Source organism: Pempheris klunzingeri, chromosome 8, assembly GCF_042242105.1.
Source record: "Pempheris klunzingeri isolate RE-2024b chromosome 8, fPemKlu1.hap1, whole genome shotgun sequence".
Lineage (NCBI taxonomy): Eukaryota > Metazoa > Chordata > Actinopteri > Acropomatiformes > Pempheridae > Pempheris > Pempheris klunzingeri.
Genome location: NC_092019.1, coordinates 7,690,929 through 7,979,286, shown reverse-complemented (window position 1 = coordinate 7,979,286; position 288,358 = coordinate 7,690,929). Strand labels below are relative to the sequence as shown.

Below are 288,358 nucleotides of genomic sequence, written 5' to 3'. Positions count from 1 at the left end.
TCTGTGCTCTCTTTCTCATACTCTGTCTCTCTTTCTTGCTCTTTCTCTCTCGCGCTCATTACAGGAGAAGCCATGCAGTGCTGGTTAGGAGAACGTGTGATGAGCCTTGGGAGATATATCCACTGGGAGGAAGAGAGGTAGAGAGAGACTGAAGGGGAAGGGGAATAGATAAAAAAATGCTGACTTGTCTTCAAAGGAGGCAAAAATAATTGAAATGGGGTGTGTGTGTGTGTGTGTGTGTGCGCGGGAGAGGTGGGGTGAGGTGGCGGGGGGAGATTGAGTGGCTCCATGTTCGAGTTGGTCATTAATTGAGGAGGAATGTGAAACACTGTGTGGTCCTCCGCCGACACCCTCGCTGACACACACCGTGAGATTGATAGATAGAGGAAACGGCGTGATAAAGATATGAAAGGAGGAAAGAGAGAGGGAGAGGAAGTGAACGGCGAAAACATAATAAAGTGGAGGGAACATTGTTGGGTCGGCTGAAACACGGAGGAGGGAGAAAGGGAGAGAGGGTTCAAAGTGTGCCGAGACTGAGTCCTGTCCTCGCCGTGTCCTTCCTCGAGCCCCGAGTCACGCATCGCTCATCTTGTCACATTGAACTCCAGATGCTCCTACCCTGGAGAACGCTCCGGCCGTGGCCATTTTTCTTCATTCTCGCTAACAATTTGGTAATGAAATATTGATTTTTAGTTAGATTCATATTGATGCCATTAGCTTTGCATTGATAAATCACGTTTGGCTGCTTGTCTAGCGTGGCAGAGCAAGAGCCAGGGCGGAGAGATTACAATCAAAGCCACTGATGTGTTAATTTGATGGATATTTCCCCTCCACCACCCCACACACACACACACACACACGCACACGCACACACACACACACACCTCCTTCTTTCTTTATGTTTCACTGCGTTTCATAACATTGTGTTTTTTTTTTTTTCTTTTTTTATTACAAAGCACCCCGTGAGGATATTTATGTCCATGTCCATTTCTCCTGAAATAGCCTTTCAGCCGGCCTGCCTGTGGCAACACTGCACAGTCTTAAAGTCATTTCATCTCTTATAGACAAGACAAGGATATGAGGGACTGTTTCACACCCGTTGAGTCAAATGAGGAAAACAAGAGAGGGCACGACTATTTCTACGCTTTGACACCAAGGAAAAAGCAGGAACGGAGACTCGCAATTTATTAGAGGCCTTTTTGCATGTGATAACCATAATCTGTGTGGGGGGAAGAGATACGGATTTTATTCGGTTTTTCAATATTTATTGTCAAAAATATTGGAGATATATGTGAAAGCGGGAAAAGCAGCTCTCAGGGTACATTTTTTAAGCAGCGACTCGTTTAAATGCCTCAAAATGTTACCGCTCTCTTAAGCGTTTCACATGCTATGTTGGGAGGATATAACATTTGAGAAACATTAGAATCATTTTCCAGATTAGGGCAGTTTTTAAATGAGTCTCCTGCCGCAGCTTCGCCTTCCAACTGCAATATGTGTCTGCACACAGTCATCTTAATGAAAGGAAATGATGGCATTCACTTTAATGACGTGGAGTTCAAGGACTGCTTATTGTTCCAGAGAAAAGCCATCTTTTTTCACGGTAATATGAGTCTTTCTTTTCTCCTTTTTTTTTTTTCACGGTGCAATTTCATTTTGAGAAACAGACACCGAAGGTTAAATGTGCTATATAGGTTGTCAAAATATGAGAGAGAATTCAGGATGTGAAACAGATATATTGATAACGTCCCCCCATGCAGTTATCATTGTTTTGATAATGCTTCATCTCAACTTTTTTTTATCTTTCTGGGCGATTATGCAAAGCAGAATATAGTTCTAATTATCACAGACGCATGAGCCACTCTGTTTCACTCTAGTTATAAAGCAATCTTACCGCAGATGATCAACACAACCTCTCCCTTTAACATCCAGCACACATTTCTCTGTAGCTTTTTAAAGAAATGAACCAATGACAGTCCAATTTACAACATGTTTACTGTGTGTGTCATAAAACAGCTCCCCGTTTACATTTGTTCTCTAATTTACTGCTCTGCGTGGAGTGAATCTCCCACATGCTACTTCTCCAAATATTTTGGTCCAAATGTGATTTTGTTTGATAGAATGACAATAACCGGTATTAAAGGCAGGCAGATGATTCCCAGACGTCTGGGGTGCTCTGACATTTACTCGAAACACAATTAAACCCCAGAGTTATGGCTTCTTTAGGGTTCCACGCTTTCCCTTTGATCCCATAGTGCCCCCGTCTCCTGTCATGGATTATAGGGCCAAACGGGCTATTTGGGGAAAGGCCAGTCAGGTCCAAATGGGGCTGGTGGAGGAACACAGGCTCCACTGGCCTCGGGGAGAGCTTCAATATGACTGCAACAAATCTAACAGTTGAACTGGCTGCCCTCCAGTTTGGCTCCATCCTGGTTGATACTCAGTGTCATTCTTTGAAATAATGTTGAAAATAACACAATGAACAAGCTTGCAATGGATCTAATGATGACCTATGAGGAGGCATTTCTGTTTTGGACCTCCACCTAAAGCTGGAGCTCCATTTGGGCTTCGGACAAGTGTCATCCTCCCCATTATGACAGTTGCTATAATTTGGCTCTGGCCTGATTCCCATCACTCCAAATGTCCATCAAGTCCAAGATGCTGTCTGTATTCCTCATTGATTTGGCTTACAGTCCCAACCTCTCTGGAGAAATACCTCCAGCTCAGGAGGATTTACTATTGATTCCCTCTTCCTGCGGGGTGATATACCTTCATCCACACACACATTTAGTCCCGAGCTCACCGACAAGGTGTGCGGCGCAGATATACAGAGAATATTATGACAGAACAGATTGACTGTGAGAGAAAAGTTTTTCCTGAGAGGCTACTCAGGGAGAGCTGACCTCTCATTCAACTAAGAGTGAAACACCTCAATTTAGATTCTGTATGAGCTGATCGATGAGTCTTTATGTTGCACTGCCCTTTACAGTAGTGTACTACCAAGCTCTTTATTACTTTAATGCCTTTCCAGTGATGTCATCCTGAGGTCATGCTCAGACACAGGGGCTGTCAGTGGAGTTTTGATTGGCAGAGGCGACGTTGTGGCTAAGCCAATCGTGGCCCGCTATGGCAGCTGGTTGTCATGAGAATGGGTAGGCAGGGGAGGGGCTTCATTAGCGCCTCAGCCATGCAATGGAATCGATATCTACCCCCCGAGGCATCGCTGTGTTCCCTCGGCCAGCCGGCAGAGAGGGTAAGACAGCAATGCTCACACTCACTCCACAGCCCCAATACTACAGCTCACAGCCGCTAAATGAGTGGGAGGGTGGGGGGAAGCTGAGGTGGAGGGGGTCTGAGGAGAGAAGACAGAGCAGTCAAACATTTCAGGGCCCGCCATTCCAGAGTAATGAAGCATAGCAAGAGAATATACCTCTGCAACATTTGATAAAGATGGGCTGACACACCAGTCCAAATAGGTTCCTCTGTACGCCGGCACATGTCTATCCATCACCGCTCTGCATTACAGACAGGAAGAAAGGGAGGGCAGTAAAGGGGAGGGGTGCAAAAAGACAGGAAAAAGAGAGTAAAAATTGACTGACAGTGAGAGAACAGGTGGGGAGGCAAAGGGTGAATAGAGAGAGGTAGGGTGAGAGGGAAGGGAGAGAGAGGGAGTCGGTGTATCCTTGGCAGCTGGTAGATCCTATCAAGGCCGATTGGTTGGTGAATGAGGCTCGGGAGGCCTGTGTCCTTGTACCCATTGGTTTGTTTTCCACTTACTCCCTCGCTCTGCTCCTGCAGCAAAAGACAATAAAGAAGCAAATGAGTAAACGTTGCACATTTTACGTCCTCATCATCCCTGCACTCTGTCTCTCCATCTGTTACTCCCTCACCAGTGCCATAAAAAAGAGGAAAGGACTAGAAAGAAGATAAAAGAGCGAAAAAGACAGCGGTTAGGTTGTGTGTCTGCAGTAATGTTTTGGTAAATGTTTTACTAAGGTTAACCTTTGAGACTTTCAATCCCTGCTTTTAGGTACTGTGCTGAAATGTATGTATGAAAAAAGCAGATAGGTGGGGGAAAAAGAAAAATATTCTTGCATTCTCCCCAGAAACTTTTGCTTTCTCTTGCAAAACTTTTGCGGTTTCCCACAATTTTTTTTTTTAATGTATTTAGGTCAGTGTACTTCCAGGTCACACCTGCGGGAGAGGTGCCACATGAAGTTTAGCCATTTTGAGAAGTAGGTCCGTTGTCTGACATGTCTGCCTTAATGACACTCTGAGATCCAATTTCTTCAACACCAAGCGCACATCCTCTCCTCACATGCAGTCTATGTCAAAGCATACATCGTGAAGCTGTCCAGAGTACTGCGGTCAGTTGCTAATGAATTCAGCCGGAGCCGCCAGGTCAGAGTACATACACTCTGCAGTGAGAGTGTCCCTTTGCACTAAGTATTCTCTTCAGATGTCTCTCACTTGCTGCCCAGCACAGCACCAGAAATTTTATGAAGCTCTCCAACGGGTGTGTGCTTCTCTGTTGTTGTGGTTGTTTCCATGGTGCTCTGACCCAGAAGTACATTGACCTAAATTAAAAAGTTTTGCGAGACCCCCCAAAAGTTACGACAGAGAACAAAGTTTCTTAAGAGAATGCAAAAGTTTCTCTGGAAAATTTATTTAGAGAAAAGTATTTTATCTTTTTTTCCCCCTATTTTTTATTTCATCGTGTCTCCTTAGGGGCTCCGTAATTAGGTCTCAATACTGAGAGGGTAAAAAAATCAGTTTGAGCTACAGCTGATTTCTAATACAAGTTGAAAATGTTTCAACTTGGGCGACATATTTCAACATAAGTGAAACTTGAGCGAAGATTTCATGTGTATCCCAGGGCTTCATGAATCTACAAATCGACAAATTTTAGTGAATACCGGTCAAAAATTTGCTTCAGGCTCTGTTGGAACACAACTCAAATGAACTCAAGTAGCCATTGTCACATTGATTCAGGTGCATGATGGTTTCAAACAGTGTGTGACAGGATAAAAAGAAAACTGAATGTCAAGATGGTTTACCTTAACACATGAAGATCAACAAGCCTAAGAGTCTAAAGACATGGCCTGTGAGGCTACTATCTATATATTCACCTTTAACAAATACTGGACAATAGTTTTTGATGTAAAAACAAAAACATAAAGGACAACTCCATGGTTGTGCTAGAGGAACAGTCAGAAAAATGCCAAAGCCAGAAGTACGTTGCAATGGGAACATAAAAAGTCTGTACAGAATTTAATGGGAATTCACCTGATACTTGAACCAACTGCAGCCAACCATCTGACAGACATTGCATCCTGACAGCCACTAGTGTGGCTAAAAAAAGATGAATAAATGGGAGGAAATGCCAAGAAAGTTACTGTACTGAAATGTTAGTGACCTGCGGCCTTTACAAACTGGCAACCAGAAAAAGTGAAAGCATTTGCTAAACACACTGGAAGAACGTGTATCAATTTGAGAACCTTTCCATCTCTCCCATCTAACTAACCTGCCTAAAGTGGACCTAATATGCTAAGTCTTAAGATAATATCACCGCCTTGTAATTTTTATTTTTGGCTTCAGAATGAGCCTTTGTACATTTTTAAAGCCGAAATGTTGCTGCGGCTCCAGTTACATACTTGTAGCACTCTCTTCCATCATTGCACAGTTGCAAATATAGAGTTTTGAAAGCCAGAAATCTCAACACCTGGCCGAATAATTGTTGACTCAGTTGATATTGATCAACAGCCATAACAAGCCCCTGCTGACATATCATGGTTATTTTGTGCTATTGGACAGTAAAAACTTTTCTTTTTGCTCCTTTCAGCGAATTCATTCTTTTTAGAGAAACTGTGTTACTTGGAACCATAAACAGCAAGACAGAAAGAGAGAAGGGAGACAAATACAACAAATAAGCCTTGCCATACCATAACACAACATGGCTGCGCGTCATCCCCAGGAGGTTGTATACGGAGGCCCGCTGCCTGCTGGCCGGCCAGGTACGCTGCTTTGCTCTCAAGTCTTGGGGTGATTAATGAAATCTTAACGGCAGGCCAGACACAAATATTCATCACCTGGCTGCCCCTATTGTAATGCATGTGGAGAAGCCGGAGCGTGACAGAGGAGAGTGGAGACGAGAGCCGGCCCAGAGACAAAACACAACATGGGGCACAGGGATTATTACCAGGCCCACGGAAACAACGCTTTTTGTTCTCCTCAACAAAATGGAGGCATGTGATTTATGGACAGCCAGCATCTGTTTGGAGCAAGGGGAGACACAGATTCATGTCTGCTATTATGGGCTGTCCATGTTACCGGGGTGAGAATTTGAAGGGGGGGGGTGGTTGGTTGCGTCGGTAGGGGGGTGGTTGCAGCCGTTAAGAGCAAGACCTTCTGGGAAAGTACGCCGTGTCAATTCCTTGTCATACCATGAATCTGTGACATTGTAGCGTGTGGGTGAGGTGTTGTATTACATTGTATATCACAAACAGATGTAGGCCTACAAGCCACCCGGGGGTGGTTTTTGGAAAGAGTCAAGTGTTTGGTGGGTGGGACTGAAAGTGAGACACACACACACACACACACACACACACACACACACATACACACAAACATACACAAAGTTTGATACACCAACTGATAATGTGTTTCCACACAGAGCACAGGGGAGGATGAAATCTATTGTATCATCATTCCTTGCAATAAATACGGCTTTGTGCGCAAGACTGATATGATCATTTTGATTTATGACATGCATGCAAGACTTCCAGGAATCCCTTAGACTGTGTGTGCGCGGAGTTTTGAGTGTGTGTGTGTGTGTGTGTGTGTGTGTGTGTGTGTGTGTGTGTGTGGATTTTGGTGTCATTGAGAGGAGCAGAGGCAGAGGGACAAAGAGACATACATAAATACAGAGAGAGGGAATGAAATAGCCAAGCAGCGGAAGTGAGACAGAGTGCAGTCGACAGTGAGGGAGATTGTGTGTCGGTGTGTGCAGTGTAGCATTGACTCCTGCATGCTCCCAGTGATAGATAGTGTCAGGTTAGGCTGCTCAGTGGCAGGTCTCACACTGTCAATGCTATGGCTGTGGGGAGAGCAGGGCCCTGAAATGTTTTAACACCCATCGCTGATCCCTGTCAACATACACACTAACACACATGACATCAGGCGGCACCGGCTGATATGCGCCGTGTACATGTGCACCTGAGTGTGTGTTTTCATGTGAACACGGCCCCCGGCATGCGTGTGCGTCTGCGCGAGTGTGTGTAACAGTGCGCACTTCACATTCTTTTGTGCATCATCTTGTCTCCTCCCTGAAAAAATAAAAAAAATACTTAACATCTCCGGATCACAGCCTTAGAAAACAATTATACCAGCCCAGTTTTTTTTTTTGTTTTGTAAGGATCTTTTTTTTTCCTCCAGGCAGCAACAGAGAGAAAAAAGGCCTTCATTGTTCCATTGTTCACATTGTGTCATTCTTTGCCTTGGAACAGCGATTGTTTGCTGCACAGTTAGGAACACAATGGTGTTCACATAAAAATGAGCCACTTAGCTCTCACACTAAATTGCAAATTGCATAGCACTGCAGAGGAGAGTCAGGCTTTCCAAATTCGCTTATTCACATTTTCCGCTCCTTACCAGCCCTATAAAACCAGCTGCTTCTGCTGAGGTGGACAGAAACGGTGACAGCCGTGGCGTGCACTCTATCTGTATCGTGTGTTTTGATAGAGTAAGAAAAGAGATATTCAATTATATGGGGAGAACTGTATTATCATTTGCCATAATCGCCTGGAATCAAAATCAATAGCCTGTTGCAACTTGTAATATTATCTAACCACAAAATATCGGGATTAACTATAAATGCAGACATGTGCAGCAAAGTTTATGAAGTGTGCTCAGTATGACTTATATAACTTCAGTGGGAAGTCCTTTCCATGAGGATCCCATGTTCACTTTTACCATAAAACTAACATAGCAAGTTTATCTTTGCTCCTGCTTGCATAGCAAAAGGTGGTACTTTGCACCACTGCAGCTTTAAATCTGAAAAGTGACCGTGAGGTGCTCCTGGTGACAAGTGACTGGAAAGTATTGTGTCATCTGTAAAGAAGAAAAAAAATGGTGCACAGGAGTGGGTGATTTTTCCAGGCGCTGTTAAAAAATAGTTTTGCATGGGTGCCTTTGCTCTCCTGTTAGTAAAACACGTCTCTGAGCCCTCCTGCTGCCGTGACCAAGAATGAAGTACTCTCTTGGGCCAGACAAAATCAATTCCTCACTCGGGCAAATTTCCTCCTTCCTTGCTTTTTTCAGTCCAGCTATTTGTTTTTAATGCTGGCATAGACTTATGGCTTGGGGAAGGCAGTTATGCCAAACAGTATAAACTACACCTCCTGACAAACATTCAGAATGCCATTGAACTTTCATTCATTTTTGGTGGTGTCAGCCTCAACTTTCCAAGGCTTTGTTATGAAGAAGTAATGTTTTGAATTCCACAGTTTCTCAAATGCAGTACACCTTTTTTTTTTTTAAGAACGCACATCTATCTATGTCTTTCCAAAGCCTGCATTTATCATTGAGATCAGTTTATTTGAATCCCCCTGGATGAATTACCTAAGCTGGTACATGCACAGCATTTACAAGAGATACAGGGTTTTTTTTTCCTGAGGGAAATCACAGCCACTGACTCAGTACCCAACATCCCCATTAAATCAAGTACAAGCCTACATTTACTGCCTAACACTTATGAGTACAACACTTGTCTTACTAATTGATGTTGCTCATTCAATCATGATGCACATTTGAAGATTTTTTTTTTGACCACAACTGATTCATACAAGCGATTTGTAAATACAAAAAAGATCCATGTGTTTCTGCTATTCTATCTCATCTCTGCAATTCAGTGGGTTGATCAATAACTGGGACGTGATTAGGGAATGATTTAAAAGTCTTTACATCAAGTTGTATGCAAGACATTCCTATTTTAAACAATCTCAAATGACAATTTATAAGCAATAGATTTGAAATATGGACTAGCGCATTGGCACAAGAGGAAGGCCATTGTATTTAGAACAATCCTCTTTTTGATAACATAAAAATCCCCTTGTGAGCAATCATCTTTGTGTATTTGGCCAGAGTCGGTTTCACACGGTTTTCGGCTCCTCCTCCTCTCTTTCTGCGTCGACCCGGGATGATTTCCATGAGAATCAACGTGGCGATTAATCACAGTGTTCTTCCACTCCCAGATGTCATTCAGGGCCTTTTAAAGACATCAGTGTTCTGTGATGTTTATGGGAGGAGAGAGATATGTGCTTGGCAGCACAGCCCAGAGACCCTTGTGCAATCTCCCTCTGGGACACTCATACAGTCAGTCAGCTACTACTGTCCTGGATCGTCCCAAACTCAGTCAAACATCCTCCTCCGGAGACTTAAACAATCAAAGCCAGACCTGACCGACAGCTGTTCTCAATCTCTGATTGATCCTATTTATAAAAAGTGTCCAAGACAGTCCCAGATTTTACTGTCTTAAATGATTATGTTTACTCTTATTATTTAGGCTGTTTCAGAAATGCTTTTATGCTTTTTAATTATAGTAATTTAGGTAATTAGACTAATTTGTGGGAAAATGTGTACTGTATGTACTGTATGTACTTATGTTCGCACACTCATCGTTGCCCTCTAACCTAAGTTGGTTCTCAGCCTCCACTGCATATCATAGCCCTGATGCAACATAAAGTTTTCTGACTCTCACATCCTCCCATTTATAAATATTTAATTTTTTACATGTTGTAAAAGCTGATGATGTGTGCAGCTGAATCAGACAGTGCCGGTAACGATGCTGCAGTGTTTAAAAACTACGACTCGTTATTCGATTCAACATAAACAAATTGAAATTTGGGGTGGGAATGACCTTTTAGAAAGCAAGGATACATGTGGCACAGAAATGGGTTTGATAAGACTAACTTTCAACTGGACTAACTTATTACTAAGTGGAAAAATAGTTGATAGCTGATATACGTATGGCACATTGCTGCCTAACATGAGGCAAAATAGATTAATAAACATACATATTTTAATTATTTTATTTTATTTTTTAACTTAATTTTCTTTCCTTTTTCTTTTTTCTTTCACTGTAAATGCTTCTGAATGTAGCTGTAGCTGCAAATTTCCCCTTTGGGGGATGAATAAAGGTGCATTTTAATCTTAATCTTAATCTTAATATTCGTATTGATACATTATCAGAAGAAAAGATATCTTATCCTTAAGTTAAAGATAATGTGCCAAAAATATTTTTTGTGGTGACAATGTAGTTAATATTGAGTATTGACTGGATGTAGCTGATGATCTTTTTGGTGTGAGAAAAAGTTTTCTCTGCTTTTAACATAAAACATAAAATGCTGTTTTCTCTTTATTTAATGAAGTAAAAACATGGCTGCCCCCACAGGAAGTATAGGCAGAGATTAGGACAACAAAGGCAAGTGAAGGGAAATTCCCCCACATGAAGTGAGCTAAAAGGTTAAGAATCCAGAGCTAACAGGTCTGTGATAATGAAAGGAAAAGCACAGGCTTCAAGTGACGTCTGAGTGAAGGTAGTGGGTGGAGGGGTGAGCTCAATTTAAAGAGTGTAGTGAACTCAAAGACGTGTTAATAAACAGTTATGGAGAGCCCCGGGGGTTGGGGTAGAGGGGGGTGCTTGGGGGTCGTGAGCATGGAAGGAAACAAGAAGGGTGAAGGGGTTGTGGAGGGCAAGAGGAGGGGATGCTGGATGAGGTGCTGGATGGAGTGGGGGGTCAGGATCATGGTAGTCAAACTGCTGTTTCCTCCTGGGGAGAAGAAAGGAGTTAATGACACCCTAGAGCTTCCCACCCCCACCCGCCGCTCCTCCCTCTCCTTTATGGAGGGTGAGCGACACACACAGCCCTCTCGGAGGTGAGGAGGCCAGAGAGACAGCCATGCCATCCCACCGCCCCGCTAGCGGGATGCTCTAACAAAAAAGAAGGAGGAGGAGGAGGCGCGATAACTGTGATTATTATTACTAAATATAATATAAAACAGTCAGTGCGGGGGCACGGGGAAAGGGATCCACCCATCCGCCCACATGCTCACTATTGAAAACTGTGTTGAAGATGCGGGGACAGGTTTAAAGACAGCGCCTTTTCAATGCCAGGGGAAAGGGAGGGGTTAATGAGGGGCTTGGTGAAGGAGCTTATGGCAGGGTGAGGGGTGAGGGAGCGGGGAGAGGAGAGAGGGGTAGCGGGGAGGGATGCCTGGCTGCCATGGTGTCAGCGGAGGAGACAGCGGAAGCAGACCTGGAGACAAAGCTGAGACAAGGCGACAGTGAGCATGTCTTCTCCCCCACAAATGAGGGACAATCAGTATATGTCACCATGTTTTGAGCTGTAATTGTAGCTTCCTCTTTTGGCCAGGAAGTGTAACATTTGAAAAGGTGAGATGCATCATTTCTCCAGGTTTTGTCAAAATGGGACGCAGGGGTACATGTGATGGAGAGAGTAACAAAGTAGCTTCCCCTGCAGTGCCATTTTGAAAATACCAGAATGTAGTGGATGTGAGATGATGTTTTTACTGTTTTCTCTCGTGAACTGATACATCATTTCCCCAAGTTTCATGGAAAGAGGAACAGTGGTGACAAACCAGTGAACAAACAAATAAACTGACACAAAGCCTTTCTTTGATACACAGATGAAAGAATGAGTTAACCTGATTTTTCTAGTTTCTCCACGATGAAATGACAGCAAAGGCAGCATCCTGACAACTACTGGAGAGGTGTTGACCAGTTGAAAGTCAAGTTGAGACAATGCCCGTGCGAGTCAAGGTCACAGGAAATCAGGGGAAAGAGTGCAGTTAAGTGCTGATGTGCTGTGGCAGCAGCCCTGAGCAAAGGGGCACTAAGCATGGGACAGTCCAGGCTTGAGTCCTGGGGCTATAAATCCCTCCTCTCCCTGTCCAAAATTCATTAATGGCCACACAAAGTGGCCAGTGAAACCAGATGGAGGGAGAAATGAGGGGGGTATAGGTGGTGTTGGGTGGGAGGGTGGGGGTTAGCGTCTATTCTTGGGACACAGCGGGTTCTGGGATAGGGGATAACTGGTTCTACTCCAGTCTAGTGTGAAATTATAAAGCGTTACCTGCTTTAATTTTCCAAATACAAATTAAATCCTCAGTAAGCTGACTTTAAATCAATAGTTTCATTTAAAAGGCCGCGTGATTTAACAAAAATGAAAACTAGCTGGTCTGGTCAATGGAGCCGGGTCATAAATCACAGGGCTTTGGGAGGCAAAAAGCCGATTTGACTTGTATATGGAGCGGTCGGTGGCCAGGGGGGAGCGCAGCGGGGAAATGAACTCACGCTTTATTAGGACTCATATTGACCTGCCTCTCCTCTACCAGCACCACCTCCACTCTCATAGCGTCATGCTGTATACACCCCCCATTGAAAACCAAGAGGTGTTCAACTGGAAAGCATTTAATCCTTAAGTCGAGTGAATTTTCTGTTTTTGCTCCTCAATTCTGGCGACTTTCTGTTTCAAGAGGGAAAAAAAAATAGGAGATAAAACAATCCAAACTTTTAAAAAGGGGGAAAAGGTAAACTTGAATCGAATCTGGAAACAACAGAAACAACAAATGTATTGTCAAAATACAAGAAGAAAAAAAAAAAAAAAACATGTCTCACTGGTGAGGTTTTTATTTGTACATCAGTTGTGCATGCCAACATCAAACATTTAATGTCAGCATTCTTCAGAGACACAGACGAAAGGAAGAGAGATGCAAGGCTCACATTGTCATCACACAATCAAACAGTCACCCGCTTCTCCAAACAGCTTGCAGCTCAGCTCAGCTGGCACCAGACACTCACATTACAATAAACATTCCCTCCTAATGTTGTGCTTACACCACGCCATGCTTACACAGACACAATGCACACAGACATAAAAAAATAATACTCTGCTTAATAGGTCGGCCTGACAGCTGGAAAATGAAAGTCAGAACAAGCCACACACAAAACAACGCACGAGCCGACATGCAAGGATCAGCACTAGTTGAAGCCACTCTCGTCATCAATACTCTGCTGCTGAGGACCGTGGAGGAAGAAGGCCGTGGACATTATGCTTGATTGTGAATGAATAGCTCAGAGCGCCACAATAAATCCATTATCAAGTTGTTATGTCATACTCAAATTCTCCCCCAAAGTGTTCCCATATATCTTGTCAGTGGTTCATTAGCCACTTGGACAGGTAAAGCTTTCTGAGTTCGGCCCACAGCTGACCCCACATTCTGCCTCTGTGTTCCACTTAAAAATAATGGACATCCCCTGTCCCGCATCCATCAATCACATGGCGAGAATCCCCGGGAAAATAGTTTAAAGGGTTAGGAATTACAGTTACACCGGCTTTCTGACTGGGGATAGATTAGCCAGGCATTAGCAGTGTTTCATTAACCTTGCGTTAAGTGACATCCTCACATGATTAATGGACATTATTAACAAAAGGGAGATTGTATTTCCGAAAATGAACCTTTTGTGAAATGTCTGCTGCATTGTTAATAGGTTTGTTTATTAATCATTCATAGAAGAGGGCCTTCATTTCTGAGGTAGTGATACATAGAATGGCTATGAAGGAGACTGACAGCAGCTCTGAGTGAGGTCCATGCAGAATACAAGCATTTGTCTACGGGCGCACACCGTTTGCATCTGAAGTATTCAACACTGTCATGCAGGAATGGTGGAAATAAAGAAGAAAGTGCAGTACTTAAGTACAATTGCATGGTACATAAGAATTTCCATTTTGTACATTTATTTATGGATTTATACAAAATATTGTACTCCTTCCTGTTACTTTACATTATGTTTGTTTGTCAGCTAGACTTACTGGTTACTTTTCTGATTAAGACAAACACGTGAGGAGCTAATCATCATAATTTGTGACACCTTACAAAAAAACAAAGTGTTGTTGGAGCCCCTTGTTACGCTTAAGATGCCTATGATGTTTTAGCAGTTTCATTTCTAGCTAATAACTTTTTGTGGTCCAAAAGGTAAAAAATTATCCAATATTTCACAAAAAATAAAAGAAACACCCCAAAAATACCAAAATGTATGTTAAGTTGTTCAAATTAACTACAACTCATCCTGCTAGAAAAAGAAAATGGTGAGTGCACATTGATGCATCGGTCACAATATAATATAAATGACTATAAATAATAAAGTCAAATATAATATGTCACCCACAGGGGCCATTTCACTGCAGATTTAAGCGGGACTAAGTTGCAATGCAGTACTTTTACTTTGTTGTATTGATACTTTTACTGAAGTAAAGAATGTGGCTTCATCTTCCACCACTGAGCATTTGCCCATTTTACAACTGTCAATCACTAATATAACAGTAGTGAATCAAATTTGAGCTATTATGAGGGCTTTGACATTTGCTGTTCTAAAAACCAAGCATGGGGCTTACCGGAGGTGATGCATTTGACATTTGAGATGAAATACATTGAAGAATAAGGGGAAGTATGAGCACTGATGTGGCAAAGAAAAGAGCAGCACCTACAGAAGCCTACAGACGATCCCACCGACACACCTTGACTGGCACATGAAACCACAAAGCAAAGACATCACAGCAACGCACGCAGACAAAACACCGCCGAAGCACAAGCATTTTGAGGATTACCACTTTAACTCTGTTTCCTTTTCTGTTGCTTTATGTCACAGCGAGCTGTCTGTCCATGACGTTGGCCAGAGGAGGCGAGAGTTCACACCAGAGACGGCCTGTCCATCACCGCTCATCCTGCCGGGCTCTTCTGAGGGTTGCTGTCCTGAGCGGTGAGAGGCAGTGGGTGAGGCAGGAGGTAAGGCCAGGGAGGGGGTGTGGGGTGAGCGCCGAGATGAGGCGAGGGCATGAGGTGCTGCTGTCCGGGCCTCCTGTCCTGCTGTCTGGAAACTCTCCAGGCCACATGGGAGCTCACGGTGCTGTCTGCGCTGTCGGATGACCTGACAAACCGGGCTGCCGTCACATCTTCTGTGTGTGTATGGAAAGTATGAAGTGCAGGTTTGTTTGAGTGTGCACCTGTGTTTGTGTGAGTGTGTGTCCTTGACTGTGATGAGTGTTTGTAGCGGGCTGTTATCTGCGCTCCTTCTGGGGTGACATATTGCACCCTCCTGCAGCTTAGGCTAAAAAATATATAAAGCAGCATAAAATGAAATAAAAATGCAAGTCTAGCCGTCAGGTCTGACAGGATAAGCAGCTCAATCATCAACTTGCCAGCTGTCAAATCCCCAAGCCAGGCACACACACACACAGACAGACAAGCATAATGTAAGAGGTTAGAGAGCCAGAGGGTTGCTTCAAATCTTTGGAAAAAGTAGGTATCACCCACCCTTTTCTTAGCAAGTGTGACTGAATGTGAAGAAAGAAGAAAACTGAGCTCTATCACCTTCTGAATTTAAATGATACAAATATCAAATCAAATGCAGGATGGGGCGGCGTGTTTGCATGTGAAATCAGACATTCCTGCTTGGTTTTCCAGTAAAAGCAGGACTTTACTCCCTTTCTCACCACCTCCTAGTCTGCCTGTGCTGGAGGTCTTGCTCCCCCCTCTCCTCCTCCTCCTCCTCCTCCTTCTCCTCCTCTTCCTCCTCTCTGTCCCACAGCCTGCTGCTGGGCTGGAGGATGACTGACGCTGTCATAACGTCTGGCAGTCAAACAGACCGGCTCCTGACGGGTGGCGGCAAACGCAATGTGACACAGCCAGCAGTATCTGGTTTCTCCTGCACCGACTACATTTCATATGGCTCAGAGGGGCTTAGAGCGGCCACGGGGAGGGCGTCTCTCTCTCTCTCTGTATGTGTGTGTGGCTGTAGGAGGTAATCGAGCAGATGTCAGGAGAGAGTCTGAGAGGGGATGTGTACACTGAGGGACGACTGAAACCTGTCACATCGATTTTCAGTGGTCTCACAGCGTGGTGTGTGTGTGTCTTTGTGGAGTGTGTACAGTATAGGAGCATGTCCATGTTCAAAGCGGTGATCCTCAGTGTTTGTGTGGTAACGGAGCAAATGTAATCACACTGTAGGAACACTGTTACATTCACTTACAGTGTTAATACCCGGTTGCATGTAAAAAGCACAATGAAAGCGAAGTATTCATATATAACCATGAAAAAATAAATAAAAAAATGAAGTTGATATTTGAACACATCCATATCAGCTTATAACAGCTCATAACATGAGAGTATAAATTGCAATATTGGCACCTCATGAATCATAATCCATTTTGAGAGAACAAATTTCACATTTCCACATGTTGTATTTTTGTGATAATGATAATGTGATGATTCCCAATTAACCCACCCAAAAAGGGACATTCCAATCATTCATGTCAGGCAAAAAGAAATTGTTTGGTACAGATTTAAAACTGCCTCTGCAGCACCAGCGTGAGGAAAGAATGATTAAAAGAAATCAGCAACACCCATAAAAAGACAATTTTGCTGGGATTAATGAGCATGCTTCATGACAAATTTGTTTAAAAAATGATGTATGAAAGGATCTATTTCATTCCCCTCTCATTTTTTTTTAAGGAACCAAAAATATTAACCTGCACAATATGTCCTACCTGGTTAGATGGTGCATTTATTTTCTGTATGAGACGTTAAAAACACAAATCATCAGAATAACCATTATTTTTAGCAGTACTTTCAGATTGCACTGTCCACATCTTCTGCAGACAAAATGAACCGGGGGCTCTCAGATGAAATGTCACATCTATATATCCTCAGGCTCATTTTAGTGTAAAAGCAGCCACAGTAGGGCTTGTTGAGCAACATGAGCAGAAGCATGACATCCGTTCACCTACCTAGCTCCTTCTTCTCTCCCTCCTCCTCCTGCATGAATCCTGGAAGCAGAAGATTCCCAGCAGAGGAAACACAGACGCTCTCCAGGTTCTAGGTTAAATACAGACACCACAGCCGCCACAACGCTCAGCACAACCCTCTTCCCTCCATACATAGTGTGCCATCTTTTGGTGACTCATAGAACTGCTTCCTCTGCGTCCTCTCTTTTCCTTTTTTCTTTGCAGGAAAAAGATCATAAAATCAGTGAAATAAAGTGAAATGGTTGTCTGGGGATGGATATGTCCCTTGCAACGTGAAGTGGAACTTGAGGAAATCGACGGATCTCCTGCAGCTCTGCGCAGGACTATTGCTGCAGGGCTCATTTTTTTCAAACACTTACAATTTATGCAGGCTCTCCAGCCATAAAAACACACATTTCTGCCTTCTGATGTCTCACACGCTCACTCCTGATGAGAGGATTGGATGAATGAATGAGCCGAGAGCTGAAAGTAATTATGGCGGTTAAAAACAATTAGACATAAATATTACAACTTCGTATAAAATCACGAGGACTTGTGTGCGTATACGTGTGAATGTGTGTGTGTGTGTGTGTGTGTGTGTGTGAATGGCATGCATGCGTACACACAGCAAAATACAGAGAGATAGAGATATTCACCTTCGAAGGGTCACTCTCCTCTTCCTGGCTCATTAAAAACAGCCCCATTAGCAGTGTTCCTTCAGAGCCTGACTGCCGACAGACATGTGAGTGTGTCTGTGTATGTGTGTGTGTGTGTGTATGTGTGTGAGAGTGTGTGTGTGTGTGTACACTGGATGGTAAAGACATGCAGCGTTTTGGAGGCCTCTGGGCTGCCGAAGAATACATTAAACAGCAAAGAGCCCCTCTCCTCTTCCTGACTGACTCCTGCTGGGACTACTTAGCATTTCTAGGGTGAAAACTTCTCCAGCAAGGTTGTCAAACACTATATACAAATTACAACGGAGCTAAATTGCTCCTGTATATAGTTATTTAACTTTTGTGGTGACTCATGTGTGTTTTTGAGCGCATGTTTGTCTTGGTGTGATGAAGGCTGTATTCCCTCGATACACTACGGGCAATGTCGCTGGAAGGGAGAGAGCAGATTTGTAAAAAAGAAAATTGCAAAAGAGACGTTCAAAGCTTCAAATCCCACAAGAATCCAAAACTACTTCACAATCGTTTGCTCATGAAAATTCTAGCAGTTTAATGTGTTTTTGGGTCACAGATGGTAAGAGAAAGTAAAAATATCTCATTTCATTGCACTCATTGTATCATGATCCAGAGAGACTTAAAGCTGAAGAATTAAAATTAAATTAAATGCTAATGACAATCAGTTCACAAGCAAGTTTGTCCTTGTTGCCCCATAAAGCTAATGGGTGAGGTTTGATGAGCGAAGGCCTGATCTCAGATCAGCACTGGAAGTCAGAAAATGTCTCCAAACTATTCTTCATTAGGTCTGACCTGGCCATGTAATGAGAGGTATTAAGGTGTGTGTCTGTACTGAACTTTGTACTTTATTGCTTTATTTGTGAGACCGACTGTGTGTTTTGGACCAGTAACAATCGAAAATGTCATTGGTGGATGTAATCTGAAGTAAAAGTCCAACAATTTAAGGGTACTCCATTACAAGTAAATAATCTGCATTCAAACTACTTGAAAGAACACAAAAGTACCACAAGCACTCACAGTGTAGTACTGATAGGACTATTAGTAATAGTAGTACTACACGGTAGCAGGACTAATGCATCAGTGTGTTTGCATCATTTTACAGCTATTGTGGGTGCTGACGGAGCTCCTTTTCACTTTATAAATTTGCAATTTAGTACTTTAGTCCAGTGACCCCCAAACCAGGAGTGTCACAGGATAAATCTAAGGGATCTAGAGATGATTAATGGGTAGGAAATACACACTGTTGTATTAATCTGTGGACTATTATAATCTTCTATCCTCTTTTTTGTGAAGTATAGGATACCCTCAAGAGGGTTGACAACTTGTGGAAATCTGAAATGTAAAAAGGGGTCCCAAGCAAATCTGATTTTACTCTGAATAATGGGTCATGTGCTAATCTTTAATAATGTATTTCCATCACTGCTAAATTTCTTTTTTGCTTTTTATCTTTGTGTTAATTTAGGTTGAGAATGAAATGTGCCCTTTTGTAAGAATTTATAAATTCCTTCTATTTACATTTGCTAAAAATGGATATAATTAGAATATATATTTTACTAGCATTTTAACCATTGGTTGTAGGTTAGAATAGGGTTATGTTAGGGTAAACCATATGGCTGTGAGGGTGAGGCAACAGGGAATTATTTGTGTCTATGGAGGTCCTTAGAAGGACATTAACACCGATGTATGTGTGTGTGTGTGTGTGTGTGTGTGTGTGTGTGTGTGTGTGTGTGTGTGTGTGCGTGTGTGTGTGTGGACGTGTCTTGTAAGAGTGCTAACAAATCGCCCTGCTGCTCACCACCACCGGTCATCCATTAAAGCTGAACCAGGATTCAAATACTAGACCCATCAGAGGTGCCAATAACGAGGAGCGCCATAGAAAATTACAGGGGAATTTAAGTATGCTGGCTAATGGCATTGGCACCGACACTTTGCCAATACACATTTAGCGGTGTGGTGGTGCGGCTGGCCCGGGGTGCCGGCGGAGACTGACACATCTCTCTTGAGTCTGTCCAGGCGGGAGATTGGCCTGTCTGTCAGCGGCCAGGTCCCTGCCATTACCCATGATCACCCCCAGCTCTTTTTACCCTTTTAACCCCCCCACCCCTGCACTAAAATACCTCTCCCTTTGTCCACAACAGTCCTCTGTGTTTTCCTCTTTTACTGCCACCTCTGTCCTCCTTCCTTGTATTACAACAGTGTTTTAGTGGTAAACAAAAAACAAGGTGTTTAAACTCTGCCCTCCAGTCGATGATCTTAATGAGATAAAACAACCAAGGTAATAAAAATCAGATAAACCTGCAGAAAAGCATTAATTAAAGGGCTTTTTAAAGATTGTTCCTTTTAAAACTTTAATTGCTCTAACAACATTTAGCACTGTTTACATGTAATATTTAAATTACTTTAAAAGTATTACAACACTGCCAGCAATGTTACAATTCTCAGAAATGAGGCTGCTAATGTGGCCGTGTTTAGTTGCTCTTGGTTATTCAAACGTTAAATAAATGATGGAATTCTAACATGTTGAAAGAAAACTTTCTTTCCTTAACTTGTGAAATCTGTTATGTGTCAATGCTAGTTTATTAATTTAACCGGACTAGGCTTATTGAATTGGTCAAAACGTAAAAAAATGAGAACTTAAATTCTCACTTTTTCTTTTGAATATTGCTCAGAATAATTGTGGTTGACGTGCAGACTTTTGCTTCATCAGTTGAACTCGATTTCTTGGCTGTTTCTGATAAGCTGCTCTCAGTCTTTAGTCAAATTCATAAATTTAGTCCGTTTGTCAAGGTGGAGGTGATGTCACATGACTTAATGATGGTTTACAGTCATTACAGCCCTGCATTCATCTCTTTGATCCATTTCACCCTCAAAAGTTTAGTATTTGCCATTGAATTACCATCTCCAGTAGCTGGTGAGGCCGCTGTTAAACCACCTACGTCACGTGCTTGCTATAGGATCAGTGACCTCCCCAAAGAAACACATGGGAAAAGCTCACTGCCCTTGAACAAGGTTGGGGACCATCACTAATTACCAGAGAGGAGGGCGGAGAGGGCTGGTAGAGTGTCGTTTGATAGAAACACAATGCTCATTTTTCATGCAATAATCTCCTCCATGTACAGATCTAAGCAAAAAAAAAAGATAATAAAATGCCAGCATTTCTTCAGGCCCTGATATCCTCTGTGATTTGGCTTTGCTGGGGGGAAACTACAGCAGAGAAGAAGAGATGAAGGGTTATCGGACAGCATTTGTTTCAACAAGAATGGCTGAGGATGATAGAGCAGGCGTTGAGCCAGAAAAGAGATGACCCCCCCCCCCCTTTTTCTTAATCTGCTGCGATGCTCATGTCAATTGGTAAAGAGGGTGTGACCGATAGAATAGATTCCCAACTTAAAGGCTTCATACCACCCCCTCCTTCCCCGCCTTTAATTCTCCTTCCTTGTTGTCTTCTTGCAAAGGAGCAGAAAAAAAGTAAAGTGTAAAAAAGGGCGACTGAAAGATTTCTGCCAAAAGTGTAACGTGAAATTTAAGCTGCAAGAGGCAGCCACCAGCATTAGCTGGTTAAGTATCAGCAGCAGAGAAGAGGTAATGAATGTAGAAGGGGAGACATATGAAATGTCATTAATGTTAATTCTAATCACTTTTTGGCTATTAAGCACAAATTAGTGAAGGCGATGTTAAATGTCATGGTCTGTCCTGGGATTCATATAAGAGAGGGTGGGGGCCACAGAATAGGTTCTCATTTACATACTTAAGATCCAACTTAATTCTCACAAGGGGTGATGGAAAATGAAGCCAAGCCGTAAACCGATGACGATGACACGCAGGCTTGGGAAAAACACAAACGTTTTCTGGCGGCTGATTCTTCATTGTTCGCGCTCAAGGTTATTTTCTTGAGCTTGTCGTCGGACGTCATTCCCTTGAATAATTCCGCTCAGGCTTTTCCTCCCTCTGGCTTTAAGGTTTGCGCTATTTAAGACCAATCATGTCAATGTGGAAAAGAATTAATCCTGCTTAAAAATATATTACATGACTAGAATGTATGTTAACATCCCCCTGATTCTGTCTCTGGATATAGACTTTAGTTTGGTGCAGCAGGAGATAGTTGAAGTAAATAATCATGCGGACTAGATATCAAGAGGAGTTCATTGTCAGGTTCACTTATATACTTTCAAGGGCTTGTTTTCATGGAGATACTCTGTATTTGTCAAGCGCTCCGATCCTGGAAGAAACTGAAGGCAATGAACAATGCAGCATTTTATAAGCAAGTCGAGCTAAAGCCCCACAAAAACCATGTCATGTAATTCATTGCGATAGATAGATTAACCTCAGTGCACCGCAGAGGCCTCTGCATTCTTGTCCACATTGTTCTAATGGCAGCCCACGGTCTTTGGGAATATCCTGTTTTTTGCTGCTCTCTCTTTCTTTCCTCTGTGGCTACAGTTGACTGTGGGAGAGTAAATAACATTTGATATGCATAAACAGCCCCTTCCTATTCATTACTGTCAGAGCGTTGGAGTGCAGGAGGCGGAGGTCAGCATGTGAAGGTCCTCCTCAGGCAGGAGAAACGCCTGTGGTAGCTGTCACTCCTCTACTGCCCACCCCACCACCACCACCACTCAACCCCCAGCCCTCCCTCCATCACCTCCCCTTCCTCCCCCTCCCTCACTCCCCTATTAGCACAGGCTCCGGGTCATAACCTTTCCGTGGCATTTTGCGATTCCACAACCCTTTGATTAGTGCAATATTTACATATTTCACAGTGGAGAGGGCGTTCTTGTGTCGCAGACACTTGAAGTGTTGTAAATGTGTTTGGCCTTTTGCCTGGGAAATGCGGAGGAGTCGGAGTCTCTTGTGGTAACTGTAGTCAAGGCTGCCGCACTGATATACACCGTTGTGTGTTTTAAGTATATTTACCTCTTAACCGCCCACACTGCAGCAGCCACTGCACATGTACAAGTGCCATTTGGTCTGTGATGAGGACCTTGTCCTCCAGAAGAAGGCCGTTTAGCGGTCATTAGAGAGGGATAGTGCTCCCTGGTGGCAGATATAGATCATGCCCTCTGACTTGGACGGTACACAGCAGAGCCACAGAGGGTTACATGCAAAGAAGAAGAAAGGAAGCCACTCCGGGGGGATAACTACAGCTCCTTCTCTTACCCTGGAACAGCACAAGACATACCAGAGAGACATGGATGAAATGCAAGGTTCAGTGACACGATATGCTCTGGATGAACCACATTATACATGTGCACTGTAACCAGGGTTAGAAATTACCCCCTTATCAGTTATGGCAGATGGATTTTTTGAAGTGTTTGTTTGAAGAAATTCTGGTGAAAGTAGATGCAGTGAACGTGTCTCTTTCAGCTCTTCTATTCTGTGTTCCAGGTTCAGGTTCTTGGGGGGGAGTAGGATACTGTAGGTATAGAAATGTGCCATTCTTGATCCTACCACAGGCTGGTCCCAAAGAAAGACATTTTCAGATCTTACCCAAACAGTTTTAAACAATTAGATGTCAGTCAGATATTTTACCCAGTTTTTATTATTCACTTGTTGATCAGAAGTGTGAGGAAAGAGTTAGTGGGCTGCCAATGTTGGTTCGTCAATAGCTAAGCTTACCACTTTGGTCCCGAGTGGCATATCTCAACAACTGTTGGGTGAATTACCATGGATTTTTATGGTTATTTATATTTCCGCCATCATCGGGGCTAACTTTGTTCAAAACTTTGATTTATGACTAAATAACTGCAAAACTAATGATATTTTATGGTTAATGCTAATTAGCAGATGCTAACATGCGAAACTAAGATGGTGAACGTGGTATTATACCTGCTAAACATCAGCACATTAACACTGTAATTGTAAGTATGTTAGCATGCTAATATTTAATTTAGCTGAAGGCTGAGAGCCCTACTTTCTTCCCCCAGTGCTGCGAGTGTGTCTGTGTCTTGATTTCGTAAAGGTGCAAAAATTGTCTGACAGCCCATCAGTTTCAAAAGCTGTTTGAGAAACAAAAAAGTTGATTGTTGTTTTAGGCTTTTTCACCAAAAAGATTATGACTGAAACATCTTATCAAAATAATCAAACATCCTGACTCAAAAGATCTGCAACAGCAGCTCACAATTCAGGTTGCAACAACACATAGATAAGCTATAAACATGCATTTAAAAGGTAGAAGAAAAAAAAATCTATACAATTTCTATAAAATAGGAAAAAGTAATATGTAGCTATCTCTGTGGTTACACCTCTGTCAAAGCAAGGACTTCCGAAGAGAACAACAGCCTTCTTTTGTGACATAAAGATGTGAAATAAAAAAAGCACATTATACTGTGTTCTCCACCGCACCTATCCATCAAATCTGAGTCAGCCTGACATTCGGCGTATTTTCCGCCTCAGTCAGTCATTCAGTCAGTCAGTCAGCTTCTCTCTGCTGTGTGACAGAAAGAAGAGATGTCAGCAAACAGGTTTTTCAGGGAGCTCAGGGCCGTCACGTCTGCCTTCGCAGTGACTGATGAGGTTGGGAAGAGTGACGGGCAGCTGCAGTCTTTTCTCAGCCCGCGGGCCTGCCTGGCATTAACGTTATGTGCCATGTTCTCAGAGGGAACCCGTCATTCAGCCGTCGCTCAAACCGACAGACAGATGGTGCACATAGACACCGAACATGAAAGAGACTGGCAAAGTAGCAACGAATCCCTAGGTGGTCCCTCGTAGTTGAAGGGTGAGGGTTTCTCATCACCGTTGCTTGGCAGCTCGACTTCAACCACACGGCCACACATGGACATCAAGGTGCCAACGGGCCCGGACAAACATCAAAGTCACTATCCATCAAACATGTCACATACTACGAAAGGGAACAGCTTGCTGTATGGCTTAGGTCTGATCTGTTTTCACCTCATCTTCATGAATCATGACCGCTTTCACTTTTCTTTTTGTGCAGGTAAAAGAGATTGTGTGAGGAGCCAAATTAGAGCCACAAGGTTTTAGAAAGCAGACACAATTAGAAAGACAGGACTATAGTCAAGATGCAGGCCAGTATGGTAGAGCGTGCATGTATAGGTCTTTAAAGTGACAGACAATTTGCTGTAAAATTGCCTGAGACAGACAAACACAAGTAACACGGAGTGAAGTTACAAATTTGACCACAATTCTGGCATAAAATAACAAAGGGAAAGCTTTTCTCCAAGGATGGTAAGAAGGTTGTGGGGTTGGAAATGCTTCTGGAAGACCACAAACACCACCACATGACAGTAAAATGCTGGGTAAGGGAAATATTTTTCACCATAAGTGAAAGTGATCAGGCCCAACTATTCTGATACTAGCTGATGCCTATCCCAGCGTATTACTTTAAAGGCAGTGAAACATCATGGATACATTAGTCACACCAGTAGGCATGTGAAGTGTCAGGGTTCGACATTGAAATTGGTATAGGCAATGGGGAAAGGTATATAAGAAAGGTATTCACAATGTGAAAACAATGTGACAAAGTGAAAAGATGAACCTACAGAACATTATCACTGAGTTTCATCAAATGTTTGAGCTTCAGGCCTACAACTTTATAGTTTTCAGCAAAAAAGCTGTAGAAATCCACCGTACACAACCTGCTCAGCACCAGCCAGTCGACAGATACAGGTAGAAACTAACTGATGAACATGATGGAGTGTTTAGCTTTTAGCAGCTACCAGATATTTTTCTCCCAGAAGATGGTAGAGACCAAAAATGGAGCTAAAAGAGACTTAATATTGGACTCACATTCATCAGGTGGCCAGAAACATGACTCCATATGAATGCTGGTGTTGCTCCGTAACTACTAGCTGTTTGAATAAGCAACTGTTTGCTAACAGGTTTTAAGTATCAACTTAAAAGGTGATGATGTGTCAGTTTTGTTGCAGGTTTAGGTATACTCAAATGTTAAGATGACAACTTGTAATGATATGATCTATGGGGAAGTTAGATGATAGCCACTATGTTTTGCAGTTACAAAGAGAATGGCTGGCTTTTAGAGCAGGCTTATAGAAACTAAATGGTTGGGTCATGTCTATGACTACTTGGTGTCAGTAAGGATCAAACAGGTTAAGGAGATAATAGGTACTTATGTGCTTATGTGCCGTTGTTTTGTTATGATTGTACTGTATATTTTGTTTGTACTCTGGCCTTGAATCCATAAATCTAAATCTGGTCACTTAGAGCTTCACTGAAGTTCACCTGTCCAGCATGTGTTTGCACTGTCTAACATGTTTGACAAATTTGCAACCTACATTTTTTACAAACAAAAATTTTATTGTGGGTTTTATTGGGTTTCTTGCTCTCTGTGGCCGGGGAGGATATGTGGACATGACTGACTCTATTCAGTATTTAGATTTGATATGCCAGTACAGCATGCGTGCACAGTGCTGACAGTGAGTCTGACGCCAGAGAATGACCATGGTAAGAATATGTCACTTGCAAGACACAAAAGAATACAAAATATGCTTAATTTATTCCTGTCAGTAAAAGGGAAAAAGAAAATTTGTGAAACTGTGAATCAGTGAGGCTTTTTCATCTAAAGTTGGACATGTTCAGTCACAGTGGCTGAGGTAAATTTAAAACAAACAAGCAAAACCAGATGAAATAGCGCCAACAGGTGCCATTTTGTGTGTCTTTATTGTGGACATGACATTACATCTTTTTGAAATGATGTACAAAAGTGTAACAGAACTGAGAATGGCTCAGACGAGGTAGAGCTTTCACATCGGCTTGCTGGCATGAAAACTACACAGTATAAAAACAAAAACAACCCAGAAAAATCAAATTAAACAAACACTCCTGTCTGCCTCTGTCCTCTTATCCTTTTTGAAGTGATAATAAATACAGATATCAACCAAATACATTTGGAATAATAATGTCTTCTAAGGTAAATTAATCATGAAGATCATAACAAATACAAAAAAAGCAATACGGACACAAATAATACAACTTAAGAGGCATGATAAAAACCCAACCAAAGAGAAAAGAACAACACCTGCCAGCCCCTCTGGGAGGGCAGCCATGACTAGCTACTGAACAGATCCTACAGTTTAGCAAAGAGAAGACTAAAAACACACTCTTACATCTTTATGAAAAAATAAGCACTGCTGCACCTAGCATTATTAAACTTTCCATGAGGAAAGGTAGCTAAAAAAGCTGTGCCACACAGCCATCACAGAACAAATCATTTGTTATTAAACTCTATGGAATTATTCTAACAAAAAGCCTCTAAACCAAAAATGACATTGAAGAGTGTTAGCCGGCACCATTAAAAAGACATTCTCAAAGAAACCTTAGCTAGAACTGGACAAAATGAGAACAGTTAAAGCAGTAACCTAGTCTAAGTGCACTAGTAATGCCATTTGGTTTCTACCGCTGTATATAAGGGTTTGGTAAGAGTGGATTACAGATATACAGTTTATATTACATACACTCACTCCTGCTTCATAGTTTTTTTTAAGTCACACTTCGGAGTACAAATTCATAACTGAGGAGTTAATCTTAAAGGGAATTCTGTACAACATTGGTATTAGTACTACACTACCTTGAAGGCTAGAGTATCCGTTTCAAGTATTTTCACTACCCACACCTTCAATATACACATTTGTGTATTATTAGGCATATTTAAGCACACAGTATTGTGTGCACAACTCAACAACCCACTGGTACAGCAACCATTTCATTAGCAAGTAAAAACTACTGAGGTCTCAAAATAGACGGGAAGTACAGTACTCTGTATGCTCCGTGATCTTTAACTGGTTTGAATTTTGATTTTAATGCGCACAAAAAATGTCCCCGCGAATCCACAGTTCTACTCTTGCTTGGTAAGTCTGAGCCGCTTTGAACTGCCTTGATTTTTTTTTTCTTCTTTTTTTTTTTCCCCCAACATGGCTTTTTTCAATCATGTAGGCTGCTAAGGCGAGAAAACCAAGCCCAGGACACATAGAAGACATCTCCTAGCAAAGAACAGTCGCCGCTTCATGCCAGCTGATAAACTTCTAACAGGCTTTCATTGCGAAGGAGGTAGGCTAGTATACAAAGCATGTAGAGGGAGGCTGGAGTACACAGAAGTTAGTCAACTCTTGGAGAGGTTTGCAAAGAATGAACATAGACACGCATAAATGCACGCTCTCTCAAACACACCCGTGTTAAGGCTGTGGCGGCTCTGCAATTCAACAAGCTTCGGAAGGTCTCCATCGGGTGCGTTCATACCTGAACTCTCTGGGAGCCTGACCTCCTGACCTTTGGCTGCTCCCTCACTGTCTCTGACCTCCTCACTCTTTCCTCCCAGAACGCAAATCTTCACATCACCGCTCAACAAATTAGACTGAGTGACTGAGAGTTTTGCCTAAAGTCTGCTAAAATGTGCATCTATGGTTGTTTGTTCTGTGGGATGTGGTTAAAAAAAATGATGTGGACATGTTAAACGTCTGTTTCATCTGTTTAACAAACCTGTCAATGTTAAAGCAGAAGTTTGGTACATTTAGGGCAAATTGATCTCATCTTTAGATTTAGATGAGAAGGTTGATGCATGGTTCAAATCTGTCCATTAAATATGGGGCTGCAGCTGTCAGCCGGTTAGTTTAGCTTAGCCTGGAAACTTTCTCAATTTATTTGAGTAATTAGTAGAGGCCTAAATGGGTAAAACTGTAATTTTACAATAAAAGGGAATGGTAGTCAGAAAATATTACATTTTTTATATAGAAGAAGTAAGAAGCCTCCCCTAACTGGTTAAGTATCTTGTGACCCCCACTGGTTTGGTCTGTGCTGCCGTCTTCCTACCAGAGAGACTGGGTTGGTTTTGGTACCGAAGCTTTTGGCTACCTAATGGGTTGAGGAGACCAACATGCTAAAAAGTCAGTGTTGCCCTTTAACAATATGAAACTGAGACGCATCTTTGCTGACTCACACTAGCAGTACCATATTCTCTTTTGCAAGTGTACAGGTTTGAGTTTAATCTGTGTAATCCACATCCTTCCTGTCATTCCCACTGTTCTGGAGTCAGCCTTAACTCAAAGTCAGAAGTGTCAGCGGTGGAAACACTCCCTAATATGAAGGAGTTATGGAGGGAAAGTGCCTCCACTCAGTCCCTTCCTCTTAAATGGACAATAATTGAATGGCCATAAAAATGGTGCGCTCATTTATATTGGCTATTAAAAACGTGCACTCTTTTTAATGAGCACTAAAGCAGACACCCCCATTAGCGTTCCTTCTCTCTCTCTTTAATCCTACCTCTCTCTCTCTCTCTCTCTTTCTCTCTCCTTCTAATCATCAGCTACACAGCCTCGGAGTGGTCACTGCACTCCTATAACATTACACTCTGGAGTGCGGGGAAGTGAGTTTAACACACTTGTGCATGCAGACACGCACACGCAAACACACATACAGATGCAAGTCTTCATCTTCACGACTTAGAACCCAGAGGAAATGAACTTGCAATGTGTCAGTTGACTGTTGATGAATTGCAGAGCATCTTCTCTCTCATCTCTGATGATTGCTGTCCTGAGGAATGAACTCTTATACAGTAAAGCTAAAAAAGGGGAAGGGGAAATGGTGGGTGTGGGGGGGGGGGGGGGGGGGGGGTCAACTACAGCAGCCATGCAATGCCACAGTCCTTGATTAAAACGCTAGCAGTTGCATTCAAGTCCAGTTTTTCCACTTCTTTTCATAAAAACTTTGCTTTTCTTGTAAAGCTGCACTAGGCGACTTCACTTGTTGGTACCTCCAAAATGGCAGCAAGAGGTAACTCTTTGAATTTTTGAACGCTTCTACACTCATAAATCTTTTAAAGTGATGTAAACTACACACACATCTGCTCGTTTTTCCCAACCTTCATACTAAAAAAAGATCAGGAGAAGCAAAAGATCGACCATTGGTGAGTCCAGCTTTCCTGCTGTGGAGACACTTTACATTTCAATCCTCATTTCTTCTGCATGGAGAAAATGTCCCACCTGTGTGCACATCTGACACCTGATTTTCTAACTGCAGAATTTCACCAGAAACTCTTTCTATTAGTAGATAAGAAACTCTCTGCTGCAGCCCCACGCTGTGATTTTAAAATTACCTAGCACAGCTTTAAATATCCTCCGAAAAACGTCCAAAATCTACAAGAGCCCCATCTTTGTTGAAAATTCTTCTAAGGTCATTGAAGGATGATGGGTGGAGAGGAGAGGCTCAAAAAGTCAAGCATGAGTCTTGGGTCCTACTTCCAGTCCTCTGATTCTTTTAGGAACGGTGATGGTGTTTTCAGGTTGTGTGATTCCCTGACTAGTCTGGTCCCAAGTCCAGATCCTGGTCTATACGATGGTCTACTGTTTTTGTCGTTGTTGTGGTGTTGGTGGGTGTTTGGCAGCCAGCACTCCTGGCTCGTCCTGGCTCAGTGACAAGCTCCTTGTGTCTGGGTACTGGCTGTTGTCGAAAGGCATATGGTGGACACTCTGGACGTGCGTCTTTAGGTTCCCTTTCTGAGAGGCTCGGTATGGGCAGAGCTGGCAGCAGAATGGCCTCTCCCCTGAGGAGCACACACACAAGACATACAAAAAAGTTGAAAGGTCAGGAATGCATACACAGGATTTAGAGAGCATGAGCATTTGAGAGAATTTTGAATATACAGGGGATTTAACAAGACACAGCAATGTAAACGACAGGGGAGACTTGCTGCGGGGGGGAACAGAAAAAAAGGGGGGGGGAGAAACAAGCAAACACACAGACAAACATAAACCACGACACATGTTGACATTCAAGTAGAAACAGGGGAACATTTTGCAGGTCAAGAGCAGCAGTCACATTTAATATTTTACACCTAATTTCACTTAAAAACTTCTCTGCTTCTCTATCCTGACCCAGATGGACTAACTCTTCCTTTCTCTTTCCTGCCATCTGGAGAAGAGCGACGCACATCCACTGTCTGAGCAGTCCTACTTTTGTCTCCATATATTTCCCTCAATCACCAGGGCCACCCTATGCCCCCACACACACACTCAAACACACTCCACACACACCCAATACTCTCTCTTCTAATTAGACTGACCTACAATGGCACAGACACCTCGTAAAGTAATAAAAAAATAATAAAAAATAAGCAACACACACCTGAACAAAACAAATGAGATTGCCATTTAATTGCACCTAATTATCATTTTGATAAATGGAAGAGTATCAAAGCGGGAAAACAAATGACTCCCCGTGCCCCTCCCGCACCCATCTCCCTAAAGAAGAAACAAGGAAATATAGCTGTTATCATACATCATCAGAAACACAACAGAGAGAAGGAAAGAGGGGGTTGAGGAAGAGAGAGAGAGAGATAAAAACAAAAAAAGGTATAATTAATCACACAAAAATCTAAAAAAAAAAAAAAACAGGTGGAGAGATGGTGAGGGTGAGACGTGAGAGGAAAGCGAGAACCTCCACGACATCGTCCTGCGAGGAAACATCGCTGACGGAACCGGTGCACTACATTATACTAAAGGTTATCGTCACCGTAAAGCAGCGTCAACACTACATCTAATTGGACCCCTCTGCCGCGCCTGCTCCCATCATTCATAGCGTGCGGTAAATCTGAGTCCATGTGGGTGTGTGAGCGTGTGATGTGTGTGATTAATTAAGATGGAGGCGCGGCGTGTAGAACCCAGCTCCCTCCGAATGTCAAAGCAGAACAGATTTACTCCTCTGTTCTCTCTGCCTCAATGCTTGTCTCCATGACTAACTGAAACTCTTTAAAGACATTAAACAAACTACGGCGAATGTATTAGCAAATCAAAAAAGTTTGTGCTAAAACCCATTCACGCTCGCCACCACGGTGGTGATCCTCAACATTCTTTGTTCTTGTTTCTGACAGGGACAACTAACAACTAACAATGGTTGCTTAAAACCAAAATCCAAAACCAAAAGATATTCAACTTACTATCATATAATAGGAGCTGAAATTAGTCAATTGCTTGAAAAGTGACTTAAATTATGAATGGACTGCCAAAATAGTTGCCAATAATTTTTCAGTCTGTTAACTTATTCATCTATCAACTAACTGTCTTAGCACTTGTCTGAACCTTTGATTGTAGGTGCTTCACTTTTGTCACTGTGCTTCCTAGAAGGTTAATTGTTGATGAGGTCTGAGCTCTTCCATGGAGCTGTTAAGCCTCGTGCATTCACCCTACATGCAGACACATCAGCTGAAACACAACGCAGCCTGCACATCAACTGTCACTAGAAATTTGAATTTAAAAATTTAGAAATTTTAATTGAAGGTTAAACTTTGTCCTGTTTTATCTCCCTGCATTGCAGCGACGCCAACATTGAAATAAACATAACTATTATTAACTTGACAGTTGAATGCTCTGACTGCAGTTTGCGGTACAGTGCAGCTGTAAATGGACTTCTTCAGACGTGCAACTCCAGCGGAGGAACTCGAGGATTTTCAATATGAAAAAATCCTACTAACACCAACACTGTTGTGTGGTCTGTGTATTTGGGATATGTGTTGTTAGATATCCGATGAGACTGTGGGTAAAATTCCTCTGGCTTAGCTACGTGGTCATTTAAGTGAATTAATTTAGATTTTGTTGAAATGTTTTTGTAAACTGGTTACATGATGAATTTATGTCATGTTATATCAATCTGTAACTGAAAGAGGCAAATATAACAGGGAAACAAACTCAAAATGTGCTGTGGAGCCTGTGAACCCTAAATTGTCCCTTGACACTGTTACACCTTTGATTTGATCTATTTATCTATCTAAAAGTGTAAATTCAGTGCAGGCAAAGACAAAGCCACACTTGTTTAATACAAGGAATCTGTATTGGAAGATTTAACAATTTGGCGAGAAAAAGGCGAAATCTGTGTTCAGTACCGACGGTGAAAAATTAACAACTTAAGAAGTACAAAAACTACAGATTGTGCTCCTGACTGAAAAAAAAAACGTATGTGCATCATGTTGCTCCATTAATCAAAGAATAATTAACCCTTCGAGAGTAATTAAAACATAAAAGTCAACTGAAGCTTTTCAAAGAGACAGCTGTGACATGTACACTGGATACACACGCTAATGTCAGGTGTGATCCAATGGCATGTGAGAATGCTAGGTGTTAATGCCAGGTGCAGAGGGTGCCACATGTGACTGTTACACATGGAAAGAAAAAAAAAAAAAAAACACTCACGAAAGGATGAGGGTGCGGGGTTGACACAGACACACAAATGCGGCGGTGAGACAATAATAATAAGAAACATGCAAAAGCGATGAGGGAGCCCAGTGGTTAGCCATCGTGCCACATACTTGTTTGGGAGCTTCAGAAGCGGTGGTGTGAGCGTCAGTACCTCTGTGGAGTCCGTTAAAATCATACCCAACTGTGGGGGGAGAAGGAGGATTGAGGGGGAAGGAGGAGGAGGAGGTGGAGGAGGAGGAGGAGGAGGAGGAGGAGGAAGGGGGAGGAGGGCATTCGGTTAAAAGCTCTACCAGATCCACATAAGCATTTTTTTTTTTCCCCCACCACCACCCGCACACAGTCGCGTTTGCCACCAGCACCCTTACTAATAGAGGGGAGCTGGCAGTGATGATGATGGTGATGATGGTGGTGATGATGGTGATGGAACCTGGTGGAGGCAAGTCAGTGATTTAATATGACGCATGTTAATAGAGGCCTTGGGGTGGCTGGCCTTTTCTGCGTGTGCACGTCCATGCTGAAGACAACCGTCGGTGACAACATTAATTACAGCCCCGGCGAGTGTTTACAGACCCAGTGCATGGGCGTGTGTGTGTGTGTGTGTGTGTGTGTGTTAATGCCGCATGTGTGTGTGTGTTTACAATACGGCTTGGGGGGAAGCTGAGCGCTGCATCACTTACCATTTGGCCTCTGTCACTTAGAATCACTGGCTGTGCCACATATCATTCACACTCTCTATAAAGAAGCTACTTATCCCACTGTCTACTGTGATCACTGCCAGCCCAACTGATGGACATGACAGGACAGGAGAGGGAAGAGGAGGAGGAGGGAGGTAGAAGTGAAGAGGGAGTAAGGTGGACAGAGAGGAGAGGAGAGAGGAAATAGGTAGAGAAGGGAAGTAAAGGTGAGAGAAAACAATAGAGGGAAGGAAAGAAGAAATGAGAGAGGAAGGAAAAGAGGCAGGGGAGAGGGGGAAAAGGTGAGATGAGAAGAAAAGAAAGAGGAAAAGGAGAGAGGAAAAGGTCAGACAACAGGAGACAATACATGAAATGAAAGAGGACAAAGAGAGGAGAAAGGGTGACATGAGAGGGAACAAGAGGGGGGAAAGGAAGACGACGGGAGGTAGGAAGGGTTGAAATAAGAGGAAACAAGAGAAGAGAGGGAAGAGGAAGAGGAGGGAAGGGAAGGATAGGAAAGGCACTAAAGAAAAGTAAACTGGAAAAGGGAGAAAGTCGAGGAAAAGGCAGAATTTCTACATCAAGCTGTTTAGTGAATGGCACTGGGGCGCATGCAAATGGATTCATAAGGTTGGCGTGGACAAATGCTGGTCTGCCTCATTAGAATGCGCAATTCCATCTCTCTAATTGACATGTGATTAATAATGTATACAATTTGTCACAGGTCAGTATCCGGAGCAAATCATGTTTCAGTTTAAAAAATAGAGACAGCTGCCCAGCCCAGGGCGGAGATAGACTCACAGACTGGCTGTCACACTCAACTGAACAAAAAGATCTGTTTTGATTTATTTTGGAGAACGCGGGAACGAACGCGGCGGACGTATGGAGAGTCAGATGATGAAATAGTGTTGAGAATGTGCAGCCCCGTGCATACATTCTCTATATCTCATGTGAGTGTTTTCTGGGTGGATAAATAGCCGCGAGGGTGACGATGTGCGAGCACACGTGGAATGAGTGACTGTTGAAGGAGTGGCCAAAAAACTGGCAGCATCTTAACGAGTAGTTAAAAAGGTAGTTCTACAGGTTGAAGCAGGATGTAGGACTTTCTTTCCACTGTGTATGCCAAATTGTCCTGTTCTTCTTTGTTGAGGTTGTTTGTCTATGTCTGTCTTATCTTTCTCTTTAAAATAACAATTTTTGAGACTTGCAGCATGATTACCAACTTCTTTTTTCATCCTAAACCTCCTTTAGTAACTGCATAGGACTGTAAAACTCATGTTAGAGCTTATTATTGTCAGACATCTTTAACCTCTTTGTTTTGTTTGGAAGGGCCCTTTAAATGGCATACAAACACATACCTACATTGTTTTATCACCTTGGTACTTCATGACTTTTCCGAATTTTTAGAGAATTACTTCTACACGATTTCGAAAGTATGAACAAATCTAGCCCATATAATGTAAATGCCCACATCTATGTAAAATCTTTTCTTATTCGGTGTAAGGCCAAAGATTCATGCTTATTTTTGTATTTTGCTTCCTTAATCAAATGTGCAAGCTCAGCATGTGGTAAAAGGGAATGGTTATCACTTATACAACTTAATACTTATCAACACATTGGGTTTAAAATAAAATAAAATCATATTCAAAGGGAAAATTGTTAATCTAGCAATTATTATCATTATTTTTTACACACACAGCGATGGAGTTTGTCGGACCAAGAAGGAGGAAGTAAAGCCAACAAAGCACGAGTGTTAAATGCTGGTAATGTTTATATTTGTTATTTAGCTGATTTAAAAGTGCTTTTTCATGAGATGTTTCCATCATTTTGTTGAGCCGTTGCAAGTACGGCACATGTGCATGTGCAATCTGTTTTCCTTTGAGTGTGTTTGTGTGTCTTAAAGCTGTATTTACCTGTATGGGATCTCATATGAGTGCGCAGGTGGCTGGGCTGACTGAAACTCTTCCCACACTCATGACAGAAATACTGTCCCTGTCGCATGAGAGACCTCAGCATCCCTGCTCACACACACACACACACGCACACACGCACACACATACAGGAAAGAGAAACATACAATTAAACAAAGCACTTTAGAGCAAATCAAGGTTTCACATAATTTTACACAACAAAAGACAACTCACAGTTTCAAATGTTTTAACAAGGCTTTTTCTTAAAAAAAAAAAAAAAAAAGGAAGGTAAATGTTGACATAAAAAGGCCAGTGTGTCCTGAGATTACATCTGCTTTGAATTCCCATGTGACATCTCACGTGTGACTTTTTCTTAGGAGAACAGTGGAAAAGGTGGACATCAGCATCAGGTTATTCTAAGGCAGAAGACATTTTCGCGTGAGAGTGTTTGCAGAGATTGAATGAAGACGTAAAGGTCAGTAATGGGCAGTAAGTGAGTGGGTGTACATGAGCACAGAGCCTGGCTGGAGCGGTGGAGGTAGGTAGCGTCAGTAGTGGACTCGCGCAGGCATCATTAGTATGTCTAATGTGTCATTATGAGCGGCTACCTCCAGGGGCTGGACTGCAGCTGTCACACAGCATCATCTCAGAGGCTGACAGCCAGACACACACAGCACACACACACACCGCATAAATTACAGGCAATTAAAACGCCCCGGCTGTGATGTGCCCGCTCCGCTGCCCGTGTGTCACATGTCAGGTGTGTGTGTCTGCATGTGTATGTGTTTAAAGAGTTGTATCTATGTGTGTTTGGTCCAAGGGAGGAAAGTGAGGCACAGGCTGTGGCTACCTTGACACACACATATACAAGCACACACAATGACACAACAACTCTACATGCACAAGTCAGCTAGTCTTTACATATTAATGGCCTTTAATGGCCAAAAGAAGAAACTTGTTGAATTTCAAAACTCATAAATCTGAGTCAGATTCTTAGTCAACTTTCTTGCCCTGTCAGTACGTACAAAAAACTTTACGCTTGCTTGGCAGTGTTCATATCTGATACAACAACTGAATTAAGGCAAACTGGATGAATGTAATATAGTATTTAATAATATTATTGCAACGCTTCACTGAACTTATTCTAAGAACAACTGGTTGATATTTAAAACCTCCTCAGTTTTACTGAACGACACACCTTGCACTTCCTGTTCCACTGCTATGTGATACATATCCTAACAAGAGTCTAATTGTATTATTTGCAGGTGACAACTTTTTTAATAGATCCCGAAAATCAGCCAGGCCCATATATCTGCTGATATCTGTTTATTTTAGATATATTGGCCAATAAGAAATGAGAAATTGCAGAAGAGAAATGTCATATTAGGTCAAGATCGAGTGTTACTGTCAAGTGTTACTCTTACATAGTTTGCCGACAATGAAAAATTTCAACCAATATATCCTGATCAGATATTCTTTAAGTCGCAAATATCTATTTCAGTAACTCAAGAAAAAAAAGAAATCCTGGATTTCCCGGAAATCCTGCAACTTCTAACTCAGCATGGTTACTGAGAGGTCTGAAACTATAATGAGGAAGAAAAAACTATAATTTTGGTAACTATGTAATAAGGATCTGTCAGTCATGTAAGGATCTTTGTGTGGTGCATGTAGCCATGGCGACAGCAGTAAGAGGAATAAGCATTTAAAGTTAGTTGGATCCATTTGACGACATCGTGACCACTACACACACACACACACACACACACACACACACACTCATGCACACAAACACATACACATGCACTCCCGCGACCTCTCTTGCTGACAGATAACAGGCCTGGGGGTTTGGGGGTACTTTCGGTGAGGGGGACGCTTACCGCACAAACCCCCAGCAGACACATCAACCCCCCAAGCATTGAGGCCGGTATATACCTGGGCAGAGCCCAACAGTTGTGTGTATGCTCATCTGTGTGTATGTGTGTGTGTGTGGCAAATGAGGGGGGTGAGGGGTGTTGGAGGGACACAGCAGGACAAGGAGGACAGGGAGGCAGAGGAGGTGACAGAGAGTGTCTCTGGCAGCCCGACTGCTGGCCTCTGGATACTCTACTTCTACTCTGGGCCGCCAGCCCTTCTCACTGATGCACTAATGAAAGACAAGACAGAGCTGGACGGAAAACACAAGCAGACACACACACTCACACATATTACAGAGGGAAACGGGAGAAAGACTCAGTTGCTCAAAAAAGGTCACTTTATAGCATGTGACTCAAAGGGCTAAGGCGGATCGTGACGATATGCGCCTGGACGGGTGACAGCGATGTCATGCGTCTGCTCTGGGGCTGTTGTCTTTGACCCCTGGCTCCATACAGCCCCACTTGACCTTAGAGACACAACTGAAAATGGGCAAATAATGCGGATGTTCAGTAATGACCATTTCCAAAGCAGCTGGTGGGGTAATTATTCTGTCTCATCTCTCTCTTTGCCTCTTATGTTCCCTCTCTCTCTGTTTTGCCTCACTCCATTCGCATCTGTGCGAGTCTCTCGTCAGGCAGAGCCGTGACCTAAACAGTTTGTGACAGCTTTCTGGGAGAGTGGAGCTGGAGACTAGGCATGCCTCGCAGACCTGAGAGTAGCAAAGGTTCTCTCACGTCTTTCACGGTACAAAAAAAAAAAAAACACACACACACACACACATATTCATTTTGCATCTAAAAACCCAAGCACATATGGACCCACATGCTGCCCCAGATATGGCCTTTAATCATATCTCACAAACATGCAAGCACACATGTTCATGCCAATTTGATGGATCTCCTCTTCATTATTCAAAACCTTGTCAGAATTGAGCAAAACGTGTGTCTGTCAATAACTTTCTGCCAGATGGCGAGTTAGCGTGATAGAGAATACGAGAGTCAGTGTGTGTTAGAGAGTGTAAATATGTATAACTGACTGAATGTGGTTAAGTCTGGATCTATGTGACTCTGGGTGTCTTTTCCTGGTTTAACCTGTCAAGTTTAGCCAATTTCACTCATGACAGCTCTAAACACGATGCTTAGTCACAGGAAAACATTTCTCCTCAACTCCTGACATTTAATATTTTCTCCAAAGCAAAGATCCTCTGGCCATTTTGCTTGTGAGCTGATGATAAGACTTTCTCCGACAGAGCAGATGGTATTACATGGACTTAAATTTTAAAAAAAAACAAACAATATAGAATTTTGTTACATCAAAATAGATATATTTAACAAATAAACAAGCTGTCAGTCAAAAAATGCTCCATACCTGTGGGATCCAGCAGGGCATTGGCGGCGCCCCAGCGGTGATAGAGGGTGGCCAATTCATGGGGGCTGTAGTTTTTGAGGAAGCTGAGGATGTCAGTTGGCATCTCTGGTGTCTCTGCGATTGGCTCCTGCTTCAGATCTCCACGGCCGTCTGAAGGCAAAGAAGAGGAGGAGCTGGAGGAGGAGGAACTCAGCAGAGTGCCTCCATGGGCCTGGGAGGCTCCGTAGTTGTGTCCTGCTGTGGAGCTATGGGTAATGGTCGTGGGCCTGGTGGCGTTAGCCCGGCCTTGGCTATGGGAGTTGGGAAGCGGCTGATGAGGGGAACCCCTAGCTCGGCTGTACTCTGCTAGGCCATGTTTGCTGGACAGCATGAAGCCCAGGCCCTCCTGAGGCATCAAGTAGCGGTCAGCAATCCGGGATGCTGTAGTAGAGCTGGGGCTTGGGGCTGTGGGACGTGAGGGGGCACCAGTGCTCTTCTCCAAGGAGCTGGAAGAAGATGATGAGCCTCCCCGAGGGTAAATATCCACTTTGGGTCTGAAGCGAGACTGATGACTCTTTTCCTCAGTGTGTCTGACGCTGCTGCTGGTGCTGCTGCTTGGCCGAACGGGGACTCTCCCAGCTTGGGTGGCCGAGGTGGATGAGGAGCCCCTGGAGAACGAGGAGGAGGGGGTGGAGGAGGATGAGGATGAGGATGGCGTGGCTGCATGACTGGATGGCCTGCTCTTTTTTAGCACCTCACTGGAGTAGGTTGGGGGCCGTGTGCGTTGGGAACGCATTAGTGGAGGCAGCGGTGGGCACTCCTTTCCCTCCAGGACTGGTGGGGGACCAGTGCGTCTCCTGGAGGATAAGTTGTCCCTGGAGCCCTTGGAGCTGTTTTTCAGGGCCCATTTAGGAGCAAGATTGGAGCTACTGCTGTTGATGCGGTGAGCCACAGTCTGGTGCATCCAGAGCACCTCGGGGTAGCGGGTAGAGTGAGAACAGAAGGAGCATTTGTGGCTAGGGAGGCTCTTCCTGTCCAGGTTTAGGGAAGTGATGCCCCTGCAGCCCTCAGCTCTCACACATAGATCCACAGGAGTCATACTGGGATCAAGCGGTGAGGATCGAGCTGAAAGGTAAGCAGGAGGGGATGAGTCGTTCAGCCCCTGAAGAAGAGCTTTCTTCAGCTTGGGATAACCACTGGGGGTGCCTCTGTCCGAGCTGGAGCTGGGGCTGGGAATAGGGTTGGGTCTGTCTTCGGGGACAGCCGGGTGTTGGACACGAACATGAGTCGAATAGGTCTTCAGCTCTGTGGTGACAAAGTTACAAAGGCTGCAGATGTAAGGCTTCTCATCTGTAGGGAAAGAGAATGACAACAGAAAGGTCACTGGCTGCACAGGAATACATCTGGATCATTCTCCTCTCTACTACCAACTATTAGTCTGAGCTCATTACCACAGTTCACTGTGCCAGAGTCACTTTGCTCCATCCAGATGTAGTTTTGGTGAACAGCCACCAGGCTGCAGTATTGGCCAGTATTCCCATAGCTCCTCTTTTTATTTCACACGTGAACGTATCCTGAAGTAAAACTATTACTTCTACAGTCAAAGGCTACTAAACATACCAACACGTATGGCCATGTCACCCTTAGATAATGTTTCAAGGAGTCTGGTTTTAGTTCAAATCCACTAATTGATACATAGTGACCCAGTATATCGATGCATACCCTCACCACCTACATAAAGTATTCATGCTCAACTGCTTGTTAATACAAATATCAATCAGCTAATTAAATGGCAGCTATTCAGTTCTTCAAGACATGTAGACGTGGTCAAGACAACCTTGGTTCTTGGTGTCAGATGGGCTGGTTTGAATATTTCAGAAGCTGTTTTTCTACTGGGTTTTTGCGCACGCACCATCTCTAAGGTTTGCACAGAATGATTCAAAAAAGAGAAAATACTAAATTGGAAATACCACAATGGCCAGACTGGTACGAGTTACTGGCAACAGTAACTCAAATAACCACTTGTTACAACTGAAGTATGGAGAAGGGTATCCCTGAATGCAGGTCGAACCTTGAACCAGATGGTCTAAGGCAGCAGAAGACCACACCAGAAACTTTATTAGGTTACTCTGATAGTGAGTGTGGAGCAGTTTTGGAAAAGTTATCATGCACAGCTGGTAAAATTGTGTCAGAGGGGTATTAATTAACCTCTTTGATACTTATAATCCATGTGGTGAGACACGGTTATACCATAGTAGCAAACATTACCATGTAGTTGAATGAACCTTTTTGACACATCAAACAAATGAGATATTATCAAACTTATTAAGTTGGTTTATTTATTGCAGGCTCTTTTACTGGGATTGCATTGGGTTGATATTGTATTGAGTCGGTGCTGCCGATTCCTGATGTGCAGCTCTATAGATCCCCCACAAGATGGCGTTTGTGACCTGTTTGTCTTTACAGGGGAATTCTATTGTTGTCACTGTAAAACTCTCCCACAGTGTTCAATTTCAGGAATGAAGAGAAGAAGAATAAAAACAAATATAGGAATTATACTAAAGGAATAGTTATTTTTACAGAGGCTATAGAAGGTTATTAAACACAAAGTTGTCATTTTTCTGAAGATAAAATGAAATGCAGGCTCTTATGATCTTGCAGATCAGGTTCTGTTAGTAGCACATTATGGTCCTCTCCACTACCCCTCCTTACTTTCACAATACCGCCATCATCTGCTTTTTATTTGCCTTCCTGTTGGCAACGCTAGAAACACACACAGCTCAGACTCTGCCAAGGTGAAGCCCCAGGGCTGGGCAGCTCAGTAGGGAGGGTGGTTTGACTGATCTGTCCTGTTCATCAGGCTAATATTGGTCTTTTATTAATCAGCTATTGGCCAGGCAGAGCCATGTGAAGTCAGTGATAGATGCTCTGATTGTCTGAAGTAAGTATCAGTCCAATCCTGAGTCAGACTTACTTGTCAGTCTTGCATATTCACACATGCACACACGTGTAAAAACACACACCAAAAAGCACACACCCTGCCCAGAGGGAGTAAAAGAGTAAAGCAATTACGACTGAGTGTGCCATAGTGCTGATGGTCTGTCCCTGCAGTAACTCCTGTCTTGTAACGGGAGGTGTAAACAACATACAGCATATATCCTAAGAACAAACACCGCAACAATCTCAAACTATCAGTCACATTTGTGTGTTCAAAAGAATGCACAGATGTCAGCTCTCACCAGGAGTGAGACTGAACTGAAGAAGGCACACAGCTGTGTGCATGTGTTTTTATTCCTTTTAATGCTTACACACATAATTACCACCAAGGAAATGTTTCATCTATAACTAATTATAACTAAAAGCCTGTCTTGTTGGTATGCGCGTGCACACTGTCACTTCTCATTTACATTCCCAAAAAGTAGCTTAATGGCTGTAAGGGACATCGCAGTGTTTGCGACTAGAGTGTCCTCTGAGTGTCTCTTTCCCCATTGCCTGCATCCCTCTCCATCGGGAGGTGACTCTATAAATAACCAATCCCTCAGACATCAGGCAGCCTGGCTGGCTCAATGGTAAGAAGAGTGGATGAGAGACAGTGGAAGTGTCACAGGAGGTAACCTTAGAGATTAGGAGAGAGTCAGAGGGGACGGGGAGGAGAGGCATCGAGAGAAAAGATGGGCGGACGGACAGAGGCCTTAACACCTTACAAGAATATTCTGATGGTTAATGCTGAATTCTTATAATGTTTTATAATTTTGGGCTTTGTCACAAATGCTAATACATTTAATCAAATTCCATCACACTTTTACCATGTGTCTTGCTGTTGGAGGTTTTGTATCTGCTATATTATAGACATTTGTCTGTATTGTATTTACTGAGCTAAAAAGATTTGCAGATGCAATTCCTGAAACTAGACTCCAGGATGCCAATGATTACTAAACAGTACATAAAGGAATTAAACCGTGCCTTGGTGGTGTTTCACAACTAATAATTAGTTGTTATATAATCTACAACATCAGTGAACAGCGCAAGGAAACATGCAGACAGATTTCCATGGCAAAGACATAAAAAGGAGAGCAAAAAGACATATTCACACACAGATAAGGGGGGTGAGGGGAGTTTCCTGAGACAGGAAGAGCTGAAATAGCACACAGCTCGATCAGGCCTGAAGAAATGTTGCTGCTATTTTTGAATGTCTACTAACAGGGAGAAATGAAAGCAATCACGCCGATTCCTAGCCATCCACTATACTTAACTGTCCAAGTAGCTTTCAGTGGGTTTGAAAGTTAAAAGACAAAGGTGAGCGAAAAACTGAAGCACCACATACACATGATATGAATTCTTCCTTTACCATATTTCTGTCCTGGTTATGGGTGTTTTGCCCTTGCATGGCTACCTTTTCTTTTCTTGCTCTGCAGTGTTTATTGGTTGTGGAGGTGAAAAAATGATAGGCATTCCAAAAATTCCCTCTCCTCTACTGACATGCCAATGAAAGGCACAAAGTTTCACTGAACTGTTATCTTTATTGCTCTGTGATACAAAATAATTGCACTGTTGTAAAGAGCATGTTCGGTTCAATGTGCAGTTAAAGTTTATAGAACATATTTGATAGTATTTTTGTGCAGCACCCTATAAAAGAGCGGAAGTCGGATGTCATTTTGACTGTTTGCCACATGGTGGCTCCAGTTTCCACTGCATGGAGGCTGATGAGCAGAGGAGCTGCACCTACACAAAGCACGTTTCATCAACAGATGTTTACTACACTTTGACAGAGTCAGAGGCCTTGAATGGGAGACTTTTAAAGGGCTGCAGTCACTTCTGTCACTACAAGTCCTACAGAGCGTGTTTCTATTTGTGAGCTTAGGTGTATACCGTTCATTTAGTCTACTTGTACTTCCGTTTCCTGTTGTTTCATGCTATAAATCAAGGCAGTGTTTTAAAAGGACAAATAGAATGCTGACTTGCCATACTTTGTCATAGTTGAGTTGGTGGTCACAAGCAATGACCGAAACAGCAACAAAGGAATTGTCACCACTTTGACCTCAGATTTTTGCTGTTTTACTGTTAAAAAAACCCTCAATACTCCAGGTCCCATGATCAGGATGCTATAATTCTAACTTCTGCTTAATTTATACTGAACATGTGACTAAATGACTGAATCAATTAATCATTCCCTAATCACTAACGTTTATCACTAGGAGAAGGTAAGCTCTTCTGTGCCCTTACTTTGTTACATTTCAAATTAAAGGAAAAAGTTAGTTTAGACTAACCTGTAATCCCTCCAGAATTTGCAGTGCCCATCTCTGAGGCCTGTTCACCGAGGTTGGAGGCTGGTGGAGAGTCTCCATACCCGGGGGTGCTGGGCCGGCTAGGGGAGCCCGACTCTGGATCACTTGTGGAGCCCCATCGGTCGTCTCTGGCACTTCTCTCTTTGTCTCCGACAGACGCCCTGCCTCCATCCTTTCTATGGACCCGCTGATGGACGATCATTTGGTGACGACTGCGAAACACCTTCCCACACTCAAAGCACTCATTAGACTTGGAGGACTGAGATGGTCGCCGTCGGTCTTGACGAGATGAAGGCCGGTACTCTGAGTCGCTGAGGCTCTCTGGTGTCCGGTCTCCTGAAGAAGCATGGCTTCCGAAACCAGAGCTGCTGCGTCGCCCTGAGCTCCGTTTCTGTTGACCTTGCAGGACATAACGGCTGCTTTCCTTCTCAAAAACCACAGCGGCTCCGGCAAGGGCCTCCTCCCCCATACTCCCACCCCCAAAGGAGGCCTTGTGACTTGGCTCCACCGGCTCCACAACCCTTCCTTTAGTAGCTAATTGCCAGGCCTGGTAGCTGCAAACTGGGTCTAGCTCTGGGATTCTCTGACCTAGCATCTTTCTTTCACTCTCCTCCTCTTCGTCCAGGGTCTTTCCCTCAACAGGCTGGAGGTTTAAGAAGTCAAGGTAACGTCTCTTAGCAGCTGGTGAATCCTCATCATCACTAGGTCGGCATTGGCTCTGGGATTTCCTACCATAGGTGAGACTGTGCACTTTTTCATGCGCCCTCAGGCTCTCTCTGCTGTGGAACAGGTTCCCGCATTTGGAACACATTTGATAGATGGATGTAACAGAGCCAGTGACAATAACAGGATCCTGTGCGACGTCGTTAATGGTGGCTGGATGCTCAGCTGAATCTGCTTTTGACCGTGACCTGGATTTGGTGTTGTGTGTTTTCATGTGCGATTTGAGAAACCATGCTTCGCGGAACCGTCGTCCACAAATACGACAGCAGTGGTCCAGGATCCCTGCGTGTTTCTTCATGTGTGACTTCAGAAACCAGGCCTGGGTAAAGACCTGGCCACAGGTCTCACAGGGGAAGGTCCCATCACTGTGGGGTTGGAGGGCATCAGATTCGGTCGCAGCCTCTTCCTTAACAGGGTTCTCCTCCTCTGTGTCTGCTGTTATATGGACCTTTTCAATATGGCTGAGGAGCTGGTCTTCTCGCAGGGCCTCATAGCCACACAGACGACAACAGTAAGGCCTCTGGTCGGTAACAGACTTCTCTCTTTTCATACTTCTCCCAGGCACTTTCCTCCGTGTATCCTCACCACTATCTCCGTTGATCATCCGGTTACAGGCTGAGCTGCTCTTAGTTGGACTCGTACCTCCGTCGAGACCCTCTGAAACACTCATCTCCTCCTCCTCTGCCCCGCCCTCTTCATCCTCATTGGAGTGGTGGCTAGAGAGTGTGCCCAGTTTGTGGCTGCGGATGTGAACTTTGAGGTTGCCCTTCTGTGAGGCCCTGTGGTCACAGTAGGGGCATTTATAAGGGCGCACACCCGTGTGGCGTCTCATGTGCTGCGACAAAGAGCTGAGGAATGGGAAGCTGCGTCTACAGATGTTACAGTCAAAAGCCCCGGGGATTTTGTCGTCCTCACCCTCAACCTCATTTCCAGGCTTGACCTTATCTCCAACAAGCTTCTCCGTCTGACCTCCAGCCTGGGTCTCCATCATCTCCACACTGTCTCTAGGATTCATTGCACAAACTAAACTATCCTCTCAACAGGCCTTTCAATAGCTCAACAAAACTTGAAGCTACTGCTATCTGCAGTTGCACATCTAGGGATGTCTAGCGTGCCTTTGTTGGTCAGTTAAAATGCTATCTGCCTTCAATCATCCACAGATCAAGCTGCTTACACAGCACTAGACTTAGCACTCTCCAGTTACTGGACGCAACACCATCTATCCATCTTGATCTAGCACTGTCAATGAATCAGTGGCTCAGACTCCCGCTGGAACCATAGAGAGCAAGGTATGTAGCCTGTGATAGTGGAGGGAAGTTTTGAGAGGTTTCTTCTTCAGGGTAGCTAGGCCACCACACCTCTTGCCTTCATTTTATTTGCATCTCTTCATTCTCTTCAGTTTTTAAGCACAGGAGCAGCTTTCCAGGTCATTTAACAGTGAGCTGTCTATGGCACGGCGGGCACGTACCGCATGTCATTCACCTGAGAATGAAAGAGAAAGAGAGAGGTTGAGGGAGACAGATTGGGAAGGAGGGTGAGAACAGAGACAAAGAACAATGTAAGTTAAGTATTTCAAACTCTCTTTCAGTTCTCAGACACATTCAGTTACCATTTGCATACACAGCTACGTTAGCCACATTATGTAGGTGGACTGTAAGAGTCATACAGAAGATGTGCATGTTTGTGTACTAATGTAGCTATGAGTAACACGTTAATGTGTCCTTTTTGAGCACAAACTATAACACGCAGGCAACATATAATCAAAAGGGTGAAGTGAAAAAGTTTTTTTTGGATTCATTGGATTCAATTTTGGATTATTGATAGTTAATCTACTACTGCTTCTTGAACCCTCAAACCCACTGTAATTTGTATGAGTTTGAAATTACCCACTAATATACTTATATCATTACAAAAAAAGAGTGTAGGTGGGTTTCATCATGATTCGTGTCTACTGTGTATCTGTGGCACCACTATGCACGAGCATGGGTGCGTTGTGATTGTGCCTGAGTCGTGCAGGGCTTGAGGGCTCTGACGCCACGCCGGCTGAGTCGACACTTTACACAATCAGAGTGGGGGGTGGGGGGTGTGTGTGGGGGGGGGCTGCTGTGTTCACATCAGCAAGATCAGCAGTGCCACCATATTCCCTCCCCATACTGGCCTCATGCACCCGCCTCAACTGACACTATCACATGGCAGGGATCTTAAGTACACAACAGGAAGTGGCTCTTCAGACAGTTTGCTTTGCTGTGTTTCTCAGACTGGAGTTGAATGGGGTCGTGGAGAGAGTCAAATAGAAAGAGAAAGAGAGAGTGTGATGAGGGGAGAAAGACAAAGACTTTCAGACAGTGTTGACTTATTCCATACTTTATATATTTCCTTTAATGGGTGTATTTCATAATTTGCATATTTTTAGTTGTTTGTGTTAGTTTGCGCAACTACTGTTGTTTGGAAACCTTAAAATCCTGCAGTAATTTATGAGCATACATTAAACTGTATTATACTAATGTCAGAACATTTGTTTATTATGACCAATTATTATTTCTTGCCGCAAAGCCCATGTTTATTATTTTCTCTCTGTAAGCTCATTGATAGCATCATTAAACGAGACCTTTCTGTTATAACTTTGTTGATGAAACAGACACATTTTTTTACTGGGGTATTAATTTCAGCAGATGCTAGAGCTTGAAAATGTGGACTATATGAAATGTGACTGACAGCATTATTACAGGCTATTATATAAAGTGCCAGAGCCCATAAGCTGAGTTACTGCCAGGCTCTAATTATAAGTGGATAATTGATCATAATTGTAAGAGGATAAGGTGGTGGAGGAGGGAAGTTAGCACAAGAACAATCATATGTCTTAAACTCGCTCACTGAAAATGACTACCCTGCGCCAGAGCCACCTATCTATCTGGAATGATTTATGCTATTGAAATCAGCGCGGCCTCAATGGTTCACCATGCTTCCTCTTAGAGTGCTTAGTAAGCTAAGGCTTCCAGCTACCAAGTACTGTAGTGTTCCTGCCAGAACTGCAGCTGTGGCAGACAATCTTAAAAAGGATAGAGGCTCATTACGTCTGCTAGCAACCTTTTACATTTTCAGCCATGCTAGCCGTGTGGCTCTATGGTGTTGGACAGCTGGTCCACCACTTTGGACCAGGCTGAAATATCTCAACAACTATTTCATGGGTTGCCACTATGTTTGTCTAAACATTCACGTTACCCTGAGGATGAATCTCGATGACTTTGGTGAACCCCGGACTTTTCCTGCGGTGTCACCAGCAGGTCAAAGTTTTAATATATCTACTTATTATTGACACAAGATTTGGCATTCACAGGTCGACAGGATGGATCCCAAAGACTTGAACCCTTCTTATCCTCCTGCACCACTGCAAGGTTCACGTTTGTGGTTTTTGAGCAAACTGCCTGAACAAATATGGGATAGATTGGCTCGGCTGTTTGGTGCAGACATTACTGCCCACTTTGGTGACCACCTGACTTTTCTTCTAGAGACATCATCAGGTAAAAATTTCAGTCTGTTCAATGTATTGCTTTATGACTAAATACCTGCAAAACTAATGACATTACATCAGCCTCAGCTGTACTTTGTGCTTAGTGCTAATTAGCAAATGTTAAATGTTAAATGTTACCATGGTAAATTTGTACCTGTACCTTATTTCAGCACTATATAGCACCATATTGATTTTTAATGTTATACACTTTTAAATTCACACAGTGTTTGATAGGACTTATTTCTATTCTTTACATAACATATTCACAAAGTGCTTTTGAAGTATAAACAAATCTGACTGAATTAATCTTAAAGAGCAAATTTCAGGTTTTACTGAAAAGGAAAAGAGTCATAAACTTGACTCCACTTAAATGCGCAACTACAGAGCTTGAGGGAATTACATCCAACACATGACATGATAGACAATCAGGTGATGGCATACAGACATAAAGCAGCAAAATAAGAAAAACAAAGCCATCCCCATCTATCCATTCACTGTAGTTCTCCTCCCCATCTGTTCCATCTGCTCTCTGTCTCCACATCCTAGTGTTACTCATTAATACTTAGTATCTTTTTCAGTTCTGGCGCTAAAAACAGAGGATAATAATCTTATTTCCTATTAAATGGCCTTGCTGATTGGGGGTCAGGAGACCTTGGGGGGTTGAGGCTATTCAACAGTAAGCCTGTCATCCACCAGACAGTCGCATGTGCAAATTGAAATGTAATAAGATTAGCCACCAGAAGGGAAACAATGCAGGCTCTTCACCATACGTGCAAAGGAGGGAAAAAATGACAAATTGGTTTAACGATGGAGAAACTGTCCAGGAGAGACGGACAAGATTACCGATCATCAAAGTCATAAAAAGAAAAGGGGCTTCAAAGCTCTGTTTAAGGCCAATGTGGTACAATAAATGGATACAGTGTCTTCCTGAAGCTAACAAGAGCAGTCCACTTTTAAATCTTGACTGACATTGACATCCTCCAGCTAATTAACCTCTCGCACACAGACACACACACAAGGATTAATAAGACTGGAGATAATGTGGAGCTGAAATTGTACCTGAAATAGGTGTTTCATCTCTGAGTTAAGTGTGCTGAATGATGTATTCTGCTGGAAACACAAGCTGTCTTTTTTATTGTAAGAAAATCATAACCCTTAAATACTTCAGACCACTCTCACGCTGGTCGGGAACGTCGTTGGTCTGATATCAGACATGCCATTAATGGACACTTAAGCCGCCCTACCATGAGTCACTGGCAGTGAGTGGAGGCCCACACTCAGCTGATAATGACTGCTGTGTAAAACAAAAACAAACTGTTCTTCCTTCTTCCTTGCATGCTCAACCTCTGCTATTCTGCTTTCTGAACGCTGAACCTTAGCAGCTGAGGTCCGGCAAGAGGAGGAAATCTACTCTTATTTTCCCATCCATGCACGACCTTTTCAGAGCAGCCTGGCTATTTCTGTTCCTGAGACTCTTGAGGTTCACATCTGGAGTGAATATTGAAACAAACAGTGTCAAACTGTGTGTGCAGGCCAGCAGAGAACCTGCTTGCAGCTGGAAGGTTTTATCTTTTATATTTTCTTTCTTTTATATTCCTTTTCATGCATTAGTACTGCTACAAAGCCAGATTTTTAACTTAAAAAGTAAATTTAATATCAATTCTACTAAGATACAATGACTAGGTCTGCTCTGTAGAAATGTTTGATGTTTATTAGAGGTCTTTCTGACTCTCTAAGTGAAATAACTCTGTCCACAAGATGAGGTGGAAAATAATCTAGTTCTGAACTAAGTGGTCTGTTTGAGTTTTTCTGTATCACTAATTATTGCAACCTGCTCTGTTGCTCCCTCTAGAGGCCATAAATTCAGCTTGCACAACACATTTGGTGCAATAATATAAAAAAAGTATTTCATATTTGGTTAAAAAATAGAGCTACTGCAGTCTACTATTTAAAGAGTGCTGCATCTTAACAAAGCCTCATACAAAGGTTTAGCAGAAGGTGCCAAGCCTCACTGTTTTGCTCCTCTGTGATAGAGAACACTGTCATCTGGCCAGGATGCACCTTCATCATAGCAATCATCTCAGGGGCAGCCATGACACAAATCTCCTGCACCCAGGGGTGCGGAGATTGGCTTTCATAACACACTGACTCACTCACACTGTCACCTTATCACTGATAATGACCGTAGGTCGTTCTCGTGTGGGACATCCTTCAGCCGTGATGGGATCTGTTTCCCTCCCACACACCAGCACAGAGACGAGCATTTGAGGTTAAGAAAAAATACACAGTGGGGTAAAAATAAAGAGTGGACCTCTTGTTTGAATGCACACACACACCCACGCATACATGCAGGGAAATTGAGGAATCAAGAAGCAAAACAGAGGGGGCTTTTTATGTTGTCCACACACATCTTTTGAAAGTCTGTATGTGCACACTGTGGGCTTTTAACACTGTTTCATACAGGCTGCATTGAGAGCTTAACAGCCCATACAGAGAGCTGCTCAGACACACACACACGTACACACACACACACACACACACGCACACACACAGCTTCATGGAGCATAACATACAGAGAGCACTTTACAAAAAAAACTTTGCTATCCTCTGTACAGTTGCTCATAAAGTGGAGACATTCAGTGCTCAGAGTGGGACAGAGGGGATGGTATGGAGTTTTAAACACACACACTCACACACACTCATACACACACACACACACACACACAGTGCAGAGCCAGTGTATTCTCAGACCAATCAATAATCCATTATGAACAAACTGCTCTTCACCTCACACCCTGCTCTAAACCGGCAGACAAAGAGGTCTGCTGCAAGCTCCACGATGAAGAGGGAGAGGGGTAAAGCACAGCTGGATGCGCGCACACACACACACGCACGCGCGCACGCACACACACACACACACACACACACACACACACACACACACACACACACACACACACACACACGTACATGCTGGAGCTTTAGGACATTTTTAGGGTGACAAATGTGTCAGCTGTGGAACAAAAAGCTTTTTGCAAACTTTGTGGTTGACAGTCAAAGTTCTGCATCAACTGCTGTTAAGTAGACCTACTGTAGAGTCAGTACAGTACCATATATATATATATATATATATATATATATAGAGAGAGAGAGAGAGAGAGAGAGAGAGAGAGAGAGAGAGAGTGTTATATATATATATAACTCATCACGGCATAACTGTGTGTAACGTGTAACTGAAAGTGGTAAACGTAAACGTTCTTCTCTTCTTTTCACTATGTGGGTATATGAAAGCTATAAACGACAAAAACAATTTCAAAACTGTGTGCATATATATATATATATATGCAAATGACATACTTTTTAAAAATACTTGTTATTACTACACTGTCCAAATGTATGTGCTCATTCCAGGATTCATTTACATTACTCACATAGCGACAAATAACCACATCTGGTGTATGCATTTGTGTGTTTGTGTGTGCAAGCTACATGGGCCAGTCCTGTAGAGACTAAATGCAGATGGATGTGGTGCAGCTGTGCTTTTTAGTCAGTTCTGATCCAGTTTTGTACTGGATGCTCCCTGATTTAGGTCTATTCTGACTCTGTCCAAAAGTGACTTTAGTTAAACTTGACTGGCAGCTCATTGACTGTTTGTTTTTTCCCCACTTTATTTGGACTGCATTTTAACTCCAGTTTTGACTTAACTGTGACTGATGTTCTAGTTTGGTTCATTTGTGCTGTCTGGCTCTGGGTAGAAAAACCCAATTATACACATGGTTAACGCCTCACAGCATTAGATCATGTCTATATTCACAAACTGTACAATGCAGGTATCTCAGTCAAGAGCAAATTTGTCATAGTTTGGCTCTGGTTTGACTGATGTGACTCCTGTCCAGTTTGACTCCATTTTAGGTCTGACCCAGGACCACTTTAAGTTTGATTTACAACCAATTTGGATGGAGTTATGTTATAGTTTCGGTCTAGTTTGTCTCTGGTCAGGGTCGGTCTCTGGTCTGTCAGAGCAGGTCATGCTCATAAGCAGGAAGAGCAGTGGGGGGCTTTGTGGCATTGTTGGGGTCTCCAATTCCCATCCTATCCCTAGTCCTGTCCCTGCCCCCCCAGCCCTTAAACCCAGCCAGAACAAAAGAGGGGGTCCACGCTGTCTGTCCCGTCTCAAACCCCCCCTCCTCTGATAAATAGGCTGAGTGGGGATCCTGCCTGCCCACTCTATTTGCGTGAGAAGGGCTTTTGGATAGAAAAGAGTCCACTGGGTCTGTGTGTATATGTGTGTGTGTGTGTGTGTGTAGGAAGTGGCAGGTGTTTGGGTCAATACTGTCATGTCACATTTTGGTGACCGGCCCATGCTAGTGGGATTACTGGACGGGTCAGGAGGAGAAGGGGACGGTTCTCAGGCCTATAGAGTACACTGCAGAGTACACTACACACTAACAAAACATTTTGTTGGAAGTGAAGGGAATTTGATGGAGCCAGCCACCTTTTTAGACTGATTGGTTTTCAATAAGTCTGGTCTGCTTTGACTGCTGCACCGTGTGAGTAGAAAAAAGCAACCTGGCACCGTTTCCAGAACTGAGCTGTGCCTTTATCTGTTAAAATTAGAATATCAGGAAATTGCATTTTGGGTATTGTCTACTCTTTAAAACTAAACGGATCAACGAGGAGTGTTACCTGCTTCTATAATCTAGCTGTGTTCCAAGCCAACAAGAACTGCATGCTCTCATGGGTCCAACCATCTTCAACTTCCTCTGGGACCGTGTGTGTGTGTGTGTGTGTGTGTGTGTGTGTGTTTCCCTCCCCCTCCTTCTCAAACTCTGCCTGTTTTTCTCACACCGCTCGTTAACCCCTGGGTGCTCCTGCCCATAGACCCCCCCCCCTTCCCCTCCTCCTCCTGCGGCAACAGCAGCATTCCTCGCACATACACACAAACGCACACTGAGATCTACTGTCACCGAGCCACGCAGACTAAACTATCATTACATGATCTAAACTATCTCTGAGTTCGCAAACAATAGCTATGCTTACTGCATAAACACTTCTTGTGCAGGACTGCTGGTTTTAATCATTCACTTCCAAACCCTAAACCTAACTTTAACCCTGACCTAGACCTTAATCTAACGATAAACCTAAATCTTAATCCTATACTAATAGACGAGGATGATAAAAATATCCTTATGTAACAGGATCTTGTTCATTTGCCTTACAAGGATTTAAGAAGATGTAAGACATTTAAGACCACTCTAATGCTCACGTTCTGTACACAAACATAAACAGGTCTTTTGCAAAGTTACAACTGTGCTTGAACACAGTTCAGATGCTACATTGTTCTCTGTCCATGTGAATGTCTGCAAGGCCAGTTTCTTTCTGTCAACAGAGTCCCTCACACTGACATTAAAAGCATGGAGAGGCAGTATGGGCTGGAGCAGGATGGCGCAGAAACAGAGCCGAGGTAAAACAAGCACCACTGCAACTTGTTTGTGTAATAGTGGGGAAAACAGAAGAGGCACTCGTGGTAATAGTGTTCGATTTAAATCTAAATTGAAACTCCTCCATCCCTTTTCACTCCATGCCTAACTGTCCACTCTTCTCGCAGCTCTCCCTGCCTTCTCCCTCCTCTTCCCCTGCGTGCCTCCATCCGTCTGCAGCCCCGAACAACCTCTGCAACTGGACCTAAATCAGTCTCTCTGAAGTGTAATTAGACTGGTGACCTCAAAGCTGGCCACCAGTCTTTCACACTGTCACACTTTCTGATATAACCGTTTTATTTTGCTGCTCGCAGCGGCAAGATGGCCCAGTGGTTAGGGAGTGAACACACACACACACACACACACACACACACACACACACACACTCACACATACACCCACACACACGCGTGCACATCACTCTCACACGCAGCGTGTTGAAATTGATTTGATTACCTGCCAAAGTGTTCTTAAGCAACACGGAGGATACATTTCAAAGTAATCATATTGTTCTGCATAAATGTGCATCTTTGGTCTCAGACGGCAGCACGAACATTAATAAAACAACAGCCAAGAATTTCATTTTGTAATTTGGCTGACTCATAATATTAACATTAATAAGCCAGAGCTGATAAAATCTTCCGCAGACAGTTGTCATTTCACACAGCAAGTCTGATGTGAGAGCCCTGTGTCCTACACTCACGGCACCAGCTGGCTAAAAGAGGGAAAAAACGCAGTTCAACCTTTTAGAGGGTTTACAGGAAATTGACTTGTCAGTCATCCTGAAAATGCTCATAATCAAAATCAACAATTTATTCTAAGATCCAAAATTCATTCCACTAGCTAATACTTCAAGTTACATGCTATTCAACACAATATTTAAAATGTACTTGCATGGAGCTGACAGGCCAGTGTTTTACATAAGAAAGGACTCTGGTGTCAACTCATTCCTTAACAGCTAATTTGACCATCAATGTGTGCTTTTAGGAACAGACGTCCACGCTGATGTGTTGCATGGGCACTCTGGCAGCTTTTTCTGTGTGTATGAATACGTACAGAAGACCTGTGTCTGTTTGAATTTTCTTTGACTACTCATTTACTTGGTTACTTGTTTTTGCTACTTGCTGTCTTGTGCTGTATTTTCAAACCTGTCTTTACCTTGAGGCAAAATCTGAAGAACACATCCTGTATGAGTTGTCAAGAGGAACATAACAGGGCAACAGATCTGCTTTTGACTCTTCCTTACCGCCTTCACACAATCACACACACACACACACATGCACACACAATCACACACAATCACACACACACACACACATGCACACACAATCACACATAATCACACACACACACACACTAGCAGGCAGAATGGGAGGGTTTCCACAGAAATCTCCTGATGGCTCTACTACAGAGAGAATGTGTGGGCTCCAACAGGCAGTTGTTGTTGTTGCGAGGTGGTTCACTGCTCTAAAACACACCAAAAAAACACACATACACATTATAAAGAAGTACAACTCCAAACAAAGTAACCTGTGGATAAATTCCAATTTCAGTACTGCACCCTCTGTGTGTGTGTGCGAATGTGTGTGATACCACAAAAAAGCACAAAGCAGTGCTTTGGATACCACACAGACAATGTTAATCTTTATAGGATTATCATAAGTGAGCCTAAACTAAACTAAATCTAACCGAACTACATCAGCACCATTAATATCAACAATAATGCCCAGCCAGGACATAATTCGTCTTGGCTGGGCATTGCTGTACAACCACAACATTTTGATTTTAAACTTTGTGCAGGGAACAAATGAGATACTTTCTTAATTAGAGAGCTTTAAAGGGTTTGGTAGGTGGATTTTTTTCATTTCAAACTGAGCCAGGCTAGCTGATTCCCTATGTTTCCAGCCTTTATGCTAAGCTAAGATCGCAGGCTGCTGGTGATAGCTTCATATTTACTGTACAGATGTGAGAGTGACATCAATCTTTTCCCAGCTCTCTGCAAGAGAGTGAACTGTATTTCCCAAAATGTCAAATTATTCTATTAAAAGAGATACAACAAAATAAGCTTTTCGCATCCACTCTAATAAGTTGCCTTTAAATTCACTATTAAGTCCTACAGACCTACTTTGAGCCCCAGTGGGATTATTATAATAAGATGAAAGTGAGAAATCTGTACATAAAAAATTCCACAAAGTTCAATAAGATTCCCATAAACTCATTATTGACCATCATGAGTCCCTAAAGGAATATTCTAGGAGTGTTTTTATTTGTGTGTGTGTGTGCAAGCAAGTGTGTGTGCTGAAACATCTGCCCAGGATTTCAAAGCCAAAAATAATAATAATAAAAAAAAAGAAGCACCACACAGGAACTGGGGCTGCTAGATGAGAATAACAAACGTTGTTGGGCTTTTGTATGGGACAGGGTTTTTTTTCTAGAGTGCGCTGAAGCTGCATGACACATTTCTTTCATACGCAGGCTGACAGGCATTACCGTGAGAGAGAGCTTATGTGGCTACGTGGTTGTGATGGATGGCTGTATAAAAAGAGCCGGAGATCCCATCTGGGTCACGTCTTATCAGGCTGACTGATTCACATTGATGAAATCATGCCGGCTTGTTAACCCACCCAGTGGAAAAACTCTAAACTAATGCTGAGGAAAACAAGGCAGCATCTGAAGAGTGAGGGAGAGAGATGCATGTCAAGGAGAGTAGAAAAGGCAGAGCAAATAATGAGAGGGAGGGCAGCAGAGGGAAGATAAGTGGTAAATAGTGATGTAAAGTCACGGCAGGAGATAGATTGGGATAATAAGAGCTGACTGAGAGGGAGGGAGAGAGGGAGATGTGAGAGATCGAAGCAGACAGAGAGAGAGAGAAAGACAGAGAAATGTAGGCCGCGGGCTGTACACTGCAGAAAATGTCCATTATACAGGAGTTCTCTGACTTTTTAGGAATTTGGTCTATTGATCACCGCTGTCTGATGAGAGGATGCGAGAAAAACACTCTGAAGATGCGAGAAAAACACTTTTCTGGATATTAGTTCCGTCTGGTGTTTTATCAGTCAAACTTTCTTATAAGAGGCATGATTTTAACAGTCACTACCAGACTACACGGCTTATTATGACAGATATCCTTTGCAGTGTAACCACAGCACAGGAAATTATCCAGAATCCACTCTCTCAACATTCATCCAGTAGTCCTACATAGACAATCTGCTAGTATAATTACACTCTAACCCCCTCACCCCCCAATCAACTTACACTACATGGCACAAATGTAGGTGTGTGTGCGCAACAGTATGCACAGCATGTGTGTGTATTCATCAGGTTTGTGTGTAGGTGTGTTTGTGCAAGGGTGGTTGGCTGTGTGTGGGAAACGGTGAGTTCTCAAGAAAGTTTGAGTTACTTTTTCCTCTGTTTTGACAGATGTTTCAGTTTAAAAACATTAAAAGTCAAAGAAATCTCCCACTGAAGAGTTGGCAGTTCCAATTTCTGTGCACAAGTACCAGTAAAAAAAAACAACCCTAATTCTATCAGTGTCTATAATGGCTGAAAACAGCTGTCTCCAGGGTTTTGACTGGAAAAGCAAATTTCATGAAAGCAGCTTCTAAAAATGACGTCGGCTGCGGTTTGAAGTGTTTCCTTGTAAAACATGACAAAGAATGAACACACCTACATAGCCGACATACATAAAGTTCAAAATAGGAAAATATGACTTGTATGACAAAGTGAATTACATTCAAGAAAGATGATTGAAAACACAAAACTCCCTTACATAGCTGAATCAGCCATTTGTCTGGTTGACTGTCCCTTCTGGTGCAGGTGGGCTTAAGAAAACCAGATCGCAGCATCCTGTCGGTAAACAAGCAACATTCTTCAACCCGCCTGTTTGCAATAAACTCCCTGGCACCACCTGATCTGCACCAGTTGCTGTGTATAAACAGTAGTGGATTTAAAAGATCGACATCTGGAATCATGCAGCACCTGCAGTGGCACGAATGCCAGGCTGACAGCCTGTCCGCTAATGGGCTGCATAATGTCAGTGGGATATTAATGGCAACAAATTGCTGTCAAGTAAACCTTCTGAGTTTTCCCACTTAAAGTTTTTATTTTAAATGAAGCAAACTGTCCTTCATATGCCAGGGAACGCTGTGCAATCAGTGTGTATATGAATTGCACACTACACTCCTTTGCTTTTAGGACCTAAAAACACTTTTGGAAACATTATAATAGGTTTTCAGACTTTATATTTATTGTGTAAATTAGCTTTAGTTTGGTGTAACATACTCAAACAATGTGTTGTTTTTCATGTTTAGTAATTTCACAGGTATTTTCTCAATGGTGTGGCATTACTTGAGCTCTTATTTTGAAGGTGCAATGCCAGAAGGAGGCATAATGCGCAGTAAAAGTCTCGCACAGGGTTTATCAGTATTTCTGTGGGACACAATAGGCTCTCTATTTTATAACATGTACAATGTAGAACAAAGCTTCTGTGTTAGTTACTTAGACACCAATAATCAATTGGTAATAGTCATTCTGGGACTGACCCTGATATTAAGGACTGACCTAACTGTAAAATGCTGGCTGGAAGCCCTTGCATACAGAGAGGGAGGAGATAAATGCCTACATTTGAATGCAGTTAGAATATGATGAGACAACCTACTACGTCTGAACTCTTTCAAAAACACTCTCTTACAATTAGTTGTAAACTTCAGATACTTGTGGTGAGAGTATCATTCATTGCGTCAATTCAAATTCATTTAAAATCGTACATAGTCATCACAGAATATCAGCTCCATTGTGGGATGTTAATTGGAGGGGCAACAGAGGGTAATAGAGGAGAAAGCAAATGTTGCATCAAGCAGTCGTGTTTGCGCAGCTTTCCCTGGAGAGATCAGACACTTCCAACGGGAGTTGCCTGCATCAGCCAGGCAGCCAAACAACCATTAAGACAGCCAACCGGCCAATCGGTAACCGCCAAAAACCAACACGCCTGTTACACAAGAAATAAGTGACAGAGGATTACGTGCACTGTCATTCTCTCCACATCGCACCAGTGGACAGCTTTACACAACACACCGTGCCAAGCCCAGGCTCAAAGACTGCAGGATGGGTTACTAAAAATGGAGACAACTCACTCCTGGACACACACACAAAGAGAGAGAGAGAGAGAGAGAGAGAGAGAGAGAGAGAGTGCTCTGGTTAACTTGCATGTATTTGTATGAATCGAAGATAAGAAAATGAAATAGTGGAGTGAGGGAACTGAGGAAAACACAAAGCTTTATCTTACAAAGCAAAAACAAAGAGACGGTGACAGCCATCGATATTCAAAGGGTCAGAAGGAGTTCCACTGTAAGTACTGAATCAAGAGCAGCAATTATGAGCTAAACTTGTGTAACACAGCGAACACAAGAGACTGATTGTTACAACAAGATGATAATCGCCCCTTTACTGCAGATCATTGTATTGTTGCTATGAGGCATCTTAACTCATTACATTTTTATTAAAGAATTAATCAACACCAGACTTGCTGAAGTGATTCTGATGAGATATTTTGAATTGGTCCCATACAGGTGGTAGTAGAATTTGTTTTAATATAGTTTCATTGTATGAAAAGAGTTTCAGGGGCTTTTCCACAATGACCATTTGGAATTCCTCAAAAGGTTTTATGAGGGAAAAAAAGGCACTTTTAAAAGATACTGAAATTTGGAACAACATACTCGGCTGGTTTAATTGAAGAGTTGGCAGCACAGGCCTTCAAAAATCCTGAAACATACAGGTATGTATCAGATCTATCTGGGACAATGATGCCTGTGGAGCCTGCTGTCCAGGTATTTAAACCTAAGCATACCAACTGCCTGTGGGACTCCTTGCTGAAACCTCGCTGTGAAAATTCAATATGCATTTAAAAGTAGTCATATCGGAACAACAGCGAGCTACAACCTTAAATAAAAAAAAGTGATGGTGCACCCATAGCACCTGCACTCTCAGATTAAGACGGTTCAGTGTAACACATTTACTGTCATAAAAATGCAACCTTTTTTCTTTTTTAGTTTTTTCTAGATGAGGAGCGCAGGCCACGGTTAGACCTGCCTCTCTGTTTGAGACTAAGTATGAGATTATGACTCCATAAATGGGTCAGATTCTTCTATGTGATTTATTGGGGTTTGTGTTTTTAGGGAAGGGAGCCTTTTGTGGCCATTCTTAAGACTATAAATTGGGTGATTTTGTGGAGTTGGTCAGGTATAATCTGATGGGATTAGCGGCTATGCTCTTTAAATAGAGTTCTACGGCCAGGGATTAGATGATCACAGCCAGTCAGCCTCAAGAGCAACAGATTTTCATCTCTATGGTTTTAGTTTAACAGAAAAAAAAACATAAGCAGTCACTTGAATAATACAGTAGATCATGCTGTGTATCGATGTTTGTGCGCAACTCAAATGGAATATTGAAAAGAAAATCTAATGTGTGAATGCAATGAAAGTGGGATGTCTACTCTGCAGGTCTCTATCATGTCTTTATACTTCTGAGCTGATAACACTAGAAAACCTCAAGTATGGGGATGTGTTTAGGTGGGATGGTTGTGGGTGGAGGGGGGCAGTACCAGGGGCCCCTACCTTCCTCCCCTCAACTATCCTCCTCACATCTGGATACAATGTGGAAACAGGGCACTGAGGCCAGGGGGGTAGCTGAGGGGAGGCTGTGAGTGTGCTGGGGGATTCTTTACAAAACATCAAGAGCCAATGGAAAAAGGTGGTGGTGGTGCTGCTGCTGCTGGTGGATGTGGGGCGGTGGGGTTGTGTGTGTTGTGGTGGGGAGGGAGGGGTACTAAAAAGCTCCCTGTCTTTGGTCTCTTCTTCCCTGTGTAGTTGACTGCAAGGCCCCGAGCAACAGACAGACAGAGAGGCAGCTGGGAACTGAGGTTAGCAGCAAAACAGTAGCCCAGGAAACATAACGAGAAAGCACAAATCCAGATGAGGTAAAAATCTGGTGCTTCTGCTCTCAACAGGGTAAATACACTGGGGTGAATATAACAAGTAATCAGGTTTAGACACTATTAAATACAGGCAAATCAATAATGCATAAAACACATGCACAAAAAGAGGAGATTTAAAAGGGTACTGCACAAATTTAACATTGCACTTCCGCAGCATTGTTTCATTCGCAATGGACAAAATCAATTCGGCAGAGTCAAAGGTATCAATAGGGATGACATGGCCTAGTATTGTTTATTATTATGTCATGCTTTTTAAGTAGTTCACAGCAATATATAGCAACCATTTCTAGTGATACAATTAATTAATTAATTAATCAATTAATTAATGTGCATAAAATGGATAGAAGGATTAACCATTAAAAAAAAATGGTAGCTTGCAGTAGTAATGGTGCTTTCTATTGGTCTGATGGTTCTGAGTGAAACAATCTGTCACAACAATCCCACTTTCAGTCTGTGTCTATAACTTCTAGGTGTAATATCTTCCGATGCCTATTTTTAGAGGGAGCTAGTGTTTCATGTTTTTAAGGCTTTCCAAGACCTGCAGATATCCTGACAGTGCAACTCGACTGCGGGCACTTCAATCAGATATTCCTGTCCGTCGTGTTAATGTAACCCATAGTACTCCCTAAGACCTGCAAAAAGACAGAAAGCCTTTTAGGTGAAAGTGAAAATAATCTCTACGAGGCGATCGACAATAAGGGTCTCGCTTGAGAGCTGTCACATATGTCACATACAAGTCAGAACAACGCTGAAGTGACTGAGAGGTGAGAATTTGTGATATTTTTGTCTGTAGGAGGCTTTCTTTTCCATGTTTTGCACACATGTGACAGGAAGACAGAAATATAGAGGAAATGAAGAAGAGTATGCTTTTACTTGTTTCCCCTCTTTGCTTTCTTGCTGAATAGAAACCCTCAGAATAGGTAATGGATGCACATGGCTGCCACCCGCTTGCACCCAGCTTGCCTGTGTCTTACGTGCATGCTTGGAGTTGAACTGTATCTCTGATCAACATGTGGATTTGGGATGAGCTAGTTAGCCCCTGGCTGACCCTCCTCCTCCTCCTCCTCCACCTCCTCCTCCTCCTCACCTATGTCCTCAGTGACCCTGAAACCTGCTTGAACCCACCAGAGGTCCTCTACTACTCCCTATACCCTGTCTGCCAACATCTGTTCAATCCCTTCACTACAGAGCAGCATTCTGAGTATAACAGCCTGCCAGAGCATCTCTGTCGCAAGTATTGCCCACATTTGGATTTTCAAACTCTTAGGTTTGGCTGATAATAAAGCTTTTACATTGCATAAATGTGCTCACTTGTTAGTATAATTCATTCTTTTGACTCTTTTTGAGACAGCCAATAGTTTCTGACAGCAAACTGCCCTCTGTACTTCCATATGAATGGGTCTGCTCAGCCAGAGCAGGATTTCTTTTCTTTTCCCACAGCAAAAGGACAAAACAATAGTGACATCCAAGCATGTCAATGACAGTCTTGTGAAGCTCATTTAAAAGCAAGCAATCACTTTTACTTATTGTTCTTTGGGAGTATGAATTTGTAAGAATAATTGTTGTGTTTGTGAATTGTAATCCCATCATTGAAAAACAGAAACATGTCTATTTCCTCAGTAATGATCAGAAAAACAAACATTTTTGACAGGATCCAAGTCCAAAACTTCAGTTCATCTGTGCCCCCCTCTCCCATACATGCACACACACACACACACACACGCACACACAGTAAAACGCACCGTGGCAAGGTTAGGCTGACATCAGCGGCTAACGATCAGTTCCTCTGTGGGCTGAATGATTAGCTGCAGTAGCCTGGAGACATTTCCAGCTTGTTTCCCTGAGTTGGTCGGACATGCAACATCACTGGCCTTCAATCTGCACTAACTACGTGCACTCTTCCATTCTCTCTGTACCAAAAAAAAAAAAAAAGAAAAGAGAAAAGACTTTTACAGACTAATAGATGATGCTTATACAATGTAGTGAATGTGGGGCAGTGATTAAAGAGGGAGAGCAGAGAACAGACATGTACGTTTGTTTTATATAAAGTTGTTTTCATACTCAAATGGAGTAACAACAGTTGTTCCTTGAGGGAGATAAGACAACTGTGTGTGTGTGTGTGTAAAAGGGTGGAGTAGGTAGAAGTTCAGTTACATATTTGCACCAAAGTGAAACTAAAGTGAGAATGAAAGGTAACAAATATTTGTAAATACCTGTGTTTATCCATAGCTACCTGTTTTTTTAAAAAAGTTGTATTTAGTATGCAAATGAAGTCTGTTTGTGGCTGTTGTATTTCTGCTTCACATGAATCACCTCACAATCAAATCTTCGATTACTCTATTTACAAAGTTTGACCTGGTGTGGGTGACACAGCTGTGTATTTGTCTGCACCACCACCTAAAATTTAATTACTTCCCTTTATTCTAAAACAGCTGCAAACAAAGCAAGACTTTCTGTGCATCCTGAGCATTTTTTTTCCTACTAAGGACCCTTAAAGAGAATCCATATTTGTACAACCTCAGACCTATTTAATTTTGCGTGGACTTTTTCATTCCCATTTAGAGTGGGTTTATTAACTGGAACAGAATGGTGAATGCTAAAAAGGAGCCTCTCTGCTTAGGAAGCGGCTCACCCAACCCCCACCCACCCTTAATGCCCTCTGGGCTGCTGTGAGTTTGGATTAAGTTTGGGTGCCATGTCCCCTCCCTACCAAGCCCGGCCGTCACCCCTGCGAAGCAGACATACAGAGTTTGTGTGGCCCATCAAATATGGAGAAGGCCATTATGAAGTCCGCAGTCTTGCAGTAAGATAAATAGACGAGATAGACAAGGTAGGAAAGAATGCAGAGGCAAGAAAAGCTGGTTTTACAAATGATTAGTCAAATACATGATGTGATGCATTGTGTGAGACACAACAAAGCACGCATACATTGATCTTTATCACATGTCCAGTTCATTGCTGCAATACACCCTGTTTTCCGTTGATCAGATTGCTGTTTATGATGATGAAGAATTACATATATTGAGGCAATTAAGGGTGAATCAATGCCAAAAGATGTTTCTGTCTCCTTTTTAAATCCCCATTTTTATGCTATTTTAGTATGGTATGAGTGCATGTGTGCGTGTCTGTGGTATGCGGGATGTGTGTGTGTGTGTGTGTGTGAGTAAAGCAGTGGATCAATAATGGTAGTCTACTACAGTGACATCTGGGCTGGACAAAGAGTGCTGCTCCTTCCCCCGGCAGCTCTCCCCTTCTCTCTCTCTCTCTCTCTCTCCCTCTCTCTCAATCCCTGATCGCAGCCACGTGGTTCTCTGGGCTATTTCTCCCAGCTAAGCTTATTTCTCTTCTTTAATCCCGCAGCAATCACAGCAACAATGCCAAGCGTCGGTTCATAGACGCAGGCAGAAATCTATTAACTATGATCACTATGTCAGCTAAACCTGATAAGCGCCGCTAATGAATCCAGCACATTCAGCTCAGCGATGTGTGTCTGCAATTGTTACTTCATCAGATGATCAATAATACATAAGATGGAAAATCAACATGAAAACCGGCTGCATTTGATCTAAAGTGAGATTCTACTTTTTGTATAAACCCCAACACATCCGATTCAATGCAACTGATGAAATCTATGCACTGACAAGGAGCTCTCCAAGCTGCTTGCATCACAGCAGGCCCGCGCGCCCTCAGTTAATACAAACGGAGCTGCACTGATAAATGGGGTCGATATCCAACCCTGATTATCAGATTATCAGCCACTCAGTGTGGTCCACCTCTGATTTAAGTGATGGCTCCAGCCTTCGCACGGCTGATGAAATTATTATTAATTAGTGCAACTTCTAGTATTTTTTGGTTGTGGTAGTCTGAGCAGGCAAAGTGTAAGTGGAGCTATTTGTGGAAAAGTGTTTGAACAGCAACCAACATTTTGGTATCAGTTACTAATCAGTGTTTTTTCTCTTGAAGTACTTACACTGACTACAGCTAACACTGGATCAAAGTACATTCTACCAAACTGGAGTCACTACTAGCTGAATATTTCAGCAACCGCAATCATCTTCTTTCATCACTAAAATATGCAGAGGTTGTGCTCATCACCGGGAGCGATCTCAATATTGAATGACTTAAAATGATTGTAATCGTAAAGCAGGTGTACCTTTTGTTTTTACTTCAACACTCAATAATGTAGCTCCAAACTTTACTTCTAATTGACTGCATTAGGGTGTTAATGCGTGACAGTGTCTAAATATGATGTCAATATTTAGACTTTTCTAATGTACATTGAGAGAGAAAACATGGAATATTGCTGCAACTAATTAGTGTGGGCTGCTTCCACACCCACATGCAGCTGTTGTTACTTTGGGTGATGACAGGACATGTAAAAATAACCGTCATCTTTTTATTAGTAAAGGCACGGTGTGCTGAAACATCAGCATAAAGCTATATTATTAAATAATTAAAGCAAGTTTTCTTTTTCAATTAACTGACTTGACATTAACTTGATTGCATGTCTGAATATCTTTTCTTTATGCTAATAAATCGGCTGTTCATACGTTTGCCTTTTAGAGGATTTCTCCCTTTGTCTGTTTTGCCCTTTCAGCAGAGCCGATGAACTTCACGCTCCCCCACAGGCTTGGAATGTGAATAAACTGCACCAGGTCTATCTAAATCTGCGCATTGTGACATGCTTAACTTCCTCTATTTGATACAAGTGCAGCTTTGTTGCAAGAAGAGCTCTAATGATCAATTTCTTTGAAAATATCCATGTAGTCTGGCTTTTACTGGGGAGTTCTGGAGTCCCATGATGGCATCCTGTCTCAGAGGGGTTTTCCACCACAGCAACAATGGACCTCTGGTGAAAACTGAATCTATATCGCACGGGTAAAGTTTGTTGATAATAACCTCAGCACAGAATATCAACAATCAGCTGCTTTGATAAAAAAATATCAGCGTGCGCAACAGTTGAGCTGTTCCTCTCCTCCCCTCCCCACCACCACGGGCGAAGGCTAAAATGGCCCTGCGCCTAAATCCCCCTGCCAGCACCTTCCCTACCCCCCACCAACTCTAACCCCTCTCCTATCTTAATCCTCCGATTACTACATCATTTTCTTTGGGTCTAATTTAGATAGCTATCAAGCTTCACACTTTACTACCTGGCCAGTGCCGCTTGGCTTGGCTGAGACTCGATTGATCCATATGGGTGGGGAGGATACAGGTGTGACCCAAATAAAGGGATTAACTACCCACCTGTTACCAAAGTTTCAAGAAAATGAGAAACCAAGAACAGTTTAGCAGTGATGAATGGACACATCCATAAACTGGAAATGTGTAGGATGACAGTCGCAGGAAATGTAAATTCCCTCTAAGTAAGCAATATGTTTCCCATGGAGGGCTCATTTATAATTTAATCCAGGAGCTCAGTGTTTCTAGGCTAACACAGAGAGATTGCCCTTTCAGGCTGGAAACCCCCACCATGCAGCAGGGAATCAATGCCGTCACCACAGAACAGACACTCAGACCTCGCGCTAAAATGATGTGTGTGTGGACCACCAGCAAAGGAGGAAGAGCACCTCTGACTTATACTTTTTTTTTTTTTTTTAAATTTTCATTTTTTGTTTCAGCTGCTAAAATGGGTTTGCGCTTGTTGTTTGCAGCCTCTCTCCACAATCCAACCTCAATAATGGCACAGAAAGTTATTTAAACCAGTGGACGCAGATACTTCTCTGTTTTCATGTCGGAGGGCCTGATACAATCTAAAGCACAACAAGGAAGAGTCGAGAGACAGAACAAAAAGAACAGGACGCATTAGACTTCAGCTTACTGACTCTAGAAAAAAACATGTCTTGTGACTTGGTATCTTTTTTTTCCCCATATTCATTCTAGCTCAAAGCCACGCAGCACTAACGTGAGCAGTTTAGGCAGAGATGAAGAAGTTGGGGGCACAGCAGGGTAGCAATTACTAAAAAGGACTGAATGGACTCAATCTGTGACATACGATTGCACATATACTGCCTAACTAGCCGACTCTGGAGCTCCTCCAGATGTGAATTCCACAAGGTGCTGGAAACCATCCACACTTTCCTTTATCCATGCTAACACTTGTCAGTATTACATTAAGAAAACCAGTTTTTCCATCAATGGTCTCTACAAGGAGATCTAGACAGTGAAGCCACTGCCGACAGTACAGAGATACTAACAGGGAGATGTAGCTACCTGACAACAAGTGTCAATACAAATCTGCTTATAAAAATGTATTGCATTGAGGCAAAGAGAAAATTCTTCAACCCGCATTAAGTGATTTATTTCACGAAGTTCAAATGATGAACACATATACAGAGATATGGAGAAGCACTAGCACTCATTTGAAGTTACCGGCTCATCAGTAATAATGGCAGTTTTTTTGCACTGATATCAATTAAACAAACTCGCTTGGTCTGAATTCTCAGGGCAGTGACCCGTTCACCCGTGGGCTCAGTCGCACATTACACAGACTTTATGCAAGGGTGCTGTCAGGGTCAGTTTATTGTCCAGCCTGACTGATTTGGACATTTGCGTTCTCACATGCAGCTCCTCCGGGTGACGTCTAGATAGACTGCAGTCAGTGTGTGAGTGTGGCTTAAGACAAAGCAGCAGAATCAATAACTTATCAATTAATTAAAAAAAGAAAAAAAAAAAAGGTTTGCTCCATATCCAACTCTGTGATATAGCCTAAAAAGATCTGCTACTGCCATGACAGAGTCTTTACAGTGTTGGACCCCCCTCTCAGCTGGTGAAGGTAAATGACTATGTCCATGGTGAAAAGGCACAAGGCAGTAATGAGTAATGAAAACAGCCGAGTTAGTGCTGCCATTCAGTAAAGGGCCTGCTGCTGTGGAATGTGAGGCGCCATTCATTCACATGGGTTAAAAATGCATTTCTGCCACCACAAAGCCCTGCCTTGTCCTCATTGTTTCTCACCACACCAATAAAACACTTCCACATTCTGAAGGCAGAAGACAAAAAATTAAATTGCTAATTTCACTCCCACATATACACGGGAAGAATTACGTGTGTGGGGGGGTAGGGGGGGGTTAAGGGCAGGGGGGTGGGGGGGGCTGAACTTCACAAAACAGTCTTTGGAGGAGATAAAGAGTCACGGTAGAGTTGAAAGTTTGATCATGATAAGCACGGGGATGGAAAAGTAAGCACACAAGCTGCTTACAAAAGACAAACAGTCCTATTGACAAAAGCCAAATGTATGCAGCATTTATGCGGTGTATGAAAGGAGGCACAATGGTGGAAGGCAATCAAACAGAAAAAGCTTCACTTGAGTCATGTGTGAGCTGTAGAGGGATCGGTTTGTGAATATGAGAAATCTGTGACAGGCTCTGAGATAAAATGAAAACAAACAATTTTCCTGTACATGCTCTGACGCTCAGGGATCACGTTCACAATAGTCAAGCACGATATGTCACATTTAAGCACAGCTCATGTTCCTCGTCTCCCTCTCTCAACAATGCTCAACAAGTGATCTCAGACGTGACAGTGTTTAGACACTCGCATGACATAATTGGCTAAGAAAAACACTTCAACGTTGAAATCGTCAGCTAGGGTTCCAGGCTTTAGGTTTATGGTTTTGCCTTGGATAGACAAGTCAAAAACAAGTGTGAGCTTAAGTCTGCCAGCACACCGAAATCAATTAAATGTTCAGAAAAGTATTCATTTACATTTTCCCTAAAGCTTCAGTGATTAAACGTTCCTCAGACTATTCATTAGTGTGAAGAACAGGTGGCACTTTAAGGGACTATTTATTAGCTAACAGCCAATTTGGGGAAGTTAGTTCATTTATTGTTGTTGTGCGGTGCTGTTTTTACTGGTTTAACCACAGAGTGAGAGCTGCAGGCTGCGGAAGAAATGTTTAACATAATGTCTGAAATCTGACATGGGGGAGACAATGTAATCCTGTCTGCAAAACAACGCTCTCCCTCCCTCGCTCCCCTGTCTCTGTCTCTATCTCTTTCTGTGTGTGTGTGTGTGTGTGTGTGTGTGTGTGACCTTCCACAGGAGAAAACACTGTATCTTTAAACAACTAAAGAGAAAAAAAGCAATACACCGCAGAAAGTCAATATCGAAGGAGGGGGGGGGAAGAAATGCTGTCAAGTAGAGACAACTCAGTTGATGATCCCATGCACTCTGTGAGTTTGTAAAAAAATGATTATTACAAGAACACTGAAGGGATACCACCCTGAATACAGCGCTTATATCACCACGTACTAACAGAGACATTGTACGCTCAAGCAATGCACACAGGAATACTATAGTGGTGTGTGTGTGTGTGTGCGTGTGTGTGAGTGTGAGTGTGTGTGTGTGTGTGTGTGTGTGTGCTCCACCAACACACAGTCAGCCCTACATAGTATTCAAAGACAAAATTCCAACAACGCCAGATAAGGCAACGCCTACGTTTTTCCCCCCGCTGTATCATTTGTATTCCTTTAACTATAAACACCGTGGAAGTGAGCATGTTTTGACACAGGGGCGAGCACGTACGTGCGTGCACACACACACACACACACACACACACACACACACACACACACACTCTCTCTCTCACTACTGCAAACTATGCTTTTACATAACTACCTCTGATAACTACTCCAGCCTTCCCCTCAAGGGAGGATCACTGTGACAATCCAATAATATTCCTATGGCATAACTATAATAGGTATCTTTAATGTTAAATCACTTCAACTGTGACCTATTATGGATTATTCCTCCTATTGTCACCTATATGTTACAGCTATTATTCTCACTTACAGGCTCCTGCTGCTGGTTAGTAAGTTTACAGCTGTCTTGTGCTACTTTATGACACCGTTCTATCACCTGCAACATTGCTGGACTGTTCATTAGAGAACTTAATACTGCTGTTAATGGAAACAGCACCCTCCCTACATGTATCACGGGATTATTGTGGCTCTCTCTCTCTCCCACCCTCTTATCAGTCAAACATTCCTCAAAATGACCCTTATCTCCGTTATAGCACATGTACCTTTGCTGCCCCTCTCTTAAGCAGTCCTCTCTGCGCTCTTGTGAGGAAATGACCAGGTTAAAACCAGAGTCTCTACCAGCTACAGATTGTACTACAGGCTGTAGCAGCAGCAGCAGCAGCAGCAGCAGCAGCAGCAGTCTGACCAACGCACAATCAAAATAACAAACAATGATGATTACACACAGTCACTTCCTTACCAGTTTAAACACCGCCGGGCTCAAACACTGGCACAGAGAGAAGAAGAGCGGTGCAGCTCTCCAAAAGCAAACAGAAAGAGTGCAGATCCAGCAGAGATAAGAGGACACACACTGTCTCCCAGAGCCGCGACTGACAATAGCGACCCGAGCTTCAACTCTGAGAAAATCGTGTACAATTATTATCTCTGGCGAATTCCTCGCTCCTTGTGTTGTAGAACAGTGCAGGTTCTCTCTCTCTCTCTCTCTCTCTCTCTCTCTCTCCCCTCTCTCTCTCTCTCCTCTGTGTCTCTCACTTGTCTCTTGTCGTTTCACTAGCGTTGCCTTCAGGTGCCGTCGGACATGTCTCGGCTCAACAGATAAAAACTGGGCAAACGTAGGAATTCCGTGGTGGATTCAGTGAGGTGGTGAATACTGGGAGCTTTCAACGGCATCCAGAGCTCATTGATTTAGTTTGCGTTTTTAAATTGGAGTTCCCTACCATATTTGTACTTATGCATATAGTAGCCTAGCCTATAATAAATATCAGTGAACCTGACGTATGTTTTTTTTTTTTTTTTTCTAATTAGTAGTCCTAAGTGGGTGGCATTGTACTGTGGGGTTTTAGGTGAATTAATAACATGCTAGTTTTAAAAACTTGCATTTCAGGGGTGCATTATGTCGATAGCAGGGTTGTAATGATGAGTTGATTAATTGTTTAGTAGATCTAAAGAAAATTAATCACCAACTATATTCTAATGACATTTGAAGACACTTATTTTGGACTCTACGAAATATTCTCCATTTTAATTGAGCAATTGATTAGAAATTATTATTATTCAATAATAAAAGATAATTGTAAGTCACATTAAAACTTGGTACGGATTTATTCACGCAAAATAAACTTTACAAGTGAACACGTGATTAATAACGTTATATATATTATATATTTATTGCGATATAATATCTTGTTTGCATATGCTGCATGTTTTGTTGGTAGAACTGATTTCTGTCTCTCTATAATGACATCGAGTGGGACCCATGCCCACTCCATTTCCCACAATTCACCCATCTAGGATATAAGGAAGTGCACTGCTCACATAGATGTTCTCGTGATGACACACATGTGATCGCCGTGCACCCACCTCTCTCCCCCCTACTGGTGTCACATAAGAGATTTGCCCCCCCCTCCTCCTCTCTCCCTCCTTCTTAAATAATACCAGCATTTCTAATCAAGCTCCTGCGTTTCGATAGTGGGATTGGCTGAGTTTACGGGTGCACCTGAACGCACCGTGAATGGAAATGAGCTCTGCGTGTGAAACGGCGAGGACGAGATCGAGGGCGAAAAAAGGAGAAGCAGAAAAGTTTGTCCCCGCGGTGAAGTCCTTGTCACTAAACCTCAGTGCACACACACACACACACACACAGACACACTTCACTGTGTCTTTGTTTCATGTGAGTCTCCGTCGCTTCCTACCAGAGGGATCTGCTGCTGTATTCGTGTGTGTGTGTGTGCGCAATTTAAAGTGTCCATAGAAAAGGCGACACTGACCAATCGTCCCCAGCTCACCAGCAGTCCCATCACCTCTCGTGCACAGTCGCTTTCGTGCGTGAAAAAAAAAAAAAAAAAACTATGTTGGTGCCACGAGCAGACTGCGCCATCCGTCATCGGGCTGTGAGCCTACTTTTGCCCGCATGTTTTGGTCCAGTCACCACAATGTCAGATAATGGAGTTAAGAGGAAAAACATCAGTCATTAATTTGGGTTTGTCTTGCAACCCTCACCCCCCCCCCTCACCCCCACCTCCCCCAATGTAGTCCTATTGTGTCCCTCCACCGTAACAGCAGGCTCACATCCTGTAGGTGCATCATCACTTGGGGGAGAAAAAAAAAAAAAGTTACATACATAGATCCCCCATCACACACGCATGAAACACCCGACCCCTCCTCCCTCGCCACATGTTTCCGCCCCCTCCCAAACACACACACACACACACACACACACACACACACAGAGGCATGCAGATGAGTTGTGGGAGCTTGAATTGGCGCAGAGATTGAAAGAAGAAGAACTGCGACGCATCAGACACCTTCCAGCGCTCTCAGATCCTCATATTAATGAGAGGAAGAGTCGTCCCGGCTGCTGGCACCTGTGCCTTGCTCAGTGGCAGTTGTGTCATGTCTATTATGTAGGACACGACTTCCTAATATGGATACACCCCCCCCCCCCCCACCCTCCTCCTCTTATTACCCCTCCCCAACGTCCACCTCCACCCTGTGTGTCTGTCTCCGAGTGAATAAAACAATCTTTAAAAAAAAAAAAAAAAAAAGAAAGAAGAGGAACTGCTTTTCTTCCCATCATCTGTCTTTTTTTTTTTTCTCTTTTATTCTACTTGCCACACATGTGTGTGATTGATGAGTGTGTTGTCCAAAAACAATTTTAGGCTGCCCAAGGAAGAGATGAGTGTGTAGCCTATGGTGAGCTGGTGGAAAGTTTGCTTTAACCTCAGGGATGTTGGTGGAGGATATGAATCCGGCTGTGCTCCGTTTATTCCTACATATTTTATTCGAATAACCGACTTTAGGCAGCTTTTTAAAGCCTGACATGAAGTATGATGACTCACATACATCACACGTATCATTACACTGCTGTAAGTTAGATAGTGTGTATGAAAAGTGGGAAGTCTACATCATTTTTTTTACACACTTCTGACAATGTCGCCTTGATATGATCACCGACAGGAGCCCATTAAATGTTTTTTTTTTCCCTAAATCAACCACTACACCCCTTGACTGCATGTAACCTATTTATAAATCATGATCAGACAATCGCCTCCCACCTACAGCCCATTCAAAGCCCACGAGGTGGTCCAGTATACCCTGTGTGATTATAAAAGAGAGAAAATCTGCGTACCTGCTTTATCAAAACGAATAATCCAGGGTGACTTGAAGAAGCATAGACAATCCTAAAGGTGAAAGCATGCTCTTTGCAGTGTATGCTGAAGTGCATGATTGAGTAGGTGGAGTCCATTCTGCCCCGCGGGGGTGGACAGGGATTCCTCTCCGCGATTATTTGCGCACCGTCGACACGTTTCGGTTTGAGATGAAACATATAAACGCACACGTGGTGTTTTAGCCACAGCTGCAGCCAACACAAAAATGCCACCTTTGCGTCTCCGCGCGTGTTTGGACAATTTCCTGACACCCCCTTTTCCGCGGCCGAATGGTTCCTCCCGCATTAAATGGAACTATCTGCTATTGTCTCATCAGCGAAAAGTTGTTGATACTGCTAAGGACTCCTGAAAAAGTGCGCTAAGAGTGTGACAGTGTCCATTTGATCGATTTACTCAGACGAATGTGAACATTTCAAATGATGTCATGGCAATGCAGAGGGACAAAATGATAGATGGTGATGTAATTCAACTCCTTTCCAATCCAGTGTCATAGATGGTCACCCTCCCTGATCCACCCTGTTGCAAAACCCACACAGCTGTTTGCAAGGGGAGGAATATTGTTTGTTGAAATACAGTGGGAAAACTATCCTATTGCTCATATTCTAAGAAACATAGAACTGAATTTAAGTCTGAATAAACTGATTCACTGGTAAAGGTTGAGGAAACACACTTCCTCTTATTTGCACAAGGCATTACATGCATTGTTACTTTATTCTACCTGCATAGTGTCTCATTATGTTCTGACGAAACACTGATTTTTGTTCTTTTTTCCTCAGGAAAAGTCCTGCATGTCCGTATTTCTAGGGGCAGAGTTTACCCCCTTTTTAAGATTTTAAACGGTCTCAAATAATCTTTAAATAGACATCTTTCACAAAAATAAAAATCCTTCTTTTTTGTTATTTTCTTTCCACGCACACACACACACACTCTTGACGATGACAAACAAAATAACACAGCAGCAATCTAAGGTCAGTCTGTCCTTAATAGTCCATCACATAAAATCCATCACTTCAAAGCCACTACAGCACACATTGTTGCATGTTTTAACCCTGACATTACCTCACTTTTGAGCGAAAAGCCTAGAAATACTGGAATTAATTGATTAATGGGGTGCTGTTTCACACAAGCCAAGCAAATGCCTGGGAAAAAAAGGGTTAAAATCAGATCCCTCGCAGAACTGGAAAATCTAGAAAGGCATAGAATATAAATGTGATAACACAATGATGTTGCTATGTTTGGACAAGTGTGGTTATTCAGTACCAATAAACGTGATTACACATTAGATATCAGTGTGGATCAGTGTCTTTAGGGAGAGGCTACTTGTGATGAGCTCCTTGTCTCTATCAGAACACTTATCACCCCCAGAATGTATACATTTCCCCAGGCATAAAGGTCATGACACTATACATATAATTTTAATACTGCTGTTAAAATGTGCTCCAGCTTATTCTACGCCGAAGTCATGTGTAATAACTGTCACTCCACGGTGTTGTTGTGGGTGTTGTGCCGAGGTCAGGCTTGTTTGCTCAGCATGCGTGCAGTGAGAGGGAGCCATGTTGCTGACTGCTGATGTACCAGTGAGTTAAGACGCACAGACATCTTATCAGCGACAAGCCCTTGAATTGTAACGGCAGGCACTGTGCTTTATATATGCAGCCCCCGGAGCTCCATGGGCCTCCCTGGGTATTTGCACAAATACACTGAAATACATGCATGATGACCGATGGGTATCATGAGTGCAAAAAATGCTTTGCTGCTTCCTCAAATGTAGGGTCGGCTAATGTTCAAACACACCAATATGTGTGCAGAGATGCACAAACAGCATACAACTCTGTCAAGTAAGTCATTATATCCCCGCTGAAATGTAATCCACTCAGCTGTAAGAACACGCACATTAGCACACACTGAAAACACCCTTCAGCACAGACACACACACACACACACACACAGATGTACTAAAATGCAGTGATGCATTCTTGAAATGTGATCTACTCACATACATAAAACACACAGACATCCATACCTGTACATATGTATTTCAGTTCCATACACACACACACACACACACACAAAGCAACATGGCAGCTAAAAGACATCATTTCATGCTTTGAAACACACACACACACACCATCACAACTGACGCTCATTATAACATGCATGGGAAAAAATCCACTCACACCCATGAGCCTAATAGCAAACACACATGCACATTGGTGATACATAGTTATAACACAATGAACAGAGCCTCCTTGCTCTCTCTCTCTCTCTCTCTCCCTGTAGTGTGTGAGTCACTGTTCAGATACTTCCTGTTATAAGAGAGCACTCTTTAAAACAGCCTCCCTCTCTCTCCATTCCTGCTTTCCAAGTCAGAGGGAATGTCAGGCCAAACACACACCAAGGTGTCCTCTCTCCTCCCCTCCCTCTCTTTTTTCTCTGAACCAGTCGGCAGAGAAGCTTCGTTCGTTGAACGCCCTTCAGTCTGCAGGTCACCCACTCAGCATTTTAAAACATACCTCCGTGAACCTTCACCTTTAAAACAAGGGGGTTTGAAAATCTTCCTACTGCGCCAGCGGTGCACGCAGATAACAGTGAATGCGTGCATTTGCACTCTATTGCATGCATAGCAGCTTGTGCGTGTGTGGCAGACACAAATGCACACCTCAGGGCAGCTCTTATAATAGCTACCCGTATCCAGCACAATGATGTGCACTGTTGTAGGAAGCATTGATTTACATTGCTGCATATGCTGTCTCTCTGACTACAGGTTGAATGACACTTAATTAAAGAAGAAAGAATATATAAGTTATATGAAGATGTTATCCCGGTACTATAAATACAAAATGTGAGTCACATTTACAGGTCAGTTCATTAACCTTACTTATACTCCCAATATTATTGACTTCACATATGAGAAATGTTTCCTTTTTTTTTTTTCATGGCATTTACCCTGACTTTACATTTGCTCATGTTGTGACCCCATTTTCTCGAACGGTTCAAGAAGTTTATCCTCTCTTGTCTTAAAATGGCTCTGGTGTTAGGTACTAAGATACGGAGCTATCACAAGCCTTCTCCCGTGACTGACACCTTCAGCCCCCTTGTGCTCAATTAGCTTGTAGTGCATTAGCGACCGCATGCTAATTGTCAGCTGGCAAAGGAGTGCAAGGAGAACCCTCAAGGAGATACCTCAGGGAGTGTAGGGAGGGGGGCAGGGAGGGTGGGTGGCGATGTGCTTTGTTGCCTAACCAGCCCGTGAGCAAATACAGTATCTCGGAGTAGCAGGAGGAAGCCCACGTCTTGCCATACAACCTGAAATATTTATGGGATATCGCGTTACCTCTTTTGAATAAGGCAAATAACGCCCTTTTTAGATGCCACACCTCTCTCAATCCAGCCGAACAGAGGAGAATTCAGCTCAAGTCAAATGTGCTTTGTAGGTGTCAATCTTACTGATACAGATGCCACATTTTCTTCCCCTTCATTGTTAATTGTGTGAAAGTGTGGCACCTTTGTGCACATGCTGTGCTAAATCTCTCTTCTTCTTCTTCTTCTTCTTCTCTTCAGGTGATGTTTCAATAGGGACAAAGGTTTCCCAGAATGAATGCATATGGTTTTGAATTTACAGGGACTGGGTTCTTTTACTTCTTCATCGTTACAGGAGGAAGTGCTGCTCCCTCACTCTCACTCCCTCGTTCTCTTTCTCTATCTTGTTGACTCAATCTGAAACAGCTTTTGGATCTCATCTATTTCCTGGTTACACTCCTCCTCCCTCCTCCCCTCTTTAAAAAATTCACATCTCTCTCACTTTGCCCCCACTCTCCCTGGTCCTCTTCATCTCTTTTGACCACCTTTCCTCTCCATCTTATCAAATTCCATAGGGTGGGGAGGGGAAGTGAGGGTGGATCCACCCACATGAGTAATCATTCATGCTATTTTAGCGGCGTTGCTCTCAGCTGGGCCGCAACATCCACCTGCAAAAAGCTCCCAATACGACAGAAATCTTGTTGCGTCACTGGATCAACAGAAAGTCAGTGACATAAAAAATGGCAATACATCACAGCACAAACATCATTAAATCATGCTTATAATAGCTAATTCACCAGCAGCAGCAGCAGCAGCAGCAGGGAGGATAAAGATAAAGGTAAATGGCTGACTCCTGCTGTTGTTAGTTCTGGGTGTGTATAGTGTGTATCTGTGTGTGAGGCAGAGAGGGGTTGTTGAAAGGTCCTCTCAGTATAAAGGGAAGGTGACTGATTGAGAAGTCCCAGGTTGTGTTCTGTTGCTAATATAGTTATGTGGTGTAATCGTGCAGTAATAACATCATAATCCCATCTGGAATGAGAAACTGTGGACTGTGTGCTACAGTGATTGAGGCCATTTCCTGTGTGTGTGTGTGTGTGTATGTGTGTGTGTGTGTGTGTGTGTGTATGTGTGCGTGTGTGGGTAGGAGAGAGAGAGTGTGTGTCTGTGGCAGTGCATTTTAAGCAGCGGTGACTGCAGGAGGCAGCCTGATGGATACAGGATCATACTGCAGCGCTTACATTGTCTTCAGTCCTCCTCCTCTTCCTCCTCTTCCTCCTCCTCTTTCTCTTCCACCCTCCCCTACTGTCTGCCTGCCTCTCAGCAGAATTATCACTCTAAAACACACACTCACATCCACACATCCACACATCCACACACACACACACACACACACACACACACACACACACACACACACACACACACACACACACACACACACACATTCTAGCCCTGAACACGCGCAAATGCAGGAGCAAGTGCAGACACATGCGAGCACATGCACATTCTCTGCATGAACACGTATGAAAAACATGATCGCACACTGAAAAAGTGCACATGCTGATTGCAGGGGAGCTGATGCCCCAAAGTGCACACATGCAAACACATGCTCAAAAGGTACAGCTGCATATTCCCTACAGCAAAACTACTGTCACAGCCCACCCCACCCCTTCCCACCCCCCTCCATTGCTTACAGTACAAACATACTCTCCAGCTCACTCAAAGGCAGCCATGCATGTGCTGTGACAAGGTGCCGCGAGAGCAAACAATAAGACAAAAACAGCCATTAGGGATACACCGAGAATATAACAGCATGGGATTTCATCATTTAATCTTATGACATTCTGTGTGTGTGTTGCAGAGCTCATATTAGGATCCCATGTCTGACTTACACAAGGCAAACAGGAAGTCAGGCAGGGAGCTGTTGTTGTACCTTGCCACGCATGCACACATGGTTTATTTTACCAGTGACAGCGACCCTGTTACATGCAGCTTGTCACAGAGGGAAGAGAAGTATCCACTCCTGCAGTAGCCCTTTAATTCAAACACAGAGCTGGCTCTGTCTGTCCTCAGGTTCAAAAGAGATAGAGGGGAGGGAGAGGGTGTTGGCTGTGTGTGCGTGTGTGTGCACGTGTGTATGTGTGTGTGTGTGGTAGGGGGGCAGGAAAATGTGCCTAAAGCTTGTGTACATTGGATATATGCAAGCGTGTATGCCTGCTGTGCCTTACATAGTGTCACCCACTGGCTCTGTGAGCAGTGCTGCTTGTACTCATGGATACATGGCGTCTAATGCCACCATCGAAATAAATAACATCCTTTTTACTGACTTCTCGTAGCATCACTTCCACCTTTCCCATCAGGTAAAACAAGCCTGCCACTGTTTCTGTGAATACTATACTTACTAAGCAAATGTATGGTGCAAATTGGGATTTAGTAACATCTAAAATTCATAAATTGTATTTCAGTATATTCTGTAAAACTGCAGCCCAAAAGTATTTATGGGATCTCTTAGTTTTTAATCAAGACAAGTTGCTTGTTACAGTCATACTGCATATGAAACATCCCCAATAATGCCTCAACCGAAAGCTGTCATATTACCACTGTGTTTATTTGTGCACTGATGTTGTAATTAACACGTTGCCCTGGACGTGTTGCCTGTTTGACATTGTGCCTGACATTGAATCTGGTGGTAGACAACCGCTCAGAGGCATGTGATGAGTATGCCGGCGAGAGGCTGGTCTAGACTCCAGGCGACACACCATATGATATTGATTATCTTTTGTTTGGCTATCTCTGCAGCTCCTTGCCCTAAAGGACTTAACTCACATTATTGTCTGGCATGAGGCTCTATTACTCCAATTTAGCGAGCTCTCCAACAAGGGGTAAATGCGCTGCTGCTGAAATGTGTCCATGAGATCCTATAACGAGGCAGCTACACATTTCACTCTATTCACTCACAGGTTTTATAGAAACCTTTTTGGAAGAAATCATCTTAATTGGTGGAATCAAAGGTCTGTGTGCAAGAGAATGCCAGTTTCTTCGATTCTAAAAACAAAACAATTTCACTACTACATGAGACCCTATGTAAGTAATAAGAACATAAATGTTCCTTTTATGTTATTAGTATAAAGGAACTTCCTTATTGATGCTAACCACACAATAAGAATCTTAGAAGGCCAGTTGTAAACAACTTAACTAAAGACCAAGCTTTTTTTTTTTTTTGCTCCTCTGCTTCTTTTCTTGCTTCGCTTCAGTTACTATTCAATTAAATATGAGTCTTCAGATATGTGCTGTTCGGTTTGACACCTGCTATAAAAGCACAGCACTTAAAAACAAGTCAGAGAAGTGCATAAAAAATAAGCATATTTTTAAGTGCTCTGAAAAGCTGTAACTGTAGCACATTGCTTAGCTCGATTCTCTTCCTGTCTGGAGTTCATCACATGTATGTTAGTATGTGTATGTGTGTTTATGTGTATGTACCTGTGAGAGTGTGAGAGTGTGTGTGAGAGGTGATGAAAGTGGGACGGAAGTGTTGCTTAGACCAGTGGTTTTTCTTTTACTTTTTCAATTTTTCTTTCTTTTTTAAGAGAACCCATTTTCTATGAAATACCTGCAACCAAGGTCACACAAAACCTATTTTAAGGGGTCATGCAATTTATGGAGCAGGTTTCTAACCTTAATTTTAAAGTTCATTTCAACACTACTTCCATAACTAGAAAAACCTGACAAAAACTTAAAAAGTTAATGTTTTACTGATGCCAACAGGCTAATTAGGTAGCTACAGTTACAGTAAAGCTATAGCCAGAACAGTAAATCTGTAGTGACTTTCATACATTGCTGAGGAACTATGTTCTATGCTAACATGTCAGTTTTACTTTACATGTTATATATTAATGTCCCTTGCTGTTTTCATAATTGGATCTCAGTATTCTAGTTAATAAATCCAACCACTGAGCGGTTAATGAATGCTTTGTTTGCAATCTGTCTATATCACTTCACTTTTAAATCCATCCATTGTCTATATCGCTTATCCTTAAGGGCCGTGGGGGGGCTGGAGCCAATCCCAGCTGACACTGGGCGAGAGGCAGGGTACACCCTGTACTGTTTGCCGGCCAATCACAGGGCCAACATATAGAGACAGACAACAATTCACGCTCACATTCACACCTACAGGCAATTTAGAGTCACCAATTAACCTAACCTGCATGTCTTTGGACTGTGGGAGGAAGCTGGAGTACCCGGAGAAAACCCACGCAAGAAAAGGGAGAACATGTAAACTCCACACAGAAAGGCCCCAGGTTCAAACTGCAAATCACATTTTCACCTTCTGGAGGCAACAGGACTAACCACTCATCACCGTTCTGCCCCCTTTTACATCCTGGATTTACATAAAACAGTTTGATGATGAATTTGAAAAGAATCTAGTTTTTAAGATGAGCATATATCAGATTATGGCAGGTTACTGAGTTTGGTTGACATTTCAAAACTACCTGGAAAAAAGCTTTTAGCAAACACACTGACTTGAGTAAACGTAGGTGACTCCCAATGTCACTATTTCTCCGTTTATCGCCCGGCACTATTGACCATCCATGAAACATGATTTGAGCTGGAGGAGCCATCGAGTTCAAACCCCATATTACCTGCTTTGCAGACACTCACAAAATCTGAAATAGCACTGTATCTAAAACCTGCTTACACGCTCACTCACCTAACCCTCGCCTCAAACACTGTCGTTCACTCACCATCACACCAACACCTACTGCCTCCCCTGTCAGTACTGAAAAAGTTTGAACTGACATTGCCACTACAACTAATGGCCTGTCAACTGTCACTGCTGTTACCACTGTTGAAACTAACAGCAGTAGTAGTTGTTGAGGTTCACACTGACCAGACCGACATCATTTAAGGGTTAATCCAGTCCACAATCTTTGGGGTCTTGGACAGATTAAAGAAAGACTTGTCAAAATCAGAGCAGCAGTGGAGAAAACACCAATGTCTTTGAAACTCCACATCCTTTTTGTAACACAGCTTGTCTGTTACAAAACTGTAGTGTCTAAGCCCAAACTGAGATAACCCTCATTACATCAATGTGACATCACCAGGGTAGGACCACAGAAGATATTATACCACTATTTTCACTCAGGCGTGGTATTAACTAACTAGTAAACAGTATAAGTAAACTGATCTTTGACTGTACAATAAAAGAGATAAACAAACATTTGTGTAAACGTGTCCCTTTTGTGTGATTTCATATTTGCAATTAGCACCAGAGATTGTCAACCTCAAGAGGTCTTCTTAAAAACTGTCCTCAACTTTGATGAAACACCCCTTTAGAATATTCTCTCTTGTTTTATTTTACAAAAAAAATTTATATTATATTGTCACATTTTGGCTCATAATTATTGAACTAAGATTTGCTTTACAATAACTGAACGAAACGGAAAGACCAAGATGGTTCTTCAAATCAGTCAAATCACAGTCTATCAAACTGGACTAAATTCCTGTTCACTAGTTATTTTCACCCGTATGCCAAAGTGAAAAATTCTCCTCGGTTCTCAGACTACAGACTGGTCTTCAGAGAGTAGTCATATCAGCAAAAAAAGGAATATACTCTTTTGCTACTAGGGTCTTAGCTCATCCCTACTCACCACAAAATCTATGTGAGAAATGCGTTACAGCAAACCTTTTTCATGTGTTATGTAAGCGTATGCAAGCTGTCATTCCAACCAAGACTACTGCAGGTGATTTCAGTCATTAGCTCCTCTCTGGCTGGGGGAGATAATCACCTGCTCTACTCTAGTTGTTGGTTAGAAACGTGCGTACATGGCTGTGCTGCCTGGCTTTTTATACACTCTATAGTACATTCATTCATCATCCTCAGGTGTGATGGATTCAACAGTGTGAATTAATATACGAATAAATATGCGGTCAGCGGGGCGACAGAGCCTTGTGCTGGTTTTCCACTCACACAAACTTAGTTTACATTCACCCGCTTTGTGGTGAATGTATACGATTTGTAGTCAAAGTTGGTGCACATTTATCTGCTGTTGGGAAACTTAAGAAATACCTGCTTTGAAGCACACAAAACACACACAGAAGTCTTGAGCTGCCCTCCACTTATCTTGATCTTGCTAATTATATCCAAGGCGTGTGCGTGTGTTGGTGCCTGTGTACGCAACTGTGTGTTTGACTTTCCTACTTATGCCACAGACAGCTGTTGTTTGTACTGCCCCAAGTGCTCAACTCGACTTTGTAATTAGCCCTATCTATGTTTTACTTTGCTGAAGTGATGAGTGTGTGCCTGTGCGGGAGGGGGGGGGAGGACACCCCCAACACCAGTACCATCCCAATTCACAACAACCTACCAACCCCCAATCCTTTCTGCAAAGTAGAGCCTGAATCATCCACACACACACACACACACACACACACACACACACACACACACACACGCACACACACACACACACAGACACACACAGCTCAAGCTGGTAACAATAGCTCCAACACAGAAGCCATGTTCAAAACAGCTGACATTGAAAAGTGTTAGTTTATGACCTCATTCCAAAAGAATTGAGGGCATATGGAGTGTATATTTTACATAAAACACTATTTATCAACGTCTGGCCTGTCAAAGCTGCTTACACACAGAAACCTGTTGCCTCAAGCAGCAAAACTTACCAACAACATTTTTTTTTTTTTAAATCAATGCTAGAATCAATAAAGTCACATGAATCAGGATACACTAGAGTGTTTTTCATCATGTAGAAGACTTGAATAGGAAAGTTTTAGTCAAAAAACACAGGCCTGATATAGGAAGGTGAGGGAGGAAATCATGGCAAGGCATGCGAGAGGGGGGATGGGTGGCTTTTTAGATTGTCCCTCCTCCCTCTTCCTCTGTCTTTTTTTCTCTTCCCTCTCATCTTTGTTCAAGGGCTGCCTGGCTAAAACAAGCCGCCCCTGCACACTGAATGAAAGTCATAATAAATGAGTAAAAAGTGGTCGGGGAAAAAAAGTCGGCAAGACATTGTCACTGACTGGGAGTTGGTGTGTTTACTTAAGATATTGTATATTATTATTGTGTGGTGGTGGTGGCGGCGTGTGTATGTGCTTGTGCATTTGTGCCTGTGTGAGAGAGTGAAAGAGTTTGTGTGAGTGTGTGAGTGTGTCTGTACGTGCGCATGGGAATGAGTGGGTGTGGTTTCAGTTGTCAGTTGCAGTGAAATGAACATAAATGAATTCATGCTTATTTCACTCATCCCACATATTTAGAATATTCATACATTTAAATAAACATCGAGAGCAAAAGCTGTATTGATTTACAACAACACCTCATCATTCTTACAGTTTTAATTCCTCTCTGCAATGAATGATGGATAAAAAAGACTGAAAGAGGCATTAATCATCTCTATGGTCAACCTTCGTCACCGTACAAGTGACTCTGGAGTATCTCCTGGTTTAATGACCACTGATGACGCACAAACACAATTTCCAACTGCATCTATATGCTGCGGGTAGGCAGGGACACACAAAGCTCAATGAAAACACTCTCTCTCTCTCTCTCTCTCTCTCTCTCTCTCTCTCACTCTCAATCTCCCCCACAAAGCCTGCATGCCTCTCATTTGTAAATCACTTAAAAGCATGACAAATGTGCATTGGAAGTTTCAGAGCGTCCCTCTTGAAAGCGCTTGCAAGGCTCTCATTCAAACCACATCTCCGATACACAACTGTATTGTACTAAGTAGACATATAGCTTGGCGTTAGGTGCAGGGTTATTGTCACTTAATTGCTATCAGTTTGAATATTATTTAGTGTAACTCGATAGAAATGAGTTTAAAAGGATGGTGGCAGGTCAGTGTGGTCCAGCTGCTTACATTCAGTGTTTCTAGTGGCTGAACAGAAAGGAGTTTTGTGGTTGTGAAATGATTTGAGAGCAGAGTGAATGTTAGACTGAAATCCAAAACAAAGGCGTCTTGTCCACGACACTAATCCCACAGGAACACTGCTGCCGTAGACTGGGAATTACTGTGTACTTCAATCATGTGACCATCAAGCAGGGGTTTACGGCATTTTCTTGTGTGTTTGGGCCCGAATGTCCAAGCTGATGGGCAATGGCAAGGAATTCCTGTCGCCACAACAGTGTTTTACGATGTAGGTTCTGGACGAAACACTCAGTACATTCATGTAATTCATACCAATATGTGAGGAAAGGAAAGGGACGGGTATATTGTCAACACTGTTTTCAAAATGTCTGGGCCATGAAGGTCTAATAAAACCAGCTCTCTTACTGCAGTCTCTCTTCTGGCAAACAAATGTAAGTGCTGTTTCTTTTTAAACATACCTTTTTAATTGTAAGTACAGTCAAGGTCATCTCTGGAGGTTCTTCACAGCTGCATCACAATGGCACAGTCACTAATAAGCTGATAAGCTAATATCAGAAGTGTAATATATGTATATACTGTTCACTGATGACAAGAATATAAATGTATGTATATACAATTCTTATTATGTATTTATTTATTTTTTGGTGTGACACTGATTAATGTGGCGTTTTAAATCGTAATGCCAGATTTTAACCAACATGATCTATGCTAACATTTTATTATATGTGTTTAGCAATTAGCAATGTTAGCAACAATAATATCAAGACAAAGCATTTGATTGTGATGAAATGTTGTTATTGACTTTTAGTCTCTGGTGTGTGGATTCATTAGCAGTGGAAACACTCAAGGAAGAGCAGTCAGTGTAATTGCTTCCTAACCAAGTGGTGGAAAGTAACTAAACACTGTACTTTAGTACTTAAGTACAATTCTGAGGTATTTGTACTTTACTTGTGTATTTCCATTTTATGCTACTTTTCGCTTCTAATTCTCTACATTTGAGAGGGAAATATTGTACGTTTTACTTCACTTCATTTATTTGTCACATTACTAGTTGCTGTACAAAACAAAATTTCACTTGAAAGACAAAATAAAGATTAGAGCTGAAACATTAAGCCAGCAGATTCCAATCTTTTTGGCTCGTGGCCCCTTAATATAAAAGTAGTGTGTAGTTGGATTCTTGTCAAGTTTCAGATGTTTATGAGTTGTTAGCAGTTCCACCAAAGAGAGATTTCCCCTCCAGATGTTTCAGATGAAAAGGAGATAAAGAGAAGAGGGAAGGAAGAGCGAAAAGTCTGAAAAGTGAAACAAATATGTGTAGTAGAATTAGATATTTTTCTTTCCAACCCCATTAACTAACTAACTAACTAACTAACTAACTATATGCACTGAGGCATCCGCATTGACAATCTAATAGTATAATATATTAAAATGCATTAGTTATAGAGGCTTTTTACTGTGGAATCAGTATTTTTACTTGTTGTACCTGGAGTACGTGCTTCTGATTATACTGCAAATGCTGTTTATTTTGAAAGCAGGAGTTTTTACAGTCATGTGTTGGTACTTTTACATAAGTAAAGGATCTTTGTGCTTCTTCCACTGTCCTAACAAACAAATTCAAATGCATGTCTTGTGGGACGAGAGATTTTGCATTGACAGTGCTTCTGTCAACATATCCATCTGTTTTACAACTGGTTGGTAATTTAATTATATGGATTAAAAATATGTAACCATCCACTTTCAGAACAATGCTAGCTGTCAACAAAGACTGGATGTATGACTGTCTGCCTACAGACTAGACTGTTATTACAGACACTAGATGAGACATTGCATCACAGACAGAGTACTGAGCGAGTCGACCAATGGGGCGAAGTCCTACAAAGCTCCCCTTTAAGGAGTACAACATATTATTCAATTATATATGCCATAATAAATGTTAGTCGTCTATAAACAACGATGATATATATATCACTGTGGGTTAATGTGCTAACCCATTTTAATATTTCTTTATCAGGTAGCCTGTCTATGACCATGTTGCCACTGTGAATTATGGCTCCTGTGGTTTGTTTTTAAGAGGGGATTTACAACCATGTTTAATAATACCAAACACTACTTTTTTGGTTACCTGGCTTCCAAGCAACCGTTACCATCTTAATATAAAAAACATTAACAAAAGAGGATCACATTACCTATAGATGAATCCTATTGTAAAGCTACTGCATGGAAGTCCCCAAGCACATGAGGTGTGCTTTTTATTCTCATGAGCCATAAAATACAGTACGGACGTCCACCCTGTTGCTTTCACTTCACCTTTTTAATGTTATCTCCCAATGTTAACGGTTTATGTGTAACATGAGTCACATTCTCCTTTTGATCAGCTTGCAAACTGACAGGGAAATACGAGACTGAGATAATTTGGTCAGATCTACACAGTGTTTGAAGAGCAGCAGTACCTCTTACACTACACACCTGACAATTTAAACTGATACAGCTATCACATCTTCATGATTCACCCACAAATATGCTGCGATGAAAAATTAATGAGGTATACTTTGTCAACGGATAAATTATTTATCTCTGCGGAAGATTTCAACACCTCCATTAAGCGTCTGGTCATTTCCTGCAGGACTGTTTTCTATTCTGTGTCAGCACAGCACGCATAGTGAAAGGATTTCACAACACATCAAAGTTTTCAGCTCTTGTCCTCTGCTCCCTTTATTTCCTCACTTTGGTGTTTTTGTCCCTCGATCGCACACACATAATACACATATGCACACCTCCGCTGCCCCCCCCCACCACCCCACCACCACCACCACCCTTGTGTCTTTGTGTGAGACCCCTGCCTCATCCCCATTGTCATGTTAATTACCTGTTTGCTCTGTTTTGCAGGAGCCCACCATCCATCAAAGCGTCTCCGGGCTTTTCATCTCACACAGTGCATCTCTACCTGTAATTAGGTTTGGGGCGAGGGAGAAGATGGATTTTGTTAGCACCATGCAGAGGGAAAAGAAGACATTAGGAAGTCTCCATGGCTGTTCTGGGACCAGCCTTTAATGGTGTCTAATTGATCTGAGCTGTCATGGGGCCATGGCTTCATGTGGAAGGAGGCTGATTATCCTTATGTGTCATCCTCAGTGCATAAGCATTAGCTCAGCGCTCTGGCTTTTACAGTCTGATAAGGCCGGCGCATGCATGTGTGTGCATACAGGTGTGTGTGTGTGCCTGCGATTATGTGCATCTGTGTAGGCAAATATAACTTGTGTAAGTTGTAATTTGTAGTTACAAATTCTATGAACCTGCACCTGGCTTAAAGGTGGGGGAAGGGATCCTGTTTGTGCTTATGTCTATATGAGCATCGCATTCAGGCAGCCACAGACAAGTATGCACTGTATTGCTGTTTGTACAAAGGGTGACTATGTGTGTGTATATGTGCGTGAGTGGGGGAAGGGGGGTGGAGGGGGTACTTTTACAAGTGTGTATGCACATTTGTATTTATAGTGGCTGGAAAGCGGCTGTGCTGGGGTTAGAATAATTTAACATCCAGATGTGCAGAAGCTTGAGGGAAATCAATACAAAAGATGGTTCCCAAGCAGGTGATGAGCACACTCTCATAATGCAGTAAGGATGGTGAGGGATTCATATTTAATGGTAATCTGGACAGAACAGATGGGCGTTGATAAAAAAAAAAAGAAAAAGTGTGAGGATAAATTTATATCAAATGTTGATTTAATTTAAATAAGTTGAAGTAATAATTAGGAGGATAAGGTAATAATATCTTACAGCCAGTATTTTACTGTGTAATCATTTAGTGTATCAATATAATATTTATAGGTAGCTAAATATAAGTCTGCTGGTGTCCTGTTTGTGCCCTGTCATTATTGCTGAGTAGTTAAAAAAATAGCACTTGCACTGTAATTCAGGGTTAGATCTCCTAAAACCCAAGTGTTTCCTAGGTGTCCATTATTTCCTTGTTACCCCGTTCTACACTGTCGCTTGTGGGCTGTAATCTATGGTGTTGCCCACCTTTTTCTCTTGAAATGATTACATTACATTTGTGACTTAAACATAAAGTTCTCATCTATCAAAAGTGTTCCTTCCTGACAGCAAATAGACATGAACATACGTATAGAAGGAGCAAATGTAAAAATGACATTTTCTTTCTATGTGTTTACTTCCTCGTGTTATGCACTGTAGGGACGTCCATGCTGCTCTGCTGACCTTCAGCATGAAATGAAAAGTGTCTGATGCCTCTGGTGTGTTCGGAGGGGCTTTCTCTTTTCCGAAGATGGACAGCCATGCATTATTGATTACAAAACACTCCTGCAATGCTATTTCATCTTTCAAGCACAGCTGACCATGAATTGGGCTTCACTTCATCTGGTTAAGTTTGTATCAATATGCGCTCCTTTGTGATTGGCTGCAAGCTTTTGTTTGTGTAATACTTTCTCCTTTTTTTTTTGCCACGTCTCTCCCGCTCTCACCTTCCGTTCCCTATGACACCCAGTGGGAGGCTAAACGGCAGATATGCAGAAACAACTCCCTTAGGTCTACATCCCTCTGCACAGTTCGCGAACAGAGAATTGCACAAGACAAAAGACAAAAGGTGGGCAGAGACAAACCAATGTGGAACAATGGGAGGGTGAAGTACAATCTAATGGTTTCTACACCAGCTCTGTCATGTATAGCAGCATCTATTTAATTTTATTTTGAACGCTGTTCCACCACTTATTGTACCACACATCTGCATACTGAGACACTTTGTGTGCGTACCAAATGTGATGATTATGTAGTGCATTTTGCACAGTCTGTGTAAATGCTTTATATTCACACTTAGCCTACATTTTTTACCTTCGTATAGTCTAATACCATACACATTGTTCTGATTTCTCTGTCTCACTATGCTCTGCTTGTGTTATTTATGCGCAACCTGCATGCTGTTAACATCTCATTGTAATTCTTATTAATTCTAGTGTTGTATTCTAGTGTGTCAATTACAGGCTGTGAGATGTTAAATATTCATTCGCTCCCTTCTTATTTATACTCTACTTTTTTTTTTTCTGTCTCCTCTTGTGTAGCTGCGACATTTCATATTCAACAATCATTAAAGGTTCATTGTGTTTTATGTGTATTCTGTTTTGTCTTGGCATGGTTGAAAGCTTCTTTACTAAAGCAGAGACCCAGCAGACCAGAGAGTGTTGCTGAGCATGGCCTTACCTCCCTGGTCCCCTGTTGAGGACGGTCACGGGGGAGGACGCCCATGGCGACCACGGCTGTCAGATGCTGTTTCCATGATGCCGAAGAATGATTGGTTCCATGGATCCGGACAGTGCTCTCTGACAGCGCAGGGGGAGACTCTGCCACACCTGGGAGGCGAAACACTGGCAGGATGTGAAATGTTAGTGAACAAGGTCACTCCAAGGGTCATTGTGAGACCTGTCACCCGTCTCTCCCGTCATTGAGGAATTTACAGCCAGGCCTCGTGCTACATATGGAGAATATCATGTCTGAATTTATCCTTTGTTTGAGATGGGAGTCTGACTTAGGCTTTGTCTGCCTCTGCGTGAGGTGGTGGTGAATCTGCAGACAACAATGTCCTGGTTTGAAAAAGGGGAAAACATGCAAGCCAAAATCAGCAAGGACACCCTTTTTGTTAAAAGATGTTTCTGTTGCAATTGAAGCCTCTGACTGCTAAGAAATCAAGGAATGAATCTTTAATTACACAGGAGTTTTTCACTAGATACCTCATCTGCAAAGTGCTGCAAACAAGCACCGCATTTTCAAGTCTGACTCATGTCTAGCCTAGTCTGTGGAAAAGCGCAGCCAGTATCATTGATGTCAGTGTTGTTGGTGAGGCTTGTTAGCATGAATGACAAGGCTAGAGAGGTGACTCAATAGCAGCTCGCCCTCTTTCACTCTCAGCACGTTTTTCACAACATGAGTTTAGCATGTGTCCCACAGAGGTGGGCTTCCTGACAATCCCACTCTCAGAGCCCATGACAATTTTAATGATTGATCACTCTCCTCATGACTGCGGTGAGAGGGAAGAGAGCAGACCACAGAGTGAAAAAAAAAGGAGAGGGAGGAAAGAGGGGCGTGGACAATTCCACAAGGTCAGAGTGATGTCCAGTCTTTTGTTTTCAGTGGTGAGATCAGTGGCCTGTGCAGCCGCGAGGGGACAAGCAGAGTAACTGGCGGCCTGGCAGGAACAGATGTTCTAACACAATGAACATGCACTTGGTTGGTTGCTTATTCACTAAAAGTCAAGCGGCTGACTTCCCCTTTTTGGAAACAAAGAAAAATACAGCGACGAGTCACAGCTTTCCACCTGTAGGCCTGTATCAGGGAAAAATGTTGCTGAGGCAATCATATAGGCTCATATATAGTATGATTTACGTCCTGCTAAAGATGCAGGCATACAACAGATGGGCATCTATTTGTGGGCATGATAATATGTTTAAGTTGCACATAATCCTGGTGTGTGTTTGTGTGTATGTGGGATTTTTCAAGATTTTTAAAGAGGTCAAACGCTCTTCTTTTTCTTTGTAAAAAACACGAGGACTGCGTGGTGCTATTTCCTGTTCAGACAAGGTGACTATTACTCCCCATTCTTTTTTCATTCCAAACTGAACATAAAATGTGTAGCGGAGGGTTTTTATTATCTATACATTCTTATCTATATGTATTTTTTCACACTGTGTGCTGTGCTGAAGGAGCACAGATATATATCTTTCTCTATATATCTCACTACGGCATAGATCGCACTACACTACAGACAGTGTACAGTACATGCAAATACAGTATATGACCTATGTGCTGTGTTTAGCAATGGATGGGATACTTGATCAATTGTACCAGCAGCTTAAGTTGTAGAATAATGAGAAACGTAAAATTGTTTTTCCATTGTAACTGAGTGTAAATTGATAACAGTGGGAACAGTAGCCTGTGGTCCATCGGATAGACCGTACAGCTTTCAACCAATGTAGTTTTATGGTAATTAGCTAGAACTGTATGATTATTTTACACTACATCGCACATGTAGATACCCTAGCCCATCTGGAAAACATAAAAACTTGAAAAAACTAGAATGACCCCCGCCTCAAATGACTTTTCCATTACTCTCTATTCCTATGTCAGACTTCTCTCTAAATGTTCTTCTAATGAGACAAACTTATACACAAAAACCCTGATGTTTCTATTTCTAAAGGTACACATGCACCAGATTTACTCATACACAACAATCAATTAACCTACATAAACTAATACACTCAGTGTGTTTGTTTTAATAATTCTGGACATCCATACTGTCTCGTTCTCCCTTTATTTTAACACACCGATCTGCTCCCTAATGGTCTGTATTCCATATACAGAGACCTTTTGGTGTCGGTTGAAAACATAAAGTCCCTTGACTTCCTGTTATTGTGCATGCATGAAAGAGATGTTATCAATACCAGCCCCAGTTTCTAAACGCCAAGGACAAGCATTTAAAATGAGACATGATCTATATTTTCAACATTAGCTAAGTCATTCGGTTTGCATTTGCGTGTGGGTGTGTGAGCCACCTTCAGCATGCAATGTGAGGTCGGTTTCAAGTGTTAGGTGGGATATTCACTTCATGCCTGTACCAGTTAGCTGGGAGACATCAACTCATTCAGGTCCAGAGGAAATCTGAGTGATACATGCAGTCTTTCGGGCTGTGCTGAGATCAGTAGCACAGTCCCAAACAGAGCCATTGGCACAGTCCTTAACAGGAACATCAGCACAGTCAGCTTGTTGGCATCTCCAGGATTATTGGCCCATAAATGACCAGAGCCATTCATAAGTCATTGCCTCCCTCTGCTGGTCTTCGTGGACAGTAAAGTCACTTTACAACCCACATGAAAAATCAGTACCATACTGTCCATAGCACTCACTTGTGAGTGCAAAACTAACATATCACACTTTGATATTTTTATGTCTGATACTCCCAAGGGACTTAAACTATGTCATGGATGAGTTTATCATATGGTATTTTATGGAATCTTTTATTTCCTACAGGTATTTTATGTACTACTGGCAATCATTATTGAGTTTCATATACTTTGAGGTGTGTTTTCACCTATATTATTACCACAACTTGTAATGTTTTTCCTGGGAATTACAGAATAGTGTGTTTGTAACACTTGGGATAAGTTACATTTTTGTTTGTTTAATTGAATTATTGAATAACAGAGTATATAGAATGAATGTAATGACTTAATTATTCTAAAAATATTCTATATTTCATACACTTAGACTTTACTTTATTGATCACCCCATAGGGGGAAATTCACATGTTACAGCAGCAACAAAGGCAGGGGCAAGATATGCAGTAATAGAAAAAAAAGGAAATAAAATAAGCAACAGTAGAAATGTACAGTACAACATTGTGACATTTGTTATATCCATCTATAGTTCTTTTCTATTAGCTTTATCAATAACACTTTAATCTGGTTTATTGAATGTGTGTGTGTGTGTGTGTGTGTGTGTGTGTGTGTGTGTGTGTGTGTGTGTGTGTGTGTGTGTGTGTGTGATCTGGGTAGGCATAGTAAAGAAGTGTAAAGAAGATTAGAAACAAGATCAAACTATTGTTTATCGCTACCTCATATTTTTACATTTTTGAAACACTTGGCTGATTGCTGTTTTTGGAATAGGACTTTTTGGTGACTATTTTCATATTAAAGATTAGAAATGATGAACTTTTTTTACAGTTTATTTTCAGATCTCATTTCGACACTTTTCTCTTGCTGAAAGCGTCGTGATGTTTGACAAATGTTTTAAATGAAACTGTTTCCGTTTTTGTTCTGTTTTGTTCATTTTGTTTTATTCTTTTTATTGTTTCTACTTCCCTTGTGCTGATGTCCTTTGGTTTTATTCTCATCTGCCTTGTCTCGATTTATTTTGCTTTGTAAAGCACAGTGCCAAGAACAGTCCTATACAAATATTCTATTTTCTTCTATCATTTACTGTTGTATACATGGTCAGACTAACCAAAAATAAGCGATGGGCCAATATTAATTCCCCGATAAAACAGACAGAGGAGGTCATAATACAGCAGGGCCGTATTAATCCAGGTATTAATGTGCTTTGTAGGTGCATTTAAGTTATAGGTGCATATGGTTACACAGACACAATGGGGCCCTTGTGGGTCTAGGCCCACTAACAGTACAACTAACAGCTACAAGCTACAGCAACAAGTGGCACCTGAATCATTTCTTGTTATTTCATTTTGAAAATATATCAGTGCATGTCCCTATCTTGTATTTTAAGGTAGAGTAACTATGCACAATGCAGACACATCATTTGAGAACAACAATAAAAAACAACACAAATATCCCATTCATTGGTTATTCATGAATATAGTGACAGTGATTACAACAGCTCACCCCTTATCAGTAAAACAGCAGTACTGCTGTTTTTTTGTGAAGATGCATGTACAGTGAACCAGACGGTAGATGTCTCCCTACTCCGTGCAGCTGTGTGTCTTCACGGCTTCGGTTCTGTCTACCCAGGACCGAGTCGCCATTTTGAAAAGCAAATCGTTCACAGCACACCCGCCCTGAGTACTGGAACTATGCCGCGGGGCCGGCCTCGCAAACTGAGAGTTAAAAGCAACGACGAAACAGGTAACAAGTACCAAAATGCAACGAATAAAAAATACAGATTATGTGCTGTCCAAATAACCTGGTATTATTTGGGCAAACATCTCTGTATCGTTTATAATAACACTTCAATGTAGTGTATATAGTCCCCGGATATAGTATTGCGGGTGGGCTTTGCTTTGTGCGGCGAAGGAGTGATTGAGGCGGAATGATATTAATAACATTTCGGTGCCTCTTCTTATTGGCTTCCAGTCTAAATTGGTGTCCGTGAGGGAAAGAACCGCTGTGTACCGTAGCGTGTTTCAATTTACGGCTTTTTTAAACTCTTAATCTTTATTTATCAGCAATTCGTCGCTAGCCCGTTGTTGCTAACTAGCTCGCTTTGCTACTGCTAGCTTCGAGGCTAACACGCTAAAATGTTGGCCGTCGTTGTTTTGATCTCGAAGCACTGAAGCGAGGCTGTCCAGCTGCTGGTGGTCCAGTTGTGTGTGACCAGAGCAAGCTGTCACATTCACGCATTGGCATGTGCAACTAAAGTGTTGAAACTCTGACTGGATGTGTTGTTAAATTTGCTGGCATACTGGTGTCATCATCGGAGCACAGTATATAACGGCATAGTTGTGATGACATGCTAGTCGTGCAACCTAAACGGTATGTAAACACGTGATTTAGCTGATGGATGTATGCTAGCTGATAACAATAAACACAACAGCCACACATTAGGTCATGTAGTAATTCTACATCGGGCTAATATTCTTTAAGTCAGCCCCATAATGTCCCCTCACTGACTGTGACAGGCAAGATGGGCGTGTGGAGCCAAACTGTTGAATACAAATGTCAGCAACACCCCAACAAGTTCCCATGCAAACATGACTGGGTAGAAACTTTTATGCATGCAATACTGCAGTGCATCTTTTTGAGCAAAGAATCAGTGAAATCAAATGATCAAATAATTTCTCTCAATGTCCTAGTGTTTGCTTCTAGGGAGGCAGATAAGGTGGACTCCAAGCTTCACCTCCACCTTGTACACAGACCTCCCTTTTAGAGGTGTTCGTACATAAAACAGATGTAAAGGTGGAATACAGTAAAAGATGGGCGTTTCAGTGTGCATGATGGTCTGGATTTAACTTCCATTTAGTCAGGAAAAGCATTTGAAATATCACTAAGGTTTAAAGAGTATTTTAGAAAGAGTCAGACACTCTGCAGTTTTTGTAATTTGTAACATATTCCACTTAATTCTGAATCTCCCATCTCGTCCTATAGCTCGCTTTGAGAAACACTTGATTAATATGGAAGCCCAATCATGATGTATTTGTCCTCAGTATGCTGCCACACTAGCATCTACCTCCACTTTGAGATTCCAGAGAGAGGATCCTCCACATAATCAGGTGTAAAATTACTCTCTGGTTGCAAATGCTTGACGTGAGACAGTTATTCGCAGCTGAACACAGCATCTGTGAATTTGAAGAGGCTGGTAGAAAATGCCCCATATTGTATCTACCTCTGTTTTTTGTCAGGAGAAAGCCTCTTGAACCAAAGTAAAGATACTGAAGTGTTCCCTCTTGTACTTGATCAGATGCGGATCCCAGTGACACTAAGGCGGAAAGTTTCAGCGATGGAGAGCTCAAGGACAAGAAGTGCACAATATGCTCCCAGATCTTTACTACTGAGAGTCAGCTGCAGAAGCACCTCCGTGAACATGAGGTCAACGACAAGGTAAGTACGGCACGCAAGGGTTGGCAGACATAGCCATCATAGGTCAGTGACAGTTTTCAAGCTTCATTTGTTCACATGGATTCAGAAGCGTGTGCCTGCTCTCTATGATCAGCACATGTATTTGTATTCTTCATACAATTCCATATATTGAGATCTTAAATCTGGCCGGTATAACCGCACCCAGTTACTGTTGGTTACTGGTTCTGTTTGGGACCAGGACTATTTTCCAGCTCCAGTGGAGCAGCTGAGATTTAACTGACTTGATAAAATGCCACCTTGGGGGTAGTTCTCATAATGCTCTAACATAGAAATTAAATTTCATATATGATCTGTTAAACAAAATATTGAGTAATTGCTTAATGGCATTTCCTGTGGCGCAAAAAGTACCAATGAGGGAGAATTTTTTTTTTTTAACCTTCAGTTTGGTTGAAAAGACTCATATTTCATGTATCAAACAATCACAAAGTTCACGGAAATGCTGCCATACGATGCAAAGGCACAAGATACACGAGGGCAGTCGCCACAGTGCAACTGGACGACTGTGTGAATAATGGAGGAATGATTAATGGAGCAGTAAGTTTCATCTGTGAGCTAGTGGACCTGCTGTGGATAACCACCATCCTCAAAACAAAGACCCAACACTTTTGTGGGAATATGGAAACTGTCACTCTGACATCTCCATGTGAGTTTGGTGTAGGTGAAGAGCATAACTAACTTGATGTAGTGGATGACAATGTCTCAGCTACAGGTTGGATTTGGTCCCAGCTAGCGGCTTAGCGTCAAAGCTGGAGGTGTCCTGGATTTTTCAGCTCTGGTGATTTTTCACAATGTAGAAGTTTAAAGCTGCTGTAGATGCCATTGTTTATTTGGCAGACTCGGCACAGGTCTCGAGTTAGTGTGCCAATCACAGTATTTGGTGCCAGCTGCTTCCAAAGCTTCTGGAATGTGCCGTTACCAGCAGCATGGTGGAGTTTCTTATGCGTTTTCTTCATGCAGAACACGTCTGAGGTTATTTACATATCCTTGTGCAAAATTACTGTAGAGCCACTGAATTTTGTACCACCACGTGTTTTAAGTTAGAAAGTTGTTTATGAACATGCAGGATGGAAATGAGCGCAATCTCTGTTCAGTTGATTGAATAAATAATAACTATTGTCCTAAAATTGTGGAAGAGGCACAATTAATGGCTGCTGCAGTTATAGTACACAAGAGTGGATTTGCTGTGAGTCATTCCAGGAAAAATGCATACAATTACTGCTGCTCTTTTTTGTGTTGTGATGGTGCAGAGCAGTTGCAGCAGAACCATAATTGAAAGTTTTGTAAAGAAGGCCCAGTTTTGTAAAGTCTGTTAATCCTATCACCCCTCTGTGGTGCCCAATCACAGTCCTAAATGGCACAGTAAATATTACGCCCCCTTCTCATAGATGAATCACAGCCACAAGTTCCTCTACTGCATTGACAAGTGATAGTAAATCAGCTTCAGTGGTACATGAAAACATCCTAAAATACGTATTCCGCTAATTTAAAAAAGTTATCAGGGTTTGGCTATCAGATTTCATTGTTAGAGCCAGTTCATGCTGTTAAGAGATCGTCTGAAGCCTGTTCCTGTCCACCAAAGAGGTACAATATGATGATGATGATGATGATTATGTGGTTTTTGTTGGCCTTTTGCTGGCTTTTTGGGGGAGTAATGTCGGAATGATTTGTGTGTGAACTTATCCTCCTGAGGAGCAACAGATGTTTTTTGTTGCAAAGATTATAGTTGTAATTAATATTTCATGTTTTTAAAAGTACACTTACAGAATAAATGTGCATTAATTCATGTTGAGTAATGCATTTTTTTTGCAATTATTAATTCATGCGTGCATATTTGTCTAGTCACCCCTGTGTAAGTGAATGCTCTTCTCTCCATTCATCAGCCGCTTATAGCTTTACGTTTTTCGCCCCCTCCCCTTCCATCCTTCCATCCGATCCATCTGCGCTCGCTTTCTGTCTGTGTCTGCTGTGTCTCTCTCTTACTCCCTCTCTCATTCTCACACGTGCGCACACACAGTACACCCACAATCACAGACAAGTTAAGGCTCTAGGTTGCTCACTTCATGCCATTAACAAGAATGGTAGAGCAAGGAGAAGGTCTGTCATTTCTCTGATTTGGTGTCCTCTGTTAACTATATCCTCTGGCATGAAAAGACGATGATTGGACCCTACCTCGCTGCATTTGCAGCTGCACCTGTATTTGTGGGCCATTTCAATTTCAAGACCACTATTTTCACTGTTTTATCTCACACAGGCGTTCGAGGCTGCCGCTCTTCAGCCTGGAGAGAACGCCTGTGTGAGATAAAACAGATAAAACTGAGTAAGACTCACTGGCGTCAGTGTTGCTCTCGTCCCTCACCGTATTCAGAAAGTACTCTGAAATTAAGTCAGTCTTCTCCTCTGATAGAAATTGAATTTAATATCGGGGCCATTTCTGTCTCATGGGAAATCATTTTTTATGGATGCCTTGTAATGTTCTGTACTTATATAGCTCTGATTTTCCCCCTCTTTCGGTTTCTCCATCTCTTTCAAGGTCAGGCTCCTAAAAATATTGTTTAAGATTTGTCAATAAAGTGAAATATTGTGCTTTAACACACATGTCACTTTGTAGAAGGCTGTCCTTGATTCTAGGGGGAAGTTGTTAAGTAGGTGTATGGAAGGGGGTGGTGGGTATGGGGAGAAAGAGTTCTAGGTTGACAGCAAATGTAGTTGTTTGAGTCAGTTAAGGTAGCTCTTCAATTAATCCTTCTGTTTCCACCCTTCCAGCCCCATCGATGTGACCAGTGCCCACAGACATTTAATGTCGAGTTCAACCTCACGCTGCACAGGTCCACACACACGACCTCTGACTTCACCTGCCCTGTTTGCAATAAAAGGTTCTCCCGCATCGCCAGTCTCAAGTCTCATATCATGCTACACGAGAAGGAGGAGGTAAGTCATCTGACCAATCAAACATAAAACCATCACGGATGTGCATTCACTACCGAAAGAGCTCAATGTCTCCATTTTGTCTCCTCTGCTACCCAACATCGCAGAATTTAATCTGTGTAGAGTGTGGCGATGAGTTCGTTCTTCAGAGCCAGCTCTCTCTGCACTTGGAGGAGCACCGCAAGGAGCTGTCGGGCATCAAGGTCTATACCTGCAAAACCTGCGACAAGGAGTTCAAGACGTCTGCACATCTTAAGGAGCACATGAAGAGTCACGCCAAGATGAGGTCAGACCGGGCCGCAGACGCTGATTTATTTCAGTTGGCCGAGCCGGGCAGAAAGTTAAAAGGGAAACATGATTACGACAGCTATTACAAGGAACTGAGGCTCTTGTTCTGTGAAATTTATAGTCTAAAGTCTACCATAATTATATTTAGGGATTGTAGCTGCCTGCAGTCAGTGTTTTATATCACATATTTGATTTTCCAATTTTCATGAATTACAAGGATGCATTGTTTATAAGTCATGACCAAAGGGTTACATTATCAAGAGACACTTAAGACTTGCCTGTTATATTAAAATCCTTCATTACACATAAACAATTCTCCGGTTCATTTCAAAGATGAAAAATATATATATATATGCTGGGAGAATAAACCTCCATCGAAATCCAGAATCTGATATATTAAAACCGACTGCATGAGGACACACAAAGTTTGCCATGGCATTCAAGGAACAGAAACTTGGACTTTTGTACATTTTTATATATTCTCATGAAGTGAATGCACACGGCAGGCAGTTTTTCATTAGTACAAGGGCAACAGTCCAGTCAGAGTATAGCCCAGTTCTAGTGGAAGCCAAACATATAAAAGAAAAAGAGCCTTGAAACAACAACAATACCACAAAAGCTCAGAAGAAACTGCATATGTGGCAAAAATGTAGCAGATCCATAGTGGAAAAAACACGTACGTTTACCACAATATACTGTGACATGCCTTATGTGACAACAAACCTCCTTGGAGGCATAATGCAAAATGTTTGAATTGTATCTACTATCTATCAATCTCTGTGTTATATGCTTAGTGTTGCCGCATTGTCTGTTGCACTGTATTGATATTTCATGGCAAAACAGGAAAGATTTGCACATGAGAGTGGATCCAATCAAACACACCATTTGCCTTCACCTACAGCACAAACATTTTGAAACCGTAAAAAACAATACTGAATCCCACAAAAGTTGAACACAGCAAAACAAAAGTAAAATCTGCATTATAGTAATTTTGATGATCATCTGTTAACTTATGGTATGACTTTGAATGTATGATATGTCTTGTTATACTTTCCTTTTATATTGTTGTGGATAGGAGCTATGAAAATAAACTTGCCTTGCCCTGCCTGAAACCAATTTGACATCTTTTGCACTTGCTCTCTTCCACAGGCCGCTCACCTCTAGTTCCAGAAACTACAAGAAAAACATTGACCGCAGTGGGTTCACAAACAACTGCCATCACTGTGGAAAGGCTTTCAAAAAGCCCAGCCAGCTTGTTAGGCACATACGAATACACACAGGTGAGTGAAAAGAACAGATGACAACAATGGGATAGGTAGAGATAGGGATGATGTGTTTAGATTACAAAGACCTCATGTCCATCAATGAGTCTTGCACAGGAATTGTGATAAAAACTCTGAAGCTGATGTTTTCTAAGTCGTGCGTTGGCTCAGGCACCAGGTTGCAGTGTGTGGGGACATGGCAGCCTGCTGTTCCACTGCCGTAGGTTATGGGTGCAGCAGGAGACTGTGTGGGCAGTGGTGACACAACCAGGAGAGTTGGCAGTTTTGTTTGTTGGTTAGAATTTCATAAATCTAATTCTTGGCAGTATCATATAATTGAAGTCTCATATTTGTACGTTAAAACTGGACTAACTAACTAGATTAACTAACTCCACGACATTATGTCACCAACTCCTGAGCAGTTTGTTTACCCTCCATTTGTGAGGGGCTGTTTACCTTAGCCGAGCTCATCACTCAGCTGTCATGCACAGATGTTTTGCTATATGTCGATATGCTGCTTAAATTCTAATATTCTTGTGCGGATTGTTCGGTCATCTGGGTTCAGGTAATGTTGCCAGTACCCTCCACCCACATGTTGTTTGCACATCATCCACATGTTAATTTGTTTGGATGGCTGCCTTGCTGAATGACTAATGGTGAATGGAATTGATTCCTCAGTACCTCGAATCTGAAACAGCTCTTAAACTGATGAGGTGAAGAGTCGCTTTGGGAGACTACACACACACACACACACACACACACACACACACACACACACACACACACACACACACACACACACACACACACACACACACACACACACACACACACACACACACACACACACACACACACACACACACACACACACACACACACACACTTTGCCTCATTCTCTCAATCTCTCTGAAGAAGATTGTATTTGACTGATCTTTATTTAGGCTCAAAATAATACCAGAGATGGCCTCATGTTGGTGCCATGGTGAGTTGCAAAGTTGAATACTCACATTTGACTGTGACTCACAATTTTCCATTTCCATATACTACTTATATGGCAGGATGAACTATGTTACTATAGTAATTACTGTTACAAAATGTGTATTTGTTGAGTAGTAAAGAAAGAAAAAAGACTTTTACTAAATTGATTAAATTGCTAAAAATACAAGCTAACATGATGATACGAATGTAATATGTGTAAAATGTAGTACTTGTAATATTGTAATACTTGATGAAGGAGTTTTTTGTCAACCATTTAGCAAAATACAAACCCTTAAGTCGGTAATAAATGACGATGTCTTAGAGAACCCCCAGTATTCACCCCTAACCTTCACTTTTTACCTTTTATTTTTAAGCTACTCATTTAGTTTCTAGAATGTGAAGTTAAGTAAAAACTGTCATCAGTGTTTCTTGCATCCCAGTTGCCGCTATGTCACCTTTGTTTGACCTGGCGTTACCCTTCCCTTCAGGTGAGAGGCCTTACAAGTGCACACATTGCGGCAAGGCTTTCAACCAGAAGGTGGTGCTGCAGACTCACATGGTGAGACACACCGGAGAGAAACCTCACCTCTGCATCTTCTGCCCTGCTTCCTTCTCCCAGAAGGGGAACCTGCACTCCCACGTTCAGAGAGTTCATTCTGAGGTAAGGGGGCACTTTACCTCAGGTGTGACAGTAAAATACTCAAACACTCAAATTTACTACCTCAGAACCTGTAAAGGAAACATGCCTGTGTGATCTGATGCGAGCTGTGATTGGGAAGTATTGCATTACAGCAATAGAAGGAGGTACCAAACCACAAACATTGCTTTTATAACATTGCAAAAAGTTTTAAGATTTCCTTTAAAGTCTCACCAGTGTGGAGGATTGAAAATAGAGGAACTCAAGCGATCTTAACCAACTCCAAATTGGTCATCATAAATTTTTTATTACTGTCTGAAATGGTAATAAAAGAAAGAGACATTCATCGCTACTTGAATCCTCCCTGAAACATGAGCCTTAATGAATGAGAGTTGATTTTGTCACGAATGCAGTTCAATTTGTTTTGTGAATTTCTAGAAATACCCCTAGAAATCAAGGTGAAATAACTAAGATTATATCATGTGTATGATGCTTCTAGATTAGTGGTACAAAAGTATGAATATATAAAGTCTTTTATGTCTCCAGAGGGAGCTGTGTGAAGTCTGATGACATCAAGTTTTAATATGATAAACTGTGAGGTTCAGGAGTTACTAGACTTTTGTAGCCTACTCATTTCTGCTTGAGGAGAATTCCCCTGTAAACAACAACATGTGTTTGCTTTTTGTTGATCTAACAGCAGTTACTGTATTCTCAAGTTACACTGACTAAACCTTTACCAAAAAACAAAAAAATATATCATTGCTGTTTACAGGTGAATTCACAGAGTAATACTTTGCTGATACTTGTGCTCGTCAAATATCAAATACTGTAACTAGACATTTCATGCTGTTTACCAGGTTTTGGTCATTCAGTATCAGTTCTTTTATTCCTGATGTTGTCCCAGATATTTCTGTTTCTCTTTGTGCACTAAATTATCAGCCCTCCTGCCTACAGCCTGTTACACATGATACAGCAGGACATACTGTTTGCCTGCCTCAAAGGAAATGAGGTGAAATAGCAGCTCTTTGTTCCTCATTTGGTTCTTCTCTTTTGTAAAAACGTCAGAAACCAATTTTAAAGAACCCTCCTGATGCATCCATCCTAATTTAGCCTGGACTTTGGTCTCTAACGTTGCCCTGTCACTACAGTCTCTTCCTGTTAGTGCCAAACTGGTCGAGAGAGTTGCACATGTCAAAGTCCTGTCTATGTGCCCGAATGTCCATGTTGACAGGAAGTGGATTGTGTGGGTGTCCTTTTTTAGGGTTTATTAATAAAGCCCATTAACGGCTGGTATGATAGAGGTTGGAGTAGCTCCTCATTGATGGCTGTATCCAATAATGTGGCTACAGTCTGGACAGGGTCAGCTCTGTGGCCCCCTGATTGTAAAGCAACACAATGATCTAAATCACAGGAGGTGCAGTGGGAGTGCACAATGCTCAGTGCTCGTGCATTTTGCCAAAAAGATGAGAATAAAAGATGCTTTGTACTTCCTCACCCAGCTCCACGCTAATTTGGTTGACTAGTGACAGCGCCAGCTGAGAAATAAATTTACCTGAGTTTTGTGCCTATGCACGGCAAAAGAGAGACACCACTGTGAAAATAGACTCTTCTGGCTGTAGACCTCTTGACTAGAAGATCAGTGACTTCCACTAATACCACATCACTCTTCAGTGGGAAATACTGTATCCTAGACAGGCTATTGTATGAACCTATTCCAGGTGATTTCAAATAATGGAATACATACATGTATTGATTTTATCTTTCCAGCCTACACATCCTTATTTTTTAACTTTTTTGTCACCTTGGCTTGGCTGCTGTAGATTCACAGAATCTGACAAGCAAGGTACACATTTAACCCAGAATCCCACCGAAGAGAAGTAGCTTAGAATAGAATAGCAAGGAAAATTTGCCCCATTCAGACATTTAATTACTCCTTTAGTTTGGTTTGTGTTGGCAGGATAAATGGTATCATTCAAAGTTGGATGGCACCAAACCTATATACAAAGATGCCTGACATGCAGATCTTGACTCTCTCTGATTTGAGAATGTAATCTGAGCAAACCGCAGGAAACGACGCCAAAACACAAGGGTTTCTGGGTACAACCTGACATATGTGCATGTCTGATAAACAGCAGTATGTATTAACATCACATACAGGAAACATTTGGCAAAGACAGTGTCTCACAGGGTATGATATCCAAGCTTAGTTACACCTCTGAAAAAGAAACACAGGAAATCCAAACATATCCACACCTGTTTCGTGTTTCTACAGTGGGGGCATTTTAATGGTGGTTTTAATGGATAAACGAGCAAGAGTAGCAGCTGCAGTCCACGACAGTGATGAAAGGACGCCTCCGCCGGGCCCCTTCTTCATTTTGCACTCATCTGCTGACTGACAGCTTCTCTCAGCTTTTCAGTCCAATAAATAAACATCTATGTCAAATGCCACAATCACAAATACACAAGCAAAACAACCGTCATGAACGTACCATTACCAACCAACATTACCATTACCAAGTATCCATGGAGGTAACCCATTAGCACAAAGCACAGAGGCTGTGCTTTGTGCTAATGGGTTACTTCCATGGATACTTGGTTAGCTCAGTAAACGAGAGCCTGTCACAAAACACTTTTTTGAGCACCACGTCTCTCTCTCATTCTCCGGCTCAGTGGGTGTGTGCTTAGTGCTGGTAACTCACAACAGTCTTTCGTTCAACAGTAATATCTTTTTTTATTGTCACACTGCGACTAGCTTGCCTGCTTTAGCCTTATGGAAGACTGTGGCCATGCGTACTGAGCATGCGTCCACGTAGGTAGGCAGGTATGTAGGCAGACAGGCAGGTCGGCTGTCCAATCATTCCATTCGGTACGAATGATTGGATGAGTTATTACAGGCCTGTGACAGCCACAGACACCAGATTGTTTTTTTTCTCTGACAAACTAGTTCATTTATTGATTGCTGTCAGGCTGTTATGAAAGTGCATCTAAAATACGTTGCTGTCTCTGCCTTAAATTGAAGCTGAATAAAAAGCGTTCCACTTAATTCACTGTGTCGAGCAGTCAGGCTGAATTAATGCATACGAGCATGTGGCTGGTTTTGCCCCATCCATTGTGTTCCAGTCCACTTTGACAAAACAAAAGAAACAAAACAGTGTTTGTGTGTACGGGAAATGTTTTTTCAGGGCTTTCAAGTTTGAACTAGAGGACTGCATTGGGATTGAATACAAGTCTTGGGGAGGCGCACACTTGTTTTGATCTGAGATGGTGAGATATTGTGAAGAGAACCTCTATTCTCTATCGAATAGAGAATAAACAGACATGGATACTTATACAAAGTGCAGTGATTCATAATGGCCTCAATCATTTAGCCAGATGCGCATCTCTTCATTGATACTACGCGGTTTTTCCCTGTAGTACAGGAGAAGGCACTAAATCAATGGACCTCTATTGTGCTCTATTGTGTTGAGTGGAAGTGGAATACACATATTGCGGGAGCGGCAGTCAGTTGTCAGAAATCCAGCAGGAGCGGGATTAAGAAAACAGCCCCACTTAGGGTCCTAGTTTGAAAAGATTGAATTGTGTATATTTTTTCTCTTGCTTTTTCATATGATTGTGTATTCCATGCCAAGAGCCCATGATGGGGCCAGATGATTGAATTACTTCTGGAAAACCAAACAGCAGGACCATTTGAATAATGCATCTAATTTTCACAAGTGTTCTTCAGCTTTCCTGCTCCCGATAGAGTTTGTCCTTATGATTGACTGACTTGAATAAATTATGATCAGGCATTATTCACAATAGATTTCATGAGCAGATGCATACTCAGGAGCCAGGGGAGTCTAAGTCTAATAAAATGTTTGGTCATGTAGGGTGTTGGCATAGTGAGACAGTAACACTGTCTGCACATAAATGGCATCTAAAATCTTCACTCAACACACATAATAGATTCAGGTGGCTAAGCTCAGAAAAAAATGTTTTTCTGTTGATCTGTGGTTCAAAACCAGCTGCAGAATGCAAGTCTACAAACATAGTTGACCATAGTAGATTGAACATCTTGTTTTTTACCCTTGCAAATGTACAATCTAAGCCAGCAAACTATTTTATGGGCATTTAGCAATAGAATAATGCACTAGCACCTCCAACACAGTGGGTTTGGATACTACATTTTTGGATATTACATTTTTATTGTTGTGTCATGCATATTACTAAGCTGTCAAACAAATTGTTATTGTTATTGTTATTATATCTGTCTTATTTATTTTATCCTCCGCCATTTTGATTTGACGGTTCGACAATCAGCCCACGTCTCTCTGAAAGGCTGGAATGGGAGCAAATGTATCGACTCTCAGAAATAATCATATGGCTCTATTCTGTATGGTGTCTACCGCTTTTGATTCTTTGCAGGCCCCATATCCCTGCTGCATAGTTCAATGTAGGATAGACACACGCACTGTAATGGTGGATATATGCAGAAAAACCAAAGATCATTCAATGCTTTCAGTTTGTTGATGAGTGATCCTAGAGCTGTCTCAGCAGAGTCAACAAGGGACCTTATTCCAACCTCATAAGTCATGAATTCATCAAGAGAAGCACCCAAATATTTACATATTCAACATATTCTTGAGCAACTGAGCCAAAACTGATTATATATGCAGATCTTGTCCTTATTTCTGAAATAAGTTCCTTGTCTAATAAGTCGGCTTTATTACTAAGCTCCATGTATAACACCACAAACTAGCAAAGCAGGAAAAGCACAGATGATAAACATTATGATAACATTATGATGGCTCCATTCCATCAAATGTCCCACCGAGAGGCTTTAGTGAGTGTGTGTGCGTTGTACCAGAGCCCCGTAACTGGCTCACCTAAATGGAATTCAGCCATCATTAATGTTCTTGATTTGACCAGTGAATTTCCTGCTTTGACAAGTCAAAACGTCTGTCACGATCTGCTTCCAGTTTCTTGAAGAAAAAGAATTAATTTTACTCTCTTGTTAATACCCCGTATCCCCAAATCTTCCTCGCTGCATCAGCCATCAAATATGATTCAACCTCACTTGCACAATTAATGAAATCAGAACATTACCGTCAAAGATCTCCTCCCTATTGATGTTTATCATTGATGCAATCTCCCCCCTCTTATTTCTCCATCGACCCCATTTCTGTCCTGATCTTTTTGTCATTGTTGCCATCTCTACCTTTACTGTCTTCACTGCCTCCACACATGACTTCCATTCCACGTCTGTCCCTTCTTTCACAATCATTTTCTCCGATTGAATGATTTCCATATGATTTCCCCACGAGAAATGACACTCCTCTTGTGTCCAACCATCTTTCCCGTATGTTCTACACTTATACACACTGATCCCTAACCCAGCTGCCACATACCTCTCATCATGAAGCCGATCACACCTTACCGGAGCTCCTTCGTATGCACCTCACACTCTCACAGACCTACTCCACATATGTCCTTTCTGGTGACTCTGGAGTTCAATCAACTTTTTTCACAAAATTTCTCCACTTCCCTCCAATCCCTGTCCATTGACACTGATACTGCACTTCACGAGTTTGTCCCTGATGGAAAAGCAATCACAACTCATACATTTTTGTGGCTCACTCAACAGTCACACTTGCCGTCATGGATTTTTTTCTTACTGCTCTTATGTTCCTAAGCAGTTTCGGACTATTTTTTTTAGCACCACTAAAATGTTGTCTTCCACCCACCACTTGCTGTCATCTCAGTTATGGATGTCTTCTCAGTGGTTCGATTTTCAAACTGTTTTTCCCTCTCTTACTGCAGCGATTTATTCATTCCTGCTGGATGTCTAACTTTCTCCACACATAAGTCAAAACTCCAAAAATCTGTCAATCCCAATCAAATGTCCCGGGTTACCTGCTCTGAATATTTGCTTCCCCCAACTTCCCCCAAGACATATTCGACATGCCAACACAGTTTTCTATCCAAAAGTCAGCACTGCTCACTTCCCATTTCAGATTCAGTGGTGATTCAGCACTGCACTGTAGACTACCTAAGCATATAACTAAGATTGACTTGCAGTGAAATTACAAGTTAAGATGCATATATTAGTACATGTCTGCATGTCAGGAACCATCAGGTGGTGATATTTACAAGAGTTTTACAACAGTTAATTTTTCATTACATGATTATAGATGATGATAAATGACTCCCCAAGGGCTGCAAGCACTCATCATTTATACCTGTGAATGAAAGCACACACTCTTGAGCACTTATTGAGTTAACCAAGAGGAACTTGCGTTTGATTGGCTAATTTATGAACTAAATACAAGGACAAAATATATCCATGTAACCATATTTCTTTTATAAAACTGTGTCCCCTGATATATCAGCCTTCATGCTTGGACCACTAACGAGCAAACAGTGAAGTTATATCTGGCGTCCATTATTTACAACTTTAAACTACAACATGGTGTTTTCAGTTTATTTGGTATTAACCGGTTTCAGATTACTGACCAACATCAGACACATTTTCTTTGACACTACAATATTTTGTATCTTTAAGATGCTATATGATGATCTCATCTAATCACGGTGTTAGGAGGGGATCCAGAATCAGGCTTGTTTTCATTGGAAGTACTCAGCCTATAAACTCCCATGCTTGGAAATAAATCATTTCTTTAGTGGGCAAAGCAAGAATGTCAGCTGAGTTCTTCATCCCTGCCTAGAAACATTAACACCACTCAGTTTTCCGGGTGACCGTGACATGTGGAGATTATATTATTATATGCCTATATCCGAAATATAAGATTTTCAGTAACTGGAAGGGAGCTATAACACAGCAGCCAGGGATAGTATCTTATATGTGGCTTATGTTCTCTCACAGACTAAAGGTGTACCACTGTTCCCGTGCATGGACTGCAGCTGTGCATTCAAGAAGTTGGGCAGTCTGAATGCCCACATCAGCAAGATGCATATCTCTGTGATTGAGGTGCCTTCAAGCACTCCGGTAAGAAAACTGATGCAGAAAACATGAGAAAAAACACTTAGTGAGCCCAACATCCGCTGAGGATATGTTCAGGTATATTCACTCTTTTGACCCCGATTAATGAGCTAAATGAGACTCACAAGAGTTCTTAATTTGATTTGTGTTACTATTGTAATTGGCTGTGTTTCAAATGTTTTAATGCTTCTCAGGGAATATTAATGCCTGCCTGCTTACATTTTTTTTTCTGTGTGAAGTAGTATGCTGCTATCTCTTATTCATGAAGAGAGATGAAACAATCTATTAATATACTTATTTTTGGAAATAGTGAAAGATAAACAGGTACACTTTAGTCCAAGAGCAGATAGACAGAAGGCATCTAGTCAATTCAAAATTTTAAAAGTCATGAATGTTTCTTTGTTAACCATCAGTACTTTTCCAAAGAAAGATTCTATCTTTCACTTCATTTGGCTGATAATGGTGCTTCATTTGCACTAAAAGAGCAGCAGCTTTATGCTGTTAAACAATTTCCATAAATCAAGCAAATGTGAGAGACTTGGCCTCCTTTGTTTACATCAGTGGCTATAATGTGGTAACATAGCTTGGTTATTAGTAGCTGATTAATTACTAGTTATTTTTGCAGTTTAGTGATGTTCAAATTACATGCCTCAGATCCACAGACAAACAAACCTTGCACATGAAACCATAGCAACTGTCTAGATTTATTTAATTGCCTTTGTTGGTATGATGCATGATATGTCAACGTGTCAGTGATTCACACAGATAAAGACACCGATCAACATTTCATCCAATAATGCTCACAGCTCTGTAAATCTTATGCTCCAGGGAGCCCTTAATAAAAATTAATCAGCTTTCAAATTACCGCCTATCCTTATCTCGGCCCTCGTCTTGTTTCCTCCCTTCTTCTCGTTCCATCCCCCCTCTTCCTCTCTATTAGGAGACGGAGGCGACAGGTCAGGCTCCTGGGGGGTCAGAGGGCGGTGAGGGGGTGACAGATGTAATCCAGCAACTTTTAGAGCTCTCTGAGGTCAGCGGGGAGACGGCGCAGCCCCAACCTCCAGAGCCAGCTATCGTCATGGAAACCGCCATCAACCAGGACATCCTGCAGGTGAGCAAAGGACATTCACTCACACCAAACCAATTAGATGAGAACAAAACTCAGTGGTATTTAAGGCCCTACAGATTGGCTGGGAGCCACATGCCTCAGGTATAAGATTCAAATATTAATCTTAAAGCAAGATTTTTAGTTGTACAGTATTTCAGCTCCAGTCTCTCAATATGACAAGTACTTTTGAAGGTAAGAACAGACCGATAAAAAGTAACATTTTCTGTCTGGGTGAGGTGCTATTCAATTCGGCAGTGGAGCACAGAAACACAAACACACAGCTCCACATACACACACATATCAGCAGCTGTTACATCTTAAGAAGTCAGTGAAACCATCTATGCGGAAATTATTTAGATGGAGGTGGGAGGACCCACTGTGGGAATGCATTTGGACACAGAGACAGAGATGAAAAGGAGAAATGTTTTCCACGAACTCCCTTAAATTATGTTTGTTTGAACCAAAATTCTGTGCTCTGTCAAGTTGCTTCCTTTGGTAACTGAATGGCAGGATTTTTCACAGTGGTGGAAACATGGCCAATCCACAGGAAAGGAGACTGTACCATAATGAGTTTGGACCAGGAGGCTTTATAAACGAGCACTGCTGGACAGTTGAATAGAGCCTCTGCTTTCCAACACAAAAGGATGGGATTATGACTGAGCTTTGGTTTTGGACCATGGCTTTTTTTTTGGCCAATTTCTTGTCAATATTTGCTGCATTATTACAAAGCATGTGTTGAAATGTTAACTAATTTATTGTACACAAATGCGTTTTTAAGCAGTGTTAGAGCCAATTTCTTTTCTGTTTCTGTAGCAAGCTCTGGAGAACAGTGGTCTGAGTGTGGTCCAGCCACAGAGTGACGCCACACCCAGAGAGTCTCAGAACCAGAACACTGAGGGTGCTGCTGTAGAGAGCAAGAAAACACAAGGTCCTGACAGACCAGCAAGGGAGAAAAAAAGGAGCATTTTCAAGAAACCTATACAAATGCCAGGTATTACACAACAATTACACAAGCATCGTATCAAAATGACAAACTCATATACATCAAATGAGGTTTTGACTCCTTCTGAATTAGTGCTGAAACTCAGTAGGTTTGGTGGTTCCTTTCAGCTACATTATTGATAAACTTCTCTCTTCTTTAAATGTAAATCATGTTACAATAAAACACAATTTTTTTAAGATCAGATAACTGATCAATCAGTTCAGTAATTTACTAAGTAAATATACAAAACATTTTCAGCCTGAAAGAAAGATTTTCTTGTTTTATCTGTGTTCATTTGTAAAAAAATATATCTATCTTTACTGGCTGCTGTTCATAGTTAATAAGAAAATATGTGTTTTCATTTTATATGATGCATACTTTACAAACTGGATGGTTAATGATTCACAAGGTTGATAGATGAATTCAGAATGAGAACTGTCGTCGGTTGCAGCGCCGAGCCGTCGACCGGACAGCTGCTTCACTCTGCCTTCCTTTCCAGGCTCCATCAGGGAGGAGAATGGTGTTCGCTGGCATGGCTGCCCTTACTGCTCCAAGGAGTTCAAGAAGCCCAGCGATCTCGTTCGCCACATCCGCATCCACACCCACGAGAAGCCTTTCAAGTGCAAACAGTGCTTCAGAGCTTTTGCAGTCAAGAGTACCCTCACAGCACATATGAAAACGCACACGGGTATCAAGGCCTTTGAGTGTCAGTGCTGTCTGAAGTGCTTCTCCACTTCTGGTAGCATGAAGGTACACATGCGTCTGCATTCAGGTGAGAAGCAGGCCCACTTCATGAATGGGTTACACTTAAAGCCAATGAAATGAATAAATTATAAAATTAACATTTGAGGAAATTTTTTCACTTTATTGGTTAATTCCTAATGTCATATCATACACTTATTAAACTATACTGTGTGCCAACATATGAATATATCAGTATGCACACAGGTCAAAGGAGACATACATAAGTATTCAACATAAAGCTTTAGGAAATGTTTTTCCTAGCAGCCCATATCATTTAGTATTCAGTTATATGTAATCATAAGTGATACAGCAAATTGCAAAAGCTGGTCTTTTGTAAATTTCGTGGTTACAGCTAGAGCCCTAGGTTGCATTCATGTATTTGCAATTATTCTCTTTTTTTCTTCATCTTAGAGAACTAATCTTAAAGAATCCTCCCCTGGACATGAAATGTCAGCATTAGTGTCAAAAAATAAAACTGTTACACTTAAATTATTGTGTGCATCTGTGCGGTAGTTTTTGCCTATAATTTTTAATTGCTATGTGATGGCACTGTCTACTGTCAGGTGTTTCCTCTAGCTGTGGTTATGTGTTGGCTCTAAGTTAAGGCTTTTTATATGTTTTCAGCTGTATTTCCAGCTAAGGCTTTGTGCTTATACAGTTTCATACCTTTGTCACTTTCCTTGTGCTGTAATTTGGTTTCATAGAAAAATATATTGTCTCCTGCTAACTGAAAGGCTTTGTAACCTTTTGTAGACAAAAATTAAATAAAATTATATGAGCTTGCTTACATTTTTGGTTTATGTGTGAGTTTCATATTATTTATTTAGACTGCCTCAGGGATAGTAAATACTGATTATATTTCATGTTATTTGCAGCTTATATTTGGACCCTTTTGATGTTTATATTAAAGTACACATGTCATTATCAGTCTCATTCTCTAAATACTAATTCTCCAAAAGTGCTATTTTTTCCCCACTTTTCCCAGGTGTACGCCCTTTCTCCTGCCCTCACTGTGACAAGGTCTTTCGCACATCAGGCCACAGGAAAACACACATTGCTTCCCACTTCAAAAGCTTACAGCAGAAGAAACACAAGTTTCCCCGAAAAACGAACAAAGCCAAAGTGTCCAAGAGTAACCTACCTCTGCCGGACATCCCTCTGCAGGAACCCATCCTCATCACTGACTTTGGTAAGAGCATGCGTTAACAAGATCTTGTATACATGTGGGGTGTTGTTGCATCTGTGTTCATGTTCAAGCAGACACACACCTCAGTTGTCGTTGGGATGAAGTGAATGCATTGTTATGTTATGTCTTTTCACATGGACGTCCACATGTTGCTTAACAGGCCTCATCCCATCCCAGAATCCTCGCTTGGCTTTCCAACAATACCTAGAGGTGGTGGGCAATGACCGACCATACAAGTGCCAGTTCTGTAGTAAGGCCTACAAGAAATCAAGCCATTTGAAACAGCATGTCAGGTAATTACATTTCCAGTACATAAAGTCTAAGAGTTTAAGCAACAGGACTTTTTGAGAGCCAATACATGTATTGATTAATCTGCAGATGAATGTCAGTTGTGATTTAAAATATGTTATCAAATTTACAAGCCTCAGATCTTCAGGGAAGGAATACCCTGAATTACAGCAATCAACATGTGATGATGAAAACCCATATATGAGAGGAAAGTTTTTGGAGAAAGTCTTACTTTGGAGAACCATGATTGAGCGTGCTTTGTGACTTGTTAGCTTAGAGGTCAGGTTCCTAGCTGCAGGTTTGATATATGTGGACGAGGAGCCAAGATTGCTTTGTCAGTAGCTCTTTGAACCAAATACAGTTGTTTCCAGCTTATTTTCTTTCAGCTGGATGCAATTTTGGAACATCCAATACCAAGTAGTAGGTGACATTAGACTCTTATGTATAACAGTGGTATCGCATGTTTTGTCTGTACACAATGTGATGCAGTGGAAGTATTTATACAGAGAACAGAAAGGGGCAAAGGATGGAGCTTTAGGAAGCACCACCAAAGAGGGGCGTCACCAGCAGTGACACTGTTTGACAAGTATGAGTGAAACCAGGCTTAGTCTGTAGTCAACCATTTTTTGTGGTTGTTTCTTTTCCCCTGTGGATGAACCCTGCTGATTATGGCGATACCTACTTGAATATTTGGCCAGGAGAAGAAAAGTTTACCATTCAGGTGTCCCTCTCCGTTGGTGCTTAAGAACTACGGAGAGTAGTGTTCAGCTCAGTAAGTTTACTTGAGCCTAAGACATAAGCTCATCGACAGCCAGGCAGCAGTTAGAGGGGAGGAGGAAGCAGTGAAAGAGAAAATGAAAGCATGTTGACAGAAGTGATGAATATGGTGTTAAGAAATAACCAAGGGAGGTGAGATGAAATTGATGCAAGACAGGAGGGGGTGAGGAGAAAGAGTAGAGTGGTTATCCGTTGGTGAGAGGAGAGCCATCTGCATTTGTCAGGCAAGACAAGAATTTCTCCTTAAACTGTCATATCAACCTGTTAATATACTCTTATTTCATGTCTAATTCTGTATTTAAAGGTAATCTAGAGACATTGTAGTTTCACTGGCTTGTTTTATTATCTTACATAAATTAATAATACAAAGACTTTGTTAAACTAACTTTAAAATGTCAGTCATGCATAAAATAGACCATTGAAACAGCCCTAAGAATGATAAGTAGCCTAATCACAGCCTCTCCTTTCACTTCCTTTGTTGACAGGCTTAGATTAATGGCTTACATCTCGTGTCAAAATATCACATTTGACTATTTTTTATTAACATGTAACTGCTGTATACTTTGTATCCCAAAAGTTAAGTACAGAAACTGCAATTTTATAGCTAATAAGCTTTACATTGCCCCATACAGGTCTCATACAGGAGAAAGGCCCTACAAGTGTGTGCAGTGTAGTCGGGGTTTTGCTTCCTCAGGAGTCTTGAAGGCTCACATCAGGACCCATTCAGGCCTAAAGGCGTACAAGTGCCTGATGTGTGACACCACGTTCACCACCAGTGGCAGCCTGCGACGCCACATGACCACTCACAGTGACCTGCGACCGTACATGTGCCCCTACTGCCAGAAAACCTTTAAATCATCACCCAACTGCAGGAAGCACATGAAGACACACAGGTTTGGGCTTTTGACAGTGTGCTTGTTTGCAGTTGCGTTAATTTGTTCTTTTGTGCAGTTTTTGCCATGATCAGATTATGCAGTGACAAGAGGGTCGTGCACAAACCAGAAAGTCCAAGTGAAAATATGGTGTAAAGCTAAAATATGAAAACACAAATGCATCAATCACTGTTATAAATCTAAGGCTCTGCTTTTCATCCTCTGCCAAACCAGATATGAACTGGCCCAGCAGCTGCAGCCCCAGTCAACAGAAGACCCCTTAGGAGGGGGCACCGTGGCCCATGATATGCAGGTGGAAATAGAGGGAGATTCCCTCCAGCAATCATCTGCAGCATCGGCAGAGCAGCAAAGCATGCTGGGACTGGGCCAGACAGAGGTTGGGAATGGAGGTCAGCAAGTGACGTTGGAGGCACCCCTGACTGATCAACCCCTTGTGCAAGGAGAAGGTAAGAAAGATATGTACACTGAAATTTGACATAGTAATACATAACATAATTCTTCTGACCTTAGTTGAATGTTTAAAAGTGAAACTTCAGAATATTTTTTTAGGAAATTTGGTCAACTATTCCTTGTTCCAGCTGTTTGTTCACTCTTGGTTTCCCAAAAGATGGCTAGATGGCACTTCATCCAGTGGAGCTTCAGCACTTTGAGGCATGGTGTGACTAACCCTGTAATCCATATACAAAGACCATGATCTGGCTTCTGAAAATAGAGGGCATCACTGTCCTTCAGAACCAAGCAGATCAACCTCATTAATCTCTGAAAACTTCATATTTTCCCATAAGGAATGTCTTGTGGCTAGTTTAGAATTGGATTTCCTAAAACACCAGAGCACCTCTCTTTTAAAAAAGATGTCAGGTTCAGAACTCTTAACCTCAGATATCTATAAATTGATGACATTTTAATAATGTATAGACGGCAATTCACTCCGCATACAAATGATGTACAGTGTTAAAATTCAAAGCAGGCAAGTTCATAGAAATGTAGTATTTCCACAATATTCCCAAATGCAGCACCTGCGGCAATGTGCTAGACCAAGTCTAACCACTTTTTCTCTTGTTGTTTTTTGGTTAATACAAGTCACAATTTCCACACTGTTAAAATTGATTAGCGGCCTGAGAGTGCAGTGGGTGAACACCACCAAAGATGAAGAGAAAAACAACAATAAGAGTAGAACGATCACACTTGGGAACACGTAAACTGCTGTTTAACAACACTTGAAGTTCATGGTACTTTTTTAACCTTCATAAGATGCAGATCAGTGTAGAATGTCCTTTTCAGCAGTCTTTGTCTTGGTGAGCACCAGACTAACCTTTCATGTTGCTGTGCGTCTCTTTCTCTCTGTGGTGACAGACTCGTATGTGACTACCCAACATGCTTTGCCCCAGAATATCAGCCAGTTTGAGACACCAGCACTCCCTCAGCCTGCCTTTGACCAGCAAGCTCTAACACAAGGTACAAATACAAACACACACACTTTCTGTCCACAGAGTTCACTCATGCAGGTCCTTTCTGTTTGGGAAGTTTTCAACAGTTTCTAAACTATTATGTCCATAATACACGAGAATGAGTGTGTTTAAATATGACAAAGAAGTAAAAAGTCTGTATATATTGTCATCTCTGATTGGGCAAATCATGCATTTTCTGTTTGAAAAGTCAACAGACAATAAGCCTTAATAAGTCACTTACTGTTCCAGTAATTAACCTGCAATGTTTTCCGCTAAGAGGGTTTATGAATTGTGCAGTGTGCAAATGCTGGCCTCAAGAAACCACATTAGAGATAACATGTTTCACTTTAGATTATCATGGAAAAAGAAATCTACCAAACAAAAAAAAACATTAATAATAGAATAAACTTTCTTTCAGCTCCACTAGTCTGTCAAAGGGCAGTTGATTTGATCATATTACATGTACCATCTGTGAAAGTGTCCTATATCTCTCTGTCTCCATTCTTCCCTCTTGATTGTAATGTTTTATTCCGGTGTAGTGCTCTCAAACATATGGTTGCTACTTTAATCCCACCAATTAACCCATCAAGTTCCCTCTATGCCAACCGACTGTTGTTGGCAGCCTCAATTCTGTGTAATCAGACTAGTGGCAGCAGCTCACAGCAAACATCTGCCAGGCAGATCTACCTTTCCATTCTCGCAGGCGGCACTATAACCTTTTTATCTGTCCAGAACTGATCTGGAATTTCATCATTTTAAGTACGAAGCCACGTGTCCTCAAGTATCTTCAAGGAAACAAAGCTTATGTGCCCGGGCATGAGGACTCTTGAGCAACTAATCATATTCTAACCCCCAGTATGCCACTGCATAAGGCATTGTTATGTAGTTGCTGGTGATATGACTTGCAATGTTGATCCCTGGGGTTTCATGTGAGAAACCTTTATTTAAATTATTAAAATATTATATAAAATTATATAAAATATTAAATATGGTTATATACTGTGTTTACCTACAAGAGTCGTCTCGGTTATCTCAGTCTCATTTCGTTATTTGCGACAGATCCAAGTTCTTGCGTGCTATGTTTCATTTGAGGTTCCCATTCTGGGTCTGCAGCAACATTAGTGGCTCTTAAACTGCCACTGGCTGTATGAAAGATTAATATCCAAACTGCTAAAATTGTAAAAAGGAGCCTTTTTCTTTTTATGAAGTAGATACTTTTGTTCCAAAATGTACAGATGTCAGCACAATTTGAAGAGCTTAAAAGAACCAGATTTTAAATCATTGCTTTGACTGGTTGAATACAGACTTGTACATATTTCTGGTTTCTCTTTAAAACAGACTCAAGACTTTACAGCGCATCATGTAGCGTCTTTTTGCTGCAGGCTGTAATCCCTGTGCTGGTCAGTCAGTAGTGTCAGCAGCCAACAGTATCACTGAATGATGGGCCTGAGCTCAAAGTTCAGTAATTTAAAATCAATAAAAGCCATCCACCCTGCCAAATTTCTGCCCGTTATTTTGCTGTGTTGTGCAAAAGTTGTACAAACACAAACGTGCGCCTAGATTTCATTGCTTCTAATTACAATTTTTGCTGAGAGAAAGATTTGTGAGATATTGACTTATCAATCGCATTTGTGCTGAGCTGTAGATCCACTTTTGCTGTTAATAACTGCAGCTTTAGACAGTCTTCATCTTTAGGTTTACTAACATTTTCATTCTATATTCTTCATTTGATACAAAGCTATGCATGTTAATATGATACAGTGTTTAGCATTTATATGTTTGTAACTGCAAAGTTTATTAGCGAAAAACTGTGACAATTCAGTTGAAACCTTTAGAACAATTTGCAATCAGCTGATTGATAACCCAAGAGAATCATTATTGGCTGTTTGCTCTCTTCAGGCTTCACCATCACTGAATCGAGCTACAATCAGTCCCAGTTCTCCACCGTCCAGCAGCTGCAGGATTCCAGCACCCTGGAGTCTCAGGCCCTGTCTTCCAGCTACCACCCCCCGAATCTGCTCCATGTTTCCACCACAGAGGTGGTGAGTCCTGAGCCTCCAGTCGTTCTTTAGCACACATTCATCATGACTTCAGTTCCCATAATTTAGGAAATATAAACATATGAATAGATGTTAAAATATACTCACAGTTTCTAATATTTAGTAACGACAAGTGTGGTTGTATGAGATACTTATCCATAGTTTGTGTATTAAGTTCAGCAGATCACTTTATATCATAGTCACACAGTCCTTTCCACAAGAAACTGAAGCTGCTCTCTCTTTCTCTTCGCTCGCTTCAAAGCCACTACACTCAATTGACAAAATTGTATCTCGCTGAACACAGGAGTTTCCTGCACTATTGCTGCCTCGATCAATGAACACATTAGTTCGGGTCAGAACTAACACACTTAACACATCAGAGTCACAAAATAACACAAGCAAAGTAACCAATTGAGACGGCGGTAAACAGCAGCTTCCGTTTTCTGAGTAGTACGCTAGCTATGGATAAGTACCTCATACAAGCCCACTTCAAATAATCCAAGCTATCCCTTTAAGACGGATTTGAGTCCAATGGATCATTTATGATGTCTTGAACTTGTACCACAGGCTCTTGTTATAGATTAGTCTGGCTTAAATCTTAGAGCATGCAGCTGCATAGATATGCATACTGATGGTGCAAGAAGTGATCCTCTTGAAATTGTAATGAAAGTACAATGCAGTGGAATACAGCTAGGTTTAAATTGGTAATTGATGCAAAGATTTGCTTGATTAATAGCCTTAAGCCAGGCCATTAATCAAGCAATATTATCAAGAGATAGAAAATTATGCAGCATCATTTTAAGTGATTGCATATGTGACCTTTCAGGATGAGGGCCTCCAAACCGTAGTTGGGAGACCTGACCAAAAAAAGCGTGATCAGCATATACTTTTCTGTGGCGGTGGCAACAAAACTCACACGGGGAGAGACTGTGGGCATAGTAGTCTAGTTTGTTAAAAAAAAAGTTATTACTGTCACTGAAAAATAATTATATTAATTCATATAACTGTTAAGGAGGCAAAAATACACCTATCAGCACCTCTTAATCCCATGAAATGGTATTACTACTTTCATAATATGATGAACACTCAGTTGCCAGTTTATTAGGTACACTCTGCTAAAACTCATACAGTCTAATACAACAGGACATCAAGGTTATAATGTTCAGTTTTGTTGAAACTGTTTAAGAGCTGTGTTTATTCAACTCTGAGCATTTTGGAGGATGTGGCTCATTAAGATAAATAGAGGGGACAGATAATGGTGAATGCTGATCCTTAATTGATGGATGAGTCACTTAACCTCTGAGCCACATACAAAACACCTGTCAGTTTAATGCAGTACAGTTCAACAGCACCACAAACTGCAGCTTCCAAACTCTCCACTCTTCCATCTCTCTAAAACATGTCCCAAGCGTTTAAGAGTATTTCCCAGTATGCCAATTTATTCTTATCAGAATGAAACATAAGACACCTGATACTAATAATGGCCGTGTAAATGTGTTTCTGTCTGTATTAACGTGAGCGTATTCTGCTGATTCGTCTTTTTTAATCTAGACGAATGGGCTTCTTCAGCAGAGCAGTCAGGGGGAGCTTCAGCTGACTACCGAAACACAAGACTACCAGGATGACAGTGAGGACAACAGCAAAAGAGCCTACAGGTTTCATTCTTGGTTATTTCTGTGTGTGTGTGTGTGTGTGTGTGTGTGTGTCCATGGTTGTACATTCCTGCATGTGTGGCTTCAGAAAGTACTCCCACCTCCTCACCTGTTAAATTCCACTCCTTTGGAAAAGCACCATTAATGGCAATTACATCTTCAAGTCTTCGGGATCTTCTTCTGCTATCTTTGGACACCCTCATTTCTCTCAGGCAATTTCTGCCAATATTTCTTTCTTAGAGATCCTTTCAAACTTTGTCCAGCATTTGGCTGGGCCAATCAAGGGCACTCGGCGACTTTGCTATAACTGCTTCTGTTGTCCTTGCTGAGGGACTCAAGTAGTACTGAAAAGTGAATCAAATGTTAATGTTGTTTACGCTCTGTTCATTGTTCCTTCACTTCTCACCAATCATCAAGCCTCCTCATGGCTTGATGCGGCTGCAGCCACATTTCACAGCAGACAACATAGCAACGGTTTTAACCAAAGCACTACTTCAGATTGAAGAATTCAATTTTTGTCTCATCGAACCACAACATCTTTTCCAGGGTGCTCTCAGAGTACTTAAAGAGCAGTTTGAGGTAACTCAAGAGTGGCTTCTGTCTATTCATTCTACCATTTAGACCTGATAGCGCTGCAGCACTCAGGCTTGATGAGCCGTGGTGCTTCACTGCTACATGCATTTTCTGTTGAACAGGTTCTCCCATCTCTGGACATGGACTTCTGTTAATCTCCTCTTTGTCACCGCCTTAACCAACCCCCCCCCAAATTCTATCTTAAGGGGCTAGTATGATTTACGCGTTCGTCACTGATGAAGATGAATGTATCATAGCGTGTCTGAACAGAATCTAAATACCAAAACTTTGCCTGGTATGCACACCTACTTCCAGAAGTTCTTACTGATGCTTTCATATTGTTTTGATAATATCTTGCTTGCTACCACCATTAGAAACTCAAATGCACCATGGCAATGAGTAAATTTGTTCTTGTCTGTCAGTTTGCTGGTTTTAGTTTTTCCCTCATTGCAGTGTTCGGGTTGTGTTTGTGTGCTCGATGATATTTAAACAAACATTTTTCAGGTCTAAAAGCAGACTAATGATAATGTCACTGTCATAAACACTGAGCCTGGGAAATAGAAGGCTTTGTTTGTGAGGTTCACTGTGATTGCCTTCAATATCTTTACCTGCCTTAGGCGTCTTTCGTTTCAAATTTTCCCCAGATAGAGCAATACCAGTTAGAGACATACCTCAGAGATAGAGTCATGTTTATCCAGGTGTATAAGGCATCTCTGAAATGTGTTGTAATTACTTCTCCACCTATCAGACTTACCAAAAACTAATTGCACATTTTTGTGAAGGATATAAACAAGGCAACCACGGAGAGAGCATCTGGGTCGGATCTATTTTTTTTATGAATTTACTTAAATTAATTCAGTGGATTTGACAAGAATAAAATAACATTCCATCCTCTGCATAATCCCCAGATGGAGATTTCTCTCTGCTAGCCAGGATGCACCGCTCTGACAACAGGGAACCTCGGAGAGAAAGAGCAAAAATTATTTTGATCATTCTCACATGTAATGTTTTCGTCCCTTGCATCAGTTTAATATTTATGCAGGTGTAGCAAGGTTGAAACAGAAGCATGGAGGTGTTTTTTTACCCTGCAAAAACCTTTTAAGCTCAAGTGAATAGAAACAAAACATAAACAGACAGGCACATGTTCAGAAAAGAGTTTCTACAGTAGGAACTTTCTCCAGGAACTAGGAACCCCTGAAGGAGATTCCACTGCAGGGACCTGGGTCTACATTTAGCTCCAGGGGCGCTATTGTACCCCCAAAAAAGTCCCTGCTAGGGGTTTTTGTACTTTCCAAAAGTACAGGAACTTTGGGGGGTTGGGCTTGCAGCGCTAAACATTTGTAATTAGTTAAGTACTCGCAGCATTTTATTTCAGCCACCATTTTAATGACATATTAGCTAAGATAGCTAAGATCCCAATCATCAGTTAAGACCCACAAGGACTTTGTGGCGGTGTCTGTATCTCCTGTCTGCCTGTATTTTATTATTTTATCATCATTTTTCTGTGCTTAGGGCATTTCTGGATGTCTTCATGGATGGTTTCATTTCAGTGGGTAACAGCGTGCATGCTGGGAGATGAGATCTCTATAAAAACAAAACATTAGCCATCAGGTTGGGTGGCTGTCTCTCTCCCATGTTGTCTATCTGTTAAGAGCTGCACATCTCAGCTTCACACACAGAGAAGAGCAGTGACCCAACAGCAGACAGGATGAGGCTTTGTGTGGAGGTGTGGATGTTGGTTATTTGTGCTTTACAATTTAACTGCAGAGAAACAATCAGAAAATAATGTTTTGTTTCTCCAATTAATTGCTTTGTTCTCAGTAATGCTGCTCCCTCTCTCCTTTCACTCCATAGCTTGCTCTCTTCATACATCATAGGACTAGTTTTCCCTATTCTTCACCACTTGGTAGCTGTGGAAACATAGACAACAACAGGTTGAAGGAACCATTTAGCTCTTTAAAAAAGAACCCTGGCTGTAATAGTTCCGGGTACACATCGCGGAAACACAGCTTATTACTAATATTTGACTCTATGAGGAGAAACAAACAAGTCTGGTTTCTAATTGTGGTCATCATGTGTAATGAGACAATCTTTAATCACACACTTAACAAAAGCCCAAGTCCGAGGCATGCGATAATGAAGGCAGTAATTTATTTTCAGGCCCAAATTACAAACTCAATACAAAGGTTGCAGCTGTCCTCCCTAACTTCCTCTGACGAGGATCTTACTCAAGATGTAGTTAAAATGTTTCAGTACATCACACAGCTTGATTAACAGTTGCTCATACCTGCCCCTGCAACAAATAAACAACAAACAAAACCTCCTGCCAGCTGCTTTGGGGACCGTGGACACTCGGCTGTCAGCAAAAAGCTTTTCATTTTTGCTGAATGGTGCTTAGGAAGTGACATTAAGTTGCATCACTTGTTTATAATGAGACCTGCAGTGAATGACAACTTCTCTTTTCCATCAAAACAAACCATGGCCATCGTCAGCCCAAAGCATATGTGACCATACAGACTAGTTACCTCCTCAGGTATGTCTGTTTATCATCAAATTTGGCATCTTCTAAAGAACAGCAACAATTAAGAGGCTTTTTCTTCCTTTTTCAGGTGCAGTTGGTGTAACAAGGGCTTCAAAAAATCAAGCCATCTGAAGCAGCATGTGCGCTCACACACCGGAGAGAAACCATACAGATGTCATCTCTGTGGACGAGCTTTTGTATCAGCCGGAGTGCTGAAGTCCCACCTCAATACACATACAGGTGAGCTCGCTTTATGCCAGGTGTATAAATACATTTCCTAAATTAATTAGATTTGACAGGCTCAGAGCCTGTAAAGGTCACAAAAAAATTGGAAAAAAGAAACCGCCCATTGTTCCCATAATGGGGAAAAAAATAAGATCATGATTAAGATTAAGGTTTCACAAGGTATTTAAATGTTTTAGAATAGTTATTAGAAGTGGTTGGTTTAAAAAGATTAATTAAAAAGAACAAGCAAAGGGTATAAGGTAAATTAGCTGTAAGGGAAAGTTACCGAAAGTTATCCAGTTTTGTAATTTGTGTTTGTGAGTTGTTTTTATATAAAATTTCATTAGTAAAACTAGAAAGTTGAAACACATCTTCCTGAAACCTGCTGCCAGCATGTGAAACTCTGCCGCTGTCATCTCACTGACAGGAGTAAAGCCCTTCAAGTGTAATGTCTGCGACGTCTCATTCACCACCAATGGCAGCCTGAACCGCCACATGATTATCCACATCAAGTCTTTCAAATGCTCCATGTGTGACGAGAGCTTCAGGACCAGCCTGCTGTGTAAAAAGCATATGAAGAAGGAGCATGCTGTGGAGGATCAAAGTAAGGAAGCCCAGACAACGTTTGGATGCAAAAAATGTTTTGAATAATGGACAGAAGTTTTGAAGTTGTTTCTGCATTACCGTTTAGAAAATCTGAGGCTTCATAAGGATAAGTGTATATTTCTTTGCACGTGTTCACACTGTTTCCACATTTCCAAGTGTTTTTCGCCTCAGTTTAAGCTGCCCAGCATGAAGTAAAGTGATAATAGAACCAAATTCTCACAGTTATAGGTCTGGATAGTCAAGACGTTGAGGAAGAGGATGAGGAAGAGGATGAAGAAGGGGACCAAAAGACATCAAAGAGGAGGGGTTTGGAAATCATCACCTTCACTGAGGAGCAGGCGGCGGAGCTGGCGAAGGATCCCGGTGAGGAGGCCTCTGTGTCGGAGCGGATACTCGCCCAGTCGGCAGCTGAGAGGGATCGAATCAGCGAGATCAAAGACAAGGCCGTGGAACTGGAGACGGAACCCAAGTTTGCCAACTGCTGCAGTTACTGCCCCAAGAGCTTCAAGAAGCCCAGCGACCTCGTCAGGTAAACATCAGTGATTGTCTGTTAGGAGAAACCTGTCAGCTTGTCTTGGTCTTTGTGAGGCAAAGTGTGAAAACAAAAAATACACTTCATATGTAAAAAATGTTGCCTTACGTTCTCTCAGGGGGTAGCTCAGGTATTTTTCAACCATTTTTCAGTCTTATTCTCATAATTGTGGCCTTTCTGCGTAAGGGTCAGGATAACCTTGCAAATGCCAAAGCAATCTGAACAGTCACCACAACAATTATAACAGCATCTTGTCAGCTAAACACATCAGCTGTCTGCTTGTTTGTTTATATGCTGTTGATTTAGCGTGTGTGCTTGCTGAAGAAGTAGTAGACAGTAAGCAGAAGATCTGTAAATAAATCCCAGTAGGAGAATGAGCTAATCCAACGTTAGCTTCTTTGTTTACTTTACTTTAGAGTCTGAGGCAAGTATTTGAAGTGATTTATTCTAAATTTAAAGCTGGGAAGTTTTAAGTGGTTCACACTGAAAATTGTGTTTCCCAAATCTCTGCAACGGAGATGATGATGCAAAGTTAGCATGACTGGTAGTCACAACAGCCCCAATTAGGAGAGAAGAAGTGCTCCTTTAGGTATGCTAGAGGTGGACTTTCCGAAGGGTTTTCCTAAGTGGTGTTACAAAGACATAGACACAGAAAGAGTGGGAGGAGAGACGTAGCCATCTTTTTCTGCTGTTTGAATTGAGCCTTCCTCCCCACACCAGTGTGGCTGGAATTTTTACTGATATAAAGAGGCAGCCAAATCCTATAATCTCCCTTAAATGCAGACAATTACTATAATCTTTTTCATGCCTCTAATACTCACCATAATTAGCAGTGACTCAATTTCTAGGCTTTGCCGAGGCATCCACGGTATATTTTATTTTAATATTGACCATATAAATATAACACAGTTACTGAAAGTAAATCAGGGGTTAGTGGGTTGTCCCATTTCCCCATGCAATTTACTGTTAGGCTGTTAGGTGTCAGACTTGCTAATTAAAGAAGAACAGTTCGAAACTAACAGAGGTCAGTAAATAGATGCAAGAGGTGACAAACCCTGATTATCTGTTAATAACAAGTGTGAAAACTGTTGTTTTTAGAACTGAGCTTTGACTTTAACAACTCACTCACCAGTGAGCTGTATTCATTATTTTCACATTGTGAGTCAGAGCACAATTTCGTGGTAGCTCATGTAACAACAGCAAAGAGACTTAAAGGCATTAGATGGAGGTGTGCTCTTGGGTAATAAACAGTAAACACTGTCAAAGCTGTATATTTCTGTTCTGTTTAAGATTTACAGACAAGCTTATTTTGCACTCACTTGAGTCATCATTTAATAGTCATCTGTCTTTATGCTCTTTCAAATTTGCTTTTGTCGATCTGCTTCAATGTCCAGGCACATTCGGATCCATACAGGAGAAAGACCTTACAAGTGTGATGAATGTGGGAAGAGTTTTACAGTGAAATCTACCCTGGACTGCCATGTGAAGACGCATACAGGTTGGAGTTTTATTATTGAATTGAGGTTTAAGTTACTTAAATTTCTTGCAGAATGAACTATGTCTTAAACAGGAATTTAGCAGAATGTGTTCACATATAAATGCCATTCATAATGGTGGTTAAAGCTTATTGACTGATTGCAGTCTCTGTCTCCTTGTAATCAGGACAATCAGCACATCACTGCTTTTTTTTTTTAACAGATCCATAACACAGAAGATGATAATAATATTGATAATACAAATGACTTCTGAAATTTAACAACAAAGAGACAAAAAGTTGGTATAGCCTGGAGTTGTGATAGAGCCATAAGTTTTTACTTGACAGCACCAAACACTCTCCTTATTTTTCAGGTCAGAAACTGTTCAGCTGTCACATGTGCAACACCTCCTTTTCTACAAAGGGCAGCTTAAAAGTGCACATGCGCCTCCACACTGGCTCCAAGCCCTTCAAATGTCCCTTCTGTGAACTCCGCTTCAGAACTTCGGGCCACCGCAAGACACACATCCAGTGCCACTTCCGTCCAAGCAGCGACAGAAACAAATCCAAGAGGTCTGCCTCATCCACTAGTCAGGCCAGTCAGGGTCAAGACCCAGGAAGTGGGCAGGCTGTGGGCCCTGGCCAAGGGCAGCAGCCGGCAGCTTCAGAGGCTCTTCAGCCTGTGGGTCTGCTGCAAACGGCCAACTCTGACCCCAGTATTTACCTCCCAACCAACCAAGTCCTGACAGGGCAGTTTGACCAGAATCTACTGCAGCCAGGACTGGTGGGACAGGCCATCCTTCCGGCTTCCATGTCAGGTAGGGATTATGGACACGTACACTCACAAACACACACATGCAAACAGAGAATAATACATAAACTTTGCTCATGCAGCTTTGTTGAAAATTTGCATATTTAACTGCATCTGTACCTTGGTCAGTAGACATCATTTTGAGAGGATGAAATGACCCAAGACAGTACAACAGAGGCATTAAATTTTATTAGCCGCAGAGTGTGGTGTATGCGGTGTTACACATGACCCACCAAAGAACCTATTTTATTGCCTTTTGGCACTTCTCACTCAGATCGTAATGTCAGGCTGATGATTAATGCACAGAAGTCTGTGGGTGTAACTGAAATGCTGAAGGGATCATCATTTGTAGTGTCGGTCCATCAGTTGGTAATCAGTAACAGCATCAACAGTGTTGCTCAGAGCAAGATGAAATTCATTGCAGGAAGGAGGAGGAGGAGGAGGAGGAGGATGATGATGATGATGATGGTGCTTTATCACCACAAGCCACTCTCTTGTGTACTCCCTTTTCCCCAGTCACAGGATAGTATTTGGTGGTTTTCAACACAAACATGCTTTTTCATGGTACCAAAAATCCTCCAAAGATGCTCCAAACATTCACTTATCATGTTTGTATTCAGTCTAGTTGCATTTTGGAGGCAGATAAAACGTCCGGGTATCAAAGACAGAATATCTCCTTAGCCTCTTGTATAGGCTTTTACGCAGCTTTCTACAGCACTGAAGGCTTTGCTGTGTGTGCTGTGTGAAATATTGCTAAAATGTCCTGATAAGTCCGGAAAAGTATAAAATTGTTAAAGGAAATTATACTAAGCCTTGATATAGAAAGAGGAGAAAGAGGATTCTAGATTATATTTCCTATTCACTACTAACCTTTTGATGGAAAGTAGTATTTACTGAAGAAGTTGTATGTGTGAACATACTTTTATGTTCAGATCAGCTCCCTCTCCTTAAGTTTGGGCTCAATATTTGCTCTTTGTCATCCGCAAAATTGAAATAACAGTGCTGTTCCTAATTTAACACACAAATCATACATTTTCTTTTTACACTGGGTTTATCGTGCCATCTAAATGCTTTGTAACAGTGTTATGGAGCAGCTGCATTTTTTGAAAGCTGCAAAATGCACATACTTTGTCCAAAATACTCCACTTCATTTAATTGAAATACTTTGACTGATTCATTCTGGCTAGCATCTACAGCCATGAAATTACTTGACCCACACAGCTGGAACATGACAGTTGGGGAGGAGGCCAAAAATGAAATCCTGTCATCACTTTCTTCTTTAAGCTCTCCACTCCAGAGTTCTACACTTTCACTCACTCTCACTCAGAAGTGCACAGTTCACTGCAAGAAAGCCTCTCTCCAAAACTTCTCTCCTTTCATCATCTGGGAAAAGACTGAATATATTGCCAGATTTCTTTTGTTGTCTCACAGTGTCTTTGTGGTACTTATTCATGAGATATTCAGTCAGTACCCTTACTTCAGGGATATTCTTGCTCTAGCATTGTAATCACATATTGCTGCTGGAAGAACTGTTCTTCGTGCTCATGCGCAGCCTATGAGGTTAATTAGTGTGCCCGACTATAGCAAGCACAGGCACACTATTGTTTGTCATGCTTCTTCTTCCATATGTTTTTTCTCCCCCACAACGTTGCCAGCACATACGCAAAAAATACATCAAATTGTGCGAATGGATCGGGACTGAGTTGCCACGACTTTCCTCACAGATAAGCCCAACGTCTTTCACACAAATCGCTAAAGAATGCGCAAAATTTCTTTTATAAGAATGCATGGGACATCATTGTGAAGAGTGCTCAGGTCCATTCCACTTTGAGACCACATTGTAACCCCATGCTTTGACGTAGAAGGATGATTAAAGGTTTAAATGGATCCTGAGACCTTTGGCTAATTGGGTGTTTTTTGATATAGCTCGATTCATACGCAATCCCAATTTACATGTCATACGTTCATTGAGAGTTAGAGTGCAGTCACATCACCCTGGAGTGGAGACGTGTTGTAAACTCTTCTTACAAATGTGTCTTAAACTTGCTTTTGCTCCAACAACATTCAGTCTACATGCATAATTTTAGCATCAAAATGTAATATAACTTGTTCCAGTCACAGCCAATCAATAAGTCTGCCACTTTTGGCACAATGAGCTTCCAAGTGATGGAAGTACCAGCAAGCTGCCCACAGAGTCCCATACAAACTAACAACAGAAAAACTCTCCTATTTTCTTCTCTCCTTACATTTCTAATTCACTGTCACGTTGACATTTTTAACACCACTAGCATAAGATCTATATCAACGTGTTCAGCAGATTGATGTGATTCTGCTGATATCTTTATGTTGGGGATTGGACTCATGGTCTTGAAGGTTTGAGAGGTTTGCACCTGAACGAATTAGAGAATGGGATTTGAGGCTCCCCTCCCTCCTGCACTCTGTGTGTGTCTGCCCCTGGGGTGTTTAAAGGATCTGAGCACACTGGGGGTTCAACTCAGACCTCTGTAGGGTGCCATTTTTTAGAAGTGTGTAATGTAATTCACCCACATAGACAGAGATAGGAGCGTCATATCTTGTGGCTAATTTCATTCCCAGTCATTTGAACATGTTCTATACTTAGTTTTGGAATTTATGGGGAGAACTCTGGTATCTGATGTGAAATTGTTGTACTGCATGCCAAAGTATACTAACATATGAGAAATGTTCTAGTTAAGCTCTAACATTAGCACAACATTAATTCAGTATTGACATCAGTATGTAAAAAATACAAATGTGTGTGTGTGTGTGTGTGTGTTCTGCAGCAGCAGGAGACCTGACAGTGTCCCTCCCAGATGGTTTGACCACGCTGGATGGCATCCACCTGCAGTTAACGCCTGCCAACCTGGTGTGCCCCAATGTCCAGATCTCTGGCATCGATACCAGCAACATCAACAACATCACACTACAGGTCACACACACCTCCTACTGAACTTTGTTATTACCCATGTGTGTCATCCCCTTCTAAGTCAATTAAAAAGCATTGATAATGCACAGACTGTAGCCTATTTTCACAAGACGTTTCATCTTATCTCGTCTTTGTGTTCATCATTTAATTGAGCAGAAGAACTTGACTTGAGCAGAACTAAAGCTGTCGACTCAATAATTATTCCAGGGTTGTATATCATTTCATCTGAACCGTTTCACTCAATTACTTAAACAGATTAGTTTGTGCAAAATAGTTTTTGGAATGTGTGGTTGTTTTTTTTTTAGAGCAGTTCTTAATGAAGGGCATTTATTGGCACGTTTCATAACACAATTATTAATACAAAACCATCCTGTCAACAAAGAAATTAGAAGATTTTGTGTGTAACTATGAGACACACATTTGGCTGTTCGTTCAATGTTGTTAGGATGATTTTAACAACTGCAGTTTAATGAACCTCTTTCCTGTAGCTGCAGTCTATTGTGATGTGTTTTACATCACAAATCACAGACATTTTTCAAAAAGCAACCATCATTCTTTAAGCTGCTGCTGTTTCCTGATGCATTTCTACTCGCTCTCCTTTTCCTCCTTGACACGACCCGTACACTTTCATCTAACATAGTACTTTCTCCTCCAGATTGACCATGCCCTCCTCCAGCAGACCTTACAACAAGGTGGTCTCCTCTCACAGCCCCTGAGCGTTGACACTGGCCTCGTCTCCCACTCTGGCAGCCAGCTCATGTCCACCACTGACCCCTCTGTGTCCGCCAATGTCGTCATCCACCCACTGACCAGCCTGGCCCTGCAGCCCTCCGCCATCACACCCGCTCAGGTTTCAATGGCCGGCCTCTCTGAGCAGGACGCTGCAGGTGAGTGTGACGACCTCAGCCAGCTATTCTCTGATATGAGCTGAATAACTGATCAATGCCTTCCCGTGGATTCTGCAGGTTCTCAGGACCTAAGCCATGTGATGGGCAGCTCTGGCCTGGTAGCTTCAGGGACCAGTGGCCAAGAGATCACGCTGACCATCAACAATTCCAGCCTGACTCAAGCCCTTGCCTCAGCTTCTTGTTCCAGCACTGCAGCAGGAAACCCTCAGGAGATCACGCTCACCATATCAGGTATGAACCACTTTACACAATGCATGTCACCAAAAAAACCATATAAAGACATATCTACACATTGTATACACTGGCCTTGACTATTCAAGTACAGAAACAATCAATAAACAAACAGATGAAATTAAAATAATCTCAAGGAACTGTAACACATTTATTGATTTCCTCCGTCAGACAGAGAGAAAAACAAACAGACGAAACAATAACTCACAGCCCATTCTTTCATTTTGAAGCTGCCACACAAATCAAGATTAAAAGCCTCAGTGTTAGAGGTTATGAACGATACACCTTCTCACAAGCCAATTTTTTGATCGTATATCACTGGGGATATATGTTATACCTACAGTGTAGAGGTAAATTGTGGCTGTGTCATTTTTCTGACCCTCCATGTTTCAAGATAGATCATTCCCTGCCTGCATGACTGGAGCAGTCAGAGTATTTCCCCTGGGCACTGCTTGGATTTTCCTTCCTTCAGCATTCTGACATATTTACTGGATTGTGATTCAAATCCTTTTGACAAAGGCAATATAATATACATACAGCCTTTTAGCCTTTCTTAAACTAGGAGTAGTAGAGAAGAAGTGAAGGTACCATCACAGGGAAACACAGAACACTTTTCCTCCGTAAATGGACTAAAGTATTTGGCATCCTTTTGTAACCTATTAAAAGAAAAACAACAAGAGCTTGAAATTTGAATGAATGTGAAATATATAGCTACATATCATGGATTCTGCACTAAAAATTGCTTTTCTCCATACTTTTGCAGGTCAGGATCTGCTACCCCAGCATAGCAACGCTAACAGTGGCGAACTAAACGGCAGCATCAGGCTGGCATCACCACTCACCAGCCAGCCCACCAGCGCAACCCTGACCATCACCAATGACCACCTCCTACCTCAGAGCCCCGCCAACACTGGAATGACAGGTTAGGACTTGTATAGATATTTGTTTTTAATTGTAACTAGTAGGTAGAGATGGGGACTGTCGTCTTGTTTTAAAAATATATTTTCCTTCGTGTTTAACGGCACCTGGTAGTACGCTGGTTGAGAGCAGGAGATTTGAATAATCTTTGAATAATTCACAGCGACTCTTAAATAGCAACTTGGCTTTAAATGCGCACCCCTACTAGTAGGTTAACTTCTCTCTGAAAAGTTACACGGAATATTAAAAACATGTTCTGTCCCTGAAGTAGCCTTTATGTCTTGCAGGGGTACTTTTGAGTAAGTTTTCTAACTTTGGTTTTCTCATCTAAAATTTAATCAATTTTTGGGGATCTATCCTTTGATGTGATTCGCTTGAAGTCATTATGCCACAGCAAGATCTAAATTAGCAGGGGACGTTTTAGTGATAAACTTTGGTAAAAAAAAAGAAGGTTACATAAGGGGCTGAAGCCAGTGTGACTATTTAAAAAAAAAAAAACTGTTTAAGTATGCTCCTTGTTTCTTTACAATCAATTTGTGACCGTAAGCAAATACATCTCACTGCCTTATTTAAAAGGGAGTGAAATGTGCCTGCTTCTACCTGGAGAATCCTGCTACCCCCCTGGGGTATATTAGCAAAGTGATTACCATTTGCTGGCCTCCCTCTTTCAAAACATTGCTTCGAAAGGGCTGCCAGAAATTGTTTTTACAAGGTAACTAACTGCCCTCTGTCTGTAAACTACGTTTGGCACAACTTCGCTTTGGGAGTTGAAATGTATAAATGCACCCAAAAGCCATCTTTGACCTGCCATCGCTCGTGACCTACTCCGCTCACTCATAAAACCACTTGACTCAGGGCCATCACTAAAATTCAATAGTCTCGTAACAAAGTGGGAGATACCATGCTGGCTGCTGGGAAAATAGAAAATATTCACCACAGAAGAACTGATTGAAACAACTTAGAGTGAATGGTATGAACATGCAGAAGTAAGAGGGCATTGTCTATACAGCTGTAAACTATTGCAATCAGTCCCAGCATATAAAGAATGACAGTGTGGATCCTGTGTCTCATGTCTTGCCGGTTTAAACGTCAAACAGTAAGTCACATTTGCAGAAGGACTGAGCTCTCTCTTCATAAATGTGGCTGAACACAAAGCCTGCTCTGTCTATCAGATACATGACAGGTGAATCCCCCACACTCACCAGCACAAGAGGGAGCATGAATGCCACCGAATGAGAGTAACTTTAGCTCAAATATTCCTTTAATGGTTCAAAAGCAGCTCCCCTTGCATCCGACAGCAGTGACAGATCCCAGGGTGAAACTAAAGCATTGATGGGGAGGCTCAAACAGCCTCTAGATCAAGGTCCTTTTCATGAAATGGCATCCTAAGGTGTGACCCCACTATGGAGTCATGAAAGTGTATGATGGGAGTCAGATCGCCTTTAATGGTTGAATAAGGCTTGCCGTGGTCAACACGCCTCACAGACATGTAAAAATGTTTGCAGTTTACCATAGAGCAGACAAATGCTGTTGTATTTTTGCCTTTGGAAAAGCTAAAAAAATAAGACCACACAAAGTTGTTTCTCATTCACATAGAAAGGGGCCGCACCATGGACGTAATTGTGCCAGGCACACTTGGAACATCAGTGAATATCAAGAGAATAACCTCAGTCTCTTGTTGGAACAGACCTCACGGATCAATCCGTGACAAGAAAGTTAAGGGCTTGTGCGCTGTCAAGTGAGAAAATAGGATTTGTTTTGTCAGAGATGGCATGATTGTTCTCTTGAGTGGCATGGTTGTCAAATTTCAAAATCAAATTTCCAGTCTCATCTCTCTCTTCATTACCCTCCTCTCTCAACTCAAGTGGAAAACCATTCCCACCGCTTCATCTCTGCTTTCACTGATTAGACTGAAGCATTTCTGTCACTTTTTATGTAAATACGCTTCAACCTTTATTTTGACTGATAAACTGCACAGGCCCCATATTGACCCTTTTTATGAATATAAAGTATCGGCTGGTCTTATTCACCGCCTTTTACCCTATACCTTATACCTTATCTTGGCAAGAAGTTAGAGGTGTGCAGCCTAGCCCCGGCAACTTTTCATCAAACTGTCGTCTCTCCTTATTCTTTCATTACTCCCCATTTATTTGAGACTGCTCGTCCGTCAAAAAGTCCTGATGCGTCACAATAAAAGCCCCACCCTATGTTTTGCAAGTTGAATGCTTTTAATTTGAAGCAGTAGATAAAATGTTGAGTTGACGTTGTTTGGAACTTATTACAGATCTAATGTGGCTGTAGGAGAGCAACAAATACACAGTAAGGCTGTAGAATTACATGTAAATCAATAAAACTTGTGCCTGTCATGCTGCATTGTTTACTGTGAATCTCTTATGTATAGGTTGTCAATTGCCACTGGCATAAATAAAATCAAAAGCTATTACAGGGCAGTGGATTATAACTGCAGAACGCCAGCATTAGTCCTAAAGAACCATTTCCATCAACACTTAGTTGCCATGACTTGTATTCTAGTTGTTGCTGTACAGTTTGTTCTAACACATTTGCCACAATAAGACCACGGCTCTGTCTGTTGTTAACAATGATGCTCTAAACCAGTTGAGGAACTGGATCTTAAAGTTAACATCAGTCTATCTCTCACCCGTCAGTCTCCAGCTTGCCACCTAGCACCACCCTGTCACATACGGCTGCGTCCCAGAGCCTAGTGATGTCACCAGGAGGCGTGGCCAACGATAGCAGTGTTACACTGACACTGGCAGATACTCAGGGTATGCTGGATGGTGTCACTCTAAACCTCAATGCACAGGTAAAAAAACAAACACAATCAACACAAACGCACATGTGGTGTTATTAAACGTGTATGTCTACCAAAATTGGCATAAGCTTCCTGACCGGAGTATCTCTCGATCTTCAGGGTCAGACATTTCCTGCAGTGCTGAGTGACTCCAGTCTATCAGGACAGCCAGCCAGCGCGGGCCAGCAGGTCATACTGGTCAGCCACCATTCCCAACCCACAAACGGAGCGTCTGACAATGGATACAATGTGAGTGTGTTTGTCTTGTATGTGTCGTGTGCTATTTAATATATCCAGGGGAGGAACTGTCAAACAAAGGTGGAAGTAGGTTTTTCATCACTGAATTGTGCAAATGCTTAAAATGGCAACAGAATAATCCACTGTGATGGATTACCTATGTCGAGAAAAGAAAAAATTGATTACCACATTTTATACTGACAAGAATGGGAAGCAGGGGCTGTATGAAAGGAAAAGACATTTATCAATCAAAAAAACATTGGATGTTTATGGAAATATGCTCCATGAGTTGTCTAAATTTTAGAATTTAAGACATTTCGCTTATTTTGAGACAAAACCAGACTCATTATCAATTGTATAAGTGTGTGTGCTTATAGACCACTATGCAATGAGAAAAGACCATCCACTCTCCGTTTCTCCTGCTCCATCTTTCAGTAAATGTGTTTGAAAACGCTCTGTTTAGTTTCGGCTCCCTTTATGATGTCATAAGAGGATCTGTTGAACATGTGACCTTCTCCATCCCTCCCTCACGAACTGAAAACTTCCTAAATCCACTTTGCTGTCCGCTATTGTTTTTTCCTCACTAACACCAGCTTCTGGCAACACAAAGATGTTGAAGGCGAGAACAAAGCAGCAGATTGTTCTTTTCTGAAGTGGAGCATTCAGACAGAGGCTAAAACAGCAGCAGCAGCAGCCACGTCTGTTATGAGAAAGAAAAATTTGATTTTTGAACGTTAACGCTGTAGGAACTCGTATACAGGTATGAGCCTGAACAGGAGCTTTAAATATGTTATTCACGAGTCTTTGTGTGTTCCAGATTACTGAAGATGTCCATAAGGGTGGGAAGGACGGCCAGACGGAGAGTGATAATCGGAACCAGTGTTACTACTGTAACCAGGTGTGCCAGAATGCCAACACACTGCGACGCCACTGTAGACAAGCTCACGGCAAGGACCGCTGCCACGTATGCAGTCTCTGTAACAAGGCGTTTAAACGAGCTACGCATCTAAAGGTAAGGCCTCATGTAAAAACGGTGAGGCACGCATGATAAAACACTTCATATTTAAGATGCTGATATCCATCCACTGTGGCCAAGAATTTAGCATTGTATATGAATTAATGAAACTGACAAATACAACTTTATGAAAGCATTAAATTGTACCTTTAATCATCAGTTCAAGTCCACTTCAGGCAATAAAATGAGCCAGTGAGGAAAGTTATTCCATTAACAAAGTGTTTCTAACTATTTGAAGCAAAAATAAGGGGAATTCATCAAGTGCCATTTCAGACACTCTTTTAAACTGTCACATTCAACAAGCAAACAAAACGCTTAAACTGAGAGGTGTTTTGCAGCTGACTTGGGGAGAGGAGCGTGTGTGCTTCTCTCCTCCGACGAACCTCTTCATGTGATTGAGACACTCGAGCATGCAAATGCTGGTGCTTTCACATCAATAGGGAAGAAGAGAAGGAGGATATGACTTTAAACACAGGCTCTTTCCCCACTATATGCAATATTTCTAAGGAAAGGCCATTGTGCCACAGGCTTTTACTTTAGTAAATGTGCCTCAATATGCTGAGCAATAATTGTTTCTCATACAATGGCACTGCTTCACACACGAGTAATGGCACTGCAATTAGGTTAGAGTGCCACAGTGAGACTGACCAAGCTTCGTCCTCTCCAGGTCCCCAGGGTGCTCATTAGTCTGTAATGAGAACTCAGATATGGATTTTAGATTTTTGCAAAAATGCCCAGTTGTGAGAGATAAATTGGTAGTGCTGTTATTTTTCATTTTGTTGGCCTGTGAATAATAATTTTGCCAATTAATTATAACCTACAACCAAAAGCCGTAGCCTTTCTAATTTGGAAACATAGAACGTTATGTAATAGTGAAGTTTTAGTATTAATTGCAGGCATATCTCCTGACTATGCCTGAGGGGTAAGGGGACATGAGGAGACTCTAACTGCTGTATCAGCACAGAGTATCAGATCACCTCTAGCTTTCACTACTTAAGCAATTACCTGGCCGCTTAGAATTATCATTTTTGGAAATACTCGCATTTACTTTCTTGCCAAGAGTTAGATGAGATGATAGATACCCTCTTACTCTTAGCTACATATGAAGCTACAGCAGCCGTTAAGCTTAGCTTAGCATAAAGTGAGTACCCTGACATACACATCTCTGGGTTATGGAAACTGTTATTCATTTTGGTTGTGTGTTTGAAAGTTTTTTTGTTTTTTTTCCTTCCATCGAAGTTCTAATGTTTTTCCCAAACTTACCCAAGGTGCTTCAGACTCTACAAGGTAAATTTCCCAATCGTGGGACTAATAAAGGAATATCTTATCTTTTGATAAACACTGCCTCCATAATGACTCCAACTACAACCACCCTCTAGACCTTCTTATCTCCTTATAAATGTGATGCAGGCACAGCATAGGCATTTTTGCCCCTTTCCCTATCAACAATCTTAATATGCATCTGTTCCCATTCTCTTCCCTGTGTGCCTGTCTGCTTTGTGTTGTCCAGTATTTGGCTCAGTGCCTCAGATTCAGCATCATCATCATCAGTATTCTGCGTGCATATCACTGCTCTTTCAATCCCTCATGAATTTTAATTTTGCCACAGTACCATGAAGTAAGGTTCTTATTGGTTTCATCGGTATATAAAACCAAGGCCCAGCTTGTTTACTGTACAACCTTTGAGGGTGCTGATGAGAAATCTCTTAAGAAGGGTGATTATCCATAGAGCATTCACCTATTTTAGAAGTTTCCTTCTTTCAAATGCTCGGCTCTAGAAAGGCCAAACCACTGCCAGCTCACTGCTTGAATTTGATAGATATATTTCAGATTTCAAGACAGTCCTTTTATTTTTCCAAGACCATTTTTGTTTGTTGTTAAATGCTCTTTATTATGCAAAGAACTGTTAGCATAGTGCTAAAGCTAAGCAAAATCATTGTCTGATATTAGCTTGTTAGAGATATATTGATATCTGTGTATATTGGTAACAAATGTATTTTTGAATTATAAAATGTCTTCCTGTCGAATATGTATGTTTGTATGTATGTGTCCAAAACAATTCTTTTTATTGTTGATTAATGCGCTCAAATAATAAATTTTTGTATACACAGTTTCTCCTGGGGCTAAACAACAGACAACTCTGTTGTAGCCACGTTCCTGTAGAGGGACTCTCTGCACTGGATTAAAGGGTAAAATTTGTTTTTCGGATCTGTTTACAGGAACACGAACGAGTGCACCAGCCGGGCCCGTCACCCAGCTCCCAGAAACCCAGAGTCTTCAACTGCTCCTCCTGCGTGAAGGCCTTCGCCAAGCGCAGCCAGCTAGAGAGACACAACCGAACACACACAGGTAAGATGATTATGGAAACAAGTCTGCAGAGTGCACGTCAAAAAAACACAACCTGCTGAGCCCCAAAGTGTTTAATATTAAGTACATAAATAAGTAATTATGAAATAATGAATCATGACTTTATTGTATCTAATACATAAATGAACCGGTAGTTTGTGAAGCTTTAGGGTGCATGTAATAAGATGGCAGTGACAGATGTTTGCCTAGATAACATGCCTCATGGTTCCTCTGTTCACTCAGGGAAATGTCTTCCTATGTTTTCTCACATAAAGTAATTGTTGACAAGTAAAAACAAGTCGTCTGTCAAAATCAAGAGAGAGACGCAGCGCAGTCCTCTACAACACACTGAAAAACAACCAGAATGTGAAAACTGGATCCTGCACAGATGATGTGATATCTAGCAGCTCTCAGCGTTTCCTTGTCAGACTGACTATTTCTATTTGTACATTCACACAGACACTTAATGCCTTGAATGCCTCATCTCGCTGTGAAATCCTAAGGCATGATTGTCAGCCCTCAATGTACAGAAAGAACAGTTCTCTTCGCCTATCTCCATTTGAATAGACTCATTTGAATACCATTTAGAAACATCCTGAATGGACCTTTCCATGCTGGTTCGCCTCACTTCCTTGTTGTGTCAGTTTTTGGAATAGAATATATACACACTTATGAAATGAGATAAATAGAATAAGATGGTGAACAGCTTGGAGGTAGAGCTGAAACAACGTGTAAATGAATGGATTGGCTGACAGAATATAATTATCTGCTATAAATCATTTTTAAGCAACAATGCGATAAATTCACTGGTTCTTTCAAACAACTGAATATTTGATGTTTTTTCTTTTGTCTTCTATGTAAATATATTGAATATATTTAGGTTTTAGGCTGTTGGTCAGATTAAACATAAACGTTTAAAACATTACCCTGGACCCTGGACAAGTTGGCATTTTTATTTTCTGACATTATTACTCAAAGTGATTAATAATATCACAATAATTAATAAGCAGTAGATTATATATTATATTCTATAATGGAAATCAACGTTCGTTGCAGTTTTACCTTTAAGAGAGACTAATGGTGTTTGTTTTCCCCGCTGCCTTTTCTGTCATTATTCTGTTATTGATATTGTTATATTGTAAGCTCCTTGAGTGTTGTCATGTTCGGTTATGTAAGCCAGGGATGATTTCAACGTCATCTGCTTGTTTATCATGAGACAGTAAAAGCTGGTTCATTTGAGTAATACAGACACGAGAATCTGTTTGAAAAAGTCATGAATAGAACATATTAAACAGCAGATTATAATTTAACACAGATGAACACCAAGTGCAGTATGTACAGTGTGTGTGTGAATATGTGGGAGATTACTTTAACAGTTTGCTTTAAGTCTTTTTGTCAAATACTGTGCATATTGTTCAATAATCTTAACCGGGTTTCATTTATCGACACAAATTAATTATTCTGAAATTCAACAGCGTATATAGCAAATAATCTGACAGCACCAGCATAACTGGACAACGTCGAATTGCAAATAATCTTTGGGTCTGTGTTGCGGCGCAGGCGAGCGGCCCTTCAAGTGCAGTCAGTGCGACAAGGCCTTCAACCAGAAGAGTGCTCTGCAGGTCCACATGGTCAAACACACTGGAAAGAAGCCCTTCAAGTGTGAGGTGTGCAGCATCAGGTTCACCCAGAAGAGCAACATGAAGCACCACATGAAGAGATCCCACGGCTATGGTGAGCAGCTGACTGGTATCACACGAGCGCACACACAAACTCGACCGCAAACACTCGGGGGCACAGCCAGCTGTTTGTGCAGCAGGGCAACGAAAGACCGTAATCATCTCTTTTTTTCTCCCTCTTAACTTAGTTCACTTTCACTCAGGAAATGTATTTCCAAGAGTATCAGAGTCGATTAGCATTGTGTAATGAAGTCCCCATTTCTATTTTGTGGTGTTTGTGTGTCTGTGTCTCTCATACTCAGTCCCCATCTCCTATATAATAGACACTAATGTGCAAGGCACTGCACATTAAAAGGTTCCCCCTGAGCACTTCAGACTGCTGAGAGGCAGTGATGGCCTCCTGTGGAACATTTTAACTGAAGCTCATTCTCAAATTTTGAGTATGTTGCTTTTCAATTGATGACCCTCCTCATTGTCTGTTGAGAATGAGCCTCACGCACCCCCTCACCTTGCCTCACCCCCACACTCACCAGTATATGCACACACACACACACACACACGTACACGTACACATCTCACAGACATGAAAACAATGATGACAGGCACCATCACAGCTTTCTCTGTGATGTCACCAGAGACTGTCAAGCCATTACTTCTTCCTGACAGCCTGGTTCAGGTTTAGGCTGAGGCTCCCCTTTGGTTAGCACCGTCCAAGACTGCAATCAACACGCACACACCTTGTTATTTATTTCCTTCAAACACTGCACCTGTTGAAGATGACATGAGAAGTTGTACTTGAAAATAAGTCCACAAAAGCTTCCACTCAGGGCCCTCTGCTGGGTCGGTGCAGATACTTAGAAAAGCTGTTCTGAAATTCTGGCTTCTGGACATATGGCTCAGACTCTACAAGGTAAAAGCACACTGAAATAACTTTTTCAGGGTTTTTTTTAATTTTATTCAAACCATTCCACCCTGGAGGACCAGCAGAAATCAGAATGCATGTTACCAGACCGCATAGTGTTTCAGAAATGTGTAAACAACTGTTAAACTTCTGGAAAGGTCTTTTGGTTTTTTAGTAAGATTCTGATGTGGCCACAAACCAGCTGGATCCACACACAGTACATTTGTGTTTGGACTTGAGATCAGACACATGGAGAGCACAGACCTCACTGTTTATTTCCGTCCTTGTTAGGATCCTCATTAGCACCAGAATAAGCTCTGGCTGTTCATCCTGGGGTTCATTACAGATATAGTCACACACACTTATACACACTATAATCACAACAAAAAAACCACAGCTCATCTCACTGAATTAACAATCAAGTGCATACGGAAGAGGAGCACATTTGTCATACTAAGCCATACAAAATTATAAATTAAAGTACATTTCTTATTCTTTGACAAGGGGTTTCATGTACATTTCATGTCAATTTTTTCCAAGTTTTCTCAAATACAATTCAATAGTGGTTCCTCAAATATTTGAAGATGATATTTTGATAAAATTATGACCAGCTCTGTACATAACTGTTTGTTGTATCACACTTGTTTTCTCTTTAGGTAGCGTGAACCTTCTGAAATAGTCTTGTTGGTTTAATGTAGGTATCGCTGAGTTGTCTGTGTCACAGCTTCATCCAGTTAAAGCTCCCAGATGTGACAGCAGATGTGATTGGAAAAGCTCCCGCGTGTGTGTCTGTCGTGGAAGTCTGGCTTCTTACTGATGCGGCCATGCAAAGATTTCCATTTAGAAAAGTAGGAAAGAGCCTCGATCTAAACAAAAAACAAAAATGTTGTTCCAAACAGCTGAACTGTAAACTGACATTTTAGCTTGAAATTGCAGAAGGAGTCTTTGTTTCAGTACATGTGAGTTTCTCCTGCCCTCTAATGCACACAAGCACACGCATGCTAAAAAATCCAGGAATCCCACGGGCATCCCTGAGAAATCCCTGAGAAACTGAACCACATTTTTGCAAGAATGCGTGGGAAACACTAGGATCTCAATTCCCAGTATTAGTTTCTAATCATGTTCACGACGTCAAAATGGTTAAAAAAGTCCCAATTAATCCTTTTTGTTTCATTTGTCTGTTTTTGTGTGGCTGTTCAAGTTGTTTGTCCGCGTCAAAAAGATGATTTTCATTTTGCTCGTGAAAATTAGAGGAGGATTTAAGGCGCACACTCACGCGCTCGCACCTTAATGAATATGTGTCTGAAGTGTTTCAGATATAGAGAACAAAAGTAGTGGGAGATAATTAAATGACAGTGAAATTCAATTCAGCGGATGGCCTGCAGCAGTAGATGCCAGTGTGGATCTCTCAGCTTGTGCCAAAGTGTCTTATTGTTGCTTTGTGCTCAAGTTATTTTAAGCTGAATGCACTGTGACACATGGCTGATATTTACAGCCCACAAAGAGCACATTACGTGTCTGTCAAGTCCTATTATGTAGTTTGCGTAATAGACGTGTTTTCAGAAGAGCAAACAGAGAGACTGTGAGATATTACAGCAGATGTCGGAGGAGTGAGGAGGGGAAGACTGCTTGATGACTAATGGTCTCACTTGCATGACAGCCACTGGCAACTTGACTACAGAATGAGAGCTGCTGGTGCTGCTCTGTAAGTGCTAATGTGCTTTTCTTCAGGGTTACAACATGCTGTTATTACTCATATCAAGGAGTAACAGCAAAAGCGGTACGCGAGTCATGCAAATCCCTTCTCGCTCCTCATTTCTTCCTCTTTTCTCTCTTCAGGTCAGATCCAAGAGGTCTCCCTGAGCCAAGAGGAGCCGGTGCCTCAGGTCGAGGTAACGCCCGATCTGGATCTGGAAGTGGTTCCTGAATCATCAGGAGACTGGCACAACGTCTTCCCCTGACCGCGATCCACATGACTCCCAGAGTCAAAGATCACCGTGAAGTGTACCGAGCACTGATTGAGTTTTACAGCCAAACGGCAAAGCCTTGTCAAACATTTTCCCCCTGTCATGATGGTTATTTGGTCAGAAAAAGATTTAAAACATTGTTGATTTACTCCACTGTATATCCAGGGCTTTTACCCAAGCAGCAGTCCCCTGCTGTTTATCCAAATTAGCAGTGAAGTAAGGGGAGTCTGGTTCCCTGTGATTGGCTTAATGACTTTTATCTGTTTTGCTACTGTCTGATTGTCATCAATATGATGACCTCCGGAGAGGTTCGGCTCAATAAACACAGGCATCCCAGAGAATTCTCCAGTCTGGAGATGCAGGTCTCTCTCATGCCGACCCTGTTAGAAAGAGAAAAAGCTCCCCAGAGACGAGTGTCTTGTTTCTTATAGTTGCTCTGCTCAAAGGGACGTACTCTGCGATCAACTGTATTGCTGTCATGGCTTCAAGAACAGCAACAAAACAAGCCTTTTTTCACTGGACTACAAAAGAATTGTCACTTTTTTTTTTTTTTTACATATTTATAATGTATATATTTCATCTTGAAGTGAAATGTCATTTGTTACATGTTTGTTTTAGTTAGAAAGCCGCGTCCTACGTGGTGAACCAAACATGTTGGTGTAAAACAGATTTAATGCTGTATGAGGTTTTTGATCGAACGTGTCAACATCGCCCTTTCCTGTTGTTGTCATCTTGGTTAGACTCACAGCACCGATATTTTCTTTGCTGTAGTCCTTTCTGTAAATAGTGTAGTTAGATTGCATATATTTTCTGATGATCTGCCACAACATGGATTGGCTGAAAATATGTAATTTGAGCATAATGTTCCATTTGTTACGAAGCAAAGCCAATGTACAGACGATAAGCTGTTTTTTTTTCTCTTTTTTTGCAGTTGTTTTCTATTGTCCATAATAAATTAAGATTAAAGTAATTTTTCTACTAATTTAAACTTGCATTTCTTTTTTTTTGTCGTTTTGGGACTACATTATTGTTAGAGTCAAAATAGTTTAAAATCCTTTCAATTAATAAAGGAATAGTTTACATTTTAGGAAATGTGCTTATACATGTTCTTGTCCACTGTATTTGGGATTTGGTGCTGTTTTGGCATCAATGCTTGCAAAAACACACTTTTTGCATGAATTGGAATAACAAGATAAACACGTGAATTAGTGAGCTGCAGATCTTTTTAACTTTGGAGGGAGCAAGGCTACCTGGTTCCCCCTGCGTCTTGTCTTCATGATAAGCTAAGCTAATTAGTCCATTCCCCTCCTGGCTGTAGCTCAATTCATGGACATGCAAAACAGATTCATGTTATCATATAATTCTCAGCAAGAATGTGCATATTTCCCAAGATGTCAGACTATTTCTTTTAGGATGCCTAAGATCCTATCCTCCTTTGTTTGTCCAAAGCTAATGACTTTAACATGACGTGAAAACACATTCTCTGTGTGATTATGCTTGAGCCTGAATGATGCTCCATGTGCTGCCGTCATGCGTAGTTCAGGAAAGCTTGGCATGAATAGTGAACACCAAATGAGTCATGAATTCTGGCTTTATGAGAGAAACTATGTCACAGCATCCTCTGCTCCAGTGCTGTGACCTGACCCAATAACATCACTTCCCTCCGCTTCAGTTGTTTATGACGCACCCCTCGCTGTTGGTCGTTCCACGCCAGGGAAAACACACACTTCAGAAGGCAGAGAGTAGCGGTGGTTTTATAATTTTTATTTTTTATTCTCAGTTAAGTGGCTGGTCATGTTTTATTACACATAATGAAGAGGATCTTTACATTCATCCACAGGATCCATTCAGAATAACACACCACAGCACTCACAAGGCTCAAGCACACACAAACAGTGGGAGAAACGGATGCTACAGATCACACATGCCCGCTTTTGAATACATTTGAAAGATGGATGTTTTGAACAGCACCAGTGGCAGCGCTGAGCTTTTCTTCAACTGGCTTTTTTTTTTTTTTCAGAAAACCTACACAGTTAGTTACAGAGCACCTTTTTGAAATTGTGTTTGTGTTTTTAAATTAACAATAAGAAGGACAAACAGCGCATTGTTTTGGTAGTCGGGAGGAAAGACACTTGATGTTGAGCTTGGGGGTTTTTGTGGACTTCTGTTTACAGTAATGTGTGCTGTGCACAAGATAGAAACAGTGAAGACGAGGAAGGCTACACTAAAGCAAAGAGGAGAGGTCTGAATCTGGCGTCATGCTGCAGAACCAACATCACGCTTCAGATTCAGAGTCTGGCAGTTTTTAAAGTTGGAACAGACTGCATTAGAAATAATTTAGTCATATATATTTATAATGAGAGGAGAGTAAAATTAGTGTGTGCCATTATCTCATTAGACATGACTAATTTGCCTGTTTGTTTCAGTGACTATTGCAGAAAATTGATTTAGAAAGTTTAGAAATTAAATTTTTACCACAAAATCCACAGCCAGCCTTAGGCCCTAATGACAAACATAGATCAACATTACACTTACGACAGGACACTTAACTACAGCGAAGAGACGAGGGTTGAATAAAAACACACTACGACCAAATGGCTCTCATAATAATGTTATAATCTGTTAAATCTATCACCAAACAGAACTCAAACACAGGTTTTGTGTTTGGGTTCAAAGAAAAGGTTGGAGGGAGTGACAAAGACAGTGTGACAAAGACAGAAAACCGCTCTTCTCTTCTTTTTTTTTTTTAAATAAACAGAAACAACCCGGCCTTTTCATCCAATCAACAAGCGGCAATGACGGTCAAGTCAGTCGGACTCGCACCGGCCGTAACCTTCCACTGCTCCGGGTGTGCTTCGGTTCAGCCACCTTTTTGTTAAGAGAAACTATCAGAGACGTCCACACAAACTCAAGCACAGGTATGGAGAGCCATGGCAGGGGGTCGTGGGGGTCATTCAGGCTGCACATGTGAGCGGCTTCAGGATCAATTTCAGCAAACAGTTCACACTGATGATGTCTGCACAGACTCAGCACAAAGCATGCAACGGGGAGGGGGGGGGCAACAGATTGTGTCGCTATCTACCAGCCAAAGGGATGGGGGCGGTAATAAGGGATGAGGGATTTAGCATACATTAGAGTGTTATAAGAGGGACGGTGAGTTTAGGGGCTGATGACATTTCCTCCTTTTCTTCCTCTTTTTCCCCACTTTAGTTCCGTGTTCTTGAACATCTGCCCTCGTGCTATTGGTGTAGTAGAGACGGACTTCAGCGTTTGGCTGGAGAAGCACTCCTGCTTCCCTGTAAAACAGACGAGACATATCTGATGAATATGTGGAGGTGGCACTCCCTCAGGTCTCTGCATTAAAGGACTACTCTAAAGTGTTTGTCTGAGTCTGGCCCACTGGTCATTTCACTCAGTGCGGGATGGGAGCTCACCTACGTACGCAGTTCTCTCTCAAGGCCTTGCAGCACTTAACCAAATGTTAAGTAATAGGTAATTGTCAGCAATAAGCTCTCACAGCTAAAACTTAGTCTTCGCCAACGATGATGGCCATCGTGAATCATCGACGATTGAAAAATGTCAGCTGTCTGGCCGACTTGTGATGTTCTGTGTTAAAAACTTTTGAAGGCCTATGGGGAGGGGAGAGAACGCATTTCATCAGGACTCGCCAGTCCTTTCATCAAGCCTGAGAGTCGTAGTTACCCACCATTAGATAAACTAACTTTCCAGCTTTTTCAAGAAGTTCTCGTACTGAGTAATCAGACCAGGGCTGAACTTTGGAAAAGTCAGAGTAGTCCTTCAGTGTGAGAAATAAGCAGGTTGGTATGTTTGCGCTCAATTTTCAGGCCTGCAATGATGCACAGTTATGGAAGCTGATAGAAAACAATAACAAACACAAAAACAAATAAATAGATAAAATATTACGCATGATGAAGATAAAAAGTATTCATAGTAAGTCAACATTTTGACCCTCTAAGTCAAATGGCCTCACAGTTTTGAATTGCTAAATCAAATCTCGAGTATATCATCATTTCTAACCACCATGAGCATTTTTATCATTCCTGTGCTTTCTATCTTTTTTTCTTAGCATGAATGAGCTTCCATACATGATGATGTTGCACATGGGTGGCCTTTGTTTTACAAGCAGGTCTTAAATCTTGTTTTATCTACAGAAAAGTGCTTGTGTCACAGGACGTTCCTACCGTATTTGTCCTTGAGGTGAAGGATAGGAAATCGTATCTAATTACAAATTGCTTCACACATCCTGCACACTTGTTTCCTTTGAGGTCGATTGGTTTTTCATCCTTTTAGAGTGAAGCCTTTTTTCTGTCTTTTTCATTAGTTTTTTTGTCACCAAAGTTGTGTGATGTTTATCATAAAGCCAACTGAGACTAAATTGTACTATTTCCATCCTACTCTCATTCAAATCAAAAAGAAGGAAGGGTAAAGGACTGTGAAAGGCAGATTATACAAATGAGACAAATCTTTCTGGATTGCTCAAGAAGATAATCCACATGATTCATAGACAACTGGGGACTCAGTTTTTGTTCTAAGCTATTCTTACAGCCATATCAGAAATTCATTATCTGTCATGAAAGAGAAAAGCTCAATATGCATCAGCTGTACTGAAATTTAAATCTGAAAAAATGAAAATCGAATAGAAACAAAGTCTGAACACTAATTAAAAGTTAACGTGGCTTTATTCTCATTGCTTTGACTGTGACGCACTGTTTGTGTGTGGAGAAACGGAAGTGATGGTGTGATGGCACTGAGTCAGAGCTAATTAGCCGTATCAGAAAGATGTGAAACGAGCGTCCCAGAAGTTCTTCATCTCCAGAGCTGTTTACTCTCTTGTAGCTTAGTGACAACAGGTTAGCCACTACAGACGAGGATGCAGCCCTGGGGAAATTTGGATTTCTCTCTAGCCTCAGTATAATTGGTAAGCTAACTACTCTGAGGTACAGTGAGAGAGGTTGGCTAATTAAAACCTGACAGGGAAAAGCTGGCAGAGCATGAAAGCCACCACTCCTTTTCATGATATATGAGAACAAATCAACTAATAACAACCTTCTATGTAAATTAGGAAGTCAAACTGTTATGGATATGGCAGTCTGAAGTAAGAGCCATTGAATGTTTAGAAAAGTTGGGTGAAAGCGTGTAGGAGTTTGAATCCCTGGGTTCACTTAGTCATACCAGGGGCACCAGGAGGAGTCCTAACCTCCATCTGTGCTCAGAGTAGTTATGAAAGCTTTTTAGCGAGAAAATGTAGGTCCTCAAGTCCAGCTCCAACCTGTTAGAGCTACTCGAGCACAGATTTATTCATTTATCTACTATGTTGCATAATTAATTTTTGACCAAAGATTCAACCGTTTAAAAGTTGCTGGCTCACACACACAAATTCATTATTCACCGCTAACCGACTAATTCTGTCTGTTCACCCTCACTCTCATTTGGTGGCGTTAGCACACATCAGCTCTGGTTTACGACTTTTCAAGATCTAAACTTAAACAAAAACTTGGGACTTTAAATCCGATATGTAGCATTTATAAGCACTCAGTCTGTAATGCTTTAAAACACACTTTACAGCTGTTGTAACTTATCATTGAAGTTGTCAGCAACTATGACTGAGGTAAATATTTATGGATACTTGATAACAAACTATTTTTTTATTTTTTTCCAAGTACTTTGCACTGTGTGCTGAGATCATTTTTATATTCTGCCAACATTTTTGCACAGTGAGTCCTCCAAACGACCTGAAAGAGCAAGTGATTGATGTTACTGCATAATTGAATGTTGTATTATACATGCGCATAAGCAACAACTCCCTCCCTGTAAAGCAGCTAAAGCATGTTAGCTATAGCCCCGCAGGACCCCTCAGATGATCCACCATCTTTGGCGTGATTATTCAGCACCGGCATAAAGCTTGTAGCACGATGATCAATCTTGTCTCTAAAAGCTTCTTATTATTCTGCTGCTACCGCGGCAGAAGTAATGAGATTAGGATGTCCTCTAAGCACATCAAATAAATGCAGAGTGAGTTAAACTCAAGTATCCCTCCATCACGTATCGGTTACTCACTCTGCTGCTGATATCATCACTGAGGCAGAAAGAAACAAGGGCAAGAAAGTGATTAGGGAAATATTACATTTTCTATGCAATTTAACTTCCAGGAAAGAGAGGAAGTGAAGAGGAGCCACTGGGAAATAACTTGAAAAGTGTTTCACAAGCAGTGTGTTTTTTTTTTTTACCATTTTGAAGATCTTAGTCAGGGTGCCTTTGCCGTCCCCTGCACTGGCCTTCTTGGCTTTAGCAGACTGTGACTTCTGGTCGCCCTGGCAGAGGAAGAAACGGTATCAGTGTGTTAAAGGAGCTTTTCAGATGTGGCTGAAATTTCTAGACAAATCCCCAGATTCATTTTCAATTCAGTGGGTAGGGAAGAAGAGAATATAATACATAAAAAGACCCCCTTCTCCAGGGTGTGTGATGGGTCAATGTGCTGTACAAAAACCCAAAGTATAGAAGAAAACTCGATTACACTACAGTCTAATGCTGCCCTACTTTTATAGTTGAGTACTTCTGGCAAGGTTTTCATCAAATTATTTTGTGTGAAATATGCATGAAAAGTTTGAAAAGTGAAAAGGGAATTTGAAACCACCAACTCTTTAAAGAGGTAGAAAGACAGAAAGAAAGAAAGAAAGAAAGAAAGAAAGAAAGAAAGAAAGAAAGAAGAGGGAATCTATTTACAGCATGACCGAATGCTGATATTTAAAAAATATGACTGCAAATTCTACAGTTCTGCAGTTGGTTTTCTGTTGTGTCATTCAGTTTGCTGATTTATTCACTTCCTCGCAATGGATGCAATGAAGCAATTTTATTTCATTCACCAAGAAGAGTCAGCAGCACATTATAAAACGCTGCTGCGTGACACTTGGATGAAGCAGTTTCTACGGTTTTTGAGCAACAGAATTGTTGAAAAAGTGGAAAAAAATAGGAAGAAATTCCAGCGTCTGATCAAATATGCATGAAAATGTTTTTAAGGTTCATTTCCAAAGGAAAGCACTTAGGGACCATGTGAAAATTACTAAAGAGGTGACTGGGGCTGAACCATGTGTTTCCCTGTGACTGAACCTTTCCTTAACATCACCCCCCCCAGAAAGTAAAAGAGAAAGTAAAAGTCATACTATCCTACATTCAGCCATCACCCTCCCCTTCTTTTTTTTTTTTACCCCCTGTCCTACCCGATTAATTTTCATACAGTGCCTAAGGAAGGTCTCCATTGCCTGAGCCATTTTGCCATTTACCCCCAACTCCTCTGCTGCTGCATGATTCAGAACAAGCGCACACACACGTGCACACACAAGCATGAGGGCCTGAAGTTAAGTGCTGATAACGTGGCCAAATGAAGCAGAAGGCAGACTCAATTCAGCCAGCCACGGAGGAATTTTTGAAATGAAACAAGAGTAATGGAGGACAGAATAATGTCTGTGTTATCATGAATATACGATATAAGTCAGGCTGAAAAGCTACAAAATGAGAATGATGTATTTAAAAAATGGACACAAGTCGGAAGGAAATGGAAGCATTATCGCTGATGTATGGACAGATTACGGCGGCTAAAGTGGTTGATGGTGACTAAATGGAAATAGAGCCACAGGCGTCACACTTGAAGGCTATTTGAGAGGATGACCTCATTTGCCCGCTTGGTTTTAATTATGCATGTTACCTCTGTGTTTTTGCAGTTTTTTAAACCACCTACCAGGCCTATCTTGGCTGCTAGTCCTCTCCACTGGATGTGCAGAGAAGCAAGAAACAAAGACAAGAGGAAAAAGGGAGACAAATAGAAATGTGTGTCTTACTCAGCGCAAAGGCAGGATGGGAAGGAGAGGAGGCAGGTAGGAGGGTCCGTCCGGGGGGGAAAGTCACAGGGTCACGGGGGGGCAGGAGCAGATGAGGGACAGAGGAAAGGGGAGCAGATATGTGGGGGAGGGAGAGAGGAGCAAGGCAGATGCTCACATTTGACAGAGCATGCATTTAGTGACATTCAGCAGCAGCAATGCTGAAAACATACAGCACATTTAGCTAATTCTGTGCAAATTTCATGTATCTCATGTTTGCAACTTTGCTGTGAATAGGTTTTAATTAAATGTCTCAATACTTAATATTATCTGTTTTTAAAAATATAGAGATTTTATTGGTCAAATGTAGCAATATAGAGCAAACTCACCCTAGACTTGGGAGGGGCGGGGGACACCTGAAGAAGAGTTAATCACAGAGATTTGACAGTTTGTGAGAGACAAGAGAAAAAGAGCAAGGAGACAAACATGGAGGGAAGGCTGGAAGAAAGAGGCATGGTGGCAACACTGCCGATACAGACTTCTATTCTTAGACACTGTGGGTGCTTCAGAGTTATGCTACTATTATGTGCTATTATCACTGTTATTACTCACGATCGTGCGGAAGAAATGGACCACAGCGTTCTCTGCTCCACGCTTACGTGGAGAGGTTGCAGAGGCTTTCTGAGGGCCTGGAGACAGAGCACCTCGGAAAGATCCCTGGGAAGGAAAGGAAAGGAAAGGAAAGGAAAGGAAAGGAAAGGAAAGCAAAGCAAAGGAAAGGAAAGGAAAGGTATAATAGACCAAAATGTTAGATAAATGTATGCACAAAAACTTTACTTTGAGTTAAATGCTCTTTCCCTGTTGCCTGCCCCACTTACCTGTTGAACAATGAGAACAAAAACACTTCACATTCACTGTTTAATGGAATTCATAAAAAGAACACTGTACTTTCCTGTATTGCCAAGGCACCAGAGGTGTTGGCTGATGTGAGACAGTGTTGCATAAATGGGGTCACTTACCTGAAATATGAATAATAATTCATTTGGATTTGACCTTTAATGTAATCTGGGTCTTTGTAATTACTTCATCATTATATAGAATGCATGCGGCCCACTGACACTTGAAACAGTGGATGCCTGAGTTTGAAGTGGTGGTTTAATATTTAAATCTCATGCTTGAATTACACTGAATGTTATATATAAAAAGGGGCATTTAATGTGTGATATTGGCTTTTTGATTATGTAAGGATGCTTAGTTTTGGGAAATTAGGTCTGAGTATTAGTACTAAAATAGTGACGGAAAGCAATAAGACTCCACAGCAAACTTTTACTCAGAAACTTAGTTAACTCCATTGAGAATTGACAGGTTTAACCAGCTGTAGTCGCTTTATGCGGGTGGGAACTTATTTAACCTTTAAACCCCGTGTCGTACAGACAGAACTGGCTGCTGAGATGCATCAATACATTTTCATGATCAATGCTGCTGACTCTTCTTACTGAAAAATCCCCTGTTAACATCCTTCCACCCACAGACATTCATTCCATCAGCAACATTAACAGCAGCGTCACGTCGCAGACAACTCCCACCTCATTAACCCTTAATCCCAAAGTGGCGAACACCTTTGGCCACGAGTCATTAAAAGCTAATAAAAATGGAACAAATGAGCAGTTGAGGATGTCAGCATTGTCTTGTCAGTGGTTTGATCTGACAAAGAAGACTAATTATCATCCCAAAGTACGAATAAATCCAACCAAGTTCCTCAGAGCCAGACTTTACAATGGGTATGTCAGGATGGGTGCTTAATAAGGTCGATATGCTCTGACTTCTGGGCCTGAGGAAAAACATGGGTGAATTAAAAGCAACCCCCGTGAAAACAATGCAGACACATAAAAGGTGAAAAGTATAATTCTTCTAATACTCAGCGGCATCAACAACCTGCAGCCCACGGGAGAAAAAAAACTCATCTTTACCCACTCAGACTGTTCAGGCTGTTCAGTTAATGTTACCGCATTCATCCCTTTCTCTGACCCATTAATGCAACAGGAAAATGTGTGTGTGTTTATATATGTATGTATGTGTGGGGGGGCGTTGGGGGGTGATGATTCACATCCATTATCTCACATCAAAGAACCTTAAGGCAACCGAAAAGGGGAAAACTTTCACCGCCACCAGACACACTGTGATGGATTAGACGTCACCTTTAATGTCTTTTATGGGTTTTTTGCGAAAATGGACCGACCAACAATTAGATCAATACAGTGTGGGAAACACAAAGAAAAAAAGAAACAGCGCAATCCACCCAAATGGATATCTAGATGTACAATCATGGCTCGCATAAAGGGAATTTTGTTCCCATTTGATATAAAAAGCAACATAATACCAAGCAAATTTACAGTGTGTATAAAATTACTATTTCAGTTGTTTGAATAGGAGTTAATCCGGCCTTTCTGTTGTTGATCTCAGCATGTGTATTCCAGCTCTGTAGCTGCTCTATTGCTTCAACAGTGACCCCTTAATGAGGCCCTCATGCAGTGTGTTTCCGTTTCTGTCCTGATGTAAATGATGGGAAATGGAGGCAGAAATAAAAGGGAGGGGAGAAAATAGAGCAACCTCTGTGGCCACTATAGTGCCTTTGTCTGGGGTAAGAAGAAGAAATGGGAGAGGAAATAGGAGATCAAATAATGCTGTATATATATTCGGCTGGTACAGTCTCAATTTTAGCAAGCTGTCCCTTTGATGTGAATGAGTCTCTCCTCTGTGTTTGTTCGAATGTCTTCTCTTCTCTTCCCTTCTCTCTTCTCTTCTCTCTTCTCTGGATTCAAAACGCCGCTTCTCTTTGATTTTTTTATCAAGGGCAAGATGACACAAAATAACTTCCAAATGTCAAGTAAATATTACAGATCTATCCGGGAAGAAAACAAAAAATACAAATTTGCTTTCCTTTAGCTGGTATGCCTTAAATGACGATGGAGACTTTCAAATCTTGAGCAGTGACACTGAGTCGTCCTGCCAAGTCTGAGCTAATACTGAAATAAGTTTCTGTTGCAAAATTGAAAAGCTTTTTTGGGGGGTAAACATACCCCCCATACACAACAAGGATATTTTGCTGCAGACAAGCTTTTCAATCTTCTCAAATTTTCACTTCAGCAGTGTCTTTGAAAAGAGGGAGGTTGCAATCATTGACACCAATTTGATGTCTGAAGAGGTTTGGGTGTGTGTGTTTGTGTGTGTGTGTGTGTGAGACAGACTGAAAAGGAGGTAAGAGTTTATTTTCACATGTGCGTATTTTGTCCGACATTGTGACACGTTACGATTGGATTTTCACCTGATAAAGGTTTGGTTTTCTGTAGCTGGTGGAACTATCCAGTTCTTCTTCTTTTCTTTTTGTCATTATAGCAAGAAATAATTGCAGAAGACAGAAATAGTAGTTTACTTCATATAGATTCTAAAGTGGCTACAGGTTGAATTATAGTCGTTTCACCTAAAGATGCAGACTAGTCAAAAATGTTACATGAAAAGTCAGAGCAAAGTTGTTAAAGTTCATCCTGTGGGGAACATGAGCTACAGCTACATTAAAGTAAGCTAAGATAAACTAAGCTAAGCATCTCCCAGCTCCAGCTTCCTATTGGCTATGAGAGCCTTGTCGAGCTTCTCATTAAACTCTTGGAAAGAAAGCATATTTCCCCGAATGCTCTGAGACGTCACGCATCTGGTATATTCCAGATGCACACATAATATGAGCTGGGTGAAATAAGGAAAGTGAGACATCAGGATTCAGGACGCATGATGAGTTACAAGGTGTCCCGTATCTTATCTCAGATTAACAATCTCAACTGTCTCCTCTGAGGTCAGAGGTCACAGCCTGGCCAGGAATCAGCTACATTATGGATGATGTTAAATAATGAATCCTAAAGACGTGGAGATTCATAGTTGAGAGTCTCCATATTCATCATTGATGAGTATCTTTGCGGATCAGCAACGTAGAAAATACTTTAGCCTTCAGTAACTTAACATCTCAGAAGTTTGCTCCTAACACTGTGTTGAGATCTCTGCAGTTCATTCTCTAGAAATCAGGTATCAGGCCCTGTTTGCACCGAACAGGAGGAAACAGCACTGTCACATATTCATCCTTTCATGTACTCACAATTAGCCTCTCTGCTCCCTGATGTCTGACTGTGTGCGTGTCCTGGCTCCAACAGAAGGAAGGAGTGATAATTGCGTTAAACTCTTGGGACTACTTTTTTCTTTGTCTTGCAGGGAGAACAGGACCAATCGATGTGGCTGACAAACACAGCGGTGTGTCTGGAGGTGACGATACACAAACACGGCAGCTGTGGCTTGCTGTTCCACTCGGAAGGCAATCAGGTCTTGTGCCTCGCAAGATCAAATACCAAACAAAAAAGGAGGCTTATTGAGTAATTATCTGTGCTGTCAGATAGAACTGATGAAAAAAAACATCCTGATTTTCCCTTTTTTTTTTGGCAGATGCTAATTCCACTTCTATCGTTTATAAAAATGTAGGTTTTAATTGGATCACACTATTCTAAATACATTGTGCGCTTTAGTTATTGAAGGCACAATAACTTGTATTAGACATTTTGAGACGGTGTCAGAAAGTTGCTGTAACTTTTGTTAGTCAAGAGAAGGGTCCATAATTATATGTATGATAAGAGGAATGCTGGATAGGGCCTCGCTTTCTGAAAACAAATGAAACATAATGTTTACGCCCTCTCCTCAAATAATTTCTGTACAGTCCCTAAAGTCTTATAAGATTAAATGCACTGGCTAAGTATTACATTACAGAAATTCTTCGGCAATATTTGTGCCTTTAATTTCTGGAACTCACTTCTTTCATGTGCTACAGATAAACAGGCCTTCAGTTAATTGTTATTTCTTCAGTATCAATTATTTGCAGCTTGTATTTAAATTGAATTAGAATGCATGTCGGCCCAAAATCCTACACAGTTTTTTTTGTGGAATAATTTTGTGCGCCCGGCTGTACTCGTTTCTTGGTCTATCTAACAAAACGATGAATATAAACTCACATTTTTACATAAATGGAAATGGGCCTGTATCGCATTGAATGCATTTCTCACTCAGAAGTAATCCCTGTGATCATGCTGCTGTTCATGCGAATGCAAAGTCTTCAGACACGCTTCAAATGACTCAGTTGTGAGAATGCTGGCCTCCGATCTGAGTGAATGAATTTCAATTCACGCATGTCAGCTCTGTGATGATCGCAAAAGCTCTGCCGTTCGAGTAGACAAGCTGTGAAAGAAAGGTGATTCTTTCTCTCTTCTTGCCTTTTCATCTTTAGGCTCGCACAAACAAGTCAAGCCAGTCCTCCATTACTCAGTACGATCAGAGAGGAGATAAACAGTAGCTCTGCTTTCCATTAAATCTCTGATAACTCTTTTTGTTTTGCAGTTTGTTAATGTGATCGATCGATTGAAGTCTGGTATGTATTAACTTGTCTTAAAGGCTGAGACTGCAGACAAATGCACGCTGAATTAATCTTGCAAGTTACGTTTTCCACACTGGGTTGCTTTCCTTTTTCACCTCGGGCTGTTACCAGTTGTTAGAAGAGCAGTTAAAACAATTCATCAAACTTTTACAAAACCAAAAGAGACACACAGAGCCAAACACGAATTAAAACAAAACAAAGAGATTGCTGAGGGTGCTGTTAAAGAGTTTTAATCAAGCAGTAGTCCAAAAAGCTTAGAACAGGATCAGGTTAGAACAGGTCACCGGTCACAACAGTTCACAACAGATATAAACTGTTACAAGTATCCACTGCAAAGTTGAAGGCGTTACAAAACAGGGATCGGCATGATCCTCTGCTGGTCCAAACAAACTCTCCGACTGGGTCAAAGATGCGTGAACCTGAGGTGAGCAAACTAATGTGAGGGGCGACGCCGCCGACACCCCCTCTTCATCCAAGACACTGGGGTTAGAGTACAGTATAGTAAGTTTTGGTTCTTACTGTGAGTTGTTCTGCTAAAGCTCGTTTCATATACAGTAATTACTCCTGCGTTGCATTATGTGGCTGATTCTGTCTGCCCTGCAACAAATGAATATGTAAATTAAGCCTTAAAAATATTCTGTTCTTTATGAGTCTTAATTTCTGCTTGAATAGCTGATGTTTGTGTGAACTGAATTTCCCTCCATTTAGCACTCGATTATCCCTGTAATTTCAAATGTTTAAAAACTCATTAGCATTCAGATGCAGATTTTCTGCGGTCGTTTCATGTCCTGAGACTAAAGTTTTGTAGTTTTTGGTGTCATTTCAGAGCGTATGAAACATTTTCTCGAGGCCCAAACTCGGGCTTAGATTGCAAATTATGTAAATAAATCAGACAAGGACAGACGAAGCACAAAGGGTCAGTTTGTAACTGACTCCACATCTGCCAAATATTAAAACTATTCCGCATTACTCAATTAAGCATGCATATTCAAAAATCACAGAAAACTGACACAATATTTCCCACTAATACTGCAGCGTGAAGTCAACATATGCTTTAAGAACGTCTGTGGAGACTGTGTGCGCACAGACAGGCAGGATAGATCTGAAATTAAGCTGAAAAATATCTGTCTCCATCATGAGTTCTTGCTGGAAAATTAGGCATTTGCAGCAGAAAGTTAGTGCAGGTTGATTTTTTTTTTCTTTGCTAGAGGCAACAGAGGTGGGACGAACCGGCCTGTTATTCACTTGAGATGTGAACACTCATTATTTCAAAGGCAAACCCTTGGTGAATACATAAATATATATTTCTACAACTCTGCTTTAGTAAACCTGTCATCATCGTGGAGAGCAATGTACAACTTTATGGCATTAAGACTAAGAAAATCAAACAAATACTGCTGGAAACTGGTCACTCGCCTAAATGAAAGCTCCACAATTTGTTCTGTTGACATTTTCCCTGAACATTTCAAGAGTAACATTTTACAAAAGAAATACAATATCGGATCAGCACAACAGACTAAAGCAAAGATTTGTAGCTTACAGTATATATATAAATTCATTTTGATCCTGAATCTTATGCTGAACACCTTTTCGTGGTTGACATAAGGCGAAGGGGAAATGCATATTTTCATGCTGTTGAGTGATTTCTTTGCAATTACTGCTCTGCACAGTTAAAAAGTGCTGGGCAGAAAATAAGCTTATAATCAGAGAGGATAGTTTTCTTCACTGCAGCTCTCCTTTCAAGTCATCATCAGTAACGGCCACTTTTTAAGACGGCAGTCGAAGTGACTCATGATGAATATATGGAGCAACTGTTCCGTTTCTGGACTATTTCTAAAAGCAGCAGAAGAAGCTTTGGACTTTAGCCGCAGCATGCTGCAGCAGTGTTGTCAGGATGACCACAATTTCAGTGCTTGTTCGGAGCTTTTGTGAGCTCAGTATTTTCACCAGGTGAATCTCAACACCGTCTCCAGAGGGCATCACTGAGTGAACCGCCCGTGGACTGAAAACGGGTGGAACCTACAGAGTTTCAGAAATGCATGGACAAACTGGTGCCACGAGCACAAATGGACATTTAACGACATCATTTTTCTCCGTTTTTGAAACGAACCAGGTCTGATCGGTGAGGCTTTTTGATTCAAGAACGGTAAAAATCATGGTATCTTGACAACGCTACAGTACATAGTAATTCAAAGCTATGCGGGCTCAAAAGCCTCATAATTACTTCTCTGCCAGATAAGATAAGCCTGCTCTTACTTGACAGAGTGCAGACTCTTGTATATATTCCCAAACAGGGGATGATAATATGCTCCTACTCTAATATATATCATTTTATGTTAATATACTCTTATATCTCTTTGATCATTTATAGGATAATGTGATCATTAACTTTGAAAGTGACTTAGCAGACTGCTGTACCGTGCAAACAGTAGTGAAGTACCTCCCTGCAGCTGACTTTTGACAGATGTTCAAAAATTCCCCCAGAGACGGTGAAATCAAAGAGACGAACTCTCTACAAAGAAGCTGTGTGAAGATTACCTAATGCTTCTACAAAATCCAAAGTAATGTACCGGTATTACATCCAAATGACACAGGCATGAATTTCCCCGTCTCTCACAACATCATCATCGGTTAGAGGAGTACCTGAACTCAAACATGGCTGTTCTTTGCTTCAGTTCGACAAGCATTCTTATACACTAACTGCATAACGTCAGCAACAAGTGAACAATTCCACCAAATCACATCTACCACAGATATATTAAATTTAAGTAAAGAGAAAATGCTACTAATGTCAGTACCATTCGAATAAAAAGAAACAAGACAGAATATAGAAATTCATCCTTAAATGATTCAAAATCACAGCCTCTTTGTAATAAAAAATTAGAAATAAAACAAATCCCACCCAAAGTCATTATCCAGTGTCGATTCGTAACTTGTTAGCCAGTTATTGTGAATCATAGGACAATGTCAGACTTTGGTTCACCATAAAAACAACAGTAAAACCAACACAAATCTATATGACAAATATGTTGTAACAAATTCTTACAAGATCTGTTAAGGAATCTGAAGTAAAAAGTGGTTCTGGGAGTTAATCAGCAGACTTAAGATACAGGAGTTTCCTCCTCGACCTCTCCCTGCTTCCTCACCTTGCTCTTCCTCTTCTTGTCCCCTCCAAAGAACTTTCCAATCTGATCCAGGAGGCCGGGGTTCTTCTTCCTCCGGCCCAGCCCGAAGGCGGCCTGTGCAGAGCTGCTTGCAGATGCCATGGTTGTAGTAGTGGTTGGTGGTATATTTGTATTTGTCAAATATGGGGTTCTTGCTGCTCTCTTAAATGAGAGACTGAACGACAGAGGAGGGAAAAGAGAAAAGAAAGGGAGGGAGGGAAAAAAGCTAGCCTATTCTAGGTCCTGTTCAGGGCTATCCGACCCGCACTCTGAAGCCGCTCCGCTGTGCTCCTGGATGGTCTGCAGCTCGTCCGATTCGGAGGGTCGGTCTTTGAAGGTGTTGTCCTCTCGTCCCGGGGCATCTCGGGAGAAGAGGCGGACCAGGTGGGGGCGTGGTGTGGCGGCGTCAGGGTCAGCTGTGCTGGCGGGGGTCCAGGGCTCGCGGGGGCTCTCAGCGCCCGTGGAGTCAGTCACCGCCGGCTTCTCCAAGATGCAGCCATTGTTCTGGTTCGCATCTGCCTCACCCAGGCCTGCGCAGAAACAACAAGGGTCATCTATGGGCTTGGGCCTGCATGGCACACAACAAACCACAGCAGCACAATGGGCTCTTTTGACGAGACCATGCCCTTCCTGCTGCATCAGGGCCCAGCAGGGCTAACATTTCATATTTTAACTTGAACGAATCTCACCTGCTGAACAGGAACAGGTATGAATGTGACAAGAAAGACAAATGGAAAAACATTTCTTGATTTATTACATTGATACAATCAATAGCACGTTCACATCATTTTACAAGACAAAAATCTGAAAACATTTTAAGGCTGCACCACCTTTGCAACAGAGCTGCACCCTGTGTAGTCCATTAGAGCGCATCTATTTACATGATCATGGCTAGTTTTTCGGTTCAACCATGTGAAAACAATGCAGCGAATTAGTTCCAGTGCGATGGAAATACAGCTGCTTCTGTAACGTCCACTTTGACAGCTATCCATTAAGTTAGCCAGCTCCCACAGCAGAGGACATCCAGTGCATTCCTGCCTCCAAAACAATATACACACTGTACTAGCAGAAATGGTGTAGCACTACACCAGAGATTCTGCATACTAATATTGGCTGAAACAGAGGTCTGTTGTCAGGGCTGCATAGTTATTTCAGAGAGACAAAGGGCTCAGTGTCACTAAAATAACTCCTATAAGTATGGATTTTCGACCCAATGCACGGTGACAGTTATCTGATTTGGGGCACGATGAGCATCGAAGCTGCTCCATGTCCTGTGTGCTCTGAAGAAGTTCACACTAAACACTAACTTGTTACACTTTTAGATGGATTTACTCCTTAAACAATGCATCTGTAGCAGCATAACAGTCTCATTATTTGCACCAATGAGTCTTCATCTTGATTTCCTCCTGGCAACTCCAATTGTATCCAATGTGAATGTGAGATGAAGGGTAGATGCAAATGTGACTGGGTTTGTAGAGAATGAGACCCACAAGGGGAGCCCCGAGGAGCCACTACCTATCATTCACACACCACTGAGCCCAATATGAAGTTACTACGCCTTTATACTGTTTATGGAACAACATTAATTGTAGGTGTTTATCCAGAGGCAGGACTGAGGGATGATGATATGTACCTGACATCCACCAGAGGGGCACAAGCAGCATTTTTATATCAGTTATTAAGTTTTCAGAAGAGAAAATCAAACATTTCAAATACATATGCATTGTCAGCATTCAAAACTGAATCAACAGACATATCTGTTTACGTTTCCTGACATTCCTCACAATAACAATGTAATTCAATTGCTAGACTGACTTTTAACAACACCTGTAATAAGACATGGCTGTAAAAAGGTCTTAATAATCAAATAATGCCATTCTCCTGCTACTGGGGCTAATTTTTTTAGTATGTCCATAATCCCAACGCCGAGATGGCTGAAGCAGTCTGGCCACACACACACCACGCTGCAGTAAAAGCCTCTTAGTGAAAGTTATCTCACTCTGTGTGTCTCGTTTCTGCATAATGTCATTCTTGTCAACGTGAAAAAGTCATTTCAAAGCCACTCTGAGGCAGTTAAAGTCCACACTGTAAACTCATAAAATTCTCGCAGGACTGCTTAAGAGCTGCTTAAAGGCAGGTGACACCTCCCATTCAAAGGCTTCCTATAAATCTCATCTCTAAAAAGCAGCTCCACGCAATGAATTGAAAGATGAAAATGATCATAAATAAGAAGTTAAAGAGGAGGAAGTTGGGATTTCAGCCCATTTGTCTTGGTGAAAAAGAACCAGACAAAGTAGCTTCAAAAAACACTCTCAATACTGACTGAACACTATTTTGCTCATCCAACTAACTGATTTAAAGCCATTTAGCACAGCATTAAACATTTATGTAACCTAAGATGATCCACATATTCATCCCTCCAATTAAAAGGACTGCATGCTCTCCCCCATGTTTTGAAATCTCCTACAGCTGAGATGTAATAACAGTGAATGTCTCTATGCTATACTGCCGTGGTTTCTCTTATCCACAGTTTGTGCACACCGTCATTGGCCTCATTACTGTTTTACTGTGGTAAAAAAAAAAAATCCAAATACATGACTGACTGTTGTGTTTTCAAGTTTCTCCTGGGAGTTCGTTAGCAGACAGCATGACCTGCCAGTCATCAGAGGAAATGCTGGCTCGTGATCTCGGCAGTCGACAGCGAGGCTCGCTAGAGGGTCGCTCTGCATTTCTATGTATTTCATAACTCTGTGACATTTTTAGAGGGATTGCAGCAGAAATGCTAAACACCAATCCAGCTCATTTGTTTAAGTTGTGAATGTGCACGTGGTGTTGTGTCCTCACCCACAGTCTGTTAGAGTTGCGATAATGTCTTCTTTTAGAAAAAAACAATACAGTAAAGAACCCTTTAACCCTTCAACAGTACATTTGTGGCTGTTACTTTACTAAAAAATTGGAAAGAAGCTGCTGTTTTTCTGTCCTTCATTGGCCTGCCCAGTCCTCTTAAATCATTTCCATCATCCATCATCACCTGGTGATCCCTTTTCCAAGCCCAGCGGTGCCATTAGAATACCAATAAAATACAAATTACAGAGAAAAAAACAACCTGACATGGCTGAACTTTAATAGTCCTGCACAGACTATAATACTCACTGCATGTTGACCATGTTTGGCCATAAAAACGTAACTTAATAATCATCTGGCTCGCTGTGTGTTCTTAATAAAAGTGCATTAAGTCAGGCTTTAGCATCCCAGTGCACAAACTGACCATAATAAATGCAAATGGGGGAGGTTTGGGGGATTTTGGAACAGTGCCGATGACTCAGTGATTACTGAGTCAGGTGCTGACATTTCTGGCTAATCAGAACTCCCATACTCTTTTGTGGAAAAACAAAAACCCACCTCCACACATTTTAAACTTCCACACGACCGGGTGACAGTTTTTTAAGCCCAAACTCAAATGACACAAAAGTATTATTGATGTCCTGGGATTTATTGTTGGACTATTTACTTTTCAGGGATTTTATTGGATCTCTGCTTAGATTAGATAGCTTACTCATCTGCATAGTGCAGATAACATTATGTTATTTGTGTCTGTTATCACACCATGCACCATATCAGATAGTTATAGGTGTTGATATTCTCCGAGTGCCAATAGAAGTCCATTAAATAATAGACCATGAAATTATGCCTTAATTGCTGTGTGCAACTGTGATCTGCAAACAAAACCTCCATTATGAAAGTACATTATTACAGAGAATAAAACACTGCGGTGTCTCTAAGAAAAAGATATCAAGTCAGAGCCAAACGTGTCTTTGTGAAGGTTATTGAGTTGCTTTAGATACCTTTTCGCTACATGAGCAAAATATGATAGAAAGCAAGTGGACTATAGCTAATCTAGAAAGTAAGTTTCCAGTTCACAGTCCCTCAAATCTATATACATTTTTTATGTGTGAGGCAGAAAATTGGGATAGTAAGACAGAAACCCATGAAACTGCAATTAATATAATAGGGCAAGTCCAGCAAACTGGATAATGAAGCTGAGAGTTCTTTTTGGTTTGTTTGTTGGGGTTCTTTTTGCCTTATGGATATATCTAAGAACCTGACAAAACTAAGAATCAGGTGGATCCTGTGAGGTTTCAGTGTCTGGGTCACTGACAGCTGTGTGACATCCTGCCGTCCTCAGTGTGTGGACTTTTTAATTAGGCTGAGACTCAAAATCACACACTGATTTGTTTCCTTCATGACTCAATCTTGCCTTTAGTTTAATAACAACTGCCACAAATGAGGGAAGATCAGCACTGAGCAGAGCTTAATAAAACCCTCAGAACACCTGTAGCCAGCTCTTCATGAAGTGCAATTATCTGTGCTTTATTAATATTTTCAGTGTGATTTGAAGTCACTGGGCAGCTGTAAGCAGCTTATGATTGAGTGCCATTGCATTTCCAATGGAAACCTTTCAGAATATTCAAAAGAGGTAAGAACAAGCTTCTCATGTCAGACTTTTTGTTCGCTACGAAGCTACTAAATGGAAGTGAAGGAGAAAGGAGGGATAAAAGGCCAAATATGCTGCATGTTTCTTTTTCCTCTGTATGGTCCTTCAGTACATTAGGTTATGCATAAGAAGCGCAACTCATAAACAACACTAAGGGCCAATTATCCAGCGTTCTGACACATAGCACTGCAGAGAGAAGCAGGGGTCTGCTGAGAGTGTGTTGCCTTCACTCTCTTGGCCTCCTTCATAAATACCTGATTTATTCAAGCATTGAAATCCAAAGATAATGACAGTTTCTCAGGCCTGTCCATCACTGGTTTAGCAGAGGAATCCTTAAGCCAAAGAAAGACAGTTAGGTCAGAATATGCTGTCAAATACATTGTACTGTACTTTTATTTGCAACAACAGACGTCACTCAAAATGTTTTCAGCTTCTCAAGATATAGCCAAGACACAATTGCAGTCAGAGGGTGACCAGATAATGGCCTGTTACCTCATTTTAATGAATTCACCATGACAACTCCATAATGTCCCCATGAGAACTAAAGCGCCGAGACGGCCTGATAATTCTGGTGAAATTATAGGGGACAAATGATGTGATCTGCTGCCTTGAAGTCTCAGATTGTTGTACCCAGAACACTTACCATCACTACTTCTGTCTCCTGCATGATCTATGTGAGATCATTAGGTGAAGACACCGACAACTGATACGATCTGTTCTGTGGAGAAATTCAGCGCCCTGCGAGAGGGGAAAGATCAGCATCTAGAAGGGAAGAGCTATGCAGGGAGTGGGCCTCAATCTCCTCATTTTTCCTCCTCTTCCTCGGGTTAAAGAGGATGTGTAGCTTAGCTTCTAGGACAACAACAAGGACTGTGGTGGGACTGAGGCACGGGAAGCATTCCTCTGAAAAAACACCCATCGCTATGTGGCCCAGGACCAACATCCCACCCGAGGCCGAAAATCCCTCTGTCGCTGCATTCATGGTGGATCTGAAGCACCCACAAGCAATGAGAAAAAAGCCCCTCTGTGTCTTTGAAACCCTATCTGGCATTCAGGACGTTAGTCCTCCAGAGATTTTTCTAGATGCGATAAGAGCTGCAGCAGAACTCCCTTCTTACAACCCAACCCATGTCCATGACCTTTAAACCTCACTTCAAGCACTGACTTTACGTGGAGAAAGATGTGATTCAAAGGTAAAAATGCACACCACTGTACCACTGTTATGCCTTAGGCAACTGAAGCACAAGTCAAGACAAGATTTAGGTTAACACACATTTTTTCACGTCAGAATAAAAATAACAACAACAAAAAACTCTTTGATTTCTCCCAAATTGCAACTGAGAAATAAAGCATTAACCACACATGGCTCGGCTTGTTTGCTACGAGTGCTGCAAGCTCCATTATGTACACATCAGTGTTGGAGCATCTGTTCATCAGAGCAGCTGTAAGGCTAACCTTGCAGTGCCACCAAATATAAAGTCATCACCAACAGCTCCTCACAAAGTATAACTACTGACGAACATCAGCTTTTTTCTCTTTCTATATCTTTTACACCTCTTTCTAAGACGGCTTTCCCTTGCACCAATAGAGGTGTGTGTGCCATTTGATGTGTCATATTGGCTTCTGTAAATTCTTTATAATATTAGAAAAATATATCCTGTCAAGTTGTCTCTCTGATACCGGTTCTTTAAGGTGACATCTGTTAGTCCAACCAGTCGCTATGGTCACAACAAATGGCAACACTGCTTGATTGTGTTTTGGGGCTGCAACTAATGATTATTTTGTTATCTGGTAATCTGTCGATCATTTTTAATTCATCACATATACCACAAGTACGAATTGATATCTTCAGATTGCTTGCTATTCTGATAAAACCATCTTAAATCGAAAGATATTTAACATGCAAGTATATAAAACAGGGAAAAGCAGCCAAATCTCACATTTGAGACGTTGGACCCGTAAAATGGGGGATATTGTTGCGTAACTAATTGACTGCTTGACTGATTCATTATCAGATTTGTTGTTGATGCATTTTCTTTGTATGTCTAATCAATACAGCATATTGACATAATTTCAGCACTATGCCGTCTTCACCACATGCATATTCTTACAACTTGCTGGGACGTCACTGTCGATTAAACACAGTGATACATTATACTCTAACTTAAGGTTAATTATATTTTTCTACAAGCTCCCTCATGAATCTTAGTTTTGAATCCAGTCACTTCAGCCTGGTGTATTAATCCAGCACTATATCTCTGTCATGATAGACGTGCTTGAATGAGGTTTACGCTGGCAGACGGTATGAATGGTTGTCTCTAGTAGGACGGTGGGACAGCACAAAAGAAGAATAGAGCTCAATGGGTTGATGCCATCAGTGTAGTGCTCAGGGACCTTTCCTCATCCATGGAGACACGAGAGGCCAAACAAATGAATACATGCACACACAAATTCTGTATAGTGCAGGATGGTATTAAGCCCGCATAGCTGTGACCGGCGGTCTGACCAAGATGCAGCCACTAGTGAGTATTTTCACACACAAGGACACACGAAAAGCACGAGAGAGAGCACATGCCAATAAAACACTGATGTGGGACCGCTTCATTTGCTATTAGAGGGTGGACTGGAGGTGGTTTCATATTGCAGGCAGTTTGATCACCAGCAGACAGCACAGGGTGCACCCAAAATGCACTGAGGAAGCATCTCTGACTAAATACAATTCTCTGTGGTTCCAACTTCACACTCTCATTCAGTAGCTAGCAGTTGTAGTGTAAATGTGGTAATTGTCATCCGGTTGCTCAGGCAACACAGGTCAAGATTGCAGGTAACCACATACAAGTAATATAGTGAAGTATGAATGACGGCGCACAACAACTGCTTGGTCAGCTCTGCAAGTGATGTAAAAATCTTTCTCACAAAGAAAACTCCGGCAACTCAGATGAGACACAGTGGCCTTTGCCAGCTGTGTTAGGTGAGCGGTAATATGCACCTGTCTCTGTTTGATTTTATCTGTGGGACCACTCTGACAGATATTAAATGTGAGCAGTTAACAGACAGTCAATTAAGAAACAGTCTATTACCAGATGGGAGCTGTAATCCCAGTGGATCTAGACACAATCTGGATGTTTCCTGATAAAACATACGGTGTCTAAACATCTCAGATACTTGTCGCTCATCCACAGCCACACTTCCACTTAAATTTGAGTTTGTTGTTATCCTCTGAGAGGGAAAGGACTCCAGTTCATCTTGTCTGACATATGGGATGCAGTGGCTCGCGCAGTACTTTTGTACTCTCATGGTTGCCCATCATCCCCTTCCCTTGGTCTCTTGTAGCCAAAGACCCAGCTGGTAACACACATACACACTCAGTGATTGTCCTGCCAGATGGTCGAGGCCAGATGACGTGGTCTACTGAACTCATGGCAACACTGGGGCGCAAGCTCTTACAACATGACACACACACATACAGACACAGAATGCACAGCTAGAGGGTGTATGTCTCCATGGAATCAACTGGGAAAAGCTGCAGATACGAGGGAATGAACATGCATGTGTGAACAGGATCACATTTGGATGATCGCAGGCAACAATTTGCTGGCAGTACACGTTAAAGCGATTTTGAGTGATCTTGAAATGAATTCATCCATCTGTGAGGGAGAGAAAAAACCCTGACAGAACGAGAAAGAGATCAGAGGCGAGAAAGTGAGGTGAGAGGGGACAGAAAGGGAGAATCTGAACAATGGTGTCAAACCAAAGAACACTGGTCCAGTGATGGATGGTGCCCTTTCACAATCAGAGCTTTTCAGGGGAGAGGAGGTGCTTCATGTTGGCAGTGCCAGGGCCCGTACCAGCCAGTGTCAGCCTCCGCCACGGAGACAAATGACTAAGCCACTGCACTTTAATATGTGTACGGCTGACAAATTCACAGCAGAGGAACAAGCTCATGCATATTCTCAGTACAGTGCTGTATGCACAGTCAGCAGTGCTTACACAATCTCGGTGAGAATATTCAGTATGTACACACAGATGTGAATGATGACCATTGGATTTTGAGGGTATAATGGATGGCAGACAAAGGGTGACAGCAGGTAGAGAGGATATGTACAGTAAGTAATATTTTGATTTGCTCGTGCTAGCCTGAAAGCTTCAATATTTAAAATAAAATGAGATCTATTGAACATTAAAATCAACTGATGATCAAAAGCATAAATATGAACAGTACAATCCACCTTTAATATACTGTATCTTAACGCGGTCATATTTGAATCATTTGCACACATGTTGTTTAGACAAACAGCATCACAGACTCTGCAATTACCTTCATCACGTTTTAGCATCTTTCAGCTGATTGTTTTGGTCTTACTACTTTGGTGCAGTCTAATCGCTCTCGTCAGACTTATTTAAAGCAGCAGGTACCAGGTGACTAGCCGGTGAACACAATGCAACATCTAGCTTCTATAGTGGGGACTAAAAACAGGAGCTAAAAGAGAGAGTAAATATGTTCATTTTGTCTGCACAGCGTATTTCCGCTGCTCCCCAGTGAACAAAAATTATTAAATGCAGGTTTAATTATAGACAATAAGTTGGCTCTTAAAAGACATTTAACGCTTCTGTGATGTCAAGTTAAACTGTCTTTCTGTTGCAGTGTTTAGTATCTCTTGGAGGTTGAAGTGACACAATGTGCTTAATGTAAAAGACACAAGGAAAAAGCATTTGGAAAAACAAATGCTGCAGTCACTGCCTGCAGGGGGAGCACGTGTTAAAATTGCAGCCTTTTTTTTTTTTTTTTATAATAATATCTACATACAGGTCTAAACTGTGGTAGTGACTTTCCTTTCCTATGGGTGACGCAGACTGGTATGGCCTCACATCACAGACACAAACTTACAGATGATATAAAACTTGACCTGACTTTGACATCCTTTAAATCCAGGTTAAATGCTTTTATATTCTCCATTGACTGAACATTTTAATCTGGATTTTGTCATTTTATTTTTTATGCTTGTTTTATTTTTTATGTTTGACTTTAAACCATTACATAAAGCACTTTGAACTGTCCTCTAACCGTGAATTAGGGACTGTGTAAATTAACTAATGCCAGTTCCATAAGATTATTCCAAAACTGAAAGATATTTTGGTTTTATGAAGGCGTGACAGACCTGTTACAATGTTAGGTTGCATAATCTTAAACGACTTTTGGCTGGAACCATGGAATATTTGTGTCCAGAGCCAAAATCCATACAACACGAAAAAGTTTTCTCCTTCTACTTTTTCATCCACTGAAAAAATATTACACTCAGTGTTTACAGCAAACAGTAAAACCAGCAAAGTGAAGAAAATCATTACTGAAGAAAGCAGAGGGAGCTCCGCGGTTGTGGGAGAGCTGTGTGCTCTCACAATGTTGCATTACCTCCATCATCCGGCTCTTCATCCTTAAACCAGATATTAAATATTCACAGAGAGAAATCTGATTTCTAAAGGGCGTGTTGTGGTGTTCTTTCTTTCATTACAGGTTGATCTGTGTTTTCAGAAGCTTCTCTCCAGAGTTAGTAACGAGTGAACAGACAGGTGGGGAGTCTTAGAACCAAACACCCTCCACCCCCCACTCCTCTAGGCCAGCAGGAAAGAGGAGCACTCTGACTAACCCCGCCAGCCTCGGACCAAATCAATGCAATCAATGAAACAGCCTGTTCCACCCTTAAGACTTCACGAGAAGCCAGTAGGTCCCTAAAGCAATTAGAGGAGAAGCACATAGTGTATGAATTAAGTGATAACTGGCTCACACCAATATCGTTCAATTTCCTTGACAGTGGCTCAAGTGTGACCCCGAGAAGGAATCCATCTGAAACGAAAACTGTTCTTCAGCGGACACTCTCTCTTCATCATGTTTTATTTTAGTTTCAAATGCTATCAAAGATATATTGAGCCTCTATTGACTGAGGAAGAACATCCAATTATCTGTCACTTGCACTTTCAGGGGGTTGTGGAGTGCAACTATGTGTGGAAAATTTTCAGAATTCTGATAAAACACTAGCTATTAGCCATTTTTATTGGGTGTTGTAATTGTACATCAAAAGGCTCCCAAGCTATTCTTATAATGCAGATCCCCTGATGCTGTTTTGTTGTATCAGTCTAAGATATTATCCACCCATAAACTGTTAGAAGTCACAATCTGATTCGTATAGTTTGGGGTATTAAAGTCATAATCCTCATGATTTTCATTATATCACAGTCCAATTGTAATATTATCGATGAAATGACAATAAAGTTGAAAATTACTTTTGTCATTCTGTCAGTTTCTCTCTATGTGGTACTTTTCATCATTGCTGGCGCAGTCTGCTTTTCTCAGGAAGGAATCAAATCAGATTTCATAGGAAATGGATGAGATGTGGGGGAGACAAGCTGAAGCATGTGTGCATTTCCTGTCATGCAGAGAACAAACATTTTCAATTAAACTCCTCATTTTAAAAGTTTTATACAGAGGTTAACAAGCATGAACTCTTAATAGCTACTACCACACAGCACTTAACAGCACCTAAACCTAACCTTCACCTAACCTAACCTTAAAACCTTGAATGGCCCTTTGACGTTGTGAGGACAAAATGTTCTCAAAATGTTCTCTCAACACAGGAATATCTTTACAACGATGGTAAAAAAACAAAATGATCTCTCCTAACTATATAAGATATAAATATATATATAAGACATATACACACACACACACACACACACACACACACCCTCACAAAACCTTCTACAGCTTAGCATGTAATCAGTTGTTCTCTGGATCATGACCAATCTTTCCACAAAATATTGTGCAAGTCTGTGCATCCATTTGGAAGTTATGCACCATTTTTGCAATAGGCATCTCCCCTGCCTCGCCCTCTTTGTGCCAATCGGCATGAACACAGAACACACTGTCTCACAAACACACACATGCTTGACCTCCATGTCAAATTTCAGCCTCCAAGAGCAAAAACCAACCAACCGCCCATCCAAAAACAGAGCAAATTATTGAGCCGCTGGCCACAGCTAGTAACAACATATAGTATACATTTTAACTCAATATTGCTTGTTTTGCGTCTAGCTTTTATAACTAGGCTCTTAAATAAATGGATTTTTCAGTAGAGATTTGTGTAGAAAAGAAACTCAAAAGCAACTGAGACTTTAAAAGTGAGAAAAGCTTTTAGTATTGATGAGCTTCTGTGTGAAAATGTTTGAAGATGTTAAGTAACAGCTTTGTGCCTTTCATGTGGTTAATTATTGCCCTTCAGTCTAAATCTTAATAGAATATTTTAGCACAGCCTTAGTAAAGTAAGTAAATTGTACTCTTATATCATGAACCCAATTGATTACATGCATTTTTCCTACATTCATTAACTGCTGGGTGGAGGATTTCTACACTATGCTGCGGTTATTGCCAGAGAGTATTACTGCATCATCTTTGCCAGCAGCCTCATTACACAGTCCTTCCCAGACAAAGTCTCCAGCAGAAAGGAGAAGTTCTTCATAGACAGTTTCTTCGTGCAGATTATGTGATGTGAGGCTAAAGAAGATGCCCTCTGGGCTTGTTTCTCTCATCCTCATGATGAAGTAATACGTGATTTTGAGAGGATTTAAATGTACAATGGTAACAACAACAGGAAAAAGACAGCCTTTGAGTGCTGAGATTTATTCTAAAATATAGGAATATTAAGACATGCATTTCTACTTTGCATTGCTACCATGCTACTGCAGCTCATCTAGTATCCTGTTCTCTGACTTTGAAAACTTTTTGTTTTCTGTACAACCAACTCTTCAGCTTGAGAACAGATTGACCTGCAATGTAAGAGCTTAGATAACCCATGTTGATTGGTCTCATTAAAACCCTCTTCATGAGTGTGGGGGTAGGAAGAGACTGAAGCACAAAAACAAGCTTATTACAAGGAGGAACTTATCTTTTCAGGTCAATAGCTCCGGAGAAAGAGCCAAAACCCTTAAAATTGCATCCTTGTTTTCTCTTTGTATAAACTTGACAGCCTCAAGACAGTGAGTGAATGAACTCAGTTTAACAGGCCCATACCATTTCACAAAGGCTTTGCATTACTGCAAATCATTTTCTAAAGCGTCCCTTGACATCTGTAGCTTTATCAAGCAATAACTGAATCATTGCGGGGACAATTTTTCATGATCGAGTTTTTCAAAGGATTACTTCACTTTTAAGAAACCTTTACAGGACTTTCACACCAAATATGAAAGTTTGACATTGCACAGAAACAAAGCAACATGTCGCATCCAAGGGGGATCCTGGCGTTAACAGGAGGCAGAAGTTATGATGGCACAAATTTCACTTTAATGAGGAATGGAGAAAAAAGAACAAGCTTTTAAGGGTAGCAATTTCAGAGAAGATACCTGGTAAGGAAATGAATATTGAGCTTGTTTAGATTCCATTGTAGTCTATAGCACTCTAGGCAGCTGCTTCATGGGATTACGTGCAGCACTTCATCGTAAGTACTACCTCAAGTAATGCATGCACTCATGTAACATTTGTGTGAAATCAGCTTTAACAACTTTACTTCAAGAAAGTGTGCTTATCTGGAGCTGCTCTGAAACGCACTTGGTTTTGTCTTTCGTCCCTAAGTGGCAGAACTCCCTGATCTTTAAAGGGTCAAAACATATAATCATGTATGTTCTGCTCTTATAGTAATGGGCTCAAACATGCAAAACTACCTGCATGTCCCTTTAAACTCTCTTGCTATGAAAAGGCTGGCCAGGCCATGGTTAAGTCAAATCACACTTTTTTCTGGCTCTTCTGAGCCTTCTATCTGCCGCTAACTGTTCATTTCTCTTCAGATCACCCGGTGATGATGAAGAAACGGTGACCCAGACAGAGTCAGGACGGAACAGGCAGACAGACAGATAGAGGGGGTCTGTTTTGCTGAGCGAGGGCCTGCTGCAGCCTGGGCCAGGTAATGGAGCCGTAATGGGCTTTTAACAGCCACCCAGCTGATGGTGGTGTTTGCCCTTCATCGGAAAAGCAGTGCAAACAGGAAGTGCTGCATGGAGACATCCCCAGACGCTGGACAGGCCGGCATGAGTCATGACGCCTGCTGATGAGAACTACACCAAAACAGGCTCCAATAAAGCACAGCTAACCTGCCCGTCATAAACCACTCACACCGTGCCAATTTGGTGGAAATTCCTTTTATTTTCTTCTGCCCGCACCCTGAATCAACCTAATGGTGCTATATTAGTTCAGCCTTAGTGCACAGGGAAGAGGCAGGCTTTAAATGTATCCTAACGGCCATGTTCCCTCAGTAAGAGTTAGGAACTGATAAGAAAATGGGATTTTTACACACCATCAGAAAGCAGTGCTGACTGAGCAGAGAACCAGTTAAACATTAAGTATAATCTGTACTGAGGGGCTCTGAAGCAGCCTTTTGAACAGTATCACACAAAACACACACTATCATACAGCTTTGATTTCCACTTACCCATCCAATAAACCTTAAATAAGACAAAGTGTTCTTTAAATTCAGCCTCTAAGCTTTTATACATCTTCTCACACATGGTTTTCATTTACCCCATTAATCAATCTAATGTCAAGCTAATTATTTCTCTTGATGGTGCAGGAACAGCTCAATAATGTTCACTTTGAAGAATACTCCTGTGAATGAGCAAGGCAGAAACTGCAGTCAGACCATGTTTTAGCCTGCTGCTTACCTCCCATTTCAAAGAGGTCGCCACTTAAATCTGCATCCTGATTCATTCGCGGTCCCGTCATGAGCTTCCAGAAGCATCGGTGTGAGGAAGCTGAGGTCAACCAGGATACTAGTGTGAGGACATAATGTTATGATGCAAGCCTGGTTCCGAGTACAGCAACTTACTGTGTATGAGATACTGTGTCTAAGCGAACAGTGACGGAACTGTGTGTTGTGTGGGTGGCTTCTTTGAAGTATCACTTGTGTCAGTGGTGGATCCTCTCAGTCTGCTCCATGCTGATCAATGACAAGTGTTAAACACACGGGACATTAATTAGCTGTAGGACAAGGAGCATATCGAGTAGCTAACGGATCAATCTGACGAAACTTCTGCGAGGTATAACTTTCCAGCTGATAATAAAGCATCAGTGGTGGCTTTCTGGTAGTTTCCCTCTGCACATGCACAAGGAGGCACGATTACAGACACACACACGCATTCAATCACAGATGCATGCATGCACACGCACAGACAAACACAGTGCAGCTAGGCTGAGAAATTGGTTTTGCATAATTTTAGGTCAATACTGACCTTCGAAAATCAGTCTGTTAGTGTTTGTGCTCCCATCCGTTGTGAGCCTCTTCCCCAGCCACTGAATAATATGATCAGTAATATAGTTCACAAACACAGTATAGAAAAGTATGCCAACTGAATCATAAAAAAGAAAGAAAATTCAGACCATAGTTGACGGTGGATCATTTCAAGCCTTGTATCGTATTACTGTAATTGTCATATTTTAGTCTGGACTTGCAACATATCTGTTGCAGTTTTATTCACTTCTGATCTTAAAATGATGCACTACTACCACATTTTTGCATGAAACTTGTAATTTTTTTGCAAATATCTGTAACTGTATCTGTAAGTAACTTCTGATTTTGCTCTGCTGTATTTTTCACCCTGCATCGTGGAGTACCTAGTATTCATTTCATTTTCATTCACATACTGTACCATTGAACAAGCTCTGTTTGTAATTAGTATAAACACACTCTCAGCTTGTGCTTGTGATTCTCCAACATTTAAAATTTAGCACCTTGTCTGACTCTCACAATGCAGATGAATATATCATTCACAGAATACACTGTCTACAGTTCGCAAAGGAATATTTTCTACTGAAGAGATCTGTTGAAATTTGCATCTCCATTGTAACGGGAGAAATATCTGGAATGTCCCCCAAATCCATCTTGGCATTCCTGAGTGATAGTAGTGGTAAAAGCAGTACTAGTAATGGTGATAGGGGAAGCAAAAGGATGGATGAGATGACATTTTATCTGCCTCTGATGGTTCAGAGGCGGTTCTACTCTGTGAAGAAGGAAACCATTGTAATTTTTTGGATATTTAAACCCCTCAAATTGTCTATTAAAAGGCTCTGTATACTGGCTAATTTTTGGATGGTAGTAGAGTCAATCCAAACGATGTTCAGGAATCAGCCATTTACACCATTATCTCTTGTGCTGTAGCTACTTTAGTCGGTACGCATGGCCAAATCCTTCCCCTCTCTTGCTTTTCACCTCAGCTCACCCTGAAAACAATCGAGACTGACACAGAAGGGAGAAAACAGGCTGCGCTTGTCTTCCATTCCCTGTCTAATGAATGTTCGGCCCTCTTCCTAGACAAATGTGGGCAATGTCTTGAGGGTTTTCTTCTCTTGCAAAAGGAACAACCAACTTTCCCTCTCTGAAAGCTATACCACTCCTCATTACTTTGTGTGATTACTTTTCTGCCAAACGACCGAGTGCTAACAGGCAGCTACAAGTATCAAACTCAATGTAAGTCAGTGATGTTTGGCTGTGAGCATTTGTCCACAGCACATTGTATGTGAGAAAAAAAATAATAATTTCCTTCACCCTGGGTGGTGCCTGAGGCTGCATCTTCACTCAGCTTCTATCATCAAAGCTGACAAGAGCCAACAGGAAGCCTCGGACACAAGTGGTTTCATTCATTGTGGCAAAAAAAAAAAAAAAAAAAGACATTGGGGATGTTGATGTCAAGAGAAAGGTCTCATAAACTAAATCTGTTATATTATCCTATATGGCTTGATGTTTTATGCATGCAGTGTGCTTAAATTACAGCATGTATGCCATCAGAAAATCCAATGTGATTAGCCTTTGTTTCCAGTTAAATCAGAGCTGTTGCCTCATTAAAAGAAAAAGAATTCAGAATATTTGCACTAACAACTGCAATTTTCTTCTGGCCTCTGGATACGCATTTGCTATAGCAATCAATCTACTTGTTGGCAGCCAACAAATGCCCTATTTGTTGTTTGCACCAAACTCTGCCCTCATCTGCAGAGTTGCAGTATTACAAAGGCCCTTTCTAAATCACCCTAAATGACTGAGGAAAAACTACTAGTGGCACCATGAAAAAAAGAAACTGGGGTGCACAGAACACCGACTCCTGAAATTGTTGCATTTTTGGTTGGCTTTCTCAAACCACCAAGTTTCATTCATCTGTAACTGCCAGGCTGCGGACTTCAAACATATGTAATGCCGCAGGATTAGGAGCTTCTGAGCCAGTGTTGTGAAGCAGAGGCCTTTCATTGTGAGCAAAAAAAGAGAAATACTGAGTGAAGATAATGGAGCTAAAGGAGACAATGTGGATTTATGGCTGTCCTTCCAGCCTCCACTGACAGTATAATACCTCAGCAGCCCTTACACAACATTTCGCAGGTGAAACACTAACAGAAGTGCATACTGAAAAGGTGAGGAAAAGACACACTTTGGCAGTAGAGGAGACTATTGACGGTGCTACAGTTTCTTTAGTCTGCTCAGTAATGGCGGAGTCCCCTGATTATGCTCACTTCTAACTCTCTTTTATTCATTATTCAAACAGTTAAAAGTATACAGTATATGTGGTTTGACCTCTTACCAAAGACTTCATCTTGTGATTCAGGTTCTTCTGCTGCTGCTGCTGCTGCTGTCGGCGCTGCCAAGGGTTCAGGTGATGAAGCCTTTAATAGCAACACAAAAACAGATTGAGGAGGTGAGACGCTGAGGTGCCATGGCAACAGAGCAAAGACAGAGACCAACAGAGAGACAGAGAGCTTTTGGGCTTTATAATTATAGCAAAGGAAGGTGCTGTAATTTTTCAAATTGCATAGTGAGATTTACTCCATTTCTAAAGTCTATATGTTTCATCAGTCATATTCATCTGAATTTTGGACATTGTACAATCTGTAAAATGAGTGAACATTTGTTTTTAAATGTTAGACTATTTATTTTTCATAAATATTTTATGGACAAGTGCAAATAATCCATTTGTGTAAAAGTCTGTTAATACTAAACAAGTAAATCTATCCTTTGAATTGCCATCTCGAGCCCTTGAGGTTAATAGGCTGCTGTAAGCATGTGCAGTGAATGGAAATAAGCAATCGAAATGGGAAATTCAAACCAGATGATGGCCGTTGTTGGTGCTGTGACTAACTAGTCCCTTGTGTCTAAGAGCTGTGGATCTCTCCTTCAGGGGCTGACTGGTACAGGTATTGGTTCAAATTCTGTCATTTAAATCAACATGTTTTGCACCATGATCACATCTGTCTGAAATCCCCATTGTTGCTTGTAGAAGAAAAGAAAAATCTGAAAACACCCAGAATCAGTTCCAACAGGCTGTTGTCTATTAAAATCCCTCACTTCTATGTTGATGCACGTACTTTCTTGGTAGATTTTGCCATTCGGGCATTTCAACTTTTGCTGCTGTCACTATAGCTGGCTACAGACGGGAAGATAATATTGAGTAAAGATGGTGACGATATGACAGAATGACGACATACTAATGCAACAAATACAGTTCGATTCTGTTGCTCGTCTCTATTTAGCAGCTCCGAGTGAACTAAATCTCTGCATTTGATAATCCTCAAGTTTTATAAATCCTCTTATCGACTCCCTCCTCCTCCCTGATGACAATGCAGATCCCCAGTTTCCACTTCTGAGTGGGTTTGCCAACATGGGGACTCAACACAGGCATTCGAAAACTGTGGGCACACTGCTCACCGCAAAATGAGCGTACTGAGAATTGCAGCTCACGACACAGTCCTGTCAGCTGAGGTGGGGGGGGTGGACAGCTATGGTGAGGCAGCACTCACCGATGCAAATCACATCAGGGTCAACAAAATGCTTTTTCTCAATTATGTAAACAAATTAAGCAAATGATGGGATCCTAGATTAACACACATTTAGGTTATTTCATTTGGGAGATGGTTTTTTTTTTCTGTGTTCTTTCCACTGGTTTGAAGTAGGAAAAAACATTAAGTTTCTTCATTTTTTACTGTCAATAAATAAATACTTATAGGCGTTTTTGACCATTTCTTATTTACTCATGAATATTTAGACTTTTAGAGAAATTGAAAGTAGGAAAATAAAACTTGAGAGCAGCTCCCAGTTGGTGAGATGATTAATCACATGTACATCTGCCATTATAAATGCACATTTTTAAATAGGTTCGTTTTATTGGCATAAAATCCTCATTGTCTCTAGTGCCAATAAACATGTGATATTACCAAGAATCTAACACATTTAAAACATATACATATGGATGATGTAATAGGAAATTGGCTGAAATGGCAACATAAAGAAAATCAAATGAGAGCAGAAAGGAAATTCTCTTCTGGTTACATCAGAGTAATCATATGATGAATTCAGTACCCAAGTGCTGAACTGGAAAGTGATTGCAAACAAACTCCATGCCAGTTACACCTCTGTTGCTTGCATACATGATAATAATAATAAAAAAAAAAGGCCCTGACCTGCAGCATCTGAGAAACTGTGAAATGATAGACATTATCATTTAATTCATCAGGTGCCCAGGGCTTGTCTGAAGTCCCTCAACCAATGATATTATTATCATTGCATTCCCACAGTCTGGCACATCAACATTTTGTTCCCATCATTAAAGCACTCAGTCTTCAACCTTTGTTGTATTTTGTCTACGCACACCCACACGCATAGACACAGCTGTCTTCTCTATCTCTGCGAGCCTTTCACATTTTGTAAGCGTGAAAAAATTGCAATGCAAACAACAAATCCACATTCCAGGAGCTGAGCCACTGGTGACTGCATGTGTGTTGAACTGATATCTTTGGATGCTTTGGCAAGTCATAGGACTAAATTTGCAAATACTGAGCTTTGGGGGATGTTTGAATTTTAAAGAAGAACAATTTGTATCCTCACATAAATGAAACTTAAACTGAACAGCATTTTGTTCCTTTGTGTGTGTAATTTTACTTAATATGCACACTAACGCATATTAGATGAAGTTCAAAGCTCAGTCCTCCCTATGCAGTGCAGCAGGTCAAAAGTGTATGTTTTGCTATTTTTGCACTTGGATTTTCAGAAAGAATACATTATCTTATATTACAGGTGGAGGCACCACACCCTCTACCATGCCTCTTCTCAAACTGGGGCACAAGGCGAGTAACCAAGATGGCAAACTGGTGCAGTCCAGGAAATTATCTCAGTGCGCTCCAGGAAATTACCTGCTCACTGCAGCGACACTGTGCTCTGCACCAACATGAAAATAGAGTCAGAAATAGCAATTTGACACATCCATACAGTATTATACACCTTAAAAAGAAATCCCATTAGCTTGGAGCAACAAGAATTATCACACTATTCTCCTCCACTGTATCTGGCCCTCATTATTACCACATAGGGTGTTGGGAGAAAATAGAAGAGAAAAAATATGTTGGCCATTTTTCCTGGGTGGACCGGAGCAGCAGCTTGACGCCGTCCTTCTGAAGCAGCTGTCAGTGTGACTTCACACTGACTCGCTGCCGGTGGCTTATTAAACATAGCTGTTGTTGAGCAGGGCTTACATTGAGGTTGTGCAGGTGGCGGTGAGGCATCACCCAACCCTGGGTCATGAAAAAGGAGATCAGGACAGCAGCTCGTTTTGGATCACACTTGCCAATTATTCATGTTTTCCAGAGAGTTGCTATTCTCTGCCATCATCTGGTGACATTTTAGCTTGCCAATTGCCGAACACAATGACATATACATACATAATCTCTTCCCTTAAATTTCCAGGTTGCACCCAGATGACAAGATGCAGGTGAATGAGCTCTCACACATGGGGCGATTTGTTAATTTTTAACAGTCGGTTGGCCCAATGGGAGAACCATCCCAACCCCCAACCCCCATAGTTTTAGTATCTGCCCTATTTTCTCTGCTCACTGGGGGGAAATCTGTCCAGAAAGCACACTGATAATCTATTATAAATGATATAAATGATATATCTGATAGATGATAAAATATAGATCACATGCTTGCCAATCCATTGATTTCCCTGCTGTTCTCTCGGAGTTTCAATTTTCCCTCAATATGATGAAATCCACTATATAAGCAATTATTAGAAATTGTGCTGTTTGTGATTGTTTTTTTAATCATGTGCTTATTTCTCAAATTTGTCAGTTGTGTCCAAACAGAGAGCAAGAGATAAGCAGACACACACAATTTCTCAGTCTTCTCAGAGAATTGACATATCACAGTATTTCACAGCCTCCAGCGTTTGCCCCCCGGCATTACGGGTGTAATGAATGTGTGCGACAGCATTGCGTTCACTGTCTCCACTAAATAAATGTGTGCATAGAAAAGACACAACATCTAATTGGCCCCGAACAAAGCGGATGCAATCTAACTGCATTTTGGTCATTTTCCTAACAGAGGGGACAGCACCGCCCCTCATATCGCCTACACCTGTCCAGTAACGCCTACAGTAAGATATTACAGCCAATTTCTAAGTATCTTAAGATGCTGCTCCTCTAATGGCTGCTGGATGTTGTTTGTTCCTTTAGTGATGTGAGTGAGATAACTTCCACTTCCTCACTTGAATTGGGGATTTGTTAACTGCCTTAATGCTACTTCCTCTAAACAGTGATCACCTTATCATAGGTTATAAACTGTAAAAAGGGCTTTCAAGATGTGCACTTCTCCACATGTTGAAGTGGTGTGCAATGGGCTGTGATACTCTTTAATTAAGCACTTTAGAAGGTGATCTTCTTATTCTTTCCAAAAACCAAAAACACAACAGCAAAGGTGTATGCAGTCGATTAAAGGGTGTGTTTGTCTGCTCTAAGACTAAGTTGTGATCATTAGTTTGTCTGGCTAACTAGCTTACCACCTACAGTGGTAACCGAGCATGTATTCCAAGCATGCTATTAGCAACCTAGACTTCATTAGTTATAGGCTAACCACTTACATTACAAAAACATTATTTTCTCCAAAGTTGCGTCGCTGTTTCAAATGATACTGCTAGAACATTATTGAATTATTATTTGATGGCCGTCTCAGACTTGTGGTTGTCGCTTCAGCTCCGCTCGGCCCTCTGATCTCCACTCAGCACTCGGGTACTGGATGGGGTTCAATGTGCCTAAGTACTCCTTACGATGAGTAGTGAGGAAGGGAAGTAGAGTGCAGCCATTTGAGCACCTCTCAGGGCTTGACTGATTTGAGACTTTCAAAAGAATCCAAGCCCCCTCTTCCTATCTGTGCTTCAGTGTTTCATCCTGTCCACACTTCAGATGGAGATGGAAGACAAATGGAACATGCCCATTTCATCTCACCTGTTCACTAACAGAGAAAAAAGACACAGGAGAGTCTCTGGAGCTCTACTTTTAAAAGGCCAGCTTTAGATTTTAATTTTCATTAAACGTCAAGTCGAATATCTCTAACCTTCATCGATTATTTAGTGCTGTGAGGGACTGATTTGATTTATCTAATGCAGGCCAAACTTGATGATGGAATAGCATTCAGAAAACAAGCAGTGCTATAGTTAAGGCCTTTCTTAAGCACAGAAAAGAAAATATGATATTCAGGGGATTCCATAGACTTTTTCATAAAAAAGAAGAGAATAATACAATAATGAATAATAGAATAATAGTAATAATTTCAAACATCCTGTAATATGTGATGGAAGTGAAACCATACCACATAATTTACCACAATTGTTTTGGTCCAATAACTCAAAACCCCAACTTAATATAGAGTCAAAACATGACCAGTAAGCTGAAGTGCATATCACTTTTTCACCAAACAGTGATATCCAGTGATATTGTGGCTACAACACTTCAGACTGTGAGCCCAACAATGGTTCTCTCAGAGTACAAATCAGATCAGACTGGGGATGAGTAAAGTGTAATTAAGACTCGGATGTGGACAGATGTCAAACAGAGGAAGAGCAGGAACAGGGACAAGCCTGTAGGGCTGGTCACACTACGTAGGGTGATCTAATTGGATACAGTGGTAGAGCTGCAAGCTGAGCCTCAAGCTCCCTCATCTGGAGACTTCAGTCTTCAATTTAGAAGTTTCAGTTAAAGGACTTTGCCAGTCCTTCTTTCATTTGCTACTTTGTGCCTGATTTTTATACTGCAGCACCTTAATATGATTATTTACAGCATTTTGACCTTTTTTGACAGATTTTAATTAGAAGTCTCATTACAACTTGAGCTGCTACAATGTCTTATTTTTTTCTTGCTCTTTGTTGTGCCCCACTTTACTCAGTGTGCCTTATCTACTTTCCTTCAGTTAGTTTCCAGCATTTCTAGAAATGACTTGCGAACTGTAGGTTGTGCCTGTAGGTGGGCAGAGCGCTGCTAATAGCTATACCAATATTAATCATGCGGCAGGAGCCATGTTGTTTTGCAGTTCAAGTTGAGAAAATGCACTGACTGCAGTGTATTCTGATCTTTTGAGTTTATTGTTCATTGAGAAAATGGTGCCATTTTTTGCAATGGATTTCTCTCTGATTGTTCAGCATCAATAGGAAATAGAAAGTCTGAGGGGAAAAAAGTGCACTATGACCCCTATGATCCAAGTGGGATTTAAGGCTGTAAAATATCAGCTGTGTGAACATTTCAGATGGCTGAACATTTATTCAGAGCTGCTGTTGAGGTGTGACAAAGGAGATATGGGTACATTTCACCCTTCCAGAAATGATAAGGGATTGGGAGAAAGATCACGACTCAGACAGCATCTAAACACCAACCTGCTTCACTCTGTCACGCTCTGTTCCTGCCTGACAGTCACTATGACAACTGGCTGTTTTGTCAGACCTCTAAATTGACTTTAATGTCACGATAATCAAGCTGAAAGAAAGGGAAAAACAAATGGCAGACCTAGAGAGATATACAGCGCAATTATGAGCTAAATAAACAATGCAGCTTTAGTGAGACATGCTGCCCTAACACCTCTCCTGGCAGCTTCACACTTGACAAATTAATCCACTTCTCTAGCTCCTGCTCTTCTCTCGCCAGAATGTGCTTTGCAGGCAAAGGAAACAAATCATCTGTGAGCTGAGCCATCAGCCGCCCTGCTGGTTTGGGCTCCCCTCTTCCCTGCACACCGTCATGATCTCTCCGCCTATTACAGGCAATGGCCAGGTAGTCAGCCTCAAGCCAGACCACACAGGCTGACCGCAGGTTTTATGCTGCCACTCCAAGCTGCAATTGCTGACATTGAAGAGCGCTTTTATCCTCCATATTTCTGTTTTTTTCCCCATCTACGCCTCCTTGCTCACAGTCTGGGGTTAGGGCGGCACACAACAAGCTGGCAACCTCTTCACATCTGATTGCAGCCTCAGCCATAATGGCCCAAACTTATTACATCTGCAGCAATTTCAAAAAGCTGCGACAAAAAGAACTTAAGCAAGGCCGGGGTTAATTACATGATGTCATTAAACTACATTACTGCTCCAGTATAAGCCTCATCCTCCTCCAGACTCGGCATACAGGAACAGCATCTGGCTTGTAATTTCTGCACTCACGGTGCAGAAAGAGTCCAAAAAGCTCTCAAACATATTTGCCCTATTTGATCACAGCACTATAAGAGACAGACATTTCAGTCAAGTACTAGCCCTTGGGCACAGCACAGCACCTTGCTTCCCAGCCAATTAAAAAAGCCTATTGTGAGTTATTTGACAACTTGCTTTATTATAAAAGGTGAAAAAAAATTGCTTGCTTCTTCAAGTGTTTCATATCTGATCATACTTTCTGTTTATACTCGGGCACTGATTTATTCAGTTTATTTTTCTCCACCATAGAGTGCAGACTTACTGATCCATCCTGATGCTTTCAAGTGCAATAACTGCTCTTGTTCCAACAGCTCTGCCCACTTGCTGACAGAACAAAGTCAAACACAATCCATCAGCGAGTCTCTCTGTCTGAGACTGCAATCCAGTTTACTGTTTTAAGCATCTGACTCAACAGCGATATAAAATGTAAGTGCTCTGAAACATACAATCTCACCCCTACCACTTCTATTCAATGGAAAAACTCCAAGGATCCAGGGTGACAAATCATTGTTGTAGTGGAAATAGTGATTTGGTGCTATATGGATGGTCAATCACAAATGTCAGACAGATGAACTTTGTGGGTGTATCCTGATGATCAGTGGGCCAAAGCTAATGGTTAAATGAGATGTGTACCTGGAGAGGTTTTAGTGTCAGCCTAGATGCACACAATCATCTATTTACTCTCTCCAGTTCAAATGGGTTCTCTCGTGGAGCATTGTTGCGGAGAGGCTTGTGGTTTCAAGGAGTTATTACAGGACGGCGCACAAGGGCCACAGAGATTCACTGTGCTCCGAATATTGCCATGGCAACATGGCTCAATTAAGAGTGGGATGCTGACGGTTGCAGTAAAGTGTTTAAAATGCAGTGTGCAAAACATTATCCTGGAATATTTTCAGCAATTCCATCTATGCAGAAGTACTTTAAAAAGCTAACTATCCAAATGTGTCAGTAGGTGGATTGTTTTCTACCTTACTTCAGGCCAAAGCAGTCAAAATAATGGGGAGATATAAACTTGCAGGAAAAGTGATCCACTCAATATTTGCAAAGTCATCTCTGCCCCATCCCTCCTCTACTCTCCAAAACAATATGTCCATATGAAGTGATTATTGCATTGTAGGTGCATTATTCATAGATAACTGTTTCTCAGTATGTTTGAGAGATGCTTATAAAGTGTTGCCTGTGGCAGTGTGGTACCATAAAACCTGGAAGCGCTGGAGGAGAGTACGCAGAAAGTGGCTCAGAAACAAATTAAATCACCTAAATCAAGATTGTATGCATAGACCTTTGAGATAAATACACTACCTGTGGAGGTATTTGAATCTTTTACTTTCATGCTGTGTTACATGATACAAGAAATTCAACATTCAAGACGTGCTAACTGGGGTCAGCTCAGTAAATCAGTATGAGTGAAGGAGCCTGGCAGCTTGTGTAAAACCAAGTTCAAAGTCCTGCTGATAAAGGCCAGTGTTCACACTGATAAGGTTATAGGAAAATTCTCCTACACATGCTTCATTCTCAGGTAACAAACATCAAAATGCTTGCACACAGTCAGAGATGTCATCATTCCAAATGAAAAAAAAAAACAAACGAAAAAAGACATAAGCGCCTACAGTGAGGACTCTTACCTTGCTGTCTGTTGGCGACTCCTTCTTTCCTAGATGCTGGCCCATGCTGCTGACAGAGACTGGAAGAAAAACAGAGAACTTGTTTACACCAAGAGATTATGTTCTCCTTATCATAGCAAGAGGGGCTACCCATTGAGTCAGTGTGAAAAACTGTAGCTTTGCAAACAGCAATAAAAACCTTGGCGTATCCAGTATTCATTTTGAACAGTTTTATCCTGGATGACAGTGGTGAAAATGCCAACAAATTTCAGACTTCAATAGGAACTAAATCAAGATCAAGATCATTCTGTTTAGCCTTAATTTTAACAAACAAAGCAATAAGAAGTCCTTTAAGACCATTAAAGTGTGTGACATCCTACAGTGGTACACCGCAGAATATAACTGGACAATAATACTTATTATGTCTTCAGACCTCCAGGGATATGTTTTATAAGAAATGCAGCCAATTAGAAACAGAGCTAAAAAGAGGCATTTTGTGTTGTAATTTTTCAGGGGAATAGTTACTATGATTCACTTACTGTTTAATTAGGAACTGCCAAAATACTCATAGTAGGACACAAGCGCCCCACCATTATAACTGCTTTTCACTTTCTGACATAAGATATATGAGAAAATTCAGAAGTGATGTGCTGACATGCATGGGTGTTAATATGGCTACCTTGATCTTGCATAAATGTAATAATCATATCATATGATTGCTTCCTGAGCAGTCCACTATCAGCAGATGGATTTAATAGTAGAATTGCTTTTGAATTTGTACCGAAATCACATATCTGCTATCACAAAGTCCTGTGGTTAGTCTGCTTTGCTTTCTCACCTTGAAACAAACTTGTTTTCATGCCACTTGTTCATACAAATCCAACTAAATGGGGAAATACGCCCGGGTTTCTTGTGACTGAACCAAACATAATGAACAGGAACATGTTTTAGCCCACACTCCCTATCCCTGTATGTGCTGCAGTCTTTTGTGCCCTCCGTCCATTCACTGGCATATTCTGTGCAGATGGTTTGTTTTGCCCTGCGGTGCTACTGCTGCTGTAAAACAGCCTGCCAGTGATTAGTAGCTACTTCATTAGAGCCATCATCTTTGAATCTGATACAGTAGTCCACAGATGATGATGCACCTTTTTTTTAAAAACGTATCATTTTGCTGCGGGGTCCCACAAATAAGTCTCATCCTCAACATTATCTGCTGCTGTGCCATCTGACTAAATACTTGTGCTAGTTATGGGGAAAAGACAACAATTGCTTTGTTGTGCTTTATCATACAAAATGCTGCTAAATTACAGGCTTGAATGATTCAAATGGTTATAAACAATCATCATTGTGCAGCACTAAAAGGTGAGGGCCACATATAGTACAATACCAGACTGTGTGTCAGTGTTTCCTGTGTGGCTGTGTCTCTCTCACAATCTATGTTTTTGACAGTACACATCAAACTGCAGCAATACTGCAAAAGATTCCAGCCAACAGCTGCACTGCAAGGACTGTGAAATGCACCAACAAATCCTGATAATGTAAACTTCCCTAAAGGGAGAGTAGAATAAGGAAAGCTTAATTCTCTCCATTGTGGAGGAAGTGAGAAGATATCCATGTAGCACGGAGAGGTCTCAGGTGTCTGAGCTCAAAGCTCAAACATAAACCTGACCAAGAATTTTCAAACTCATAAATGTGAGAAATGAAAGATTATAACTGAAGCAAATAGAGCTGTCAATTATTTAAAGGTGCAAGTGAGAAAAGGTGTAAAACTCAAACAGCCATGTTGAATATTACATGATCAAAATCCCAGCGTGCAACGGCAACTCAAAGCAAAATAAATCTCTCCTCTGACAGACCATTCTCTGTTTTCAAAGCATGCATTTTTGGCTTTTAGGAGACTTTTACAGCCATCACAAAGGTCTTTCATCATCTGTGGAACCCTAACTATGTCCTTACCTGGCCTTTTTTTAAGCTTAAGAACAATACAAGTGCACGATATAATGCCGTTCCTTGTCAAATAAGGTTAAACTACATTACAGTTAATGCTAAAACACATTGTAGTGTGTTTTTTCTGATGGTCTTTTAATGGTGCACATTGATGTTGGTCCCGGTTTCTAACATTATGACTGGATGGAGGAAACATCTGAAAGCCAACAATGTTGAAAAATGATAATTTGATGATTAATTCAAGAATGCAGTATGTGTCAGCTTTATTATTCGGTTTTTAAATGAACCGAGCCTCTCACATTCCCTTCTCACAGGCCAATGGACTCATAAATGAATTGATAGAGCCTGTGAATGATCACAATAAAATGACCACAGCACATTCATGTTCAACACACACACACACACACACACACACACACACACACACACACACACACACACACACACACACACACACACACAATGTAACACCTTCCTTGTGCAACAGTTAAGTTAATTAAAGATAACACAGAGCCTCCACTGCACCCACAGTGACTAAAAATTAACCATTGACAGATGTTATTACATCCATTGTTGTCTGAACAGGGAGCAAGAATGATTAAAATGCAATCTGCTTGAAAAATTTGCAACAAATAACGGTAAAAGGCCATCGTTGACAATTAGAAATTCTCTCAGGGACTGAAAGCACTCCCAAAACTCTCTCAGCAAGAGTGAGTTTCACCTCTGAAAATCAATTTCATTGTAACATAGAGTGCAGATGCTTCTTGAAGGACAGGAGCAGCCATATCTGAAAATATAGTTATGTTTAGTTCTATGTTCACCATAGTAAATGCATATTATCACCATAGAAAGTGGTAACAGTGAACATTAGCCAACAGTTGCCTAATTACACAAGAGATAATATATTAGGTGATCATTGTCTGATTCATCTCTTGATGAGACAACTCTCACATTGTTTGATCGGTTATTTGATCCACTGATATTACAAAAAATATTGTTTAGTGCGACTTTGTATGAGCTTATTCTTTTGCAAGTTTTAGCTTAAGTCTTTGTTTGACTGCTTTTGAGAGGCTTTAAGGAGCTTGAAGACATACAGCGATGAAATTCACAAAAACTTGTCAAGAATCAAGTCTAGTTGAGAAAGACACTAAGAACGAGGCTGTTTACAGCCGCGACTCTGGGCAGTCTGGTAAGCCTTTCCTCATCCTGTCAGCGTATTATAGGGATAAAGAAGAGGCTATGTGTGGTGGCTGGTTAACCTTTTTCTGAATCTAAGGAATCACATTTCACATTTACATGATAAGTTATTAAATTTCTATCACCGTCACTGAGAGCATATTGGACAATAAACTTCATGATGAAGAACCTCCTGGTATATTTTTGTGCAGTTTTCCACACGGAAGTAGCATTTTATAGCATATTTCCATATAAATCATACATGCCGTATCTGCACACAGCCAATTCTCCACTGGATCACCATACTGCAGACTTTTAGAAAAGAATAAACAGTCACCAAACATTGTTTGTCATAGACTTAAAACTGTTTGTTCTGTGGAGAAATATTGATATGAGAAACTTCACAACTTCCTTTTAAACAGCATTTGCGAACTGCAGAGAAAGGGTTGAATGCGAGCTGGTGGGTCAGCTAAAACAGCCACAGAAAGTACAAATGAGTAGCTACAAAAATGTACTGTAGCAAAGGGACACATTTATATTGCCCGTGGCGGTGCATTCACATTTGGCATTAAACTGATCCACTGAAAACTGTTTGTTGGATGTGGGCAAATGTTGCGGGGACTCTGCTCGACGGATTGTGAGGCCTTGCAGCCGGTTTCGCTCTCGACTGTTACACAATCAAAGCTGAGATCCTGCAAGGACTTGAAAGAAAAGACTGTTGCATAATAGTGCGTGAGGGGGGGTTGATACAAGGCTGCATTTACACATCAGCAGTCGTGCTTTTTATATGCAAGTAAAGACATTTTTAAAACCCATATGTGCATAAATTGATGTTAGTTGTCAGGTATGTATGAAACATTTATGCCTTGTAAACACACTACTAGGATGTAAAAAGCTCATACAGCAGCTACATACAGGCCAGCACCTGGAAGAATCCATTACCACTCAAAGCAGGGTCTGCATTACATATGAGCAATTATCTATGTGTCTGAGCCATCCATTACCTGGGGCCATTTTAAACCCACATCCTCATAAGCCACTAATGTTTTACATAGCTTCAACACGGGTCAAGATGGGGATCATTACGCTAAAAAAAAAAAAAAAAAGAAAAAAACCAGTAAACCAAGCGATGACATTTATAAAAAAAAAAAAAAAAACTCCTACTTTATGCCTGCTGTGTTTACAAATCATAGGATTACTTAAGCCCCACTTTCTTTTCTCTGTGACTATTTCAGATATCAGTTTCACACCTGGATGATGGAACAGAGATCATCAAAAAGCTAAGATAACCAGTGCTTTTACATCTTGGAAAAAAAAAAAAAGCCCTGTATGACAGCAGCCTTGTTGACCAGACAGATTGCAGAACAGCTGCAGAAATGTTACCTGTAATGAAAACCCTCTCTAGCCCGCCTGCTGCAAATTTGTTTCAGGTGACATTTTATCAACCACTAAAAAGACAATCCTTCTCTGTTCTGTGAGGAGGAAAGGCTATTTACCTTGCTGCAACATAAATCTCCCTGTCAGTATCAGATGAGCTTTTTATATTGCTGACAAAAGCGATAATGGATTACTCTAAAATAGCCACAGCAATAAAACTCAGGTTTGGAAACAATATCATTCAGCACAATGAAGCTTGCTTTATCAACCTGCAGTAAGTGCGTATGTTCGAATTTGCTTCTCCAAAATGAAAAAAAAACGGGGCTAAAACAATATTGTGTTGATTGATTTCACACCATCAGGACTGCTCTGTTCGAAACACAAACACAAAAAAAAGACGGTTGGCAGGTATTAAACCGACTTTTATACGACTATAATGTTCTGTTCAGGATTTCCATAAAGACACCATTAGGATGAGTAAACAATAACCTTTCGGGAGTATCATATTGGAGTCGTGAGATTTTGTTCTTTTGAGATTGAAGAGAGTTTCAGGTCAGTGCCTCCACAGAGACAGTGGTCACGGAAGTGCTGAACAAACAGGAGACGAAGCAGAAAAACACAGTCAAAGCTGGACAGTCAAAGCTGTGTCATATTATCATGAATTTATACATCCTGTCTGGTGATCAACCCAAAGATTTACTGTTGTTATGATGGTAATATATATGGGAAGTAGCCTGTTAGAGCAATGCAGCAAAGTTCAACAATGATACGGACAGAAAAACCCAGCTGGATGAGGTAGCAGATTATGTGCCTACAGCAAAACGTGATAGGAAGTATAATAGGAAATGTAGCTGAATCACCTAAACAAACTGGCGCATACATTGATCCCGATCATGTTGTTAAATCAGCCTACATGGTTTAACGCTGCACAACATGCTGACAAACTCATTTTTCTCAGTCTGAAGCTGTAAGTGGCTGGAACACGTGCATGTCTGTCTGCCGTTGCCTGGTTCCTTTATTTTCACTGGAAGTTCGCCAGACAACAGCTTCTTTTAACGCACCGGCTGCCCGCAGTAACTGCACCGTGTTATTCTCCACTGGGAGTCAATTACGAAATGAATACGGAGCATGTGTATGTGCAAGTGTGTGTGTGTGTGTGTGTGTGTGTGTGTGTGTGTGTGTGTGTGTGAAGGGAACACAAGCGAGTGATGACATGAGGAATAGTGATACACACTGCCAAAGGAAGCACTCTACTATTGACGAGATTTGAGGTCAAAGGTCAACATCTGTTCCCTGAGGGATGACATCTGCTTATATAGATATGAGCACACGCTGCAAGAAGCCTGGCATCCTCCAATCCAACATATTCAGCTGTCTCATTTCCTTTCTCTCTCCTTCTCTCTCTCTCTCTCTCCTACTTTTTTCTGTTGACAGGACGAGTCTATTTCATGTTTAAAAGAAAACAAAATCAAGGTAGAAGTGAAAGACGAATACTTGGCATGGTATATGGATCCAATAATCGGTTACTTTACTTTTCAAGCAGAAATGCCAAAAGATGTCGCATTCCAGCTCCTTAACATGTAAGGATTTGTAACTTTTCTATTTCTATACGTTATATCATCAAATCTTTGGGTTTTGGACTGCTGATCAAACAAAACAAGATATTTGGAAACCCAACCTTGACCTCTGGGAAACTGAGATAGACATTTTACACCAAACAAATAATGGGTTTGTCGTGACAACAATAATAACAACAACTAATCCCTAATTTTGAGGATGGCTTCTTTTTTCCTGGCCTTTCCAAACACAAAAATACAAAAGCAAGAGCATAAGAAATGGACAAAATGATGTATTTACCTGCCTAAACATAATTCTCCCTCTTTGACATGTCATGTTAACTAGCTACTATCTACAACTACAACTAACTGGCTGCTGAGCGCTACCTCCAAGGCTAAAGCCGATCACGGGATAAGAAAAACCACGACTTTTTGCCTTACATTTTTCCTGATCTCACTTTCAATGCAAACTAAGTGACTAGCTCTGCATAATATATATAAACCTGTGCATTTACACTCATCACTGCTCCTCCTAGGTAACATTGCCAGTCTGATTTGAGCTCAACACTGTGAATAGGCGAGGACAGCTGTATGTGGGACTAGAGAACTCTGAGTTTTGGCAGCTCACTGACGAATCAGCGTGAGTTTCTGGCTGAACTACAGCAGCCACCCAGAGAAGCAATGTTTGCCCTCTGGGCTCCAGCTGCTTCTCTGGCACATCAGGGCCTCTGCTTTCTCACCTTCGTGCTTTCTTAACAAAAGATACTTGCTCTTTATGTCTCTTTCCTGCACGCAAGGGAGGGGGAGTGTGAACAAATATAAATATAGCTGTTATTCAGCTCAACTATTTTAGATTTCTCAGAAGACTGCTGTGGGACTTTTCTCTTGAAGGAGCACATGTGGTTCTGAGGGAATATTAGACTCCCAGGGGTCCAATGCTGTGTACAGCTTTAATGCTTTGTTAATTCAAGCATATATTTGTTTGGTTTTGTTATGCATGGGCACCGACCGTCACTCCCTGGGGTGTCGTAGTGATATAGCCTCAGGCCTGAAGTGTAAGCTCAATGAGCCTCCGTTGGAATACACAACCATTGCCACCTGGGGTTTGCCATCTAATAATCCAAGCTAGAACCAGCAATCGACTTGGATATGGAGGCAAAATATTCAGCTCTGCCATCTGCTGTGATCACGCTGAGGAGCTGACACACTGGAGGCTGTGACGCCACTGACAGTGTAGCATCCTGAGTTGACTGACCACGCCACGCCTTGGGCAAAACTAACCAAATGACTGGTTTGTTGCGCATGAGGTGTCGATAGAGCAGATATGTGATGTGACCCAACCTGTCTGCCGAGAACAAACACGGACAGGAGGGGAAGTCGAAACAGGGAGGAAGTTTGTGTGTCTCTGAGCGCGGAAGTTGACTAACCTCAACGTCACCTGCAACACACAGAGGGTGCAGTCACATGCACATTAACCCAAATGGAAAACTCAAACAAAACATCAAATTTTTCACTCAAATGTCTTCAAAATTACAATTAGGGCCTGCTGGTGTAAGCTGGTCTTGTTCATAAAGATAAAAGGAATGCCAAGTGACACACGTGACGGCTGAACAATCCACTTGGCATTTTTCTCTCCTGGCTGAGCTCAGGCAAATCCAATGAAATGCAAAGGAATGCATTCCTGCGGCATTCCCAGCTCAGGTAGTCGCAGGGAAACAGAGGTTTCTCCTCAAAGTACATGAAGGCCAAGCCACAACTACAGACATTCTGCTATGTGTTCGTCAACGCAAGCTGTCCACAAAATCACTTAAATTGTACAAAAGATATTTCTATCGTACAGTCGTGTTATCTGACAATGTGTGAGCGTGGCAGCGTGATAGTCCAGTTTCATTTTGCACATCTGCTTTGTCCTTTCTTTATCAACTAAAGGAGGATGAAAAAGGTGAGGATTAAACCTACATGGGGTTGCTATCAAACAGAGCCAAAGGCTACATTGAGTGTTCCCTCGCTAGAGGACATTCAGCGCTGCAGGCTTTAATAAATCAGCGCAGTTCAGACATAAGCAGTCACTCATGTGAGAGTACTTTATTTATAGACCGAGCATAGCTGCGACAGTCAGCGAGCATGTCAGCTTTGGGACACACTGTTTTTTTTTTGTTTTTTTTTAACATGAAACTAACAGACTACGTGTACACATGACAGCCCGTATCTTGTCTAAGGGGCTGCATGCTGCTGTTACATGTTGGTGCTTCTTCTGCAGTGGTGAACAGTTGTTTTGTTCAGCTCGCACTGCATGGTTTTTGTTACAGGCTTTCACTGTTCTTATGTAAAGTTGAGTAGCAATTGGAGCTTGCTACAGACTAGTCCTGACTTAGGATGCAGAGTGATGTAATACTTCATTTTCTCCAGGCGTTACACTGTATGGTTCAGTCTCCTGAAAGCCTGCATACCAGTCTATCCCCTAGCCATGGCAAAAAAATACAATATATCTAAACCGAAAAAAGTTAAAAGAAGCTACATATTTAAAAAAAATACTGCAAACAATAAATACATACATACATACAAATTGTAATCATAAAGATGATCGTGCCTCTCTTATCTAATGGGGATAAAGTTGAGCAGCTGTATGTAGGTGAAGTGAATTCCAAGGGCAAAAAACCATTTACATGTCACATGGCAACAGGTTTGTTTCTGTGTATCTATGTGGTCAGTTAAGAGTCATTACTGTATGCCACAATACTTATGCAAATGAAACTTATGCAACTGAAGTGCTTGATATAGCCTACCGAAGCCGTTTCAACAGACAGCATTTAACCAAAACATTCCCTAAAGAACTGCTGCTACCACTGACATGTTCCCTTCTCAAAACTTCATTTAAAATCTCCCAATATAAAGTGCGCAGGCGTTGGTGCATATCACCATGTCTAATGCAACACTGCTTTTCTCTTTAAAATGATCATTATGACCTTATGGTTAATTCGGCATATATATGATCCACTTATGAATGCACACATTCAGTTTAATTTAAACTAAATAACTGGTTTCCCTGTTTGTCCAACGGCCCACTGTCAACTAAACACACCGAGGTTTCCGGTAGCAAACAATGTGAAGGAAATCGAAAACGCCTAATTTAATAGACTTGATGTCTTGATTGGCTTGTTATATGTATGCCGAATTGAAGAGAGATGCTTAATGATTGACATCAGGCGTTGGATTTTATTCAAAACTCTATTATATTGCCGCTAAGCAAAGAAACGTTAAATTGCTAAATACGTTAACGGTAATTGGTTCGACGAGAGAGGAGGCAGCAGGGTGGGTGGTGGTTGTAGTAGTGGTGGTGGGGGACGACGCTGTCAAAGCACATGACAAAGCAGTGACACTGACTGGTGGCAGTGATGCTTAGTAAACAACACTTACTACTTACTACGGGTGCAGGGTTAGGAAAGGTGTAGACTTGGACGCGCACGAAAATGTCATTCCGAGCATATTTCCCGGCAGGTTTCGAAACGGCTGTTAAGCAGTGTAAACAAGTCGACGTGGATCACACATTTACTCTCGGTACACCATGTATCCTGCGTTAAAACTACAGCAGAAAGGCGACATGTGTGCAGCTGTCTTTACTCTCGGCTTTCTCGCCTCGTGTTTGTTGTTGTGAATGTTTTCTTTTTTAACCAGTTCGACTGTGCAACATACCCTTCTCCAGTTAGTCTGTGTCAAATGCATCCACAGCTGAGCCTTGTACTGGATGTAACCAATTGCCAGTCTTCTTTCAGCAGTGGTCGACGGTGGTCATCCGCAACATCAACAATAACGCCTTTTTCCCCTTTATGGTTCGCTGTTGCTGTAATCACCAAAGTGTCTGTTAAAAAAAAAAAAAAACAGAAAAAGAAGGGGAAAAAAAACGTGTCTCGGTGCTTCCTGATTTAGGTACAGTGGTGATGATGTTGTTTGTAAGGGGTGGGGCGGAATGCAGCTTTAAGTCCGCCAAGAACTGCGGGCGAAAAAGCACGTTGGTGCACGCCTGTGCATGATTAGTGGCTCTTGGTTCACTGCAGGGGGGGGTATGGGGGGTTAAATGCATGCGCGAAATAGAGCCACGATTTCGAAATCATGTGTTTCAAACACCGACAGGATTTCTGAGACAGAAAGCTAAATAGCATTCACATTTCCAGATCATTTATAGTCATTGTTCAACCAGCGGGTAGTTTTAGTGCCTTGCTTAAGGGCACCAAGGTGCTCACTGCAAACCCTCACAATTTCCACTCTCTACACACATAGGCTTTAAGGCTTACTTCATTATGCTTTTTAACTCCTCTTCATACGTTTTAGTTTGTTACTTTGCAGATTAAGATTTTCAAAATGCCAGGCCTCGATTAAAGGTAGAGTCTGCAGCTTTGGATGAACTACCAAGAGTTGTTTGAATAACTGAAAACATCCCACCTCCACCCTTCAGGCTTTCCTCCAAAGCCACGCCCCACAACACATGAGCCGCTGCTTGACTAAAGGTGTATTACTACCAAACGCAAAGCAAATATTCACCTTGTGTTATTCGCTCAAGTTTGATCACCAGGTGGATTCTGTTTATTTGCGTTACTCATGCGAGTAAACACAATTTGACAGGAGGGCCTGTGCTTGTGCTGCGTGAGCTAACCTGCTTCATGGAAAAGTACAACGGAAAGCAGACCCCCTTTTTCAGAATTTAACAGCTACTCCAACTTTCTTGCAGACTTTTTTCCTCTTTCGTCCACTCTCGGTAGCGTGCCGAGTGGTAGCACGCAGCCAGACTCCAGCTGTGTTACTCATCCATACATTCACCGAGGCTGTGTCTGCAGGAAACCAGAGCTCTCTGTCAGTTTTGCTCAAGTTGAATATTTTCAACTCAGACAACATGCAAATTCACCTGATTTGCATCCTTTGCGCTGTGATTTCACGTCTTGTCGCGTCTATTCGTGTCTTTGCATTGACTTTGTATGTAATCGCCTGCGGGAAAAAATCGCTTTGCATTTGGTGGAAAAACCGGCCAAATCCAGTCCGATATTTGTATTTTTATTTAGTTACTTCAACAGATGGCCTTTTTAGTAGCTTAATATGATAATATAACAGCGGCAAGACCCATTTTGCTGCATAATGTCTATACTATACTTTTGATAGCTTAAGTACATTTTGACATTACTTATGAAGATCAGATAGTTTTGTCAGCGCTGCACCTGATGCAATTTATAGTTTAAAAATTAAAAGTTAAAGTTGTCACTGCGTGGCTCTACATTTTGATGGGATTCTGCCACTGTCTTCAAAATTACATTCACTGGAGCGAATATTGTCTGTTCAGAAATATTAAACATTCCTTAACTTGTGTTTAAAAATGAATTGCAGTAGCCTCAGAGGCAGGAGTTAATATTTTTTATTCAAGTGGAAGAAAATTAAATAAACATTGGCTGCTGATAATATCAGCAAATATTGTGCTAAGGTGCTCTTAGTAGGAGTGTACTTACACTAAGAGGTATCATTCAGACAACAGAGATTCAAAGAAACGGGTGTCTGCTATTGTAATATTATGTTTTACTCACTTCAAATAAATATTCCATGTGCCATATGAAATGTAGTTCTTTGTTCTTTCTTTATGGTCCCTTAGAAACAGTTTTCTGAGTGTTACTAACATAAATAGCCTTCAAACCTTCTTCCCTTAATGAATTCCATAAGAAACTATCTTGCTGTGTCTGTGAGCCATGGTATCAAATTTACTGGTATTTACCAATGAAAGAAAACTCAGTCGCCTCAAAACACCAAGTTCTTACTTTTATCCTCTCAGAGCACCAAAAGCAAAACTGCAAAAACCTCCATGACTTTGAAAGTGAAGTCTTACTGAGAGCGCACCGCAGAGCCGAAACTCCAGGTAACCTCAGTACTCCTTCAAAATAAAATGTCATTGTGACTTAATGGAGATCTGTGTAGACCAAATATCCATCTTTTTTCTTTAACAAAATCTGTCCCTTCTTGTTGGCCATACATGTAAATCTATCTCATTTTTCATCCAATGTAGGGAAAATGCAGCCATTAGACAATCATTGGTTTTGACTTATGTGTCTTATACAGGGGATGGACACAACAACAGATTATGCACAATTGACTGCAATCCAGTATAATAGCCCTGCAACAAATAGTGTCTGTGTAAAGCTTATGATATTGATGTGAGAGGACTTGATTTATCCCTATACTACTACAATTTCCTTTACGCTTTATGCTTTATATATATATATATATATATACACATAAAGGATAGTGCATTGCTCTTATAGCATTTTTTATTTCATTGTATTTAATTTTCCCTTGCTGTGATTACATTCTGAGCTTTGTTCAGTCTGGCTCACCACTCTCTCAGAGTTTTATTTGAGGCTGTGGGAGACATGGTTGTATGAGGAAAAAACTCCAAAGACATTTCAGTCTTGTCCTGCTTTACTCCCCTCCAATTAGTTCATTGATTTTTGTTTTTAAAGTTTACTTGGAGTCCAGTTATTTTAATGAAAGAAGTACAAAGAGCCATTTCATCATTTTCTTCCTTTAAAGAATATTCCTGTTTATCACAGCAGTCATGAAACTCTCTAAGTTGGTGGAACAGTACTGCTTTTAAATGCTAACCATAGCATACTGACTTGATGATGGTGCTAGATTAGATAGTGGGGGGGTGACATGCTATTTTATATCATAAAAATATTCGAAAGCCTCAGAGAACTTGTGGTGCAGCTTCAGTCTAGTCTGACAACCGTACTGTACTGTGGTGAATTTCTCCGGTGAGATTTTTTGGAGTCATAGTTTGTCACGTGACAACTTATCGAGCCACATCAATCCTGCTTAAAGATGATCAGATTTGATGCTGTAATATGATGATGCAGCGATGACCGGAGAAACCAAATCGCCTGTGATAATGTATCCGGGAGAGCAGGGGTCCAATCCATCCTGACTCAGAGCTCCTGATGCCGGTTGTGACAGCAGAGTTGGGCGGTAGTGATGAGAGGGGTGGGGGGTTGCTGGCAGAATCAAGGGAGATCAGCCCAAGGCAGAGAAAATGACTTAACATCATCAGTCATATAATAATAACCCATTAGCTTAGAACCTGGACCGATTTCGACAGAGATACAGTAACTCGTTGTCATGGAAATAGCCAGACCTCTGTCGAGGTAATGGGCCTAAAACAGCATGGGTTATCCATCACAGCAACTCAGGGCAGGGTCGGGTTGTTGGTTGTCTATGTGTCTGTGTTGAGGGTAGCGTGCTTATTGCTTGGCAACATATATGTGGTTATTTCCTTTACCCAGAACTAGAAGTCATGATATCCTCAGTTACTGATTGAAAAAACAAAACACATGAACCAAAGAGCGTTCATTGCAGACGAGGCCAGATGGTGAATTACAGGCCTGAAGCAGAGAAATCCTCATAATTTCATGTTTTTATGTATCACTAGATATTTCGCTTGATTACTTGCTGGGAATAAATCCAGGTGTCTTGCTCTCATCTGGATATGTCTGGAATGTAATTAGCCCGATTGAAAGTCCTCATGCATATCGCAGCAAGATGGATTTCTTTTCATCCCAAACTAAAAGGTCCATTTAGATGTAGTTTGATCATCTTCGAGCTATACATATACAACAAAACATGCTGTCTTCTGATTTGTTAATGTGAACAACACAAATGGGCTTATAGGATTAATGGCGTCAATGGCTGATTGTCAATCAATATTTTACACAGCTCACTTTGTAGAATACACCCCATTACACAAACTTAAAACTTTAGCAAATATATATGATTAGCATTTAAATAAGTTAAACAAAAACAAAAGTTGCTTCAAATGTCTTTAATAACTGAATTTCATCACCTTCATGAATACTTTAGTTGTTGCATGGTTTGCAATTACTGGTGGGTAATATGATTTCAGAAACTTAAAAGAGTAAAAGCTATTGAATAACTCTCATATACACAAAGGCCTTGACCTCTTCACTAATTAATAAATTATTCTATTTCACATAAGCTTCGCTCACTAAGAGCTGTTGCTATTTGGCTATCACACACGTGCACAGTCGTGATTTTTCTTTTTGCCACTGAACACCGTACAGTTATGGAGGCAGTGTTTCCCGATCCTGGTGTCCAGGTGCAAACCTTTCACCAGAGTCCATAGCCCGCCATCCCACCGCTAGAGCAAAGCCTAGCTAGCATTCTTCTTCTCAAGGAAACCTTAGTTGGCAAGCACAAACCATTGCTGCCGACTCTAGGAGCAGGTTTAGGTCTGCCTCTCTGACTGTTCCCACCAGCTCCTTTAACCACAGACGTACACTCTCCACAGAAAACAGAAGCTTCAGTGCAGCAGGCATAGCTCAGTTACTTCCTAACATTTTCATCAGTAATAAATCCTCACTTAAAATGTCCCAGAATATCACCCAACCCCTTACTGGTGATATCCTAGTATGGCCTGGTTCAGACTCAGGGTTTGAATGCACAAGGCTGAATGCTATCACAGTCATGCATATCCAGCATCGCCTACAATGACCCTTCGAGATGGCTTTCCCATAGGCTGTAATGAGTGAGAGCACTGTGAGCTGGCTGCAAATTATTTCAACAGACGTGCTCAGCATGGCAAAGCCTGCTGCCCATGAACTCATAGATGTCAAGGCTAATTTCAAGAGGCTACATGCTCCAAATTGCCTGTTTCTTGGTGTTATGGGAACAACTATGTTATCTTGGACAGAGGTCACAGCCCTGGTGGCAAAAGTGTCTGTTGGAGCTTCTGAGGTAAGAAACGATCTCCCGCATCCCGTCAGGAGAGGAGAACGAGGGGTTTTCTTCCTGTTATTTTGTCACACCAGAGAAAACAGGTGGGATAAGTTAAGTATTGGAGCTGTCTATGTTCGACAGGTACAGTATGAAGTGGGCTTTTCACATGTTGACAGTCAGCCGTGGAACATGTGCATCCTGCTGATTGGTTCACACCCATGAACCTGAGAGATATGTATTTCCACATCCTTGTCATTCCCGTGCTCCTTTCAAGCAATGCAATACCAGTGCGATCGATTACCATTTGGCTGTTCACTGACTGAGAGAGCTGGAGTCATTACACAGGAAAGGAATCAAGGATTTGTTCTACTGAGACAACCTTATCCTAATGGCTCCTTTCCAAGCTGCACTCCACACGGTGTAAGTTGTACAGTATCTGCAAACACCATTCACCCATCAACCCACCCAGTGATTATTTGGCCTGGTGTAGACACAAACTCTGTCACAGTGAGAGCAAAGTGTCCACAGCCAGGGTGGGTGCACTCAAGTCTCTGCTGTCATACATTGTGCCCCAGTGGTGATGGTACTGTCAGTGATGAGTTTGTGGGTATGGTGTCTGCAACACAGAGGTCCCTTTAGGACTTCTCCACGTGACAAAGATCCAAAGGTGGTTTGGCACAAGAGGCGTATGCTGACCATCCCTCTCTCGCTGCAGGAAGAAATAACATATTGGAACTCCCCCCACCGCCATCCCCAGAGGAGTTTCTGTTGACAGAGGTTCTCCTCGGGAGAATTATGTCACACATTGGTGTATATGGATGTGGTATATTGTGGGGAGGGGGACTGGAGAATCCTCCATTCCAGCTGTACATGGAACTGAAAGTGCTAAAGAATTTTGACCAGCTACTGACAAACATACAAGTCATAGTTAGACAGACAACACAACAGTGGTGGTGTACATTAAGGGCAGCTCAGCCGACTGCTGCAAATAGCCAGCAATCTCCTGCTGTGGTCACATAGACTCCTGCTCTCCATCAGAGCGGGGTACAGAACTGCGCAGAGGACTTGATGTATTTCTTAATAAGAAAATACCTTACAAGCAGGCAGCAGGCAGGCAGGAGAAGGCATACGTCCAGATACAGGTTTCAAAAAACATAGGAGCGACACACAAGAAAGAAACCGACCGAGAACTAAGACGCACTGACAAGGAACAAGGTCTCATGAGGGAAGTAAAGACAGGTGGGGTTAACATGGAATAAGTGCAGACAGTCACAAGGGTGGGGAAGTAAATTACGGTAGAAAGTAACAGAAAACAAGAAGAAAATACAACAAAACAAAACAGGAAACACATAGTAGGGACGTGAGAAAGTAATCACCTTGTCAAAAGTCCTTAGAGTGTCTTAGGAGTCTTTTACTGAAAGAACGCAAAGAAAAGCCAGGACCATGACAGCGGCTTGATCCTCCACTGGGAGATAGCCAGATGATTAGAATATAATTCATGCCTTTCATTCATGTCATTTTCAGGGGCCAAACAGAATGCTTCTGAGGGCCATTGGCTCGTGGGTCGCACTTTGAGAATCACTGAGCAAAAGTATTAAGTGCACATGTCATTGCAGTAGTCCATTAGATCCAGAATGATGAGGTGGAAGCAGGAATGGGGTTCGAGGTAATTAAACTGCTGAGATCTTCTGGGTTAACATGTCTAATGTTGCGTTATGATATGGTTTGATGCATCTGGTAGGTTGGTCTGAGATGGGTAGTTCAGCAGAGGTGATGTTATATGGTGCAATGGCTAGGGATTAGAGTGGGCCAGAACAATCTGGATCAGCATTCCAGCACCTTAATGTTAAATTGGGCTGTGCAGGGCTCAGCCCAGCTGTTCATCTGGCTAGCTGTACAGGCATGTCCACGATGCACAGAGATGGAAAAATATCCATCGGAGCTGCTTGGTGCTGTGCTCGCTGTTAGGGGTGCCTTCTCCCACATTACTGATCCCACTTTAAACCCTGGTGATGCCGGAACAGTCAGCATGGTGGTGTAGCTGTTAGCACTATTTCCTCACTGCAAGAAGTATCCAAGATCTAGCCCGCAGGGACCTTTCTGTGTGAAGTTTGCATGTTCTCATCATGTTTGCATGGGTTCTCTCCAGGTACCTGTGTCTGGGTGTGCTTCCTCCCACAGTCCAAAGACATGAAGGTTAGATTAATTGGTGTCTCTAAAGTGCCAGTAGATGTGAGTGTGTGTGAATGGTTGTCTGTCACTAAATGTTGGTCCTTAAGGATAAGCGGCATAGATAACAGATGGATGAATTCTGGAACAGCAAACTAAGTCAAGGATATGGCCCTTGGTGTGAGTTGTAAAGCTGGCATATTGTGTTAAATCAAAGCAGAGCATTGATTCATTCAAATCTATGTTTAACATATTGTCAATGTTATCAAAATGAGCATTAAAATTCCCTATTTGGATGATATTAAGAGACACAGCATTAAGTTCGGTGCTAAAATATTTGATGACTTGGTTGGTTTATACAGAACAGCAAGAAATGACATTATATGACAAACATGGTTACAAAACAATCAATAACTGAGTAAACACAACTGTTTCAGTACAAAACAGACTGAATAAAACATCCACAAGCAGTGTCGACACTTGCCAAGCATGAAGCCGTTACAGGGAGCGTGAAATTGGCAAAGCAATTGAGGCAGCAGCCTCAGTATTCATGCAATAGATTTCAGAACCAGTAATTTAAAGATGAGACAGTTCTCTTTTTACTGCTCTGTATGTTGAAGGTTACAGATATGGCTTAAAAAGTATTTTCCTCCCAATTGGCACTTCAGGATATTGCATGAACGACTGTACCTTATCTCTACACATTTGGCTAATGACCTCCAAGACAGCCTGATGGATATTAAACATCACCTGGTTTCACCTCAAGTTTAATCATTTGGATGGGGGAAAAGCTGAGATAACATCTAACACACAGAGCAAAGCCAGGCACGGAAATAAATATAAATCAGTCACACAAAAACCCTCAATTCACACAGGATTTGACTGATAAAGCTGATAGTTATGTCATATGGCTTGGCTGGAACGGATGTGTGATGCTGATACCCAGAATATCCCCAGAGTTCATGCCAAAATATAAAGACTTAGCATTTCTGGAGAAAACTAAATAGTAATAGCAATTTCCTATTCAGAGATGTTCAGGGGTTTGAATGTGTCTCTTAAATAGTCTTAAACAGCATCCAGCCTGTTGAGAGCTCACTATAATATCTGCCTTAGGCTAACACACACTTTTATTCAAGGTTTACCTATAGTTGCAGTGTGACCACTGTCCCTGTTGTCTTTACCACTTATGCTGACGGATGGAAGTAATCATAAAATGTTATTATTTGGGGTTTTCTAAGCTACAACTCTCTCTATAAGCCTCTATAAATCATAACGGCCTTTTCATTTTAGACTTCATGTGAGATAGCAGTAAACTAATGCTCAAAATTGACCAGCTTTGTCCTTGTAGCAGAAAATGCGCAGTGCAGCATGTGTGATTCAATTCAGGGATATTCGCTCAATAGAGACAACATTCTTAGTTCATAAAACAGCATCCTCTGCTTCAAGAAACCCATATAAACTGATGCTATTATGTGCAGCAAACAAGATGCATCCCCAACTGTTGGAGCTGTACATGCAAACCACAGAGATGAACCTGAATGACCTGAATTGATAAATCTGATTATTATTATTATTGTTATTATTATTTCCACTGGTGATTACTCCAGTGGAGTGTCATTCAGCAGGTCCGAAACACTCAAACACACCTTAAGTTATCAACAATAGATTCCCATCACAGCTGAATTTTACAGTCTTAAACACAGGTCTTCAATATAAAACAGCCCCATCTAGTGGAAGATATCTATAAACTATCCTTAAAAGGTAAAAAAAGCTACTGTAAAGGCAGCTGGTAGGTAATAAATCTCTTTTTCAGTCTTCAACAAAGTTTCTGTTGTTATGATTTAGTTGGAAACAGTTGATATTTGAGATATGATACCATCTTAAAGGGTCACATGAGGAGTCCTGCTCAGCCTGTGAGAGCAGTTGTATAATGTTGAATAGCTGTGGAGGGGGCTTACTAAAGACCGACGATGTCATTGGGACGTTGAACAGGGAAAGTGTAACAAAAGTTGTCATGGAGCATTATGGGAAATGTAGGATTCAGCACTTTTGTGGGGTTGATACATACTAGGGGAGTGAAGCTGGGATATCTTGACTTCTCCTGCATTCATTTTGACAACTCTTTGTTTAATTTGTCTCCTGCAAGCCCCCCAACTATGTGGAAGCCCAACAGTAAATCACTGGAAGATCACTTCTGGGAAATATGCTTATTCGCTTTCTTGCTGGCATATAATCCAAAGAATTGTCATTTTGACCCTTTGGTTTTTTTGTGGATTAAACAAATGAGACATAACATCTTAATTTTTGAACTTTGGAGGTGGTGGTAGCTGTTCTGCCCTGTCTCCATTCTTCAAGCTTAGCTAAGCTAATCAGCTGCTAGCTGAAGCTTCATATTTAGCATAGAGACATGCAGATATATATTGATACAGTATTATCAAATATGAATTCTGAACTAAGTCTCTGTGAGACTCAACACGTCCTACTTTTCAAACAAAAGTAGACATGTATTCATATTGAATTGCAAAGACAGTGAAGAAATTAGTATTCTATTGCATACTCTGTATAGGATGTACAAAATGTCAATAGTATGCACAAAATGTTCTATTATATTCTATTATATTACAGTAGAATAACCTTTTAACTATTTGTTTTGTATTGGTTGTTATTGTGTGTCTGACCTTTGAATAACAATTATACTGACATTGAGAGGTTACATACAATCTAATAATGTCCAGATGGATGGATGGCTGCTGTGCCCTCCACTCTGGCCTCCTGTCAGTACAGTTTCTGTTTGCTGGGAGGAACGGCAAACACAGACCTGCATTTGTGGCCTCTGAAAGTCTGACAGAAACTACTGAATTATTCTGATCCTCACTTATGCGTTTCAGCTCTGTTGCCATTGCTGCAGAGCTCGAACCAGCGTCTGCTTCATTTTCTAACACAGCTGAGTCTAATGGGACACAAACCCATACAAAAGATGTGAATAGGGGAATAGAGAGGCAAATAACGGACAGCGAAAAAGGAGTGTGCCTTCTGGCATGGTGGCAATCAGTGTCTGCAAGGAAATGCTGTGCAACACTACTTCCCACTGCTGCATGGAAAATCTGTCAGTGGTATGAAACATGTTACAAAATGGAAAATGATTGATGAGTGTCTGATACCCAAAGGTGGCATAGCAGTCTGTAGTAGAGTTAGATGGATCTAAACAAGCTCTTCTTTTGTCCTTCCATTGCATTTGATAGTATAAAAGTAACTGAAAAAGAATCAATTAGCTTTTTTTTTCGTATTACTGGTTGATACAACACAACGTTATATCAATATCATAATAGCGTTTGTATTTGTTTGGTGTCTAGTAAGTCTCTCCTGGGAAAACTCCTGCAGCACAAGGGGAGTCTTTTTTAAAAAAAAAACAGATGATGGAGGTTAGAAGTGGGTTAGAAGTACAAGGAGCAGTGATAGTAACTGAAGCAACAAAGAGCATCTACAGAAACACACTCTTCATGAATGGGAACTTAAGCAGCTTTAATCAGTATTTTTATGATAACAATGTTTGCAACAATGTAAAAGCGGTTATTCTCTGTGATGAACATGATGATGAAAGAATTATCCCTGGAGCCCGGTCACAACTTTACTATTTTGGTTCATTCTTGCTGCTCTCCTAACGTTGTTTTCAGCTGCAGCAGGTAGCTTTGAAAGCAAACTTTACGCTGCTCAGCAGCCATATGTTAGTTAGCATTCAGTTCACATAGTGGAGCATTTCGCAGCCAAAGAGAGAGACATTTGCATCAGGAGTTGGTAGTGACCAAAATCAGAGCTACAAGAGAGTGAATATTGGACCAAGTGGCCCAAACAATGAGTTACTGCAGGTTTAAGAATAAAGGTGTATTATTGGGTGATATATGCTGGTGAGGTATAACTGAAATGAGCTAAATTGGCTGATGTGTCAGTGCGACTCATTTGTCAATCTAGCTTTCGCCATCTGTTTCATTACTTGGCAATCAAACACCACAACAATGAGCCCAAAGATGCAGCCAAATTTAAATCAATTCAAATCTGATAAAGTGCTCATTCTGATGGATGGGTTATGTCAAGGCTTTACGTTCAAGGTTGTAGAAAAAGTATTTTCTATTATTATTCCGCTGCTACTAGACAGTTGGATATGTATATACTTTGGGAAGTGTTCTGATAATTGATTCATCATTTTAGTCATTTTCAAGCAGAAATGCCCTGCATGATCTGGTTCCAGCTGTGATGATTCGCTGCTTTTCTTTGTTTTATGTGATTGTGAAATGCATATCGTTGGATTTTGGTTTGTTGGTTTGACAAAACAAGCTGTCTCATGATATCAGCTTGAGCTCTGACAAATTGTGATGGGCATTTTCACTATTTTCTGACAGTTTATAGACAAAAGGATAAGGACTAATAGATGAATCACTAAGACCAATAGTACACCAGCTCTAACTGACCACATCAGGCAACTGCACATGGCCAGTTTGTTCAGCTAATTATTGTATGGCAGCAGCAGAGACTAAACTAGAGGTATTTGTTCTTCTGGAGATGCACATTATAAAGTATTTCACACTATGACTATGTGAGCTACATCCTTTAACGTCCTCACCAAGAAAAAAGCAATGAAAAAATGTATTCTTTATATATTTTATTTCCTTGGGGTACTAATTACAAAAATCAATGTTTTTTTATGAACAGACTCCACATTTTTTGAAATATTGGCCTCTACCAAACGGTTGAGATGTCGTAAGTAAAACATGTTTTCAATAAGATATAGTGAGTCAAAATGTGCTCTATCATATGGTTGAGCAGAAGGTTAAAGGGTTAAGCCAACAGTTTACACATGGAAATTTCATCAATAGCTGTTCAACTTGGACTTCTGGGGCATCTGCTCATCTTCAGCAGCTTAAAGTCTTATTTCAGAGTTCAACTTCTCAATAAAGTGATTTTCTGACAAGTTTTTACTTTGTATGAAGCTTTTCGTTCATGCACACTCGTCACCAGAATGACGTGTAGAGAAAGGACGTTTTTAGAAAGCTTATTTCCCCTTCACCACAAAAGAAAATGAAACTCAGAGAGGACAATCATAGCAAGACCGCCGAACGTGATTGTTTTCTCATTTAGCTATTTCTGCTGTGCATGCAGATAATCACAGCAACATTTGCCATACATTGTCAAAAACTAATTGAGTCTGAATAAGAAAATGGCATCGGCCTCTGGCATTTAAATTAAACACGAAAGGTTCCAGAAATGATGAGAACAAAATGTTTCCAGATAAACATTTCTTCTTTTTTTTTTTCCTCAACATTTCTTGGGAGGTGGTATATTGACTGCTGACGCGAGTGGCGTAGCCCAGCCCCTGCTAATACTGTAAGGGGAAAAGTCCAGACGCAGAAAAATAGTCTACAGAGTGGATCAGCGCGGTCGGTGCGCAGACGCATAAGGTGCGCACCAGGAGAGGAGACTCCAAGAGGCGCAGCAGCGAGACTGGTGACTGCTGCACATGTTATTAGATCAGACTAAGAGATTCGCTTACACGTTTTACTACTGTGAGACTATAAGAATAAAACGGGGGATTTCGCTAAACTTTGAGCTATTAAAGATACAAAAAAGCAAAAACAGTTTCTGCTGGAGCGCTAATGGAGACGCACCGGATCACAAACCCTTGTTCTTAAAACGAGAGAGAGACAGACCATTTTGGCAAAGTTGCAAGTTCATTTGAGGGGGGAAACGAAAATCATGAACTTAACAGAGTCTGTTTGGCTCCTGGAAGAGCCGTGGAACGTCAGCAGAGCGGAGGAAGAGGAGCAGAAACTTTTATTCGGGATCGGCACGGATAATTTCATCACGCTGCTGGTTTTCGGGCTCATCTTTACGCTCGGTGTTCTGGGCAACTCCATGGTGATCACCGTGCTGGCCCGGAGCAAACCAGGGAAACCACGGAGCACTACCAACATATTCATCCTCAACCTGAGCATAGCAGACCTATCCTACCTGCTCTTCTGCATCCCTTTCCAGTCCACCATCTACATGATGCCGACTTGGGTCCTGGGCGCCTTCATTTGCAAATTCATCCACTATTTCTTCACTGTGTCCATGCTGGTGAGCATCTTCACTCTGTCTGCCATGTCTGTGGACCGGTACATTGCCATCGTGCATTCCAGAAAGTCCTCCTCTATCCGGGTGGCGAAGCATGCTTTGATCGGAGTGGTGGTGATTTGGATACTCTCTCTGGCCATGGCTGCGCCCATCATGTATTACCAGAACATTTTCCACAGAGGAGAGAATCACACCTTTTGCTGGGAAGTGTGGCCGGATCAAAACCAGAAGAAAGTTTATGTCGTTTGCACGTTTGTTTTTGGTTATGTGTTGCCTCTGCTGCTGATTACCTTCTGCTATGCAAAGGTAAGGAGATCTACACACACGGATAATTTAATAGTGATAGAAATGATTGAACTAGCCCAAATATATCTTTCCTCTATTTCCTTACTTACAGGTTTTAAACCACTTGCACAAAAAACTAAGAAATATGTCCAAAAAGTCAGAGGCATCAAAGAAAAAGGTATGTATTAAGCTGTGTTTTTGAGGGTTGGGAGTGGGGTGTGTGTCATGGATTACAACCATATGTTGTTGCAAACGTGTCTGACTCTAATCAGCAACACACTGAATAAACACTGGATAACAGACAGATTTGGTGATTCGTTATCCGTTGAATTACTGAAGAATCACTGAAAATACTCCTGGTGTGATACATTTTGCCGTACAGTTGAGTATTACACTATTATCTGCCAAAAATGATGATGATAATGTTGCTAATGATGGTGATTATGATGGTAGATAGTGCCACCCTGAACACATCTTTAAGAGAAGAGCACACACAAGCCGTACCTTCACTGAAATACCCTCCACCTCTCTGGATTTTTCATTAAGATGCAGCCTTTTCTTCTTTTGACATATGGTGCAGGGGACAGTGTCCTTGGCCTCTGTGAAGATATATTGTATTTCACAGCTACACTGACCCACGGTGCTGCACATATTATTCAGTGGGGGACTAGACCCTCTGCACCATATGCTGTGCCATTTCCTCCAATTCAACAGGCAGTCAGAGGAACTGTTTCCTTAGGGCCAAACTGATTATTATTAATGTTATAATGCTTACTGCTATCCGACACACTCGAACAAAGTGGCCAAAAGGCAATGTGCAATCAAACTGCCATCTAGGCTTCATTATTCTTGGTGGAGGTCATTTAGCTTCCCAGAGAGCCAGATTGCCAATCTGTCTGTCTGTTTATTGTTCTTCACAGCTGGTCAGTTTAGTGGCACAATCTGATAACAAGGTTATGCTATGGAGCCAGGAGTACAGACCCCTGGTCTGCTGGGAGGGGAGGGATTGATGAGATTGTAGATGTGCTTATATCTAAACCTCCCTACACACACACTTAATTGCATGAGACTTAAAACAACTGCAGGAGGTGGAACAGGAATTTCAGATATTCTGTTGATTTACTGTGTTCACTGTGGATCACGAAGGCACAGAGGGAATGTTTCACTGACAGCTTTGTGATAAACAGATGGCAAACAGTGCATTAAAGCTGACTGTAATACATAAATTATCTTGGTGGGGTAGCTACTGTTAAACTATAACTAATGTCGTAAAAAATGCAGTGCAAACACTCAAACTGATGTAATGTTGCCAAAAATGATTGATTTTAACATTGAAAGCTGTGACATGAAGATTTTCTTATGGTGCCAGTGCCAAAGTCAAGACTCCTGGGCAGTAAGTGCCTGTTTTGCCAAGGAAAATGTTTAATGGTGAGACGAGAGTATAGCGTACTACATTCCTTGTACAATCAACAGACAGCGAATAATACATTTTCACAGGGAAGCAAATAGTTAAGCCACTTTATCGTTATTCTTGTTGTGCATTGTATAACTTTTATCTATGCCAGTAGGTTGGTTTTGTATGCATACTCTTACAGCACAGTCTGTTTCGACTGGAAATACAGTAATTAATTTAATAAGTCAGAAATAACAAATACTTCATAGGCCAGCAGAATGCTTTAAAAGGGGTTAGAGATGAACTGTAAATGAAAGCACTCAAAGCCGTATTGAGTGCTGCCATGCAAAACACATTTTCAAGAGGAAAGTAGTTTTGACACCTGTTGTGTCTCTGGGTCCCATGATGACTTACCTGCCTGGCTGCTTTCTCTGCACTTTAACTGAGATGCTGTAAAAAGGTAACAAAGCATACCATAGTTTTCCCAGTCTTATTTCAGTGCTCGTCAGCATTACCTAATCATGCTATTGTGTCTTCCAGCTGTCACCAATATCAGAAATATGAATTTCACAGCCAGTCCAAGATTTTGGGAACCACGGTTACTCACTTTTTTGTGAATAGTTAGGTGAAGAGATCAATACACTCACATGTCTTGACTGTCAATAAACACCTACAGATTAATAAGTGTAGCTTGGCATAAAGACTGGAAACAGCTAGCTCTGTCTAAAGGTAACAATATGGGATGGCTTTGGAGCACTGTTTGACAGTTTGATCACACACACACCACATGTTTACTTGTCTTTGAGCAAGACACTGAACCCCATTTGCTCCCAATGGTCAGGTCAGTGCTTTGCCATCAGTGTGTGAGTGTGTGTGGAAATGGGTGAATGTGAGGCAAATATTAAAGTGTTTTGGCTTTCATACAGGTAACAGTTGCTGGGCTACCAACTCACTACACAGCTAAACAGAACATATTGCAGCATAGAATAGAAAAAAGAGCAATATGACACAGTTCACATAGATTAGATTTGCATCATGTTGGTGATTGTCCCAGAATAACAGGTGAATAATTCAAAGAGCACACATTCTTGTAAAGTTGTCTCCTGTAGTGGTTGCCATGGTCACACTGGCAGCTGTAGCAGCAACTTGAAAAACTTTAACCCTAATAAGTACTGCAAAGAGCTGAGCATGTTCACTAGAGACTCTAACCTTTCCTTGCCACTCTTTGTTTGAAAGCACCTTTAAAGGTTCTGGTGAGGAGACTTTTTCAACCTTTGGACTGCCTCCAATCTTTATAAACTCTAAGAAAGCGCCCTCTGAATGACAATCTAAACCAGCTTAGGCTTGATTGTTCTGAATCAGAATAGTATTATCACCTAACAATGAGGTTGGTGTAATATTTGCAAGCTCCTTTTATGCACTGTCTTAAAGCATTAGGGGATATGACACAGAAGCAAGGCATGCTCCAAGGCACGTCAAATGTGACAAATAAACAAATGCCAGTGGGCCACACAGTGTCCTTAGTGGAGAGCAGAGGTAGTGTGTTCAAATAAGTGTTTAATCAATAGTTTTTGTGGTTTACTTGGGTCTCTGCAGCTCACCGCTATGCCTGTGAAATACAATGTTAGTGACAGCTGGGAAGAGGAAGGTTACTCCCACTGCTGTGGTGAAATACATCTAAACAAATCCTCAGGCACCTGCAGTAGGAATCAGACAGCCTCCAAAAGTCAAACGAGACATTCTAAATCTGGTTTAATCTTTCTGGAAGCCTTTGTACAAAGTAGCAAACCTATGTCAAATAAATCCCTTGATATTTGGTTTATGGCTCCTAGTTAATGTTTATGGGATTACTTGGAAATTGATTTTTCTTGGCAAATAATACAATTTTTAATGGATTCTCAGTGCCGAACCAGAGGTTACAAAGCCAGGAATTAGTGCTGTAGGTTTAGGAGTTTTCTCTCAGGCACCCAGACTGAGCACACAGATGGTTATGGTTAGTTATGAAAATGAATATTTGGCCAATCCGCCTTGAAATTGTTTAACAGCATGTTTAAACTGAAATGGGGATGGCTAAAGCTTCAGAGACTGGCTCATTTGTTACTATCCTGACTGTGCTACATGGATGAATTTGCAGCGTCACTCAGCATCACACATCATCACATCATTTCTCAGTGGACAACACAACATTAAATGCTTAGTTATAGTGCTTTAAAGTCCTAAAAATGTAACTCAAACCCACAATTCAAGACTTCACGTCTGGGGACCAGCCAGTAGGAAGAGTCCCCAACAAGGAGTTTGTTTTTCTTTAATATATTATGTATGTCACTGCACTGGCCCCCCTAATCCCCTATATTGTTCATAAAGACATTAAAAAGAATGAACATCAAAAGTTAAGTTGAATTAACTGAAAGAAATATTTAAAAAAATTAAAATATTGATTTAAGTTGAATGAACTGAAATTAAGTTATATGATCTAAGAAACGTTCTTACAAAATTACGTCTACAAATGTCAGTGAACATAAGAAAGGACCTAAATTAATATGATTGAACTTAAAAAACAATGAAAAAATTGATTAGAAAAATAAGTTGTGCAATTTCATTTTCTTAATTAGTTTTTGGGAATAGTGATTCATTGATTTTTGATAGCTATTACTTTTTCATTCAGGGATATGTAAATGACTTGGGGTCTTGAGGCTGCAGCCAGAGGGGTGGTGATAACTTTGGGGGGACCCTAGTGTAAGATGTTCCCCAAATATATTCAAAATGTTCTCCTTGTCCCCAAAAGGGAAGTGCATCGTCTCAGTTAGCGTCCTTTCTTTTCCTAAAAGCTTTTTCAAACCAATTTTTACAACTGGTAACAAAAACAAGCTAAATATTGTTCTTTGGTGTGTTAAATGTGAGGAAATACTATGCTAAATAACCCAGAGTACAACCTGGTTGATGTGACGTGATGCTGGTCTGCTGGAGAAGCTAATGTTTGTGTTACTGCAGGACTAAAACCTTGCAAAAACAATTGTAATATCTGGAATAAAACAGAAAAACCTCTATAAATAATAAATGAACCTCTGTAGCGATGTCAGTAAGTGCACTGCCTTCCACCTGTTTTCTGTGCATTTTACATTTTTTTATGTAATTATTAAAAAACTGATGAGGAAACATTCAGACATGAAAAAAAAACAGGTCCAAATATTTTGACTTTCTCCCAATGAACACATTACTGAACTGTGATTCAATGACATCCTAAATAATAAGGAGATGGATTCATGTAATGTTAATATCAATAACCAGCTAACAGCTTTTGATTTATTGTTATTAGTTCTTCCTCCCTGTGGTGATGCTGCTGTTTAAATAAGCCTAACTGATGGTTCTCAGGGTGTTGAGGTGAAGATATGAATGTGTAATCCAAACAAAGCATGGTGATGGACATGCTGCTCCGCTAAAACTGTGGGAACCTCTCTCAGCCTAATGGGAGATTTTGTATTTATGTGTGTGTGATTGTGCATTATGGTTGGGCTGATATCTCAGGCCAATATTGACTTTTCATTTCAGCTTGGATATGGTCCAGTCAGTGACCTTTATCCCTGATATTATCCATACGGTGCACTTTCATCACAGGTTTACAAGCAGAGCGACACTATGCACAAACATGTTATCATTAATGTCACACTAATCATCAGTTGAGAGTCTCAGGGTACATCTGTATTCACACCTAATATATTTTGGAGTTGTAAAGTTCACTTTTTGTAATTAAAGCTGTCGCTCTGTCATTCTATTTCTATTTATACTTGCATTCATTTTAAAAAACACGACATTTGGGGAAAGTGCAGCAACTATAAATATCAACACTGATGTATTGCCTTGTGAAGCTGTTTAAAAGCTGTTTTCTATTGTGCGTTCATTTTGACTGATGAATCCAAGTCAATATGAACTCTCCCTGCAGCTCTGTTTTGATTCAATTAGGAAAAGAAATCCAGAACCACTCATGGAGGTGAGGCTAACTGCACAGCTGGGTGATAATTTTCTGTACGTTTGTCATTTTATTACTCGTTTTTATGAAAAATACTGGTAAGTGCAGCTTCAACAGAGTTGGACATGAACATAACCCTGCATTTTCAAGCATCAAACGTGTGCCAAACATGTTCACCAACTAGAGCAGAAAACACTTTGTGCCATTGTGAGACTCTGCTTTTCAGTTCTTTACCGTTGGAACATGTTTTTGTACTTTTGGTACATGTTGTGTTATCAACTATTGTTCAAAGCCACAGAAATGTAATGCTCTGAATGCAGTATGTAATTCTCATGCGTAAAATGAGCTGCACGACATTTGAAATTTCTATTTCATATAATAGTTCAGCCACAAAAGTTTCATCTTGGGATGTTTCACTCATTAGAATTGTGATATCACTTCAGTGAAGTGTTGGAACACATTGATAGCAGAATTCATATGAGGCACTGTCAAACAGTATGAAAGACTTTTTTGTTATGCTGAGGGAAAGAGAGATATTGGACACATTAGATTCAATTGATCATGATAGAATCTGGCTACTATGGCAGCTTGAATACGACAGCATTACACTTGTATCATTTTTTATCATGTTGTTTTTCATTTATCATTTCTAACTGTCCTTGAAGAAAACTAGGATTATTGTTTTTTCTTCTCTCTCTCAGTTAGATTTTCTATGATGGGAACTGATTAGTTCTGGAATAAATCCACTTGCCGCCTAGAAATGCAGTGGATGGGGTCGGGAGATCAGGCAGCATGCAATTAGCTTTTTATGACAACACTTTCCAGCTGTAGCCTTTGGCTTTACTGATAGTCATGCACAAGGTAATAACATCCACCACTTAAATCTTAGATGTTCTATAAAATTGCTTTGCCATAATTGTAACAAGTTACCATGTGCATATTTTAGTTCAAACACAGTCATCATTTTACAGTACATAATATTATATTTCATCTGATTTTGTGTCTCATGTGGATTGGTGGTTATGTAAGATATGTAGCAGCAGAACAGATTGATCTCAGTTTGTGCAGTGAAGTCTTATTCTGCCATTGTCAATTCACATTTGTCATTGTTAACCATATTAAAGCCCAAGGCCTAACAAGCCTTATGGATGAGCTTTCTATACAGACCTGAAGAAGAATCTTTGTGATGTATGAATTAGACAGATTTAGATCAGACACATTATTGTCTTTGCATCCATAAGTGGACCATATCTTTTATTTACTGCACAGCTGAATAAATGATAGCGTGACCATTTGCATCATGGCCAGTTCTGATATGAGGGCCATCTAAACATCAACAGGATTGCTGCTGGACCTGACGAGTGAAATGTCAATAGTAGTAGTGGTGTTTTATGTGGTGCTTGGTCAGTTTAATTTTACACAAGTTTTTTGGCCCACAACTCTACAATCAGCCCCAGCAGGCAGCTGATTTAGGTGAAAAACTCAAATACCAAATACCTGCCCAGCAGCATGTGTCAGGTGGGACAAAAAAATGACTCTGGAATCATTCATTTGTCTCTGATTAGCACCAGGCTGTTAGCACCCTGCTAACACATCTGTATCATCAATCTGTATTAAAACATGAAAGGGTCATCACGTAATCATTCAGTGGAAGTAACACAGAAATAGAATCATTGCCTAGAGGTGCACTGTTGGAAGGTGAATTTGTAGTCTGCAGATGGTACATGGCAAAGTTTTGGTTTGCAATAGCACGTAATGAACAAGAGTAAAGACGAATAGAGCAGAAGCATAACAGATGAGCTCTCCAAGGCACTAACCTCTCAAAACCTAAGTTTTTTCCTTAATCCTCGATAAAAGCTAAACCTGCGTAAAGTATTAATGTAGTCACTGCTGTCCCTGAGGGCACTTACTAAAATCTTTCTCCTCCTCCTCCTCTCTGTTCTCTCTCACTAATTCTCTGCCAGACTGCTCAGACAGTCTTAGTGGTGGTGGTGGTTTTCTGCCTGTCATGGCTCCCTCATCACGTCGTTCACCTCTGGGTGGAGTTTGGGACCTTCCCGCTGAACCAGGCCTCCTTCGTGTTACGGGTGGCGGCCCACTGCCTGGCGTACAGCAACTCATCTGTCAACCCGGTCATCTATGCCTTCCTGTCAGAGAACTTCAGGAAAGCTTACAAGCAGGTGTTCAAATGTCAGATGGGTACCAGTGACTCCCCGCTCAACGACATCAAGGAGATCCGCAGCAAAGCGGACACGCCGCCCTCCACTAACTGCACCAATGTTTGACTGACAAGGTGTGGATGGTGATATGAAAATTCATTATGGTGACTGTCACACTAAAACTCATTGTAGAGTGCCAGAGGCAACAGACTTGTTCCACGTAAGCGCTGTACACTAAACCTGGACCAAAGGGGATAAAGCCACTGTGGCTGCAGGACCAGTCTGTGTCCTGCATTTCCTCCTTCATAATAAAAGCCTGTGGAGTCTGAAACTCAGGAAAATAATCCCCTCTGTAAAGTGAAAATCATTTTGACTGTAGACATCATTTACATCATGGTATATTCACAAGCCAGTACGTTAAACATATGAGGAAACTGTACTTTCAGACTTCAAAAGTATTAAAGCTCTTAATTGGTAGACTCTTTTGACAAATACTAAGAGTTGCATCATATTGAGTCATAACAGAAGCACCTGCTGCAGTAAAACTGTGGTTTGAATGTGTCTTTTCTGTCTGAAGAACAGTTTTGAGTATTGCTTAGTAATGTTTTACACAGCTTTAATTACTTTTTTCAGGAACGAGTAAGGGATTATAATTCTAAATCCCTGTAAACTCTAAAATTGTCGTAAATTTACATGGTGTTATTCCAGACAATTTACATGTTGTATTGACATATGACATAGTGACATATGTGAAGTGATCTTTACATGTCACATTAAACTTAGCTGGCTCTACTTCAGAGTTGGAGCGTGTGTGAAGAGGACTGAAGTGGTCAGTTTCACAAATAAACAGGTTAATGTGGTCTCTAAAGGCTCACCGTCCTTCTCATCGCTCACTCCACAACAATTTTAGCAGACCACAAGCACGTCTGACTCAAAGGTACAGACAGGTATCTTTGTGCAACCGGCCCCTGGAGTGCAGCATGCAGTCCCTGGTGCCAAGCTAGCTGTTGATAGTCTGCAGATAGCCCACAGTACCTCCAAACTGTTGGCTGGCACCTTGTTAAACTACTTGTTTGTCCTCACATTAAACACATTAAATACAGAAGATGCAATGTGTGGGTGTGGAGTTTTTCAGTTGTCAAAAGGCCCATTGGGGCTGGGCTAATAATGTAAAGAGTAAAAGATTACATTACATTTTTACTTGTTACTCGCCCAACACAGTTGATCAAAGGCTGCCATTGTAGATATTAAAAAACGACCATTGTTGTTGCACTCCGTATGATTAAAGTCTGTATTTAAAAAAAAGATTTGGTTGTAAATAGTACAGATTCACATGCGCCTGTAAAAGCCTCACTCTATATTTGACTATTATACTATGTAAACTGTTTGCAGATTGTGTCGTGCTGTATGACTGAGCCAGGCTGTTAGCTGGTAGCCATCTTTCTAACCACAAAAAAAAAAAAAAATCCAACAGGAGATCCTGTGGAAATGAAGAGTACTGGTGTTGTATGCCATATGTTTGTGATGTGCCAAGCCTCCATACAGCAGCTTTACCTCAGTATGACAAAAAAAGAAAAAAATACTAAGGATGAGACCTTAAACTTGGACCTACAGTATCGCACAGTGTTTACGTACATCTTTGGAAGTTGTGGATTTTGAATCTGTTCATTTGAATTCACTCTTTACCTGAAAAGTTAAGTTCGGTGTGGATTTTCAGCTTCTGGTTAGGCAACGCAATGCCACAGTGGGGAGTAAGTCTCCTGCTGGTTTCCAAGAGAGGAGGAACTGATCAGTGTCATCAGCAGACTCATCCTTCCTGTCAGCGAGGATCTCAGACGTGACGGTCAAGGACTGTTCCCACAGAGCAGAGGAGGTGCAGCCGATGACTTTGCTCACTATAGCACTGACTGTGCAGACGGTGATGCTCATTCATGCGCACACAGGACGGAGGATTTTTTGATTTTTATTTTCAAATAGGACATTTACATGGAAACCAACCCCAGGAGGTGTAAGGGAAACACCTTTGGCTAGTGAGATTATTGTGGACTCGTGGTACTATGTCAAATGATACCAAAGTGGAATACAATGTTGTTTCCTTCAAATTTCCCAATATAAAGAGCACATGAACAAAAGAATATCTTTTCAGCGGAAAATACATTGTTTCATTTTATAGCACTTCAGGTTACAGCCCAGAAATTACAATGCAATTACTTTGTGTATATGGGGTCTCAGTATAATCATTTACTCCACACCTACACTGAGACAGGTAAGAGGAAGAGCAAGTGATCACATGATAATATTATTCACTACAGGCAGAATGGGGAACAGTTGATACTTTGATATATTTCCAAAAAATACTTCTGGAAATTACAGTGTAAGGACAGAGCACTTAAGCTATAACATAATTATGTTTATGTTTTTAAAATGATGATAAAATATTGATATGGTGTCCAATGTAGGAACAGTCAAAACTGATGTTAAAGAAGAACCTAGACCAGCTTCTATGTTCTGTAATATCATACCATAGATTATTAAGGAGTCCAATATGTATACTTGAACTCACATACAATCTTAGTTTAAGTTCATTTGGCTATTCATAAATTCTTAAAAGCATTGAAAATGTATGAGAAAGCTCCTTTATTACACAGTGTAATTATGGTGTGTGCGGGTTGTAGATTAAAACAGTTCACTTCTTGAAACCCCTTTTTTCACTTCAATTACAAACTTAATATTGGGCATAGGGACTGTAATATGTAACATGGCTAATTTCGGCATAATTACACAGTATAGAAGCAGGATAACTTGAAGATCTGAAGGTCTCGATAGGATCTGGGTGCATGTTAGATACTGAGAACAAAAACAAATTTACTGTAACTCGCGGGCTGTATTCTAAAGCGTTCCATTTCATCTTGCAAAGACAACAAGACAGCGAGACATCATTACAGTTTTGTGATAAAAAAAGCTACGATACAACATTAAAAAGACATGATGTGAAAGCCAGCACAAACATTTGAGTGAGGGCCTGAGATAAAGGTGCTGTTTCTTAGTACAGGTTTCATGAGGGATTCACATTTTTTTCAGTTTTTATTTATTCATTCTCTGAGATGATACTGTTTGTACAGATTTTCAGTGCTTTATGTGTTTTACTGAGGTTGTCCTGGTGTGTCTTTTCAACCTTGTTACCTGTATAATTCAGCTGTACCATTTGAATCAAATAGTTTACCAGAATAGGAAAAAATAATTACTTTCTTCTCTGTCTAATCTTGCTGTGCTTGAAATGCAACATGTGAGAAACAGTTAAGGCTCTTTAAAATACTCGATATCTGGATGGTATTTTGAAATATGTCCAGGCTTTTGAATGTGTCTATATGCAGTGCTACTCATATAATATAATTATATTAAACTTTGTGGCATTTCCTTGGAGAAATGTTTTTTATTCCATAAACAATACCTGCTTTACATTTTTAAAATTCCTCAGTGTCTGAAAAGGCTGTTCTCAAGTCTCATTGAGGTCCTCATTTCTATAAAAGGAGCTTTTCTTCAGCCCCACTGATACAAAACAACCTTCACCTCCTCGCTGTCACAGTACATGTCGACCAATAGAAAGAAAATGGCAGTGTAGGCTCCCACCAGTTGGGTTCCCCTCAGAGCTATTTTTTTTGTTGGTGGTTACACACTAGTGGAGCACATTTCCTGGCATTAAATCAACCCTGTGATCCCGAGGAGGTTTGAGAAAACAGCCATCTTCCCATGATGTCTGGTACTGGAGGGGTCATGAATAAAATAGTAAAAATGAGCTACTGAAATTAAATACTGAAATTAGATTATACAAGCGACATTAGGTTATCGGCATGACAATCAGGTCCACAGGAAACAAGGGAGATGGTTGTTTTTTTTTTTGTAGAAAATGAAACCACATGGATTCAAAATGAGAGCTATGTTTTTTTATGAGGTCCCACTGTCAAGACATGCCATGACAGTTTTGCACAAATATTCATGGTCCTCAGTAGTCGCAACCTAATGACTTTGGTAATCCACTAACTCCTCTAGTGCCACCTTTTTGAAATTTGGGCTTTGACTGAAATGACTGGAGAGCTGTTAAATGGATTTGCATGAAACAGCGTGCAGCTATCCATGCACCCTAGAGGCATGGTTGCCAAGGTATTTTTTTCTGAGGAGTATATAAGAAAAGTTATGAAATAGTTGCCTAAAAACACATGCATGCAAGATATTGCATAATGCAAGATTAACAACTTGTTCATCTAATCACCATCACAACCTGTGTGTGTGTATGTGTGTGTGCGCCTCGGACCCTCTTAGCAAGCCCAGGTTATGGACCTTGGTATTTCTAAAACCTCCGCATGGTCATGCCCAGAGGATGAATTGATTATCACGAAGCTTTTCATCTAGTATCCTCAGTTTGAAATTGCTATTTGCTTTCCCTACCACCTTAAATACATTGTGAAGGTGGAGTGGTAAATATTTTAGGTAAAAATAATCTCTATGGTTGATTAAAACCTGCAGTAGAATACATCTGCTACTATACACACACACAGAGAGAAACACACTGGTTCCTTCTGTTGAAATGAGGTGCTGTTATGTGCACAACTAACAAATCCAAATCATTTCATGTAGAACTCGGCTCTGACAGCGTTGCTCAATCACGTCAAACATTCTACAGGAAAACTATTTTTTTATCAGCATGCATTAAACATTGAGGCAACAAACACATTGTGATTCGTGCAGTGGGTGATTAAGCTTTGAGAGCGAGTGCTGCTCTATTGATGCTGGACAAATTCAATAAACTTAATGCAAGGCACAACTCTGTTGGTCAAGTCTAGGTGAGATACATGGGTACATGCTTCTTGGTTTGGCTGCCTACTTACCATCCCAGATCATTAATACATAAGTGTGAATCAAACAGACGTCAGTGCCATTTATAGCGTTATTTTATTCTCAAATTTTCTACTTTTCTATTGTGTGTTATATCACGCAGGTAGCTACTGCAACAGAAGAATTACGACTCTTGTGATATTAGTCCGTCTTTAAAAGCAGCCTCTCTCAAATTACCATTTTGGGATTAATGATGCATGATGATTTCACCCGGTTGTATCACAGCTATGGTTATAGTTCATACTAGAGCTGTGTAGAGTGATAATGACTCATAACTATCCTTTCATTAAAAACTAATGAACTGATTCTCCTTTCATGAAAGAAATCCAATATGAATTGTATGATGAATACGTGAGTAACACTTCATTTGTGCCCATGTGTTTTTTTAGCCATCTATTCCATAAAGCTTCTTTATTTCCTTTCCCATGAGGAAAAGGCATATTACTGCTAATTTTACGATCGCACCTTGAGATCAGCACAAAAGCTTAGTGCCACTTGCACTGTTTTTTACACAAGGAAAGGTCACAAAGTGCTCTCACTGCACGCAGTAGAAGACACTCGACCAAAGACGCTATTAACACGTAGACTCAAAGATCGCTCATTCACTTGTTCATATATAAATTGCTAACACTACCCACGTACAGACAGTGCCACCTCATTTCCTCTAAACTGGCTGTTATCTAATAGAGACTGATGGAGCAAGAATGGATTCGAGTTCAGCTTGACTGAGCAGCAGTGCAGACAGGAGAAACAATATCAAAACAGAAGCCTGGAAAGGTCATTCATTGCCAAGTGTGTGAATTGCTGCATTTAACCTTTCAAATGATTCATTATAATGCAAATAAGCCCACAAATAATTCCCACAACTTCCACAAAACTAATTTAATGCATTTTCTTTTTCCTTTTTTGGCCAGTCTCATACAGGCTTCAGCAGTGTTCTTACTTGCAGTCGAGGGCAGGACATGTCACTCATTTTAGAAGTGTTTTTGCCATGTTTCTTGAAATTCTCATAACAACGTGACATAAATGTGGTGTCTGTGGCTCTTACAGGGCTGTAATAAAGCCCACCCAGTCCTGACCACAAGGCAAGGCAGACTTACTGCTAACGCTAACGAGCTAATTGCACAAGAATGGCAGAGAAATTTGAGTTGCGGTTCAGCGACAGACTGTTGTGAGTTTTACCCAGCACAAAGCACACACTAAGACAAGGTATGAGGGAGAGAAAATTTGTAAAGCCCCATGGAGCTAACCCAGTAGCACAAAACATGTCCTCTGAGAAGACTATGACAGCTACTGCTGTGGAAAGTGGGTGGTTTTTGATTTGATTTGCAAACAGGCTTTGTCCGACATAGGGTGGAAATGATGTGATGTAACACACTGTACAGTAGGTGTCTGTCTGCATCTTCAAGTTGTTTGCAATCTGCCATTTAAGAGAGAGAGAAAGAGAGCTGTACCAATGATGTAATCTTAGCAGCTGCTGCTTTTAAAATTGCTTTACTGTTTCAGGGAGCGACCTTTCAGGTGGGTGGTTGTCAGGGTGGTTGCTGTGCAGTGTTGTGAGAAGGCCTTCAGAGAGTCAGCAGTTGTGTACAGAACAAACAAGGGACCAGTTTTCTCATCAGTATTGTGGAATAATCCTCCAGCAGTAGAAAGTGGGGTTTTTTTTATACTAGCTTACTTTCGTTAGAGTCACGCTCTGCCTTTAAAGTGTAACTTCACCCACAGGTTTAAGCCTAAATCCACCCAGTGCCTTCATTTGAAAATGCTAAAAAGCGTATAAGGGGCTGAGGGGGTTAGGGGCAAGGCTGTGTGAGGCAGGAGTTCAGTGTTATGATTCCATGACCAGAGAAAAAAGGAAGGGCGACACAATCACAAGGCACAGAATCCAGATGTCCCTTAAGTCTGCTTATTGTGGTGGAGGACTGTGCCGTATCAGTTTGCCTTGTCAATATGAGCTGTTGGCTTCAGCGCCAGTAATGCCTGAAGCCGGAGCTCTGCGCTCTCTGTTATTCTCTTTTTCTCTTCCTCTCCGTCTCCCTCTCTCTCTCTCTTTATATGTTTGGTAAGAAATGTCAATACTAACACCAGGACTGATATACTATCATGCACAGTGCAGTCACATTATTCAGTTTAAAGCACAAAAACACATTTAAGTGCGCAGCACCTCTCTAAGTCGTCTGTTAGATGAAAGACAAGCTGTATTTACCACAAACATGAATTCAGTTTGAATTTGCTCATCCTAGCTTTCCAGAGAATGATGTGCATTGAATTTTAGCTCACTTTTCCACACCTTTGTGTTTACATAATTGTCTGCTCATGACAGACAGTAGCATGTGCTGCACTTTGCAGTCTGGAAATCTGAGCTACTGCCATTCTGCAGAGCAGGTGAACATCATGCTGTGAATGTTTGTGCTCTTGTAATTATGAATGATGCACGATAAGTGGAGACATGGTTAGAGCACAGCATGTAAAAATCAGAACTAATTGAAATCATTTTTTTTTTGTTAATTTGGGTTAAGTAAATGTAACTTAAAAAATGACGTGTTTGCTGCTGGCAAAAACAAACTGCAATTAACAGCAGAAAAGTTAATCCAACAAATTATTGTAGGTAGAACCAAGAAAGCTCGCAACCAATATTTAATTTTTTTTTTATATATTTCTGCAACTGATAGTGACAGAATATTAAGCTTGAAGCAGGGTTTTCTTTCTCTTTGTGGTGCATTGCTTTCAAGCCACTGTGATCATGTGATGCATGGGCACACCGCAGCCACATCTAAAGGATTAGGGAAACAGCATGGGCTGACTCACTAAAACATAATACCAAAATATTTTACAAAGGCACATGCAGCCTCACAACAGAGGAAGACAAATGTGAAATGTAAATGTTTAGCTTAGTTTCTTCTCCTTACATATTCAATTGATTCAGAGTAACTGTCCTATTGGCAATCCAGTCTTTATCTGGGAGAGTATGCTGCAACAAGGATAGAAGCACATTATGGGAGAGCACACTACTTACATCGAGGACCGAAGCCCTGCTGTAACCCGAGACTTGGAACCACTTCAATACTAATTTCAGCCATAGCAGGGAGACAAGAGCAAATGTTAGTCAGTTAGTGCTAATAATGATAATGAAAATTCACATTTTTGTAACTAATGTAAGCAGTGCGAACAGTTTTATCCAGTCTAATCCAATCAGTTTATTTATTTACTGACTTGTGCTTTCTGTCAGTTTGGCTAAATTTAAGAGAAACCCTGTTAGCAACACTTCAGATCAGATCAGATATATTGAGTGACCCTGAACAGGGATTAAGATTGTTCCTAATGCCAGCTATACAGTTTTGACGCTTGACAGCAAATTGGCTGATGTGTATTCAGGTCCGGTTTTGCCCTCATGGCTACAAAGGCTGAAGAGGCCCCTGATGACGGAATTAATTCCCTCTCCTTCACTCCACTGCTGAGACATCAGCTATTCCCAGTCACGCTGAACGGAACACCTACTGTACTATCTGCAGGAACACAGGCTGGAATATTAATATGATCATAATATCTATCTTATAGTAGTACACTGATCTGACGCATTATGACCACAGACCTCCACACTTCATTAGCAACATGTGACAGCTTCCAGAGTCATTAGCCTGCTACCAAGACCCCTTTAAGTGAGTTTTGCAGTCAACATTTGATATTAACAGGCAAGCTTAACGAACAGAACAAATCTTATAGGTGGTACGATAGCTATCAGGTCAACGCAAATATGGGGGAACATGAGCAGGAGGAAATTTTCTCATTCTAAGGCTTTACAACTCCAACTCATCGACGTATAGAGATGCAAGTAAACAAGACTATAAAAGCAGTCAGTGTCAAATTTAATCTCTGGGTTCAGTGTGTTTCATTAGTTCTGCACTAAGTGGATCATGTAGTACACGCTGAGAGCATTTTTATCGACATCAAGGGGTCAACGTGAGTGAGATGTTTCAACAACTGTTTGATGGATTTCCATTAAATTTGGTTGTAAAGGGATAAATCCAAAAGCGTTTGCTGATGCCCTGACTTCTCCTATGGTACCAATATCAACTCAAGATTTTCGCTCACCAGACTAATACACTAACACTAATCCCACCAGATTCAGCTGTACTTTGCTTTCAATGCTAATTAGCAAATGTCAGCACGCTTACATAAAAAAGGCCCCTGACAGCTGTCTTACGGTAAAAAAAAAAAAAAAAAAAAACAGTAGAAACTACCTGTTCAGTCAGAGAATACAGCTGAAACGAGGCGCTGCTGATGCTGCATAAAAATACAGCAGCTTCGACACTGTTGAAGCTGCTGACTTGCAAGTCACTGCTGATGACTTGTTTGGGATACTGATGTTTTCTGTCCACTTCCCAAGTGTTTATTATATGGGATGTTTCCTTGCGCAACAATGCAGATGTCAGCTGCTGACTTGCAAGTCTTTTGCTGTGTCACACAAAAGTATCGTTCCCCACAGTCACAGCCAAACATCTCTCTCTAGAGTCATGTATTTATTCTCGAAGGCATATGATTACGGTCAGCTAAAAGATTTTTATGTGTGTACACCCTGGAAATAGAGACACCGGAAATACGGCAGACAAATGAAGGACAACTATAAAACTGAGACTGTATCTTACTCTTTCATTTTCTAATACCTTTCCGTGCTTTGCTTAAAGCAATATCCAGGGTCCCTCTCTATGATGCTGGTGTTCTTCTGTATGATCTTACTTTATTATAATTAAGCATGCTGTAAGTGTAGTATTAAACCACTCTCCCACTCCATTTCAGAAAAAGTACTAAAAATATAATTACCATAATGGGAAAATAATAGTATGTATAGGCATTTATTTAAACCCTGCCTGTGGGGATACTTTGCAGACTGGGTGTGAGCTAGAAACAGAAATCAGACCTCATTCACTAACAACATCTAAACTGGGTCTGTGCTTGTCACGTTCTCGCACTGTTATTACTTCTCTGCAGAAAGTGCATCAAATTCAGTTTCCAATCGTACGCTGGAAACATTTTGCTTATGTTCTTGTTTGGGTTACACAAAGTATGACAATACACAGGTACCCGTTTATAGAGAATACATCAACAAAAGGTTCCTCCCTATGAAATATTGAATCATCCTGATATCCGATGACAAATAATCCCCCAAAAGAAGGAAAACAAAACAATTACATTTGCCAAACAGAATTTTTATAGGAAAATCAGCATCAGCATGAATTCACTTTTATCCTGTTGATTTTTTTTTTTTTTTCCAGCATTGAGCAGTAATTCAAGTGTAACAGTTATTCCAGCATTATTACATTTGTTCAACAGCATTTATGAAATCCATATAGAAATATCCAGTTGATCACTATAAAAATAACATTTTAAGTCTCAAATTAGGTGAAAAAACAACCTGATTGACATGACAGAGCAGCAGGGAACAGAAAACACTAAAGACGACTATTACAGACACTGAAACATGTACCAAACAAGAAAATAGTTCATATATACAGAATAAAACCAACTAAAACATGAAATGAGTTGCTGTAAGAGTGCACATACAGTCGACCCGTCAAGTTAGGTGTGGGGAGGGTTTAGTGAGAAAGGGGTGGGACAGTTTATAGTGTGTGAAATGTTTTTTCCCCTTTTCTGAAATTGGGATTCAGGCTATCAGTATAAAAAAAGTTAAATATAGTAGTATCATTTTTTTTTTACAAAGAATTTAATCTACAATTTTCACTCAGACTTTGCAGATTTCCCCTCATTTGCGATTATGTTTGTGGTTATGCAACATATCACACACCCCCCCCTCTAAGTAAACCCTTGATATGTTCATTGGAATATTTTACATTAGGCTGTGAGCTGCCTAGATCCAAAATCATAACGACCATTCCAAAAATTAAAGGTATCACACGAGTCAAGATCGTGGAATTACATAGTCTGTTTGAAGGCCAATTAATACAGAGAAATGTACGGGAATAAGTCACAGTTACAGTTTAACACTATATATCAATATAAATGCTTTAATAGTACAACACGCTTTGATCATTTACTTTCAACTAAATGTTAAAGCCTAATAACCTATCAGTACTTTTGAAATTCATTCAATGTAGGCACAGGGGTGGCAATGGGTCAACTGCCATTCCTGCTTGTTAGACCTTTCTAACACACGGTATCTGGTGGTAGAAAAAAAATGTGCCAATTAACAATTTTTCTACGCCTATTAAGAGTTCATTTTAAGAAACATCAGTGGTTTTTTTAGTGTTAGTTTCCTAAACTTTGTTCAAGTTTTCTAGCAACATTAAGCCACCCACATTTTTTGCTTGTAGGTTTTTGCTTGTAATATTTTACAACAAAACCAAGCTGTCACTGGGAATGTCATGTCATTATTATTATTATTATTATTGTTGTTATCCTTCTTCTTATTATTGTTACTATATGCATTAGTGCTAAGTGACCATTTAAATTATTATCTTCACATAGATTCTGGTGGTTAAAATTGGGACCCGAGTACCATTACAGCCACTCTGCTCCTTGTCTCTTCCCACTGAGGATGAGTTGTGTGAAAAGCCTGAAGTGCAGATGTATCAGAGGTGGCAGATCACGCCCTAAAACTCCAGCTCCTCTGAAAGGGCTGGAAGGGTTTCTTGAGGTTGAAGAATACGAGATGAGGTTTTACTCGAGGGGCTTTCTCTGGTATGACAGCAGCTTTGCTTTCCTCAGTGGGAAATCGATTGTGGTAGACTTCTGGGTACGACCTCTGGAACTGAAAAGGGAGGATAAGTATCGTTACTGTACAGCATAGGAAACATACTGAAATGCCAGGCTGTGGACACGCAAACACTTTCCTACATAAACATAAATGGCACATATGTACATTTCACAGCATATGGGTCAAGAGGGGTCTGATTTTGCTTGTATTTGCCTATCAAGAGCTCAAATTTACCTTTCATGACGTTTCTTATATCAAGTCTCATAAAACCGTACCTGTTTAAGCCTTTTCTTCTTATCCTTGGCAGGAAGTTCTTTGTCTGCAATCAGGCCCTCCAGCAGCTCCTGCAGGGGGGTCTGGGTTCCTATCACCTTGTGCTCCTCAGACTCCACCTTGCTGATCTGTTTACAAAAAGCTGGAGATGCGCTGAAGTCTGTATCTGAACCTGCATATTTGATCTTATAGGAGACACAAAGGAAATGTTAATGTACAGTGCTTAACAAATTTATCAGACCATCTGTCATACAAATGAGAAAACACAAATATTTTAGAAATCTGTCAAAAACTTGTTTCAAATTAAACATGGTATTATTATTTATTAGGCAAATAATATCTGTCAGTGATATTAACTGTAAATAGTCATCTACCTTTGCACCTTTGTAAGGACTCACTTTGTACAGTAACACGGCACAATGGGTGGCTGAATAATACGTTAAGTGTTCAGGGTGGTAACATTTTTAAAATCTCACTTATAGCATTAAATCAAGACAATAATCGTGTTCTCACTGCTATTCACAGCGAGGCATGTGTAAGCTTATGCAACCACAACTGGATCAGGAGACAACATCAATCAGGCTTTCATTTGTAGGCCAAGCAATGAAGAACACAGGCTGTCAATCCAGTCTGTGCTCTACACTTTCTGATGTGTCAACCAAAAGAAAACACATGCACACACCAAAATGAACCAACTGTGCCCAGAGGAATGAAATAAAAGCCTTCAGAAGGAGCCCTATCCCTCCATGAAGGCGATCAAAAGGGCAGGCACGAAATCTTAGAGAAAACTGCTATATTTCTGATGCACAAATGTCATGAATGACTGTCATTACTCGCAGATTAGCATGATACTGTTTTTAATCCCACACCCAACCATTCCTGCAGAGTTCCAAATCATTACCACCCGCTTCTGCAGATGTGTATTCCTGCTCCTGTGGCGATTCTGATCACTCCAGTCCACCATATTTTCTATTGAAAACCTTTTTACCCCATGCTGGACGGAAAATAAGTCATGAGGCCAAAACAGGTTTACTTTGAAGCAGTGGGGACTAAAAGTCAATAAAACTGGTAGAAACCTGTTTTTGATATTCTATGGTTTCCTATAGTAACAGATACAAAAACAGACACAGGCACACCAGCCTTCATTGCAGCAGCAACAGTATTGTTGTTAAATATTAGATTAGCAATATTGCTTCCATCTAATATTATTGATGTTTAATCTCAATGCTTGTATCGCCTCCATGAGCAGAGCCTCTCATATTTTCATATAGAACATTCCATCCCATGATCATCCTGCTTCCATTCCTGCTGCAGCTTCCTGTCGCAGTTACAGAGGCAAACTCCAAGAGGTAATTTTGCCAGATGGGACACAAAACCCACAACTAAACAGAGTCCTCAAGCTACTGCGACAAGTGCTTTCCACTCACATTAACATAATACATGTCATTTTACGATTTTATATGACTTTAATTAATGTCTAAATTTATCGGTGAAATTTACCATTTTCCAACTCGGAAACAATCTGGCACACTGTCTTCACAAACGACGCTTAATGCTCATGGATTGTGGGATGGAGCAGATGTGGAAGAAAATGGATGCATGTGACTGTGATGCAAAAAGGATCCGCACAGGATCCACCTGCGCAGGCCTCTTAATTCACACTGAGCCTTCTCATCCATTCACTCCCCCACTCATTCATGAATTCCAGCTGCAGAAAGTGTACTGACTTGAGCTCTTTTGAGGTGGGACAGGTGCTCTTCAACCTGGCAACGCAGCTTGGAGGGAACCTGGAAGATGGTGTTGTGGTGCTCCATCATGAAGGTCACCAGTTTGGTGGCAAGCAGCTCGTCCAAGTCCAACTCGTCTATTGAGCCCAGAACGCAGTGTGAGAACATCTGCACCATCTGGACAGAGACCACAGCAGGAGGTGGATTAGAAACCAATGTGCAGCTGCACTATACAGTAACGATACTCATCACATTACACAGATATTAGAGGTATACACAATATGATGGGCACATGTCGAATAAATCCAAAGCAACCACACAGACATTTTTGTCATATTTTATCAAGTATCTTAGTTCCTCTGGAGGAATATTTTCCCCTGGATAGTATTTTCTAACGCGTCATGATTCTGTGCAGAGAGAAGTGCAAGTCTGGAGCTGCTGAAACAGCTGACTGAGGTGTAAATCTCTTGGAATATATCGTACTCCAATTTCCAAGTAGGATTTTCTTTTTACCCATAATATACCAAATGTTTTGAGACAGGATGAGGTGAAAACCAACTGACTGAAGAGACAGTATAATCACTACAATGATGCAAGTGTGTACATATAAAGTAGACCTACTACACTACATAATAGCTATTAAGAAGTTTTACCTTTTAATCGCAGATTTAAATGAACCTTAAGTGCATCAACATTGGCACTGAAGTGCCTCAGTCCTTCAAAGATGATTGCACTGCCACTTTATAGCTTTGGTTTTCATTAATATTGTAATTTTGTGTAACTAATACTGCACAGCAAGAATTATGCAATTAGTGTATATACATTGCGGGAGTTGTTTCCAAATGAATCCAGCTTGATAAGTCACAAAATAGGAAATGTATTGCTATTTCACAGACCACTCCGTATTGCAAACCAGTTTTTCTTTCTTTTTAAAAAGGCAGCAAAGATTCTGGACACATTTTCAGCTACCGTTTGCCTGCCTTTAGGCCTGCTGCATGTTTGTTTTCCCCACTGTCTCTCTAGGAGACTGTTTGAGGTGTTTGCACCAATCAATAACACACAAACAAATAAAACCTCTCTCACACAAAATAAAAATGTTTCTCTTACAACCTTTAAAAATTGCAAGACTCAGTCAAGTCATATTACGTGTTATATTGTTCATTACACTGTGAACTTATACTATAATGAATGCCTACCAGTGTGCGTGTAGCAATTGTGTCGTTGAGTGGAGGCAGCTGGGGATTCTGGCAGACCCGAGCCATGAGACGCAGTAAAAGCTGGAGGCGTCTTCTGTTTGGGGGGGGCAGTAAGAGGCTGCTGACTTGAAGAGCCTCTGTGGCTATCTCCTGCTCCTGCAGCAGACCTGCAGATATATGAGAGAATAGTAAATATATACGCTAGACAAAATGAACACCGGCAACTGCTTATTTGTTGCATTGCACAAATATTGGCGTCGTCAAGCACTCACTGAGAATGTTGACAAAGACCTCATATAGATGGAAAGTCAGCAGGGGTTCTTTGAGTCTCTGAAAGTAATCTCCCACTGTTCTCAGAACATCCCTCTCGAAACCCGGGTACACTGGCTGTTTGTTTTCATTGCCATTAGGCCCTGAAATAGAAGATAGAGAATGCAAACCAATAAGAAACATACATTTATGCAACACGCAGTTAACAAAATGGTACTCAAGATTTTATGGTATATGCACACACATATATGTACGTACACACACACACACACACACACACATTCTGTTTAGTTCAGTTTAATGCAAAGTGAAGTATCAACTGGAAAATATGGCACTTTGTTAAAATTATAATTAGCAAAAAATAAAGTATAACTTCACTCTACAGACCGGAGTGTTTGTCAATCGTTCTAGAGATTTCTATTAAGTCCTTCAAGTACTTGAACCCACTGCAGCCCCAGTCGCAAAGTAGATAACCATGTCTGCCATTAATTTAGAGTGATCTGAAAATGTGTACTTACAATTAGCGAGGCATTTCATCGCCGACACCACCCAATATGGCATGTCCTCTGGAGACAGAGAGGAGATAGGTGAGACAGCTGATACATTCTTGTGAGTTGCGATAAAACAATTGTTCCTACAATCATGAATCAATGCATCATACCGGCTTTATTGTCCAATACGACTATGCCCGACTTATTGACGCTGAACACATTGTGAACGATGTGCTTGCTGTTCACATGCGCTGGGTTTAAAACTCCATCCAGTGACTTTAGGCCCAACACCCTCTGTAGACTAAAACATCAGAGTTAGCATCAAATATTGAGAGCAGTGGTTCCTGATGTGGGCAAGATTTATCATAGAATTGGTCATTATTTGTGTCTGTTTTTAACCAATTTCTAACTCATTAAAAAAAAAAAGAAACTTTTGCAATAAATATTTTATATTATATATCCAAACATATCAAAACAGAATAAAAGCAACAAATATGAAAATCACTGTATTAAATATCCAATATGGAGATATGTTGCTCATGACAACTGGTGGTTGCCAGTTGTCATAGTAACACAACATGTTTGCCAGCTCAGGAGCTTTTCAGGAGCTCAGCAGCCGGAGCAAGTGATGGAAACGACAAAATCATTTGAAGGGTGCTGTGGTCTAGAATAGTTTGGGAACTACTGATCTGGAGTAAAACACACAAACAACATGAACAACCGATGTGTTTGATAAGTTATGGAAAAGGGTTACGTACTGTGCAACTGTCATTGATTTCCAGACGTGGTCCACTTGTTTTTGAGTTATCTCCTTCCTTCGTATGAGTTTGCATTCATGGACATCGCCAATAGCTACGCTGTGCCTTTTATTCCACAAATCTGAGGTCTGACAAAAAAAGAAACGGAGACATGAATGAAAAACTTCTTTAGAAATTTCCCTGAGTGAGCAGAAACATGGAAAGCTCTGCATAATACTAGTCTAATAGTCTTGCGATGCAATCAAATAAAACTTTTACATAAGAAGTTCTACCTAATTGAAAAGTGGAAATGACAATGATCTCTCTTAAAATAATCTCGTCTTGTCATTCTTTTCTCTGTCTGCATGTGTGGGCACACTTGGAGCCCAGCACGAGTTGAAGGAAACACTGGAGGAGCTGAAACACGTCTGTGTCTTTCTCACCATGGCAGCAGACTTCAGCGGTGCCATGTTTTCCTGCTGAGGCAATTCTTCGTAGTCATCCCAGCGAATTAGTCTGGGCAGGTCACTGCAGTCTCTCAACACAGGCCTTGTTGGCAAAGACTTCAGGGGAGACAGCGTGGGGAACCTGAGGAGAGAGACAACAGCGCCGGGCTCAGCCAACGTTGGAGAGGGCAAGCTGTGAAGATGCAGCAACAGTACAGGACGACAAACTAGTACCTGTACAGGTGGCCATTGTCTTCAAAGTCCTCTGTCCCATGGCGTCCCTTGATGTCTTCAATGACATGGGCCTTGAGAAACTTCCTGAGCAGCTGCAGGGTCTGATAGCGTGTCACCTCTGGCCCAAAGTTGTAGTTGTGCCTCAGCAGCTCATGCAGATAATCCACTGCTTCGGATCCTGTGAAACTACAGTCGTAATAGCGGAAGTTTGCCCAGTGCCTCCTCAGCGGCATGCCTCCACGGAAGAGTTTGATGGTTTCATTCCACTGCAAAACAGGGAGACATGCAATGACAGATAATGTAGAATATATATATATATATATAAAAAAATAAGCTGTTTTGACACAGACAACAAATTTAGTGTTATAGAGTGTTTCTTTGCAATCAGGTGGAATATACTGTTAACATGCAAATATTTCACTGTGGCTACTACTCTGGTAGAGCCCAGATAACTAAATTCTATGTAGGGGATAATGTACACTGAGCCGGTCATTATTGTAAAACGAACCCAAACAAGGTGACTTGAGTGAGGCTTCATTTTGCAATAATGGCTGCTGCGCCCAGTGCATTATCCCACATTTACACATGGTCACACCAAAGAGATCACAACCTTATGGTGGCTATGGTTTCTGTCTTAATAGCGATTAAAATTACACAGACGATCCAGGCCATGCACATTTCAATTTGTGATCTGTAGGCGTCATTATTTTATTCTAATAGCAAACACAAGACAATTACCATTATGGGAAACAGCATTGTTGAAAACATGCCAAGTCTGCTCTGAAACAATTCCTAACTACTCTAGATACAAAAGAAACACACACAGCTTTCACAACAAATGAAACATTATGTCTTTAGAGTGTACTGGATGCTGCAGAGGTTATGGATTATCAGATCTCACAAAGTATCCAGATGGGCAGGAGGAAAGCAAAAAAAAAAAAAAAAAAAAAAGAGAGAATGAGGCGACACAAAGTCATTACAGACGAATCAAATGGTATCAAGCAAGTGCTGCTCTGAACTGTGCAATTACTTGTGTAAACACGTGGGAACATTCGTGTGAATGAGGTGATTATAAATGCTGCATCTTTCTGAAACACTCACAGCAGATTGAAACATGCAGCATCACAGAGCTAAAGACTCATCTGTCCTCCACAGAAGTTTAATGCAGATGAGACAAGGACTCCTCTGTCATACTGTTAGTGCTAAAGTTTTGTGCGATGATTGTAGAGGATTTAAAACGACTGAACTCCATCTCTGGGCAGGTGCAACACATTTAATGTATAGTTTTTCTTGTATAGCTACTGTTTATTTATCTCCTTTCTTTTTCTATGTGTCCATTTATTTGTTTTTTTTTTTTACTTTTTATCTGTACATGACGATGAAACGATTGAATTGAGCTCACTAATTAACTATAATTAACGTTTCTCTTACGACTAAGCTAAGTTTGAAAGTAAGTTATCGCTTTCTTACATGAAGTATGAACATAGGTTTTCAACGTAATGTAATATTTCGATAGGTGCAATAAACTTTACACACTTAGCTAAACTATAACATTAAAACTTAGCATAACCTAACATTAGACCGAGCCTTCCTGACGTTAACGTCACCTACACACTCACCAGCTTGGTCGCCCGGTACGGACCCGGCCCGATGACTTTACCTTCCATTGTGGTACCGAAAAGCCGCTTCACTCTTATGAAAACATGGAGATATTGTAAGTTTTTGTGGTCTTTTCGGCTGGAAACAATTAGCTAACAGAGTATCTGAACAGAAACGCTCCTGCCAACTTTGAATCTCTTACGTCACATCATTCGAGCGACGTGATTTGACAGCGAGTTGATCATGTGACCACATGGAGTGCTGCGTTTGTGAATGGAGCTGTAGTGGGACAAAGCAAACACCAACATTCAAGTGCTGCTGCTGCTACAACTACTACTACAGTGATGATGATGATGATAATAATAATAATAAGAAGAAGAAGAAGAGGAAGATGGAGAAGAAATGTTTAGAGGTTTTTGAAAACATTTACCTTGCTTTAAAATCACATACAGACATTGAATCATATAGAAATAGCTCAGGAACTATTCCTATATGATAACCATAGACTGTATAAAAGAAGTATGTGTAGCTTAAGGGGCTGAAAAGTGAAGCCAATGCCTTAAACCTGCATTCTCTCTAATGTCCAGCAGGGGGGACTCTGCTGGTTGCTGAAAAGAGTCTGAATGAATGGAAGTCTATGATAAAAATGGACCATTTTCTCACTTGATTTATTACCTCAGTAAACGTTTTCCTAATTAGTTTATGGTCTCAGTCACTAGTTTCAAGTTTTCAATACAGCACAATGTTCATTTAGTGAATTATGGTCCCATTTAGAAGTAAAAAGATAAAGCAGGGTATGCTTTAAGGAGGGACCATGTTCTGAATAACCAATCAGAGGCGGTCTTCATGTCACTTCTGCCTCCAAAAAGCCTAAATGGGGATGGCCATGGAACCAAGACGGTAATGCCCATAAAGTGAAATTCGAGGCTTCAAAATGGCCCACAAACAAACAAACAAACAAACAAACAATGTCATGTCCAGTCGTATCTGTCACGTTTGTCTAGATCACTCGTGCCTAGTCTTGTCTCCCACTTCCTGTTTTATTGTGAAATCTAAACTCTCCTCTCGTTTCAGGTTGTTTGACTTCCTGCCCTTGTGTGTTTCCCGCCATTGTGATTGTTTGCCCCGCCCTAATTGTTTCCACCTGTTCCCCATTACCTTCATGTATAAGTAGTCTGCATCTCCCTTTGTCCTCCTGTGCCAGATCGTCTTGTCTCATGTCAAGCGTTCAAGTAGCCATTTGCTATCTCTGGTTTTATTGTAAGTCTTATTTGTCATCTCGACATTAAAGAGTTTGTTCAACTGCCTGGGACTGTGTGGGCGTGCATTTGGGTCCTACCTGATTCTTGATCCTGGATGTAATAAACAACTGACATCAAGGTAGGTACTTCTTATATACAGTCTATGATAATAAATGACACTTTATCTATACATTTTGCTCTTTGCCCTTTGTTCGAAAGACTTTATTTTGGATGAAAAGTTGTAACTTGATTAGGAAAAATTGGCACAAACCATATATAAAGTTCAGTGTTTATTGCGTCAAGTCACAAACAACTTTAAACCAATGCTGAGTTTCAATGTGTTTTGTCTAATTTGAAATAGATCACATGTATATTATGGAAGTTGAGGCAGCCTAGTTACTGTAGTGCTTGGAATACAATGACCTCCTATAATTTTCTCAAATAACAAGCAGCCTGTTACACAATCTTTTAACAGACCCCATGCTACAGCTTTCTGGATAGACAAGCATAGTGTAAAGGAAATTGGATCAAACCAAGTAAAAGGAAAATAATTGGAGATAAGACCTTCTCTAAATCAGTGGAAAAACAACATGGTTAATAATTTAAGCAGTTCGTAGCTGCAAAGAGGATGACTGCACTGTCTCATTAAATCGCTTTTCAACATTTTTAAATTGGAATGAAACAAGAAAGCCCATTCAAACCATAAGTGGTAATGGCAAGACTGTTATCTTTTCCTAGCTGAAGTTTTACAATGCTATGGCTCTATGGTGGTGATATAACATTCAGAGCTGCAGGCATGCCATAAGGGTCTGATTTCCGCCTAAAACATTTCCTGTAACACCCAGAGGACCTCAAGCTTTTCCCTTTAGTATGTTGATGCATGTAGTGAGAAAAAGGGAGGCTGTTCTGATCTAACAGGCAGTAATAGGAGTTCAATTTTCTCCCATTGTGTGGGCTGCAGCAATGGAGGAGAGACAAATGCGTGACCAGACTAGTCAAGACAGAACTGCTAAACACCCAAAGTTCAGACTGACTCTGGGAGAATCGAGTGGCACCTTGAAATGATCTGTAATCTCTACAATATAACTAAAAGATTTTACATAAATATGCTACAATGGCTCCATAATCATTCAGTCTATATATCATTTAAACTAAGACAATTTTCTTTACTCCTGTTACGCCTTAAAGGCAGACGCTGCTTGATTGCACCTAAATCAACCCAAATAAACAGAAGTCTGGGTACATTGAACAGGGAAAAGGTCAACAAACACCAGTGGCAGAGATATTAAAAGCTGCCTTTTCCTGTCTTAGAGATAAATGTTGAACTACATGAGCCTGACACCCAGGATCCTGGAATTGTAATGTTAGATGTCGGTGAGTTTCTCTATGCCTGAAATGACGGCTGAGCCTCCTGAAGGCGTCATGAGCCGAATTAGAAGAAACATCTCCGATAAATGGCACCCACTTCGATAATCCCAGTGACAGCATCCTCTACACTACAACCTGCTTGCGTTCCAGTTGATGAATGTCGCCGTCCTTCGTCTCACATCTCGTCCTTCGCTACTCAGTGAAAGGTCACGGCATTACCGAGGAGAGGACAAGAGTAGAGATACTGAAGTCTTCGCTAATGAGATGGTTGAACATGGTAGCAATCAATAGGGCCGACGGAGACGGTGAAGGCTGGTCATCATATCAGTACTTGGAACAGAGGACCCTGATAACATTGAGTCACACATCTTCACCTCATGATTTGCAAGCCAGGACAGATTTATGATCTCTGATGCTTATCATATTTTTTTTCATCAACTCCTCATGCACATCGCTAGCTGTCAGATTACACTTACTTACACTACACATATTGCCAGACTCATATCTGGAAAAATAGGGCTTAGTAGAATTTTGACAAATCTAAGCATAACACCAAAAGCCTGAAACGGAAGTTTTTTTGGTTTCCTGTCAACATGAAACCAGAGCATATTTAATATGGCTTTTTTGACTCTTGACTTTTCTGCACACAGCCAAGGAATCTATTTGTTTTTACACTTCGGCCCTAATACAGATTAAACCAACAACATATGATTTAGTTTATGAGCTTTAGAGGTTATCCTTGGACAGATCGAGGCTAGCCATTCCCCCATGTTTAATGATAGAAATGTTCAAATTGGAACAGAATTGTAGCTGAAAATATGAAAACACTTTTCCTCTTGGAAAGCATCAAGTCTGTAATACATTTTTTGGCTGCCTTGTCGCATTTCCGTGTCCTTGTCTCTGGCAGCCTCTGATATGATAAACATTTAGTCACATTTAAATATAAAATAGTAAAGATGCTGCCAACTTTGCAAAGAACTGAAAAAGCAAAAGGGACACTGCCTGCAAGATGCACAACCTTTGTGTTTGGGAAGTAAACCTATTGCTCCCATCGATTGAAAGACACTGACACACACATGATCTCACTCTGTCGCTTTCGACTATGATTGTCAGCTTGACGGAGGGCTTGGGAGAGGCTGCACTGCAGAGAGGGAAACAGAGGTGTGTCTTTGTGCCATCAGATGCAGTTGTCCTGAGTGCTCCTTTGGGAAGAGATGATATGCACCTTGTAGGAGGACATATATGGTACGAGAGCAGACAGGGAACTATTTGACATAGACATAATGAAAAACAATGCTCTGGTGCTCTTAGCCAGCTGCCGCTCTGAACAAGCCCCCTTAATGCTAAACTGTGAGGGCATGGTATTATTATTATTATTATTATTATCAGTCTATTCAAAATTCTGGAGACCACAGATCATTTGAAAGACCACATGTAGAGATTTGAGAAAAATAATCATGATCTCTGTTGTGATTAAGGATTAACGAAGTCCTGTGTAATTTTTGACCACTAGTAGCGGTACTGAGAAATGATTCTCTGAGAGGAGCCCTATCTATATTATGCACATGAGCAATGCAGTGCACATTCTGCCACTAGTTTCATCCACTGATCTATAAATGGTGGTAAAGCGTGAAGATGAGTACAGTGTGTTTTGGGGATCAACACTGAATGTAAATATAAAATATGTATAGCATATTGTATAGATATAATATATATTTTTTGTTTATAAGAACACTCAACAAGGCTGATTTAAAAAAAATAAAATGAAAAATGATTATCCAACCATGAAGTTAGCCAAGTTAGTTGTTGGTTTCCCAATATGAGCACCATACATCTCTATGTATCTGTATGTGGACTCGGCAGGCGGAAAAGTCAACACATCTATGTAACACTGTGGAAAACGTGATTGGATCAGCGTTCCATTTACATGTCATTGTCTTGCTTTTAAAACCACCATTTTTCCGTGGAGGGAGTTCTACACTGGCCACCCTTTCCGGAGTGTGAGACTCACTAGCTTTGAGCTCAGCATGTACTTCAACATTTGCCATTTGGTGGGTTGTAAGAAACGCCAGCCAGTCTGGGAGAGTGATCATACTGAGCTTTTGGTTCATTTGTTTTCAAGTGTTCTTGGTCTCTTTGAGTAAAGGAAGAGAACTAGATTATGTTCAAAAGTCGATTTTTAACACAGATCAGACAATACCAGCACAAAGATTGATAGGATTATGATTTTTCTCATTGTTCCTCTACTGCGGTACTAGGATCAACTCGTTATCTTTCCCTTTCATGGTGAAAACAAATGATCTCATTATTTATTGGATAATAAATCACCACAACTACAGAATGATTTCTTATTTTTCTGACCATTGTGCTCATCACCTTGAGCACTGTGCTGCATGAGGTAACAGCAAATACTGCAAAAAAACAAAATCTGCACATGCTCAAAGGTCATTGTTCCACATATGCATTAATTTTAATCATACCCTGTAATTAGATATTGATGGTTACTCTTAAACTAATCATTCAGTCTAGTCCCTACCTGACTGCCAATGTGCAGTTTAATGAGGTTAATTACTGCTCCTGTGGATTAGATATCAAAATGTTATTCCTTACTGTCTAACTCCGCTGGAGAGCAGCACGGGAATACTGTCTCTTTATTTTGCTGTCAAGCATGACACTTACGAACCTACAGAAAAGTCAAGCGTTTTCTAAATTGATTGGATTTTTCATTGAAGGTACTTGACCTTGGAAAGATGACTTATTAATTCCACTGAGCAACTTGAGAAAGGGAGCAAACAAACAAAAAAAATCTCTTGAGACCCAATATATCTCATTTGTCGAGATATAGTAGTTTAGTTAGCAGCATTATTAAAGATGACCACAAATGACCACTGGAGTTGAAAAAGACAATCCCAAGAGCTCACACACGTGTCGACTCTAATGTATACTGACAGTAATTTTCACAGCAATTTGAAAATGTCAATAGGCTATCAGATGTGAGATATGGTTTAAAGTGTGTTGAAATCTGCGGTTCATTTCCTCTCGGACCACTCCATGGGTTCAAAAACGCAACAAATTGGACTTTGAGAGCAACAGTGGAGATGGAGTGGAGTGCAGAGGAGAGGGCGGCTGGGGGTGGCAGCCTGGCAGCGGCGGGGGGGCTCTGATTCAAGTGATCCAAGCTTTCAACATTACTAGCTCAATAGTCATGGCTGGAAAAAACAACATGCATTGAACACCAGTGTGATGGTAAAATAATTAGCTCTGAAGCTTTTCTTTACTCTTCCTGGTAATCCAGAAGAAAAGAAGTGAAGAGGGAGAGCAACAAAATAACACAGGCTAGTGGAGGGGCCAACAAATTCAAATCTCATTATGTACTTGAGACACTACAAATCAAATCTACATCTAAATTAATGGATATTGATACATGAAGTGTTTCCACTGATGCTCTCATGTATAATGTATATTTCAGCAACGAATATAAGTTGATATAAGTCCCACACTTAACAGTACAGTAAATCACTCTATTCAACATTCACAAGCAGTATACATTTGATAACTTGTTCTAGGACATTATGTTGTTGTAAGCAGATATAATTGGATTTTATGGGTTAATGAATGACAATATGATAACTTCCAAAAATAACATTGTTTATAAGGCAGCTTCTGTGCACATGTACTCACAGGGGCAGTGCTGACTTTGGCAGCTGATTTTAGATGTGGTCTTAGCTGTGGAGAAAAAGGTGCTTTAGTTTTATTCATGCTGATGCTAGTCTACTTTTGTCAACAGAAACTAAGACATTTTAGTAAAAATGAAAACATTTTTTCATGTATATTTTATTTTGTATATCAACTATAAATTGAAAACTTTGCTTTAAGGCTCAGCTCCCTCTCAACTACAGTAAAACATCTGCATTACTACTGACGCAGGCTTTTCATTAAAACAGTTACTCATTTGTCCTTTTCCATCTTTCTCATTATTGTTTTTTTTCTATATGAACTTTGGTCATTTCACATATTTTTAATCATAATTTCCTTTGAAATTACCACTGCACAGGAGGAGTAACAGTTGTCAACAAATAAATTAGTAAACACACATCTGCTTACAACTATATTATGGGGGAAATTGGGTAACCAAAAAATACAAATATATAAAAATAGTCAAAAGCTTGTACTCTACCGGCCCCTATTTGAGGTAGATTTTGAAAGTAAATTTCCATATTAATAGAACAACCTCCAAATTAAAGGAACATAACTGTGAATAACTGTGTTGTGAATCAACCCACTCAACCAGGATTTTATTATGAACTGTTATGGGGGGAATCTATCCAATTGGAGCAGGAGGGGAAATTTCATCATTAATTCTTCCTGTCCACATGGAGCATTATGGGGACTAATTCCACTTTGCGCTCAGGACTAGCAAATACAAAGCACATAGCTGGCACTGGAATAGTGCAGACTGAAGTGACTGACTGGCATACTGTTGTAATACTGGTCCAGCAGTATTGAGTATTCAAAGAACTACTCAATTTGAAACAGGTTCACTATGTAGTAAAAAGCCAACGAGCGGCAGTTGGTTGGACGGGGCCACAGACAATAAAACACATTTGTGAAAGAAGTGGGAGAAACAATTTTTTTGGCATATAAACTTGGAGAGACGCTTCCATTGCATGTTATCATATTTAGATTCATCATCCACAGTTTGATGCATTTGTGGCTGACAAACTGAATGAATGCAAATACACCACTGATTATTTGTGCCTGTGTTAAAGATTTGGTGTCTCTGATCATCACTTGATCCTCAACACTTCATTGAATATGATGCCGCAATCACTGGTTAATGTTTTGAGGGCTGAGTCATAGGCCACAGTCTAAATACAGATCATCATTCAGTGATCCCTAATGAAATCAAACTTTGCCTCAAACTTCAATTTGTACTAATTACACAGCACTGAGTCAAACAAGCTGCATATGTGTGATGACTTCATATTTAAAACTAGAAGATCGCTCCTGGGAATTGCATCTTTAAAGTGAAACATGTCATAACACCCCCTGTGAACCATTTTTCAGAATCAATGGGCCAATGTACTGACTTAAGTGGCTCACAGTCACCCTGTGTTGTAATGGTGTGGTATTACCTACATTGGTTTGAAGAGGAAGATGCAATGAAAACTGGCACATGTTATAGGAACGATTTAGTTATTCAAAATAAATGAGGTCTTTCTGCAGAGAGATGAGAGACGCAGGTGTGCAAACCCTCTGCAAAACAGGATTTTAGCCATGTCAAATTTGGATGATAATAGTGTGTACCAGTTGAATTCAAAATAAATAGTCCACTCTCCTCACTCCAACCTATTCACATTTGAATACATCCAAGGCTAATTTAAATACTGTCTTCCTCAGCAAATTCACTAGATGGAACAATTGCAGCTGAAAATATTGAATCATAAATGTTAAAGTTGTGGAGTTTTTCACCAAAACCCATCTTGTGTGTCCACAGAGCCCAACATCCAAGTTTAACACACCATCTTAAAAGGTTCGATACAGTGATATAGTTTGTTACACAAATATCTTTTTCTTTCCCTTTTGTTGATGCTTTGCCACCAATTGTCAGTATGCATCACTACCCCTCGTGTGCATCCTTGTTTTAAGACATAGACATCATCAAAACATGCTCCTGTGTAGTCAAATACTCCCCTTAGTACCTTTAAGGTAATGCAAAAGAGCAAGTGTCCAGGCCCTAATCAATCCAGCCATTATCTCACATCTATGATGTAACACCTCTGTGACTATCAACTGTCTGTATATAAAGTCAAGAGAAAAGTCCAAATTGAATGCAACTATTTGACACCTTTTATGAGGTAGCCCATGTGTAATTTCAGATTTATTAAACCCATTAAGTAAAATTAGGCCAATTTTAATTGAAATCCTTTCTTTTTTCATGTTGTCATGGAGACAGTGCATGTTTACCTGATCAACATCTGGCTCAGAGTCAAATTAGGTCTAATCAGGCTGACTGTCTCTTTATCAGCCTGCAGTCCATTTCTCTGCCTCTCTGCAGCATCGAAGCAGCAGCCTCTATTCAGCCCTCATAAGTCCGCAGATTGAACTAATAGATGCTGTAGAGATCAACTCTGTAGGTGCTTTTATCTTTTTATTGGAGATAGATTTGGTTTTAGGTTTATTAGAAATCATTTAAAGCTGCAAATTATATTTATCTCTCCGTCTTTTGGTTTATATGTGCCTTTAACAGATAATATTGTGTAATATAAATATTATAAAGTACTTGGAATCAAATAGAACGACAGAAGCCAAGTGTGACCCCCTTTTACTTGTGGAGACCGAATCCGAAGAAGATGGTTTCCCATTTAAAAAGAGCAAGATGCCTGTTTTCCTTGAGGTGAGAACATCACATCACTGAGTGTGCTTTGGCACTCTTATTGTGGGAAGTCGGCTGTACGGTGCTCTGGAGGTTTTATGCACAGTGTTTTGGTGACCTCTGCAGGTTGAGCTCTCAAATCTTATTCTGTGTGTAAACTGTACCATGTGGGATGTACTCATTTAGCAAGACGTGACCGGCATATCGTCACCTTCTTAAAATAATTGCCTAAGTCGTTTTTTTACAAAAATGATTTTTTTGCCTAAATCATCTCCTCATGATGCTGGCCACCTCTGGTAAAATTGCCTACATCCTCAGTTAAACAGATCATGCCATTCTACCCCTTTAGTATAATTGCCTATGTCAAGAGTGTGACTTAGGCAGTTTTATTTTGCCTAAGTCACAAGACAATATGACTTAGGCAATTTTACAAGCTTTTCAAGATGGCAGCTGATTCAAGAAGAAGATAATTCTACACAGTTTCTGACGTTATTTCCACGATTCAGGGCTCCTCCCATATTGGTAGGTGAAGATGTTTACTATAATATACACTAGGCTATAAATATTGCATAATATTTCATGTTTTTATTCAGTCTTTTTAGTTAAAATTTCAGTTTAAGAATTTAGCTAAAAAGCACAAAAAGTGGATAGGCTCCAGAATCTATGGCTTTTACAAGTGATAAGCTTTCTGTTAACTTTTTATGTCTTATCAAACAATATTTGAACAAACAGTATTGCTTTTTGTCTAATTTTCTCCACAGTACATCATCTAATTAAGAAATCATAACATGATTTGACTGGTATTATAGTATGCCTGTTCTGCTGTGTCTAGAGACAACTTGCAAACCATTTTGGGAATCCTAGGTGTAGCTTAATACAATTGACTACAAGGCAATTCATGTTTCTCAGAATGATCACACATTTTTGAAGGGTTTAAATATTTTTTTTTCCATTTTGGTAGGAGATGCACTTGACAATCATGACACCAGTCTGTCCTCATCTACTGAGGATGACAATGAGACTATCATTAAAGAGATAATGCAGCATGTTGATAATGATGCAGCATCAGCTCCCATGGATGATGTTAAAGATGCGAATGCATACTCTGAGCTTGCAAGGAAATATGGGGTACTAATAACACAGAAATACCTTGTTGCAGGTCATACACAAATGGAGTGCGACAGCATGCATAGTACTATTGAACGCAAAATAGTTGCAGATATCTTCACCCCAAGAGACTATGTTATTATACTTCTATACTTCAGGCAAGAATCAGGCCATCACCTTATCATGTGAAAGTGCTCAAGCACGATGAGTTCCTGAAACTGAATGGAGCTTACTTCTTTAGCATCAGACCAGGCAAAAAAGCTGGAGACCTGACTTGCGGGCTCTTCAGTTTAGCAGTGAAGGCAAGGTCCATTTCAGACTGTCCTTCTCAAAAGGGAAGAACTGCCACAAAGGGTACAGGTGCCAAATGGGCCAATGGCATGGATAAGATTGTTTCCATGTGCTCTGCCAATCAAGGAGAGAAAGTTCCAGGACCTCCAGTCAATGAAACCCATCATGCCTGTCGAGTGTCATCACTTCTTTGACAATTTGCCACACAAATAGACATCAGTCAAGAATCCAGCAAAGAAGAGCTGGAGGGAGAAGTGAAGAAATGCACATGCCTCCTCAGCATTAGGTTTAGTTAGTTTATTAGTTATGCTTTATTCTTGACAGAGTAGAAGGTTTGAAATTGCCTAAGTCACAAAGGCATGTTCAAAAATTTGCCTAAGTCATTTAATTCTCTCATGTTCCATGTTTGACTGACATTGTTGTTTGTATGTCAATAGGCATCTGTTGTTATAAATATTTTGATTAAAATTGTTAGTAAATATCATATATTCAACAAATGGTTCAGTTTTTTGTGTTTCCTGAAAAATCTGAAAAAATGACTTGGGCGATTATTTTAAGAAGGCGTCGATATGAAAATACACCACTGTTGAGTCAAAGGGGTACATCAGGACACGCACGTCTTCCATTTTAATGAGCCCCTAAAGCCCATACCTCAAGACCACGAATCTCTGTTTTGCTGAGAAGACAAGGAAGAATGATATTCACACCGGATGAACCTTACCTTCCTTAACGGCAAACTGAGCTGAGGAGAATTTTTTTTAACAGTGAAAAATTGTCATGCTTTCTTAAAGTAGCTCTTTAGCCTCTTCTGTGTGATTTGTGGGCATAATCATGATTTTACTATATGTTGTGAAAGAGTGGAAAGGAGGAAATAGTGAGGCTGTACACTTTTTAACTACTGCTACTGGCTTCTGTAAGGATGACAGTTTCGATCTGTTGGTCTGTCCACTACCAGACTGAAATCTGTTGATCCTGTTCATAGTTTGGTTCCCACCTGGGGGATCACTGTCTCATATCATACCCCTTTCTCTCTCTCTTTCACTACATTGACATTTAATTAAAGGCTTCAAAAAAATCTCCACAATTCAGTTTCTCTGGAGGATGAATCCCTCTGACTTTGTGGTTCAGTGTGAAATATCTGAACAACTATTAGATGGGTTGATGGAAAACATTATACTCTTAGTCATGTTAATTAGCGCTTCATTACCTTATTAACTTCATGCACACTGAATGGAGATTTAAATCGTGAAATTGAGGAATTATCAGATTATGGAAACTCGCTAAAAACAAATCAGACCAACAAACTAACATACAACACAGACAATAGTAGGCTAAATATAAGCAATAAACAAAATATACCAATTACAGCATCATACCCGTCTGTGAGTTAACTCAAGGAACAACTGTAATGTTTACAGTCCCCCACTTGATGGCAGCATTGTGACTTGATGAAACATTTAAAGATTACAAGAAGCATAAACTACAACATTAAATGCCATGAAGACCGTACTGAAGAACTGACATTGTGGGCACGGTACTGTAGATGCACTGTATTATTGATCCATTATTATTATTATTCCTCTTTGCTTAAGATGATGGTGAAAAGGTGTGCTAATTGGCACTTCCAACAATTACTAATTTATTCAGTTATTAATATTTTTATGTGATGTTTATCTGACCGTTGGTTTATTTTCTTCTTGTAAATTGAATCTATCTGTTTGTCTATCCGTCTGGTCAGTCAACAGTTTTTTGTTTTGTTTTGTTTTTGTTCAACTCTTTCCTGAAGTGTATTTAGTACATGAACTTGTTTGGCCTGACTGTTTTTTGGTATTTTGACTGCTAAGAAAAAGAAAGTCCTGATGAATTCTGTAATTTCCATTCACCTTTACCTTGGGAAACAAAGCACTGAAGCACTGGGGAAATATTGCACAAAGAAATATTGTTTCTTTTAGCCCCAGTAAAAACGCTGGCGCAACTTCTCTTCTGACAATCAGAAAATAATGCAAAACCTATAAAGAAAGTTCCCAGACTGTTTTTAATCCTCGAGGAGAGCTCATTTAGTTATTTCCTGTTGACTTGTTTTTGAAGAGTGGTCTTTATTTCTCCAAGATTAAAATTCAATGAAGAAAAAACCCAATGGAGTGTAATAAGAAAAACAAAAATAGCCCTGCATAGCCAGCCAGGAGGTATAGACTGCCATTTGTGTTTCATTATTTATGGCGAAGCCATAGCCTTTTTTTTTTTTTTTTTCTTTTTCTTTTTAAGACACGTCGTTTCCTCATGTTGCAGCAAATTATGCGCTGCCTGTAGTGGAGCTGCCATGCTTCACTGCTTACTAAATCGACAATTCCCCCATAGCCGAGCATTGCTCTCAAGCACATCATGCCCAGGCCCATTTTGATGACATCATCATTGCTGTCACTCTCATTGTGGACAGACCCCTCTGGGTAAAAAGGTGTCACGGACTGCTGCACACCCGTATCTGCTCGTCCATTGCCCAACACAGAAGTATCCCCTATCAGAAGCCCCTGCAGTGTTGCTTTGCAGCAGCAGCAGATTATACTTGATGACTTCATCTTAATCACATTCAGTTTAATTTTCTTTTATCTCCGCTGCGCCATGCCACGCTGACTGTCAAACATTCCACAAGTGGGTGCACACAAGCCTCCTTGAGCATCTGCATTTACACACAGGGACACGGGAACACACACAAGTCGACATTCGCACGTAAATCTGCTTTTGTCCAATTTGAAGGAAAACGTCCTGCCCTATTGCCACATGGTTAACAAGACTTTTAAATGGGAAAGACTTCTAATCAAACAAATGAGGTGGATTTGGCACATCATGTCTGAGCAATCACACTTACCATAAAACCAAACAAACAAGTAAAATGTTGGAAAACTGATAAATTCAGTGTTACTTTACTTTGGTGTATTTTCAGTCGGGCATTGCCACTTTTACCATGATAAGTAAAAGTTAAAGTCCTGCAATAAAAAATGTTACATAAAAGTATGTAAGTATTGAATGCAAAATATACTTTAAAGCACCAAATATAAAAGTACTGTTCTTGTGATGCTGGAAAATATTCCCTTTGAATGTTATATTATATACTATCTTATTGGAGCAATATTACTGATCCGTCAGTTTCTAAGCGGCATTTTACTGGTTGAGCTAATTTCAAGACATTTTATGTATGATGGAAAAATTTGGTTTTGTAGAAAATGATCTAAAGCTCTAAGATTAAAGTAGAGGAGCAACAAGTATAATATTTCCCTCTGAAATGTAGTGAAGTTGAATTACAAAGCAGCAAGAAATGGAAACACTCAAGTACAGTACAAATGCCTCATATCTGTAGTAAATAAATGCACTTATTAAATTCAACCTCTGCTTGAAATATACTTATTTCTTCTATATAGGATAACAACTTATTAAAGTGCATTAATATGGAAGCTCCAAAGTGCAATGCAAAGTTTAATGGATGATTTTGGTGCTGGCGTTGTAACTCATAATGCAACTTACACGATTGCATAAAACGTTTCCTACATATTGATAATCGGGTCTGTGTTGATATCAATGCATCTTAGCATGAATATGCTTTTACTTGACAATAAAAACCTTCATCTATTCTACTAATCTACTGAACTACTCTACTGATACATGAAGTACAATGAGCAAAAGTGCCAAAATGGAATTTCTAAATTGCACAAAAAACGATGCAAAAGCTTCACTCATTTGCACTTTACCCTAAATTAGTGGTCGGATGAGAAATGTTAACTGTGGAGGAAAACAACAGATATGCTCACGTAATGTACAGCTGTCTGAAAAAAGCACTGAATGTACAGCAGCTTATTGTCTGTTGAAGTGAGCTGGGTCTCTTCACTGGTCTTTGAACACTTTTGACCTTGCTTTGTGACTCCAGACACACACTCAAGAGAAACATGGTTTTCTCAGACATGGCAGCGGGCCAAAATAAATAACCTGCCCTCAGAGTGTCGGCAGAACCGCAAGAAATCCAAAACCCACGACCCGGCCCAGCGGCACTCACTCACAGGGCTATCAGCGAATGACTTACTGAAATTTTAATTGTCCGAATGCATCATGTGGTTTGGAAACAAAATCAAATCAGGACGGATCATCCTTCCTCTTTGACACCCATCCAAAGGAGAGTAGCATTTTTGATTAGGGTTTCATTTATTTATTTTAGGTGGCTCTGATTTCAAGGTCGGGTTACACCAACTTGGGGGACAAACAGATGACATTGTATGGATAGGTAATTCAAGAGTCTGCATGCTTCGATCCTCACAGATAAGAGGGAGATAAGAGACAGGTGTCTTGTAGAATAGAGGACATCCATCTAGAAATTCAATCGCCAAAGCTCAGTCAAAAATGGTGTCCATGAAATAAAGGGATTGATATCAATACCTCCCTTCAATTAAGGAGATCAGAATTTCATACATACACGCTGCATCTTCAATAGAAGCTTTTCTTTTTCCTTCAATTGGTGACGCCAACTTTATTAAACATTTTATATATTTTCAACGTGACCTTATTAAGATTAATAGGATTTGTTGGAAGTGAACGTGTGTGAGCGAGTGTTTTACTGTGCTCATTACACAGCTCCTGTCCAGTCTCACCATCGTATCACTTGTCTGATGTCACCACACCAGTTGGGTATTAAAGCTGTAAATGTGATTAAAGAAATGCTAGACAGTAGGAAGGACAGCTCTTGAAGGGTGAAACCGTGTGTTTGTGTGTGTGGATGTGTGTGTGTGTGTGTCTACGTTTGAAAACTGCTGAATATTCCAAGATAAGATGAGTTAAAAATGCAGTTTCTATTGTTGCAAATACACGACAGTCTCCTTTTTTCCCCATCTTCCTCAAAAGTGAAGCTCGCAGTCCCTGAAGCTATCGTCGAGTCTGCTGAAGGTGCATTTTTAAACACACTGGAAGTCTGTGTGAGTGATGGTACTGCACGTTGGTGAGAAAATATTGGAAAAAGGGTGATGAAGATCTCTGACATTCTAGGTAAGGACATATCGTCAGGGAAAAAAAAAAAATCAATGATATTCTACTCAGCAACCAATGAGGGACAAATGGAGTGAGACCTTCTGCAGAGTCACTTGATCTTTTTAGAGCACATGTGCCAAACTGATTTCTCTACAGTACTTAAAATAATTCATGACTTAAACGAAGGTCTAAGCATAAAGGTCAGAATAAAGAATAAGCTCAATGATTCAAAAGATGCTCAACATTTATGATAATTACATGTATCTATCAGTATGTAATACAACCTTTTATTCTGTGTGGTGTGGTGGAATTTAATGTGCCATCCTCTCAGCTTATTATTAATTGTCCTGGCCATTAATAATTGGACAGTAAATATTCATTACAACCCCCATATCATGACATAAAGGCTATGTCTGGCCAATTAAAAATGCATAAGGAGTAATGGGGCTTTATGAATAACTTAGCAGATGCCTCTTGAAAGCTAGAGCATGGGAAAAGCAACAAGGACTTATACAATATGACAGTTTTCTATACAACATATACGTATAACAGTGCAGACAAAACCAAGAATCTTTATCTAGAGGCTTTAATAAAGCACAACAATAAATAAAGTCTTGAAGGTCTTTACAAACCAAAGTGTTACATACTGTACAGTGGTGATTTGCTTTCTCTACATATGCAGCATCACTGAGACGCTACATGCTACTATATTACAGTTTTTTTTTTTTTCTTATAAATAATTCAACTGGATTTTTGTATATGCTTTTCTATTGTTACTTAGTTCTCATGCTTTCTGATTCTTAATCCAAGTGTACTGTAGTTGCCCAGTAGATGTCAGGTTTGTATAAGAAAAGGTGTTGGTGGCACTGACATCACTGACACTTCCACAGCCACTGCATCCTGTTTTCACTTTGTACATGCATACACCACAGTGTCCAAAACGCAGCCCAAACTGACGTATAAAAACCCAGGTGTTGATTCCCATCATGGGATCTCCCGCTGAAGGGAACCTCAACTTTGTCATCACTTCTTCATCTCCTAAAGGATACTACTGTAGGCGGGTAGCCAGCAAATAACCCCACTGCAAGAAGTAATCATTGTAAGTGAATGGATGAATGAATGAAATGAATGTGTATGTGTGTGAGTTTGGCTATATTCTCACCAACTAAAATACATATTTTGGAGGACAGTAAGCAGTTTCATGATGGTTTTCTTCTATATGAAATATAATTTGTCTAATTAAAAATTACAGCATATGCAGGCTAATGGAAATAATAGTCTGGGTTCAACCATTCAACCATTCAACCACTCTTCAGCCCGGTGAGGTTTTGTCTACAGTATGTTGCATTTCAGAAGTCCCTGTAAGATGAGTCACTGGCTTACACACACAGGATCTTACCTAATAAGAAGCTCGTGCATTTATTGCTGAATGGGGGAGTGTTATTTTTGGCACGTAGGTACTACGCACGCAAAACCGATGGTTCTCAATCTACTGTGCATACATATCCAAAGCGTTGTATGATTTTAAAGCAAAGGATTTAACTTGCTCCTCCTCTTTTGGGAGGAAAGCTGTCTTTCCTCCTCTTTAATTCTTGCTTGTGGCCTGAAGTTTAAGACATGCAGCCAAAATCAGCACAGGTTGTGTGAGCACATTGTTTAATTCTGGAAGCAGCATAAACAGACTTAACTAGCCTTGGAGAGCTGTGTGTGGATAAAATTATATTATTGATGTTAATAGATTCATTCACATCAGGCCTGTGTATTCAGGTTTTAATTTGATAAAACAATTAGCAAATTGTGTTTGTTGCGTTGACATCCTTGGAATATGCCGCATTTATCTCAAAGTCTTTTGATGAACATGTTTTTCTGGCAGGGATTCGTTTATTTTCAGAACACTCAGCTGTCATGTACACATGTCCCTTCACATTATTTTGAAAAGGCATTGCTATGGCCACCTTGACTTGAGTGCTAACTGTGATTGTGATTGGATCAAGAGTTGTTTTTTTTTTTTTTTTTCTTTTTCATCTTTTTCCACAATTATAATGAGTTCTTTCAGATCTGTGTGCTGTGCTCCTAAAATCATTATTTCCAGTGCTTTCATCCTCATTGTGTAGGTAAATTACTTATTCTAATTTATTGGAAGAAGTTGTATATTGGCTGATGAATATCAATACAAACAATATTAACACATAATTTGGCAGGAAAGTCAGTCTCTTCAAAAGTTGAGGTATTGCTATTTTCTTAGTTACCATGGTATAAATTACTCAGTGACTAAATCTACATTATATAGCTATACTAAAGCTATAGGCATTAGACCCCAAATCTTAAGACACTGATTAGTTGATGCCCTTCTTAGGATGCACTTACAATGAGTCACTTCTGTATGGATTTCACCTTCCTGTTTGTTTGAATAAAAGCCAAAAGTGGTTCAGGCTGAACTAAAACTGATGTAATACATGGATACAAATGGATATAGACTATATATTTAGACTAACTCGAGGAGTTTAAGTTTAGTACCCATGCATCAGTACTGAAACAAAGACACTTGTCACTGTTGTTTTTCCATTTTCCATTGCATTGCATGTTGTATTGGATTGTAATGCAAAGGTTATATTTAAATCTGTTGATAAAGTGCAATGATTAACGTCTCAACAAACGGCATGTCTTTATCAGAGTGACACAGTGGTACTGTGAATGCTTAGGTCGAGATTTGACAGCAGTGAATTGACAAGTGCTTAGACTCTTCTCCAAACCATTGAGTGTTACTCTGGAGCAGGTGGTGCATCTACTTAGCTGAACAGCTTGTTTTGCGTGGTTGCTAAAATAAACATCGACTGATCCAGAAACTTATTACCAGTATCCGTCCATTCTTAGACTGTTTTGTTGTAACAATGTCCAATTGAACATAACTTGTCTATAATTGCTTTTTTTCCTTCTCCTCTGTTTCTGAGCTTTTTTTTTCTATTGCCACAAGCTACCAGGGATCAGCAGAGATGTTATAGCTGCGCTGCGCACTGCGGACAGTCATGGAGGCCTAGAGCAAACGAGAGGACATATATATCACTTGACTGTGTGTCAGGACGATTACTGGATAAAGATCACAATATGACACTTTTCCTTTTCTGTGCTGGCTCAGTGAACAGAAGGAAAGCTCCTGCAGCTCAGCATGCCCCTGTCGAGGATATTGATCACAGATCTCAGACTTAAGACCTCTGGAGCCTGTTAAGGAAAAATCATTCTGCCTTTTTCATTGTCAGAACATCACACTAATTCTCATTTTGGGAAGCACAGATTTTACAAACGATAATCTACCTCTGATGATTTAAGAGGAACAGTTCTTTACTTTCTTTCTACTTGTGGTAAATTTTCATGACGCATCACCAGCGGAAGAAAAGTTTTAATCTGAGATTTGTCCACTCCATCAGTACGAGTGTGGTGGACTTTGTATGACGACTGTCTTACTAATAAATCTATGAGTGCAAGCACAGCACATTTTATTGAAGCCCTTTCAGAGGTTTTTGCCTACTGTTAGACGCATTTTCCATCTTGCTCTGTCAGCCAAATAGAGCACATAAAATGCATCTTAAAAGACAAAGCTATAAAATAATCTAAATTGGTGACAAATACAATAACGAGACTAAAACCAACACATTTTCAGGCACTCTTTCAAAACGTTCTACTCTGTGGCACTCGAGCCCATTTATCCCTACAGGAGAAATGCATCTTCAAAAAAGTGTCACAAATTTGCACTTTCATTTTAAAACGAGGCTGGATAATTTCCTAAAACAGCTGGGAACTGTAGATTTACGTGAACTTCACTTAAATGAGAGTAATGGCACATTAATTGGGGACAATTTTCAGGATTAATATGCACTTCTTATTTATAATACCAGGACAGTGCATGTGGGACAACCTCTGGTCCATAGTGGGTAAATTCAATGTTGGTTGCGGTTCCATGGGATTGTTTGACATAAACATGAAAATATAGATTATCAACAGACATATTCTTTGAGCTGTATTTTATTTTCCCCTCAAATTTGTACAAGTTGCTTTTTGAAAGAAAGAATTAATTTGCTTTTGATAGAATTACGACCTGCTCTATATGTATATGCACTAATGAGTTTACTCTCTGTGTGTGCAACCCACTATATTATATCAATCCCCAATATTATGATTTTGGTTTGGCAAAATGGGAAACACATACTGCACACCCTACAGAGGTGTGCTGTTTTTCTTTTCTCCCAATGTCCTTTTTCTTGGTAGTGCCAAAGGGGGACTGGAGGTCTATGACCCTTAATCTTTTCTATTCATTTCTAGAATGGCTAGAAACAAATCAATAGTGCAAACAAAAGCATTTTTATATATGCAGTTATTAGGTCATAAGCTACAGTATGTCACACTTCATTTTAGCCACAGCTGAGGCCTCCAGTGGGGCCGGCTCTCCCCCAGCCTTGTCCCCACAGGGACATTATGAGAATCATAAATAATACGTGCTAATGAGATATGAATTGATTACGTGAGGAAAAGCTTGACGCTCTCAATCCATCACCCTAAATGATGTTTAACAATAGATTACCAGCCAATAATTCCCCCAATATGAGATTAAATAAAATAGCAGGGCAGTTTTCAGCAGACTACTGCTGCCTCCCTCTCCTCCCATTTTCCAACGGGTGGAAATAAATCTGCTCAATTACTGTACCATCAATCCGTTTTTCACCGCTAAGGACATTATTATTTCATTTAGAGCTTGTTCATGCATCATAGATTATTTCATTTTACCCAGTCAATACAGAGAAGTGCAGTATTTTATGTTATCCACTGGGGCTTGTGGTGAAGTGGGGTTTTAATGGAGTATACATAGCTCAGGAAGGAGGGGGTTTGCTGTAAATGAGAGAAACGTGGTTATCACCTGAGTGCTGTTAGGAAAACCCAGATGTATATATTCATGCTCACATATTCAGTTTTTGCGATAGATATATACATTTGCTCCGTGCTATCCTCAGGCACCTGACAGACAATGAGAAAATGGGTCTCCTTCAAACCTGTGATCAATTGAAACCACATTAGCTGTGCCTATAAGATGATTTGGAACATCAGTTCAATCCCAAAGAACAATGAAAATTGGATAACACACATGCTCACTGGGCTCTAACTTAGCTGCAAATCATGTTAAGGTTTTCAGTGAAGCCAAAGTTGTGATTGGTTATTTCTCCTTTAACTGCATCAAGTTGTACCTCTGAGGGTTTACTTGTGATGATCTGTGTTAATGTGTGTTCTTATCGCTTTTCTATGGCTCACAGACACACAGGCCTGGAAACAAACAAACACAGAGAGCGGGAGCACTTGGAATGAAATACCAAATAAAAGGTTTTGATCATTGGTTGTTGTCCTTAGATGGGCTCCAAAATGCAGCCTTTTCACTTTACAGGTTGGCAGTTGACTTGTTTCTGACATTTTTATTGAACGGCAAGAGCAACCACATTCAGAATGCAGAGAGAGAGAGAGAGAGAGATTTCAAAGACGGGTTTTAGTGGGAATGACATTGGCTGCATCTTTATCTTCAGAGTGCAATGTTAAAGACTGAGAATGGTTCACTGACTTTTCTTTTCCTTGGTGACCTGTCTCTGTAACTGCTCCTGTCCCATCATGCAACACAGATCACTGAACTGCTGTGTAGCTCTGAAATTGGCTTTTAGAAGTTCTGCATTATAAAGTATGTCCTAATGAGTTAAATCAAAAACTTTTGTTCTAATAGCAGATCTTAATCAGTTCAGAAGGCAACGTCAGTCTGTTGTCTGGTTGGTCGGTCGGTCCACCACTTTGGTCCAGACTGAAATGTCTCAACAATTTTCATCAGTCTATGCTATCATTCCCCACAGGATGAAACTTCTGAAATGAGCTATTCAGCCATTAGACATTGTGTTATTGTGTTATTGTGCTTCCCTTCCATTTCCCTACCAGTACTTGGGGTAATGTGTTACAGCAATGTGTCACAGTAATATATTACTTTTGTAGTAACAAAGTAATGTAACACTTTACTTAATAAGATTGCGGTAATATTATTACATTTACTAAGTAATGGGTTACCAAGCCAACCTGGTGCCACAGTGCTACGCCACAAAGAAAATGCACCCTGTGAGGGCCAGCCAGTGCTGGAGAGAGGTCCCACGAGGTCCCATACTGAGCGGCCATCCCCACCGAGGTGAATCCCCCAGGCAGACTGCATGGACACCACCATGTTACCTCTCATAGGTTTCATACCTTTGTGAACTCTGTCTTCAAAGTTCTTTTCAGCTTTCCTTAAAGATAAGCCAACTTGTTGACAACTGCATTAAATATGTAACCTAAGTGGACTGTTTGCAGAGCAGCTGCACCGTTGAATGTATCTTTTTACATCCACATACATTAGGTGTTCAATGTAACACCTGCTTTGGGCTGCATTCCCACACAACCGGACTCCAAGACGACCGGACCAGAGGCTGTTACAAGCATCACCATCCACAGGCTTTCTGCCTCGATCAGAGGCCACCAGGCAAGTGGTTTTCAGTACACCACATTTCCCACATCTACCTGTAGGACAGGGATTTAGTGCTGTGCTCATTTGGTCCTTGCCGGGGACGCAAAGGAGGTAGAATTATCTCAGGTGTTCAGTAACCAGTAGCCTGGCGTGTGTGTGCGTGTGTTTGTTTGTGTGCGTGTGTGTGTGTGTGTGTGTGTGTGACAAGCAGACACACGGATGCACACAAAAGCGCCTTAAATCTGCATTCTTTCCAATGGCCAGCAGTTGGCAACTCCACTGGTTGCAAAAACAAGACATATTGTATGGAAGTCTATGAAATGACCCAACTTTTCACTTGTTATCTCAGAAAACACCTTCCTAAAGAGTTTATGGTGTCAATTACACGTTTCTTGTCTTAATACACTATGATGCTGATTTTGTGAATTATGGTCCTATGTAAAGTAAAATAGATCATAACACAGGGCATGCTGTAGGGCAGGATTACCTTGTGACCAAATATCCATGTGAAAAACTCTGAGGTAGAGAAACACAGGTGGAGTCACCTGTTGATATGACAGGTGATGTTAACTTAAACCACTGCTGTGTACAGCCTCACAATGCTGCTAGCTAAAGGGTCATGGTCATGCCGTACAGACATGTGTGTCATATCCTCTGCAAGTGTGGACTCACTGTCCACAACAATTATTGTGCACATATTCCCAGGAGTCATGCTCTTGTCTGTGCAGGACATCGCTGTGCGACACTGTAGTGGGTGCTGTGGACAAATCTACAGGAGGCACACGGGGGAGGAAAAGAACAGAGGAAAAGCTGCATGTGAGCCCTTGTACAGCATGCTTGTTAATTCATGTTTGCTACTTTGTTCTTCTCTTCTTCATGAATATGTTGGTTATCTGATAACTGGTGTGTTTTCGAGGAGGGTAGAGGAGGAAGTAATTGCGTTTGTGGGTGCACATGCAAGCAAAATATGGTTCAAAAGGAAGGATATGGTGCATGGTGGATACATGTGTGTTACACATCAGTTTATGATCCATCCCATGATGTTCTTTACAAAATAATCCCACTTCACCACCGCCATAGCACGCTACAGTTGATCTCAAGCACCAACTCTTCCCTGATTCTTGTCCTACCCATAATGCTAAAGCCCCTTTATACCTTGGCTTTGTAGCATCTCCCCTCATCTCTTTCTATGCTGTCCCCCAATGCCCATTCAATCCTCTTCTCCCTCTGTCTCTTTGCTCCCTGCGTGGCCTCCTGTGGGTGAGGAGTTGAGTGGGCTTGTCTAGGGGCTGAAGTCAGGTCTGGATTGGGAAGAAGTGGCTGTCACAGTGTCTGATTAATGACCCGTCGGTGGCGTGTCCAGCCACATTAGGGCTCCATGTATCTACCAGCGTCCACACGGGGCGAGGGGCTTTGTTCTGGGAGGAAATGGTGTCAGCTGCCCACAGCCGTTTGCCTATAAAAAGAAAAAAGATTTACTGTCATCAAAGGACAGATTAAAGCCCACAATGGCGGCATTGATTTTTTTCTAAACCAAAAAATTCACATTTTGGGAAAACCCATTCCAGGACTACAGAGAGATATGATCAGCTTATTTAGAAAGGATAATATGGAATCTTCACCCAGAATGAACTTTGAAAGAAGTAAATTGTAAATATTGATTTCTGAAATGAAGTGTCAATCTTGGTTGGGCCAAGATTATTCCTATCATCTGGCTGAACCCCCAGCAAACGATGAATTCAAAACTGCTGACAAAGTGGAGTGTATAGGATTTCTGTTAGGAGCAGTCGGCAGCGCTTTACCGCTTGGCCGGCCTGAGCCCCTGCCGGTAATGGCTGTTCAATTTTATCAGATAACGGAGGAGATCTCATCAGAGGCGAAAAATGAAATGAACTGTGACTCCGAATCAGGATCCCTGCTCTTATCCCAGCAAAAATCATCCGCGCGGGGCCCAGGGCTTTCCATTATTTCAGGTCACTTCATTACGGCCCTGCACACAGGACCCAATTGCTACAAACAAAGCAGGCCCTTCCTGTCTCACCCAGGGGTCGAATGTGAGGGGCAGTTTGATAGGCTCTTGACGTGTCCAGGGTTATCCCATTACCACTTAAGAGGGTTGCTGAAAGGCAGCAAATCTCGCCCACTTGTTTGTTATCCTTTCTCACCCTTTTGTATCATGAGAGGTTTTATTGTTCACCTTATTTCACATGGCGGAAAATAATTTATCTTTTCCACTTGTGGTTGAAAATGGATATTTTTGGGTTATAAGGATGCTGAAGATAAGGTGAAAGGACGAGCACAAACTCACCAATGCATTATGAAATATACGGATAAAGTTGTATATCCAGATATAATGACACTGCATACATTGCAAACTTATGCTGCTGTTCTATGATGTTGACATGAAAGGAAGCCCAGTCCTATAGACCTCCTCTCTTTTCACCCAACTCTAATAATGCTTGAAGTTTGGCTGATGTGTGTGTGCGTATGTGTGTGTATTTATCTTACTTGCAATAATGAATGAAATAAGCTGTTATCGCCAAGGAATTTGTAGCTTTGTGAGTAATTACAGTTTTTGTCTCAGCCTCCATAGGCCCAGCATTGATCTTGAGGAGGAGGGTGGTCGATACACAAAGGGGCAGGGGAATTTGATAGCTACATGGGAGAAAAATGACATTGGTCCAAGCAGGGAGATTTGTAATAGGGTGATAAGAAAAGCTAAAGGTAGGGAAATAAAGACTGAATGACTCTCTCTGTTTCTATATGTCTTTGATCACATTCTTTATTCTGAAAATTGACTGTTTCTGCAACCACTTCTTTTTTGGATTAGCAACAGTGTCAAAAAATGGAGTCAGGTATTGTATATTAATAAATTAGTGATGTAATGACACTTTTAAACCCCTATGGTCACTTTTTTTTTGTAATCGATGATACTTTCAGTTTGTCAGGGTCTCTTTCTGTTTTCATCTTCACGAAACAGCTTCAGGCATGCATTCAACTGATTGAGACTTATCTAATCTGCTATGAGCTCTACACCACTGGATCTATACATTGACCCATGCTGGCTTGAGTTACATCCAGCAGTGCTGGCTGCTTTTTTATGTCACGGATGCATAACATCTTTTCTAAGTGTTGCTCTCAGTCACGCAGACTGGGGATAACAGCTTGCAATACATGTCAGATTGTTGGAAATAATCATTAGTTGTTAGTAGTATCATCGTTAGTGAAAGAAAATACACATAAATACAGAAAAAACATTAAATACATTGCAAGCTTTTGTTATTATTTGTTGACTGTTTTATTTTTCAGTTTTTTAGGTATGAGGTCAAATGTTGCTTGTTGTAAATGACAATCTTGTATAATAATTGCACAGAAACATGGGCGACATTCGCATAGTAGCAGTAGTAAGATATTGGATATTGGACTTTCCTTTATCAGACAATATATACTTGTAAACTGGGCTTACTCTTCTTATTGATCCCACTACCAGTGGTGGAAACATTTTAACAGATATTGTACTTGTTGTGTCACGATGAATCTGAGGCACAGTACTTGAATAACTTTATTTAATGCTACTTTATACTTCTGCTTCAGTTTTCAGAGGGAAATATTGTACTTCTTACTCCACAGCATTAATGTCCCAGCTATGGTTACTGAACCCTGAAGACTAAGAATTTACACTTATCCACACATGATTAAAATTTATTTCACTTCTGATACTTTAAGTTTGCCAAAACATATGTACTTTTAACATAAGTGAAATATTCAATGGACTCTTACTTGTAAAGGAACGTTTTCACTTTGAAGTTGCTCCTATTGCTCCTTTTTAAAATTTGAATTCTTCCTCCACCACTGAAAACTGCAACCCCAAAACACTTGAAATAAAAACAACAAAAAAACTAAACAAAAATGTTCTAAGATAATTGTTTAATCCAGTGTACATAATCATCATTCACAGACCAAGACTGTGGGATGAGGTTGAAGGTTCCAAAAGCTAGTGAACACAGTTAAGCACTCCAACCACAAGTAGATCAGCAAGTCTCAGTCACTTTAAGTTGTGATGAAGAAACTATCTTTACTTCAAGTTATACTGCATAGTTAAAGTCATTAAGTCAGATCAGGTGGAGGTCTGCTTAATTGAGGTTTGTAAAATGAGACAGGTAGTTGTACTGTCCATGTGGTCCACAGTTGTTCCACCTAAAGAACGATGTCCAGAGAGATTCTTCTCTTTGAGAGACACATGCCATGTGGAAGTCCCTGAAGGGGTCAGCTTTCACTTCCTAAAATTGGCCTGTGTTGAAAATCCTCCAGTCCACTATCTCCTTGGATGCTCCAGTGTGACCGAGCAGAGGACATTTACAACAAAAAGAAAATGGCCTTATTCCCTCTCTTATCTCCTCCTCTCAGAGTAACACAAAGTTGACATTAATAGAAAATAAAAAGGAAAAAAGTCTTGAAACAAAGTTGAAGCCTTTGGTTACGTTTCAGAGCACAGGGCAATTTAAAAGCCTGAAATGTGGAATTAGAGAGGATTTGATGCGTTTCAAATTGAACGGAGGGGGACACCGTCAGTGGCGTTTGCACCTTCAGGCATTATTTAAGTAATGTCTTGTGGCACGTTTGAGGCATTGGAGGCAAGGGCATAGAAATGAGGGATTTATGCAGACGCCACTGCAGTTTTATCTCTCTTCTTCAGTCTGAGTGCATGCTCCGCTGAGTAAAAAAACAAGCAGACATACAAGTAGATTCAGATCATACAGAGTATGTGTTTGAGCTATCTGGATATTCACTTTAAACATCTAAATCAAGCTGTTCTCAACGGACCTCATCCACTCCTTATCGAAACACAGGCAGCGCCAGATAACTTGATTTGCTTAAGGAATGGAGGAGATATTAACAGCACTTGACTACGGCAGTGGCCCCTTCTGTTGTTCGTATTAAACCTATCCAGCACTTCATTATACCTTCACTCTCTGGAGAGTCTCTGCGTACAGTCTCTCTTTATCTCCTCTTTTCTCCTGTGTTTTGCTCCCTCCTTCTCTCCCTCTCTCCACCTCATGATACAAGCATCCTGCTAGCAGACAAGAGCATCATCAACATGCGCGGTGTGCCGGTGTCATGCAGATAGCCTCAGTGTTGGTAATGGAGGGAACAGCGATCGATAGGGAGCAGGAGATGGCTGCCGTTGAGGAGCCTGTGTTTGGCTAGCCCTAATCCTGATGAGTAATGTTGCTGTCATAATAGCAGGGATAATTTAACGCTGACACTTAACTCTGTGATGAATGGCCTGTCGCCAACGTGGGGCCGAGTCAAGCAGCCCGTCACAAGTTCTGAAATATTAATTTCATTCCAAATTCAGAGAGTATGTGGTGGAACGGGCATTAGGAAAGTCCGAAATGATCAGCCAGACCAGTCAAGGGTGAAGAAGGACTCAGTTGTTGTTTTCATTGCACGTTGGGCGTTCCAGTGAATACAATGAGAACATCAAAAACCTTCTATTCAAGCTAGAGAACAGATGATGTTGTGTTTTTTAGTGTTTAATATTCCAGGTAGACAGACACAGTAGGCTTTAACTAACGATGGAAAAGCATGTCTTGGTGAGCGAAAGGTTAAATAAAACCCTCTCTAGATTTGTTTTAGACATCATAATGCTTATTCTTATAATGCCAAAAGCAACCAGCGGTCACATGCTTCAGAATAAGGGTTTCTTTTTTTTTTTTTTTTTATTATTTCCTACAAATTAAGGTGAAAGCTTGAGCTGTCCTTGATAACGTTTTTAACCTTCAGGTAGCAGCAATCTAGCCTGTAATGCAAGTTTATTGTTTTAATATACACATCAAACAATGAGTGTCGGACACTTTCTATCATCTCAGGCCCCAGCTATGATCACTTTGCAATCCTCCACAACTGTTTTGGAAGTTTTCCATTTTTTCCACACCTTTTCACATAGAGTATGGAGAGGTTTGCCCCTGATGAGCAGTACAACAAGTGGAGAGGGCCTCATCTGTGTACTACAGCTGATCTCTCTGCATGCATGGGACCACACACATGCTCACAAAATGATAAAAAAAAAAAAACAACAAAACTTCCATTAAAATCCACATAAAGTTATTATATACAAGACCTTTCTTCATGTGTCCAATAAACTTGTTTTTTTTTTTATATTTATATACTTCAGTAGTTTTCCTCATATAATCTTAATTACTGTATCACATAAATAAATCAAAATGATGGAGAAAAGTTTCTGATAGACACCAACTGCACCATTTAGGAGACAGTTTGTGAAGTGTTATGACTTCCTTTAGGGAAAATAGTAAAAAATGAGTCAGGCAGCTGGAGAAAATGAATACTGCAGAGTTTTTTCATGTCTCATATAAATGCTGTTTTATGCTTTGGGAATGAATGTCCTGGGGGACTCTAAATGCCATATACTGACAAAGTACACTATTTGCTTGCCATAATAATGATTGAATCACAGATACCAAACTCAGTTTTGTCTTGGTACCAGCTCATTATACATAAATAGATTTTTTTAGCATATTTTGTGCACTTTTGCCCTGTATCTATAGAGTTGTTTACTGACAATGATGATTATTGATAAATGATAATTGCCAAAATATAACATGATAATAAAAAACCTTTTACTTGATGAAATGATATTGTTGAAATGCTTCTGAGATAGCGGCTTGTGTTATTTCTGAGAAGTGCCATTTACCCTGGTGACACAACATAATTTGAGATAGCTGTAGCGGTATAAAATTTCTTCTAATTTTGTCCGAAGGGATATTTTGACCCTGTATGATTTCTGTCAGTCATCCTGCTGCAGTGTTCGGAGGATGACAGCCCCCATCTCTCCCCACTCAAATCCATTTACAGTTGCTTCACGTTGAGATGGTTTTGATACTCAAACTGTTTGCGGGCCACACTGGGACCTTGTGTACAGAAACTTAAATTGATTTGATTCCTAACTCCCTTATCTATAAATGTTTAGGAACAGAGTAGTTTTTTATGATTTATTACTTCAAAGCCATAAAGTCTCTTGTTGACACAAAAGCAAAGAACTCACTTACTTCTTATCCAGAGCAGTCTATCTCTGAGGCCACCGCGGCTCGGCCCAGAGCTGCACTTCCTTACGTGACTCAAAAAGGCATTTTGATTTTGTTGACATAGCTTGTGGAAGGAAATAATGGAAAAGATAAAAACTCCAATTATGATTTTTTTCTGGCTTCAGTATGACAGATTGTATGATAAATGACACATTTGGAAGTCAGTTGCTGTTGAAGATATGATGATTTCCTGGGCAGAAAATAGGTTTACTTGACCTTTTTTCTGAGATGCAATTGTTTGGCCCCTTGATGCAGTGACTGCTTTTGATCCAGGAAATGATATAAAGTGATGCTGCAAAGAAGTACATCTAGATATTTTCTTTATCTTAATATTCTAAATGTTAACGTTATCTCACGTTCATCGTGCAGTTTGGTCTTTGTAGGGCCGACATTTTCCCTCCCATTGCAAGTAGATGCACAAAACTGTCTCTTTCTCTGCTGTGGATTTGTGTACATTGTTTCTGGTGAGACCTAAAGACCAATGTAGCTAAGCTGGAATGGACTAGCGCAACCATTTGACCTTGGGTGGCTTATTTGCTCCAGTGAGACAGCCTAAATATTTACCTGTCATTGTTGATGATACTCCAGGCCTCAATGCCTTTAATGGTTTTGATGGAGAAGCAGGGCTTTGCAGCACCGGGGTGATGGAATTGCAAAATTAAGAGCTGTGAATTGGGTTATATCTTTAGGACACTGTGGGCTTAATTCTGTGTCTTATAATACAACTGCCTTAATCTGTAAAAGACTGGAGCAAGATAGAAGAGTAGTGGGGAATTGCAATGGAAAACAATGTGTCAACTGTTGGTTTAACCTTGACAAGGTCTGTGTAGTGAGAGTGAAGTGTGAGAAAGTGCAAGTGTGCAGGTACCAAATGTAACCCAGCTAAGTAGGTTATAATCATACATAAATTGTTAACATCACACCATTACTAACAGGAGGCCGTGGATTATAGCTGTAGATGTTCCCAAGCTTGTCACCAGACAATGTTGATTTTGGATGATTCTGCAAAACTCCAGATTATATAATCTTTTTATAGGTCAAGTGCCAATATGATCTAATATGATCACTTTCTACAGCATCTGCACATAACAGCTGTGGTGTGGTTAAGAAAAACTCCGTAGTACACTATAGCAAAGGTGTGGACAGGTTGAATAGACTATAATGCTTTGTTTCAGCAACAGACTTTCAATGTATTTACATCCAGAAATTACGTATTTGTGCAGTAGTTTCCACTGTTAGTGGTGGAGTCAGCCATTCTCATTTAATATTCAAATAGTTTATCTACAAACACGAGAAACACAGGAAACAACGGAGCATGTAATCCAGCGTTCCTGTGTAAAATTTTAACTCACTGACATCTGCCTCATTGTTAACTGCTCATTCGCCCATCAGATCCAGTTACTGCTGATGCAAACCAAACATTACCTACTGCTGCTGCTTCACATTAAAAGCATTCAACTGGCACCTCCCAACTGAAATAAGGGAATCAGCTTTTATTGTGAAACAGTCACAGGAAATGCAATGTATTTGTCACTAGATGAAAAGCTACAGTGACACACTTCCAACTCCTCAGTAAGGTAACCAACTTTGCTTTGCCCTGCTGTTCCCCTGAAAACTACCTCCTACTGCCTGTGTACCAGTAAGTGAAGGCAAGCTGACACCAGTCACTGTTTTGTTTGTCACTTAAACACTTAATTAACTTAAATCACACTTGCTGTTACCACAAGTAACCACAGACATTGTCGAATCCACCAAGACTGAAATCTAATTAATAGTTATGACATTAATAGACGTTAGGGAAAGATTGGGGTTATGTTTAATAAAAAGATTTACATTTACCCTAACCCCAAAAGCAAAAAACACCCAGAACACTTTTGCCATGCTGGATAAAGAGAACACTGTTTCCTACACAGACGCTGAATGTTGGCATTGGACATATATTGTGAAATGTGTAATTGTGCAATATTGTAGTAATTCCTTGGGCTGCCTGATCTATAGTCACATGCCAACAAGCATCCAAAAGCAGGTCTCCAGCAGGGAAAAACAATGGTCCTCAGGTCCTAACTGGCCTCCTTCTCCTCCTCTTTTTGCTCTTCCTCTACACTCAGCAGGCTCTGAAGTCTGCTGCTTTGAGTCTCATAGCCACGCACCAGAGGGATTGCTGATCCCCATTTCAGATAATGGCCCTCAATCTCTTATCATTTACAGCTGTCCACCAGTAAACAACAAAACGAAACAAAACAAAACAAAAAAAAATGATAGAAACAGATGAAAGGAGGGAGGAAAGTTAAAGGGACAAAGTCCTTTACTCCCTCTGAGGTTTCACTCTGTTAGCACCGCTGCTGACCTCTTTATGACGATAGCCATCAAAATCATAACTGTTTACACTGCTGTCACTTCCTTATCCTCACACCACAAGTTTTCAATTTCAAGATTGATTTGTTTCAGGGGCGTTTATCTTTTCAACAAAGGAGGAGGGAGAAAGCTTCGGCTTTTTTCATTAAACTTTTGATTGCTCCTCAAGCTAAACCTGCTTCCTCAGGAAGGCAGTGAGACAGAAAGGCAAGGACTGAACTGCCCTTCCACAGCTATTACTACATCATGTTATGTAGAATTGGCCACCATAGTGCTCACCCAGATGCACAGCACAACATTGACTATTCAGTGTACCATCTGGCTAATATAATAAGGTAAAGTAATGCATTTTTAACCCTCCCTAATTGGCTGAGTCATTTCATTATTATAAATATTAGGTATCTGTAATGGGGAACACTAATTCCTTTGACTAGACTAAAGATTCCCGCCTTCAAATAAGCATGCTAATCTAATTAGAAAGCTAGCAGAGCCGAACGACTACATTTTCTCATACTTAGCATTGGAGGGTCGGGGCTTTGTGGAGCAGATGTGCTGTGAAATTAATTTCCTCTGGTGTAACCGGAGACGTTCTTCTCACCGTCTCTGTTATGAAATTTCCATTTCACAGATGATAACCTATTATCACTTTATTCAAGGGAAACATGTTAATGGCCAGGAGGAAGATTGAATTATTCATATTTGCTCATTTCTATTCTGCAGCGCGGCCCTGCTCTTTTCATGCACTGAGAGAGGGCTAATGTAAACATGACCAGAATCCTTGTAAATTGGCTTGTAGAGGAGGCTGTTAGCATAGTGCCTGGGGACTGATGCTAGACGGGGATAACAGCTGATATCTGTAAAGTACAGGCTGTGCATGTGCGTGTGTGTGTGTGCGTGTGTGTGCCTAAGTGCATGTGTGTGGGTAAGAAAAAGAGAAGCAGAGCATATGTGTGTCTGTGTGTGTGACAGAGAGTATGTGAATGAATGAGTGAGGGTGCACACGTGTGGAAATGTGTGTCAACAGTGTAACAGGGATGGTACCAGCTGGTAATGGAAGCTAATTGGACCAGGAAGCAGTTAGCCACACTTCTAAGTGCGTCACGTCGCGTGTACCCGAGGAATCTGGACTCAGGTGATCCAGATATCAGCTTCAATCTCAGGCACACGTCACATTTTCCATCTTTACAACCTCTGTTAGTAGATGAGTAAAGGCTTAAGAAACACAACAACACAAGTTGCTCTTTAGATCTGTTTCATAAGGTTTTATTGAGGGAGAAATGTTTCCTAAAGCAGCATCGCAGGTATCTTATTTATTTGGCTTAGTTGGTGTTGGTTGGCCCAAAGTGCTTCAGTATGGCAGGACAGGAAGAAGCTCATTCACAAATAATGAGGCGTCCTGTCCCAGTGACGTAGCTGCAGTTCATTCACTAAGTAGGTCTGACCCCCATAGGACACGAGTGTTTTGTAGGTACATGTGTTGTAAAGCATACAGATAAGCCTAACGTGTATTTATCTGTTAATGTATTTCCCGTTCCTTGCATTCAAAAGTAAAAACATATGCTTACATTCTCTTTCATGATTAGTTTGCCGCCTGTTGTGCTGTATGAGCTCAGAAATGTTTGGATTGTTTTTGGGAGGATCGGTGGTCACTCTTTATCTCTCTTTTCCCACGCACACAGAGCATTGTTCTACAGCTGGCTTCCATATCTGGTAAGAAAATAATTTTTACTGCAAGAATACATGCATTAAGACACAGAACGTATATTTTGTTGAAAGAAAGGAAAAGAAGTTTACAACTCAAAGTCCACTTTTCTGTACGTCAAAGAAAGAATGATGGTGTCTGTCTGAACCAAACATTTTGCAAAGCATTAAGTCTGCTTTTCTGCCCAGACTATTTTATGAGAGAGATTAAGGGCAGAAAGAGACATGAGCAGCATGTCTCCCAGAACTTGAATTGAGGTCTGTTCTTACTTTTACAGCCAATAATGAGATTATATTTGAGCTGAAATGTGGCCATCCTCTTTAGCCATGATAGGAATCATTATAGATGTCTCCCATTCAAATCCATCTTTCCCATGGGAATCTGCTTCGAGGACATTTACATTGCCTCTGGTTTACATAATGCCTGTGGCGTCATAAGTATTGATTATTAAGCCTATGACGAATAGCCTGGATAATTAAATACATTATGAATACACACAAATGTTTGTTATTGTATTTTGTAATTGTGATGCATAATTAGTTTGGATTATATTCACATAATTAGTTTGGACGATGAGGAGTGTAATAATATAATAATTAGAAAAATAGGTAATTATAATTTAGAATTTAATGTCATAACAGATGCATATGTAGTGCAGAACTCAGATATGATTCTTTGATATGATTTAGAAATATTTGAGCTCACTTAGCAGAATAATATGCATGAGACACAAAATAGTATTCACATGTTCAATGATCACTAGGTGGCAGTATAGTATACTATAATTGCATATATGCATATTCGTCCGTGTTAGGTCCACTCCAACACTTGTCCCTCAGTCACAGGGAGGTCGTTGATGAGAGGTGACCCTGGCATTTTGATGACTTTTACCTTAATTGGAGAAAATAGTAATGTTTTTCCACACTGCTGTCATTACTCACATGCAAGAGTTTTATTTATATATATATATATATATATATGTATATATAAAATAACCATTCACATTATTGCTTTAACTTTGCATTTGTTGCACTTAAATAAAAACCATATTTTGGATGCATCTTGTATCTTGTAATGTATCTGTAATGCATTGAGACATCTTATAAATTTATCCTTTCAGTCTTCTACATGCTAATTTGTGGGTATGCTTCCTATTGTCCTGCGAAAACGATGTATTTGCAAATTTCGTGATTTGGAATTTAAAAAAAAAAATGAAGAATCAAGTGTGAGGAAATGTATTTACTTCTTAAGTGAAATAACCCATCACAGGCCGGCGACAACTGGAGCGCTATTTTCTCTTTCATACAAAAAAAACAAGTGAAGAATGTATTCTGATGGACACTGACAGCAACACATTTGTCACAATTCAGAAAGAACTAAAGAAAGAAAGAAAGAAAGAAGGAAGGAAATCATAATTATGCATTGGATTGGAATGAATGAAATTAAAAATAAAGGAGTCAAAAACTTGTTTAATAAAGTGACTCTGACCGCAATCCTTTTTGAGGACTTCTCTATTATACTGCTGCTTAACACAATCCATAGCAATCCAAATCCTTATCAATATCAATTTACTCATATCAATAAAGATCAGGTTCCCTCTGGATCAGTTCTCACTGGCATCTGTCTGACATTGCAGGCCCCTCATCACTCCCCCTCCTCATGACACACACACACACACACACAAACACACAAACACAGCAGCCCTTGACTTTGGCGTCAATAAGGCTGACCGTCTTTGTGAGAGTATCGACAGTTATCAAAAAATGCCCTTGATGTAATTTCATGCCTGTCGACACTCACGGGCCATATGCTAAGGATTATGGGATGCCTGTGTGCCGCATAAGTGTAAGGTACTGCAGAGCTAGGGGCCCGGGTCTTGGTCACTTTATAGGAGCCTTTAATGGCACTCACTGCCAATGTTAGAGCCACAATGGCCAAGTACAGCAGAGTGTCCACTGGGGGCTACCATCATCCTCAGCTACAGAGCAGCCAGGGAATCCCGCCCCTCCCTTGTGTGACACTAACTTATCACATTAAAGCATCCTCAGTGTCACAGCATATGTCGAGTCTCTGCGTTTGAGGGCTTTAATGTCATAAGACCCTCATTTACATTTCCAGAGGTATTCACAAATGCACAGTGAAACAGAGGGCAGCGAGCAGGCAGTGAGTACTTAGGTGAGGGCATTTTATGCCTGTTAAATTTTGTTCTTTCAAAGTGTCATTGAGGATGGAGCTGGTACAACAGAAGTCTGATTTTACTTCTACTCTTCTATTTCCTACTAATACAAACAGTTTGTAAGGCCCTATGAGCTTCAGCGCCGCTACTGTAATTCAAGCATCATGAGTATGTGGTGTCTGGTCGTACAGTTTAATTCTTTTTTTAATGCTATTTGGAGATCTCATTCATCAATACTGTCGTTCTTACTGTAGGTGTGATTAATGAGTGATGAAGCCAGATATGGTTAAAAATAAGAACAAAGTAGCTTAAATTATTTCAAACTGTAAGTGTACAGCCAGTAGACGTCAGCAAACTGTCACTGCATCTACACATTTGGTGATTTTTAATATTTTAGATAAAATGAATCATGTTTCTTTTACTTTTTAGGGTCAATGGAATACTTTGTGGAGGCTGAGAGGTTAAGGTGACAAACACAATATCCTCGGTTTGCATGCATCATTGTTTTTTGTTTGAAGTTGATGCTTTTATATGGCTTTACTGGACAATGAAGTTGAACAAATTGACCTGATTTGTAACTATTTTTTTTCGAATGTTAAATGAACACACTCGGTTTCACACTTGTCGAGTACATGCGCTTCACGTCCCATGAATCCTAAATTCTGTGGGTTTTTTTCTTGACACATAGGATACTTTATTTTCATTTTGATAATAGCTACACTGTGACATACACTGCAGAGACTGATTTGAAAGTGTCCACAGGCTGTATCACTTCCAAAAGTTATGATGTCTTTACTGAGCCTTTGGTAGCATGCGTGTGTTTTACAACACAAACTAAACACGTTTGCAGTGATTTTTGTATGTTTGCATCCTTTTGTTACCTTGGATTTAATCAGCCACCCCCCCTTACCCCCTTCTCCCATTCTGCACTGCTTTGTTTTTCTGCTGCCAATGGTAGCTGAAGCGCCTTAGCTGTTTTGTAAGCATGTGCACATCCTGATCTCTCATAATATTAGTTAAAATCAATGTGCTGCTTTTTTAATTATTGCTCATGGTACAAAGCGGGGAAGGCTCATTTAAGGGGGGATCGATATGGGAGAGCGATTGGTAGACGGTGGAGCTGTACATCAGGCGGCTTGATGTGAAAATCATTGGGGCCTGTGCAGGCTGTGGCTCGCGCTGATCATCCTGGTTAGCCCCCCAGCTGGCTGCAGGGCCTGGGTAATGGGTGAACCCTCCGTGAACCAGCATCCTTAGCCTCCACAGCACCCCTCAGAGCAGCACACAGTCTCACACCGCCCCAGCCGCTACACAGGGCAGGAATAACACATCATAAACTCTATTACAAATAGAATCAAAAAAGTAAGGCAGAAAATTCAAGTGCATTTCTCATTCTCCTCTCTTCATCTCCCCATTGATTATCTGTGCCTGGGATTATTCTCTTTTTATTTGGTCCTGTTCCCTCACTTGTGCTACTCTTTCCCCCCCATCCCTAGATACACCAGTGCATTGTTCCTCCATGTGCACTTCTATTATCTCTGCTATCTGTCCCCTGACCACGACCAGGCCTGACTGGAAGCTTGTGCTACTCTGCTCTGTGGGCTTTAAAAAGGTTAATAACTTGGGCCCGTGGACATTATTTAAGGGTGGCCAGAGGAAATGTAACGCTCCCCTGTTTCTGTTGCTTTAGATCCACCTTTGACCCTGGATTCGTCCCTCCCTCCCTGGCCCACATGACAAATACATCCTTGAGTCCACTACATCCCACTTTCTCTCTCTTTCTTCACACTCTCCACCCTCCTCAGTTTTAGCGAAGGCCAGATCAGAACTCCTTCATCATGCAGTTTGGCCCCTCTGGTGCTAAACTGATACAAATAGCGTTAATCTCGGAAAGTGTGAACGGCAGCGTTTCACAGCCTCTCTCTGTTATTTGTCACCATTTCTGTCTCCAAAATGGCTCCATTTTGCACAGAGATAAAAAAAAGTTAAAAGCCCAAATAATTGTTTTCATCATTAGGTCACCCTGCATTTATCATGCAGTTTGTATATCAGCGCCCAGTGGATGATTTATATAGGCTCTTCTGCAACCAATAGGATACCACTATGAGGGTATCAATCCCTATAAGCACTGATCCAATGTACAATCAGCATCTAGGAAAGCTAGGTTGCACATTCAATGTTCCCAAACGGACAAAAAGGGAAAAAGAAATCTTGCGTTTCCTCATTTCCTACCTCTAGCCAGTTGAAATAAGCTTACTTAACCACACTTTTAAGTAAAACTATTTAAAACCTTAATGTAATAACATAAATGGAAGATGCACGACAAATATTGCCAGTTCTAATGTTTATTTTCTCAACTAAAACAAAAAAGGGTAAAAAAAAAATTGAATTCATGGTCCAGCCATTGTTAAAAAAACACATTAGTAAGGCTTAAAATGCATTTTGACATTAGCTAAAGGCACTTCTGCAATCACTTAAACCAAATGTCTATATTTTGACAAGCTACCAGTACATTATATGTCCAATTAGAATTTAATACTGGTTAGACACAGTGACCCTTCCCTCTATATCACATTCTGAAACACTAATGTAATGGTTGTTTCTCATTTGGCCGGTCATTTTCAGATGATCGTTATATATCATCTGCATCATTCACATGCTTACATGCACGCAGCGGCACTCACACAATCATTCACTCACACTGAAGGGAGATGGGCATCCGGAGCATCAATCATGCGTCCATAAGAGCGGTTCATTTACTAATTAAAATCTTTAAAAACAGAGAAAGAAATTGACTAAGCCCTAACTTCAAATCGCAGGATTTGACCAGCAGCTGACAATACAATCTATGGAGAGATATCAATCAGGCTCATGCAAATAGCTTTTATAAACCGACCTTTTTTGTCTGATCACCAAGGTCATTTATTTAGCCTTTAATTTCCCCTTTTAGCACAATGTATTCAATCATTCAGATTGTATTGTGTAGCGAATGACTGTGCATCTCCTCCTCCTGTGATGACAAAGCACATCAGATATAAAAAAGTTCAGTAAATCAGTAAATTGCATGCATGCTTAATTTTCCCTGCTTTGCGTTGTCAATGTTGATGCCTGTCAATTTAAAGGGGCCCGTGTGCTTTATTGTAATGAAAGAGGCGGAGGGCACAACACTCTTTCATTTGGCTGAAAATACTCTGTTCAGCCAGATTTAAGATGAAATGATGCCTTTGGTTATGGACTGTGATTAATGTCAAGGACATCAGAGTTCATCTAAATATAGATGATCTGCATGTGCCTTCAGCGATGCTGAATCTGCACCATGCAGAGATCACACACGGATAAATATCATCCCTGTGCCAATAATAACATGGCGGAAGTAACACAAACTTGAATCTGGCTTGATGGGGACTGATAAGAGGCACAAGATTAACAGTGCCGTGCAAAGGCAGAGAGCTGTAACAACAGAAACAGTCAAGTTGAGCTAACAGTTTGAAGTTTGACAGCTTTCAGACAAACTGTGTTGAAAGTTGAAAAACCTGAATTTTATTCCTATTGTTAGTCATCATACTTTAAGTTTGGACATGAAGTCGAAGGGAAAACACACTATCTACAAGCAAAATGTGTCCTTGTTTGCTCATTAGCTTTTTAGTCCATTTGAATTAACAAGACAGTTTAATGCATTCATCCTCAAATAAATGTGACTTCAAGGTATAGTGAGTGAGCCAGATGCTGCTGAGACAACAGTTACTGCTACTCTGCTAAGCTGGGCTAGTTTTGGCAGAATTACTTTATCCGATTATTTTCTGCTTCATTTTATTTTCAGCTACTAAATAATTTATGTGGTATAGCAAACCCAATTACTTAAATATTGGAACATCTGCATTGACTTTTCAGTCACAGGAAACTGGAAAAAGTGGGTATAGCTGAGGCTATCACACCAGCAAGCGTCTAAGTTGGGGTGCAGTTTGATTTTTTATGTTTTTCAAATTTTACCTGCTGTTTACTCCCTAAGAAATTACACATTTCTATGCAATAATCTTTTTTTATGGTAAAACATGTCAGAAATACATTGTACACATGTACATTTTGACTCCGTAGGGCAGAACAGCCCTTAGATCAGGTTCATGTGTTTCCCTTGTGTGGGCCGCAGGATGAATGCATGCAGACAATGCATACAGTGTTCAGATTATATTTCTTAGTAAAGAAGCACATTAGAAAAAATACACCATTTCATATGAAAGTCCCGTATTTACTTACTTACATACTTAAAAGTATAAAAGTATCATCAACAAATGTACTAGAAGTATCAAAAGTAAAAGTTAGCAATTTGCAGATTAGCCCCTGTCACTGTTATATTATCATGTTATTAGATCATTATTATTGATGATCAATTAAAAAGTATCGTATTTGGTGTTGTTGCTTTATATTGCTGTTGGATAGCTTCATTTATGTACTGATATATTCTATGCTCTGTTGTGTGTAAAAAAAATTTTAATAACTAGTATGTAAAGCTTTACTATGTAAAGTTCAATACATTTAATGAGTAGGACAGTACAAGGTTTTGCTCTGACATGTAGCGGGGTAGAAGTAAAGTAAAATACATCAGAATTATACTAAAGTACAACACTGAGGTTGGTGTACTTTGTTATATAGATGGAAAATCTTGAACTACTTTAATGTTGAAACAAGGAAGAAATTACATTTCCAAAGAGTGTGACACATGGCATACACATTACATGAAATGTCACACAGACACAGCATAAAGATGAAAGCATTAGATTTTACTAAAAGCACAAGTTCTCCACATTGATATTTTTCATGATGTATCCAAACAAACATTGCGTGAAGCCACTACATCATCCTGTAACTGCCTTTCCCCTGCAGAGAACACAGTGAAACACCCAGATCACCGGCTGCTTTCATCGAGATTGAGTCAAGTTTCTCTTTGATGGGTGAATGTAAATGTGTCATTTACACCTGTCTTGTCTTTTATCATGATAAAGCAGTTCATACTCTGGGAAAAGGGAAAAGAGAAATGCAAGCAGTAGCTTCATTCATCGCCTGTCCTGTTTCATTCACACGCTTGTGATTCTCTATCATGCTCCTCTCAGCAGCCGTCAAGAGGCCAGCTTGCATTGAAACAAATCTCTCATATTCTGCTTTTTGATTTCATTCTTTCTCCCTGTCGTCTCTCCTATTAGCTTATTCATTCTTCACATGTGACTGCCAGCCTGTTAAGGTCATATTAAACCAAAGCAATCCACTTTAAATGGTTATCTACGACGCGCATTAAAAAGCTCTTTGCTGCCCTTTAAATATTGTGATTGGGTTATAGGGGGGTCGCTGTTTCGGAGCGCTGATCGCTCTCCCAGGAGCCCGCTTCAGAATATAAATTGAGTAATATTATAAAGGCGGGCACTCCAGAAGGACTGGGTAATGAATAGGATTCATGATCTGAGGAGGAACAGGAGGTCATGCAATGAAGTGAAATACTCTAATAACTCCAATCCAAACCCACTCAGATGATGATACATTAACTGAGAGACCCATGTATTCCTGTTTTTTTCTCTCTTGTGTCCGACCATATGAGCATTACATCTATTCCACAGCACTTACTGTGAAAAAAAAGAGAAAAGAAAGCTGATCTGGGTGGTAATGGTTATTTAAAGTTCTCATTTTGACTTAAATGTCAAGGCCACCTACAACAGTGATAGAGGGTCAGATCAAATCTCTGCAAATCTTGTAATCTTCTGGAAAGACGTGAATAAAGAAAATAAATAAATAAAAAAAAGCAGATTTGTATTGTATTACTCATGCAATTTCATGATCTTCTGGAAACGTCTCAAGAAATGTACCCGGCAGATCAGACAACAGATTACTCCCACTGAAGGCCTAAATACAAGATATTAAGATTTTAGACGTAATCCCCCCGTCATTATAATTTTTTTTTTATCTGCAAGGAATTACATTCATCATCTTACATAGTAAGCTGTGTTTATTTGAGGTGGCCCATGGATAGTTTTGCATGTTATCCCTTCAGATCAAGACAAATCTGGTAGATGCTATCATTGGCCTTATGCCTCTGTGTATCCGACCTATCTCGCTTGTACCTGAGGGTGACTGATTACATGTTATTCAACTGTGCCCAACTGGGATTAACATTAAAGCTTTGCTCCATAGTCATAACTTATCAAACGGGACGATTGCAGCAGGACTCCCTGAAGGTGACAATAGTCATGTTTTCTGTGCAGGACCTTGATGTGATATTTCTAAAAGTTTTGATATTCAGTTTTCTGCTTTTGTGATGCAATCCAAGAGCTGCAAACATTTACTGTTATATTGTGGTTTTAATAGAAGCCAGTAGGCTTTCTCTCTGTCAGAGGACCTTGATGGAGTGTATAGGAGTGCTGGAATGAGTCGGGCTTCTTGCAATCAGGCACAGGGAAAATGGTTAATTCCACTTGTGATGACACCGGCTCGGCAAGCACAACAGTTTTCAAGTGCTGACACTGACCAGTAATGACTGAACGAATGGATAGAGAATAGAGAAGGTGTGTGTGTGTGTATGAGAGGGTGGGGGTGGGGGGGCTGGAAGGGGTGTAGACAGAGAAGGGCTAAGAAACGATAGAGGAGTCAGTAAAAGAGACACTAGTAAAGTATGAGAGAGCGAGAAAGAAGGAGTAAGAGAGACACAGCTGCTTCTGCACAATCGCTTTTCAGCATCTACAGTCCCGGGCCAAAATACCATTAATACAAGTGTCAGAGGAGTGAGAGGAATCAGGCACAGCGCGATGGCTTTGAGTGGCTTGAGAAGAAAATGCCCAGGATCCTTTGGGGACGGGCCTGTCCGAGACAGCCGTCCATTCTTCTGGCCCCTTTTGTGGCGGTGCCTCTCTGTCCATCCTCTTCCCTTTATTTTGTGTGAAGATTAAATTGCACATGATCTCTAATGTCTCCGGCCCTCCGCTTGTCGTAGGTCGACGACCTCCATGCGGCTCAGATAATAGATACATCCTCTGTTTGTCTTGTGGTGAAACGCTCGTCCGCCACAGTCCAGTAACCCGCCATTGTCACACAGTCTGAAGCAATTAAGTAAAATGGTGGATAAAGCCTCGGTGCGTCCTTTCAATATTTATTACATCCTCTTTGTGAAAAGAGCTATTTAGTCGCTGTATCTAAAATGATCACTAATGCAATTACAAGTGCATTTAGAATACACATTAAGGGTAATCCTCACCCCTTAGAGAGGACCCCAACAAGAGGAGATAACAGATGAAAGTTACAAAGGATGTTACATGTCTGTGAATAACAAAGAATACAGCCACTACCATTTGAGGCTAAAATGCATGTTGAGGCTGGTTTGGATCAGCACTTCTTCTTATCTTTAAAGTGGTGATCTGTAGAATACATAATCATTTATTTGTTTATTTTTCACATTTCGTCTCCATAATGCCAAAGCTCATTATGGTAGTGTGTGTGTGCACTACACTTTCCCCTCATCACATGTCCATCAAACAGCACAAGCAGTACCGTGATATCTATTTCATTAGACTTTGTGCTGCTGATCCTTCAGTTTTTGTACGTGGCGCTTTATTTTACAGGATGAAACTCTCTCGCTCCTTTTCCACTGTATTTCAAACAAAACATAATCTTGAACAAAACACAGTCTTGATATATGCTGCGGGTCAACTGTCAGGAAGTTTGGCTTGTGTGATGAGATGGTAAAGAGTTTGAAATGTTGAAACTTAAGCCTCATAAAAGCGGAGCTCAAAATAGGGGTGGTGATTCAAACAGGAAAGCGCTCTTGTCAACATCAAGCCTTTGGTCACAGCAGATGTAGTTAACTAGATAGCCACGGAAGACTTAATTAAAACCCTTACAGTAGATGTGTGCTGTGTTTGTGGAAAAATTAACAACCTTTCATGGAATTAACTTTTCCATAAAACTGGACAACACACAAGCCATGCAAAACGCAAGAGTGTGGCCTTCGCTTCATTCACAGTCAAGCTGATGCAGCTACGGGGGCAGTTTTCTTCTTGAAGAGATGAACACAAGAACATTGTGGTTGTACAGGGGATGGCTGAATGACAGGGACAGGAGGAAGTTGGGTTTTGGAATGAAAGCTTGTGGGCATGTAAGTAAGTGAATGCTGTCATCAACCTCTCAGCAGTTGTCTCCATACATGTGTGTTTCAGAGGCAGTGCTGGGCACAAACACATTGCTCAGTGTTCACAAAAGTCAGAAAATACCTACAAACCCTGGACGGGCTGCGTTAAACTACAATGTCTTTGTTTTAATTTTCTATGGGCATTTGAGGGCTTTGGAGTTGTTTAAAGTCTCTTCTGATGGAGCAGTGCTGAGTAGCACAAGTAATAAAGTGAGTAATGTAACTAATTGCTTTTGCTTTTGTCGAGTGACAAGCAATTAATTCATTTGAGTAATCAATTACTTTTAAATAAATAATAAATAGCCTAATTCATACAAGTTTCCAAGTAATGTGTCTAACGTTTGCACGTGTTTTGTGTACTTCTGGACACATTCTGCAAGATTGCACAAAGCACTGATATTTCCAATAAGCTTTCATGAGGTGGTCATGTCATGGTTGGATAAAGTGTTTGAGTGCAGCAAAAGGGACATCAATCTACTGGAGACTGACTTTGAGCCAGCCAGCAGAGTACAAGTTCGGTGTTTCACAGAGGCAAGGTTACATTGCAGTGCTGGATATTCCTCCATCCAGCACTGAAACATTGACTCCTATATGTCTGTGGCCTGGACTAAGTCTCTGAAACCTACTTCCCTCTGTGAGAACCAGTCTGCTGACAGCTTGGAGCCAGTCCCTCTGTCCCCTCTCTCTCTCTGTCTCTGTCTCTGTCTCTCTCTCTCTCTCTCTCTCTTCCTCTCTCTCTTAATTGACTTCCCAGTTTGATAACACATGCCTGTCTGATTGGAGCCGGGCTGTCTCGGTGATGCTCAGAGGAACGTGCCTCTTCAATAGCAGATCAATTAGTCTATTAAGATAACCAGGGACATAGGTCCTCTACCCTGGCTCCTATTTGGACAGTGTCCAGCACTGTAGTCACTGTTCTTCCAAAAATATCTAGTTTGTTATACTTGACCTGTATGTGCATGTAGTCATAATTTATATATTAAAATATTGTGATTTTTCTGTACTGTATGTGTGTAACTATCTGTTATCAAGATGAAATGAAGTATTATCCAGGCTTAGGGATTTTATTTTACCTTTTTCATTGTCATATATGTCCCTAATCGTGCATAAATGCTTTGTGATACAGACAGATGGCAGGTCTCTTATTATTTTGTATGCAAGTGTTTCATCTTGAGCCATGCCAGGTGGCTCGAATATTCATTTCATTTTGATAATTCCACAGATTACTCCAAGCAATCTTAAAGCTTCATCCGACAAGATTTACATGTAAAAATACTTCTGTCTTAACAGCCTAAAACACAAAGTGGGGTGAGGGAACAGAGAGAAGTGTCCCTGAAGATTTATGTAATTTTCCTAAATTTATGTTTGATTTCACTATGATCACTGCTATTTGATGCTTCTTGCATACAAAGTTGCCTGTTGCAGCTGATCCAAATCAAATGTGTGATGAAAATCATGGGAGGACCAGCAAACTGTTGATACAAAGGGCTCCAGATAGAGGAAAAGTGAGTTCCCGTTGTTGCAAGCAGAAGTCCATGCAATAACCAGGCCAAACAACAGGTCAGCTGACACCATGTCATTGCATGAGCTCCATAGATCTGGTTTCACACCTCTGCCCATTGAGGTCTATCCTGCAATTGTGTCCTTTCGTAAGCAACTTTTATAGAGGCTCACGGAAAGCCTCCAAGCCCAGAGGTCAGGGGCCAATGTGCTGATGGATTATGGGGTTTCACCGTGCCCGGTGCTGCTGACAGGCTTTATTGGTTGGGAGGATGAGCTTGTAACCCTTTATATAATTATTGTATTAAGGCCAGTGTGCCCCTGTCTTGCTGGCACTTGTCCCTGGATCAATGTGGAGATAATTTCAGAAATGAATAGTTAGTATCGATCAGCCCCCTTAGTGATGGCTTATCAGCCTCTCGGACAGGTCGCTGTAGGTTATTGTGCCATTGTCATTTATGGCCTCTGTCATAGAATTTGTATTTTTTTTTTTTTTTTTTTTGAAGCACGCCTGGTTCAAACAAAGACAATTCAATTTGCAATGGATTTCTTTCTGTTTTTTTCCACCTCTTTTCCACTCTGTGCTACACAATAAGCAATAAATCACAATCGTTTGTGTTTTTATCTGCTTCTTTCCTCCGTTGTTCGTCTGACACCCCAGCATAGGGCTGGTCTCTGAGGACTGGGGGAGGAAGGAGGAAGAGGAGGGCGAGCATCAGCACTTGAACTCTGGCTGAGGGATTGAGTGTGCTTTGGTTCAGACACACCAATGACCTTCAGGGCTGGTGTTTGTAGAGGAGGGAACTTAGTGTTTTTGTTGTTTAGTGCTCTTTGTGAGGGCTTAATAAACAGGTGAGAGTGGGGACACGTAGACTAGAACATCACTTTATGAGCTTCTTCAATTCGTCATGCGACTTTTACTTTAAGAATTAAAATACGCATCCTAGATTCAACGTTATGGCTGTAAAGGTGTCCAGGACATGCAAACTAGTGTACCATTTAAAGTGGCAACTCTGTCGTAGGTGTGTTTGTGAGTTTATTCATCCAGTAGCCTCTGTGTTTGAGCAAGGCGACCCCCCCGGTGTCATGTTTGTACTTTCCCCTCTTGCCTTCTAAACTGTGAATGACAAGATGTATCCATCAGAGGGCTAGAGCTCGATTTCAATAGCAGCTCAGGGGGAATCATTCAGAGAAATGTAATTTACTCACTATTGGTCAGTTTGACCCCCGACCTCATTCACTTGACACAGTTGCCATAGAAACCATTGAAAAAGAACAAGAGGAGAGTCAGATAGCATCATTTCAGTTGCTCATCCAATACTCACAGTCGAAGAAAAAAAAAAAAAAGAAGTCTTGGTGGCAGAAAAAGGCAAAGAAAATGTATAAGCAGCAGAGAGAGAAACAAATAGACCAGAACAAAGTGGATTTACACCACATCCAAGATGCAGGGGTTCGTTAAACTGAACGTTCTTGATCATTACATAATTATATTAACACTGCTATTTGTCATAACTGTCAGACACAGTCATTTTTCCACGCTACTGACAGATTAATTACACCCAATTATTTCAGAAGTGTTCTCATACTAATTAGTCATACAGTTACACAGCGCTAATAGCTCAGGGATCAAAGAAAACAAATGACTATCATACATCATTTCAATTAACCAGCATGATGGATTAATTAACAGTCTGTCATTTTAATGCCCTGGGTGGTCGGATATGATGAGGGATGATCAGAAGAGGATTTTCACTTCAGTAATGGGGGTGAATCCAAGAGCATCCGTGTGTTTTGTCAACAATTGCTGTTCAAAATATGAATAGCATAAAAATACCCTCATAGGTTAAAATGTAAGAAAAATCCAGGTGTGTTGAGCTCCTTTCTTTTCCCTCAGGTCACAGTTGTTATCAAAATGTGTTTATAATTTTAGAAATGTTTAGCATTTGTGCATTTTTGTGTGTTTTTTTTTTTTTACTGTTTTACCGTCATGTTTATCTGCTTTTCAACATTTTGTTAGACTAATAAATCATCCAGATTTTCTGGACTTTTTTGTGTTGATGGACAGATTTCACAAGCCTGATATGGGTATCCAAATCTCTAAAAAAGTGCTAATATACTTTTGGTGCAAAAACACTGACATTATTCTGACAACAGCACCTGTGTGTTTCACTTTCAGATATATCATACGGTAGCCTATCTCATATGTCTTCCCTCATCTGCGACTGACTAATATTCTCATTAGCGCTTTTTTAACCAAAACAGCAGAAGCAGAAGTCGTTTGCCCATGACAGTTTAGGTCAGCGCTGACCAACCCTTTGAGGGAGACCCTCCATCAGTCTCTGCAGCTGAACATTCATCATCAGAAGACAGGACACAGGCCTTTTACTCTGCTTGTCAATGAGCCTGCCTGCTGGATTTTTCTGAGCTCAGGTCTTTTTACTGAAACCAACTCAAAAAACAAATCACCAGATGCTGCACATTTTTGATAGACGTGTCTATATTCCCTCTAAACTTAACGGTCCATACAGAGGATTGAATGTAGGATCCATAGCTTTAAATCTTTCCTGCTGCACTGGATCTGCAGGGAGGCCACATCTCTCCTTTGGCTTCCTCTCATGCCTTGTTGACCCACAGTGATTGGACAATATATGTAAATTGTTGACCTTACTAATGAAACTTTGACATTGATTTCTAAATAGGCCATCATTGTGTTTTACTGTAGAGCCTGATGTGGCGGCTCTCATCCAGTGTTTGAAGCTGCAGGCAACAGTTCTCCACTGCCTAATCCAACTCAATATGGCAGACACACTCACTCTTCATTTAAACAAACAAAAGCAGCACATAATGATCAGCCCTGCCATTATGGCCGATTGATTTGATCTGGTCCAGGGCGCTGTGGATTTATTTTCTTTTATGCCCATATAGATGTGTGTCACAGCCTCAATATGCATCACGGGCATGTGTGTATGTGTGTGTGTGTCGGTCCCTATCCAAACAAATGGAGGAGGTTTGGGCCAGAGAGCCTGGAGCACTGCTCGTCCTTTAATTGCCATTTACATACTGGAGGAATCATTAATTTCTAATTCCCCTATTATTTGTCACCCCCTGTCCTCCCATCCCTCCCATCCCTCCCCTCTGTCTGATGCTTGTGTCAATGTCAGTGCCTGTCAGTGTCATCAGGCTACACAAGAAGTCCCATTGATAACTCTCCATCTCCTTCACAGAAAAGTTAGTCATTACTCTGTTCAATATTATGGCTTATCAAGAAGAAAAAGAAGAAAAGGAGCTTAGAAGTCTGACCACAGATCAGTAATTATGACTGAACACACAACTGCACATTAAACCACTGTACATTAAAGTGATTCCTTTACATTTTAAAAACGATTCTCTAATCACATAACTTGATTTTGATTATCATGAATACCAGTATTTTATTAAGATATTTATCATAAGTTACATATAATAAATGTCATATCAATCTGAAAATGTTGAGACTGTACCCTGTACTGCACATATGATTGTGGGCCTGCTAGTAAAAGTAATATTTCCACAATGTAAAAAAAAAAAAACTATGTACTCACGTAAAAGTACATAAGTATCATCAGCAAGACGCAGTATCAAAGGTATGCTCTTTCTACATGTTTATTACTTATATTGTATAATTGGATTCATTATATCAATACTCTAGGTATAAGCAGTAGGACTAATTTAATATTGCAGCGGGTTGAGAGTTAATTTTTTTAATTACTCTTTATGCAGCATATATTATTTTTAACAATGTTACATATTCAGAGTAAAAAGTATAACTCCCTTTAAACTGTACCTTACTGTAGACTACCGTACGAAAAACTGAGGAGAGCAGCTTCTGCAGTAAAGGGCCATTCACTGTAATCAAAGCACAGAGCATTAGCATGAATACACCAATGCCTTTACAAGGAACCCAGAGTGTAACATCTCCCGAGCTTACATTTCATGTTCAGCAGATATAACTGCATTCTGGCAATAAGGAGACGCTTTGAAAATGCACAAACATCGAACTGCTTTTTTGTTTATGATTAAGTTGGGACCACTGAAATGAATTCTACCACTTAACTTCCAGTCAAAGGGGATTATTGAGCTTTATGATGCAGCCAGTGAAATATCAATAGTACTGGATGGGGCTGTTGGGGTTTTTGCACACTGCTCTTTTGTTTGGTTGTAAATGAGCTGCATCAAATTCAATGACCACAGAAGCCATTAACAATGGACACATTGGATGAGATCCATGATGCAAACATACACACTTTGAGCACAAAAGCAGAGGATGCAACACTGGCTGACGCAAGTAATTCATCTATCATTGGTGATTATGAAACAAAATGATGCTTTTTGCACATAAAAAGACATTTTACCCAAACCCAAAGCACACACTGAATCTCTTCAGGGATTGTGAACCTCTTGTATAGATTTTACTAAGCCAGGTAAGTGCTTTGCATGTAGACACTCTCTATTGGACCTGTCGCTAGCATCAGAAGCCCAGTAGTTGCAATTACTTGCTGATCATCGCCACAAGCCAGATAATAATTAGAGGTTGACAAAATTCAGGGCCAGGTTGGAGAGTTATTGATTTCCCCATGTTCCCTCTTTGGAAGGATCAAGAAAATAAGACATGAAATTTACTGTCTTCATAAAAGTTTTAGTAAATCAGACCATCAGAAAGGGCTATTGACAGTTTTTTCATTACCATACATAGTGTTCTCTAAAGTGTTTTTGATTATTACCAATAAACGAGCAGCTTTCTCCTTTGTGTCTTTCATGCACCAATAAATAATGGCTCCTTTGGAATATTTGGAGGTAATTTTAATCACCCAGTCACACATATAACCTCAGCTAGGTCATAACAGGATTACTTTCCAATTTAACATTGACAAAGACTGCCTTAAGCTTTCAGCTGAGAAATGCACATATGAAGGTGTGCAGAGAGGCACGAATGGAAAAACAATGCAAAGACACATTGCCGGGGGTAAGAAAGGGGGACAGCACACGTGATAATGCTTTTTCATCTTTTTCTCTAACAAAATTTTATCCAATCTCTGTTTCAAGTGTCAAAGATGGCTGTAAAAGTTCTCCAAGCAAAATTATCCGTGGGTAAAGAAAGGGGTTGGATGAGAGAATTAGAACTGACAGAGACATGAAGAGCAGGCTGACACAAAACACTGGCGTTCTGTATGCACGCAGACAAAGTCAAAAGCAGTTGCATAGTGCAGGCTGAAGCCCAGGGGGTCATTTCCCTTTCTCGATGGACAGACTATTAACTTTTTGATTGGCAGCAGGGCTGACGCTGCCTGTTCATCATTGAGCCCTGTCGATTCCTCAGCATCTGGAAACAGCACATAAATTCGAAGGCCCGAGTATGAACAGTGCATCTCAGCATCCTCTGAAAGGGCTGCATCACATGGCCATAAAGAAAAACAGCAGCATTTCACTGACGCTGATTTCCTTGCTGGCAAAAAAGTCACAGAAATAAATGACTTGGAACACTCTGCAGTGGAGAAGATGCTGAGTGCTGACATCCTTTCTCAAAGCAGTTTAAGTGTATTTTTTTTTTCTTTTGCATTTCATTTTTTGCCCTGTTTGCTATTGACAGGAGTGAAACAAAATCTCATCCGGCTGGACACAATAATTTCAGCATTTTCTTTGGAAAAATGACGATGTCTTGCCTACAGTGGAATATTTAAGTAATAGAACTTTTCAAACTTCAGCCCTCACTTTAATTACTTGTTAGTCTTTTTATAGGGAAAGAAAATATGGCTGTCAGGGTTTATGGGGGGCAGAAAAAAGGGCTGACCTGTTTTATCTGCCCTTGCACACGCATCAGTGTAATGATGACAAAACGGGATGTTAACTAATGATTAGTAGAAATGGTTGCAGTTAATTAGTTGGTCCTTCGTTTATCGTTCCATTTGCACATTTTGGGGAGCAATCGTTATTAATTAGGGCCATCATGCCGAAAGGGGTGAGGTGGAACCCTACAGCCAAGTTAATCAGGCTGCAATGAAAGCTCCATTATCCTGCTCCATCCCGTTGGCCTGTGATCTATTAGCATTATCTAAAAGCTGCAACGGGATCAGCGACAAGGCTGAAAGAAAAAAAAAAATCAAAGGGACATAAACAGGGTGGCTTTGATCGGCCCAGTTCTTGGGTCACTGGTTATATGGGAGAATCTCACATGATATTGTGTGGCTTTTTTTGTGTCATTGCATAAATCCAAGTTGTTCATATTGAGTGCACTGGAAGTGGTGTTTAGTATGTGTGACTGTGGATTTGTCTGCAAGGGCGGTGGAGTTGCCTCGATACAGCTCGGTCTGAATGGCTGAGGTTACCATTTGTAGGTGAAGTTGAGGGTAAAACAGCCACTTTGGTTAAGGAAGTTCTTAATAGTGTGTAATCGGTTGTCCGCAGAATGGCAGCAGAACATGCAAAGAGTTGCTCCAAAGAAAACATATTGTCTTCTTTTTAAGGAATTTAATCAAGCATTTTAGTCTTACAGCATAAAGTTGGACATATTGTAGATTTTCCCTCCTGAATTCCTGAATTGATTCTACTAATAAGCATTGAAGTGAAGCTGATGTGTATGTATGATATCTCACTTCTCTGTGCCATAAAAACCCATCAGTGCCATGAATTGCATGTTCCTTCATTGTGATGAACATGGGTACTACGATTTATTTTGAGTCAGACCTGCATTCTGCTGTCATGAATTCACATGAGGACTCAAACTGTGTTAATCCTGTGCTGAGAATCGTCTTCAACACATGCAAATTCAGCTATTTTAAGGAATTTGTCTTTTGTTTGAGAAAATAAAACTATATATGTGACTTGTCTTAAAAGATTTACATTTAGTCCAGGAACAGACAGACTTGTGGCTGAGAGCCACAGACAGTACAGGAGACAGAAAGTATACAACAGAGTATTGCAGTGTTGGTTTTGGTCTTTTTATGGATTTGCTGACTGTACAAAATCAGTAGAATGATGCCAGCCTTAACCTTTAAAGTAACTTTATCTTGAAAAACATGAAAATAACAAGAAAAGGAAAATCAAGGGGAACAGTCTTTGTGACATCAGTTTGAATTGAGAGAAGAGAAACCAAATTAGAAGCACATTGGGGAAAAAGCTCAACCTATTGCCTTTTTAGAAAAGTATAGAATATTACAAATAACTTGTGAATCTGAATGTCTGTCTTGCTCTAGGCATCGACTCTTTGAGAACATTTGCACAGAGCAAAACAAGCATGTTGCGCTATTGTAGTTGTTATCTTGATCTCATTTTCCACCACATGTACAGTATAATCTCTGCGCCACTGCATCAAATGAAATTACATGAACTAATCACATTCTTCTTTCAGAGTAATTACCTTAAGAGACATATTAACTCTCTGTATTATTGAGTTGCTCCGCAGGTTTGGAGGGATATGAGTAAATGTAAATGCACTTAAATTCCTGCAGTACTATGAGCTGATTATGCTTGAGACTCAGTACCATGAAATACCGGGCACATTCATCACAAATAACCAGGGACTGGGCACCAAAGTGTAAAGGAGGAAATCAATGCATTTTCCCAGCTTATTTCATGCAAATGAGCACTGAAGGAAACTGATATGGTTAAGGCAAGGTTACAAAAAGAAAGAGAGAAAGGCCAGTGTCCCAGAGAAATCAATAGAATAAACTTGAGAAATGATTTAGATAGAGCAGATATGAACATTGAAATAAACAAATAACCCTAAAGGAAATCAATCATATAATTTAAAGAGTAAACGGCTTGAACCGGGGTGATCTCCCTCATGGTTTAGACAAATGGAGGATTTTTAATTTCATCATTGATATTATGCCAGACTTGGAGATTTTGCAGATGGCTGCAACCAGGAGGAGGGGAGAAAAATCAATTGCGTCTAGTACTGTGGTCTTAAGAGATGTTAGATATTTACAGCATGGAGGTATGGAGCCTTGTATAAATTTACATTTTAAGAGATAAAAGACCTCTGTATTTTATCTTGTTATTGATAATAGAAACTGTCGACTTTTATCCTGTCCCATCTCAGGGAAGCCTAGCTGTCTGCTGAATGTGTTTGTGTATGTGACCGAGACAGGGGATGAGAGTGCGTTTGTGTGCATGAGAGGGAGAGGGGGAGAATACGAGAGACAGAGCACTGGTCTGAGGCAATTTCAAGCCTTTATTTTCTTGATACACAAAAGGCAGGCTTTGTGTGCGGTTGTTTTTTTTTTTCCTCCCGCTTCCACGTCAAGGCAATCGAGGTGGCATAATTGCATCAGAGGTCCAGAAATATAGGGTTGCAATTTAGAAGGAGGATGAGAAGAAGAGGAAGAAGAGGAGAATGAGAAGGATGTGTGTGTGTGTGTGTGTGTGTGTGTGTGTGTGTGTGTGTGTGTGCGCGTGTGTGTGTGTGTGGGGAGGTAGGAAAGGCATCTCAGACAGGTTCATTTACGGCTGGAACAGGGACAGAGAGGTTAAGACATTGTGACAAGAGACAAAGTAAATGTATATGTAAATGCAAGAGGTTGTTATCACTCCTAAAACACTATGCAGCTTTTTCACACTTTGGAGACCTAAATTATATTTAGGCCACATAAAATCCAATAGCCCAACTGTGACCCACTGCTATGTAAATGGTTCAGGTAATTCTTTAAAACACTGCACTGGTGGCCAAACGGTGGGAGCAAATAACAACAAAGTGTTTACATCATTTGAATGATTTAGGACTACTTGCAGCGATCACTTTAATAGACTCCAGTGTGCTGGCACAGACTTCCAGGTTACAGCTTTCCCTGCTCTTTCTTGCTGCATTTCTACACAGACTTAACAAGAAACACTTGGAAAAAAGACAGAACTAAATGTGCCACTGGAGTGGCATCTTGCAGATGTCCAGCTTTGAGTAGCTTTGATGTCCAGTTGGAGGATTTGATTATGTGATTGGCTAATTTACACTTCAAGTATTGTGATGAGCTGTGAGGCAGATTCCAGTTAAGGGACTTGTAGAACATTTTGTCAAGATGCATGTATAAAATAGCATGCTATAAGTTTTAAAGTTTACCCCAAATTGTTTATGTATCATGTGTGTGTGAGCACTATCAGTGTTGAATTCAGACATGTGTATTACTGATGTTTTCAAACATCCATGTAAGCGCTGAAGAGTATGATGAAAACCAGAACAATTTGATAGTGAATGTTGAAAATCAGGACATTTTAGGATTTTACAGACATATGTCAAGACTCGAGACACCTAGCATAAAAATAGGACACTCCCAAACAATTCAGGACGTCTGGCAAACGTAATTTAAGTTTTTAGAGTTAGAGTCATTTTTGGCCAGCAGCTATTTTCAGCATAAAAGTTCCAAGAAATCTACCCTTCAGTACCAGCTTAACGTCACACAGCAGACAGACAAAGTTAGCGACTAGCTGGAGAACCAAGATAAGTATTACCAAGTAAAGAGTCATACGATTTTCTCTGAGGTTGTTTGAGGCCAAAACAGAGCTAAAAGGATAGTAAACATATGGCTTAAATTGAAACAGAATATGACAGCAAATGAATGCTTATATGTCTACTCTGTGTCTGCTGGATGAGTAAATGTTTGCTATCCATATCCACTTAAAGGGTGGTGATATGTCAGTGTTATGTTCACAGCTTGTCTTCACTGTCTGCAAGCGGTCAAAAGTCAGCAATTGCAGGTTTAAGATGTAGCTATATAAATATATATCAAACTAGAATAAG

At 40.9% G+C, this 288,358-nt stretch overlaps 6 protein-coding genes across 7 annotated transcripts; 2 read left to right on the top strand and 4 right to left on the bottom strand.

Moving 5' to 3' along the window:
• Nucleotides 1-28,279: 28,279 nt before the first annotated feature.
• LOC139205837 (zinc finger protein 516-like) lies at nt 28,280-69,839 on the bottom strand. Of its 2 annotated transcripts, XM_070836167.1 has the most exons (6): nt 69,758-69,839; nt 43,816-46,038; nt 38,570-39,898; nt 35,291-35,395; nt 32,814-32,884; nt 29,865-30,056 (listed from the first exon to the last, which is right to left on the bottom strand). In XM_070836167.1, the coding sequence occupies exons 2-6, from the start codon at nt 45,569-45,571 to the stop codon at nt 29,997-29,999; spliced, it is 3,321 nt and encodes a 1,106-aa protein (XP_070692268.1). In that variant the 5' UTR covers nt 45,572-46,038; nt 69,758-69,839; the 3' UTR covers nt 29,865-29,996. The 2 variants fall into 2 exon arrangements, with proteins under 2 accessions (XP_070692267.1, XP_070692268.1); XM_070836166.1 differs by lacking the exon at nt 32,814-32,884 and having other exon boundaries at nt 28,280-30,056.
• Nucleotides 69,840-93,433: 23,594 nt separating this feature from the next.
• On the top strand, nt 93,434-143,068 carry LOC139205257 (zinc finger protein 236-like). Its single transcript, XM_070835421.1, has 32 exons — nt 93,434-93,507; nt 95,060-95,199; nt 98,002-98,166; nt 98,271-98,449; nt 99,601-99,731; nt 101,183-101,355; nt 108,194-108,316; nt 109,251-109,421; nt 110,232-110,409; nt 110,900-111,172; nt 112,130-112,333; nt 112,491-112,623; nt 114,028-114,288; nt 114,502-114,734; nt 115,642-115,743; nt 117,636-117,778; nt 119,327-119,430; nt 122,610-122,761; nt 123,174-123,350; nt 123,575-123,881; nt 125,279-125,382; nt 125,733-126,176; nt 128,971-129,116; nt 129,769-130,000; nt 130,079-130,252; nt 131,016-131,174; nt 133,837-133,994; nt 134,103-134,231; nt 135,037-135,231; nt 137,454-137,583; nt 139,141-139,314; nt 142,000-143,068. Exons 1-32 carry the CDS (start codon nt 93,456-93,458, stop codon nt 142,119-142,121), a joined length of 5,568 nt encoding a protein of 1,855 aa, XP_070691522.1. The 5' UTR covers nt 93,434-93,455; the 3' UTR covers nt 142,122-143,068.
• Nucleotides 143,069-143,869: 801 nt separating this feature from the next.
• On the bottom strand, nt 143,870-158,692 carry LOC139205262 (myelin basic protein-like). The gene is made up of 4 exons (XM_070835426.1): nt 158,573-158,692; nt 150,575-150,679; nt 148,376-148,459; nt 143,870-145,423 (listed from the first exon to the last, which is right to left on the bottom strand). Exons 1-4 carry the CDS (start codon nt 158,690-158,692, stop codon nt 145,391-145,393), a joined length of 342 nt encoding a protein of 113 aa, XP_070691527.1. The 3' UTR covers nt 143,870-145,390.
• mbpb (myelin basic protein b) lies at nt 155,641-194,192 on the bottom strand. Its single transcript, XM_070835425.1, has 4 exons — nt 193,954-194,192; nt 184,226-184,284; nt 175,689-175,770; nt 155,641-159,120 (listed from the first exon to the last, which is right to left on the bottom strand). Exons 2-4 carry the CDS (start codon nt 184,268-184,270, stop codon nt 158,822-158,824), a joined length of 426 nt encoding a protein of 141 aa, XP_070691526.1. The 5' UTR covers nt 184,271-184,284; nt 193,954-194,192; the 3' UTR covers nt 155,641-158,821.
• A 12,748-nt stretch (nt 194,193-206,940) lies between these two features.
• On the top strand, nt 206,941-215,389 carry LOC139205260 (galanin receptor type 1-like). Its single transcript, XM_070835424.1, has 3 exons — nt 206,941-207,606; nt 207,698-207,763; nt 214,910-215,389. Exons 1-3 carry the CDS (start codon nt 206,941-206,943, stop codon nt 215,228-215,230), a joined length of 1,053 nt encoding a protein of 350 aa, XP_070691525.1. The 3' UTR covers nt 215,231-215,389.
• Nucleotides 215,390-226,478: 11,089 nt separating this feature from the next.
• On the bottom strand, nt 226,479-233,750 carry depdc1b (DEP domain containing 1B). The gene is made up of 11 exons (XM_070835423.1): nt 233,703-233,750; nt 232,084-232,349; nt 231,847-231,991; nt 231,425-231,552; nt 230,837-230,967; nt 230,694-230,741; nt 230,178-230,318; nt 229,906-230,072; nt 228,710-228,886; nt 226,985-227,167; nt 226,479-226,763 (listed from the first exon to the last, which is right to left on the bottom strand). Exons 1-11 carry the CDS (start codon nt 233,748-233,750, stop codon nt 226,599-226,601), a joined length of 1,599 nt encoding a protein of 532 aa, XP_070691524.1. The 3' UTR covers nt 226,479-226,598.
• Between the last annotated feature and the right edge of the window lie 54,608 nt (nt 233,751-288,358).

Coding starts and splice junctions, on each gene's coding strand:
- LOC139205837 (XM_070836166.1), bottom strand. CDS start 45,571: ATGAATCCTAGAGACAGTGTGGAGATGATGGAGACCCAGGCTGGAGGT. Junction 39,899..43,815: donor AAATTCTGGAGGGATTACAG/GTTAGTCTAAAC, acceptor CTTTCCCTACAG/ATGAGAAGCCTTACATCTGC. Junction 30,057..35,290: donor TCATATGAGATCCCATACAG/GTAAATACAGCT, acceptor TGTGCTCCTCAG/GGGAGAGGCCATTCTGCTGC.
- LOC139205257 (XM_070835421.1), top strand. CDS start 93,456: ATGCCGCGGGGCCGGCCTCGCAAACTGAGAGTTAAAAGCAACGACGAA. Junction 110,410..110,899: donor GAAACCTATACAAATGCCAG/GTATTACACAAC, acceptor CTTCCTTTCCAG/GCTCCATCAGGGAGGAGAAT. Junction 135,232..137,453: donor AACGAGCTACGCATCTAAAG/GTAAGGCCTCAT, acceptor ATCTGTTTACAG/GAACACGAACGAGTGCACCA.
- LOC139205262 (XM_070835426.1), bottom strand. CDS start 158,692: ATGGCATCTGCAAGCAGCTCTGCACAGGCCGCCTTCGGGCTGGGCCGG. Junction 148,460..150,574: donor TCCATTTCTTCCGCACGATC/GTGAGTAATAAC, acceptor TTCCTCTGCCAG/GGCGACCAGAAGTCACAGTC. Junction 145,424..148,375: donor TGACTAAGATCTTCAAAATG/GTAAAAAAAAAA, acceptor TCTGTTTTACAG/GGAAGCAGGAGTGCTTCTCC.
- mbpb (XM_070835425.1), bottom strand. CDS start 184,270: ATGGGCCAGCATCTAGGAAAGAAGGAGTCGCCAACAGACAGCAAG. Junction 175,771..184,225: donor AGTCGCCAACAGACAGCAAG/GTAAGAGTCCTC, acceptor TTGCTATTAAAG/GCTTCATCACCTGAACCCTT. Junction 159,121..175,688: donor ATCACAAGATGAAGTCTTTG/GTAAGAGGTCAA, acceptor GTTTCTGCGCAG/GCCTGGGTGAGGCAGATGCG.
- LOC139205260 (XM_070835424.1), top strand. CDS start 206,941: ATGAACTTAACAGAGTCTGTTTGGCTCCTGGAAGAGCCGTGGAACGTC. Junction 207,607..207,697: donor TTACCTTCTGCTATGCAAAG/GTAAGGAGATCT, acceptor CCTTACTTACAG/GTTTTAAACCACTTGCACAA. Junction 207,764..214,909: donor CAGAGGCATCAAAGAAAAAG/GTATGTATTAAG, acceptor ATTCTCTGCCAG/ACTGCTCAGACAGTCTTAGT.
- depdc1b (XM_070835423.1), bottom strand. CDS start 233,750: ATGGAAGGTAAAGTCATCGGGCCGGGTCCGTACCGGGCGACCAAGCTG. Junction 231,992..232,083: donor GACAATGGCCACCTGTACAG/GTACTAGTTTGT, acceptor CTCTCTCCTCAG/GTTCCCCACGCTGTCTCCCC. Junction 226,764..226,984: donor AGAAGAAAAGGCTTAAACAG/GTACGGTTTTAT, acceptor CTCCCTTTTCAG/TTCCAGAGGTCGTACCCAGA.